Source organism: Grus americana, chromosome 1 (genome assembly GCF_028858705.1).
Source record: "Grus americana isolate bGruAme1 chromosome 1, bGruAme1.mat, whole genome shotgun sequence".
NCBI lineage: Eukaryota > Metazoa > Chordata > Aves > Gruiformes > Gruidae > Grus > Grus americana.
The window spans coordinates 39,804,264-40,089,924 of record NC_072852.1 but is presented as its reverse complement, the minus strand read 5'-3'; the positions used below and the strand labels follow the sequence as shown (position 1 = coordinate 40,089,924).

At 40.7% G+C, this 285,661-nt stretch overlaps 6 protein-coding genes across 19 annotated transcripts; 2 read left to right on the top strand and 4 right to left on the bottom strand.

Moving 5' to 3' along the window:
* The first annotated feature begins 26,527 nt into the window (after positions 1 to 26,527).
* CPM (carboxypeptidase M) lies at positions 26,528 to 62,961 on the top strand. 2 transcript variants are annotated; one of them, XM_054846826.1, is made up of 9 exons: positions 26,528 to 26,611; positions 26,781 to 26,931; positions 48,978 to 49,075; positions 57,203 to 57,375; positions 58,830 to 59,014; positions 59,265 to 59,435; positions 60,245 to 60,397; positions 61,415 to 61,563; positions 62,282 to 62,961. In XM_054846826.1, the coding sequence occupies exons 1-9, from the start codon at positions 26,594 to 26,596 to the stop codon at positions 62,516 to 62,518; spliced, it is 1,335 nt and encodes a 444-aa protein (XP_054702801.1). In that variant the 5' UTR covers positions 26,528 to 26,593; the 3' UTR covers positions 62,519 to 62,961. The 2 variants fall into 2 exon arrangements, with proteins under 2 accessions (XP_054702801.1, XP_054702809.1); XM_054846834.1 differs by lacking the exons at positions 26,528 to 26,611; positions 48,978 to 49,075.
* A 1,141-nt stretch (positions 62,962 to 64,102) lies between these two features.
* Positions 64,103 to 82,960, bottom strand: MDM2 (MDM2 proto-oncogene). Of its 6 annotated transcripts, XM_054846792.1 has the most exons (12): positions 82,813 to 82,960; positions 82,140 to 82,212; positions 79,878 to 79,952; positions 79,364 to 79,497; positions 79,156 to 79,205; positions 77,770 to 77,837; positions 77,520 to 77,613; positions 74,890 to 75,050; positions 73,768 to 73,923; positions 72,077 to 72,154; positions 69,937 to 70,552; positions 64,103 to 68,611 (listed from the first exon to the last, which is right to left on the bottom strand). In XM_054846792.1, the coding sequence occupies exons 2-11, from the start codon at positions 82,206 to 82,208 to the stop codon at positions 69,983 to 69,985; spliced, it is 1,455 nt and encodes a 484-aa protein (XP_054702767.1). In that variant the 5' UTR covers positions 82,209 to 82,212; positions 82,813 to 82,960; the 3' UTR covers positions 64,103 to 68,611; positions 69,937 to 69,982. The 6 variants fall into 6 exon arrangements, with proteins under 6 accessions (XP_054702767.1, XP_054702738.1, XP_054702777.1 ...); XM_054846763.1 differs by having other exon boundaries at positions 64,103 to 70,552; XM_054846802.1 differs by having other exon boundaries at positions 64,103 to 70,552; positions 74,890 to 75,047.
* Positions 82,961 to 100,805: 17,845 nt separating this feature from the next.
* On the bottom strand, positions 100,806 to 107,338 carry SLC35E3 (solute carrier family 35 member E3). 2 transcript variants are annotated; one of them, XR_008579788.1, is made up of 6 exons: positions 106,833 to 107,332; positions 106,558 to 106,668; positions 104,828 to 104,986; positions 104,540 to 104,609; positions 103,805 to 103,887; positions 103,308 to 103,337 (listed from the first exon to the last, which is right to left on the bottom strand). XR_008579788.1 is itself a non-coding variant. In XM_054846847.1 (5 exons), exons 1-5 carry the CDS (start codon positions 107,220 to 107,222, stop codon positions 103,151 to 103,153), a joined length of 930 nt encoding a protein of 309 aa, XP_054702822.1. In that variant the 5' UTR covers positions 107,223 to 107,338; the 3' UTR covers positions 100,806 to 103,150. The 2 variants fall into 2 exon arrangements, 1 of the variants encoding a protein (XP_054702822.1); XM_054846847.1 differs by lacking the exon at positions 104,540 to 104,609 and having other exon boundaries at positions 100,806 to 103,337; positions 106,833 to 107,338.
* An 863-nt stretch (positions 107,339 to 108,201) lies between these two features.
* NUP107 (nucleoporin 107) lies at positions 108,202 to 139,389 on the bottom strand. Of its 3 annotated transcripts, XM_054801356.1 has the most exons (29): positions 139,275 to 139,347; positions 138,595 to 138,695; positions 138,397 to 138,482; positions 136,603 to 136,692; positions 132,945 to 133,060; positions 130,853 to 130,988; positions 130,241 to 130,344; positions 127,775 to 127,902; positions 127,403 to 127,451; positions 126,169 to 126,240; positions 125,160 to 125,248; positions 124,149 to 124,227; positions 123,049 to 123,162; positions 120,734 to 120,824; positions 119,493 to 119,569; positions 118,890 to 118,949; positions 117,326 to 117,471; positions 117,170 to 117,218; positions 115,972 to 116,041; positions 115,408 to 115,526; positions 113,717 to 113,755; positions 113,234 to 113,384; positions 112,089 to 112,195; positions 111,340 to 111,442; positions 111,007 to 111,167; positions 110,698 to 110,823; positions 109,884 to 109,997; positions 109,452 to 109,619; positions 108,202 to 108,539 (listed from the first exon to the last, which is right to left on the bottom strand). In XM_054801356.1, the coding sequence occupies exons 3-29, from the start codon at positions 138,464 to 138,466 to the stop codon at positions 108,432 to 108,434; spliced, it is 2,736 nt and encodes a 911-aa protein (XP_054657331.1). In that variant the 5' UTR covers positions 138,467 to 138,482; positions 138,595 to 138,695; positions 139,275 to 139,347; the 3' UTR covers positions 108,202 to 108,431. The 3 variants fall into 3 exon arrangements, with proteins under 3 accessions (XP_054657331.1, XP_054657320.1, XP_054657341.1); XM_054801345.1 differs by lacking the exon at positions 138,595 to 138,695 and having other exon boundaries at positions 139,275 to 139,389; XM_054801366.1 differs by lacking the exons at positions 136,603 to 136,692; positions 138,397 to 138,482; positions 138,595 to 138,695; positions 139,275 to 139,347 and adding an exon at positions 133,200 to 133,295.
* A 6,441-nt stretch (positions 139,390 to 145,830) lies between these two features.
* RAP1B (RAP1B, member of RAS oncogene family) lies at positions 145,831 to 176,742 on the bottom strand. Its single transcript, XM_054816627.1, has 8 exons — positions 176,585 to 176,742; positions 158,502 to 158,586; positions 157,022 to 157,090; positions 154,124 to 154,180; positions 152,537 to 152,677; positions 150,445 to 150,588; positions 148,510 to 148,625; positions 145,831 to 147,075 (listed from the first exon to the last, which is right to left on the bottom strand). The coding sequence occupies exons 2-7, from the start codon at positions 158,556 to 158,558 to the stop codon at positions 148,539 to 148,541; spliced, it is 555 nt and encodes a 184-aa protein (XP_054672602.1). The 5' UTR covers positions 158,559 to 158,586; positions 176,585 to 176,742; the 3' UTR covers positions 145,831 to 147,075; positions 148,510 to 148,538.
* Positions 176,743 to 178,086: 1,344 nt separating this feature from the next.
* MDM1 (Mdm1 nuclear protein) lies at positions 178,087 to 282,767 on the top strand. Of its 5 annotated transcripts, XM_054844513.1 has the most exons (20): positions 178,087 to 178,292; positions 208,912 to 208,972; positions 220,223 to 220,397; positions 235,619 to 235,757; positions 251,884 to 251,977; positions 255,887 to 256,057; positions 257,125 to 257,230; positions 259,478 to 259,839; positions 260,282 to 260,416; positions 263,071 to 263,226; positions 265,300 to 265,433; positions 267,559 to 267,658; positions 272,503 to 272,541; positions 272,910 to 273,085; positions 274,497 to 274,772; positions 276,489 to 276,637; positions 276,760 to 276,890; positions 277,846 to 278,104; positions 279,175 to 279,243; positions 281,480 to 282,767. In XM_054844513.1, the coding sequence occupies exons 5-20, from the start codon at positions 251,960 to 251,962 to the stop codon at positions 281,584 to 281,586; spliced, it is 2,388 nt and encodes a 795-aa protein (XP_054700488.1). In that variant the 5' UTR covers positions 178,087 to 178,292; positions 208,912 to 208,972; positions 220,223 to 220,397; positions 235,619 to 235,757; positions 251,884 to 251,959; the 3' UTR covers positions 281,587 to 282,767. The 5 variants fall into 5 exon arrangements, with proteins under 5 accessions (XP_054700488.1, XP_054700478.1, XP_054700494.1 ...); XM_054844503.1 differs by lacking the exons at positions 208,912 to 208,972; positions 235,619 to 235,757; XM_054844519.1 differs by lacking the exons at positions 178,087 to 178,292; positions 208,912 to 208,972; positions 220,223 to 220,397; ... (1 more) ...; positions 251,884 to 251,977; positions 255,887 to 256,057 and adding an exon at positions 256,477 to 256,595.
* The last annotated feature ends 2,894 nt before the right edge of the window (positions 282,768 to 285,661 follow it).

Sequence of the window (285,661 nt, the reverse complement as noted above, 5' to 3'; positions counted from 1 at the left end):
TTCACTGGCATTTTTGCTGCCCTTGGACATTGCCTGCACCGTTGGGAGCTGAGCACTGGAGTGGTGAGCATGCTGTGTGAACAGCGAGCAGATTCACACTCAGCAGGCGTGCTCCTTAACTGAGGATGTGCCTGCCCATTATGCTGGCTCTGTGATTTATCATTTGCCAACCTGAATACCCTCATCAACAGCCTTGTGTTCTCAGTGAGATATTATATGCTGGAGGAGTGGGAGGGTTCAGCAGAGTCCTCCTTCCCCATTCTTCATAAGTAGGCAGTCTCTTTCCTTCCCCCATGTGAAGCGAACATTCAACTATCAGGGGAGAAATCTAACTGCTGGGACAAATTGTAAACTTCTGCAGCAAAAAGCACAGACAATAAGTCCAGTGACTGGTTCTTTATTGTAGGCTTTTCACTCCAGGTTCATGCATGGGAGGTCTGGATTCATGCGGTGCATGGAGCTGAGCAAAGGGGCATAGAGAATGAGGGATTAAATCAAAGGGAGGGTGGGGTGATGGAAACCATGGGAGGGAAGAACGAGTGGGCAGAAAGAAGGGAGGAAGGGAGGGGAGATAGGAAGGGTAAAGGCAGTTGAAGAATGGGTATGGGTTTGTGGGTGATCATACAGATGATGTGAGTCATCCTGTGCTGATCTCTTCTTCCACTCTGTTGACTGCTGGAAATATCACTCGACATTTTTTCATGATGTCTTATTGAGAATAGAAGTAACTCTCATGTTTCCAATGAGCAGAAGGTGAGCTGTTAAAGACTAGAAACCAGTAGCTTTTGGAAGACATGCAGCTCCTCACTGATCTGGATATAGAGCTGAACTGGAAAATTCATTAAAAAGTTTAAGTCCTTGCCACCTGGCAGATTTCCTACTTTTTAAAGGGGTGATTACAGTCCAATAATGTGTTTTGCTAAATTGTGGGAAATTATTAATTTTTAATGTGGCATCCCCAAAAGAATTCTTTTCACTGAGTTGTATTTTTCCCCTCTCATAGTCGGTTTGAGATGGATAAATATCAATACATGATATTTGCAACTGGACTCAGTTGCAGAGCTTTTCCTGAATTAAACTCACCATCTACCAGACATCTGAGCATTTTTGCAAGGAACAGGAAGACAAGATTTAAGGGTTTGTCTTTCTTTGTGGGCTGCAGGATTTGGCTAGTCCATTTGTACAGAGGATGTATCTGTCTTGAAGATTTTTCTGGATCTGGGCAGGGATCTCTTGTACTTCATCTTCTACCACAAATATCCCCCTTGAGGTTCATTCGTCTGTCCCAGTAGTGTTGCCAAGAAGAACTAATTGAAGTAGCATCTAACAGTATTGTTGGACACTGTGATTTTAATTTCCAAAGTGACTACATTAATTTATTTCAGCTGGGCCTCGGTGCTCTTGTTGGCAGCCATCTTGTTTGAGAGGATGAGTCTCCATTCTTCCTGTCTTTCAGCAGAGTCTTCTGTCACCAGATACTTTCTTGATGGTATTTTTAAAAGTTTTGAGGCACCCGCTGGTTTATTCTGGAGGGTTTGGATGGAAGCTCTGGAGGTAAGTGGGTATCCAGAGACATCTGGCCCTGGCAGAGTACATCCCTCTGGGCCACATGGCCCACCTGGAGTCCCTCCAGCTGCTGTGGATGACAAACTGGACAGAAGGTGGCTTTATTTTGCTTCTGCTGCCAACTGTCGCGGCAGACTAAGGGCAGCTTTTACCATCTGAGTGTATAATTTCCTATATATTATCAATGAGAGGAGGTTCTCTTGGCCACAGTTTTGCTGATGAACCACCGGTGTCACAGCAGGCATTACAGAGGAAAAACCCCGTCAACTATATCACCATGACTATACCCAAAACACTGCCGTACATTAGAAGGAGCTATCTATGTACATTACTGGGAGGTCATCTAGGAGCCAAGATCTGAAAAAGGAATAAAAAATGTGTAAATAAAGACAAGGAATATTGGTTACCTGGTTTTGAGCACACCCAGAATGTGCATGGCAAAGCTCCTGTAGAAATAAAAACAAGATAAGCCCACCCAGGTGCTGCTGGTAAGACACAGCAGAAACAGCCTTCACAGTCTTTGAGTGTTAGATTTACCTCCGTGACTTTGGAATGAAGAGCTCTGGAAACCAAAAAGGTGTGCGATCATAGAAGCACAGTTTGTGGTAGGTTTGCAAATAAAAGCAGAAGAATCATCACATTAGAGGGTTTAAATTATTTATGTCTTATTCATCGAGTTTGTTTGTCTGAGGTTGCATTTTATCTGTATCTCATTAAGAAGAGTAAATAACCTGTAGTCATGACTGGATAAAGTTGCATGGGCAGGTCTTCCCATAACTCCAACATCAACATACGGAACTGCTGTAATCCAGACCTGGAACTGTTCACTAAACAAAAACAGGCCCTCACTTTGATTTTGGTTTTTAAATCTGATTGCAAATCCCATATAATTTTTTTTTTCTGAAATGCTGCTCAGCATTCCAGTAAGACTGGAAATCTTAACTAATTTATCAATTAAAATTTATTTCCAATGTGACACAGAGAAGTTTCATCTATGCCTGCTGTCAGAACTATTCAAACTGGAGATGTATCAACAAAAATATCATATGTTCCTCATTGTTGTGAATGGTGTGCTTTGTGACAACAAGATAGAAGAGGAAGATTTGTCAGGAGAAGATTGCCAGGTGCTGTCTGGAGAGTAGAGGACATCTTTAGCTCTGAACTAGGCTGAGTGCTTGTTCCTTACCAAGCCAATAAAGTCCTGGCACTGTAACAAATGCTGCATGTGTATTTGAAGGTTTGAGAGGGAGACAATGAATAATAAAATAGCCTAACTGAATGGGAATAGAGTTAACTTTGAAAGCCAAAACACAGGTTTTTTGCAGATGTCCAAATTAAAGCACAACTCATTTTTTTATATATATATATATATGAATAATTTTGAGTATTCCAATTATCTATTAAAACTGTAAGTCTTTTCTAATTTATGGACACTGTGAGTTTTAGAAAGCTGTTTCCCATTTGTCCTTCTTGCCGCTGCTGATGGAATAAACTACAAACTCTGACTTCCAAGATAACAGCTAAGCAGCAATCGGCTAGTGACTAGTAAAAGTAGTTCATATGAAAAATCAGGTTTGTTCCTGTGCTGACCAGGTTGCTGTCTTCCACTAAACACACAGACCTTCCAAGTGAAAAAAATAAATATTCTACTCCCTAATCCTTGAGTAAAAGGCACAAGAGAGAAACTATCAACAGGAATAGGAAAAGCTGTACCAGCCTGGAGAAAGATGACCAAGCAAAAAAGAAAACCTTCAGAGAAAGGAATGATTTAGCCATGGCTTCCCAAACTTTTTGAAAGAAAGAGAGAGCTATGCACAAAAAAATTCCCAGTTATTAGCAAATTTAAGGCAACTAAAATGAGGGATTCAAGATAAGCAAATCTAAGAGGTATCAAGATAAAACATAGTTCAAGCTTAATGACAGTAGCATTAAGAAAATCAATAACGTGTTTTCAATAAATATGTGAGTATGTGCACGAATTAGATCTTGGAGGAGTGTGTACATCGGCTGCACAATAAGCAGTGGAAAGAAAAAAAAAGTTTAAAATGAGAATCTGAACAAGCGCTGTTGGTACTGAAGTGGTTAAGAGCTGAGAGAATTGTGAGTTTATCATGTGTATTTGAAGATTTGAGATGGAGAGGATTAATTATATTCTTATTGAACAGGGATACAGTTGACTTTGAAAGCTAGAAGTCAGCCAATTTTTCTGATTATGTAAAGAGGGACTGTTGATTTAAGTTAAGCCATGAAGTTCATCTTTTGTTATAGAGATGGAAGCAATGGATAATATACACAAAGTAAAGACTGATAAACAAATCACCAGAAACTCACCAGTGGAGAGAGAGGTTGCTTAGCTTTGTTTTAACTCTTTTTTTTCTGGTTTTATTGTCATATGTGTGCAAGTGAAAGGGAAAAGATATAATATTATTATCAGATAGATTGCTAGAGCTGAACTTAAAACCAACAGAAAAATATTAACAAATTGAGGTAACATGGAGAAATAGATCCCACTTTAACCATGCCTCCATCTCCAAACACATTAAACTGCTTCTCTCAGTGAGGATAACTGTACCTCCATGATCAGTAGGAGTCATGACTAACAGATCACTAATACATAAATGAACAATGTCTGTGTATATAACAAAGTGCATACAGGTAGATGTAACTTCATGTCTGTAAAATGTCGAGCACTATAAAAAAGAAAAGGTTAATCAGTTAAGTATAGAAATGTTTATTATGGTAAAAAAGTACTTTGAAAGATTGTGTAGCATCACCTGTAGTTTTGCAGCATCGAGGTTAGAAAAAAAAGTCACTTTGTGCAGGGCTATATTGGGGTATTTTAAAATGCCTATGGGAGGAAACCGATGGAAAGGAAATATATGGTCAAAACAAAAGATTTGTCATTTGTGGAGACTGATAATCAAAACTTTCTGTATGTACACAATTTGCAAGCTTTCCTATTTAATGAAAAAGATTTTATTTTACTGAAAGAGCCGCCCAGGTAATGTTAGAAATGTACAACTATGTTAAAAGAAAAACCTGTTGCCACTGGGGTCATATAATCGCAAATCCACCTGCTCACTCAGCGTCTGGTAACCCAAAATATGTTCTGTTTTAACCTTGCTATTTATCAGTCAAGATAGATTAGAGCAAGAGAAAACTTTCTGGATGGTTTTACTGTCCAGATATTGCTAGCTTAAATTGCAAATCAGCCTGTGCAAAACATCTGTGAAGACCTGCACCTACAGCCATCAGATGATTGCTTAATCATATGTGGCCTTATAGATTGTTTAGAAACAGCTCGGTTGTGTATGTAAATCATTTCAGTGCAGAAAGTGACAAAATTTGTGTATTTGTAGTGTAATCTCCATGAAGGAATGTGATTACATGATATGCATAGAAATGACCATCAAAATCCATCACGTAAAGGCAGTTTGATAACTTTAAACTAGTGCCTTTAGGTACCTGCTAAACTACTGAAGTACACGCTAAAACACTCAACCTGTACTGGATTCGTCAGCTAGGTAGCTCTCCAGAAATTACAGTCTGTTAGAATAACAAGGAGATTATTCATATTGCAGCCATTGTGGGAATCCCGCCAGCTACAGGTGTTTTCAAATGGGGCTTTCCCTTTTACAGTTGTAATTTTAATTGTTATAAAGATTTTGTTATCTGCACAAACTGTTTTGCCTATAAAAATGAAATGCTTAAATGAAATTAGTAACACCAAAGCTGTGAATTACAGGCCATCCACGGGCCTGTTACCATCATTCCAAGGCAGGGCCAGGTAGGAAATAGCAGATGACTCCTTGAAGAGCCTTTGCTCAGTCCTGATCGGGAGCTTTTAGCTAAAAGGGAGTTTGCAGTGTCCTTTGTTCTTGTAAGAAAGTTTGCAGACTATCAGAAGGGGAAGTTTTGGTTGCCCATAATAACACTGTGTATGTAATATTAGAACTAATACCTGCTGTAGGATGGGTGACAGTGAACCAGATTTCATGGGCTGGTCCTGCAGTAGTTTCCCCTGAAATCTCAGAGCACTTCTCTGAGCTGTCTCGCTTTTCAGAGTAATAAGTTTGTGATGCAACAGGACAGATTTTGCAGAAATTTGCCTTCAGCTGAAGAAAGAGATTCTGGGTCCCAAATTCCTGTGTACCAGAATGGAAAGGGCATGCTGGTGGGAAATGGCATTACAAAGCATATAGTCAGAGAAATGGAAACAAAACTGCAGTGTCCCAGACCTCAGAACAGTCCAGATATCATCAGTGAAAGGACAAGATTGGCTTAGAGTGATGTGCATCCCAGAAAAGCAGGACAACAGCTCTACTGTAGCTTATTTCTGTGAATACAGACTAACACAGTAACAGCCTGTACCAGAAGGCAATAGTGCTGTGTTAGGGGCTTACAGACAATATTAAAACTTTCAGAACATAGGAAAATACCCCTGCAAAGCAGGGTGACTTTGAAAAGACTGCTAGTGAAAGGTGAGGAAGCCTGATGTGCGAGTCTTCTCAGGAAACGTGTTCAAAAAACTATCTAGAGACTCCTCGTCATTACAAAGATATGCAATACCTAACATCAGTTTGGCAGCCCCTCAAGGCATCACAGGGATGATCACTTATTGATGCAGGATGACTGTTGTATGACTCTTCATTCAATGAATTTATTACACAGAATTGTTCACACCATAGTTTGCTAGAGCCTGGTTTTCCCAAATCAGCCTCAGCAGTCCTAGCATCATGTAACAGGGGATCTAACAATCTATTTCCCAGTAAAATTGAAGGGTCACCTTAACCTCCCGTGTCCGGGCCTGATCCTCTACTACAGTGCAAATAGTCTTCTCAATTGTAACAACCATTTCTGGGAATTGTAACAACATTTTAAATGGATAAATCCTCCTGAATAAAATGTTCATACATTTTAAATCTCCTGTCTGCATTTTTCTTTCTTTATCTTAACTTACCATTTGAGGAGCCACAGTATTATCAGTGGAGCTACAGCATTTCTTCTAGGATAAAGTGCAGAGTGCCTGTAAGATAAGGCCAAATTGAATATAGGGCAGTTTACGCAAAATAGCAGCATTTTCAGGACTCCATACAGGGCTATAGTAAACTTACTCTCTTTTCCTGTGTTTGTTTTCAGGGTGTAACCACAGATTTATTATATACTTCTTGTGTTTTTTAATGTGGTGTCTAATTTCCCCAAAGCATCGGGCAGATCATTTTGAAATGTCCATAAAATGTACATTTTAAGCAATCAGAGCACCAAGTTGGATTTCAGTCTTTGCTTACATGTACCAGTTGAAAGAGCCAAAGATGCAGCAGGGCTGCTGCAAACTCTGTTCTGTGTCCTGGAGCAATCTTACCTTAGCAGGATAAGCGGTTTATCTGATGATTCTATTTAAAGCCTGTTCTGATTGTAATGAAATGACAGTATCCTGTCAGAGTGAAAGAATCATAGAATCATTTAGGTTGGAAAAGACCTTTAAGATCATCTAGTCCAACCGTTAACCTAACACTACCAAGTCCACCACTAAACCATGTCCCTAAGCACCACATCTACATGTCTTTTAAACACCTCCAGGGATGGTGACCCCACCACTTCCCTGGGCAGCCTGTTCCAGTGCTTGACAGCCCTTTCAGTGGAGAAATTTTTCCTAATATCCAATCTAAACCTCTCCTGGCACAACTTGAAGCCATTTCCTCTTGTCCTATTGCTTGTTACTTGGGAGAAGAGACCAACCCCCACCTGGCTACCACCTCCTTTCAGGTAGTTGTAGAGAGCAATAAGGTCTTCCCTCAGCCTCCTCTTCTCCAGGCTAAACCGCCCCAGTTTCCTCAGCCACTCCTCATTAAGACTTGCGCTCAAGACCCTTGACCAGCTTTGTTGCTCTTCTTTGGACATGTTCCAGTACCTCAATGTCTTTCTTGTAGTGAGGGGCCCAAAACTGAACACAGCACTCGAGGTGCGGCCTCACCAGTACAGGGAGACGATCCCTAGTCCTGCTGGCCATGCTGTTTCTGATACAAGCCAGGATGCTGTTGGCCTTCTTGGCCGCCTGGGCACACTGCTGGCTCATATTCAGCCAGCTGTCGAGCATCACCCTCAGGTCCTTCTCTGCCGGGCAGCTTTCCAGCCACTCTTCCCCAAGGCTGTAGGGCTGCATAGGGTTGTTGTGACCCAAGTGCAGGACCCGGCACTGAGCCTTGTTGAACCTCATCCAGTTGCCCTTGGCCCATTGATCCAGCCTGTCCAGAACCCTCTGTGGAGCTTTCCTGCCCTCAAGCAGATCAACACTCCCGCCCAACTTGGTGGTGTCTGCAAACTGACTCAGAGTGCACTCGGTCCCCTCATCCAGATCGTTAATAAAGATATTAAAGCGAACTAGTCCCAATACTGAGCCCTGGGGAACACCACTTGTGAATGGCCACCAACTGGACTTAACTCCATTCACCACAACTCTTTGGGCCCGGCCATCCAACAAGTTTTTTACCCAGCGAAGAGTACGCCCGTCCAAGCCATGAGCAGCCAATTCCTCCAGCAGAATGCTGTGGGGAACAGTGTCAAAGGCTTTACTAAAGTCTGGGTAGACAACATCCACAACCTTTCCCTTATCCACTAAGCGGGTCACCTTGTCACAGAAGGAGATCTGGTTAGCCAAGCAGGACCTGCCCTTCTTAAACTCAAGCTGACTGGGCCTGATCGCCTGGTTGTCCTGTACATGCTGCATGATGGCACACAAGAGGATCCACTTCATAACCTTCCCTGGCACCAAGGTCAGACTGACAGGTCTGTAGTTCCCCAGATCCTCCTTCTGGCCCTTCTTGTAGATGGGCATCACATTTGCTAATTACCAGTCAACTGGGACCTCCCTGGTTAGCCAGGACTGCTGATAAATGATGGAAAGTGGCCTGGTGAGCACAGTTCTGCTGACCCCCCTCCTTACTTCTCTGAGAATTGAAAACACTATCATTTTGTGATCGCTATGTCCAAGACAGCCTCCAACCATCACATCACTCACAAGTCTTTCTCTGTTCACAAACAACAGGTCCAGTGGAACGCCTTCCCGAGTTGGCTCACTCACCAGCTGTGTCAGGAAGGTCTCTTCCACACACTCTAGGAACCTCCTGACTGTTTCCTCTCTGCTGTATTGTATTTCCAGCAGACATCTGGTAAGTTGAAGTCCCCCAGGAGAACAAGGGCTAATGACTGTGAGACTTCTCCCAGCTGCTTATAGAGTATTTCATCTGCCTCTTCATTCTGGTTGGGTGGTCTATAACAGACTCCCACCATGATATCTGCCTTGTTGGCTTTCCCCCTGATTCTTACTCATAAACACTGAACTCTATCATCATCATTATTAAGGTCTGGACAATCAAAACACTCCCAAACACACAGGGCTACCCCACTGCCTTTCCTTCCTTGCCTATCCCTCCTGGAGAGTTTATAGCCATCCATTACAGCACTCCAGTTGCGTGAGTCATCCCACCATTTTTCTGTGATGGCAACTGTATCATAGTTTTCCTGCTGCACAATGGCTTTCTGTTTGTTGCCTATGTTGCATACATTGGTGCATTACATGCACTTCAGTTGGGCTTATTGGATCCCACCACCTTGAGGGGAGAAGCCCTAATTCCTACATGACCATTCTCAGGCGCTTCCATGGTTTCTAATACCTCAACGATCCTTGCATCTTTGCTGCTGCATGGATCTCCATCCCCTACCTCCACTGAGATGGCAGACTGAAGGACTTCACTAGCACACCATCCCTCAAACATTGGTGTGCCACCCCCAAGCTTATCTCTAGCAAGCCTGGTTTTATCCCTTTCACCCTTCAAATCTAGTTTAAAGCTCTTTCAATGAGCCCTGCTAACTCCTGTGCAATGACCCTTTCCCCTCTTTGTGACAGGTGTGCCCCATCTGTTCCTAGCAGCCCTGGTGTCATGTAGACTGACCCGTGATCAAAAAACCCAAAATTTTGCCGGTGACACCAAGCTCGGAACCAGGTATTGATCTGCTGGGTCTTTCTGTTTCTTCCCTCATCATTCCCTGCAACTGGAAGGACAGAGAACACTGCTTGTGCTTCTGATCCCTTAACCAGTTGTCCCAAGGCCCTGAAGTCACTCCTGATTGCCCTTGGACTTCTTGTTGCAACTTCATCACTGCCTACCTTAAAAATCAATAATGCATAGCAATCTAAGGGTGGTAACCAGGGCAGGAAGCTTTCTCTTCACATCTTTAACCTGGGCCCCAGGGAGGCAGCAGACTTCCCGAAGAAGTGGATCCGGTCTGCATATTGGGCCTTCCATTCTCTTCAGAAGGGAGTCTCCTGACGATGATCCATCTTTTTTTATTTTTTTATGGAAGCAGTTTTGATGCAGGGCGTAGGCTGTCTTAACCTCATCAACACCTCCAAGCTAGTTGAACCATCGTTATTGTTTGGTTCCACTTGCAAAGCCTCATACCTACTATGCAAAGGCACCTGGGAAGGTGGGGTAGTCACAGGGGGGACGTGACTTCTGTGCTGGGCAGGAACTTGTCACCACTGCCCCCTATCCCTTAAGTCACCAAGTTCAACCAGGCAGAGAGAGGGTAGGGAATCCTCGGTATCATGGTCCCTGCCTGCCCGTTGGGCCTGTCCCGGGGAAGGTAAGGCGCGATTCCAGTAATATAGGAAATTTTAGTGAAAGGCTCTTTCATTCTGTCTTCACGATTTTTAAATCACTTTGTATGAAATGCATTTATGAGCCTTCTGTCAATTTACTTCGTGAACAGCCTGAATGTTTTATCTAGAGGTGAAACTAAGGTTCTGATTTTTGAGTCTGTTCAAAGTATGAAGTGTTGAGTTTGTCCTTTTTACAGAGAAAAGGATGAGTCAAGATATCCAGTTTCAGGACCGGAGTTAGTCTTAAGGGTCTGGATTCTATGACTTTCCAAAGAATTTAGTGGTTTTGCTTTGGGTTTTTAATACTCTAATTGAGTTTCATTAATATTTGAGTATTTTTATTTTAATGTCCTGATAATGTAATTTCTATGTGTATGTCCTGTTATTGTTTATATTCTAATATTTAATACGAAGACTTTATTTCTACTCCCAATATCTTCTTTTTTATTAAACTTACATTTAATCTTTAACTATATATATATTTAGACAAAACTCAGCCTTTACATAATTTGATATATCTCCCAGGAACTTGAAGGCACCTGTATCTATTTATGCAAACCTGAATTTGATCCACTGCTTTCATTGTGAACAAGGAACAAGAAGGAACTTAGGTCGTTAGTCATGAACCATGTCATTAGTTATACAAAATTAATTGGACACATTGCTGATATTACATAAATACGTCAAAGCCTTCACATCCATGAATTACTTAGCAACTCATGCTTTTTGTGTTTTCTTGATAAGAGTCTTGAGTGTTCAGATTTTTTGTTGGATGAATGGTATTGAATCAGAACCTGAGATCCTTAGATTACCAGCCTGATTGCTGGTGTGTCACATCAGTCAGGACTCTGTATTAAAACTCCAGGTATGGATGGGAACATAAAAAAGGTGAAAATAGCTGGATTTGGAAGGGTGGGGAGAAATATGTTCACACTATGCACAGAAAATGCTCTGTATATTATCAGCGGGCACTTCCAAGTCATTTTTTCTGCTTCCCTCATTTTGCTGATAATTTATTCTTTTAAATGAATGTAACTGCTCTTCCCTGGTTCATTTAGATATTTTTGTACTTTCGAAGCTTGTTAGCACACTCCTTTTTAATAGTTTCTCCTATCTTTTTCTCCCCACTTTTCTCTCTTTCACAGAAGTAATCAGAATTGACTGAAGCTCCCAGTACACACTGGCCATTCCCACCAAAGTAAGGGAACAGATTAATTAAAATATCAGTGGCTTTTAATGTTACCCTTCTTTAAAATCCAAACGATCCAATTTAAGCATTTGACTGATACGTCTTATATTAGTTGAAGTAACACAAAAGAACTTTTGAAAATTACTGAAAGAAAGATTTCTACCCAATTTTAAAGATGCAGGGAGGAGGGTGCCTAGTGAACTCTGAAAAAAAGATCCTTGAGTATTTTTGGCTAGAAAAGACCCCCACTAATTTTAAATCTCAAAAGCACCACAACTAATAAACTTTGGAAAAATAGATGTTCTGTGTAATGCTCAGCCTCAGATAACAAAGGGCGTTTTTCTGTTTAAACATCCTACTCAGGGTTGTGACTGGACATTAATATATGATGCTGTGATTAGTACTGAATAAACAGTTTAAACAGGTTTTATAAGCATTTTTGCAACTCTTAAGAATATTTATTCTTATATGTAATGCTCACTTATCCAGTTATTTGATTATCTGTATAGTTGTGTGATTGTTTTATATTTTATGAACAAACTTTTTTTTATATGTTAGCAAGAAAAAGGTTCAACAAAAGGGGAGAATTATGTGAGCAAAGACAAGAAGACATCAGATTTATGACAGCTCATACATCACAGTATATAAAACCATGCAACTCCTTTCAAACCAGATGTTAAAGCTGAAGTTAGTAGCTGGCATGACATGGAAAATCAGTGCCATCTATTAGGTCAGCAAGCCAGGGTTCGGAAAAGTCCCAGTATCATTTTTGTTTCACCCTGAAAACCTGATATACAGTGGAAATTTTATTCTTACATTTTCCTAATTTCCCAAATATTTTCCAAAGTAATAAAAACCACAAAGCATTTATTATGCCTTATTGCACTGTCATAGTCCTATCAGTGGGGCAAATAGCAGGTAAGACAGAGCCGAAAGTCACTAAAGGCGTGAGAGATTCTGGCCACAGATGGGATGAAGGCACGCTGATATCTAAGAGAAGGGAAGTGGCTGATCAATGAACGGTTAGAATGGCTTGGCTTGCTATGACCTAGACTGCTTCCTAAATATTTCTGAGAAGGCCATCAGTTTTTCCCCAGTTTTAATTGAGAGAAAGAAAAAAATGTTTGTAGCCTCTAAGACCAATCTGAAGAGTGCCCTTATGACCTGCTGGGTACCTCGTGATGCTTGGTAATCAGATTGAAGGGGAAAAAAAATCTATCGAAGATTCTACAGCAAATGGTTTAGTTCACTTTATTTTTCAGTCTTCACAGTGCTGTCTTTGCAGATTATTAGGCTTTTAGCAAATATGATAACATGATGGTCCATGCTACAAAGAGAATAGCAGTTACCAAATATTTGTGTGATATTTCACTTGAGCTAATATAAATAAGGTAGACAGAAGTGGTAGGAAACAAGCAAATAAACTGACTAATGTTATGGATCCTGACTGGGGAAAAAGGCAGCATGTAAACATTTAAGTGTTTTCAAGATTTACCTGACATGACAGGCAAGAATTTCAGGGGTACAGGAGTTCAGTTTATTTTAATTCCTGGAGTGTTCAGCATACAATGCTGTGAATAGAAATGTAAGCACAGAACTTTGTTAGGCCTGATGATCTTGAAAATGAGAGGATGTTTTTTGATGCTGGTGTCTGTACAGAAAAGAAGTTACAGGGATAGCTTTGAGGCAGATGAGCACTTTTAGCGTTCAAGTTTCTCAACATAAGTTTCAGTTTGAGGTATGAGGATTCTGCTCTATATCCAGAAAATGGCTAAAAATCAGTCAGTAAATACAGTGGGTGAAACAATACAGAAGTAATACAACAGCCTACTGGACCTAGGAATGTTTTTGGTACATCTTGTGGTCTTGTTAAGTAAAGAAAATGGAACTGGAAAAAGCAGCCAAGCACCAGGATGAATCAGACCGGAAAAGAAGGATGTCGGTGCGCAGAGGGTATGAGAAGCCAAGGTGGGTAAGAGAAGCTTCTGTGCTTTCCTCCAGGCCAAGATCCCTGAGGTTCCCAAACCTTGGCTGGTACCAAATACCTCCGAAAGGTGCTGGCACTGTCCCAGATGTACCTATTGACACAAAAGATAATAAACCATTGCTGGTCTCATTAAGCAGAAAGCAAATATAACCTTGTTCATGAACCGTATAGAGGATGACATTTCACAGGACAGAATACCTGTTCTTTCTACTTGTTTTTGATTTTTTACATGGGACATTAGATAAGTCTCTTCACTAAAAGAATATCATTGCAAACTAGACCATCCATGCATCCTTCTCTTGGCCCCATCATCTGTAGGTACTGTAACAGACTTACTAAATGACACTTGAATTTAGACTGTAAATAAGGGTCATAGCTGACTCTAATCTCATTTGCTGCTGAAGCTGGAAGGGATTATCTGAGACCACAGAGTGCAGGAAAAAAACATAGTTATGTGTTTAAGGTTGCAGATACTGTCCAGTTGAACGGGATTATGTCTCTGCCTCTACAATGGATGCAATTTTACAAAACTACTTACCAGACAGGCAAAGAATGGATTGAGAGCTGCCCTGAGGAGAAGGACTTGGGGGTGTTTGTTGATGAGAAGCTCAACATGAGCTGGCAGTGCGCGCTTGCAGCCCAGAAAGCCAACCGTGTCCTGGGCTGCATCAAAAGAGGTGTGACCAGCAGGTCGAGGGAGCTGATTCTGCCCCTCTACTCTGCTCTTGTGAGACCCCACCTGGAGTACTGCATCCAGCTCGGGGGGGCCCCAGTACAAGAAAGACATTGAGATGTTGGAGTGAGTCCAGAGGAGGGCCACGAAGCTGATCAGAGGGCTGGAGCACCTCTCCTGTGAGGACAGGCTGAGAGAGTTGGGGTTGTTCAGCCTGGAGAAGAGAAGGCTCTGGGGAGACCTTAGAGCAGCCTTCCAGTACCTGAAGGGGCCTACAGGAAAGCTGGAGAGGGACTGTTTACAAGCGCATGGAGTGAAAGGACAAGAGGTAATGGGTTCAAGCTGAAGGAGGGTCAATTTAGATTAGATATTAGGAAGAAATTCTTGACTGTGAGGGTGGTGTGGCACTGGAACAGATTGCCCAGAGAGGTTGTGGATGCCCCCTCCCTGGAAGTGTTCAAGGCCAGGCTGGATGGGGCTTTGGGCAACCTGGTCTAGTGGAGGGTGTCCCTGCCCGTGGCAGGGGGGTTGGAACTAGGTGATCTTTAAGGTCCCTTCCAACCCAAACCATTCTATGATCCTACGATTCTATGATTCTAAGATTCTATGTGCTGTATTCCTTATTTTTGGGGACCTACACTGATATGGAGGGGTCAAATTTGTAAAACCGTCTAGTATTTATAGCTGTAGCTGAAATCAGCGATAATGGTCTTTTAAGCATGAAGAAAGTAATATAATGCTAAAGATCAGTTTGCTGGTGTTTCAGATTGGCTCCTAAGACTGATGAAAAATTTTGATTGTATTTTTTCTGTTCTCCAGGGCCTCATCTGTAAATGAGAATAACATCAATCTTCAGAGAGGCTTATGAATATATATTAATGGTTGTGAATTATTCACATTCCATTTTGATGAACATGCAAAAAAACCCTGAGGAAGTTAACAATTTGGTCCTCCTAACAGGGTTTGGAATGCATTTGTGGGTAAAATGATGGTTTATTGAAATGTACCGGTATCATGTAAATGAAAGTGTTTTTAAAGTTCACTCTGAATACAAAATAGGAAAATTACACTTCTTTTGAAAGTAAGTCAGTTGCAAATACAGGTTATATATAAAAAGTTGGTCAGAAGCTGAGCTCCCTGTCTAGATGAACATTAGTTGGAGGGACTAGGTGTTGTTTGATGGAGATGCCAGCAGAAGCAGGACAGAAACTAACAGCAGCGGAATTAATGCTAGTGTTGCTTGAAAATGTAAGAAAAGAAAATTCTTCTTGTTTGACTCCTCCTGAGTTCAGCAAAATATCTTCATGACTGTCCATTCTTTCTAAATGAAAGGGATTGAATTAACAAAATGCTTGATCCCATCACTAGTCTCCCCTTTTAAAGGGAATACCCACAAGATCTTGAATGTTGACTGATCTCTGAAATGAAAACAGGCCACCCTCTGAAAAATGAATATAAAACAAAATATTAAATAACTGTTCATCAAGTAGCACCATTTATTGTGTACTCTGACCAAAATAGGGGTCCTGGGTACAGAAAAAAATAGAATTCATATAATAAATATCATAATACAAAGTGTCAGAGTAACTGTTGCACCAGAAATCTTTATTCTATGCTAGATTTAGTCTTTAAATCCTTATTCTATGCTAGATTTCACAACTCTGCTAATATTTTTTCAATTCTGTGTATACATCAGGTAGAGGATCACTGCATAAGCTGACATCAACACACTATCAATTCTCCTCAGAGAGATAATCTCATATATAATAAGAGATTTTACATAAACCTTTATGAACTCAAAAATAGAAGATACTTCAAAGGGAGAAACTAAAAGATTGTATTAAAAACTATTCCTTTGTACTTCTAAACATATGGAAATTAGAATCATGGCTGAGATTTGCAGAACAGGGTGGAGAATATAAACTGAAAGCTTCCATTAATATTAGTTAAATTCAGAGTTTGTCAAAGCATTTTAGTCACATATTCTGTTTCATTAAAGAAAAAATATTTAGTGGAAATATATCTTTTATAACACTTTCCTGTGGATATTTTTTGAGGTCATTCCTAACCAGAGAGAGAATGGAAGTGAGTGAGAGATGCTGACAGACCAACCCTAATTGAAAACCTGAGGGTTCTTTTAATCCCCAGGCAGCTCCATCATCTCCAAGGCCTGCCCTTCCCCCTGGTCAGGGACTCCAGTCCCTTTGGTCTCAAGTTCATTCAGATACTGGAACCATCCCTCAGCATTGTGACAAGCAGTAAAACCAGTAGTAAAACTGCTTGTCACAGAGTATATAGACAATAATATGGTGGTGTTTGCCTTTCCAGCATCCAGAAGCAAAGACCATTTGTCTTAGCCTCCATATTCAGTGAAAGGTCATGTAGTTGCTAATTCAACAGCAGTTACTCCATAACACATGAACCAGTGTTCTTACCATGTTTATGATACATGCATTGTTGCCTTGTTTTTAGAGCATTTTTGACTTTCAATAAACCTTTTGAATGAGCTATTGCTACCTACAAGGTCAGCTAAAGTCAGCAGAAGAACCATGTCTTTTTGATTAACTTTATTTAGAATTCAGCAATTAAATAAATACAAAGCTTCTGCAAGCAGCTCTATTTTCATTTCACTTGCCCATGGTCTTTGCAGAATGTCAAATGACAGTAGACCTATTCTCCACAGCCCAATCAATACATCAGTGCCAAATGTATGGAAAATGCTGATATATCGCTTTTGCATACTCTTCAGTTACTCTATGTACATAAATGACAACACAGGGCAATGCAAAACTGAGTCTAGAGACTCTAGAATCTTGAATGGAGCGGAAAGAGAAATCATTCCCACTTCTTTAAGTCTTTGAAGAGCCTGGATTAAGATTTTTTCCACATTAATCAGTTCTGAATACAACATAAGCACAGAAAGGAAAAGATCTTTGAACAAGAGTAAACAACAATATCATATTTTACCAGCTAAAATGCCCATATTGGACAGGGAAAGTTCATGAAGTCACTATTGGCCTAGCAACTCGATAAAATTTTGTTTCAAAATTGGATGGAAGGAATTAATGATGACCAAAATTTCTGAGCCCAAATCATTAAAAGAAGACACAATAGAAATTACAAATGCGTGTGTCCATGGCTCAACTTTGGTTTTATATAAAGCAATGTAAACTCTAGAGTGGCTAATGAAGACAGACATTTCCAGAACAGTAGAAACCCCAACTATGAAAGCTTCCAAGTCTATTCCCTCTCCTACAAGATAGCACACGTCATCTTAATAATATGCTTAACCGTGATTGAAGTCAAGAGAACTTTGGCATAAGTTTAAAGTTGTTGAACATATGGTTGTGTGATTTACTGGCTCAGATTCTCTATTTGCAGCTGGGTAAGGCTGGACAACAGATAGAGATAAAGATCTTTTTTGTAATTCTAGATCTAGACAAAAGTACCAAAAATACCAAAAGTAATTAGGACAACACTGGCTGGAGAGGAAGAAATAAATTTTGGTCCTTTTATAAGGAATAATGTCCTGGATATAAATTTATGCAAGGAATAATATCTTTTGTGGTTTTTTTCTCACATGCAGTGAAGAGAAATAATCCTTTGTTTAAAGACAAAGAAAGACGTCTGATAAAATGACTTAGTAGAGTGACCACCCATTTTGGTTACATTTAGACTAAAAGGCCAAATTGAGAGGTCCAATTTCATGAAATGTGAATCTAAGGGAACCGAGATAAGTAAAAAATCTGAGTTTACATTAATATAGCTTACATCATAGGATCAGGAGAAGATGCAAGTTCTGCCAACTCAAGTTCTCCTTTAGGTTTAGTCTATTATTTAAAATGACTATAGATAAAATAAACCCAAGAACTTTCTTCAGTTCATATAAGAACTGGCTAACATTCCAGTCCTGTAAAACATGTATCTGACACCATGAAGCTAAGATCTGTACCATGAGTCTGTAAGCCAGCAATCACATTAGGCTTATATTATAATACATTTATATTTGTGATAGCCACTTTGAAATAATACCAAATGCCGGAGCACAATAGATCTATGGATATTAGGCCAAGATGAAATAATTTATGTTCAAAGAAGGCAGATATGGGAAGTGGAAATGTTTAAATGATCAAATATCTATATCCATGGCAATCTGTGGCAGTTTTTGTAATATATAATGCAATTTAAAGTATTAGCCCACAACAAGATAGTTTAAGGGCCAAATAATTCTCTGAACAGTCCAATCTTTGATCAAAGACAGAATACTTCATGTAGCTAGGCTTGCACAGGAGCAGTCATGGTAAAGGAAAGGCTCAAAAAAGTTACTCAGTGTGCAATGAAAAGGGCAGATTGAAGCTCCATAATCATACATTAAAAACTCTGTAGGATGAACAATAATTAAAACTAGATGAAAAACAATTGACTACAGAAGTGCTTTTGGTATTGTGGTGGGTTGACCCAGGCTGGAGGCCAGGTGCCCCCCAAAGCTGCTCCATCGCTCCCCTCCTCAGGTGGACAGGGGAGAGAAAATACAACGAAAGGCTTGTGAGTCAAGATGACGACAGGGAGAGATCACTCACCAATTACCGTCACAGGCAAAACAGACTCAGCTTGGGGAAAATTAATTTATTATCAATCAAATCAGAGTTGAATAATGAGAAATAAAACCAAATCTTAAAAAGCACCTTCCCCCCACCCCTCCCTTCTTCCAGGGCTCAACTTTACCCCTGATATCTCTCCCTCCTCCCCCGCAGCGGCACAGGGGAACAGGGAATGGGGGTTGTGGTCAGTTCATCACATGCTGTGTCTGCTGCTCCTTCCTCCTCAGGGGGAGGACTCCTCACACTCTTCCCCTGCTCCAGCATGGGGTCCCTCCCATGGGAGACAGTCCTCCACAAACTCCAACGTGAGTCCTTCCCACGGGCTGCAGTTCTTCCTGAACTGCTCCAGCGTGGGTCCTTTCCACGGGGTCACAAGTCCTGCCAGCAAACCTGCCCCAGTGTGGGCTCCTCTCTCCACGGGGCCACAGGTCCTGCCAGGAGCCTGCTTCAGCGTGGGCTTCCCACGGGGTCACAGCTTCCTTTGGGCATCACCCTGCTCTGGCATGGGGTCCTCCATGGGCTGCAGGGGGACAGCCTGCCTCACCATGGTCTTCTCCAGGGGCTGCAGGGGAATCTCTGCTCTGGTGCCTGGAGCACCTCCTCCCCCTCCTTCTTCACTGATCTGGTGTCTGCAGAGTTGTTTCTCTCACATATTCTCACTCCTTTCTTTGGCTGCAAATGCTCCTGGTGGTTTTGGGTTTTTTTTCCCCTTAACTACGTTATCCCCGAGGCACTACCACCATCACTGATGGGCTTGGCCTTGGCCAGTGGCAGGTCCATCTTGGAGCCAGCTGGTATTGGCTCTGTTGGACATGGGGGAAGCTTCTAGCAGCTTCTCACAGAAGCCACCCCTGTACCCCCCCGCTACCAAAACCTTGCTATGCAAATGCAATACAGGTATGCAGTATGACAAGCTTTGCAGTACATGCAACATTCAGCCCTGATACCTGTTATGGAGATTGGAATAGATGTCTTGAAATGAAGGCATCCTTCAAGTTATCTTAATTTAGTGATCTCCTTACCACAGGCTCCCTAGAGAATTCATGTTTTTCTTCTGTATATTTTCAGGCTTCCTGTGTGGCAGACTGCCAAAAAAGGATTACTAATGCAAAAGAGATGAGGCTACTCTTTCTTAAACACTTGAAATCCTCTTTCCCAATGGAGAATTTTATGTTGTATTTACAGAGCCATATATTAACAAGATGAAAACGAAGACGTTTGACCCCTAAGATTTGTCTGCTGCTGAAGCTGGTACAGGAAATTGGTCCAATCTGGGGCTTGCTCAGATGTCAGTTTGGTGCCTGATGACCATGCTTAAGGCTGCTGTAATGTTCGTTGTTTTGAAACATCCATTCCAAAGATGTGCCAAGAATACAACAGCATCCCGTATCCTACACATCTTTTCTAAACATGGATTTGACTGTGCAGGAAGAATTGCTGAGTGGTTATCTTAGGGAGGCATTGTGGTAGCAAAACAATTCTTCTTACATGATTTAGTTTAAGTACAAAGCACTCTAAAGCAAAAAATCACTTAAATGTAAATAAGTAACATTAGAAGAAGCTTAATAATATAAAAATTCAATGAGTCAATACAAAATTAAAGCTTACCCGGTCTTTCTTGCTCCCTATCAAAACTTGACTACTTTTATAGTTTTCTAATCATTCCATAAAGCATGAATTAGGAACAAAGCCAAAGTTCTCTGGTGTCAGCAACAACTGTTTTCATCCTGATTTTGATTTTCTGATGAGGTTATACCTGAAAGGAGGTTGTAGCCAGGTGGGGGTTGGTCTCTTCTCCCAAGTAACAAGCAATAGGACAAGAGGAAATTGCCTCAAGTTGTGCCAGGGGAGGTTTAGATTGGATATTAGGAAAAATTTCTTCACGGAAAGGGTTGTCAAGAATTGGAACAGGCTGCCCAGGGAAATGGTTGAGTCACCATCCCTGGAGGTATTTAAAAGACATGTAGATGTGGTGCTTCGGGACATGGTTTAGTGGTGGACTTGGCAGTGTTAGGTTAAGGGATGGACTAGATGATCTTAAGGGTCTTTTCTAACCAAAACGATTCTGTTCTATGATTCTATGGCCTCCAATAAACTCCCTTCAAAGCCTGAGGGTTGGATGATTCTCTTTTTCCAGGTTGAGTCTTGTTAAGGGCTGCTCTTTAGCCAGCCTCCATAACCACCATGGGAGCAGCTTTTCTCCATGGACTTACAAACATTTGTGAATAAAAGTTATTATTTCCAGTGCTCTTTTGTGCAGGCTATTGTGTTTGTAAATACTGACTCTATCAAGATAACCCTGATAAGCTTTCTGTCATGACAGGTTGCCTTGGAAGGCTCATTTGGCTGGAGGAACTATTCAAATATTACCACTTTCTATACAGTATAAGCAATAGTATCATACTAAGGTTTCCATATTTGAAATAGCATTTTCTTTCTCTAATTTTTATTTAATTGGCATTACAAAACTGCTTGACAAGCACTAATTAATCTATAGTTAATTTCAGCATCAGTATTCCTATATCATTAGTGTGGTTGGAGAGTAACAGGATTTCACGTCCAGCCTGTCTCTAAGGAACGAGCCATTACCAGAGCTGAGGCACAGCACAAGTCTTTCTCTTCTGAGCGCGGCTCATTGTTCCGAAGAAACTATTCTGACCTGTGGTATCACGTACCTACCTCTAGCCAGCAGTTCACTCTCAGTTCATTCTCATCCTTCACCGGCCCTCTACCCTCCTGCGCCCTCAGCCAAGGCCAGTGCTTGTACGGGCTGGATCACGGAGCTGAGCAAGGTGAAAATGAAGAGATTTTTTGGATTGTGTGTGTGTTTGGGTTAGCTTCCAGGTACGCCAGTTCCCTGATCCAACTGATGACATAGCTGCTTGAGAGCTCACACTGGAAAAAGGGAGGCAGCAGGGCTAGGGGCAGGGATGTCTCCCTCAGGGAAAGTTCAGTTTTAGGTTGATTTAAGCTGGCCACAAAACCATACCCGTATCTTCAGAGAAATGGAGCTTTCACAGAGCCATATGGTTTAATAAATGGCTATCTAACCAGTACACAGCCAATACAGATTAATCCAAGGAAAGACTTGCCAGCTGCTTTCAGTGAGGTCAAGCAAGTGGCATATTTGTTTACTGCACCACTAAACATTCATCTCTAAACTGCTGATCAGCAAATTCATAGATATTGTATAACTAAAAAGCTCACTTTTCATTTCTCTCCCAAAAGAAAAAGATTAGTTCAAAACATCACAATGTGTACTTGTCACTGATAGCACATTTCAGCGCATACTGTTTACTTGGTTGTCTGTGTAGAGACCCATTATGCATAAATCTGTCCAGAGAAATAGAGAATTGTTTTATTACACAACAAAGTTTTCCAAAAATGTCTTAATTTCTTGTTCAGGAAATGGCACCATTGTTTACTTGAAACAGATATGTTAAGTGGCCTGGAGGATTTTTTTGTTTAAGGAGACAGAGTAGCTATCATTGTGAGTAAGAGTGTTGCATTGTTCTTGACAATTGCAATTAGGAAGATGTTTTGATCTGAAGGTAATTAGCAATAATGGCAAAATGTTATTCCAAAGCTTGACGAATTTTCCAAATGATGAAAGCTGTAATGAGTCCAGTTCTTGGGACAAATTTCAGATTACTCAAAAGTATTGCTTAATATCAACAAGAAATCAGCGATGAAGAATCTCTGTAATTTCCATGGTATTAACTGCAATGCATTTAATATACAAATTAGCATAGCTCACAAGATGCTATGTCAATATCTTAAATCCCTCAAATTTTGTTATCCTGGGGTCAGATTAGCAAGAAGTTAGTGAGCAGAAAGACTACTCTCAGTCCTTTTCCACATGACCTCCCCCCTGCGGAATCCTCTCAATTGCTTTTTCCCAACCACAGTATCCATAACCCTTCCACTGTCCAGCCCCTTCTCCAGCCCCTTCTTCCAGCCCCAGTCTCCAGTCCTCCCACCTCCTCAAAACCTCTGTGGACATTCCTCACCTTCCTTCTTCCCATTTACTTTCCTGAAATCCATTGTTTCCCAGCCCCACTGAACTTCCCACCAAACCTTTCTGGCTTTCCCCATTCATAGTCCTGTGTTCTTACTTACCCAGGGTTCCATTATGCCACAGATGCAAAATTAAGTTCTGCCTTTCCAGAGATAACATTTTCAAATTACACCTAATTCTGTGTGAACTGCTGAAAGGGCAAGTATAAGCCAATTTAAGAGGAGAAAGATAAAACCAAAACATTTTACAATTGTATTACAATACCCAACACACAACACTTCAACCCCCTTTGGAGCAGAACTGACCTGTTCCACTATAGCACGTGACAACATGTTGTCATACGATAGCTCAAAATCTCTGCTGTACACAGATTTTGCTGTTTGCAAGATGGGATGAGGGAGAGGCTTGTCATGCAGCTAGTTGTGGTTCCAGATCCTCCAGCTAATTCAGTGCTTGTCTGGACAGCTCTTAAACTGTATCAGCTGCTAATAGTCCCGCTTGGGATCATTTTTCTAATTGCAGATTACCAGACACAGCAGGGGATCCCTTTCTTCTCGAGGGGTAATCCTTGTGCTGGGATGGAGGCAAGGAGATTTATGAACCAAGTATGTAAGCCTCAGCTGAGAATTGCCTGCGTGGTAGAGACAGCTTGTAAGTCAGTGAATGCTTGAGCAATTTCTGGTGCTTTTGTGCTCTTTCATGCACGGAATCTGTCTTTTGCCATACTAATTTCAGCTTGTTAATTCATTGGTGTGGGTATTAAACATCGGAATGTCTCCATTGCCGTTTATTCAGGTGATTGGTATCTGGGTTTACACTAATCCAGGACTGTGCTGTCCTATCAAATTCAGGTGTCTGTGTCATCACTTGTACTGAACTCACCTGTCTGGCACGTCTCACTTGAGAAAGCCTTTACCTCGTGTTTTTCCCACACCAGAAATCTGATTGTCAGGTCCTTGGTGTTACACCAGTGCAAAGAACATGAAGCTGTAGTCTGTATGCCTAGGACATGATTTCAAATGAGACAAGTTTTACTAGCAGTGGTGATCCTTAAAAAAATGAATCCTTGTTACTGACCTCTTGGTATTTCTCACAAAAATATTTTGGAGATTCAGTTATAATGTGGGATGCTCATTTTTCTTACTAATTTTTGAAAAGCGCAGAAATCCTTCACAAAAGATGACAAAAACCAAGTAAGATTTCAAATTCCAAGATCGCCTATGTGAATGGATCTCCAAAATCACAAAAGCTTCCAGAAGATCTTTTTACTGCTGATAAGTCTCTTAACTGGGTGTGTGGGAACCCTTAGTCTTACAGTGCTACCTAACTACTGCATGAAGAATTTTTCGTACCTGTTGCTTGTGATAGAATTTTCTTTACCTGTCACTAGAGGGCAACACAGTTACTCACATCATTACACCACCCCGATATATTGCTCTCTGTTTACCTGGCTTCCTCACAGTGGTCATTGTCCACTGCAGTGCCGAGAACAGTAACTGCCATCTGTTTCAGTCTTAACGCATGTAGTCCCTGACTTTGAACTACTGATGCCAATGGGAGATTTATCGCTGACTTAATTTCATGCAGGATTTGGTCTTTGGTACTGACTTTTACCCACAACTTCGTATATCAGAATATTATTTGCCCAGGTTGGATTAAACTGACCTTCTGAAAAGTGGTTCAAGAGCAACAGGTATCTTTGACTTTTGTGCAGGCTGGGGGAAAAAAAAAAAGTTTGATTCTGTCACATGTAATGAATATATTGCCAAACAGGCTGACTTGTCTTAACTTGCAAGCACCTGGCATGGAAACAATCTATCATTTTGAACATTCCTAAATACAGTAATGCCCTCATTTAACCATGACTATGTTGGCTACATTAAAGGGTGGCGTAATTTCCTAGGGAGATAATGCTGTGTCTCACTGAGATTAAGTTTTTACAGCCCCCTGTGATTTTTACCTTGTTGCCAACACCCTACTCTGTCTTGGAGTCAGAGTTCTCTGATTTCATGTGATTATCTTGGGACAGTTTCCAAGTATGTATATGTTGAATAACCACCTGAGTATATTTTCTTCCCTTATTCAAGTGGTGTCTCCAGATCATCTTTCAAGGAGCCTATATACATATTCAAGCCTCACGAATTCAAATGTAAAGCTCACAAGTAAGAGACATACAAATTTAGGTCTTGCAGGAATTTTCTTTTGTGATAGGTGAGAGAAGGTCTTGTCAAGTTAGAAGAGTTAAAATATGGTGGAGTCAGAGTATGGGAGAAAAGCTCTGGGGCTGTCCCCTCCCTCAAATGCCATGCTGGAAGGAACACTCTTCCACAGAAGCCTAATATTATATATCTCTTTTAACCAAGTAGACTTCTGCATTGCATACATCTCTTGTCATATGTGATATGGAAGTTCCTCCCATGAACTAAAAATACTTGAGGAGTCTGAAAGTAGATATCTTACCACCATTTTTAGATGTGTTTGTTTCTGGTACATTGGGATACTACAGATAAAATATAGTAAAATAAAAAAAAAAAAGAGGTACCTTTTAATTTAATGGTAACTTCTTATTTAACAAATACTTTTTACTAAATACAGCGTCTTCTATTTGGAATGTGGGACTTGTTATTTGGGATTGGCTCATATATTTATTTCCTTCAATATCCTTTTTCTGACATTGTCCAGTACAGCAAACTTCAGAAGGCGGCAGATGAAATCCTGCTGCTGGTTATAATGGGAACTGCCATTTTCTTTCTTAGAAAAATTATCCAGAATTTACAAACAGTTGCATTCTAACACTCAGTTATATCCACATCATATTTAAAAAGAAATTTAGATGCTATCCTAATTTTTGTTGCTGGAGGCCAGCTTCGCTTTTTTCTCCAAGTCTTTTCCAATCTTAAAGACAATAAAAGGTGATGAAAAAGTCTTTGTGGTAAATCCCAAGACTAGGATATCCCCAAGGCAATGTGGTTAGTGTAAAACCAAGAAAAGCATTTAATTTGGTAGATATAATCCAGTCCTTTCAGTAAGTGAATACGAGCCTATTAAAAACGCATCTAAAAAAAAAATACTAAGCAGAGATTTTGTTAGATTTGAGCAGCTAAATTCTCTCAGGAGTCTCTCTGCACTCAGCAGGTTTTGTCTCTGGGCCCCAGGTGCTGACACCCTGATCACACCCCAGGGCCACACAGGCGCTGAGGAAGAGCAGTGGTATGAACGGTACATGTCGGCTGTCACACCTTCAATGAAAAACTAAAAATAATTTTTAAAAAAAGAGGTTTTGTTGGGTTTGGGGGGTTTTCTGGTTTCTTTTTAAGAACCCTTTTTGTGAATCAAAACAATCACCTAAAGTCAAAACATGGACTTTTGCGCTGCGGCCCCCCCCCCCCCCTTTTTTTTTCCCGCCAGACACCCCTCACCCCCTCTGGGAAGAAAAATGAGGCAAAACCAGCAGGGACTCGCCAAAACGCGGCCGCGCTGTTTCCTCAGCACACCCCGCAGCAGCAGGGCCAGCCAGCGGGACCGCGACGACACGAAGTTGGCCGTATGCTTGAGCCTTTTCCCTTCTCTCAACCTACCAGGGACATGCGAAGGAGGAGGGTTGGTTTCCCCCCCGAGGGGGTACCCAGGACACCGGGGAGGGCTGCGCTGCCCACCGCCCTGACAGGAGCCGCGTCGCGCACAGGTGAGAGCCGTTGGTGAGGCGGGAAGGAGGGAGGGGAGAAGGGGAGGGCTGTGTGTGCTGTCCCCGCTCCCCCCCTCCTCTGCCCCTTGGGCGGGCCGGGGGGACCTGAGTGGATGAAGCCCGCGTCAGTCAGGGACAGGGCGAGGCCGGCTACGGGGTATGGCGGCCCCCGCCCGGGGTTGGGGCTTCAGTTGTGGAAAAGCAGTGGCAGCATGCGGGCGGCTGCCGGGGTAGGAGCGGTGGTTGCTGGTGGAGGGGGAAGGCACCTGCTCCCTGTGAGGGGAGATGGGCTGAGGCGGGGAGGGCTCCCTCCGCGGGTTTGCCGCTGCCCCGGCTCTGCCGCCGCCGCGGCAAACCCGCCTGTCCCCGCGGCTGTTTGATTCATCTATTTCTTCCTAGGACGTGGTGGGCATCCTCTGCCTGGTTTCTGTGGCGGCCGCGCTGGATTTCAAGTACCACCACACCGAGGAGCTGGAGGCGTACCTGAAATCGGTTCATGCTGCGTACCCCTCCCTCACACACTTGCACAGTATCGGGCGTTCGGTGGAAGGTAAGGGGAGAGGGGACACGCGACGCGGACATGAAGGCTTTCCGTTTTATTTAAACTGGGACACGAGTGGGTAAAGGTGGCTGTGGTGGCGTTTCGTGCGCGCTTGCTGGCGGCGGGGCTGCTCTAATCACAAGTGCCGGGTGCCTCTGCTTAAATCTCTGTGAAGTTTCCTCTTGCTTAAGCGTGAATAACAAACTCTGATGACACGTATGACGCTTCAGCTAGGGTAGAAGTTCTCCCAACGCCTTTTTTTTTTTTTTTTTTTTTTTTTGAGAATTGGAAACCTCCTGCGTGGCAATTTCAGAAAGACGGCTGTCTTTAAAGAGTTTAAAAACGTGCGTTACCCCGTTTGCTAAGTGCCCGTTCTAGGTGGGGCTGTAATAGGAGTGTGTTTTCTGACTTGTGGCTGTGTTAAAAATATCTTCTCTTTTGGCTTTACCTATTATTCCAGTAAATCTGGACTGACTAGAAAAAGAATTTCAAATTCCATACTGATACAAGGTCTTGTGCTTTAAATGAAGAATGGGATTTCAGTCTCAAACCCTGCAGGAAAATATATGGAAATCAGTAATCACCTTTCAGGCCTTATATAGATATTTGAATTTATCTCTCTGGTACTTTCTTATCATAAATTTATAGGGGGGAAAAAAAAGCAACTCTTTCATTTGTTTAAAGAGATTAGAATGTTTAGTGTTTATTAGCATATAAATACTTTACATCTGTCTAGTTTTAAGCAAAAAAAAAAGTAAGTAGATTTCAACTCAGAAAATTAAATCACTTTGATAAGAGGTATAAAACTAGCTAGAGAAGTTCATTCTTTAGAAACATCATCTGTTCCTCTAATCCCATTTCATACCACTGGAAGGAGACAGTTGTAGCATCTATTATCAAATCTATGCTTGTGTTTAAAAAAAAAAAATTGCATCCTTCTGTGTAGATAATTATGAGGAACACTAGTACTTTCTTTTCATACCTCCTTCCTTGTGTTACCATGTATGTCTTCACATTTTTTAAATATACTTGTATTTGTCTAGGACTAATGTAATAGTTGAAAAGAGGGTTCTGTTTCAGTGAGGTATCAAACAGCTGTCATGTTGCTATGGATATGTCATCTTGTCTCTGTGCACATCTGCACTCATTTTTTTTAGAAAGTGTCATTGTGGGAATACTCAAAGTAGACAAGGAATCTTAAAAGTCATTTAAACTCTGTTCTTCTTGGTTTTATCAACGGCAGAATTGTATTGAATTATGTTACTCATACATGCAAGAGAAGGCTAGTCCCTTTAAATGCAGTTCCCTCCAGTACAAACTACCAATTATCCATAGCCTCATTTTTCTACCTTGAGGGGACTTGGCTAACATTTTAATCATAGGACTAAATTCTGACTTTTCTGGCAGGAACCTTGCTGGCTCATCTTTGTGCAGATAGGACAAAACCTTTCATCCAACCCGAGAGATTGAAATTTTGGCTTTTACATATCTAGACATCTGAAAGTTGATTATGTGAAGTGTTTAACTTGTCTGAGTTCCATTAGAGTTTCCATGAAAACTGGAAATATATTATCTCTTGATTGTGATTGAGCAATGCACTGAAACTTCATTCAGATTTTCGTATATTGCTGCCTTTGCCAAACTGTGCGAGAAAAGAAAATTGTGTGGGCTCTCCCTTGTTCTGCCAGCTACACATCATGATTCACAAAAAAGTGATCACTTAGGCTTTCTGCATGTCCTGCGTGCCTGCAGTATTCCTCTGAATGGAATAGGTGGGCAGTGGAAACTTTCTCAGTGCCATGTAAAGCAGAATTGCAGAGAAAAGTGTTCAGTGCTTCTCTATTCTTTTCTTTTTTCTAAATGTTAAGAGATTTCTAGCTCTGTTAAGAAACGTGCCTTTAGAGTCCTCTGAAATATGGTAGGGGGTGATACTGAATTAGGGTCTGACTCTTTTGCTTATACTAAAGGAAAGTTTTGTGACAACAGTGGTTATATACTTTTGGTTAAAATGATGTTTCAATTTTGCTCAACAGGCTAAAGTTCTATTCCTCAGTTAAGCTGACACAAACAAGAATGTGTGTATGCATGTGTGCTTACTTGCATGGGTTTATTAGTGTTGTCCCACGACCAATTAGCTAAACCATGATAGCAAAATATGTTTACTGATGATGAGAAACAGAAATTAAATTAACTATTATAAAACTGAGATCAATGTGATGTAATAAGTTTTCTATTAAGCTGTTGACGTTCCTGATATGGAAATTCTTGATAAGGAATACAAAATCCTATGAATCAAAGTGGTGGTTATAAAGTCACTAGATATAATTTTACTGTTATCATGAATGACTATTGTTCTGATGTTATTCTTTAATCTAATCTAGGTTTTACTCTATTTTTATCTAATAATCTAGTATTATATTCTGCCATCTAGATTTAGATTATGAAGGATATGAAGTAAAGGCTTTGCTTTTGGTTGGCATGTGTAGACCCAGAGCTCTGTGAGAGTATAGAATCCCATCATAGAAACCCAAACATGGAGGGTGATAGTGACCTGTGTATTACCTCTTCAGAAAGTGATTGCACATAGTTCGTTAGCAGAAATATCTAAACACTCTTCATGTAGGAAGCCTTACATGTTCCAAGCAGATCATGAAGTAATTTAGGTCTGGAGGCTACCTCCAGATGTTTGAGCTCCAGATCTCAACAGTTTGAGTTCCTGTTCAAAGCAGGGCTAACTTGAAAGTTAGATCATGATACTCAGGGCCCTCTCCACCCAAGTTTTGGCATATTTGCAAGGGTGGAGATTCCACAGGGTCTCTGGGTACCTGATCCAGTGCTCGACTACCTTTTTGTTGTGGAAATGTGTTTTCTTGTATCCAATTAGAATTTCCCTCACTGTGAGTTGTTAACTGCTCTTTTGCTGTGCACCTCTAAGAAGGGTCTGGGTCTGTCTTCTCCATAATGTCCCATTAGGTAGTAGAAGGTTGTAGCTGTATCATCCTCCAGGCTAAACAAACCGACCTGCCTCACCTTCTCCTCAGATGTCGCCTGATCATCTCAGTGGCCCTCTGCTGGACCTCCTCCAGCGTGATGATGTCTCTTGTACTAGCGAACCCATAGCTGGACATGGCACTCCAAATGTAGCTTTACTAATGTGGAGTGGAGGGAATAACTATTTCCCTCAAGCTGCTGGCTTATGTTGTTGCTAATGCAGCCCAGCATACCGGTTGCCTTTTCTGCTGCAAGAGCACACTACTGACTCAGGTTTATCTTGTCCACCTGGACATTGCTCCCAGACCCTGCAGCCCCTAGGTTGCAGAGCTGCAACCTAGCCAGTCTGCAGCCTGTACAAACATGGGCTCATCTTCTTGGGTTGATAATCCCAATCTAGGGTTCTTCCATTCTAGGTTCACGACTTTGCATTTGCCTTTGTCAAAGTTCATGAGTTTTCTGTTGAGAAATTCCTTCAGCTTGTCAAGGCCCATCTGAATGGTAGCCTTGGCCCTGATGATATCAGCTTCAGTATTGACCCTTGAGGAATGCTGCTAATAATTTGCTGTCACTTGAACCACCAATTGCTCAGTCTAGCTAGCTTCTGACTTTACTGTAGTCTAATTCTCTAATCCATGTGCTCCCAGCTTGTTTACAAAGATACTGTGAGGGTGACAGAGCGCTGGAACAGGCTGCTGAGGGAGGTTGTGGAGTCGCCATCTTTGGAGATATTCAAAAGCCATCTGAACACAGTCCTGGACAACTGGTGGTCCTGCTTTAGCAGGCGGTTGGACCAGGTGACCTCCAGAGGTCCCTTCCAACTGATTCTGTGATTCTGTTGAAAGCCTTGCTAAGATCAAGACTAAGGAGAGTGCTTTCCTCTCTCCCACTAAGCATAAAAGATTTCTCCCACTAAGCATAAAAGATTTCTACGTAAAAGCTAAGCAGTCAAGTATGATTTATCGTGGATGAATTCGAGGCAAGATATACAGTGTGTTTATTTGATGTGTGTAGACTATCACAGCAATGTACACAACAGAACCAGTACCAAGAGCCTCACTGGAAAACAAACTGAAAGATGCCCAATCTGTGTTGTGGTTGTTTACATTGCCATATGGAAGTTCACTGCCCCTCTGTCAGATTCCTGGGAACACCTCTGCTAGATTACTGGGAAGAATGTGTTCTAGACTGGCAATGGCCTGTTCGGTCTCCAGGTCTGTACATTTGGAAGCTATGATATTATGCATCTCATCTGCTCAGCTATTATCCTTAAATGAGGCGAGAAGGGAGCTTAAAAAGATGTAGCCTGTTGGCTGACAGAACTGAGTGTTACCTGTTTGGTCTAATTTAGTAGGTAACCTCAAATACCTCAAGATTTGTAGGTGATTTGTATGTTTGACATGCCTGATATGATCTTATAAGCAGGTAGGCAGACATGTATGATGACCCAGAAAATACCTTGATTCTTTTATATTGTTTCAGATGTGTGGTTGAATAAGCTCATAAAAGATCTCTGACAGGAGCTCTGTTTTCTAATACTTACAATATCCAACCTCAATACAATATGTATCCTCTATAATAATAGAGGAGGCTGCAGAGCTGTGTCAGTCTGGAGAATGGGACCTGGTGTAATCATATTAACCTGTCTAGCCTAATGCTACCCCAGTGAAAAACAGTCCGACTCTTCAGCAAGCAAATCCTACAGTGTGCATTAGCGAAAAGAAAATATTTGATGTATGTGTATGATCTGTGGCTTTTCATTGTTCAAGATACCGTGCTGTTACTTTTATTTGAAAAGAAAATTAGGGTGGTGGGAAGCAGACTTAAGGATTCTAATAGCTAGACCTGGTGACCTTATTAGGAGAACAAAGGCAAGCAACTTTGAAAGAGCTGAGTGGCTTTTGTAGTAGATCCATGCTATTTAAAAACTCTTTTCAGATGCACTCTGGATTCAGATAAAGTGGTAGCATGCCAATTACAGCTTGGTTTATATCTAGCTTTTCTGGAGGCCAGTCTGCATTTTTAGAATTCCAGTCAAATTGGAACAGTTGTAAACATCATCCTTAAGCCAGATCCTGCTCACTGAGCAAAAAGTTGTGTATGGTTAAAGTACCTCTGTCTTTATATAGTGAAGAGCTTTAAAGTTGACTTAATAGATTAACATTGCTCTGGCAGATTCCATCACTGGAGAGACAAAAAGCAAAATAAAACAGACCAGATTTTATTGTGGTTTCATTAGAAATTTTCCAAAATAGCTTCTTGCAAAAGAGCTGTCCTGAAAGCTTTTATAGGTGAGAACTATGTGGTTTAATGATCCTATTCTGCTGCTTACTATCCAATTGGTCTCTCTGTTGCCCTTGAACTGGCACATTCCATCCATTACTCTTAAGCACTTTTTTAACTTTCACTAGTCCACCAAAAAGAAATCTCACTTATTAGCATTCTGCTATCCCTGCTCTATAAACAGAGAGGCTGAAGCATGCAGGGGGTATGTGTGTTTGGTTTGGCTTTTAAAGTTCATGCAGGACTTGCGCATGGCTGTGTGCATAGAGGATACTACATACTACAGGGAAGGTGTACTTGGCAAGGCTCCCAGCAGGCCAGGTTTCTCGATGGCTCAGACAAGGTGCCTGTTGGAGCTCATTATGTCTCTTGCCTGCATGCATGGTTTTCCCTCCTCAAAATCAGAAAGGAATGATGCATGCCCAGGCTTCCATCTGACAAGCAGCTGTGACTTCAGCAAAAGGGCACACTAGGGATTAGGACTCCGGTAGTGCAGTAGGAAGTGTGTGCCTGCCTGGTAATAGGGTTAATAGAGAACCTAGGAAATTAACCTGTCCTTGACATAATTCTGCACAAACATCGGTGGAACACGTGCGCAAGGTATGCCAGGGATCAATTTAAATCTCCTGACTTTTCTGATACAGTGTGATACTTTTAGGCATTTACGAGTGGCTATTAAACAGGGGAGTGCTAACTTTAGGTTCATTGCACTCCAGTGAAAATATTTAATAATAAAAGTCAGGTATTGTACTTGTTTATACGTTGATAGTCTGTGTATGAAGCTGAAAAATGATGTCTACCTGGGGAAAAATAGGAACTTATTTTCAGACATTTCTTATGATACAGCATCGAAGGAGCTCAGGTTACTACCATCAATAGTAAAATGCACTGTAAATTTTATTGAATTTACATTAGAAACACTTATATTCCAGATGTTTTTACTTTGTTTAAAGTACTAGAAAACAAGTTTCACTGCTGGAGAAAATGAAACTGAAATATGTATCCATAAAATGTTTGTACTGTACTGGAATTGTTCTTATCAGGTTAGCTTCAGGGATCCTGGCACTGTACAAAAATAGAATAAGGAGGTTAGTTATAGCCCAGTGTACTCTGAGGTAAGTTTCTCAATGTTACCCATTATTAAATGTTTGTACAAACTAAATGTGACTACCAACATATTTAACAAGAAGGAAGAAGAAAAAAAAGGTGATAAAGACTCTTCTTGTCTTGAAAATAAACACATTGTCTAGAAAATCCACAGGGAATGTGATGTCTTTAAAAAGAATATTGCAATTAATTTTTCGGTGGTTACATGATGTGAGGTATGTTTCTGTAGAAGAGAATTACCTTCTGTTTGTTCCATTTGAATGACTGCTGCAGATGGCTTTCCTCCTCTCTCCAATCCTTGATGAAGTCTCCCTTTCCCTCCTCCTTATCTCTCACCTCACAAATTTCCTTAGTACTGTGAATTACAGGCTCATCATGCAAGCATGGCGTGTGTAGATAATATAAGCATTGAGATTTTCAATGTTCATTTTTAGAAACAAGAATGAATGAGATGTTTCCCACTCTGAGGGCCTCATGTAAAGCACACTAAAGTCACTTGGCTCAAGTCCAGAGTTTCATTTAAAAATGGGCATTCTAAAACTTATCGTGACAGTTAAACTTTTACTCATTTTTGCCTATTTCTCTTCTGAATTTTTTTTCCCCTCTTACGTGCCACTTGCTCTTTTTGGTCTTTTTCTTCATAACCTTCTTTGTTCTGGTCTTTGTCAGTACTTGTGGCATATGAATGTATGTTAACAAGATTCTAGGTAGGTTTATATGTTCATTTTATTATTGAAAGGGTGTTTGGGTTCATGGATGGGCTTGATCTTAAAAGCCTTGTAAACTCTATTTGCAGCATATTATGTGAGTCACTGTGATGGGAAGGGGAAAAAAAAAAAACAGAGGAGGAGGAAGACTGGCTCCTTCAGGGTTTATCTAGTCAGAGCTAAACCATAACTTTAAAAACAAGAAGTATTCGCTTGTATTGTTAAAAATCTGCAGCTTCCAACCGAGCTTTGCTCTAAACCATGTGCATAGATAGAACTCGTGATTACTGCATTAGCTTTAACTTCTAAGTCCATTTGTCCTAACTGAAGCTAAAAAGTCTTTAAATGTTGAAACATAGCTTCATATTTCATGTGACTGCATCCTCTAGCAATTTAGTTACCAGAATTAGTTTAAATGTCAAACTGCTGATAGACATGGTATTCACTACTGTAGTGTGACACAGGTAGCATGTGTGCTATCAGTCTTCTGATAGTCAAGTACAAAGATTTTGTCTAATGGTAACATGACTTAGCCATACGGACAGGAAAGCAATGTTATGTTTATGCAAATAATCTATTAAAAGTACATAGCTTGGTCACTGTCAGATGTTTAAAAGATTGGTAAATTAAGATGTTACTCTTAGATGAAGTCACTGACTGAGCATGTTCCTATTCTCTTGTAGTGACAGTAAAATAATTTGCTTAAATCTTCTCTTCTTTATACTTGGTGCAAATTGGTCAATCATCTTTGTCTTGCCTTCTATGCTATCTCCTACACATAAAAATAATAATGAAAGTGTGTATATGTATTTGTGTGTTTTACATTTTTATGTATGTGCATGCGCACACACAAATGAAACTTAAATACAGTTCTTGCAGAAAATCTTGTGGGAAGGTTTGTTCTGTGAAACATGCCATATCAGAGATTTCTGTCCCAGCATAAAAAAAATAAAAATTTCAAACAACTGTTTGAAGGGAACCTATCCTAGCAACATAGACCAAACACTTCTCATATAAAAACTATTATCTAGTACTGGAATCTTTGTTGTAACTTTGAAATGGAAAGATCTGATCTATTTAGAAATAGTCCACTGTTTCTGTGAGCAGCATTTACTTAAAACCAGCATTGTGAGGAAAAAGTCTCTGCTCTCCCACATCCTCTCTACCCCTTGCTTTGTAGTTGTCTGGTTGCAGCATATATTCGTCAAGCATTTCTTTGGAGCAGTAAAGGTCCTAAGCCTGAAGCCATCCTGTTTTCCCACAGCAAGACTTTGCAACTTTATGATTGTTTAGAAGTAGACAGAATTGACAACTGGATATTAAATGTCCATTGAGTTTATTTAGCCCATGACTTTAGGCTCCATCTATTATGGTGGTCACTCAGGACAGGAGAGTCAGTCTGTTGCGTGGAGTTACTGGGCACCAAAAACAGGTCAGGTCGCTGCTGCACTTGTACTGCTTCCTGTAAGGCTTGTCCTCTATTGGTTCAGGTGGTTCCTACTATAGTAATTGCTATAATATGCAACTCAAATCATGGGTTACAACAATTTAAAAGTATTTCCATTACAGTCTCCACCCCTGGTCCCTTTGGACCAGACCATCAGGTTTAACATTGCAATGAGCTCCTCCCCTTGCCCCTGCTCCAGCTTGGACTTGTCTACAGGCTGCAGTCCCTTAGGGGTGTACCTGCTCCAAGTGGAGCCTTATCTATGAGCCACAGTCTCTCCAGGTCTATACCTGCTGCAGCACAGACTTATCTGCAGCCACAGTTGCTTTGAGGTGTACCTTCTCCAGTGTGGACTTGTCCTTGGGCCACAATCCCTTCAGAGCTATACCTGCTGCGGCAGATGTAACCATGTCCACAGACCCTTTCTGATGTACCTGCTGTGGTGTGGACTTACTCATGGCCATAGGTGCTTCGGGGTGTCCTGCTCCCACATGGACTCATCCACAGGTCACAGTCCCTTCGACTTGAGTTCATGCTGGAGTCCCAGTCTGTCCAGTAGAGCAGCGATGCCCTGGCCATCTGCCAGCCTAGGTGCATCACCGTTGCTGTTATCAAAATGTTCCCAGGCACAGGAAGGTAAAATAATAAGCAGTACAGTGAGCAGTGAAAGCAAGAAGCAGCCAGTAACGAGCACTAGACTCTACTATACAGTATGTCATGGCAAGCACAGGAACCTGCCAATTAATAGCTAAACAGCAATAACAGCTATGAATTCAATCTAGCACATTCCAATCAAATCCGTTGAATACCTTGAACCCTTTGAGCCCCATGTTGGGTGCCAAAAAGGACTGTTGTGGTTTAATCCTAGCTCGTAACTAAGCACTACATAGCCACTCTCTCACTCCTCCCCTCAAGCGGATGTGGAGGAGAATAGAAAAAAAACCTGTGGGCTGAGATAAAGACAGTTTAATAGGGTAACAAAGGTAGGTAATTATTTTTTATATATATAAAAACCCCCAAGTAATGCACAAATGCAATTGCTCATGCCCATGGAGGGGAAAAACCCCAATGCCCAGTCTGTTTCCGAACAGTGATCCTGACTCCCAGTTTGCTTCCCCAGTTATATGTGGAGCATGATGTTCTATGCTGGGGAATATCCCTCTGGCCAGTCTGGGTCAGCTGTCCTGGCTGTGCTCTCCCAGCTTCTTGTGCACCTGGCAGGGCACAGTGAGAAGCTGAAAAGTCCTTGAAAGCTGTGTAAGCACTGCTCAGCAGTAACAAAAATGTGTCTATGTTATCAACACTGTTTTCAGCACAAGTCCGAAACATAGCCCCATACTAACTACTGTGAAGAAAATTAACTCTACCCCAGCCAAAACCAGCACAATATCATAATTCATACCAGAGAAATTAGCAATGCTGGAGAGCTTGTGTAGCATAGAATCAGCAATTGCAGCTGGTGGATGCAGTTTGATTCTTGTCTATTGCCATGTCTTTTAGCTGGTTGAAAAAGTAAATATGTAGAAGATGTTTTTGAAAAAAAAAATCAACAAAAAAAACCTCACACAAAAACTCAGAGCTTGAGACACTAAGAATGGTGCACAATGGACAGAAATTCCTGGGGGTTTTTTTCCCCTCGTTTCATGTAGGATTCTGCTTTTTAGAGCATAGTACATAAATTTTTAGCCATGTAAATAAGAGGTGTGATCTTGAAATGTGGCTTATGATTCTTTATATAGCTCATAACTATACTGACAATTTAATTTGTGGTCTGCTGATTGCAAGGGGCAAATTAAATCTGTACTCTCACTTCAAGTTACTTTTTATATGTAACTCAGTGTTGATTAACACTAGTCCTAAATAAATATTCACTTCCTCAGTCTGCTGTTTTTCAAATACTGTAGAGTAGCACAGGAAGAGAAAGATATTCTCCAATAAAGAAAAAAAGAGAAAACATAAGCATTAATAAAGAGATGGCCTTTAATTAAGGGTCTTCTACCACTAGATTAGGTCTAGCACTAGATTAGCCTGTTACAGCCTATATTTGCTGGTCTTTGGGTCATGCTACAGGGCCTGTATTTCCCTAGGAATGGGGAAAATTGGGTGAATAATGTTAATGATCAGTGATGCAGGCTGAGTTGCCCTTTCAACACAATGTTGTTAATTTTTAAACAAATTCTAGTCATAGACTTACTTAAAAAGAATAAAACTGTTATCCTATGCCTGTGTTTTACCCAAATGGTCAATCTGTCTGTATCTTCCTCTTACTTGAGGAGAGCACAGTAACACATCCCTCCTACCCCACTTCAGGGGATGGGGCTTTTCAGTAGAAAAGTGTTTCTAATAGCTTTTTATTCAGTTCTCACAAAAGAAGTGCATCTTGCATCCCTTCTGGATGGCCTTTCTGCATGGGACCTCTGGCTGTAGATTCTTGGAGCTACCAATTTTGCTGATTCTCAGGGCTGCCTAATTAAAGCTTTACTGTATGTAGCTATGGTATGGCATGTTGTGTTCAGCTAGTTCAGTAAGTACAGAGAGACCTACTCATAATACATTAATTAGTTGATAGGCAAGATGTGACTTCTTACCCTGAAGTATTTTTTCCTTAGGCAATTGTTCTATGCATGATTTTGCATAGAAGAGAGATCTAGGTTATTTTTTTAAGGCTGTTTTGTTGGGGTTTTTTTGGTTTGGGTTTTCCTTTTTTTTTTTTTTTTTTTTTGAATGAAAGATGGATGTGCACATAGTTGCTAGTTCTGCTTTCTGAACTTTTTATGAATTAGGTAGCTACTGGAGATGGAAGCAAATAATGCATAGGGCCGGCTGTAGCTCTCTTCCCCTCCCAGCTGGGAGACTACCCTCCCTGCAAACTGCTCCACTTCCGGCACAGTAACTCTTACAATCTATGCAGTGGTTCAGATGTGAGGAAGTGGTTAGAAGATGCTTCTAAGCAGATGATTCTGCAGCTTGATGTCTAGGGCTTACTTGTTATGGGAAAGGTCAGTTCATGGCAGTTGGAGTTATTTAAATGACCATGGCTGCTGTGTAGTATGCGGAGCTCACAGTGGATTTAGGATAGTTGAGTTACGTTTCCTGTTTGTTCCTAGCTAATGTGTTCTACATCCATGGGTCTTGCAGTTACCTGGGGCGTTTAAGCAGAGCTTGAGCAGATCTGCAGAAGTAACCTTTATCTTCAAGCTACAATAAAAGTAAACTGTGCTCTCAATAAGAAATACAGTCCTACTATGGTAGTTCAAAAGTCCAGTCTGGCCCAGTATTCTTTTTTGCAATAATAACTAGAGAAAAATCTAGGAATAGGGTAGGTACAGAATGATACTTCCCCAGTATGAACTTCTAGCAATGTGCAACTTGGCTGTGTCTGACAAAGCGTATTTTTAAATTGTGGTGGACCTGAAGCAGGTTAAAAGCTTACTTTGATACACAATTGCATTAGGCTGATCTCAAAATTCAAGAGGAAGCACAGGCCACCAGGACATGTTTCATGAAGAGACAAAGGACTGAGTTACTCTGTAGGTAGTAACACTGCCTGAATTTTAGTTCCTTGTAGCATTTGTTGCCTTTCCTAAAAAGTTTCCTTTCTTAAAAGGCAGTCACTAATATTTCTAAGGAATCAGCTTGTTACCTGTTTTGAGAGAGAAACTGGAAGCAGCTGGTCAAACTAATGTAGCTTATTAATTAAACCAGAAACAGATGATGATAAGGATTGAATTCTTTTACAAAAGTTAATTGATCTTGCAATTTTTTCCCCTCCAGCCAGTTTAAAAATAAATTAAAAAATAAGCTGCTCACTGTCTGACTTAGTAGAACTCTGCTTGCCAGTGTTGAGATATGTATTGTTTGGAGCTTCCCATTCTTGGAGCAAACATAATGTCTGGGATCTGCCAAGGACGTTTACAGGATATGCATAGCAAGTCTCATGATGAGGCACTTAAGGAACTCAAATCCTCAAAGTGCACCAGTATCTTCTCCGCCATATAGCAGCAACAACCTGTAGTCTCCTAGTTTTCTACTCCCTCTTTTGCCTTCAAGTGGCAGGAATAGTTTTGGCCTCCACTGCCTCTGGTGGTAAAAGGGTAGGCCAAATAAAACTGTTGAATCTGGATAAGTTGCACTTAAAAACAAACCATCCCCTTCCTTTTGCCTGACTTGTGTTATAAGCAATTACTCTGCTCATGATGATCTAATGGTACTACTGTGAATGAGTGATATTTCTTTCTTTTATGTATACAATAGCTTTTCTGAAAACTACTAGATGCATACCAGTTTCATACCTTTCTCAGAAAATAAAGCACAGATTATTTTAGAACTAGCTTTAAAAACCCTGTGGTATACTGAAAGCAAGCTTGGTGAAAAAGCAGAAGTTGGTGAAAAGGAAAAATAGCCTGTTTGGTTTCTGGGAGTGAGTATGAAACCAGTTGGTGTAAATAGCGGGGAAAGCCTGTTCAGGCTAATTGTATGTGTCTGTGGTGTTCTGTTCCTCTCAGTGACCAATATTGAATAAGGTTAGTGTACATTAATTTAAAAATGTTATTTCCTTCTGTGTTGTTTTTGTTCGGATTTTTTAAGTTTATCTTTATTTCTTGATTTATGTTCAAATAAACTATAAGGTGCTGTTGTAGAAACTGTGCTCTGGATTGACAGTTTTTCATGTTTTGTGTATAAAAACTGGATTATGAGAACTGGAAATAGTACTGTGTGATGAGTCACATATACATAGGAAAGAAAGGGTTGTTCTCATAAGCTACAAGTCCTGTGAAAGTGACTAAAGCAGCTATGGATGTCCCAGCCAACCAAAGATTTGTAAACCTTTAGGAAGATAAGCAAGCATGTGAACCATAAATTGTTTTGACTCCCTTCCCAAATACTTTGGTTAACAAAACTAGATACTATGGATGGGGGTGTTTGGTTTGTGTTTTGTTTTCTTTTCAAGAGTCATTGGTCATTCCTGCAGTTCTGCTTATCAGGTACTGACACTAAATTGGATTGAACTACAGAATGTTTCCAAGGATGGGGCATCTACAAGGGATTGGCTGGTATAGTCTCTGGAAGTAGATAGGTGCTTATTAAATAGTGGAAAATTGTTACTTTTATTTATTTTTTGCCTTTAGAGAGAGAAAGAGATGGCCTTATGCCTGTAAGAAGGGATACACGGGAAGAGACCAGAAATATTAAGTTAAGCAGTGGCCCCAGCATAGTAACTGTGTCAGTGGTAGCGCATCTTGCTGAAACGTTCTGGTCCTTTGTATCTCAAGAAATACCACAACTGACTGAGGGGGCACTGTCTTGTATTGCCACTCAGAAAGCTGACAAGTGGAAATACAGAGCACAGGTTAGTTCTAGCACTTTAAAATGAAATAAAAAAAAAAAAAAGCCGCACAGGTACTTTAGCAATTGATCTCTCTTGCTGTTATCCTCAAACAAGCATTTGCTTCCTTATCAATGATTTTTACTCCTTCCAATAGCTTATTAAGAATAGTGTGGTTAGAGTAGTTCTTGCTAAGTATGATCTCTTTTACAGTCTCTCTGTTAAGCAGGATACTTGAGAAAACAAAACAAGTAGTAAAACCTTTGCCCCCCCTCCCCAAATAAGAAGTGCTATCAATTTGGGGCCGGGGAGGAGAGGGGTGGCCATGGTAGGCCCGCAGTCTAATGCTACCTTGGGCTCTTTTGGGTTTGTTCTGCTTACCTATGCACCATGCTGAGTATTGACAGATATGCCTGATTAACATATGTGATTGATCTGTATCTTTTTAATCCTTCAAAATACCTTGAAGACCTTCTTATATTTAAAACGTCCTAGCTCTTCTTGGGATACCAACTTTGTTCATTAGGAATGTTAATCCAGGTCTGTAGATAATCCTTTCTGTCTGGTGAACCATGAGTACATGAAAGTGCGGATAAATTCTCACAAAAGAATCTGAAGTACTACAGTTGTTCGTACAGATGTCTGTCTTATCCCAGCTTCAGGTACATAGGTAATTCTGAGTATAAATTAACCATCTAGAGTGTCTGATTTCTGAATAAAGATAGCTGCCTTTTTTGGCTGATAACTTACAAAATTTATATGCCCAAAGGATAGTTTTATACTACTTACCATAACCTGGAGGGTGCTTTACTCAACAGTCTGGCTAGATTAAACTTGCATTTGTTCATGTTTGTAAAACTACTTCTGCAATGCTACTACATCAGTCATTCTGATTAACCATTTCTGGTTATATAAATAATGTGTTGGCAACTCAAATTCTGTTAGAATCTGAATCAAGCCGTGTGTGCTGTTGGGCAGTCTCCTTGCGGAAGACAAGTTCTAAAATAGTTTTAGATTTTCCAGCTTGAATTGGTGATGGCAAATGAGAGCACCACAGGGCAAGGAAGCTGCTGGTGCTTGCTTAGCAAAAGGGAATTGCTCCTGAAGTCCTTCATTAGCTGTGGTAGTATTTTGCTGGAAGACAGTGTTGCCCTACCGTTATCGTGGAGAAACTAACCCTTTGTCTTTGTATTGAAGCTTGGAAGTATAATACTAAGTTACATAAGTATTTAATGGCTTTGTATTTCCATCTTCTTGCCTATATGGGTGCACATGGGTGGCAATTGTACTACTGTGTTACACACTGACAGTACTGAGCTTTGCAGGGAATACAAGTACAGATCAGAAAAATTAAAAGCCAAAGCATGATTTGTGTTAGCCTGGAAACAAATTTACCATGAATGTGATTTAAAAGTTAGAAGCGATAAAACCAGGATTGATTTCTTGATCTCTCTCTTCCTGCAAGATAAGGAAGTTTGTGTAGTATTAAGCACAGTTTGATTTAGTCTCAGGTGTCAGATGCAGCTGGGAAGATACTCTGACATAGTTCTGCAATAAAAAAAAAAAAAAACAAACCTGTAAAGATGCCATAGTATCTTTCATGGTAACAATAAACCTAGATTTACACTAGTATTACAGGTAGACATTAAGGATGGAGTATCCAGAGACACAGCAGAAGATGTTGCCAAATGCAGTTAGGGAAATGTTTCCAATATTAGTATGCTAAAGTGGATTAAAGAGCATATGAGAAATTATGTGGGAATTGTGGTATAGCTACAGAAGAATTTATCGAGGAGTGACTCTCATGCCATCCCGTCTCTCCACAATATTTTGTATAAGTAATGCAGATGCTAGTTATTTGCATCGTTTCTCTTCCTTCTGTCAAACTATAATTATGTAGTGGTTGCTCTTGCAGTGGAAGCTGTTATAAAAATCAGCTGGTATGTTTATTTCACTACTGTTACTTGGGGTTCTCATCACAGAATCTAGGCTTAAGCTCTTCTGTTTATACTGGAATTGAGCAGGATTGATACAAGCTATGCCTAAGGCATAGCCACCGCCCTCTTATGTTCTCATTGAACAAAACCTTGTCTGTCTGGTCCCCCTTCTTATTTTGCACTGCTTTGATTGTATGCTTTTGGGGGTCAGAAACATATATTTTAAAAGTTTGTGTGGAACACAATAGAATGAAGCTCTGATAGGGCGAGTTCTCAAGACTGCTGAATATCAGTAGTCAATAACAATCTGAAGAATAATGATAAAACTTTTAAGTTGTTTGAACTTTCTATTTAACTTCTCTGTCTTCTTTTCTTACTACTAAGGTGGCCTTCCCTACAGCTTAGGGCCACATCTTTCTGGGTAATATGCAAACCACCCTGATAATATGCTACTTGGCCTGTAGAGTTTGTTGCCAAACATGGGATAAGTAAGAGTAAAAATTACTAAGTTTTAAGGAAGAGGATATGAAATACAAGGAGAAGTAAATTGTTGTGGCTCGTATCAAATCTCAAAACTATATTTTTTGAGGTAATTACTTTGATTTGGTATAATGTTATGTTGTCTTTTTTCATAATCTAGCTTTATGTGTTTTATAGGCAACGTAGATGGATCCAGGTAGATTCGTATCTGAAAGATGTATTTAGACATCTAAAAACTCAATTTTCCAGCCTGTGTCAGAGCAAGTTTTGTATGAGCTATGTTCAGAGCTGTACTATTCAAATAGGTATTCAGATCTGGAGCCAGAATAACTGTTTTCGCCACTGTTTTCCATGGCCTTCTCCTGGACAGACTGGCAAGATACAGATTCGATAGGTGGCCTGCAAGATAAGTAGGAAACTGGCTAACAGGCCACAATCAGAGGGTGGTGATTGTTGTCTTTTACTCAGGCTGGCAGCCTCAGGCTGAGTGGGATCCCCCAGGGATCAATAATGGACCCTACACAGTTCAACATCTTCATAAATGTTCTAGACGATGGGATTAAAAGCACCGTCACCACGTTTGCTGATGACACCAAACTGGGTGGTGAGGTGGACAAGTCAGAAGGGTGAGCCATCTTAGATATGGACAGGCTGGAAGAGTGGGCTAGCAAGAACAGTATGAAGTTTAACAAAGACAACTGTAAAGTCCTGCACTTGGGACAGAATAATCAAACAGCCCAGAACAGGCTAGGATCTGTGTGGCTGGGGAGCAGCCTTGCGGAAAGGGACCTGGTGGTAATACAAACCTGAACATAAGTCAGCACTGTGATGCTGCAGCAATGAAGGCAAACTGGATCCTGGGCTGCATCCACAGAGGCATTACTAGCTGAGATGAAGATGTGATCATCCCACTCAGTGCACTCATGCTGCATCTGGAGTACTGTGTCCAGTTCTGGTACCCATAATTCAAGAAAGATGCAGACAGGCTGGAGAGGGTCCAAAGGAGGGGCCACAAAGATGATCAAATGGCTGGAGGACCTGCTCTGTGAGGAAAGGCTGAAGGAGTTCAGGCTCTTCTCCCTAGAGAAGAGAATGCTGGGGGGGGGGGGGAGGCGGGGGTGGGCGTGAACCTCATCACAGGATTCTAGTACTTTAAAAGGTGGCTACAAAGAGGACAGAGACTCTCTTCACAAGGAGCCATGTGGAAAAAGACAAGGGAGAATGGATACATGTTGCACTGGGAGATGTTTCAACTCAATACAAAAAGAAACATTTTACAGTGAGAACAATCATTCACTGGAACAACTTCTCCAGGGATGTGGTAGAGTCCCCATCACTGGAGGTTTTCAGGATGCAACTGGACAGGGTGCTCAATAGTCTCATCTAGGCTTGCTTTCTCATGAAAGGTTGGACCAGATGATCTTTTGAGGCCCCTTCCAACCTGGGCTGTTCTGTGATTCTGTGATTGTTTCTATGATTAAATTGTTCTTGGACCTTGCATTCTAATGAGAGTCAGTCTTTCTTCCTCTTGTCTCTGTCCTGTGCCTTTCTAGGTAGGGACTCCCTCAAAATGGATCAGCATTACTGCAGTTCCTACCCATGAAGTCAGTGTGCAACACATGGCCAGCCCAGCAGGACTGTAGTCAGCCTGTTGCTTTTTCTGGGTCAAAGTGGACGTAGGTGCAAACTTTTGAATCAGTAGCCTAGCCTGAACAGTACTGACAGTGGGTCTGGTGTGTTGCCCAGTCATTTCACTTCATTACCTAGCCATAACTCTCTTTGAAATGACAACAGTTCTTTTTGCATAAATGAAGCTGTAAAGAACAAAGTGAAGAAAAGTAGAAATAGAGTTCAGAACAAAACAAACCAGGGAGTGCAATCCAGATGGCAACATCTGCAAATGACTTGGTTTCTTTCTCACTAGATCTGGAGATCAAATTCAATTCTCCATCTTAATTCCCAGTTTTCATAGATCTGTTTAGAATACTGATACTATGCCATGAACTGTGGCAATGCTAGAAAATTTTTTAAAAGACTGATCGTTCTACTAGAAGCTGTGTGGTCTGGCTTTGTTCCAATACCAGTCTTGATACTTGTCCTGAGACACAGTTAGAAACACACCTTTGTCTTGATTACTTGAAATATAGTTCACTAATTAGTTGAAGTCAGTGCTGGTTTGGCAGTGAGAAATGGCTTTTTGATATACTTACAATTGATTCAAAGCAAGGGAGGTAGCTTAGCTTTTCACTTTAGGTACAAAACCAGAGTTATCTAGGCTTTACTGATGAAAGGAAACTTTATCTGTATGTTGAATCATTTTATATGCAATAAATTACTGCTGTATGGAAAGAAATCTTACATCATCCCTCATAGGTACACTATCCAGTACTGCAGGCTGAGCAGACCCAGGAATTTATTTTAATTGTTAATGGTAGGTTTAATACTTCTCACAAGCTGGAAATGCCAGGAAATAATTGGTCTCTCAGTTCATAGGAGTGTTTATCATTTAGATGGCCCTCACACAAACTATAAACAGTCTAAACACTAATGCTGGAAAAACCAATTTAAATGAGTACTTAATGCTAGTCTATACTTAGCTCTTCCTTGAGTTTCCCATGAGTGCAATTTCATGCTGATAGCAGCAGGAATGAGCACTGCTGATGGCAAGGCACTGGGAATCTCTCCTTTTTTTTTTTTTTTAAAAAATTGAAATCAAAATACAATATTACTTGTAGAAAGTCTTAAATGAGAGAAATAACTATAGCATTATAGCACTGGACTCTTGTTGCTTTAGTATATATAGTACTGAATCAGTGCTAGTGCTGCTACGGGGAAGTGGCTAAAGAATATGGCACTGTTCTACATTGGCTCATGATATGCTCCAAAAAGTCTGTATGCAATGAATGTGGAAGTCATCATCACTAGTAGGTGGAGTTGAAATAGCTCTTGTGATCTGCTTCCTTTCAAATAAAACCAGGGGTTCATCTTAATGTCTGGTTATTGGTGAAAGAAGATGCTTCATGTTCTAGGGACTACAATACTGTTTGGCTGCTGTGATTGTTTAGTTACTTTATATATTAGATTATATTACCTTTCTGTACATAATTATTAATGTAGTAAATATATTGGTTAGTTTAATGTCCTGATCCTGCACTAAGCTATCTCACCTTCTAGGTCACTGCTTTGTGCTTATGTAGGAAATCATCAAGGATTTGAGGAAGCTAATGCTTTTAATCTGCACTTATTTCACTTGCTCTGAAAGGGCTTTTTACACATAATTCACTGAACCTATTGGCTCTGAGATATTTTGAAACCTTGTCTGTATACTTGGTACTCGTGCTAATAATGGACGGTCCCAGGGCCAAATAAATTTATAACCTTGTAGAAGGCATATGTCTCCTCTGTAGGAAACCATGTGTTCTACAACTTAGCTGTATCCACCTGCATCTGAGAGAGAGCTGGGACACCATCAGGTCTCCAATACAGGTCCTTTGCTACCTTAATCTTCTTATTTCACCACTGTCTTTTAGATGTTGGATGTGTTCTTTGGCACTACAGCTTGGTCTGATGAATCCCTAGCTAAGGAAGCTGCACATTGCAGGTTCACAGTAGTCATTTTAAATTTGACCTGTGGCAGAAAGGCTGCAATTGCAAAGCAGGTGTGTTACTCTTGGTACAGAAGTCCATACATCAACTGACAAGTTGGGGACAAAGGAAGGATATCTGAAATTTCCTTCCTGTAGGGGGAAGAAGAGCTGGGCAGAATGGCTTAGAGAGCATAAGAATCATAGGAGCAGTCTGGAAGGACTTCCTTAATATTTCACTGCAGGTTGCCCCTGGATACAACCATGGAGAGGATGACACATTGCAGAGATGGAAATTAAGTTGAGAATATTGTCGACGCTTGATCATGAATAAAAGCAGCACGTTTTTTTTCATTACTAGGATTTTTTTCAGTTCCAAACATATACTCCTGCAGCAAGACTTGTCATCTCTTTCCAATTGCAGGCTGGTTCAGGTTGGAAGAGACCTCTGGAGGTTTTGGAGGGGAGAAGGGCTAGGGTGGTGGGGACTGGTGGTTTTTTCTTTCCTTTTTGAAGAAGGATGTGCTTAAAAGCTAGCATCTCTGGTTTCTCCACTCTGTAACTTGTCTAGACTTACAGAAGTCAAACTATTTTCTTTTTTAATGAAACAGTGGCTCTGCATACAATAAAGTCAAATAACTAGCTTCCTCACTGAAGCACTTAGCGGGAACTTATTTTTTAAAGCATGGATTGCTTGCTCACATTGTCCTTTAATGAGTCAGTAGCAGCTTCTCACAGCTTTGTGCGCAGCATATGGATATAAGGGTTGAACACCAATGTCTTCTAGAGTGACTGTGTAAAACTAGGGGATCCTGAGATCACTCTCTGTTGAATCTGTCTGCTCTCAGTGCTGTCTTGTTGCTTTCTGATCCTAAGCCTGAGACTCTGATTCGATCTGTTGAGACTTTAGTTTGGCAACCACTGTCTTCAGTTTTACCTGTCTTGCGGTTGTTTTGGTGCATCTTGTACTGTTCCTTCTGTCCCCGTCAACCTTTTTCTCCCATTCCTGAAAGGTACTGCAGTTGCCACAGCATTTTTTTTTCCTTTCTAGCTACGTGACTGGCTCACTGCAGCTATACCATGAGGGTCATGGCTTCCACCTCTGGGAAATTGTTATGCTCCAGAGTTTATTTACTGCAGATTTGATGATCCATAAAGATTTAGGAAATAATGCTTTTTATAGTACTGCATATAGCAGCACCTACATTCTTCCTTCCTGTAAGCAACAGTGACGGCTGGACTCCTCTGAGACAGCTCACAGGTCCCAACGAGCTCTGTGTGAGAGCTGGGGATGGGTAGCATTCATGTGAGGTCTGGGCATTAGCAGTCTATAGGCTGTGACTGCTATTGTTGAGGAACTGGTCCAGTTTCATTGCTGCCATCTACTGAAACTAGAGCTTTCCACCTCATTGAGCAGACTAGTGGGAAGCATGGTGTTGTAGATGAGATCTGAAATGCCATAATCGCACTAAAAATAATAATCAAAAATGCCCCCCCTTCCTGAACTGAGGACTTCCAAAATGTTTGTTTGTTACTTAAAGTTCAGCTTCCTGCGCAGCCTTAGTGCTCCTAACTAATACTCTCTCTGTAGCTATTAATTCTTTCTCTGCTGATTTTTCTGGAATATGTCTCTGATACAGCTCTGCCTGGTGTCTCCTGTTTTTTGAGCAGTAGCTCATGAATGTGTTTAGCTTTTCCGTGTCGTCTTTAATACAAAAAGATGCTCTTTCTTTGTGATAATGAAAACTTATGTATGTACTCAAGAAAACCCTTATGATTTAATATTTTTGGGGGAAGAGTGTATTTTATTTTAAATACTCTTTAGTTGCTTGGTGACTTTGCTTGACAAGGTCTTGCTTACTAAACTTGATTTGAAAAATGTTTATTAAAAAAAAATCCCAAACCATTTTCTAGCACTGGTTAAATGCTTTTGAAATTGCAGGGTTCAGTAGACACTTTTGGTCAGAAGGCAAAACATATTTATTCCTGTAACTAATAGAGCAAGTACTCATAGAATAAAAACTCCACAGTCTACTTTGATCTGCTATATATAGGACTGATCAGGCAGCAATGAAATACGAGAATTTGTACGGTGGTCTTAATGACCAACTCTCTTTATATTTTTTTTTCTTTAAGGTTTGTATGATTTTACACTTGTTTAAAAAAATGTCTTTTCCCCTTCCCCTCTTAAAGGTAGAGACCTGTGGGTTCTTGTTCTGGGAAGGTTTCCAACCCATCATAAGATTGGCATTCCAGAGTTCAAGTATGTTGCTAATATGCATGGGGATGAGGTACGTTTCAACTTTTGCAATGTCATTTATACCAAATACACTTAACAGAGGTTTAGAGTGAACTTCTCTCAGGCATGTGCTGGCTACTATTGAGCTGTGTCATACCTCAAAGAGGACCTAATATGTGTGTATTTCTTGAAGAATTTCAAGAATAAAGTTCCTTTGTTTTGGTGGAAGGGCTTTAGGAGACCTTACATCACTCTGAAGAATCCTATAATCCTACACCTAAGACCTCTCTTAAGTAGAGAGCTTTGTCTTTTCCATGTGAATAAACCCAGAGGCTTTAACTTTCCTGGCAATGAGTCAGATACAATAGTTTGCTTGTATGTTATTATTGCCTAGGCATGAAGTTTGACTGGTAGAACTCTCAAATACATCCTAAGATTGAATAATAATTGCTGTGTAGCACCAAATGAGTTATTTTAGGAAGAAAATTTCTTTTAGGAACCTTAAGCTAGGAATATCTAGATTGACCTAAGATAACACAGTGAGTATACAACACAAAACAATTTCAGCATTAACTAGCTCTGCAAAGAATGGCCATTTAGTAACAATAAAGGAGAAAGTGGTGATTATGAGCGTTCCTGGTGTAGTATATGAATCTGGAACAGAAAGACTCAAAGCTTCACTCTTCTCTATAATCTTTTCCTGCTTTCTATTCCCCTTATTCTTTAGCTTTACCTGCTCATATTAGTCATGTTCAGGATAAGTTTAAACCATACAATATATTTATATGCAGCCTTTAATGTGTAGGGTAAGTAATTCAACAGAAATAGCAAAATTTATATATATGTGTACACATATATATGTGTGTGCGTGTGCGCTAGACCGTGAATTCCCAAAACGAAGAAAAATAGATGTAGTAGGAAGTGTATCCTGTGTAAATCGTAACATATCACAAGCTACTGCTATTACCGATGCTGTGTGTGAGCACTTGCACGCCTACAGGCACTTGTGACATTATGTGCCAAGAATTTTCCCCAAGTTAGACTAGTTTCACCTTGTTTGACAGTGGCTATGGTTAAAGTGCTGCTGGGAGTCTGGCTGCTTTGGAATTTAACGCTGTGTGGGAGGAAGCTGATTCATGATTTCAAATGGGTACATGTGCCCAAGATAGGGTTTGCAAATCCTAAAACCTCGTGTGTGTCAGCAGGGTAGTCCAGGGTGCCTAGGAGCTAAAGTTCCATATGACAATTCTTGCAAACTGCTGAAGGGAATTGCAAACCTATAGATGACCCAGCTTTGGTAGGAAAGAGATGGAAGGCAGGATATGGTCTCATCCAGAATGGCCTGGCTCTCAAATCCAACATTGCTGGACTGCAGAAGGCCAGTCCTCCTATTGAAACCTCCCCAATGAAGCACTTCTGCCATTATCACTGCCCAGCTGGATGTGCACAAGGAACTTTGACCATGGAGACAGGTGCTGTTTGCATATCCACAGGGTCAGGAACTGCTGGAGATCAAGCAACCTGGATCACTGCCTAGGTTCTAAATTGTTATATTGACTTTATGAGAAAATGGGACAAGATTTTTTTTTTTAAGTGGCTGGCACTGTGCCTGAGTTTGAGCAGAATTGATCCTTGAGCTGCCTAGGTATCATATAGTACTAAGTGCCATGCTGCATTCTAGCTTGTTCATTGAACCAAGCATGCACTCAGGGAAGATTCTGGAAATAGAGCTATTCCTCTTTTTCAGGCCCTCATGATGATCTTTGCCTTATGGTTTTTTGTGTATAGATACAACGTACAGTTGATGTTTGTTTTTCATGTCTGACCATAAATGTGTTTCAGGTGGCAGGAAATTAATTCCTCATATAGAGAAGCATTGGAGAACTTTAATATTTTTTCCCATAATCTAAGATTCTGCTTGACTAGTCACTGGGGAAAGATTCAACTACCCCTATAATATATTAAGCAGATGAGTTTTGCACTAACTCTATGACAAGCTTCCACTTGTGTTCCACAGTTTTTCATAACTTAGAATTGTGGGATTGTGGCTTCATTGATCTAGTTAGGTCTTTTGTGCTTCAGTAATGCTTTCCATAAATGGTACAAGGTGAGAAAAGTTCTGTTCTCAAGTCGTGGTTGGTGATGCTGCCCTTCTAACCTGTCATGATCACACACATGACACTTCTTTTTTTTTTTTTTTGATTCAGCTGGCCGGCTGAGTCTTAAAACCTAAAAGTTGAGGAGGAGCCTGAATTGCATGTGTGCAGGCTGTTCACACATGCTGCTGGAAGAAACCTAGGTTATTTCGAGAGATTCCAAACAGGGAAGCTCTAATAAAATAATATGAGTACACCATACTAGGAAGAGAGTGGGGTTTTTTTGGGGGGGTTCCAAATCTGGAAGGATTTATTTTTTTAAGTAGGTTAATTTTTCTTAATAATGTAAGACATGACCAGCCAAGGTTTAAATTGTTGTATTTTGTGATCACTATTGCCAAATAGAGTGAACTTTTGCTCCAGATCCCCAGAGATGCAACAAAAGTCTTCTCCCATTCTTTGTGTGCCTGTATGAAGTTGGATGCCATTTTAGCAGTACTTTTTGTTTAACCCCAGCCAGATTAAAACTGATAGAGAGGTAGTTCAGTCACTTGCAGCTATCTTTAATCAAAATGGCACTAATAGATTGCACAAAATGCGTAAGCCTGTGAAATCTAATTAAAGTCTGTACTGAGGAAGATGAGGGAGACGTTGCCTGCTGTTCTGAGGCAGCAGCCTCTCTTGTCCCAGGCTTGTGCTCTTACTTGAAAGATCTTCTCTTCCTCAGTGCATACACTCACACATTCCTCTCTGAGTGAGAACTCATTCCACTTAACATCGACCACAACCAAACCCCCAAACAATCCGAAGTCATAAATGGAGCAGAACTATCACCTTTTGACCAGCTGTACCTACAGCAACTACACAACTGAACTATAGGATCTAATCAGAAGGCTGCTTCTAAACCCTGTATATCACAACAGGGAAACCCTTTCAAGGAAAAGCATGTCTGAACAAAGTGTAAACTATCTCTGTGTTTCTGCTTGTTCCCTTTAATGTATTAAATATATGGCTTCCTTAACTTTCTGCAGCTATAGTATAACTGGACCATCACAAGATAAACTCTTTCTCAGGATGCTAATGCCGATACCAACCTTTTTCTCTTAAATCATCGGCTTCTGATCACTTTATTTTCTTAGTGTAACAGTATTTTGCCTCTTTTGTTACATGAAGCTAAGCCTGTACTGATAGGCCTGAGCTAGCCTACATGGAAGGATGTGTTTATCTTGCTGGCTTACCTTGTGATTTAAGTTAAAGCAACTAGATCCTATTTTCCATGTCATCATAGACACAGTCATATCCGCAGAGGGGTTTCCTGAGATATGGTGACTTATTAGGGCTTGGATGACTGAGAAGTGGAGTAGGTTTATTTGTGATCAATATAATTGGGGCTTAAAAAAACCCAAACAACAAACTGAGTCTTGTGTACAATTTCTCACTCTCATTTAAAAAAAAAAAATGAATGGAAGCTCTATTTTACACTATCAAAATGCCACTATAAAAAAGGGCTGCTTTTTTTATCACCAGGTTGGCCAAAAAGAGTTGTGTCCGCATGCTACAAAGCTTGCTATAAGGAATTTTCAGCACATAGGAATATGTCCTTTGTACTGTGCAACATACTATGGAAGTGGTATGGCAGGGAAACAAACATGAGCTCTAGAAAAGGGGATAAAAAGACATATTTCTTGTATAGTGAACTGTTTTTCACCTGGCTTCAGTATCAGCTGATGTGATGTAAAGAAGGTCAGAAGCATCAGAGATTTCAAAATTCAAAGCAACCAAACCTATTTGCTAACAACAGACTTTTAAAAAAGCTGGATGCTGCCGAGATCTCATTCAACACAGGTAGGGCTGCTGCCTCGCCCCGGTTACCTTTTACCTTATCTTTACTCCCACTCTTCTGAGTGGGGAAAAAGAAAGTGATCCATTTCTCAACCAGGTGAAGTGTGCGCTGAGAAGCCTGAAGCCTGTGGAATTTGTCCAGGTGGTAACATCTTATGCCAGTTACTAGTTCAAAAGCAGGCTTTATGTTGCCATTTCCTTCAGTGATAAACCAATGAACTGCAATTCCCTGTCATAAATGTGATAGTTCTCATATTTTCACAGTGATTGCTACTATACAAATAAATGGATATGTGCCAAACTGTATTTGCACAGTCACTTTAACACTGGTGTATTTTAGTAAAGGACATGCACAGTGGGGTGTGTTGCAGCCGTGCATAATAATTAGTGTTGTACAAGTATTAAAGAACATCATCTTGTAAGTGTGGCGTTTAAGTGGTAAACCAGGATGCACTATCGGTTTCTCTGCTGTAACTCCACTTCCTTAGGTGGGGTTGTGCCTGGTATGCTGTGCTAGGTCTGTACAGCACTCAGGACTGGAGCAAGGAGACTGGCAAGACTGTGTTGCTTTGAAACAGGTCCTACCTGATGGTTTAGATCTTTCTTTCAACATAGTTCAACTTAAACAGGCCACGTTTAAGGAAAGAATTTTAATCATAAAAATGGGCAGAGTCTATCCACCCATAGTCCCTTGGTATTAGGTCTCTATCATGTGGTAACAAAAACGTTTTAAAAACAAGGGTGATGGAGTAAAGTGTTACAGTGCAGGTGCAATTGGAGCTAACCTTAATCTTTTAACTGGCTGCCACTAGAGCTTCTTGAGTAAGCCCTTCAGTAGCTGAGCAGGGTGCTGACCCAGCCACGCCTGAAGCGGTAGTCAGCAGGTTTAAGGGGTATGTCTACAGAAACAGCAGTCACACCCTTTTCTGCAGTGTCGATCCGTGCCCTAATGCATGCATGCGTCTTCATTCAGGACTTCCCCTGAGGATCACTGAAAGCCTTTCCTGCTGACTCTCTCCCTTTGGGGCACACAAGGAAACGGGCAGCTGAAAGTGCACAGAGAAACTTATTGTCTAACTGTATCCCTAGAGGTGGGAGAAAGGGTTTTCCTTTGCTTTTGTGTCACCCCTCATCTGAGTTACTGCAAAACAATACACCTGGGCATCACCCTTGGGATACTGCAGTTAAAACCAAATATTCATCATGTCTTCTCAAAGCCCCAGAACACATAAAGGCTGTTCCCTGCTCTCTACATCTTCGTGTTAGACTAGAGACAAGTTAAGGTGTCTGTCCTTGACTTTACTGTCAGCAACCTACCTCCACTGTATGTAGATCCTTTATTTGAAGCTTTAAAGTAAAAATAATTGTCTTGTAACTTTTCTCCACGGGCACAGCTGACCTTTCTAGTAACAGGGTAAAGCGTGGCTGGGCAGCAGATACCTTCCAAGGGCTCGATCAAAACTTGAGCTATACTTTCCCAGAAACAAAAATTTTCCCTTTTCCTTCCCCTCAAACACCTCCAGATGTGATTTCTCAAGAAATGCAGGGTACTCTGGATGAAAACAAAGCCACCCTTCTGTCACCCCACCAAAACAGAGTGGTAATAAATACACTCTTTCCCCACCAGGGAACGATCAAAGTACCGACTCTCTGTGATAGAGATTAGCTGAATTGTTTAATGTACTCAGGTACAACAATAGCTATACAAGGAATCCTATAAAATAGGGTTAGTTTTTAAAATACTGTATATGTAAGTAAGTCTGGGTTTAACTTTAGGTGCGAAGAATGTCATCTATGGAAAACTAGTAATCTTCCATTCTTTATAAACATTGTCCTTTTCCACCACCTTTGCTTGTTGCTTTTCTTTTTTTTCCCCTTCCTGTTCCTGCTTCTCTACCCTTTCTTTTCTGGATGTCTTTTTGTAAGGCACTGAAGTACAGTAGGGAGCAGAGGCACTTTCCCACTTTCTCCAGGGAGCAGTCCAGTCTTGTCTGTAGTTTAGCTATGTCTGTGGTAGGGCCGTTCTTGTTGCTTCTAAGTCTGCTAGGTTTATCTCTTGTGCTTAAGGCCATGATTTGCCTGATTCCTCTCCCCTCCCCCCCCCAGTCCCCTCCCCCGCCCGACTCCATGTGCTTCCCAAGATGTCTATCACCCAGAGCTGGAACTGAGCTGCCTGTACAGGACAGGTTCTGTTGCATCCCTTCTTAAATTTCACGGAGTAAATTTATCAAAACCTGCAGAGCAGTCTGCATTTCACTGCCAGTAGCTTTCAGTGCTGTTTTGAAAGCTACTGGCAATGGAGGAAATTAGGTACCTTTCCCCCCTTGTCAAAGCCCATTTTCTGTAGTGTCTAGAAAAAGAACCACTTAGTTACTGGCACATTATATGCATTTGTGTAACGCAGCTTCCCCTAGCAGGTTACTGGATGGTGGTTTGTAGGAGACCACCAGGAGCTGACAGGCAACAGTTAGAAAACTTGGGAATGAATCTGCTGGGGGGCAGAGTGGGAAGAGATCCTTCTTTTTCCCCTCTACAAACAGCAGGCAGAATTGCTGAAGCACCAACTCAGAGACCATGGCTGCCTTCAAATATGACACTTAAAATGGTGTAATCCACAATTTAGCAGAGTCATGTTTGGCACTACATTGTTTGTTTGTTTGTTTCTCCTGTGATAAACAGCAGTTGTTGGCTAATTGGCAAGACATGGTTTGCTCCCAAGCTGAACAGCAGTTACACCCAGCCCTCCTTGCCCGATTGTGTACCAACCCAGCTCCCGCAGGCAGAGCTCCTGCGGGATGGTGTCTGTGTTCCTCTTTACCTCAACACCCAGAGCGAGATTTGACACTTAAAATGCACCAGTGTGAAAATTTAACAACATATTAGTACAGCAAATAGCTGTGGAGAAATATTTCTTTTCCCCTGCCTGATTTCACCTACCTTTTACTTTAGCCTGTACCAGTGTGAAAGCAAGATGCTGTTCATCTGTGACACCAGGTTCATCCAGTAATGCCACTCTATGTTCCTCATTTTAGAAAAAAAAATTCTTTGCAATATTTCTACTTTAGTGGTGCAAGACTCATTCTAAAAGATACCGAGACGCTGTAGCTCTGAATTAGAGCCTGCAGTGATTTACCAGGCTTTGTTCCTGGAGATAAAGTATAGATAAATTATCTCCAGAACACATCTAGTTGCAAGTCTTGATTTGTTCCCCTCCCAGCCGGGGCTTAGGAACCCTACAGCACCCTTGAGGCATGGGTCACAGTGCTATAGAAAGTGCTCCTGGGAAGTAGGATCCAGTGAGCGCTGTACTAGTGGTTTCTGGGGTAGAAGAGGATTGTTCTTAACTCACTGGAGCTGGAACTTGCTACTATTTTGCCTGAAATCTGATAGAGTAGACTAAAGGGAGATGTCCTATATTTCATGACCTATGCAAACTTAATTGAACAAAATTATGTATTTAGCTTTTTCTCTCCCACTGCCTTTCCTTGATCTAAAGTCTGTATCCAAATGTCCTTCCATCTCTTTTTCTAAGGATTTATATATATGTTTGGTTTCCCCAATGCCTGTATGCCTACATTCATGGCATTAAAATAAAGCAATGTAACAGAGAATATAACAGAAGTGTCTATGGGGCCTCTCTTGATCCTGTGTTAAAGTTCACTTCCCATAAAAGGGGATAAACAAGAAAAAATCCTGCTCTGCAGCACCCTGGAAAACATGGAAGGTGTCTCCTTCCTTTCTTCTGAACCATCACTGCCAAGTGGTGATGCACAGCGTGACACTTACGTGCAGGGCCCAGGGTCCCCTGGGCATCAGCACAGAGCTGACTCTGCAGTGCAGCTGAGAAAATGCAGCAGAGCGTTTCCGAGCTCATGTGATCTTTAGCAGGCAGCCCATGCAGTTTTAATTTTTGATAAGGCTGTGCCTTGTCCATGCAGGATTTGAACAGTGCAGCTGACATAGTCAGTTCCCCATTACAGAAGAAGCTCTGGTTGATCTGGGTTTAAAACCCTTGTGAAAACCATCCAGTGACTCCTTTCATCTATTAAATATATTTAGGGGAGAGCATAAAACAAAATAGTGTTGACCAGAATGCTTTTGTATGCCTCATGTATCTGTGTAATCCAGTAAGAAAAACCTGTAAGTGCAAGGTGGTGGATCTTTGTGTTGGTTTTTTTCTTTTTCTTTCTTTTTCTTTTTCCATAGCAGACTTAAAATAAAATCTATGTTTCTTTATACAGACTGTTGGGAGAGAAATCCTGCTCCATTTGATAGAGTTCCTGGTGACCAGCTACAGACGTGACCCAGTTATTACCCGGTTACTCAATACTACCCGGATTCATGTCATGCCAACAATGAATCCTGATGGATTTGAAGCTACAAAAGTGCCTGATTGTTATTACACACAAGGAAGGTAAGGGCAGCTTAGGATGGTGGGAGTAAGTAAAGGAAATGGGTGGGGAGTAATAATCGCAGATAGCCAAGAGACTGAATCATCCTTGGTGGAGAGGATCGCCTGGAGGATGTGTTAGGGCTAATTTTGGTCTGTGCTGTTCTGAAGATGCACTGTTATGGCATAGTTTTTGGAAGACTGAGTCAGACAGCTGTTTATATGTGGTGTGGCTAGAGAAAATTGGTCAGAATGGTGTAATGACCTAAGCTTTTAGGCAGGAGACCCAGATTGCGAATAGAAGCACAATAACCTATTTAGACCTTTAGGGTGCTACAAAAAAAAGAAGGAAAACTCCACCCACAGGGATCTATTTCAATTGGAGAATTCTGTAACCCTTCTTAATGAGAAAAAGGTGTGTCTAAGCTTGTTGAATGGACTTCTAGAAATGTGTTTAAAGATCATGTTGAATGCAGATCTAGTAAGAGGGAGGAGTTATGCAAGCAGAGCTAGCTATAATAGGTAGTATGCTAATAGTAGTGCTTGGAAAAAAAATTATGCAGAAGTAAATGTAACCTAGCATTGCACTCTGTGCTACTTTTACATTCTATAATGTAGCTATTGCAGAGACCAAAAAGGGGAGGAAAATTTTTATAAGCTAGAAGAGGGAAGAAGAAGAGAGAGTGAGAGAATGGGAAGAAATGCCAAAGGGAAAAAGTTGGAACATGCAGAAAAAGCAAACTCATGAGCTAGAAGTTCTCTCTTCGATGACTAGCCATGGCAACGTCAGAAGCAAGTGAAAAGGTAGTTGAGGCAGTTTAGTTCTCTAGGTCACCGGTGCAGGCCCTCCTTTTTATTAGGAAAGAAATTTATTCCTCAGCAAATAGATAGGACTTTTATGGAGGGTGGTATATTTTATCCCCTCACTGTGAAATAGACAGAGTTTAACTGAGTTTAAACTACTCTCTGGACTGACCTGTCTGAGTGAAAAAGGAAGAAAGCATTTGAACAGGCTGCACCTTCAGGTCCAGGGAGAAGAGAATACATCCTGTGTTTGAGTCAGTTTTTGCTCTGTGTCCAGAGTGACAGCTGTACAAGGGGGACAGCCACCGATAGTTACCTTGGTCTTCTGTGCAAGTGTGAAAAACACAAACAGAAGGACAACATCTTCCTTATCTGGCTTAGGTTCTTCTGATTCACATACGTGTAGGTGTGTGCATGCTATATGTCTGTTAAATATTTCAGATGGAAACAGTGAATACAATAGAAGAATTGTTTTATTATGTCTTATGAAAATTCCAGTGCTGCCAGAAAGCAAACTGAAGTCCATCTTCTTAATGCTTGAGAAGATTTGCAATGGCCATCTCGCCTGTTTCCTGAAGACACTAGCATGCCACAGATCTTAAGCACTGTGAGGCTGGCAACGTGGAAGTGTCTATGGGCAAAACAGTAAAGAGAATGTCTTCTCTCTTTCTAAGGTACAATAAGAACGGAGAAGATCTGAACAGAAATTTTCCTGATGCCTTTGAAAATAACAACGCTAGCATTCAGCCAGAAACTCAAGCAGTAATGAACTGGATAAAAAATGAAACATTTGTTCTTTCAGCAAACCTGCATGGGGGTGCCCTGGTTGCCAGTTACACCTTTGATAATGGTAACTCAGGTAAGCTAGTAACAAACTCTCTTCTCCACAGCTGCTTTGGTTTAGGAACATTAGCTGTACCCAAGTAAAATTTATGAGGATTTCTGCAAGTTTTTTCCAGCTTTTGAGCTGGGATGAGCAGACTTTGATAAACCCCATCAAAATTATCTCCCAAATAGCCATATTGGGCAGTGATTTATCTGGTACTTAAGCCAGCACTGTATGTTTTACGAGTAATGAGAGTTACATGATGGCTATCTTTATTCTCCAGTTACCAGCACTTTGAAAGGCTATAGCAGGTCTCCAGATGATGATGTCTTTATTCATCTGGCAAAAACCTATTCTTTCAACCATGCCAGCATGTACAAAGGGACAGGGTGTGACAACAGACAAACCTTTCCAGAAGGCATTACCAACGGGTATTCTTGGTACCAGCTGGAAGGTAAGAATGTCAGTGATTTATTTTTTTCCCCAGCTGCTTCAGATACGATGTTCTCACTTTCTCCCACCATCTTTGATTAAAGGGCTGTGATTTTGGCCAGAGTAGAGGGTTGACGAGGGGAGTAAGCCAACTCATTCATGCAGATTCTCTGAGCAGGACCTGGGTGTTTGCAGAAGAGTCGGTGGTTACACAAGTGAATGAGGCAGTCCCTGCTGTCTGGCTGCTTCTGCGCCCTTTCTTAAGGCCTGCATAGCTGTATGGATTACATGCACACGCACACATGTGGCACCAAGGTCTTGCCCTTTCAGAAAGAAAACCACTCTTCTGTTCATATATCGTCCTTCTTTTTAATGTTTGATCACTGAAATAAATGTTTTCATTACTGTTTATGTGTAGCCAAATAGAATATGCGTGTTGCTTTCACAGTCTGAATTCAAAGCCTTAAGAGGCTCTTGGGATGGCTTTGGCACTGGCAAACTCTGCCAGCCTGTGAACTTATCTGCCCTTACTTAGATGGGAGCGCTTGAATGAATTTCAGTCAGACCCACCCTTCCTCAGCCATAATAGTCGTCATTCCTGAAACGCTGCTGTGCTTTAGAAAACAACACTATACATGTAACTGGAGTAATTAAGCTGGTTTTCCACAGGAGGCAGTAAATACAAGTGTATCACTAAGCAATAATTTCTCTGATTTACTTTTCTTACAGGTGTGACACAAATATCAACATTTTAACTCTTCTATTTTTCTTCTAGCTTGAACTTGGTGCTTCTCTGCAGCTGAACACTGTTTGTTTTATTTCACTTTTAAGGTGGAATGCAAGATTACAACTATGTCTGGGGACAATGTTTTGAAATTACATTGGAGCTGTCATGCTGTAAATATCCTCCAGCTGACCAGCTGGAAAAGTTCTGGAGAGACAACAAAGCTGCTCTAATCGAATATATAAAACAAGTACATCTGGGTGGGTATGCGAATGGGGAAGGGAGCTAAAGCTTTGCCCGGGCCGGTGGGCAAAGTGTGAACTCTTCAGCAGCCTGGGCCAGTGTCACAGCTCCCAGGCGAGGAGGTCTGGCATGAACTAGGGAGCTGTCGCTTCTGAATAGCAAATGTGACGAGGCCAGGGGTGGGTAAGGGAGGAGGGCTTACAGGTGGGGGCGATGGGCACTACTACAGTGGTGCACGGGGCTTAAACTGTGCCTGGGCAGGAGCCAGGGACAGGCCCCTGGGGCTGTCTTGCCATGCCCCCCTCAGGGAGCCCTCTTTCCTCAGCAGCCTTGGGGCAGTCATTTATGTCAGAGATCTCTAGATGTGCGTGTGCAGGTGCACATTTCACAAGTCTTTGCTGCTTGGATTTTGTGTTTTTGTAAGGCTTTTCTAGGCACAATCTTGACTTCGCAATTGGCAGAGAGCTGCTAGTTAGTGATGCAGTGGTACTTTACAATGAGTTGGAAGGGTTTGCACAAATCTGTTGCTTATCTTGTGGTTTGTTGTCCAGAATGTCTGACGGCTGTTTTATCTCTGCTTAATGCCAGTGCTGCCTCAAAAGTGGTGTGTGAGAATTTAGGGAAACTACTTCATAAGCAGGCAGTGTTGGTATCTGCTGTTGGGAAGTACTAGATAAGAGGGTGACTTATTTTAAATTTAAAAGGGAAAAAAAGGCAAAAAAATCCCAAACCAGTAGTGAAAATTGAAACCCTTCAGTAAAAGGCATGTACAATAATATATGATGCTTTCAGCAAATGAGATGTAGAAGCAGAGATTACAATGCTGCTTTCTAACTTAATGTGAGGGTAAACTATTAACAACAAGATTTTCTATTTCAGTTCCCTCCAGTAAGATAGAAGTGACTAGAGACATCATTAGATGTGCTCGAAATTAGTGAAAGAGCCTTTGAGTGTATCCAGCTAGTCTGACCTTCCTGGAGGAGGCTCATCACAGGTCCAGGTTGTGATCTTTCTCTCCTCGCCCTTTTCCACAGGCGTGAAGGGCCAAGTTACTGATAAGAATGGGACTCCTATTCCCAATGCCATTGTGGAAGCCAAAGGCAGGCCTCATGTCTGCCCCTACAGAACAAACAAACACGGGGAGTACTTTCTTCTCCTTTTGCCTGGGACCTATGTGATCAACGTAAGTGTGCGGCCTTACTGACTTATTGTCTCTAATTGCATCGAGTTCCTGAGCACCATGAGCTTGCATCCTCATAGATGAACAAGCTCAACTTGCTCGAGTCATATACAGGAGCTGTAAAGACTCTTTAGGAGATTTAAAAGAAAATAGTATCTGAAAACAGAGTGTCTGGAGATAAGCGCTTATCTGACCCAGCTGGTGGAGCGAGCTGGGATGATGGTGACCACGGTGACACCAGCCTGAGGTGTTTGAAACAAAGTGCAGAGCACCTGAAGGGTGAGGAGGTGGAGGCTGGGATCCATAGAGCCCCAGGCAGCGATGGCCTGACAATGCCATCACTGACAGTTATTTCCTTGGGTCAGAACAGCTTCTCTGTGGTGGTTGTCAGCAGCTGGTGTTAGAGGCCATCCCTGCAGCGGAGGTTCTGCCTGCTGCAGCCAAGGGCTTACGCCTAAGCGGAACTGCAGGATTCTGTCTCTTGTACAGCATGCAGTGCCCCACATTATAAATTAATAGTCTGTTTTCATGTCAGGGGGTTTGGGGGCTTACTCTTATTGCTACAATATGAAAAACTTTTCTCATTCTCTGTTCTCAAACTTAGGTTCAGAACACTTTTCCTCTATGTTGACAGTGTAAATAAGCACATTAGAGAATGATTGTTTCACAGCTGAACTCAATGTTTCAAACCAAGTAAGAACTCTTTCATCTTTGCTCCTAGGCTACTGTACCTGGATTTAAATCGATACTGGAGACAGTGGAAATACCCGACAATACCGGTAACTTCAGTGCTCTGAAACATGACTTCTCTTTCTCGCAAGTCTCCATCCAATCAACAGCTGGTTCATGTCCCAAAACTCCCCTCTACCAAGAGCTTGAACGGGCTTCATCAGCTGCAGCGAAACCAACTCTACATGTCTTTGGGTTAATGACCATTATGCTGGTCATTTTCAAATAGTCAGGAACCACAGGGCGTGGCAAGGCAACATCTTCCTGCTCATGTGTGGCTTTTCAGGCAAAGAATTGTATGTGCAAAAGAATGTGTGTTTATAAACCAAATTCTCAGATTTACAGTCATGTTTATTGTATTTTGTAAAACAGTGGCTTGACAATCAAATGTTTTACTTTAATTATAATAGACTATGGTATTTTTCTACATAAATACTCTAAAGCGATACTGTACAGCCTGTGGAGGTAACTGTAGTTTTGATGCAGAAAGCACAAATATATTCTGAAGAATTTGCTTGAATTCAAAAAAGTCTGGGATTGTACTGCAACTGTTTTTCCTACCAGCTCAAGTTCCTCATTGAACAGACAGCTAATGTGCCACACAACTGTGTAGGCAATTAGCTTGATCCTGATGTCTCATAATAAAGCCACTGCTATAAATAAGGAACGGTATTTTTACATGTGCGCTGTCTTATCTGGGCAGATGAGAGTGTCCAGGGCTGAAATAAGGTAAAGACCAGTAATGCGGATGACATGAAGATGGAAATGACGTTTAAGTATGCACCGAAGGGCTCCGTTGCTGGAAGCTCGATGGTAATCTGTGCAAAAGAGTAACTCGGGTCTCTGAAAATGGTGTTCCTCTAAGACAGAGCTATGGAAAACAATGTGGAAACAGTCATTGACAGCTTTGTGGTGTTGCTGTTGCCCTTTTTTTTTTTTTTTTTAACTGAATTTGGTATGGAACAGAACTGCATGCAACTTACAATTTTTTAACCTGGATGGTTTTAGCAATGGCTTTAAAGTGTTTAAAGTTTCACAGCCCTGTTACAGCACGGCTTGGGCCAGGCACGCTCAGCAAGGCTGGGCTGCACTACAGGCAGAGTAAGCCCATTTCTCCTGCCTGGCCAGGTGCAAGTCATTTCCAGGGCCCCCAAAGCAGTCCAATAAACACAAAAGTTATCAAGAAAAGCCAGTTAGTACCACCCCCGGTGTTTATTTTAAAGCTTTATCTGCCAGTAATTTTCTTAAGCAAGTTCAAAAGTAACCAGAAGATATTATCTTTGGAACTATCCATCTTTTCCTGTACACAGTAAATAATCAGCTTTTGATGCTGCCTTCACCATCCCACCTCTACTGAAACTGTACCCCTGCCTGTCCCACTGCATCCCAGCAGCTGGGCTGCAGAGCTTGGGCATCCACCACTGGGCTGCCAGTCATCTACAACCTGTACATACACTTCAGAGAGTGAAACAGTAACACCGATTTTGAATGAGGGCTGTGTGTGCAACATACTGCTTACTGAATGTTTTCATCCTAGCCATTTGAATTCTCTACCTTTTCTCCCCGGCTTGTTTACCCAGTCATCAGACAAGTAAATAATCATCCACCAATCCCACCACTGATACTTGATCACATTTCCATCACTTCCAGCAGAGAGAACTGGAGCTGCCTTGAGTTTAAAATCCCCCCAAAGGAAGAAATCTGTGAGAATCCAGTGGCCCAGTAGCCAACCCACAGAATTAAAGACCTGTATGAAACCCAAGTACCAGAATATGTAACAATCACATCACTGACATGAAAGAGGAGCACCACGGAGTATATAAACAAATCTTTATTTAAAGCATTTAAATGGAACATAGTATTTAATTGCCTCAGAAAAGGGAAAACTGAAAACCAAAAGACAAACACAATACACGTGAAAATTCTTCTCATAAATGGATCTATACTCTGCAATTGGAGTGGGTATTTGCATTTCAGTGGTTACTGACCGCGGTAGTATGTGTGCTGGGTAGCTAGAGGGTACGCACCACCACAAGTTCCTGAAAGCGTGTTCACCTAGGACTAGTGGCAAAATTGCATAGTTACTTAAATTTACTATAAACTAGTCTTTTTAATAGTCATTCAGCTACATGTAGTCAGACAACAACGTAAGACTCTGCTTTCTGAAAAGCTATTTGGTAGTTTAGGAATTATGGAATCGTCATGTTGACAGCCATTAATTTAGCTCAAAACCAAGACCTGTCCTTTAACAGTCAGGCTGTTAAGTTACAGCAACATCTACTCAAAGGGGATAAAACACTTTTTAAAGTATCATAATCAAATTTTACATATAGAATATATATACACACACACACCCCAACACACACTACAGAGAGGCATTCACTTGAAGCTTTCAGCACATTGGTGCTAAATTAAAAACACATTAGCTAAAAGCAACCATTTTTCAGGTTCAGTAAGTGCAATTCATTATTAAAAGAAACCTTAAGCCCAGCTTTTTTTTGGGGGGGGTGGGGTGTTTTTTGCTTTACATTGCTTGTGCAACCTTTAAACAACAAGTATCTCAAGGCGAGGCTTGGACTCGGGCATGGATGAGCGGAAAAGTTCAGTCAGTGGGGAGGTGATCCCCGGAGCAGACACACACCTGCCAGCCAGGAGAGCCAGTGCTCTGACGAAGTGCTTTTTCCCACAAGGAAGCACCACAACAGCAAATGTCCCTTTTTAGGCCGAGCGTTGCCCAACAAAATGTCGTATCTTCCTGGGATAACTGCTGCCCCACCATACGCATGGCAAGTTAACAGGCTGAATAAGTTAACTGCTTTAAAATTACCAACTCTTAGTTCTAAAGTTACACCCCAATACAACAACAGCTTTAGATTAAGATGTGGAGAAGTTCTTCACCCCTATATTAATCCCATTTATTCATTTCAGTTTACTGAGTTTCATTATCCTTCTAATAATTTTCTAATTTCTACTCTGTAAACCACAATTTTCTGAAACAGTTATTCTTGTTGACACTTTCTGCAAGGACAAGAAATTGTTTTTCCCTCATATTAGTCCTTAAGGGGCAAAACCTGCCTGAAGCCTTGCACGTAGCTTCGTACCCACACAGGCATCTCAGAGATGGCGACATTTAAACAATCACAGAATCACAGAACAGTTAGGGTTGGAAGGGACCTCAAAGATCATCTAGTTCCAACCCCCCTGCCATGGGCAGGGACACCCTCCACTAGACCAGGGTGCCCAAAGCCCCATCCAGCCTGGCCTTGAACACTCCCAGGGAGGGGGCATCCACAAGCTCTCTGGGCAAACAAGTTTACAGCAAACAGAACTCAGTGAAAAAGTTGTACCACGCTGTCAGAAGAAACGTAACGCTTTTCGTCAGTGAAGATTTTGTAGTGCTTGTACCCTTCCCAAATGAACCCGCTAACTGGCATGGCAGCCACAGCCCCCTGTGCAGCACATATTTCTTCCTGCACACTCGCTGGTAACACTAACAACCAACATTCAAGGGGTGCTGCTCATCAAAACATGTCATCTTTGCAGCATGGATATTCAACGTCATCAGCAATCCAGCTACTTGTTTCAGCTGTACAAGTTTTTTGAAGGACAAAAGTAGCAGACTTCATAACTAATAAATCTTAAGAGAAGATGCAGTATTAAAGGTTCTCAAATATTTTAATATTCAGCGCTTCTGGCCTTTTGGAGAAGTGTCAGATCCTGAAACAAAGCCATTTTACACCTGCCTCGAGTACTTCACTTTGCCTCCTTGGATCACGAGTTGAATATCAATACTAGTAAGTAGTTACATAGTGGAAAAAGTCATATTTAATAAAAAAGTGGGGTTATTGTGCTTTATAAAAAAGCATAAATGTGAGTTCTTGTAGCTTTTGTACATAACTACTGTCTAACCTGAAGTGCACAAAGGACCAGGCTATGACAATTACTGAAAATTGTGTCCTGTCACATTTTGTAGCCTCTGGCCATCCCTTCACCTTTCTGGGTCACACGTTCAAAGGTGACAGCAGTTCCCCCCCGCCATTCACTCTGACACCTCCCTTCCCCCATCTCCCAGGCCATCACCTCCCACGTTATCAGCACAACGAAGCAGTGAGCAGCTTCTCCACTGTTCTCAAAGATGCAAAAGTGTTCCAAAGGAAAACAGTATCAAAATATTTTCAACTCTGTTACTGTTGCACCAGCCTCCATCTCTATTTAATAAACGCTGTTCAGATTCAATGCAGAACTTGTTTTAAGGGAAGGAAAAAAGGAAACAAAGCCATAAATCTTCCTATGCCCCTCTGAATCGGAATATAATCTGAACATTTCTCTTTAATGCTACAATTTCTTAAATATTTTTTGTGACTGATTTACTAAGTATGTATATTTATGTATCTACACACGTACCAATAGACTAATTCAATAAATTAAAGCTCAAAACGGTAACTGTAAGCACAAGAATATTTACAAACTGCAATAAATTAAAGATTAAAATGTGTATGATATTAAATAGGGATCTCAAAGACCTTATCAAGTAAGAGCAATTGTTAACTTTTGTGCTAAAATTTTACCAACTCTCATGCCACTACCCAAGGCCAGAAATGCGTTTAAAGGCCAGCATGAACAGGGTGATGAACAGCAGGCTGGTCACCACGTGCAGAAGCAGACCCAAGGATTTCAGCCTGTTGGGCCCAGGGCTGCAGCGTCACGTACACCCCTGAGCGCCACAGGCGTGCTGCCTGCCAGCCTTGCCCCACAGGAGCTGGAATAGACACCAATGCTCATCATTCACTTATTTATAAGGCATGCTTTGGGGGGAAAAAAAAAAAAAAAAAGAGACAAAACCCCCTAAAGTTTTACTTGAAGTCATTAAGAATAATATTAAGCCAGAAGATATAATTCCAAACAAAAGATTCCCTCTGACACAGTAGTTTGGCTGCAGATGCAGAAGTCAAAATGACCCATTTCCTCAGCATTGTACAGAGTGGAGGGTATTTCCAGGGCTGTCCTCCACCACAGAAGACATGCTAGGGAAGTATAATCTTAGATCATAAAAAGGAAAATTCATTATGTTGTATGCTCTCACTTTATCTTTTGCCAAAGTATAAAGCGTTAGTAGGAGATTAAATTGTTTTTGAAGAAAAATTCCAAAGCTGAGTGGTTGTGAACAGTAAGGATCATCACTCTGACCATACCTGCCTTTGAATTATTTTTTTCTTCTAAATACGGAGCCCACTTAAGGGGAGCAGAAGAGAATGCCAAGAGCAGGACGGTACAATCTGAATCTGCAGGAACTAGGTAAGAACAGCTACTCTCCCAGGCCTGCAGTTACACAGCCATCCCAGTGACTGCACAGAAGGTATTGCACTGAAAAAGTGTAAGACACAGGAGATGATGTAAGGGACGAAGCTTTTTAAGTACAGTCCCCGTGCTGTCAATGCTTCTCCCGAACATGCACGTCTACAATTCTCTCAGCTGCAGATTCCAGACCATGATGTGACTGCTATTTGGTTCTGACCTGCAGGTGCAGTGGATGAGCCTCTGCAAGCTTCACTGCACTTAAGTTTATCAAATCAAAAATTAAGAAAACTAAATAGGAAGCAGTGTGAATTAAGGCAGGTAACCATCTATTAGAAGCATCCCTACTTAAAAAATTTAAATATCTGCCCACAGGACTTCTCTATCTCAGGCTGAAGTACTATCAAACCCCGTGAAAGGCTACTGCTGACCAAAGAACTTCAAGAACTTCCAGCTACCTGCTTTACAAATTGCAAGGGGCAAGAAATTTGCATGTAAGAATTTGAAGAAATGCATACAACTGGGCTTTACATTTTGTTTAGTTAAAATGAATTATGGTAAAACTTCAGAGATGATACCAGTATTTTTCAAAAGTTAGCTCAAATATACGAACAAATCACGACTGATCCTGGTAATTAAGTCCTTACCTATGAAGTTATTTCTTTGCAGGCAAGTAACAACCAAGGGTTTACTGAGTCTCTCCTGTACAGCTTTATGTCCTTGTCCTAGGTACTTCCTTCTGTTCCAGGCGTCGGCAGCCCTGGTTTACATACACTTTATAAGAGAATAACTATTTCAGCTCCGACCTGAAGGTAATTACAGCAGCAGAAGTCTTTGTGCTAGCACGCAGGCATCACCAGTTTTGTGCTGATGTTGTTAAGCAAGCTGTTCAGCCTTGGCCTGCAGGATGGTAACCCAGCACAATCCCAGCATTTAGGCATTTGGGCTACATCCCCATTCTTGGCATTCCCCTGACACCGAAACTCCTTATTTGCTGTTCTCTGTTGGGCAGATGATCAGCAACTACCTGTAAAATTAAAAGGTGCTAAGAACATACAATTCCTCTTGTAATCTAGTTTTCCAAAAGAATAAATACAAGCCACTGGTACAGAAACTGTTCATCTGAAAAAACAGCTCAGATGAGTAATCCAACTATATCCTGAAGATACCTGAGCTTACCAAAATACACTCGCGCAGCCTACTCCGAACACACCACGGAAGTGAGTCAGTTAGTAGACTCCTTAATAAAGGAACTGTTAAGTTTCTCAAAGTTTTTGACAAAGTACAGTGAGGAGACAAGAGCTAAAAGCAGTAATGGAGAGAGAGGTCCAATGAGACCATTTTGAGTTGGCCAAACACTTTGCAACAGCATTGCTGAATTCTTGCGATACAGATTAGAACAGCATAAGCTGGCAAGACTACTGAATTTAAAGAATGTCTATATGAACTAGAACTACACAGCTTATTTGTTTCTGCAGATGGAGGTGGACTTTTTTTTCCTTACAATTTTTGTTCAAGTGGATGTAGTGATCAAGCTGCATGCTATGCTGCTGAATTCAAAAACAAGTGCAGAAAAAGAGTATGATTGTCCCTTAATATTGCCTGACTTGATATTACATAGCGTCTCCTTCATTTAGCTTGCCTGTTAGTACAGACCTCCAAACCCACAAAGCATTTTAAAAGCCAGTTTCTCAGGATATTTAAGAGATAACTGTAAGATTGAACTGTGATCAATGACTTCTCAGGACACACACAGCCCTGAAGTTTACAATGCACACTGTAAAAATAAAGGACATACAACGCCCTTTTCCATTTCCAAAACCTTAAATGATTTCCTATCACATCTTCCCCCACTTCCTGGTAAGATCTCCCCCATAATTTGGTTACTTGGAGGAATTTAAGTTTTGGGAATGAGGGAGACAAGATTCTATTTAATTTATTTTATTGACTTATTCAGAGGGTTCTGATTGAGCCTGGTGTCTTCACCAGACAACAGATACTGGGAATCAGGAGAATCTTCTATCTTCTTAAGAGGAGGAACTCACATTAACAAACTCTTCAACACATCTCTCCTCTCTTAATCACTGAATTTGGGTTTTTAATGTGTGTATTTAATCCAGTAAAACAAATGTCACTAACTTGTATGAAACATAAAACACTTGGAGAGGCAGGTAGTTCACAGGAATTGGTTATTTCTATTGAGAAGGATTTAAAACCTTCAAGCTGGCTTACGAGTATTAGGCTGACCTCCCAACAACTTCAGTGCATTTATTTCAGCAATTACTTTCTTAGCAAGTGTAAGGAGTCCCAAAATATTAATTTTCCAATAAGCATACAAAAATAGTTTCTTACTCTCTGAACCAGTTTATGAAGTTGCTGCTTTCCAGTCAACATCCATCTAACTAAAATAAGTTAGTACGATCATTTGTATGGGCTGTCTGCACACCGGACAGGGCTTGTTCCTCTTCTTCAGTTTTCTCGCGCACGTAAAACATGACATGAGGTGTCCTGTTTTGCCATGCACTATGCAGCCATTTTTAGGTCTGCTCTGACATATGACACAGGGCTCTATGCTGGTAACAGGCAGGCTGGATTCCACGCTTTCCTCTTTGTCTTGCATTTCTCTCTTCTCAGGTTCTTTATAGTCCTCCTGACTGCTACAAAACATGCTGCTTGATGTCGATGGCTGAGAATAATCTTCACTTTCCTGGGACTCAGACATTTGTACTGCTTTATCCTCATTCTCCTCTACAGCTGGTTCTTTATCTTCAATCATTTTCACTTTCTTGCAGTCAGGAACATCAAAACCTTCTTCAGACTCTAGGGGCAAGGAACTTTCTGATTTGCTCTTTTCCAACTTATCACTCTTTTCATCTGGAAGCCAGTCCTCACGAAGGGCCCAGCACCTGTGGCAATGTCGTGGCAGTGGAGGATTCATTTCGCTGCATTCAGGACACTTCCAATAATCCTTTAGTGAATTAAAGGTTGGAACATCTTAAGCTACTTGGAACACTTACAACTGAAGTATTCACAGATTATAAACAATTTATTACAGCAAAATAATAGTTATCTTGAGCTATCGACTTGTTTGTAATTTAAAAATTCCATTTAGTGTTTTGTCCCATTTTATGGTTCTAGAAGAAAACAGTCTGAATTTTAAAAGACTTTAACTACTTCTTGCAGTACGTTTGTGAAATAAAAAGAAAGTAGAACAGTATGATTTATCATGTCTTAGGCAAAATTGAAGAAACCAGATCACAAAAGTCTTCAGGGAATCTCATGAAAAACTTCTTTCTGACAAAATGGTCATCATTCCCATTATTTTCAACAACAGACTTCTGAAGTGGAAACTATTCAAGATCGACGGGACATTTAAGCTGTGGGATGTTAAGCTGTCGGTGTGCAAAATGGCCAGGTGAGGGCACTCTGACACAGTAGTACTACAGAGTAGAAAACATTGGCCATTTAAAAAAAAAAAAAAAAAAAAGCGCTGCACTGCTGTCTCAGAGGTTACTCCATACACTACACTGAAAATACTCCACTATCTCATTAAAAAACACACTTTGTTTTAAAGACACAGAACCTTCTTATAATTAATCCATGCTGTATGGTGAATGAAAACAAAAAACAACCCAAAACTTATTCAGAAGTTTTGAAGCACGTTTTGGTTTGAGTCCTAAATAACATCAGTGACATCAAAAGCTTCAGAGACCAATTTTAATTCCTAAAAATAATGTACTGACCTATTTTTCCACACATAAGCAGTGCTATGTTTTTAGATGGTGGCTAGCCCTGTGTTTTACACACATAGTCAAATCTCTCAGGCCCGCAGACCATCAAGGGACTGGAACACTTTAAGAGTCTTGGACAACAGCTTTATTCAAGCCTCAACTATGAAAAGCAAGTATAAACAAAAAGATACATACACTGCTTTTTAATTCTAGTGTGTGCTTTTTGTACATCTGCATACTTTGCCTCAAACCCCTGAATTTCTTCCCACACTTCGAGAATGGTCTCACACAATCTAGAAAAAGCCTCAAAGTCTATTAATTTTGCAGTACTGTTCTGAAAACAGGTTTGTCTTCACATCTGTATGCTACGGATTCCTTCATTCAGGTTGGACAATAAAACTAGATATTATGATTTATAGGAATTTTTAAAAATATACATGACTTTTTTTTATTTTGTGTCAGATTTAGGCTCCAAATAATTTCCTTCCATTAAGTCAGTGAAACTAAGTTAGTGTGGGGTTTTTTTAATGGATTAGGAAGCTTACTTTTAAAATAAAATAAACAACACAACAAGGTTCCTTAATAATCACATGTTCAGTAATTAAACTATTGTCTTGGAATCTTCAAACATATAAGAAAAAGTTGATTTAATTCTTTAAAAAAAAAAAATCACTGGTAGCAATAGAATTCATCTATACTCCTTGACCTACTCTGTCAGTTCACCCAATTTACAATGCTTCGCCAGTCAAGTTTTTACTCACAGCTAGAGAAATCTCTGGATCTTCATCAAATGAATCAGCATCACTATCTTCATCCTGGTAAATAGTCAGCTGATATACCTGGTTTAAATAAAAAAAAATATTAAGAAAGTATTGATGTAATTGGTTTTTGGCATTCAATTAAAAGTTTGATAGATTTTTAATCCAATAGATTTTTCTGATAGACTTTTAATCAAATGTAGTAAGCAGCCTGTATATTTTAATTTATGTTAGCAAGTAACTCCAAAAAAATCTGATGACTGGTTTGGGGGAAAAGAATTCTGTTCACACTTGTAACAGACCACTTGAAGAAAAATGTAGACTAGACAGAAGGTACCACTTTCCAGTCTGGAGGTGATCCTTCCCCTCCGCTCAGCACTGGTGAGGCCACACCTGGAGCACTGTGTCCAGTTCTAGGCTTCCCAGTACATGAGAGATATGGAGCTACTGGAAAGAGTCCAGCAGAGGGCCACTAAAATGATTAAGAGACTGGAGGAGCTCTCACATGAGGAAAGAAAGGTTTAGAGAGCTGGGACCGTTCAGCCTGGAGAAGAGAAGGCCAAAGAGGATCTTATCAATGTTTATAAATACCTGAAAGTGTGTAGAGGACAGAGCCAAGCTCATTTCAGTGGTGTCCAGCAACAGGACAAGAGGCAACTGACACAAATTAAAACACAGGAGGCTCTGTCTGAACATCAGGAGACTTTTTTTTTTTTACTGTGAGGGTGACCAAGCACTGGCACAGGTTGCCCTGAGCAGCTGTGGAGTCTCCAGCCTTGGAGATACTCAAAAGTTGTCTGGGCATGGCCATGGGCAATGAGCTCTGCTTGAGTCAGGTGAGTTGGATAAGATGACCTCCAGAGGCCCCTTCCAACCTCAACCATTCTGCAATTCTCAAGACTGCTGTTGGGAGCAGGGGCACACCTCAATCCTTTCTTCCTCCAAGTCACCACCTTATCTCAGGGTGCAGCTCCACAGCACTATAACCCGGTGTACATCAGTACAGTCAGTCCCATTCAGCTCCTCAAGTATCACAATCATGTATGTCCCTGGTAAATTCTGCCTATTTCTGTCAACAGAAAACTAACCCATAAAAAAAAAAAAATGCCCACTTCACTCCTGACATTCCAGATCTCTTGAAAATTATGGTAGTGAGAATCTTACTGTCTTCTTGCCTCCTAATGAAAGTTTCTAACATTGTGTTCCAGCCTCTCTATGAAACATTTATATTCATAGAGGCAAATGATTCAGAAATATCGCTTTGCAAAGAGTTACTAGGAAAGTTTTCATTCAGTATCAAGAGTATGGTGAAAGCTCGACACATACTTCTATAATTAAAAATGTAGAAACAGACTCAAGTACACATGCTGCCATCGACTCCAACGGCTAGTGAGTGAAGTTAAACAGAGAGACTTTTCCAGACTGTCAAGAGTCTGTTTCAGAGCCTGCAGAAAGCCTTAGCACCATTCTGGTTACTGCCTGGTGCGTGTATAATGGTGACCCAACTGCACAGGCATGTAATTTGATTTAATGAACAACTGGGTGCAGTTTGTAACAGAACACATGCAGTCCTGAAATAAACCTGAAGAGTTGCTTCTTCTTGGTGCAATCTCAACATAAAGTATTCCTGTAAGTTTCCTTTCCCCTCTCACCTCACTCAGTGAAAAAAAAACCCAACCAAACCAAGTATGTACCTCATCATCTTCATCCGTGAGCTCCTGTCCTTCTTCATTATGGCTATAATCTTCTGAATAAATAGACTCAACTTCAAACTCTACACTGAACTGGTCTGAAACAGAACTGTGGTCAAACCAATCAGAGTTTTCACTTAATGAGCTGGCATCAAGATCCTGAAAAAAAGACAGAAGTACACATTCAACCTCACCAGTCCATATCCACAACAATTACTGTTAAGATAGCTTGTATGATAAAACCAAACTGCGCAGTTTAATTAGCTATGGAAGAAATTAGACCAGCTGCTGACAGACAGAACATCCTTTACGAGACAAACGAATTACAGGTAGGTAAAAATAAAGCAAGATGTGAAAGCCTTTTGCTGGCTCTGCAGTAAAAGGCTGCAGTCAACCTACAGCCAGCTTGAAGGCTGCAGCTACTATTTCACAAAGCCTCTCCTAAAAAGAACAGCTGCAAGAAGATGCTGTCTTTTGGCTACATGTCATTAAATTCTCCATTATCATCAAATTTGTTAACCTTAATTTGAGACAGTGGCTAAACAATTATAAAATAGCAAGAGTGAAGATAATGGCATTAGTATTGTCAATTCAGAATACAGCATGAGACTGGGAATACTGTCAGTTTAGCTCTTCAGGACTTAACCTAACCACAGATAATTTGCCTCAGTGTTTGCTGAAAACAACGATAAAAAAAAAAAACAGTAAAGGTCTGGAAAATGAATACAGCGTATCATCAGGGCACCACTATGTACAGCTCCTGAAGCTGTACTGGAACTACCAACCATTCTGAATTATGGAACATCTGTGACTGCTTGCTTCTTCTAGCATTCTAAGAAATACTTATTCTAAAACACAAAGTGTATCTGATATTTTTGAATACTGTGCCAAGCAGTAAGAATCTGTTTTTCTAAAGAATATTCAAAGTTAATATTTTAAAAAAATTTCACTTCAGCTTTGTCAGCAGATCTATGAAAGACTCCACTCCACTGACACAGCCCCTTTTCCTTCCTCAGACACCACTGAAGGCATTGCTGTTTTGAATTAAGAACATGATGTTTTAAGATGCGTATTTGCATTTGTACTATCTGCAAAATTTGTACCACAAAAAAAAAATTAACTTACAGGAATGGAAAGAGAATCTGTTGAATCACTGCTATTGCTTCTTTCACGGCACAGACCACTGACTACACACCATGAGAGACTTTCATCAAACGTCAATGAAATGCTGTCTGACTTGTGTCGTTTTCTTCTGTCACTATGCAGATCATCTGAAGAATTTTCTTCTGGGTACATTCAAGAATTTTTATTACTCCAAAAACATCTATGCAATGTGCAGTTTTAATTATTCTTAACAGAAGCTTAAAATATAATTTACTTATATAGGAATTTAAGGAAAATAAAGTCATTCAGTATTAGTTTATGGGTAAAGAGTAAAGGCACCAAAAACTTGTTTAACAAAGACATAGTAACACTGAGAAACATGAAAAGCGTGAAACATTCCTGAAACCAGTATTTCAAGGGCTGGCTTCCCCACTTAACCCATCAGTACAGCTTGTAAATGGCAGTCTCAGCATGCAGGAAATAATTGCAAATTCGGAAGCATTTTTACTCCACTTCACACATGATACCTTAAACCCCTCCCAATTTTAAGGAATACCATTAGGATCTTAATTGTCCTAGCTCCCTCTACAGTCAGTAGACAGAAAGGCACTTTCAGAGGGCTGCTTAATCCATCCCAGAATTTGCAGGGAGACAGAGCAACTAGTTCCCACATCACATGCGTACAAAGCATCTACGCAAGGTAAGTTCAGGTTCAAGTTTCAGATACCTCAACAAACTTATCAGTTAATAGTTGTACTATATGTAATTGTATTTACTCCTCAGGATTTTTGTGACAAACCGTTACGACTTTCACTACACACTAGCAAGAAAATCTTCAAGGCATACCATGTAAAAAAATCAAACTTTGAAAGCATTGCTTTAAGCTGTGCTTTTTAAATACATCATGTTTTGAAACAACCACCTACAGCAGCATAAGGAGTAGGGGGACAGCATTTTAGGGGTAGGCAAGTCAAAATTCAGCTCTGCTGACTTTTAGAGTGTTTGCTAAGAAACAATTTCATTAAAAAAGGCATTGCAAAGTCAGTATGTAAAGTGCAGCAGAGTGAAAACTCCCCAAGAGGCTTGATAACTCAGTTCAACAGACCTTGGTAAGAGCCTGCTGCCCCCCATGGGTGCCTTGTGCACCCACTCTCTATTGCCCAGCTTCTCCCTTGCCTTGCAAAACACACCCTGACAATCCACGAGTCTTCAAGTCTTGAATCTTTCATTGTAAAAGAAAAGAGAACAAAACACTTGTACATACTTTGAGACTTCTCTTACTTTCCCTTGGTGCTTCTTGGCTCAGCCCCTCTCTTTTCTTTTTTCGCCCTGAGAGCCCCACCAAATTTGGTGCCCCCAGGCCCAAGGGTTGCTCCTGTCCAACGTTGTCCTCATTTAGTTGTCATGGCTCCATGCTGTACTGATACTGTATCACCACAAGGTTTCTATACACTATATAAGCGGCTCCAAAGGAGCCGCTACCATCCCAATTTAACAAGAATAGTTGTTTAAAAGGAAGATTTCCTATAAATTAGAAAAAAAGTGTATATAAAAACACTATATTAAAAGAACTTTTAAGGTTGTAACAAACTAATAAACGGATGCAAAGACAAGAGTTAATAATCAAACCTACAATAAGTAAGCACAACACAGGACCTTATGTGCTCTGGGTCATGCCTAAATATTACAGGTTATGATGATTAACCAAGACTTTCCATCCTTTCACCAGTTTTTGTTACAACATTAAAACGTTCTTTTAATTTAGTGCAAACCGCTCAGCAACGCAGCACAGTTTTTGGACTGACTAACATAACAGTGGCCTATGATGAACACAAAAGAGATGCTACACAAAAGCTGAGGAATTGAAAAATGTTCCTGAGCAACTGAAGAAAAGGAAGTTCTATGCAGCGACAGAAGGTTATCACTGCCCAGGTAATTACAACCAACAAGTCATGAGGTAACAGAAGTAAGTGATGGAATAAAGTAATGTAAAAAATTCCACAGAATAGTATTTAAGTAGAACTGCAGAGAACACTTCCATTGTGAAACTTAAGTTATTCAGGTTTATGCTGACCAGCTTGTTACTTGCTAATTACTGGAAGAAACATTCCACATTTTTAAAATCTATTTGCCAGTAATTATTGAATAACCACAGTAAATGGTCACTTAAAAGTGCTTAATCAATGGTCAGGTACCTAAACATATCCAAAATCATCCCACATTACTATCTGACCATGGATGTGTGCCACCAGTTGAAATCCAATGAAAACTGGTTATAGAGAGCAAACAAAACATAAATTTGTGGCTGTCTACAGAGGGAATTGAAATGAACTTGACTACATCAGTCCATTACAAACAAAAGTGTTCTCATCATGAAGATAACACAACTGATTAAGTCCTGCTGATGTGAATGAACTTAACAGATCTGTGGAACAAGTTATTCCATCATCTTACTAACAGTTCTAAAGATCCAAAAGTGAAGCAATGCAAGGAATTGTGTATTTCTTCCAGACTGAATGTTTTGGTTTAGATAAGCAGAGAAACATGAACAGTATTTGTCAGCATCTTTAAAGTCAGTAAGGCAATAGAAAGTACTTTTTTTCCTAAGTGGCCATGCTACTTAAAGCTCTTTATCATAAATCTGCACATACCAGATTCACTGTGTGTTCTCCTCCTAGAGGATGTCGTTGGTCGGGAAGTCACGTTAGATGAAGCCTGCTTGTCTTCTAACTCTTGCATAGATTCCTGGTAAACAGAAATGCTGAGTAAGCCTGAGCATGAATATGAGGTAAAAGACTAGAATCAACTAATTGCATCTAAATCATTAACACTATAATGCAAAACTAAATAGAATTTACATTACATCTCAGAACATTTATTTTTAAAAAAAAAAAAAATCACCTTAAGAACACTTTCTTCTTCAAGTTGAAATCTGGCATCATCCTCAGGTGCGCCAGCAGGCGTAGAGTCTGAAACCAAACCAAAAACCATAATACAGCACCGCAGAAAAAGTCAATTTCAGGCTCAAAAACATTAGAATAAAAGTAAGGGAGAGAAGTTAACTCCTCACAGCATTTACAAAGTAAATTCTAAACAGAACTTAAAATCCAGATATTTTGCAACAATGGAAAAAACCAACCCTGTTCCTTTGCTTTTCAGGTGTGTGCAGCACTTTCCCTGTAACATTACTGAAGTAGGAAAGTGGGGAGGAGGAAGGAATCTCGACCGCAACGTAGCTTAGACTTTTATTATAAATGCCCTCAAATGAAGGCTGTGCATTAGCTGGGATTCTGCAGATATAAAAGAATACAGGCAGGAAATATTTTACACTTCTTCCTCTCCAACGTCTATTTTACTAGCTATCATCTTACAGGAACATTGAATTAAAAAGACATTAAATAGAAGAAAAATTACCTGTTCTTCCTTATATATGCTTACTACCAGACAGATGCTGAATTAATAAGTTATCTTTCAAGAAAAGAATTTGAGAGATACTGTTACGCTTGCAAACTTAAATTAAGAGATAATAAAGAGAGCATGTTTCCTATCTTCAGCAGCTGAACACTTGCCTTTAGGAAGAACCAGAAAGAAAGGGTGTCTTAATATGGATTTAGAAGCCAATTTACAAAATGGCTTCCATTGTTTAAGTTCTGGTTCACTCCTTGTATTAGTCAAAATTTACAGCTATATTGAGCTTTTTTACACTGCAGGAAAGATGACTGTATGTAACAATTCTCCATTTATGGAGTGCCTATCCACAAAGTTACCACAAAGCCACATTTTTAAGTATAGACTTTTTAAAACAGGACTCAGTGTAGCTGAGGGTGACCAGTTCTAAGTGTGCTCCACATTCAGTTTTGAAAATTAAAACAGAACACTAACAGAAAGAATAAAAAGCATTTGCCCTGACTTCATTGCTGGCACACGTTCAAGAAGCTAATTTTTGATACTAAAACTTTTTATGGTGTTGAGGGCTTTATCTGTAAGAAATACAAGCAAGCGACTAATTTTTCAATTTCGTCCTTTTTGCGTTCAGCTCTGATTGTGCTTGTTCGGGTTCTAGTCCAACAAAATTCTCCAAATGTTCAGATTTTTATTTTTTTTCCCCGAGAAGAAACAGTGTTTGCTTTGATTTGCAATTGCTCTGGACAGTAGCGCGTAAAGCCAAATCGCTAATTATGGAGATCAACGTTATCTGATCACTACACTTGAAGATGTGTTAATGTAAGTTATATATTCCCTACTGCTAATTCTCAAAACAAAAGGTCCTCCCCCACACTAGCTTACCTTGTTGATTGATTGCTATCAGATTTCTGGAAATCATTGAATATAGTCTCCTTAGATAGGGATAAAGAAAGAGATGTTGCTAGTTAGCTACATGTAATTATAAAACAGAGCTTACCATCTTTGAAGATGCAGAGAGTTAAAAAAGGCCATACGCATTATGTTCTCCATTATTTCACAACCAGACTCTCAAAAAAGAATCCCATTTTACCTGTGTTCTTTTACTGAAAAGCTTGTTACTCCAAATAAATCCCCCAGGAGATCATTTGCACAGTGTACAATATGTTGCTGTTTTTCATCATATAATTGTTTAGACATAATATATTGTCCAAGATAGAATATTACCTGTAAAATAAGTGACATAGACAGACATTAGATTCCCAGGTTCTGTTGTTTCAAGTGTAAGAGAAAATACATCAAATTCACTGAGATTTGTTCTTCTCACATTGCCTAAAATTCCCTTTGAGCTGCGATTTTCATCTATCATTCCCCAAGTACTCTGCTATTCTGCTGACCACCAGATAGTTTGTTCAGATTTTGAGAAACTCAGATTTTGAGAAACTCGCTAAACACCACCTAACAAGTCAGCAGGAGGATAAAAACAATACCTTGTCTCAACATCTGCTAGATAAGCTGTGAAGTACACTGCCCCCCATTCACCCAAAACAAAAGAACAATCTATCTGCATTCACTGTAATCTACCTTTAGTGATTAAAAGTTCTCACCTCCTTCATAGTAAAAGTGTCCTTTTCTGCACCAGCTAACTTTAACAACTTCAACAATAGCGGCTTTGGTTTAACCTGTGTGGGGAAGAAGAAAAACAGTATGCATCAATTATTTACCAAACAAAGCAGTATTTATACAGGTTGGCTTCCTCCTTCTGTATTAAACTGATATACAAACACACAACTACGTTAAAACCAAGTTTTTTTACTTTAGAAAGTTAAACTCGAAAATAACACGAACTCAATCATACTAAACTTCTCACACACTGTACATCTTAGCTCAAACCCCAACCTTGCATTGGTACATACAGATTCCTCGATTTGAGCTACAGGATTCGTTTGGTGGTTTCAAGTACAGGGCTGGGTCCTGTTGAATTCAGCTTCACTCCTTTAGTCACTATAGGAACTCCCAAAGGGGAGGGAGGAAGGCAAACGGACTTCTGGGACTGCCAGGTCCACACTGCAAGTCACAAAGCAAAGCACTAGTCCACCTCTTTCCTGGTCTCTCCCTCTGACACTTTCTGGGGCTGCGGTTTTGCATTTGCCAGCTGGGCTGCTTTACCTCTGAAGACTTTTCTTAGCTGGGGTAAGCACACCCTGTCATTTCCATCATATTTCAAACACTCCTACCTCTGCAATGGCCTCTCACCCCCACACTGTACCAGCAGTTATATCTGCAGCCAGTCTATGACAATTTCTGAGGTAGAGGAGGGAAAAGTTAAAAAAAAAAAAAACACCACCAAACCCAAAAAACAACCAACCCACAACAACACTTTCCCTCCTCCTTTTTTTTTTTTTTTTTTTTTAAATTTCTGGCCAGAGCAGCATTCTGATCCCATTCACTGCACTGTTCCACAAACAGCTGTGCCAGTACCAGTGCAGGAGATGAGAACAAGCTGCAGGAGATGCCACGAATGCAAAGAAAATGCCTGTGGAACCACTGACGTTTCCCAATGCAGTATCTTCTAGTATTGCCACTTTAACAATAGGATAACCATTCTAAGAACAGGCTAATATTTAGCTATCCTAACATATTCCCTAAAATAAGAAATAATCACTATTGAAAACAAAGATTTTATAGGAAAGTATGAATAAAATATCCTGAGACAAAGAATAAATGCTTAAGGGAAGAGGGTAAAACTTCCCTACATTCCATTTCAAGTATCTCCTAAAACAAATGTTAAGTTTTAGTGCATTAACAAGATAGTAGTTGCAAGAATCACACATAATGAAAACAATAAACAAGCTTGTGGACAACGTTAGATGTCTATTCACCCCTAAGTGCTGAATTATTTACAGCACGCAGCATATATTACAGTTTCATAAAGGAAGCAAGCGGTAACTTATTAATGACAGCTGAGCATAGGAAGGCAAAGCACAGTTTCAGATGTCTGAATCCACAACTAAACCCATGGGTTCGAATCCCTCTGCTCCTCAGCCCTCTCTCCCTGACTCCTGCAAGTATGAAGTTCTGCCATGCAGATCTGACGGCAGCATCACATTATGATGATTTTAAAAAAAAAAAAAAAAAAAGAAACAAACGAGAAAAGAAATCAACTTTGAACAGTCTGCTGTACTGTTACTTCGCTTTTTTAAGTTCTGCTATCAGACTACTCTTTTAAGCTTTACCCTTCCACAAAAAGTAATGCAGTTCAACCGTCATTGTACACACGCTGTTTTTAACTCACATCTCAGTTATAACACAACACATAGGCTTCCATCCTCAGGAAAACATATAGAGAGCCAGGACAGCAGAACTGTCACTGTATCATGAAAAGCCTGGATGTGCAAAGCCATAAACACAAAAGACTCTTATTACAACTTGCTTATGAATTCCAATAAAGGAGAAAGGGAAAATGCCAAATTCAAAAACCTTCAGCTGTAACGACAAGATTATTTCACAGCTTATGTTTTCCATAACGGAGATCTTCCACAACTCTTCAGTTATGAACTGTTAACAATTTCCACACAAAATACGTACCATGATCACATCGGACCACAAGATCCTTTTTATTAAAGGAAAGCAACCTGACCATCAAAGGTCTCCAGGAAACAGCCTAGACCTCAACCAACATCCTCGACTCTCAACCACGAATAAGAAACATTTGCTTCACAATTACAAGATCAAAGAGAGACCATCGTCACCGGATTTCCTGGCTTTTCTCTAACCATCGCTAGCTGAGCAAAGCACCCCTTCTAAATCAGCAGATAGAAACTCTGCAAAAAACACGAAAAACTTGCGCGTCCAACAGAGCTACTGACCAGCGCCTCCTGCTCCGAAGCCGTGACAGAAGAGGCATCCGTAAGGGAGGACATCTTGGTATTGCACATTTGCCTGCAGTTAAGGGGAGGACAACCTCAAAACGTGTAACACAACTACACAACCCGGGTTCCCCCCCGCACAGAGCGATCCCGGGGCGGGCGCAGAGCCGCTCTCCACAACCTCGGCGGTGCCCACTCACCCACACGCCGGACTCCGGCGGCAAGTATCCCAGCTGTGTCAGGCCGGGCCGGGGATGGCCTTATATAGCGCTGCCAAGAGGAGGCAAGTCGGGGCTTAGCTCCTCCGCCGGCCGCGGCCCGACATGCCTGAGCATGACCAGGAGCGGCGGCGCTGCCGAGTCACCGCGGGGGGGGAGGGAGGGGGGGGCGGGCGGGCGGAGGCCGACACTGACTCACCGCAGCCGCCAGAAACGGGGGGGAGCGGCGGCATGGAGAAACAACGCCGTCTCCCCCTCCCGTCCCGTCCCGCGCGCCGGCCCCGCTCCCCCCGCGGGCGGCAAACGCGGCGCTCGCCTCAGCGCCGCACCCTGAGAGAACGCCCCGCCGCGCTTCAGCCGCCCCTCCCCCAGCACCGAGGCCGCCACGCGCTAAAAGCGAGCCCCGAGCGACCCCTCAGCCCCTGCCCCCGAACGAGTCGGGTATCTCCACGCACCACAAGCCGCACCCGCTCCGCTGCCCGGCCCGCGGCGGGCGGAGGACCGGGGACCCTACCACGCCGCAGCGCGGTCCGCACCCAACGCCGCCATTTTGGCCGCCCGCGCCGCGCGGCCCGTTGGTCTCCCCAGCGCCCCCTAACGGTCTTGGGGCAACGACCGTGCTGCGCGCGGGCAGCGGGGCAACGGTCGCGGAGCGCCGCGCGCGGACCTCAGGCGATGCCTCTCGCCGAGGCGGCTGCGGGCTGTGCTGGGCTGTGCTGGGCTGTTGGTCTGTCCGCCCGCCCGCCCGCCCGTCCGTCCCCCCGTCCCCCCGTCCCCCCGTCCAGGGTGTTAGGGGATGGAGAGCCGGAGCCCGGGCATCGGGCGGAACAGAAAAGTAGTGCCCAGGCTGAGGGACAAACAAGGCGAAGGCCTGGCAGCAGGTGCGGTGAGACCCGCGCCGGAGGGCAGCGGGGAGGCAGGACGCTTGGGCTGGGCTTTGCTGACGGCTTTTTCTTTTCTCATCTGCGTCCTTCGTCGCCTTTTATCCCCTCCCGGCTGTGTTTACGGCCACTCCACGAAAACTGTCGGGTTGTGGTAAACAAAACGTTGTGGCTTGTGGGTGTGAAGCACTGAGGAGAGAGCTGGAAGAGAGGGCTTGTTGGTAACAGTGAACCTAAAAGAGTATGAATGTTCCCTACAGATCCTTGCTTCTGCTAAAAGTTTTAAAAAACTTTCGGTTGCAGGCAGACGTTGAACATGTCTCTGATTTCCCCTCTGACACATCCAGCAGTTCTGAGGCACAGCCCTGCCCATGCAGAGCGAGACCGTGGAGCACCCCCACTTTGTCATGTTCTGAAACATCAGACCTTGTTTGGGGATAAACAGCTTTAAGACGACTTATGGCAACCTTGTACTTCCGTAAATCCAGCTGCAGCATATGTGAGTGATAGAAAACATTATGTCAACTTATTTCAAGGTTAATAAAGGCAGAGACTCTTGCTTATAGTCCACATAAATACAGGGACAAAATAATAAAAGCGTTGGTTGCCTGGTAATGACACCTTTGGATACTAGTTTGATTTGCAATGCTCATTTGTGCTTTTTAAGGTTTGTTTTGGTGGTGGTTTTTTTTTTGTTCACTGATATTTAGGAGAGGAAACTAGAAGAAATCTTTACATGCAAAGAGAATTGAATGCTGCTATATTGTCCTATATTCCTGTCATCTCCCATTCTATTGTTTTGAGTATCTTAAGCGTATTTGGAAGTATGTTGATAGGTACTTATTAATTGCTACACTTCAACTAGAACTGGTTAGTTTTTAGTCTGACTCCTTTTTCTAATTCTCAGGGTTTTTTTCTTTGCTCATGGTGACATTTTAAAATTATATTTGAATAGTGAAAAGATTTGTTAGAGAACATGAGTACTGCAGATAGAGTTTAAAGATACGCTAGAGCAGAGTGAGCGTAATGCTAATTTTCCATGACAACTGACTTGTCCAAACAAGCAGTGGATAACTGCCTGGACTTGTCCGTTGGCCAAATATAGATTCTCAGGAACCATGGCACCTTGTAAAAATTCCAGCAATGGCTTAAATCTAGATATTTGTGTAATGACAGATTTTCGAGATGAGCTTGTTATCCCTCTGGAGTATAAAGCTCAAGGTCTAGCGAGGGACAGCTGAGAAGCTGCTAGAATTTTGCAAAGCATGCTCACCTCCTGTTAGCACCTGAGTTTCAAGGCAAACAGAAATCTGGTTAAGTCGGATGTCCTGCCACAGGCAAAGTCAGATATCTGCTCATTTCCACCCAGCACCCTAATTACTGAGTTTCTTACCTAGCTAGCTTCATCATTAGGAGAAAATTCCATCTACACAAAAATGCAAGAGGATGGAACCGAGTGGCTACGTTCAGTTGCTGTAACACTGAACAGCACTTTTATCGATGCTCAATCTTGTCCTGATGTGGCATGAAAACTATTTAATCCCTACACCAAATGCATTTTACTGAACTGAAGCAAAACAAAACCAGAGCATTTATGTAGTTCTCCCAAAACTATATCACATGATTGAGCCTTGTCTTAAATGCAATGTCATTTTGCTACAGCTGTGTGGAAATTAAGGTGCTTTTTAAATTAGCAATAAATTTTCTACAGTGCAAGACTTACCAAACTGGTAACTATGACTTTCTTTTGTTCACTTCTCAACCAATAAATGTCTTGTGACCAATAACTTTGAGATTAAATTTGGATTCTTTAAACAATAACTTCCCTTACCGATTCATTAACTGCTAAGGATTAAAAAAAAACCCAACCAGTTTCTGTCTAGAATTTTAATCAGTCTTCAAGGACAATCTTATCTCTTTTCTCAGACAGACTAATCTCAAGTAAGGGGAGGCTGCAAGTAGATAAAATATGCTGTCTGTGCTTGCTTAGGGAGATAGGGGGATATTTTCTGACATGTGCTGCACCACTTCTGTCCTGTCACTAATACAGCACATTCTATGTCATCAACATGCAAAACTATTTTCTTATGCTTGATAATTCTGGACAAGTATAATAAAAAAGTTTTACCTGATGGGTAATAAGCTTGTATAGTTATAAGAGCTGACTTCCCCACTATTTCAAGGGAAAGAAAAGGAGACATTGCTATGGCAAGACCCCACCTGTGTATTTTATTTATAATGCTACAGAAGATAATCTGGAGCAGATGTGGCCCAACTGATTTAACTGGTGATACTCACCTTACATTGCGGTTAACTAACATCATATGAGACCTTTTTTAATATCAATTCAAATTCTAACTATTGCCATTTCATTGTTTAATGCTTGCAAGCTAAATTCTTTTCTGAGATGGACCTGGTCTACCTATAGGCACATATGCCAGAGTAAAGATGGATCGCTGTGCTGCAGGGGTGCCCAACTCAAGGAACGGATGGACTGTTCAATTTCAGATTTTTGTTCCTCATTGTAATTCTTTTTTTTTTTTCCCCCCCAACATGTCATACTCTTTCCTGGCTGCTGCCTAGTCAGCATCCAGCACATACATGAAATGGACTGAAGTTCCCAGGTGCTGATCAGAGGCACGGGTGGCCAGGGTTTGTCAGGTCTCATCTCCAACCTGTTTGCTGCTTCTTGGCTATCAGATAAATTAACATCACATGCTGTCTATCAACTGCTCCCAGACCAAAAAAAAAAAAATTCAAAAAAAGCCTCTGGGGCGTTGCGTTGTGCTGATGCATCCTTTCCAAAGCCTTAGACTGCATCTCTGTTAGTGTGACACAAAGCTGTGTTCAGTCATGTGCTGCAGATTGTCAGGCACCGCAAGATGAAAGGATGGAGGAAAAAGGGTGCTGAAATGCAGCTGGGGCATGTGTGGCTTAACTGGGCTTTCTGCCAGGCCTGTCTGCTGCAGCCGTGACCCCACATGCCAGTCAGTGGGTCAGTATGCTTCTGTACAAGGGAAAGAATTTTGTTGTTTTCTTGACATTTTTGTTTTGTTGTGTAAGAGAAAGCCCATTGATAGAAATCCTCATGCCATTAATAGCATATTTGGTTCAGAGAACTTACACTTCATAAGCTAAGACCTATCCCAATGGAGAGATTGTCAGTACCAGCACCAGAAACTTCTTACTATAAATGACACCCAAATTCTACTAAAGCCTTTCCTGGAGGCAGTTTTGAACAGACAGTAATGACAAGCAGGAATCAAGAGCAAGGCTCGTAGCAGCAGTGAGAACCCAAAGACTACATGCAATGCCATTGCAGCTATTTAACAGGGAACATTAAGCCGTCCTTTGCTGTTAAACTTGTGTTTTTCTGGTGCAGGAGCTGTGTCTGAGCTGCCTGGGGCTGCACTGCCTCCCAACAACCCCAGCTGCTCTGCAGTCTGGGTGGCATGGCAGGTGTTCTGCAGCTTTGCCTGGTGCGCACCCTGGGCTCAACTACGTGCAGGATTTTATGGGTGCTTTGGATATGAGATCAGCAGTTTTCTACATTTCCATAACTCCAGATTCAAACTTGTTTATTTTGAAAAATGTAAAATTACTTCAGGTGGACCGGCAAAGATGGTCTCAAACAAAAATGTTTTTCTAGCAGCCGTTCACGAGCTCTTGCCTCCCTCCCGCAGGCACTCAGTTCAGGTGCGCCCTGCTCTTGCGAGCATTAAGTACAAGCTGTTTCAAAACCACCTGGAGCTGGAACAATCCCACATCAGAATACAGCAGTGCTGGTTTTGTTTAGTTGGCATCCACCATCCAAATTCCTTCATGCATCTGGGAGACATTGGTAGTCTGTCTGCCCAAATCTGATTCCTATTTGGTAGCAGTTCAGTCAGCCACAAGCAAAATTAAACAATAGTGTATGCCTTTTAAAGGGAGGCCAACTGGCAAAAATATAAACCTATTATCTTGAACTTCTGCTTAGAAGTGCTCAATATCTAAAATGGAATGAAAGGTTTAGGTGGGTTTTTTGCCCTTAGTTTTCTGTTCAGTCCCCACTTTTGGAGCTCATGGAGCGATTCTAAAGAATTGAAAGGGAAAAATCTCAGGAAAAGGCTCTTACTCTCAGTGGTTTTGATTAGGAACATTACTGAGAGAAGAAACATGTTTTTCTTTTACTCTTGTTAAGCAGAGATGAAGTATGTGGCAAGATTGTGAACATTTCCTGCTTTTCTAATCTGTAGCTGTGAAAATTAAACAATCCAGTGATCTCTCCTGTAGGAGTACTTGATAGATGTAATTAGATCAGAGAAAGCCTCAGTTTAACAATGGTCATCTGCCTTGTTTAAGCAAACTAGGGTGACCCCAGTTCAGTTTAGAACTAAGTGTTCTTTTAATTCAGTATTCATTTGTCATTCAAATGTACTATTCAGTCTAGCACAAAACTTTCTGTTCAAAGGAGTGGCCCAGAAGGGCGTGTGGGGTGTGCGCAAACTAGTAGGACTCACGTGAAAGACTTAGATGTCTTTCAGAAGCTCTTGAGGAAACACTCTGAAATGTGTTCAGAGACAAGCTAGATCCCGGAGAGGCCGAGAGCAAATGTAGCATGCAATCCAAATGCTGTCCGTTTGGGATGCCATGTATGGACAGAACAACAGCTGATGTTGAGGTCTGGCCTGAAGGTACATTGAAAATCAGGCTGCAGTTTGAGTTAGAGGAGGAGAAGACCAAAAAAAAAAAAAGATTTTAAGTGTCTGGCTGTTACTTGAACTGTTTGTTACTAACAACAAACCCCAGCAGGGCACTATATTACACAAGCAGCTTCACAAGCAGCTTTTTAACTCAGACCCATTCTCTGCGTCTGATCATGTATCTCCTAGAATTGTCCCAGCCTTGCTAACCCATTTTTGCACATTTCTCCTGCATGCTTCCATGTTTGCTTTCTAGCTGCCTGTTATACGAGGAACACATCCTTTATTTTTCCCCACAAAGTCTCTATAGTATCCTCCCTTGCAGACCTTCTTGTGGTCTGCTCCACAATTTAATGCTTGGTTGATGCAGCCTTACTGACTGGTGTATGATTTTACTTGATGCAGAATGAGCTATCCGTTCCTGAGAAAAAGCCTCAGCACTCTCCTTTTGCTAACACGATTGATTTTGCTGATGAATTAGAAAGTCACCTTTCTGCTGGTATTGAATGGCTCTCTACTTTTGAGAGCGTAGCTTTGTGAGTACAGCTCTTAACATACAGCTTGCAGCGCATGCAGTTAAACAACAATGCTAGTAGCTAGACAAGTAGTTTGGAGCATTTACTAGAGACATTACTAGTGTCTGGGGTAGCCTCGACTTGAAACCTTGAAGGTTACCAAGAGTTCCTTGCCGTCACAGCCAGGGCTACGTTATCAAGCTTGGATGTGTATTCCAAAGCCCACTTTGGAAGTGGATTTGCTGAGTAGAGGAGTTTCCTTGAGATTAAATCTCCCCCAAATCAGACATGGATCCATATACCTCCTGAAATAAACTGAGGTACCTTGCTAAGTCATCCTTCTGAAGAGTCATGTTGGTTTCCTGGCTACCCAATCTGTGTTTATCTATATGCCCTCTCTTCATTCAGGTGGATCCTGACCATATGTCACATCACCACCTAATAGTTGGCATGCAACTACTTGTTGCCAAGCAAGAAAATTTTTTTACAGTGTCCACTTGCCTGCCTGTGAATTAGTACTTGTTTAAACACAAATGTGAAACAACAGTAAGTAAGGAACACATTCACACCACCGAAACAGAAAGGTTTTCTCCGTGGACCAAGGAAATCACACATCAGCATAATGTCTGGGAGGGAACTGGTGCAGTTTTACCAGGAGGGGAGCTGTATCTGTGCTAGTTCTGTCATCTTTAAATGATTTTAGTGATACCGACTTTTCTGACCAATACACAAAACTGATGTTTTGTCCATCTGGTGAAACCCATAAACTCCACCATTCACAGAGAGCCTGGAGCATCCTGAATCACAGTCAGCAAATCAAACCAGCTCCATTTGAGACCCAAGCCAAGAAGAGGACTGAATCCATGGGCAGGATCCTAACAGTGAATTTGTGCGTACTGCATTGCTTTCTTTGTAAACAAGCAAGGCCAAATCACTGCATAACTTGATGTCCAGACAGTGGTTATTCAATCCTCTTGCACTTTCCACTTCAAAACAGTGGCTGTGTTTGGTCTGTCTGAAAGACTTTCCTATGGGAAAGACACAGAATAAAAAGGCAGGTTTTCTAGATCAAGAGCCAGTGCATATATGTACAAGAATGACAGGCTGGCAGAGTAGAAAATAAATTCAACAATGAATCCCAGGCAGCTGCAGACAAACTTGTACCAAGTTTTCCTTTTACCTAGCTGGCAAAGTAGTCTGTGAGACAGTGCTTTACATCTCAAGCATACTGAGCTTTACACAGAAAGCAGGCTATACTGCAGGGGCAGTCTTCTTGAAGCATGTGATCTTCTGATCCTTTAAATTTGCATAGCATAATGAATATGCAGTAAAGTGGGTTTTGTTTTGTGGTTTTTTTTTTTAAATTATTTGCTATGTTTCCAATGGTATGTTAGTGTTCTGATTTGAAAAAGATCCGAAGGGAAGGGAATTTACACATGACATATACAGAGGTCCTTCTTCAATTGCCCTAGCATCCAGACAGCCTAGTTGTGATATAGTTGTAGTGGGCCACACGTTATACTTTCATCTTGAGTGATCTTTTCCCAGATTTCTTCTTCAGGCAATAGTTGGAATTGGAGGGTTTAGATTTCTGAAATCTCCCAGAACTTGAATCCCTTATATTTATGTATGGCTGATTGTGTGGCTGATTTCCTCCAGTTCGCATATATAGATAGCTCTTCTGTACTTGCATCTCCACAAAGAACACAACTAGTCATCTTGCTCTCCACTGGCAATAACCTGCCAGGATTGTCCAAGTACCTTATCAATATGACATAATCATATAATGAATGTAAAGGATGTGATAAATGCTGTTTATTCACTGATGTCCTTAATGGCTCTGTTTGACCTGTTCCTTCTATTGATCCTCAAGGCTTGTCCCTTGCTCTCACAAAGGCTACACAGAACATGGAAAGCAGCTGTTCAGCCTGGGCATTTAGGCTCCATCTGTGCATCAATTGTATCAATTTCCCATTCTTCAGCTACTTACAGTACCTCTCACAGCTTTTCCTATTCCTGTATCTGGTAAAAAAGGGCTGGGAAAGTAGGGACTAAACCTCATCTCCCAGAATGAATGGACTACTACTGCAAAGGGAGACCAAAGCAGGAAATATTTCTGTGCTGTAACAGAACAGGCAACTGTCCCTCAAGATCTTGGAGATCTAAAGATCTGCCAAAATTATTTTGCAGTGGCAATCTACCATAGAGAAAACCCTCCTTCTGTGGGAGATTGTAAGACCAGGTGCAAGGGGTTAAGCGTAGGCACCCAGACTCTTCCAAAGGCCTGGACAACTTTAGGGAACTGAGGTGGCTAAGAAGATAGCCGGGTGTTCCCGGGAAAAGCTCTGTGACCCACAGAGATGCAGCGGGCAGTTCTGCTGCAACAGCCTTGATGATTAATTTCCTTGTGCCAAGCTGGGGCTGAGGCCCTGGAACATGACAGTCACAGAAATCAAGGGGAAAACTCTTATACATGTTTTCCCCCCTGAATCAAGGGAAAAGCTCTCATATGTGTTTTTCACTCTCACAGCTGCAGTAGGGGATTTTGAAGAAAGTGGGATTTTGGCATTCTGGAGTTCAGGTGCCAGATGCTGGTTGGGATGGCCAGCGCTGTCTTGAGCTTCTTTTTTACATTCACCGCTGAATTTCTTCATTTTGCCCCCTAGGGTGTTTTTCTCCCAGTACTTGCATATTCTTTGTCTCCTTCTCCCCTTCATGTCATTGCTGCTTTTCAGATTTTGTTAATATTTCCACAGAATAGTTAATATATATACTCTCTAGACATACAAAAATAGCTTCATACAATGAGCTCGCAGACTATTCTGCAAATGCTCTTCCATGTCCTCATTTTTTGGTAATTACATGTGAAAATGTTTGTAGAATTGGATCAATAAAGAAGCATATAGCAAGAGAGTTTAGTCCTTTTTTAAAGTGTTTTAATATCCATATATTTCACACCCTGCTTTTCTTCGATTGTAGAGTTTTAGTTCTTTGTAGTTTCCACCTGAAAGCCACCTGGTACTGGTTTCCAGTACGTGGCATGTTTTAGCCTGAGGAGGACTCTGATGACTCCAGCTGCACTAGAGAAACTTGAACAAGACAAGTAGTTCTTGTCCATGACTTGTTTTTCTTACCAGAATATTTTTTTACTAAATATGAAACAGGAAAAGCAAGGGGAATCCCCCACCCCACCCGCCCTACAAATTGAAACCTCTTTCTAACTACCAGTGGGCAATACAGATCAGGATAACATCAGAGTCTTTATCAGGAGGGCAAGGTTTAATCCAAATGGTATATGAATTTTTGAAGGACATGCATACCAATAAGCTTGTTTTTCTGCCACTTCCCCTGGCTCCATTAGCTGGTCTGACAGACATTACCTCTGTTTACAAGCCTTCAGCCTCAAACCAGACCTTGTCAGTGACGGTTTCGTGGTGGTTGTGCCATCTGGTGGAGAAAAGGGTTTGTGCCATCTACAGCACACAAAGAAAGGCTCTCAGAAATAAATGGAGAAAACTTGCACAAACCCGTTGATGTCACTGGAAAAGCAGGACACAAACTAAACTCCAACTGCAGATGAAGAAGCCATGCAAAATACTGTTCTGTGCTTTGTTTGGTTTCATTGATGTATTAACATCTCGGTTATCTCTTGCCTCCAGAGAAAGCAAATGCATAGACTTTTTGGCATTCCTTCATTCAGCTGGTTTCACAGGGTCCATCTTAGCACTCAGTTCACCCCTGTCATTTAAAAATAATCTTGTTAGCTGCGGTAGCTTTGATTCTGTGCATTTTTCTTGGCAGTTTCTTCTGCCTTTCTTTGTGTACCTGGAGAGATATGCAGACACCGGGCTTTGACTTCTGACCCACCTTACTTATCTCAACACCATGTTGTTCAGATATAAGCCAAGGCCAGAGGGAGGCACAGCATGGTAGAACACTCTGAGAGAATTACACCATGGTAGTGTTACTCGCAAGGGGAAAATCCCAAATCCATCGTTGTGGGTCTGTAAGATATTGCTGCATCGTGACTTGGCCGTCAGGAGACAGGCTGCAGTTTCCTCACCTAAGTAAAACAAGCCTCACCCAAACATATCCGGTGAGATATTTGAGAGCACAGGTCTTCTTGAAACTCTGTATTTTGGTGCTGAAAGCTAGATGATTCATGAGAACACTTGTTTTCCCCAATGTCTACTGAAGAAGGTCTGGTAGAATATAGACCATCCCTTCCGGCAGATAATTGCCTATCCTGATCTTTAAGTCATTCAATGCAGGAGATGCCACAGTATCTCATTTCGGCTTTCTTACCAGATGGGATGTAGGTAAAGCTACAGAGATCATTGACCTGGGCCTATCTTACCCTCTTTCTGATCCCTCATCAGACATATTATCTACTATACCTGCTCTGCTTAAAGAAACCTGTCAGTGCTGGGGCTTACTCAGCTGCACAGCCGCACTAAAACCGTTGTGTTTAATGGTGAGATAGCGAAGATTCAGCATGTGTTTCTTTGGTTGGCATGCTACTTCAGAGATCTGTTCCCATCCACCTCTTCCATCCTCTTGCTGCCCCTTCTGTTATACTGGCCCAGATAGTTGTGCATCTGTGGCATAAAGTGATCTGGCACACCTGAGAAATAATGCATTTTTTCTGCAGATCAGTTCCCCGAGGCAGTCCTGAGTAGCTACACAGAGGCTGGGCCAGGACTTGACTAGAATGGTAGTGAACCGGTAGGCTGGGGAAAAGGTGGGATCTGCTCCAGCTAGCTTAGGCAGCGGCACTACTGAAGGTGCAGCTTACAGAAAGCTTGGCTGATTTCAGAGCTCACCGCTGTGAAAGAGGTGTCCTCTTCTCCTCCTTGTCTCCTCAGTGCTGGCTGCAAGCTCTGATGGTGAGACTTTTTCTGGAAGCAGTGTTGGCTTGACTCAGCCACCTTGCATAGGCAGGTGATGCAGCTGAGCCCATCAAATATCTCACTGAAAGAATGTCCTGAGCCCATCTAATGCCCTATTGAAACAATGGCCTTGCCAGGGGCCATGCATTCCCAGCCAAGTATTTCTTTGAGCTGACTATGGCTCATTTGCCCACAGATGTAGCTGATGCAGTAGCAGGATATTTACTTTTATTTGCTGCTAGTATGTCAGCTTGCTTTATCATACAGTCACATGAACACATGAGACATCACAAGGAAAGCAGCAGGAACACACAGCTGGAAGAGAAAATTGGAGATGAAAATGGGGAAATAACTCCTTCTGAAGGCAGGGAGCCATTCAGTGGGTTTCCCCTTATCATGTAAGCACGCCTTGAATGTTCTGCCATTACCTGCGGTATCAGTCACCTGGGCTGATAAGCCCCTGCAGCATCTCCTGTGATAGAACTGGGTCCAAATTCCCAGAAGTTTCCCTCAGGTGTTACTTAGGGAGAAGTAAGGAGTAGGTGTTACCACTGATAATGACTTTAGCTAGCCCTAGCCAGCTTGTCCTGTGTTGCAAAGGAGCTGAAAGCGTTCTTGGCAAGGTGACTTGGGTTGATTGTATCATTGAAGACACTTCTGAAGGTAATTTACGGGCTGTTCTATAGCTCATTTGCCCTGTACTTCAAGCTGAACCTGTTCTCTTCTGTGAAAGCTTCTTTGGAAATATACATCTTGACATCTGTAGAGAGCATGTCTCAGTTGTGTATTTTGCATTCCACTTGTGCAGATATTAAGGGAATTTCCTTTGTGATAGCAAATAGACACATTTTACTGTGGCAACTTTTTGATAAAAGGCTGGGAAGCAAGATCCTCTTTCATCTTGTGGCTAATCTTACCGTCACTTTCAAAGCTTTTTCCCCCACATGGTTCCAAAATTATGATCCTGATATTTCTTTGCCTACTAGCAGGCATGATTTGCTGTTGTCATTATGGCTTTGATCAAGCAGCTCTAGCAAATAAAATTGCTTCAGCTCAAGACATCACTTCCCTCTGCTGTTGACTGTACTCTCTTAGCAAAAGTTACTGCCCTTGCAACACAATAAGCTGGTGGGATCACTACCCACATCTCAGTTAGTTCAGTTCACAGTCTGGCACATTAAACTGTTACTCAAATGATTGCATTCAAGGGAGAGCACGGCAGGGGCATTCCTCTTTGCTGACACAGAGGGGAAAGGACCATTGTCTCTGGAAGAGGAGAAGCCGCAAGTAGCTGGGGAGCGGTACTGTCTCACATCACTGTCAGTGTGTGCACATGGAATAAGAGTTAGGAGTCCTTTCGGTTCACGCAGCCATACAATGATTTTATGCAAGACCAAGAAGATGACTGCAGTAAAACTAAGGAAGCTTTATGGTTTTATCTAGGCTTTATATATGCATATCAGGTCTCCATTTTTACTAGGCTTCCAGTTTTCAATGCAAGCAATACCTCTTTAGAGCTGTCTCTAACTGCTTCTGCTACAACCCAATCCTGTCAAGCCACTTTTGCAGAAAGTTTGTTTCATTAATTTCTAGCCTCAAAATGTTAAATCCCACTATCCAATAAGGGTGTCACATCCTAAAATAATTTCTTTAGGTATCTTTAGATGCACTGACTTACATCCATTTTTAAAATGAAACTCTGGAGATCAGGGGACCACTTATCTTACTTTTACACTCAATGAAAACACTGAGAATACTCAACTACAGAATATTTAAATCCTGGCTTGCTTAGGGACAAGTAACAGTGATTTGAAAATTAACCAGCCTTTAAAAATAATAACCCAATGATTTCTGATTTGTCTGACACCCTGTGAATTCTTATAGGCTCTTAAATGAGTAAAGCTCTCTTCACAGAAGCAGAAACAGCTGATGTAGCACAAACTGGTTCAGCTAAATGGAGCACTGAAAAATAGAACCAACATACAAACCTTCCCAAGATCTTCCCTTTATACAAGGGACAAGAAAAGGGAGCTGCCCATCCACAGGAGACTGCAGAGGCAACCAACAAGCTGCTGAGGCCGAGAGCCAGCCAGTCTCCCAAAGACTTTAAGATCACTTACAGGCATATAAACATGTTGTGGAGTGCTTGAGAAACTGAGGGTTTCTGGCTGAGAGACTGGTAGCTATACATGAAAATATGGCTTTCTCACCATTTCATTTACGTGTGAAACCTTCTCCTTCAAAACCTGCTTTGTGAGGCTGGGCACACGGATGTTACATCTGGACTACTGAAAGAGGTGCCCCCCACTCTGCCCCGCGTCCCTCAGTCCTGTTTCTAGCTGTGTGGTGTCACTCCTCTCCCTTGTCCCAGCACTGAAAGTTGCCTGCAGGCACAGTAAGGCATCAGCTGGCTGAACCAGTTGTGGCCATTCTGCCTAGCAGAGGGTCAGATGAATCTCCCAGTTCAGGCAGATCAAGGGGCAGAAGCAAGCATCCAAGCTGTGTTCACGGGGAGGAGCAGGACACGCACATTTAAGCAGTAACGTGCCGTTCCAGTGACTCTGCCATCTTATATGATGTGTGCTAAGAGCATGTCTTTCACTAAATCTGCTAGTTTCCCAAAGTTTCAGGTTTTCAAACTACCTGTATTTTAATTTCTCTCTTTGGCATCCAAGACAAGGTTTGAATGACACCCAAGTACAGCTGGTTCTGTAATCTTGCATCTAGTTGTATAAAAACAACTTACTGTGGGTGCTGAGCAACTCCAGCTCTGTGCCATTCTCCCGTGTGTCCATCTACACTGCTGTTGGCTGGACCACATTGAGACCATGGTTTAGGGGCATAGAATTAAGGTTTACACATCCACGCCCAATAAAGGCAAAGCTATGCATGAATCAAAATAGCCTTTATGGGAAAGTTTTGCTTGGGCTTTGTTTAGGAAACAAAGCTACTACATCTCTCTCCTTTTCTTCTGCCTGTAGACCAAAGTCTTATGCAAACTGCACCTGAAGAAAAGCTAAAGAAGTGGGTCTCTGGGGAATGACACGAGCTAAAAAACATTGGTACATTGTTAATCCTGATCAGAAGAATCATCTTACCACTCAGAAAAGTGAGATCATGTGTTTTCACAAAGGTATCATAATTGCCTGAAGGGCGTATGACCACCACTGTGAGTTTCTCCTCTCAACTGGATTAACAAATAGGAAACCAGTTGTTAACTAACCACCACAAGAAATGCATTTAACAAGTAAACCACTTTGGATCCCAGAAGACCTTAACGTTGCCTTAACACTCCTTGGAGAGAAACGCTTTATTTCACAACAGTCAATGCTGTATAATACAAGCAAGCAGCTTTTTCATTCGACTCTGAGACAGAAACCTAAGTGGAATCAACATGTGCACATGTAATACATTACAAGATCTTAATCAAAGGGTTTAATATGCAACTCCAGTGTATTGTAAAACAAAACATATTAGGTCACTGCAGTTAGTTATGCAACAGAAAATAGAAGCGTGCATTATTTGTTCCCCAAAGAGTAAGGAGGATTAAAACCGTTATGGTATGTTAAACAGCATACCTAATTTAGTTGGAGACGAAAAAAATGTCAAACTTGTCAACTATGCAGCTTCATTTCTGGAAACATTGAGCACATGCCATTCTGCATTAAGTACAATCGAAAGGGAAGAAGTTCACACTGACAAATCTGGCCCTGCTATTCAGATGCCTAATCATGGAGTTAAGCATCTGAACTTAGACCTTATATTTAAAAACCTGCCTAGAGGTATATGTGCTGTATACACCTCAGAGTTGCCTCTTAATCCACTGTCTCTTTTTTTTTAAAAATACACAGCCACCTCTGTTCTGTGGTCCCAGTAGCCATGATTACTCCATGTACTTCGCCCAACCAAAACACAGCTTCTTTAAGCAAGTTTGCTTCTCAGCGTCTGCTTTGTATGAAAGCAAACAAATACAACTGTTTTCTGTGCCAAGGTCATAAAAAAATCACATTCTTATGCTGTGCTTCAACCAGAGATCTCCTCCCTGCACTTCCTGGACGTGACACAGCCATCTATGGTTCTAAAAATAATCCTGCTCTTTTCTGACACACTCTTAGCCTGCACGTGCATCCTGCATGTGCTAGTTGCCCACATGGTCGTGCTGGACTTCTTGGAGCTCCTTAAATATAACCATGTGCCTTCAAATGAAAGGCTTGTATTTATATTCCTGTGAAGCCACTACCAAATCAGAGTATAGTTTTGCAGTGCTAATCCTCACGCAGCCTTTGGATCATCCCCACTACTTGCTTCCAAATACATAATTTACTTCCATTACATTATTTTTAATCTGTCCATGTCTATTCCTGCCTTTCCATTATCAAGGCAGGATATTGTGCCTATTAGCTACTGAGCTACTGCAGCTGGGAAGGCACATGCAACTCCTGAGCTGGTGAATTCCCTCTTAATTCAGGTTAACCTGACTCATCCTGTATTTTAAGCAATTTTTTTTTCTAGATTGGAAGGCAGTCAAGGGTCCCTAGGTAAAAGAAAAGAAAAAGCAAAACTGGGTGAGGTCAATATATTTATGTGCGCAGTGAATACAATTCCTGTCTCAATTCTAGAATTCCCTAGAATATAGCGTAATTATACTTCAATACAGTATACATATTTTCTATATTTTTTTCCTTCTGAAACAGGAAAGGGAGCTTTCTTATGCACCTACTGAAAGGAAATGACAAAGACTAAAATTTGAAAGGATGAGTAACTGCCTTGCAACTAAAACAATGAAAAGGGATCCCATTTCCCCTTTCTTTAGTTCTTGGTGCACTACAGATTGTGACTATGACCCTTCGGGCTCGGTTGGATTCCCTACAGTGGGGCTGACTGGACACTGCCGTTACACAAGGCGATGGGAGTATGTTCTACTCCCCAAGGTCCATCAGACCTTTCACATACTGGAGGAAGACAGGAGCACAATTGAAGTCAGTTAGATGAAAGCAGAAACAGCAACTTCAGCGAGACAAGCTCTGTAGGGCAAGGTGATATGTTTTCATTGGACCAACTGATACAGTTGAAAAAAAAAAGCAGGCCAGTTTTCAGGAACACAAACCCTCCTTCACTAAGCCCAGCCTCACTGGGCAAAGGGGAGGCGGAACAGTAGCTCCCTTCTCTCAGAAAGGTTAACCATTGCTGTGGGACGCGTCTGGCAAAGATCTGATACTGTCTGAATCCAGCTATTTATTTTTTTGCATGTCATATTTTCAATTTTTATATTATTAAAAGCTAGTTTAAACAAAATTTGTCAACTACTGCAGCACAGCAAGAATTCATACAATTCAGCTCTTGCATTCTTTGCAATACCTGCCTGGAGATAAACCCACACCTCACCCCGCTGCTTAGCGCAGGTCTTTTTGGTGAGATGTCTCTGTGTCTTAGAATAGGATTTCTCATTACCCAAGATTGTATCAGCTCCTGCTGCTAAGTTTTTCACTTCATGTTCTTACCCTTCTGCGGCTGACATCCTAATCATCTTTGCAGCAACTGAGCTGTCAAATGGAAGGCTGAGACCGTGATCGGAGAGAGCGCACCAGCAAGAGGGTGAATTTTTATTGGGCAGAGAGCTTTTGCGCATCTACCTGATTATAAGAGTAGAGAAACAAACAGAAAGAGCTGAATCTTTACAGTAGAGCGAAATTCTTGTGCAAAACAAAATGTCTTCACTATATGTCCAGTCTACCTTTCATTTATTCAACATTCCTTTCTTCTTTTCTGATTAAATAGGGAAGTTGGGTTGTGAATGGCTTACATAGAATTTTAAGAGGAAAAAACCTGTAACACAAGCAAACACCTGTGAGTCTGCAATCCAAACTCTGCTTCTTTTAAAATCCAGGTAACACACCAACTATGTAAGTGGGAGCAAAACAGGCATCTTGGGAGAAAAATCTTATTATGAAAGGTGATGAGGGACACTTGAGGCCTGCTCTCCAGATTCCCTTAAACTGCAAGCCTCACATTTGCTGTTAAAAGCAAGAACATAAAAAGCTCTCTCACCTATCAGTGAGCCTTCTTTTTCCTTTCCTAAGCACATTGGTGAATTTCAGGCTAGATGGTTCTAAATCACTGCTAAATACATTAACAGTATGCCTGTGTTTAGTAGCACAGTATTGCTCAAGAGCAAGCCCAACTCTATATACAGCCAGTTACAAAATCCATCATTAACTTTTGATAGATTTTGCAGAACATGACAAACTAGACATGGGTTAGACATCAGCTGTATTCAAAATGTTATAAAACACTCTTCTGAAGCTCCTACTATATAAGACATTATAAAAATGTGATTTTTCCCTTAATACTTAACCAGTGTTGACTACCACTAACATTTTAAAGTTCAATAAAAACTATGGGTAGCCCAAACAAGGCTTTCATGTTGCTTTAGCCCCGGGCCATCACTGGGCATTCATTTTCAAGAAGTGAGACAGAAAGAGGAATCATTCCTGCTGAATTGCAGCTCTGTCTGAAGGTAGACTTCCGACAAGACAAACCTCCTTTTCATACATGTAACATCAGCAAACGACTCTCCTTCAACCTCAAGCCTGACAGAGTAGCTGTTCACCCATCAGCAGGAAAACTCTGGCACAGTGCCCCCACAGCCTGCAAGAACTTAGCAAGTCACACAAAACCAGATGCAAAATCTGTCAAACAAGTGCTGAGTTACCAAAGCTAAAGCTAACACAAAGCTTTGAACTGAGTATCGCTTAAGTGAAGGCATATTTCCTATTTCTTTGGGGAAAATGAGAAAACCTTGTGTATGTTGCTCTAAAGTGTTTTCAGGGACAAGGGCTAGCAAAGATAACTTGCCACCAGTCACGCATACTTTAATCAGAATCACCTGGATCTGCTCCAATTTTTAAATGACACCCTGCTATCTACGCTAGCTTTTCCACTGGAACTGGAGCTTTTTAAAGTAAAGAATGCCAATATAAGCAGCAAAGCCCTTAATGGCAGAAGAGGACCAAGGTCCATCCTGCTACCACTGTTTAGTCATATGTAGACTATGAAGTAAAATGAAAAGCAGAAAGTAAACACCAGGGTTTGTACAGTACGGCTCCAATTGCGATGGCACATACAAGGTGATGACTACATATTGTTAAAGATGCCAAGTCTCTGATTTCTCCTTCAGGAAAGCCAAAACTGAATGAAATGCACATAATTAGCAGGAAAACATATTAAAGTGATGTAGTAAAAACTAGAATAAGCAAGTTTCCCCACCAGAGATGTATCAGTAATTTTTATAAGACTGCAATTTTACCTCAGGATTTAAAAGTTCCCTCGTTTGTGTCATAAGTTTAGCTGCAAAACATGCAAACTCCTCAAAATATTTATACAGACAGAAATTCCAGTGCCACCATTTTGTCTTACACACACCTAGACCCCTAAAGTGTACGCAATCAAACGGAAGTTGGAAAAAAGACAGGAACAACTTTTATTCCCTGCAATAAGCAGGTATCAGTCAAGTGATTAAAAATTTATTCCCACCCTACACATGGTATCCAAAGAAACAATACATACAAAGATCTATTTATCCCACGATTACACAGGTCTTCTGGATTTAATATTTTGAACCATATGACAAAGTTCAAGATACTTTATTTGTTCGATACAACACGTCAATCTCCAAGGAGAGTTCTTGAACATATGAAAAAAAAATCATGTCACTGAAGTAACCTGCACTACCTAAACATTCCAGCAACAGACTATATTTATAATGTATTGTTTGAATGATACTGTTAACTTTCTCTTGCAGATCTGCTCCTCTCCTTAAGGAGTCTTCTGTATTTTCCAGACATGGTCATTTTGTTCATTCTACCACTTTAGATATATTTACATCAGTCTCATCCCAAATATTGTTGCCACACAGGCTTCTAATTAAGTTGTTTTCTAACTGTAAGAGTCTTTGCGGTCTATCTACATTTTAGAAGAACTTGTGCACAGCACAAATTAATGTAAATGGCTTTCTTGGTGTACGTACTGAAGGATATGCATCCAGAGATTGACTGTCTGAACGCATCTTTCAGTAGTCTAGGCGGTATTCTTAAACTAATTATATAGATTTATAAAAACGTATACAAAAAAGTATCCTTGGACCAGTAAAATGTCTAAGACACAGTTGGTAAAGATGTAAAATTATTCAGGTATTTCTAACTCTGAAATGATATATAGAGTATTACAGTATAAACTTAGGGTACGCAGAGAAATAACTTTTTCTTAAATCAAGAACTCTGTAACAGAATAAATAATTTACAAGCTTGAGAAGATCTGCATTGTTTCTTACACGGACTTGTCACCTATATTGTAAAAAGCTTAGAGGAACTAAATATCGTTTCTGTTGGTGGCTGCAAAACTTAAATACCTGTTTTTGTTCACATAACTGCCCTCTCTAAATCTGCTAGAGGTAGATGAAGATAAAACAAACCCCAGAATGAAAGGATTAAGATACTGCAAATAAATTCTAACCCTGCAAATCTAGCGAACATATGTTCTCACCAGATTTACTGAAAGCAGTTATTTTTTCTTCTTTTAAATAGAACAGCACTCAACTTCTTCCTTCCACGTTGTCAAAAGCAGTGCTTGATACTGTCATAAAATAATTTTCAAAGCATTCCTGAATTAGAGCAGAAGCAGGTCCCACCTCGCACTCTTCAGTCATTCTGATACATTCCTGGGGACTGTCTGTTGAGGAAACGCTGCTAACCCAGTGCTGCCCAGACAGCCCCCGTGCCTCCCCCCAAAACAAGAGACAAATCTGCAGATCCCACCGAAGGCAACTCTTGGGGAAAGCTGCAGGAGCAAGGGAGGTGGGACTGAAGATGGGGAGAGAGAACCGGGCCAACCTTCACGTCCATGACAGATGGTGACCTTGCCGAAGATTTCTCCAAAAATATTTTTAGCATGGGTCTCTACATGCAAGGGCTGCAAAATTATTTGGTTATTACCACAAAATCAGAGATTTTGTTAGGCTCATGAGTATTTACAAGATCTCATGTAAAGCCTTGGTTGTGGCATTGAGAAAATCAGAGAGCAGTAACAGAATTTTCTAAGACATGAATGACTTCATTAATGTCCTGATGGACCAAAAGAAAAATTTGAGATGAACTATTTATATCCCATTTCCTACTTTTCTATAGCTTGGCCTCTGGCTTCAAGTTTTCCAATGTCTCCTCTAGTCTCTCTCCACCCGTAATTTTATCTACTTTCTTCAGTCAAAATTTATCAATGTGTTGAAGCCAAACGTAGATAAGAAAGCATACAAGAAATAGGAATGAGCTTGATGGCCCTTTTTAACAGTACTGAACAAAGTATGTTTCCTCTTCATCGTTCACCAGACAAAAAGGAGGAAGCAACACTACACACCAGAACATCTGCATCAAAGCGCCTCCAAGTTTCTTCACAACAGCAATACTGGCACAATCACAAAGGCAGGATTCCTTTTCTTTCTCTGTGTTATTACTGTAGCCATCATGATCTCATTTGGTATGCAAAAAATATAATTACTTCAGTATAACTTCCACAGCGATTTGAAGTGTGCCTTTTTCTCTTTTAAGTTACCATTTAAATTTAATGAAAACGATAGGACAGACTGAGATGGCAAAACCCCAGCATTTTACATAATTCAGTTTGTTTGGTTTAGTTACAGAATAATGATCCTGGCAGTTAAACTAAAACCATAGATCTAAATGAACGAGGCAGTTTTGTGCATTCTAGAATCAATGCATATTTAAATACTTATTTTCCTTCACAATATTGTTAATCTCCAGAAACCCTTGCTTTACGGACGCTGAACCAATTTACTCTTGCTGCTTTCCTGCTCGCTGAGCTTGAAGTGGGTGTAAGCTAAAATGCCCAACAACGTGCACAGAATCCCAAGGCCTTGATTAACAGACAGTGGATCCTTAAATAAGAGGCACCCTCCCAGGAGGGTGATGCAGAACTTGAAGTGTCCAAACATGTTATACCTAGACATCTGTTAAGGATCATAGCAAGTATCAGTATTATTTTTTGTAAAAAGAAACACTTGGGAACTTCATTAATTACATCCAAAGCGTGCAACGGTACATCACATTGACTTCAACTCATGCAACTTTCCTGCATCTCTGCGGCTATGAGAATTAACCTCCACCTAAAGCCTTTTGCCCATCCTACACCACAAGCTAACTGACACGCCAACACTTCCTCAAGGCAACCAAAGTGTGGGTAAATATTCTTTGTAGGTATGAAGATCATGTCAGTAAGTTAACTGCCACTATCTACAAAAACCCCAAACAAAGAAACGAAATACACTAAAACATGAACATGCTTTTCCAGCTTCATTTAAGATAAAGCAGGCAGGTCACCAAACAATTTTCCCACACTAAATCAGCTCAAATGAATGCTAACATAATTATCTGGAAACAGGAGAAACAACTAATGTTACAAAGGATACGTGACAGGTGACGTATTTCCAATGATCCAGTAAATGGACAAGTTTACCATAAAGGCTATTATTCCAGACAGCAGTACCATTATCTGTGGATTAATGGACAGTCAGTAATCTGACACGCTTTTGGCCATTTGCAGATACATTTCAGGTTATTTAGTTTGTTTCCTTTACCTTCAACTGCAAAATATCAGGCAAGAAAAACATACGGAGAACAAAAATAGAAACAGCTTCAAATCAGTACAGACATTGGTGATGTGTGTAAGTAGCTCACAGTATGATGTCCATAAATACATACTGATAAAACCACAAACCTGTTCTCCTTTACTCTCAGTGAACTTTTAAGAGTGATTTGGAAAACCTGGCTACTCATAAACACAGAGGCTGTATTCTTTACCTTTGAGACAATGTTTTATTTATGGTCGTAACAAAAACTATTCTGGAAAAATATCCAAATTTATTATCGTGAATACTTGCTATGTCATTCACAAACTCCAGTGCTACGAGAAATGACCCATCATTGAGCAGCACAATCAGCCATGGTAAGAATATGCCACTGGCTCTTTTTTGGATAGAAGGATAAAGAGAGAAATTATAGCCTTCTTGGTGAAAATAAACTAGGAGTTCTAGAGAACAACCAATGCTGGCATCCTTCCACAGAAGAGGAGTTGAGAGTGTCGAAAGTGAGCATGTGTATCTCTTTTCTGAGTGGACAGTAAGAGCTGGAACTAGGGCACTTACATATTTTTAATTTAATACACTAGGGGAAGCTTCTGGATTTTGTCAGATTTTCCTGTTGTTCAGGTGCCCTCTAAACAGAAACAAGAATAAGGAGGTAAATCAGTTGACAGACAGACTCCTCTGGGAGAAAGTGGGGCAGACACAACAAGTGTTTGTTTCTCTTGCACATGCCTGTCTCATCATAGTCAATGACTGTACAAAAATCTGTTTCATAAAAAACAGATCTTGGTATCAAATTTAACTACATCAATAATGATTACTTATTTTAAGAGTCAATAAAAGCCTTACCACAGCAGAAAGCGTCCAGGGCCCAAATATTCCCCCTTCTCCAAAGACTGGCTCGAAGAAGGGTATGATGAACAACAACATAGCTGAGGACATGGGTGCCTGATAGTACAGCAACTGCATAGAGTTTACCTGCAACTCGTGCTGCTTAGCTCCTACCCACTAAAACCAAAAGAGAAAGCTGTTAAACAGGAGGAAAAAAACCCCAAACATAAATGGAAAACTTGAGTAAAAGGAAACTGGCTACTAACACAGAGGGAGTCTTATGTGGACAATACTACATAAACAGCCTGTTGAGCATCTTCCACTTTTGCCTAACCAGAGGCCTGCGCATGTCTGTCTCCTGTGAGCACACAAGCAGCAGAGCGCAGTGAAGCGAGGAAGAAAGCATATGCAGGGGCAGTGAAAACTCCCTAACATGCCTAAGCTTTCCTTCTACCATGGCCTGGGGGTAAGGTGTTATACTTGAGGAAGAACAAAAAAATAGCAGAGCTGGGATGAAAATGCCAGCTGCCTTTTATTCTCGTGATAAATTCCAGATCCTGTCTGCGATGGAGCTGAGCACCTTTGCCTAAGCAGAGATCTGCTTTTGCTCCTTCTCATTTTCCTCCACACAGAAGATAACAAAACCAGTAAAGAATTGGCTTGATTTTGCGAGTTTATTTAAAATTTACTGGATTTCATTTCAATATTGACTGTAACTGACTACAACTTGGATTTTCAATGTAGCATGCTTTAGGAGACAACGTTAGTTATCTATGAAGACAGATGCAAAAGGATGCACCTTTATATCATATTGAAGAGCGATGCTTAATATAAATACTTCGTAAGTCACATTCATCGGCAATATGGATTCCAGTGTATACAACAGAAACTTGCTAAGTGGGTTTTTTTTAAAGCTACAGGGTAATTTCACTCAGGTACTATCATTTCTCCAGGACACACGCCATCACCTAAAGTTACTAGACAGCATCTCTCGCCTCCTCCTGCCCCAAAACAGGACAAGAGACTGTTATTTATCATCTTGCACAGGTCAAAGAGCCTTGCTTCTTTTGGAGGCACAGTGCCTCTATTACAAAGAAATTCACATTTAAATGGATGCTGACTATCACATCAACATGACAGTGGACTAATTTGGGAGGCTTTTAAATCATGGCACTTGGTGCAACGTTACAGGAGAAAGCGCTAAGGCAGTCCTTGGACATACCTATTTTTTCAACCATAATCAGCCAGAAAGGTTATATTGTACCTCTAATTGGTATTAATGCACTCTCTACAAAAACACCTTAGACTGTGTACAGTCAAAATTGAAGAAGAATGCTGATGAAATGTGAATAGCTCAACGATAAACCATGGGATTAATTAAGGACTGGAAAATGTCCCTTCTAGGGAAAGGCCCAAATGCAAGGCACTTGCTTCAGCAAGGAGAGAACGCGTGCTCTCTAGAAAAACAGAGTTTTACCCATGGAAGCAATCTTTATCCCTTGAAAATACGCTCATAACCACATTAAAGGTGACACCCCAATTTTTAGCAGCGAGGACGATCAATTCCTTAAACAATTTACCAATGGTTGTGGTGGATTATCGCTATTATTATTATTATTTTTAAATAAATAACGGAGTATGGAGGGTTTCCTACAAGGCTAGGTGCAGTTTAAATCTGATCTAGCCGAGGGACAGCAGCTTGAAGACCAACCACCACAACGCTCCCGCCCTCTCCAGCCATTACCCACCACTTGGTAGAGGGAGGTCACCAGGACGCCCAAGGTGGCGAACACCATCCCGAGAACGCTGAACTTCACGTCGTAGTAGGAGTTGAGGAAGACGCCCAGAGTGATGGGGACCTGTGGAGGTGAAGAGAGGGGTTTTAAGCCGGATCGCTGCCTGAGGCGTCGCCTCAGGCCGGGCGGGCGGGGGGAACCCCGCGGCCCCCCCCTCCCCGCCCGGCCGGCCGGCCTGAGGCGACGCCCACCCCTTCCCGCTCCCCTCAGCCCCGCCGCCTCCTCACCAGCGTAAGCTTGATACGGAGAGGGAACGTCTTTCCGTAAGCCAGGCTCTGGATGACCACGATGACCGGCGTGGTCATGGCTTTAGCCAGCTGGTAGGTACCGATGGTGTTGCTCTGCAGGGAGAGGTTGGTGAAGACGACGAAACCGCAGAAGCTGAGGGCCAACGGCAGCACCTGGGAGGGCTGTAGGCTCTTAGGGGAGAAGGCGCCGAGCGCCTGGCAGAGGTAGAGGCCGAGCCAGGTGATGGCGAAGTGCACCAGGGTGAGGCTGAGGTTGGGGAAGCCCAGCCGCACGTACAGCCACTTGTTCAGGAAAACGATGCAGATGGAAGCGGCCAGATTCACCAACAACCCCGCCGCCAGCCGACCCTGCGCCGGCATCCAGCCCATGGCGTCCCCGCGGGGACGGGCAGCAGCGGGCAGAGGGCAGCCCGCCGGCCGCCAGCGAACCGGCCGGGCCGCCGCCGCTGCCTGCTCCCGCCCTCGCCGGGACACGTGGGCTCGCGCCTTCCGGTGGCCCCGCCCGCCCCAGCCCAGCCCCGCGGGCGGAGTTGCGGCTGCCGGCCCGCCGCCGAACGGCTCTGCCCGCCCGCGGGGCTACCGGACAAAGTGGGGGCGGGAAGCTGCAGCCGCCGCTACCGGGACCAGGAGCAAGAGGCACAGGGAGAACGCGCACCAGAAAACGCGCCCTACGGCCACCCACGCCAAGGTGCAGGACCTCCCCCCGCCCCCACGCAGGCATACCCCCACCTCCTGCCCCGCTGCCCGACAGGCCGCACTTTCTCTCCAAGGTGCAAAGACCTCTCAACAACTGGGCGGGGTATTTCTATACACACGCACACAAATATATATGTACATAGAGGTATAGCACAGATTACATCGTCAGGTGTCCTGGGTGAAGGGGCTGAAGCCCTTGTCCAACTGTACTACAGCCGTGTCCTCTGCACTCTCCAGTTAAGGGAAAAGCAGCTAAACGTGTGTACACACGTAAACACAGCCAGGACAAGGTTTCTAAATAAATTACAAAATCTCAAACTTAGGAAGTTCAAGGCATGATCACCAAGAACAGTGCAAGCCCTGAAGCAAGCCCTTCTCTCTGCTGAAGGGGTGGCAGTAGCCCTCGGCTTTCCCTCTCTTCCTTTGGTGTTCCTTTCCTCCAGCCCTCTGCCTCTACTTTCTTCTCCCCTACTTCCACATCCATCCTCCTGCAGTCACACTTTCCACTGTACCCTCGCACATTTTTCTCCTGTGGAGTGATGTTCCCAGTCTACAGGCAGCTCTTTGGCATGTAGCAAAGAGATTAAGGAGGGTCATACAATCACCATATTTATATAATGACATTTTAGATTAGAACGAACAAACGTTCTATTTGTGAAGCACTTTTATTAGAAAACAAAAACCATTATGAAAAAGATTGTGTAACAAATATCCTCTCTGCCGTTAGTCAGAATTTTTCAAGTTGCAATTGAAATTTGAGGGATGGGGTCGTCCCCCATCCCCCCCCCCAAGATCAGAACAGTTTGTCCGAGTCATGGTTTTGTTCTTTTTTATAAGCGGAATGTCCATGTTCAGAAGCTTTTGCAGTATCTACATGAAGTCCTATGACTGAATTTCATATCCCAAAGGATCAAGATCCTGGTCCAGAAGCATCAGAGAAGATTCCCTCAGCTTCTGTAGAAGCTTTCGGAGTTCTTCTTTTGAAAATACCTAAGAATAAAAAACCCCAACAACATAATGAAGTTATATTTATTAGCAATGAATAGCACTGACATAAAAGTAAACAGTGGTTAAGTTACTAATTTTTTTTTTCTTTCTTTTTTATTTAAGACAGTGTGAACATCAGACCTTTCAGGTGAAGGACTGGAAGCTAGTAGCAGAATCCAAAACCTGAAGGTAGTCTCATGATAGCTCTGTCTTGTAACTGCTACAGAGATTATTGGTAAACAGCCAAATTTAATTTTCCTGTTATTGCTGCAGAGATCTTGAGCCAATCCAGGTGAATGCATCACAGTATTTGTCTTAGCCTTGATGTTTCTTTTCAGATTTCTAATCCTTGGGTTTGGTTTTTTTTGGGGGGGAGGAGTGTTGTGGTTTAGGGGGTTTTTTGTTTGGATTTTTTTTAAGTGATAATGTTTTTGGGGGTTGTTTTTCAGGCTTTTGGAGGGAAAGAAGGTTAGGTAAACTAAGTGCTCCAAAACAAAACCTGCTTATACAATGTTCTGAAATGTAATGGAAATTAAAACATCAATTACAATTCTACAGTTCAACTTAGAATCATTGAATCATTTAGGTTGGAAAAGACCTTTAAGGCCATTGAGTCCAACAGTTAAACTTATTTCATTTCAATAGCCCCCATCCAAAAATTAGAAACTGCATTACTCAGAAGAACTACTTGTCAAAACACTGGCATCATCTTCAGTGTTTCAAAGTTAACTGTTTGATTCCTTAAGGCTGCATACAAGGAAACCCTTTACTACTGCAGTGAATGGGAAGAGATAAAGAAACTTACGATGTTAAGGAACATATGGCATGTTCCTCTCTATATAGAAACTTTTTCCACAGTCAACCCACAGAGCTTTTAAATGGAAGCTAAGCTGCCTGCAGCTCTCACTAACTCACCGTATAAAGCTTGTGTCGCTCAGAAGCGACCATGTCCGCCAGTCGCAGGCACTCCTGATACTGTCCGGTACTGTGTAACACCGTGTGCAGTAAAAAGCACATCATTGGCAGACACAGCTTTCGCAGCAAAATCATCTGGTGCGTTCGTTCAGGGTCATCCTCGGCATCCTTACCATAGCAAAATAACATATTAGTATTATGAACGTCTACCTTTAAAAGCAGACCCACATCATTACAAGTGTCAGAAGCAAAAAACAGGACTAACCAGCCTAGACTGGGCTGTCAGATCCAATTTACGTGGTAACTGAAGGGGAAGCGATCTGTAACTGGTCATAGCGAGGCCAGAGTGAATTACACAGAAGCACATCAAAAAGATGACACAGGTATAACCACGCTTTGTGGTCCGTGCCATGATATAAAAATTAATTTTACCTCTCTAACATCAACCATCCATCCTCCATCGACAAAGAGCAACACATTGTACATTTTCTCTTTCACATCAGCCGTAAGAGCATCCAAGAGGCCTTTCCAAATACCATAGTCCATCTGGCAAAGAAACAAAAAATAAACTGCTGCAGAACAGGATAATTTCCAAGGTTATTTTAACACAGACTCTTCAACCTAGCATGCAAGCACAGCTCCAATTCAAATTAGAATCTTCACCCAACAGCTAAAACTTAGAAGCCTGCTGCTAACAGCTGTTTCCATCCTTGCTTAATTCCCTGTCCAGAGTCAGACAGGTTGTTCAGAAGTAAAGCCACTAGAGGAAGATAATTTTAAACAACTTATTCTGCTGTGCTTGTAAAACAAATGATTGTATTAACTGAATACAGTATATTCATGCTGGCCAGACACGCAAAAAGAACTCTTAGCAAAACAAACAAAATGACAGTATATTTTAGAAATGAAAATGTGACAAATACAAGAATAAGAAAGAGTTAATAGCAAAATCAAGTACTCAGAGTTGTTAATAACACTGACAATCAGCACGCTGTAATGAGTATTTACTATTACATTACAATATTATACGTAAAGTTGAGTCATATTAAAAAAATGAGAATTTATTGTGCAGTGGCATTACTGTTCTACTGTCTCATACTCCCTCAACATTATAAAATTAGAATAATTTATAATAGAGTTCTTAAGCAATATGAATTAACAGTCTTCTACTGGTTCACTAAAACTAAGATTGCCTCCTAAGTGAGAACGTAACTGTTTATAGTAAATAACTTGAACCTTTACCTACCTCGTATTTCTTTTCTTTATGTTCATGGGCCACTTTTTCAGTGAAACTTGCTTGTGGTAACAAAGAAGGTTTCTGTGGAGCCGAGTTCATGTGTTTAAACCATTCGTTAAAGGTTTCGTGGGCTTCCTGGATTGCATCAGAAACAGTGTTTGGACATTTTCACTCCAAGAATGTCATTAAATGCACAGCTATAGTGCATCCAAGAATCAGAAGTTAAATCAAATAGACAAAGATTAAAGTTTCACCACCAAAGCAAAGCCACCATTATTTCTAAGTAATAACTTAGAATACAGCTTATTTGAAACTCACCAAATATGCCCGAATACATAAATGTTCCCGTATAGCATTGTCATCTTCAGCTGGAAGTGGAGTATCCATTCCCTGTTCTTCCCACTGGTTATATATTTCTGCTATAGAGTCTTGGGGAATCTTCACAAAGACATCTTTTGCAGCTTCGTGTTTCTTGGATGCTATGAGAATGTGAACCGAGTATCAACGGCTTTGCAATTTCCATACTTTATAAGCTGACAAACCCACGCTTTTTAATAGACTAGACTCAAAGTTATATCAAATGTAGTGCCAAGAGCCAATGAGAACAAAAGCAACATTTAAAAAGTCTACAATATTTGTGAAGTTTAGTACCCAAGAACTTCCTCATGATTGCATTGCTTTGCTTAAGTGCTTCTGCCCTCTGTGCAGGATCAAATACGAGCCAGTCAATTACATCTATTTTCAGCCGATCTGCCTGTAAAAAAACAATGTATAGGTTCACTAGCATTTCAAGCATACAGCTGATGTTAGAAACATTAAATCTGGTCAATGAAATACTTGAGTTTCTAGAGATCTCTGGATAGCATTATGACATGCTAACAAGGATTGCTTTATTCACAACTTTAGTACCAAAAGCTTAGAAAACAATTTCTGCAACCTAGAATCATTAAAAAATCCATTTCTAAGTATTCCCAAGATATTCAGACCAATGTATGAGCATCAGCTCTCAAAAATTTTTAGGGATTACCATGCATCTTCCTCAAACTTTACTATGAATACACTGTACAAACATGGTCTATGGAGTGTTTCCTATAATCTTCAGGGGTGCCATGAGCCTGCAACCACAGTTTTTCAACTCTTGAATTAGATAAACTACCTATTTGGCTTAGCGAGGTTAAACTTTGCACTGAAGAGCCAAAAAATTGCCACAAGTTTGCAAACTTATCAGTTGCTTTCTAAACAGTACTTTGAATGCAAGCTATTAACAGTATTAACATTTTCCTCAAAGGCTTTTTCAAGGCAATTTCCACCATCGTTGAAAGAGAAATATGGATCATAGATGGTAAAAGATTCCGTAGTTGATCGCAAACTGAAATATCTGCCCTACGAAGTACGCTCACCTCCGTTGTGCCCGTATCTAACATGTGGTCATGGTGACTGAATTCACCAGCATCCTTCTTGCGGATGTTTTCAACAACAGTTTTTGTTATGGTTGCAACATCCAGACCTAGGTTAAGAGAGAACTATGTAAGAGCGATTGTGAATTCAAACTTGCCAAAAAATGAATTTCTGACTCCAGTTGTTGATCTTATTCCTTACTACTAGCAATTCTTATCAGTCTGTTCACCCTCACGTTGTCAAACTAAATTATAAGCTTTTGAGATACATAATTTATTGCAGGTATTTTAGAAGAATGATGTTTGAGATAACCGAGAACATCAAGCATGGGGGGGGGGAAATAAGACAACTAACAAGTTTTTCAGTCTGTGCTGGGGACCAGCATATAGATATATTTGCTAAGATCACTGACTCCTACAATTCGGATGGCAATACTATGATTTGACAGGAACATACCAGGAAAAGCTCAGAATAGTTCTTTCACAGATGTTGTAGCAGGATGTTTTATTTTTGAAACCTTAGCCAAGTTTTTAAAAGAAAATGACGAAAAAAATGATTGAAGTTAGACACTGAAGTCTGCAGTCAATCTATTTCTTTGTGAATTTTGAGTGGCGCAGAGGCGCTGTAAAACAATGGACAGTGTGCTGCTTCACTGTAGTCCCTTTTAGTTTCATGTATAGGACTGGAAGGAAGCTTACAATTAATGTAAGCAACCCACCATGGCTAAGAAAGAGCACTGTAAATAGGACCAAAAAAAATTTAAGATACTCATAACCTTCCTAAAGCCACAAACAGGTACATATTTTTATAATTAGTCTTCTGAAATAATGCGATCACATCAAGCTTCAGAGCATATATTTGAGACAGGCAGCTGGCATTTACTTCCTGCTGTCTTTGGACATAATCCAGAAGCAAAAGTGATACTTAGTTTAATTCAGAAAAAGAATTGCAATTCCAGGTAAGGTAAAAACCACAATATACCTACTTGAAGAAGTGATCAGCAAATTAATTTTATTTAGTTGAAAAATGAAGAGACACAGGAAGGAAATAATATCATCTTCATAGCTAGGTCTTGCATTAAAAACTACAAAAAAAGACAAAATAACCCAGAATATAAAATGATCATTGGAATATCAGCATATCTCACCTGCATCTTTTGCTAATTCAAGGCAGTGGTGACGTTGATCACTTTCAGTAACATCTTCGAGAAATAAGGCATACTGAGCAACTGCTAGCTCTGGGGGCAAGTGGCTAACATAAAATGCTATTAAATCTGTGTGCTTCTCAGATATCATCCGCTGGAGAATAAGAAGCAAATATTTAGGAAAACATACTGCATTCCCCTGTTTACACTTACGTAAAAACCATAAACGTGTAACAGATTTCTGATCATTTTGTTCTGATAGAGTAAGATTCCACTTCTCAGCTTCTAAACAAGGATCAATAAACCATCTCTTATTTAAACACTGCTGACAAACTCCACACATTAGGCAAGCTGCCATGTATCTCTTGAGAAGAGAGCATTAACTGCGTCATAGCTCTTTCCATCCAGTAACCTTAAGTCTCCTTTTCTTCCTCCTTTACATCTAAATTACATCAGAGAAAGCAAACTATATTTTTGAAAGCTTACCTGAATGTAGGTCTTTAGGACTTCAACAGAAACTTCCTCCTTATTGCAAACAAATATAAATTCAATTTTAAATCAGATAATATGGCAAAAAAAAAAAAGAAAAGAAAAGAAAAGAAACTTTACAGTCTACCACTATCACACAGACTCAAGGTTATTTGCTTATCCCTGCTTCAGTAATCTATACATTCAAACAGGCTCAGCTGGAAGAACTGTTTCTCTCAGAGAATGATTGAAAAAAAATACATCTTCCGATTCAAAGATTTAGTGTTCCAAGGATTTTCTTTTTCAGCAACTTGATAATATAATTTTTGGTCTAACTGGAAAGTTACTTTTTAAATTGTTTTTCAAGTATTTCCATTTTATTTTTTTTTTTTATTAATAAGTGTCAGACGAACAGATGACTACTGCAGTGTGCTACATGCACTGGTGTATTATAGAAAATTCTAATGTTCCTAGGTACAGAGTATAAATATCACCTGGCTCATCTGTAATAGCCTATACTAAACAACCAAAGAACAGTTCGAACACCTGAGACTGCTTTAGCTAAGACTTAAGTGTTTGTTACTGTGAAGAACTATCATTTTAGTTTTATATGTGTAAATGAAATTAGAGATCTTCATCGAAGCATATACCTATGGGAACTGTATTCGAACATCAAATAAGGAACATTGTAAAAGCTTGCACAACTGCCTCTTCCCTCTGAGGTCTACTGAGGGTTGATGGAGTAATCTTCTAGTAAATTCACCTACTTCAAAATTGTAGAGGCAGTAATCAACAGTTACTCTTAATCCCACAATAGAATTTATGTAGGAAATTGCACCTTTTTTGTCCCCTCTGTTAAACGTATGCTAATGACTAGTTCTACCATACTTTAGCTTAAAGACCTACTCTATCAAATTTTGAGTCTACTAAAAAAATGTGCAGGCACACACACACAAAGTTCCTCTTAATTAGCTAAATGTTAACTGACTTCAAAAAAATTTCAACAAAGGAATGAAGCAATGATTAGAGGTATCAAAAACCCTAACAACTCAGAGCTGTATTTAAATCATCTAATGAAAACACACATTTGTCTTTTTCCAAAATAGGTTACATTCAGAAACTTATTTAATATATAAGCACTTCTAAATTTTAAAATATTAGAAAAGGAGAGCTTCTAATTACTTGTCATTGCCTCAGAAAAGCGTAATTGCAGCTGTGACCCACCTGCATATTTAGCATAAATAGGCTACGTAGCTAGTAGGCTATACTTAGTATAGATTTTGAGAAAATATGAAAGTTTCAGCTAGTACCAGTTACCTCAAGCAAAACCATTTATGAGCTTACAGCAAGAGGTACAATTCCAAGGACTGTGTATAAGATCGGGTTATATTCAAAGCATCTTGGCTGCTATGAATAAGCCTAATATTGAAGTTTGAATCAGGGTCTTCTCAATAAAGGGCTTATGAGCAGAATCCATCACCCTCAAAAAATAATTTTCAAGCTGATCTGGAGGGAGGAGGATGCTCTTTTCTAATTTTGACTGTTGCATTTAGGCTCCAAGATCAACAAACACACTATGTAAGCATGCAGTTCCTCATCAGCCTGGTAGTAATTTACCATCTTTGTATGTAGTTACATTTACACACAAGCATTTCTACTTCAAAGACTAGCTATTGCTATGACAACAAATCAAATATAAGTGAACTTACCTTAGTCTGCAGACCCAAAGTGCGGAAAAACAGAATAAGATGCGTCATGAAACGAAGGAGGTGTCCTGGGAGCACGCTTCTGTCTTTGGAAAGCCATCTGCTGAATTCTTCCATCAAACCTATGACCACCAAGGAAATGTCGGTATTAGCCATATCAGAGGGGAAAAAACACACCTAATAAATATTTTAAAATTATGCATTTATTCAACAAACATAATTTAGCCTCAAAAGCCCAACAAACCAGAGCAGCAACAGTTTTGGAAAGATTTAGTCGTTTGGCTTAAATATCCACTGTATGTTTTTTGTCATTTCTCAGAAGAAGTTATAGCAATAGTCTCACATATATTCTGACACATCTACATGGTTTCATGATTTTCTTGAAAACTCCTTGTATGTCAAACTGCAGAAAGTCCCCACAGTTCTTGATTAAAGCAGCAGCTTAGCTTTTAGATGGAGTTTGCCTACTGTGTGCTTCTAAAATCCATTCACATATAAGTTTCTGGAAAGGTCACTAGAAATAATGTAGTCAGTTGACATTTAAAAATCACTTAGAGAAAACCTCACCATCCACATCTCCCAGTATAATGAACTTCTGAATCACATGATAGTGTTCTTGATTCTCCTCTATAACCCTCTGGGGAGGTAAAAAGAAAGTTCAAACTCTGAATAAAATCTTATAGCATAAAGTATAAAGAAAGCAAACATAAATAAAACAAAGGTTCCCTGGGGGAAAAAAAGCTATCCTATTTCAAAGAGTATTCTGCATAAAGAGCAGGAGAAAATGCACTTGCTACCTCAATGTCAAATTACAAGAATATTGACAAACTGAAAGAAAGAACCAGAATATAGATCTGTGGAGTTAATACTTTCATGGAAGAGATCCGAGACTAAGGGCTTTTTGCTCTGAAGAGAATAAATAAGGATGTTACAGAGAATAGATTCTACAAAGTCACAAAAGAAGCAACAATGTGTATAAATCTTTAAAGAAAAGGCCTGTGAAACTTAACTGAGGAGGAAAAGATAATTTATTTTTTTTTGGTAGAGGACTTAATGCATGAAATACAATTAAAAATCACCAAATGGTGAGGATTGCACTAGAAGGGCAAAGACAGCTGCGTGTATTGGTGGCTGACTGCATCACTCTGCAAGCTGTCTTTCAACATGTCTTTGTCTTAGCAATATGATAAACGCTATATGTCTACTCCATCAAATAAAAGTGTAGTTTCAATTTAATCTTTACAAAATTAACATATAAGTTGTATCTTCCATCTTAAATTAAATAAGTATCCTGGGTCTTAAAAGTAACAAAGAAACACAGCCTGTTTAAGCAAATCTGCTCTTAAATTTTGAAAGGCCTGTTTTGAAATATGCACACAAACCTCCTATAAAGAAAATTGAAACCTCCGATACAGAAAATGGCATGTAATCAATCTTTGCACATTTTATCAAGGTGTTAAATAGGTGATTTACTCTGTCTGCTTTGTATGTCTGACAACACTTGACAGTCAGCTATTTCTTTAGCACACCCAGCTAGTTCGGCAGATATAGGGCAAGACAAAACCTATATCTTTTTCATCATTAAAAGGTGGCAGCATATAGAAAAATCTATTTGAATTGAGAAATTACACATTACAGAGGTAGAAAACCTACAATAAATCAGTCACTGTGCATACTTGAGCAGTTAAATAGTGTAGTAAAGCACAACCTCATGAATAGTTAAAAACTGTAAACAGTGAGGAGAAACACTGTAATTAATATGTACCTTTTTGTCTGTTGCCTGAAGTTCTTCAAAAACTTTTTCTGAAGTCCAGCTTCAAAGTAGGAGAGAAAAGGCAAAAAAATGTTTCCTTGAATATTCCAAACAGACCATACAGGATCCTTTGTTGAGTGTAGGAGCATAATTTTATTTAAAACTTACTTTGTTTCTAAATAATCTCTAGGGAGCTCTTCCATCTCCTCTGTAGTTATTACTGAGGTTCGTATTTCCTGCTCAACAAGTGTGTCCACCATGACCCTGAAATATGCCCAAACATTATCTTCCCAGGTGTCGCAAACTGGAAGAAGCTACATATTAAAAAAAAAAAAATTATCAAGAGATGGAGAACTACCAGAATCCAACCAGAGCAACTGTAATTTAGGATCAGATTTCCGGGCACCAAAGCAGACTAATAACCATCTTGAACAGCCTTTCTTTCATCAAAGCAGGATACAAAATATCCTTTCACTAAATAATACTGTAGTTCCTTGATTATTTTATATCAAAGGTAGTCAATAGAAATCGTCCTATCCTCCTTCCAAAGGCAGCACCGCTCTAACATGGTTCCTTCCTCTTGTGTACCACCACCTGAGAAAACCAATCCGGATGAAGACTACCCACTTTTCTGCCCCATCGTTTTTCAGCAGGGTCACTTTGCCTTACTGATTTATGTCACAGCTGCACAAGTCTCAGTGCAGTAGTGAGTGGTGAAGGGTAGGAAGAAGGTAGTTCCACTGCTGTGGTGATATAAAGGATTTTATATCCAGTTCTTCTCTGAATCTTGCTAGGCTCTTTCAGCAGTGAAACCCCAGGACGAGTTCCAGAGAAAACTCTGCATTTCATGAAACACTTCTCTCTTACAGTAATTTTAAAATCACTGAATTTTACTGAGATCACTGAAATTTAATTTCATTAACTGTCTCTTTGCTCTGTCACAAGAAGGTAAGTATCTTTTTCTGTTCTAGAAGTCTGTATAATTTTACAGGAAAAAAGGCATTGTAAAAGAACTAATTTTCAATTTCAATGAATAAAACCTGACAACATTCCCTATTCCCACTCTTTTTATTTTCTGAATTATCTTTATTTCTAAATCATTATACCAAGATGGGGGAGTGGGGCAGGAAATAAAGCTCCTCAGTTAGGAGCTTATTACTGATTACTATAACAGCAAGGAAACTTTTACGATAGTTCCTCATTGTTCTTAAAAATAAAATAAAAAAAAATTAAAATCACTAGTTAGGAGTGGGAGAGCACAAAAACATCCAGAGGATTAATACTATTAAAAAGACAGAACTCTTAAAGATAAGAGTGAGCATCGCACAGAGTATAAAACCTATTGATAATTAAATTTGGGTATCGAATAATCTTTGGATGCACCAACTTGTCTGTAAGAATACTGGGCATGAGCAGGAAGGTGACTATATAAGCTCTTAAATAATATTCAAATAGAAAAGAACTAAAACATTAGATCTGTTTGTACAGTTTGACAGTCCTGACTATCAGCAGGAGTAATACTAAGAAAAGTCTATCAAGTATATTTAATTAAAGACATGTCAATAATCCAAGGAACGTCTACTACAGCAGCAGTGTTTGCTATTGTCCAGTTTATTAGATCTTTAAAAGTACAATAACCAGTAACTGCAGTATTTCTGATGATATCACTGTCACATATGAGAAGGAAAAGGCACAACTACCAAACACCACTTAACTAGGAGGCGTAACATACCTGTTTGAGGTTTCCACTCAGTGCTGCATAGATTGCTCTCTCATATCTATTAAACTGCTCCTAAAATAAACAGTAAAAAATATAACTTTTAATTAGAAAGCATATATGTTTTCTAGTCACTCTACATTTTATTAGAGATTAATCCATTACAAAATGTTCCATCTAACAGTTTCCAGGAAAAGCTGGAAAAAATCACAGGACACATCAGGAGTCAAAATACGAATAGCGAGTGACTTCCCCTTCAGCGGCACCCCCTTGTAACTTACCTGAAAAAATTACATTGACTTGGAAAGAAAGCAACGTTTTTCCTTTCCCATTCAATTAAGTCAAGACGAAAGCCAAAGTTAGTGCCAGTAGTTTCACGTTCAACCAAATAATTTAAAAAAAGTCAGATATTTCCTAAGCCTTAAAAATTGGTGCTGATTATGTAGTGTTCTCACTACAAGATATAAATACATTATTTCGGAAGTCCTCTTAAAAACATTAATTGCAAATCCTATAAGCAGCAAACACAGAGGGGGTAGGTTTACTTAAAATCATGTTACAGCATTCAGAAAAGTTCAAATTTATACATTAATAACAAGCAAATCAGCATTATCTTACCTCTTCAGCCATACGCCAACAACTTATTTTCCAAATGCACCTGTATGGATTCCCTTGAACAGGCTCCAGCTCTTTTCCTACATGCAAAGGATAATTAAAAAAAAAAGAAGGAAAAATAAAGAAAAAGGTTCAATTAAAAAAAAAAAAAAAGAGAGAAATCAGTAACAAGGTAAAGCCTATTTTCTGTTACTAACCCCATTTCAATCCCTCTGTAACTCTTCCCAAAGCATTTTGGTGCTTTTGACTGGACCACAAGGTGGCTTTTCTGGGAAGTTTGGTAAAAGTACATCTTAAAGTTACAATATTTTGAAAGCTTAGCTGCTATCTAGCTTTGAAGAAAACATTGGTTTTGACCATAAAATATCTACAATGTTTACATTTGGAAAACACAAAGTTAAGGAGAAAAGGAATTTTTCTATCTTAAGCAATAACAAACTTCTAAAAAATGTCACTGTTATTCTGCATTCATCTGCATGACGGCATGCACCGTAGAATTAAAACACACATAACAGCAGGCTAGGTGCACTCAAAACAAGGCTAGGACGCTGGTGAAGCATGCAGATAAACAAAAGAAAGGGCTATCAGGATTTGAAAAGTAGGAAAGCATTATGCCTTCCAGACCTGGCTATGCACAGCACTTCGACATGTTCTTAAATTCTTTGCTAAATCCTGCAATGTCCTAGGCATACAGAGAAGCAAGGTACTGTGTTATAAATAGGACCATGTGCAAGGAACTCCAGAACCAAGGAGAAACATAATTTAACAATTTTCAAGTGTTTTAAAAGCATATTTTCTCTTGGATTTACATTTGCTGAACTATAGTCCTACTATACCTTTCTGAAGCTGGATATAGAGTCCAACTTTGAGTCTGTAAGCACCTATGTGCTATGTTGGCACATAGGTGGCCCAAGTCAGATGTTGAGAAAATACAGACTGAAATATTATACGGCAGTGGAAGATCTGTCCGGAACTCTAAGACATCTATTTCCTAGTGATTATGCTTGATTTTAAAAAAGAAAGTGATTTAGCATGTTAAGTGGATTCAGTGAACTCATACCTTCAACTAAAATAATTTCATATTAGTTTTTACATGTTCAACAGATATGGCAAAATATTTTAGATACAAAAAAGGCTCTTAAGGTGAAATGAGCGAGCTACTTCTCTTTGCCACAGACAAATATTAAGATAAAGCCTGCTGCCCTATTTTTACATCTTTCTCAAATGCACTTTGAGGTAGATACCTCCATTTATGTTAGGATCATGATACAATTTCCATCCTTCCAAAGTTGCAGCTCTCCAGGCCTGACCACATCGTTTGCATAAACGCTGTGCCTGAAAAAGAATGGATTTTCTCAGCAACAGACTTCAAGGTAGGAAAACCAACAGCTTCTCCTTTAAAAATCTGACCATTATTAAAACAGTTCATTTCTGTAGAGATTCTACTATGCAAAAAATATGCACAAAGAACCTTAAAATCAAAACAACTGAAAGATTTCACAGTAAATAAACTGTCATCAGTGTTTTTTTCACTGAACGTTTTACTTTTCCAGTCAGTATTTATAGCAATGTGAGCAATATGCTACAGTCTCATCTTTGCTAGCTTAAACAGGTGTTAGGCATCCTTCTGATAAGTTTAGTTTAAGGTGTCACCTTGTTGCTTAGATGTATAATCCATCTCTTCGTGCAGTCATCTACTTTTCCAGTTGACTTAACTTTCCAAACCCCTCATGCAGTTCTAAAAATATCAATCCCACCTTTCCCATAACAATATTCAATAGTTTATGCACTAGCACAAACAGTTTTAATTCAAAGCTATTTTGAATAGCACAGAAAGTAGAATAAAACTGTACCAAAAAAAGCTTGCCTACAATTCTTCCAATCCTACACCCCTGCAAAGAAAAATTCTAAAAGTCAGCTCAAGATTATTTCATTAGTCTGACTGGTACTGTTCCAGGCCTGACAAAACAGTATGAACAGTGAGAGAAATTGCAATATGCAGTCTTGGTTTGTTTAGCCAAATTCTGTTCTTCTCACACTGGAAGGCTGCAGACATTCAGCCATTTTGGGAATGGTGGCAAACAGTAAATTTAAAAGGACAGACAAGCGACTTGTTCTGGCTTACTGCTGTGTATTACCTATTGTACAGTAAATGAACTGCGGTTCATTCTTAATTCAGAGTAAGCTCAAAGTATTTTAACTTACTCTTTCAATAGTGAATAACTCACTTCAGGCTTATCAGACAGTAGGGACATCATAGCAGCAACTGCAGAACAACTGATGTTGCAAATTTGTATTCATACTGCCCTGCAGCAACATGCTCATCAGAAATGAATAGATGTGCCACAGTGGAACAGAGTACTAGCAAGTAACCATATTCCTAAGTCTAAGGTCTTGGGCACAAGAATCTCAAGTCTTTTTTCCCTCCTCATTACTCAAATGTCATTATATATACATAGAGCCTAGTGTAAGGGAATCAGTTTCCAGCTGAGGCCTTTAGACAACACCACAAGACAAGTATTTCCATGATTAAATCATGAAAGCCACTTCACAACTGGGAACTGTTACTCAGAACAGCTTAGGACCAAAATTGCCAGTGTGCTACTCAGCTAAGGATTAATGCAAAGTATACACATCATATATTCTCTAGGAGGGGGAACAAGCAGACCTACAGTAAAAGAGTTAACGGAGGATAACAACATGCTTTCTAGAAAACTCTGATAAGACTATCTAAGTATTCACTGCTTAAGACTCTGCCAAACAATAAAGGTAAGAAAACCAAAGGTGGAAAGAAGGAACAAAGGAAGAAAGGAAAGTATGGAAAGAACGGAAAGAAAAGTTATTTTAACTAATAAAAGTAACCACTGTAAATAACTACGTTTCTTCTGATGGCAGTACTAGCCTATGGAGCTTGCGCACTGGTCCCCAGTTCTCAGTTCAGGGACACACCTCCAAACATGCCATTGGAACTGTGTTTACAACAAGGTGACAAAAATAGTCCTGACTCTCCCTCAACTCCACTCAGATCACATATCCAAGGGAACATCAGAGGAGCAGAGCAAGTAAACTTTGCTTAACTTCATGCTATTGCTAAGAAAAGCATACATCAAACCTCTTTCTAGTTAAAATTGCAAGCGCATTCCACTCTAATATATCTAGAAGGAAGCCTGTATGATAATCCACCGATTATTAGAGCTGCAATTGGGAAGTGCTTTGAAACATTCTGTGTGTTTGTCTGGCAGTATTTAGTATCAAGCCACTACAGTAAAAAAAAAAAGTATTGTCAAACAACCGAAAAAACCCAAGGCTACAACATTTTTTCCGTAACATCTATATTTCTACACCCAAAATTACTTAACTAAATCCAAGATTTTATTAAGATACTAATTTAGCAGTCCATCACTGTCGGTATTGATAATAAATTGAAAATTAAATCATTACAAGCCAAATTTAAATGGACATTTTAGTACAGAGCTTTTCATTAGCTTTAATAGTAGGATTTAAAATAAATAAATTAAACTCGTTAGCCAGGAAGATACTGTAACTTTCTGCAGCTTACCTCATCTGTCATTCCTGCTCTGATGAGAGTGAAGAGATACTTCAATAACCTCGCATCATCTTCTCGGTCCAAATCATCAAGCGGCAGCTTCTGTCTTATAGGAGCATCTGGATCCTGCAAGAAAAAAAAAGTCACCATCCATCCACACAATGCCTATATGCCTCTTCTGATGAGTTCCTGCCCTGTTTCATAACTTGGGGTCACTTTTTCATGTTGGCACAACAATCTGTACAACACATGTAACATCTAGCACACTTCCCTGTCTTTCCTCTCTCATTTCTATTATTCTTCTTCTATCACTGTTCCTATCAGGAGCCATTGCAATTTTTTTTTATTTACTCCACCACTTTGGTTTTTGCCCCAAACTTCTCATCTTCTAGCTCTTCTCACCTTCTAACATCCTTTCCCCTTCTGCCTCTCTACCTACCAGACTGTTTCTCCTCCTTCTATCCAAGGAGGCTTTTCACAACAGCTGTACTTGCTTCTATTAAATCCAAACAGATTTTCTCAAGCCAATCAATACCTCAGATCATTCCCAAATTGAATTGATCTCCTACTCCTGCTTCACTGTCACCGAGACAGTTCATTACCTCCTTCTACTGTACAGTCCTTTCTTTTCTTGACTTTCCTCCTATTAGCTTTTACTATAGTAGCTCTCAAGGAATCCCATCAGGACTTGGTTTCATTGTACTAGTTAGCGTACAAAGACAGCACGCCCTTATTTGCAAGGACTTCCAAACAGTTTTATAAGCTTTTCTGGTTAGAAACACGAGTTTATTTCAGACATAGAAAGTACTAATAAAGCCATTTACTTCACCAAATAGACCACGGGTACTTGTGATGGTGGGTGGAGGTATGGAAGTGACCGCTGAAAGAAGAGAGAAGTCCACGTATCCCAAAAGGAACTCCAGAGGTGTCCTGCCTCACAATTTCTGTACTAATTTTCATCATTTCCAACTTAAATGCTTTGCAATTTTTAGATTGTGCAACTACTTTTGGATAGCACAACTATCTATAAATTGGTGGAAGGTTGTGAAAATAGCACATATGCTCTCTCCAACCCATTTTGAAACCAAACCTTATTTTTAAATAATACTTACCAACTCTGTTACCAGAGCTCGAGAACTTCCAATGTATGTACTTAACTGTCGCTGCTTCAGGATATGCAGTGTGTTCTCCCTGAAAGCAATGAAATGTTTTTGAGAAAAATTTTGTGGGTTTTTTTTAGTAAGCATCTTTTGATAAGACATAAATATTGAAAGATATTTTTTGTTACATGGAATATGGTTACAGAAGAGCCACACTTGGTTTGGTTAGTTTATCAATGGACTGTGTTACTGTTGTGAAAAAGCAACACTTCACAAGAAGTACAATATTAGAATCAATTCACATATCTTTGATTTATTTTAAAAGCATCCATTGTTTCAATTATTCATGTATTTAACTATGAATGTATTTCTGCATGAGAAAACGTCCCATTATCATTCACTAGAAAGTCAGTCTAGGGCAAAAACTCAACTTAGGATGAACGTGTAATTCCAAAAGCCTGTATTCGCTGGCCATTAAAAGCAGGCTTATTCTAAGCATCTAGCATCAAAGGTATTCTTTGGTATTTTCTACCATAAAACCTCTCATAATTTATATTAAAGGTGACAATAATGGCTTCTGGTGAAAGGTCAATGACACAAAGTGATGACAAGAACTTAAACAAGCAAAAATTAAAACCAGACAAAGTAGTGACCACCTGAGAAACACATAATAAAAATGGTTTTATCCAGTGTAAATAACAGGCTGACAAGCAGGTGACCATCTCTTATTGCACCTTATTATGAAAAATCAAATCTGCATCCAGGTTAAGATTAAATTAAGCTGCTTTGATGGTTTTCCTTCCATTCTTGCCTCCCAAAAGCAGTAACTGACTTTTGAGAAGATATACTTCAGTGGATGGGTAGGAAATCTCAACTCTTACATCCAAGAATTTAAAGAAAAGAAGTGAATGAACTGAACAATTTTTAAAAATCCACTTCTTTTTAAGAATGATTCTGTGGTTGTGCCCGTGAATCTTATACTTGACAGGAAGGTATATACAATCAAAGAAAGTCTGAACTTACCAATATACAGATTTTGCATAAAATTCAATATTATCGGAGAAGTCCCCAATTTCATCCTTGGCAATGCTCTCTAACCAATCTACCACCAGCTGGAATAAAATTAAATTGCATTTTTTAAAACAAACATGTAACAAATAATATTTTAACTGCCTTCCTCTCATCTCTTGATCTATCATAGAATCATTGAATGGTTTGGGTTGGAAGGGACCTCAAAGATCATCTAGTTCCACCCCCCCTGCCATGGGCAGGGACACCCTCCACTAGACCAGGTTGCCCAAAGCCTCATCCAACCTGGTCTTGAACACTTCCAGGGAGGGGGCATCCACAGCTTCTCTGGGCAACCTGTTCCAGTGCCTCACCACTCTAACAGTAAAGAATTTCTTTCTAACATCTAATCTAAATTGACCCTCCTTCAGCTTAAACCCATTGCCCCTTGTCCTATCATTACACTCCCTGATAAACAGTCCCTCTCCAGCTTTCCTGTAGGTCCCTTCAGATACTGGAAGGCTGCTGTAAGGTCTCCCTGGAGCCTTCTCTTCTGCAGGCTGAACAACCCCAACTCTCTCAGCCTGTCCTCATAGGAGAGGTGCTCCAACCCTCTGATCAACTTCGTGGCCCTCCTCTACTCATTATCTACATGATAACCAAAGGCATACACATCCTGAAGACTATTCCACTTTAAGTATCCAGCATGAAGGTTGTTTAGGCACTTGATCTCTATTTCTCACTAGATGCTGCAGTTACTACAGTGCTACTTAATAGTTTATTAATCACCACCAACAGTAACAGATTCTCTAAACGGCTTAGCTCTCAGCCTTCCATCCTCCAAGCTAGCCCGATCTGATCTTTAGAAACTGAAGAGCATTACTTTTACGTATACAAAGAATAACACACTTCAGTGAATATAAAGAAATGTTTTAGAAACAGCTTAATAAAGTGCACAGAGCATGTTGTATATATTTGTCTACTGATCTATTTCCATTCTCATCTTAAAAACTTTCCGTCATACCTGGCTTTGTCGAACAAGTGAATCTTTCTGAAACAAGTTATCTACATTCGTCTTCTCGCTAGCAGTTAACACCTATTGAAGAAAAAGCAGATTATTACTTTGTGGAAAAGAAAATTTGCCACAAAACTATGAATACCAAACTGAACACATACTAACACATAAACTTTCTACAAGTTCGGTATGCTACCTCTCTCCCACCCCTTTTTTAAGAATGGATGACAATATACATTTGTTTTATTTGGATGATCCTTTACATCCAGTTACATTAAAAACTGTAAAAATGAGATTCAGAATATAATTCACAAATGTATGACCACAGAAGGAGTCTACATAGTAGATCCATTGTTTCCACTGACTGCACTCATATATCCTGAATCTTATTTATTACTGTATACATAAAAAGATGACATTTTCCAAGACTATATGCACATTTAACAGAAGTGAAAAAAAAAAAGCCCAAACCCAAAAAAACCAACCCCAGAACCATGATCCTTCTAGCTGCTCTCCTGTATTAATTTAGCTTTCAAAAAAAAGAGAACAGAAGACTTATTTTCCTAAAAAAAAAACACAGGTAGGAGACTACTTTTTGGCACAACAGTGTTTAATTTAATAGTGACAACTTAGCAGTGGGATCCTAGAGGAAGCTATTTTATGACTGAGAAAAAAGCAACTGCAATCATAAATTTTGCAAAGGCAGAGTCACTTATTGTTTTGTCTTCCTAAGCATATTCTGGCAGCAAAGGCTGGAAGCACCATATTGACATAGACAAGAAGACTACAGCTGAAACAAGAATGCTAAAAAATTTGGGTTTCTCTTGAGATAAATTGAAATCAGGATTGCAAATGCTAGACAGCTTGAGACCACATGTTCTTTCAGACAAAGCAAAACTATCTCTAACCTATGGGAATATTAATGCTACTGATGCAACTTTTAAAAAGAAATAAAAGTTTTTTCCAGTGGATTTTCCAAGTGTATGTAGAATACTTAAGGAAATAAAAGATAAAGTATAGTTTATAATATTTTTACAGTAGCATTTTCTCTTTAGAACTATTTAAATTAACTTTTCACAATATATGAAATAATGTAATATTTGTCTTGATAAAAATTAGATCAGTCTCATTTTTGTTTACATTCTTTCACCTTTGAATTTTAAGTGGCTGCATTTAGCTTGTATTTAGCTTATTTAGCTGCTTATACCGCTTTTAAAAAAAAACCAAAAAAGTCCAAGCTTACTGTGATATCAAATGCAGTTTCATCTTCCAGTGCAGACTGTATTCTGTCTCTAGAAATAAAAATGCAAAATGTTAATGATTAAAATAAAGCTGAGAAAATTCAGCAGAAAGCGTAAGTGAAAGCACTTAACGATACCTTTACAAAAATGTTCTTTTAAAAAATTACTAGAAGTTGCAAAGGTAATAAGAATAGGCCTGTTTACAACTTTCATTACTGTAAATAGATAATAGACATGTATATCATCATCTAGTTCCATAAACAGATTATTAATAGGTACTTAATTGCTTCACTCCATATTTATAAATTCATAAAAAATATATCCAAGAGTGTCAACTCAGTGCAAAAACATAATGTGCTTTTCAAAGGAATTACCTATAAAGTGAGGACAACAGTCTCCAAGTTACCATCTCCTGCTTGAGAAGCCACAAGACACTAGCAGTTTTTGAAAACTTTTGCTGTCCAGGAGTTGCCCGATATACTATTTTCCCTAGTATATTCACCTGAGGTAAAATAAATTTAGACATAGTTAATATTTGTATTTTTTTCTAAGCCATTACAGCAATCTTTTCATTATCCTGACTGCTTTCAACAACCAAGTTTGATTACCATCTTTTCAAAATACTAGATGTTACTCCACACCATAATTTCCCTTAATTATTAATAAAAATAATATTAACACAGCCTAGAGGCCATAAACCAAGAGAGTAGCTTTGTTTTGCAATGCACTGTACGAACCCAGGCTACCCAAAACCAGCTTATGTTGATCAATTAAAAAGCACCAAAAGATTGGGAGGGAAGAGAACAACCACCACTGCAAAAACAAACAAAACAAACCCAAAAAACAAACCACCAGAACCCCCAACTTTTTTCCCATATATATCAATATCAAACACAAAGTCAGCCCTACTGGTATTTGCGACAGCATTTAGCATTTATCAGTGCCTGAAAGATATCCTTTCCCTTCTAGCTCTGTTAAATGAGGAAATCAAAACTGTTGGTTACCACATAATTTACAGTATCACCAAAAAGAAATGCCATTATCTTTTCCTTTATTTATTATGAAGAAAACTTAGACAATAAAGTCTTCTCCATCAATAGCTAGTTCCAGAGCTCCTACTACTTCTGAGAAGGGCCCCAAACTCTTACATTTTAGGAGTACCCAATTTGTCAGGCATCAATATATTCATCAGTTTTCAAGTGGGAGGTGAACAACAAAAAAGAGTTCATGGCTGCTAGGAGCCACTGGGCTGATCTCAGGGTACAGCTGAGAGGCAGCATGAGAGCTCAGGGCTGTCCACTCTGTCCTGGTTTCGGCTGGGATAGAGTTAATTTTCTCCCAAGCAGCTAGTATAGTGCTGCATTTTGGACTTAGGATGAGAATAATGTTGATAACACACTGATGTTTCAGTTGTGCTTACACTAAGTCAAGGACTTTTCAGCTTCTCATGCCCTGCCAGCGAGAAGTCTGGGGGTGCACAAGAAGCTGGGAGGGGGCACAGCCAGGACAGCTGACCCAAACGGCCAAAAAGGATATTCCATACCATGTGACGTCACGCTCAGTATATAAACGGGGTGGGGGGAGCTGGCTGGGGGGACACAGATGATCGCTACTCAGGGACAGGCTAAGCACAAGTCAGCGGGTGGTGAGGAACTGCGTTGTGCATCACTTGTTTTGTATATTTTATCATCGTTATTTTCTCTTCCTTTGCTGTCCTATTAAAATGTCTTTATCTCAACCCGTGAGTTTTACCTTTCCCTCCCCCTCCAATTCTCTTCCCTATCCCACTGAGTTGGGGGCAGAAAGCAAGCGGCTGTGTACTGCTTTGTTCCTGGCTGGCTTTAAACCACAACACACCCCCCGTCAGCAATATCCAAGCCAATCCTTGGAGCAGCATCCTTCACTCCACTTTTGTAGGTCCTTGGGAACATACAGTCAACTCCCCTCCAATTCCACACAGCTTAAAAGAACCAGTCTATATTCCATGGTATCTATATTCTCAAACACAAGGAATGGAAGAGACTTTCTTTTCCATTTCAGCTCAGAAGTCCACCATCTCACAAAATAATCAAGTTCACATTTATTTTCCTTCTCATCTGCTTCCCACTTGGGAACACAATACTGGCACACACCTCATTAAAGATCTCAGCGTTCACCAACTCAGTCCCAACAACAAATTTGCACAAAACAGGGCTAGCAACCTTCTACCGAGAACACATTTTCTTAACATAGACACAGCTATGAAGTCTCTTAAAAAAATTACCTGCCCACCTCTCTCTTTTGTGATCAACACTTATTGATAGAAGCATCACCATTTCTTCCTTTCAAACTGTCAATCCCTGCTGCTCCTGAACTATCAGTCAACAGCCAATCAAATAAAAAACTGTGTCTAAAAGCAGAGACACCTTAAATCTAACATTGAGCCCTCTACTGCGAGCTTGTTAGTAATGTAGCAGAAAACTCTTAAAGTGTCATAATACAATGATTTATACCCAACAGAAAGATGTACTTTTTAATCCAGCTTATTATCACTAACAAAAAAATCCAAACATCTGCTCATGTTTATTGTCACTCGACACTTGCAGTGGAATGGCAGCCAGATGACATTTTTAGTATTCCGTAAGCTACACAATGGGTATTCCTGTGCCAAAGTAGCGTATGAGGAAAGAGAGATGCTATTCAATGCTGGTGTTCAGTGACTCATAAGGCTGCAACCAGCTGTAAGATTTAAACTATGTATGTTAAGCACTGTGACTTCTCAGCTGAAAAGAAAAATAGCAATACTACTTAGGGAAGGGATTGTAAAATAAAGTAAATAAAGAACCAAACAAACTACTTGCCTGACTGTTACAAATACTTTCATACTCATCCACAAGATCGAAAATGGTAGTTGATGTATGCTTCAGGAAGGAATGTAGAAAATCTGAGTACATGCTCATAGTAGCTAGAACAGATTTAAGAAAAAGGCATGTTAGTCAGACACAACTACAAAAAAAATCCTTTGATGACAAGGCATCTGATCTTTTGTAAATCTGAATGAGGACAATGATGATATGAACTATTTATATCCCATGAAGTCAGAAGATCTTATCAGCTAAGATAGTAAGATACACAGATGCTATGAGGTTAAGTCAAATAATTATAAAACTTTTGCTGTAAACCTGTCATCTGCAGAAGTTTTAACAATAAACTCATTTGCATATCCCCATGAAACTAATCCAGTTTGCATCTTACATCACCAGAGTATCCCATTTGTGCCATCAGGCTCTACAGAAGACACAAACTCTCTAAACTCCAATAACTGGAAAAGATTAACTTTCTTAACTTTAAACTAAACTGGTTTTGACAAAGAAATATCAGCAAAATAATACAGAAAAAACCCGAACATATATATCTACACCCCACAAATAAAAAATGTGGTCAATTATTATGATAACTTCAGATTGTCTCACCAGCTTCCCCAGGATCATCCTCACGCAGGAGTACAGCGCTCATAGTGACATCTTCTGTCATATTGGACATGTCTAGGTTTACAAACATTCCTGTCTGCTGAGGCGAGAGTGCCATTGTCCAGTTACTTTCATCCAACTAAAAGCACAAGAACATAAGGAAAATAAATAGCAATCTCAAACTATCACAAGTCTAGCTCCAAGTTTTTTCATTCTATATGAATGGTATAAACAGAGCAATTCTAAAAATTAATAGTGAAATAACTGCCTTTAGATAAGATGGAGCTATGCCTTTAGCAAACAGCTCTAAAAAGATAGATTTTAATCTGCAAAAAGGAAATTCTCAAAATTTTTTCAGGAAATAACTGAAGTAGAAAATAATCTACCATCTACTTTAAAACACCATGTATTGTTTTTCATCTTAAAACAAATAAATCACTCTAAACTTTCATATTCCATCATGCTAAATGTTTACTATTTTGTTGTTCAAAGTAAAAAACTGACTAGGTTGTAAAGCAGCTGTGACAAGTTAAGCAAAATAGTTAAAATTTGAATCAGAACCATTTACCAGTCTTTTAACCTTAAGTAAATTGCTCAAAACCATTTGACTGAATGAAGCAATACATGTTTAAAATAACAGCAACTATCAGAATATTAAAGTGGGAAATAAAGATAAGCCTATATTTTTGGGGGGGTATTTCAGGAGAGGTATTTGATAACCTATCTGACATCAGAGCAGCAAAATGGCCAAAACAGAAGATAGACTGTACATATACTGCACTGACAGGAGAGCTTCCTATAGCTGTTCCCATGACAGCAATTGCTTTCTCAGAGGCAATTAATGCTATACAAAGACCCAGAGATGTGCTACTGGTTGTTTTTTTTCTCCCCAGACTCTTAAAATTGTCCCACGCAAACAAGTACAAACAGGAAACCAGATGACATTGCTGTAGCAGTCTCTTAAGCATATCCAAAAACTGTGGACATATACCTGTTATTTTTCCTTTTATGCCCCAGTTTCTACCCACAGTATTCCTCTTGCCTAATTTCTCTCTGCCATTATTACCCTCTAGCCAACCAGAACAGAATGCTATAGCGCTCCGACAGTAGAGTAAAAATAACAAGAAATTCAGTTCCAGTAAAATGGTATCACGTCTCTGTGGGAAATACAAAAAGGGCTGATAACCGTTCTTATCTACCAGCAAGTACATTTCCACAAGACATAATTTTAAGTCCTTTTTCCATCAGTCTCCTTTGAGGTGAAAGCCTTTGTCTAGTCCCAAGTTTACCCCTCTAATCTAAACTGGATTCAAGTCAGAGCACTAAATGGTAACCTAAAATGTACTCAACTCACAAAACACTAACTACCGAATGACAAGAGGCTCTGAATCAGTGGCAAACTGCAACTGCTAAGAGCTGTGTACATGTTGATCAACTAGGCCCCAGAACCTGATAATTTAAAGAAACAAATGGGCTGTAACAAACTATAGAAACAACCACAAGGGAGAATCAATTAAAATGTACAAACAGAAAGACATCTTAACTTGTTTTGAGTTAATTTAAAAATAAACAGAGATAAAATACTTCAGATGTCCCAACTGATAACTTTTTTTAAATCAGTGGTTTTCCCAAAACATTACAGTAGAAGTTAATCGACTTCATCTGAAAAGCCATCAGAAAAGCTTGTTCTTTAAAGTTCGAACTTTAACATCCAAGTGTAGCCTAATACTGGAGTGTGCTAAAATAAGAAAAATTGTGAAGGTTTAACTTGCTGACAAAGAAGAACTGCCTTTGAAGAATCTGTAAACAAGCAAAGTCAAGATTTTTGTAGTCACAAGCTGATGTTACAAGGACCAGCTTAACAGACATAATGTATTTAGCAAGTCCTTAAAACCCTCTATTATTCCTCACTGCATTACCTCAAAGAACACCACTGTAATACATAATACTAGAAGCAAGCAGCAATAGTAGTAATAGCAAGCTTGTACCACCCACAGTTTGTCCTTGGTGCAAACAATACTGAAACACTGTAAACTTGTAGTTTCTTCTAAGTTTCACGAGAAAAAAAGAGAAAAAGGTGCTCTAACTATCTTACCATTGACAGGTTGCCGAAAAGTCCAGGAGTTGGTGGAATTAGAGGAGATTTCCCTCCTGTTCCCAGGATGGCAGACAAATCTGATGGCTTCATGGAGCTTCGATTTAGTGCCATACCTGAAAGAGAGAGAGCCTTTTCTGAAAAGAAAAAGTATTTAAGGCCACTATGCTCTATCAAGGAGCTCCAAAGGAAATCTTATAACAGAGATTGAAGTATTTATGAAATCCTGCTCAGTCACACAAGAAACAGACAAACCAGTCTGATGGAGAAGTAACTTGCTCCTGTCCATTTTCTTTCCATCAGAAGGCTTGTATCAAACCCATAAATGTCAATTATAAAAGAAAAACAAATCTTAGGCTCAATGACACTTAGAAATAAGGAGGTTAATTATCAATAATAGAAGTTAATAATCTACACATCTAGTTACACTAGGGTTATATAAAACCTCTGTTAACCAAGTCTGGAGCGTACTCAAGCCCTAGTTTTCCAAGTAGGACATGTATAAACATAAAGACAAAGCGTATATATTGTCATCTCAGTTCTTCCTCACGTGCAGCAGCATTCCAGATAGAAGTCTGAAGCCAGGTTGAACATGAGTGTATATATGCTCTGAATATGTGACGCACCTTCAGGTACTAAAGAGCTCACTGGTACACTCACACCATGAACATAGCAATAAATCTCCGGTCACTCTTTCTCGGAAATTGATCTCCAAATCCTTAAAGCAAAAGGCAACCACAAGTCTGCTCTACCAAGCACTACATCTGCTCCAGATACTCCTGCATGTCGATGCAGTGGCTAGTGTTCCCAGCAATATCTGACCCATGTTAAAAAGAGAGACACTGTTTTGCAAGATGATAAATGCCACATCCTATGACAACAGGGAGCTCCACCACAACAAACCTTCATGCAGGCCAAAGATCATAGAATTTGCATCAAGACAGTAGCTGCTTTGGTCCCCTTATCAATCACAAACAGCCTGGGAAGCCATCTAAAAACATTAGTTGCATCAAGACAGTGACAGCCAAACCAGGAGCTGTGTCAACAGTGGTAAAGAGGGAATGACACATAGTTCCAATGTTTTGTTAGCAAATTTGGAAACAGAAGTGCCTGTACAACCCTCAACAGCAGTTCTTGATACCAATTGAACCAAGACAGCTTCAGTCAGCATCGAGATCATTACTGTTTCCTTTCAGACTTGAGGATTGCTGGAATTGGAGGCAAAGATGCCTATAACAGCAAATACAATCACAAAATAAATAAAGAGTATGTCCAGGGTCTCCATCAGACTCCATCCAGTTTGGAAGCAGAAGATCACATGCCTATGGCACTTTTTTTTTTTTAATATAATTTTTCCAGTGTCTGAGGTAAACAGAACTTTCTTGATGTTGATCAATAACTTTTGTTGATCTGCTTGAGGGTAGGAAGGCTCTACAGAGGGATCTGGACAGGCTGGATCCATGGGCCAAGGGCAACTGGATGAGGTTCAACAAGGATCAGCGCTGGGTCCTGCACTTGGGTCACAACAACCCCATGCAGCACTACAGGCTTGGGGAAGAGTGGCTGGAAAGCTGCCCAGCGGAAAAAGACATGGGGGTGTTGGTCAACAGTCAGCTGAACGTGAGCCAGCAGTGTGCCCAGGTGGCCAAGAAGGTCAATGGCATCCTGGCTTGTATCAGAAATAGCGTGGTCAGCAGGACTAGGGAAGTGATGGCCCCCCTGTACTCAGCAGTGGTGAGGCTGCACCTTGAGTACTGTGTTCAGTTTTGGGCCCCTCTTACTGAAATTCTGTACTGTTGAGCTTTCTGAAAATAGACAAAACAGAAATTTCATAGCGACAAAAGTCACACTAACTGAAATAAAGATTTTCACTGAAGACATGACAATGGTCAAGATGATATACACATGTTTTAATTTGAAGATAAAAGTGGGGAAAAGATCTACTTGATTTTGAAGTCCTCTCTGACCATCACAGTATGACACACAACACTTCTCTCTTAAAACAACTAACGCATCACCCATCTTCAAACAGTCCTGAAAGGAGGATGTGGAGCAGCAAAAGGTGCAACCATCCTCTTGGAACTCAATGGAAAACACCTTGGTCAGATGATGACAAAAAAGATGAATCCCTTACATAAATGTGTGAATGATGACAAAATAAAGACTACAGGAAGAGACTATGACAAGGAAAAGGGAGGTAAGCCCTGGTGATAACATGGAAATGTAAGGAATGGGCATGTTTCTTTATTTCACTCACAACTAGTGAGGAAGGCTCTAAGAGGATTACAGAACTTTATGTTTAATGTCAAGTCAATGCTAAGAAGAATTTGCAGTTTTACTGCGAGAGCTATCAATGCTGACACACAAGTAGCTTATGCTCGAGAAGCAGCCTGATGCCAACAGCATTTACCTTTGCTGCTGGCTGCCCAAACAGAAGCCACCAGATGTTACACTATATGAGAACAAGCAGGGGCTACACAGAACTTGCCGGGAACCCTGAGAAATCATAAAGAATCAGTCTCTCTGGAACTATCTTTGCACCAGTGCCGGTTTGGGAATAGCCCTCAACACGCTCCTAATAAGGGTCCGCTGATGCAGAGCACAGGGGTTGAGACTGGGAGAGCAACCTGACCCTAGCAACCATGCGTGGTTCCACAGCTTTTCTGTGAGGTTTGCCATCTAATTTCTTCTCCTGCTAGTGGAGAGGGAAATAATTTACTGATGCAGCCAGTAAGTACATCTGGTAGAAAGGTCGGCAACGCAATTAATCTGCCACAAAAACAAGGATGGAAAAAGTACCTGAAGAGACACTACACAAAAATCCTGAAAAATTAAAAGCTATTGCAAAACCAAAAGGAGGTTGCAAAAGAGAAGGAAACACAACAAACTAGATCGCCGAGTAGTTAAGTCAAGAATCAGTTTCAACATGGTACTTGAGAGAAACCGAAATGATACTGGACATACTCTTGTGCCAAACAAAGAAAATGAAGCTCAAACACCCTCTAAAAACTGAAAGGCAAAAATCCATTTGCATTCAGCAATAGCATAAATATATAACATATGAACTTATATGTTGACAGCTATTAGGTGGTTTTTTCCATATTTATAAATGTGTTTAACTTCAGAATCACAGAATCACCAAGTAGTTGAGGTTGGAAGGAACCTCTGGAGATCACCTGCTCCAACCCCCTTGCCCAAAGCAGTGTCAACTAGAAAAGGTTGTTCAGGACCTTGTCCAGTCAGCTTTGGTTATCTCCAAGGACAGAGACTCCACAGACCATCTGGGCAACGAGTTCTAGCTTTCAATCACCCTTACAATAAAAAAGTTTTTTCTTATGTTTAAACAGAATTCCCTGTATATTCTGTTGTGCCTATTGCCTCTGGTCTTTTCACTGGCTGTCTTTTTACTCCCTCCCATCAGGTATTTATACACATTGACAAGATCCCCCCCAAGCCTTCTCTTTCCCAGGCTAAACCATCCCAGCTCTTGTCAGCCTCTCCTCATACATCAGACACTCCAATCCCCTAATCAACTTTACAGCCCTGCACTGAACCCACTACAATGCATCCATGTATTTCTCCTTTTGAATTGTAAACAAGTATGAAGTACAAGCGTATAATTCCTTTAGATAAATACTAAAGACAGAAAGAGTCTTACCTGGCTGGCGAAGCAATGAACTAGGAGTTCGGGAAAGCAACTGGCCTTTGGGTGTCATGTTTCCAATAGTGTCATCCAGGGATGTAAGAACTGATTAATAAACAAGTTAAGAAACACTCTCCTAAACATGCTTACAGCTCTATTCAAAATTATTACTGAATACTTGGAAAGGAAAAATATTTTGCTGTAGCTCAAAGATTATAAGGATTACACATCTTGTCTTTCAGACTAAAGCAGAAAGTCCCATTCATAAGCCTGAGTTAGGTCACAAAACGTTTCACCAGAAGCTTAAAAGCTGGAGGGCTAAAAGGGACACTGCAAAGTAAAGTTCAGAAATATGAGCATGACAGGTCTGGAACTCCTTGTAACTGCTCAGATCAAAGAGAATACTTTTGCCCCATAAGGAGCTGCTTTACGCTACATAAACCATAACACGAAAATCTAAGACTGAATACATTTTAAAAAAAAGTCCTCACACTCTCGGTTCCAGGGTGCTGATAACTGTAACAAAAATGTCTCTGTTGTAATACTTTGCTTCTTCCAGTCAGCAATTAGGTTCAGTGCTCTAGGTATGGTTTACTGAGAAGCAGTTGCGTAAATGTTTCAGTATCCTATGTCATATCAGTGTACAAAAGCATCATGATTCTTAGCGACGATATAATCAGGGACAATATCTCACTAATTTTATTCTGCTTGCAAAGAACAGAAGGATAAGCAAAGGTACTGGAGTCCTTCGCTACCATAACCAGAAAAATACCATTATATTAGCTGTCGAATTACATGGTATTTTTTTCTTACTATAAGTAAGTGAGAATGGGGGAATTATGTGGAACTATAAATCTATGCCTGTGCACTCCTCTTGCTATTACTATGGATGGAAAGTTAAGATAGACTGAATAATCACAATATTGTCATAAGACAATACATGCAAAAGAGCATAAAACCATAAAATCTAGATATAACGGAATGAAGAGAACTCCATTTTTTCAAAAACTCAGAGATGAAGTCAGCTATGGCTCACATAATTCTCTAGGCTGATGTCAACCTGAGTTCATAAGCACATGAAAAACTACAAAACACCACATTACACAAATGCGACAGCACAAGTTTAGGAGATACGCAATGCAACATCCCCGCAATCGTGTTTGACTGACAACCGAAATAATCAATCTAAATGTAGTCAAGAATTGACTATACAAGCATTTTGACAATCTCTTATTTTCCCTGAAGTCTACTGTTCTGAGCTTTGACATGGTTTGAGACTACAGTGGGGGGAAAAGGAGAGGAAAGAGAAAATACTATTCTGTGAAAAGGCAAAACTGCATCTTTTGGGTTACCCCCAAGTTCTTCTGCAAAGGCCAAGTAACGTACCATGTTGCTGAAAACACAGTATTTTTCTAAATGAAACTCATTCAGATTTCCTAGTCACGCTTTTAGTTGTTAATATCTCTCCCTACTAGTCTTTAGATACTGCAGTCATAGTTTTGCTTTTGAATTTTTCTCCTTCTTAATGCATGAAAGTACCACACAGAAAACAGACCACAGAAGGGGAAAATACGAGACAGTTCAACAGAAAAATTTTCACTGCAGAATACCTCACAAATCAGATAACAATTTCACATTATATTCATACATTACTCACTTTAAACAGGTATAAACCAAAAAGTAACTTGCTGCATATTTGAAAACCATTCTCAACATGCTCAAAATCAAAGTAGTGGTAAAAATACATGCACACTGTGAACATAGCAATGACTAAACAGAGAATAAAAAATCTTTACAGGAAAAGGATACTAGAAACTCTTTTCTGAGAGCTTTGCTTCCGTCCAGGTCTGGCCATCTCTGCATCGCAGGGGGATAACATGTCTCCAAAACCATTTCTAGAGAACAGCAACATAGACAAAAAGCAAGTGAATCCAAGCAGCACATACAACAAGATTTTTTGGTTGTTTCATGTAACTCCACAACTGGGAAACTTAAAGTGTGAGTCACCTCTAATACTAGTACTGATGTCCTGTTTCCTCTACAGAGCATCCACTATTGCTCATCAGCTCAGGAAAATGAGTTTGTCTGAAAGCCCACACTTTGTTCTCCTACACGACAACAGATGTTATCTTATTTAAAAAAAAAAGCTAGTAAGAGACGCAACAGTATGAAATTCAATTTTGAATTGAAAAATTCAATTGAAAGCATGACACGATTTCACTATTTGATTTTTTTTTCAGATACACAAAATCATCAGATTGAGAAAGTTCATGTGTTCTTGCACGAGAAAAAAAATCGATAACAATTACTAAAACGCAAAAGAGAAGCTACAGGTGGTCTGTGAAGGCCACAGCTGTGACTGCCTAAGCAGGCCGGCCCGTAGAACACCCTGCAAAGGCCCGGCTCAATGATTCCTGCGTCATTAACAACTCCCGTTTAACCTATAAATATATTCCAGAAGAAATCAAACAGATCTAAAGCTCTCAGGTGACATAAAAGACTTTGATACCCCTCAGAAATTGTTGCAGCATTGCTGCGTTTTCCAGCCCGCACTACGAGCACACCGCTCCTCCGCGGCCGCCACAGGGTAACGTGTCACATCACATTACATCATACCCGCGGGGGGGACCACGCTACCCTGGGACACCCCGCCGGCACCGCTCCCCTCCCGCCCCGCGCCTCCCAACCTCTCCATGGCGGCCTCCTGCCCGGCGAAACCCGGGCTCCAGGGTTCCCGCCTCCGCCAGCGCCGGGCCGCGTCCCGGAAGGAGAGGGGAGAGCTTCCGCCCGAGCGAGGCGGGACCGCCGCACTGCGCCTGCGCCGCTCCGGGCACCGAGCCCCGCTGGCAGCCCGGGCTGGGTGGGGGCGGGCCCTAGGGAGGAGGGCCGGGGATCCCCTCTCAGGCGGCCGGGCAGGCGGGGCAGGCCTGCTGTCATGCTGGGGCAAGCCAGGCCGTGGTGGTGGTGAGGGGGTAACGGCCTGCCGTGCCCGCCTCTGTCCGGGCGGCCGCTGCAGCGCCGCGAGGGCTGCGCTCATCCCTCAGTCCCCGGGCCGAGGGATCCCGGGTTAAGCGACAAAGCCTTAAAAAATTGTTTAAGTGTTTCAGATGCTCTTCAGGTTATCTCATTCCACCGAGAAGAACTAATCCAATGCTCAAAATATTTTCTTACCCATTCAGCTGGAGAAGCATGCCTCCCGCCCTTTGCTTTATCAAGATGAGGCTGTTTCCACAGGGTCACAAACTTGGGTTTATTTATTTTTCTTCCTTCCCCGTTTCTCCCAGTGTAACTTGGACTACTGGCACCAAGAGTTAAAGTAGTAACCACCACACCAGATCACTCAGCCCTTACCTCCCTGGACAAATTAACAAAGTTAGGAAACTACCTCTCCTCTTCCTCCCCAAAATGGGTTTTGCAGACTTTTTAACTACGGGAAAATACTGTTAATACCCTGTCAGTACAAATGACTGTGCTACCAAGAGTAGCTTATTTACTTGCACTCTAGTACAAGGAAAACCGTCCATACTGCATTTGTAGTGTAGACAGGCAAGTTTCTCAAAAACACTTGAAAGTACTCACGTGTATCTGGGACTACAAGGGAGTACTTTGAGCAAATTAGGTGTTTAAATTTCTGAGAGAGGGGGATACATCTGAAAACAGCTGCAAAAGGCACCAGGACTGCCAAGACATCATCCGAAGTCCCATAGCTCAAGATGCTGATGAAATGCTGTGGCACCCAACCTTGGTGGCCGACTGTAGCTGCTGGAGACCATAACCTCAGAAGGCTTCACACGAAAAGTGAGAAGCCTGATGAAGACTGGGGACACAAGAACACAAGCAAGCAGAAGACCCTTAGAGAATAGATTCAGGAAATGTAGTTTTGGATTTAAAAAAAATAGTTTTCCTTCTATCATGAAAGCACAAGTGAAGGCAACAACCTTCATTATGGCAGAAAACTAAAAGAATGTTAAAAGAACTATTATATCCTAATTCCATACTACATGTTTAATGGAATTTACCTCTCAACACACCCTCACAAAAGTGTAGCATTACTATCTCTCTAGTGCAGTGGGAAATTCAAACAGAGCCAACAGCTCAAGCTTTCAGGGTAGCCCTTGTCAGGGCAGAAGTCTAAGCAAATGAGAGATGTGGTGACAGAGAAAATGCTTCCTTTGCATGCTGCCTCAAGTTTATTCAAAGCAATGACAAATGAGAACAAAAGAAATAAGGCTGAAAAGAAATTAAGAGGGCAGTATGCATGCTTTAAAAAAAAAAACTACCCACCACAACAAAACAATAAACCAAACCTGTAAAAGAATATGAAATATTTGAGAGAACTTATCTTAATATGTACAGCCTCTTTTAAGTGCACGCTGGAGAAGCAACTTGGAGGCTCTGAGTTGGCTTGGGCAATGGTGGGAGAACAGGGCAAAAACCTGGTGGTGTGTTTTCAGGCAGTATTTTTTGACTAGCATACCACTTTATATTTATCTAATGAGAGGGAAAGAGGGGGGAAAAAAAGAGAAAAAAAAACCTGAAAGGCTCATGTAAGCATCTTACATTTCCAAGAAGCAGAAAGGAATGCAAATTTTTCAGCCAGTGATATAAATGACTCTAGATTTGTAATTAAAAATTATAAATCCATCTCAAGTTTCACATTTTTGCATCAATACTGATTCTAACTGCAACTCTGTTGTCAGAGGGGTAGTGATGCTCTGTACTTGGAGGCAGGACAAGCAAAGACAACTCAGCAGCTAGCACGACTAACACAAACATGGCAGGTTTATTGCCAATGCCTAGGATCCCTCTGCTCCCTACTAGCTTCCTGTGTAGTTAACAGGGTTTACAGGATGTACTAGGTTGAAGTTCAGGATATATCAGAATAAAATTAAACAAGTAAACTAACTCAAACGCCAATTTTCCTTTACAAAATATGTTTTAATATAGACAGCTCACAAATCAAATTAATTGCCCTAACGCACTGCTAAGCTGCAAACGTGACATCTGCATATACAAAATTGTACTCAATTCAGAGCTATGAAAAGCAAGAGCACAGCAAAAGTTGTTGGGCAATGTGTGATAGCAGCACAACTGCATTCAGTACAAAAGAAAACCCTGGAACCTACATTACACCTTTTTTTTCCTGTTCTAGTCCATCTTCTCTTAGTTGAAACACATTCCTGGAAGTGTGTAATTTTTCACTTTTTAAATTTAAATGTAAGGAATTTTTTTTTTTTAAACTTAAGAATTCAAGAGAGGTGTTTATGTGCTTGCTTAGTATTAAAATACCTGTGTTGACTCTCAAATTAATGTTTGCTGGAGGTCTTACCCTAAACAAATTGATTCCTATGCCTACGGCTATTGAGGAAGCTCAGCTAAAACCCCTTTTTATTAAAAAGGAAAAAGAAGAGAGACAAATTTGTAACTGTCGTTTTATTTGTGTCTGAAAATCATGACAGTAGTGCCAAAGGTCTTTGTTGCATTGGGCACATTACAAGCAGTAAACCCAGTGTACGAGAGCTGGGATTTCACATGTAGATTTTTATACTTGGTACGGAGTGAAGTTACCGACTCCTCCCTGCTAGATTTAGGAGTATAAGGTAAAAAAAGCCACATAGTATGAAAAAAGTATACTGACCAAAGAAAGAACTATAACTTCTACTATAATGTCACTCAGTATCCAAGATTACAGAAATGCCCCCTCCCCCCAGGTTTATGGTAGCCAAAAGACATTACAGAAACTAATTAGAAATTACAGTATCTTTCAAATGAAAGAGTTCACCACAGCCACAACCTCAAAAGAAAAAAAAAAATCCTGGTGGCAGTGAACTTTCTTAAAAGAATGAAGTTGTAGAGCTTGTTGTTCAGCAGAACTAGTATTTCTTGAGGCTGAAGTGAGTACAGTGGAATTACGAAGACATGCCTTTCTCCATTCACAAATCTCTCCCTAAAGAACATCTCACTGAAAACAGGAAGCTACCTTCTGAAAAGAAATGGGTTTGGAGGGTATTTAAAAAAAGAAAAAAGCAAAAAAAATTCAAAATCCACATTTATCTGTTGCTTGAAGCAACAATGGGAACAAAATCAAGATTACAAAACAATTTTGTTTATAGTTCCAGACTACAAATGTAAAGTTTGTGACAAATACAATTCCAGAATTTCACTTTCTAGAACAGAGAAGTTAAATTAGGTTTTAAGAATCTTCAAGCTGTTCATAAATCTTTCAAGGAAAAGTATAAGGTGCTTGAGACTCAGAAATAAGAACTTAATTTGATTAAGGTACCATTAGAGAAGCAGAGCTCTTAAAGAACTAAATACAACTGCATTTTCATAGAACCATAGAATCATTTATGTTGGAAAAGACCTGTAAGACCTTTGAGTTCAACTGTTGTTACATATCTGAGCAACTTTTTTTTTGCTTTTATTCTCCTCCCCAAACACAGGCAAAGTAAGAGCTATAAAAAGTGAAGTATAGCCTAATGCTGTTGGGACGGCAGTTTGAACATTGGACAAAAAGCTCTTTGTCTATGCTGATGCTTGGCTGCATCTTCATATTACAATTCAAAAAGTGTTGCAGACAGCTGTATATGAACTACTATTTTCGACCATTCACATCCAGAAATAACTTTCTATTGTTGGTATGTCTAAACTGAAGTCTATTGAGTATTAGTATTGTATCAAAATTTCTCCAAGTTATTCCCAAAACTGGCAAAGATTAGAAAATCTGTGGAGGAAAAAAAAACCCCAACACTTTGTTTAGCATTTTAAAAGAAAATCCTCATCTTCAGTGTTCACCCATGAGGAAACAGCAACTCTAGTTACACCAGGAAAGGAGAAAAAAATGCAGAGTTTAATCCAAATGCCAGCAGGATCCTTCTCGCACCTCCCCTTTCTAGCATCACAATATCAGCACGTTATGAAACAAATTTAATATCTAATTCTATAATACTTTTCCACAAGTTACGTTCTCTTACACAGAAGAGCAATTCTAGCCTGCATTTAGTGCATTTGGGCATCTGAAAACATCTTGCAAAGTTTCAAAATATACTTGTAAGTTATGCAAGCAGACATTCATTTCACAGAAAAATTTGAGAATGAGAAAAGGGCATTAGTAACACGGTAAGGTATAAGAAAAATTTATACTGCAAGAAAAAAGTCCCAATAAGAAGAGTGCAATGCCATTAAGTAATACTTCTCTATTTCAGGACATAAACATTACTTTTTCCATAGAAAGCTCAGACATTTAAATACTGACATATACCAATTTCAGATTAGGATGGAAATAAAGCAGTCACAACCTTTGTGTGCACTGTAAGCATAAGCTAACTTTACAAGCAGTAATACATGTGTAGTAACACTGAATTTGGAAAATTACTGCATTAGTTCTCAAAATATGAATTATGCATGTTTTCATCCAAAGCTTTATGAGAAGTGTTCTGTTTCTGTACAAGTAGTTCAAGCGTGAACTTCTTAAGTGCTGATACACAAAGCAGTTATCCTGAAGATATGTAAAAGTTTGTTCAAAAATTTCAGCAGACAGGATTCTTTGCTAGAATTGGTAACTGCTTACATAGTTCCAATTCCTGTGGGGAACTGGATGTTCACTTCCTCAGCGGGAACAGCTTCTTATGCCGTAATTACTTAGATATGAAGAAAATTTTCATGCATTTTTTTTCATTATGCTTCATGTCCATCACTTCCTCAGCATCATTTTATCATGCATCTTCCCTTTAACAACCAGGACACTGCTCCCTTGGAGCCTGCCTAAGTTTTCAAGGAGAAAAATACTGGTTTTTAGGTTTTACCTGAGTTATGATGGGTTGATTTTACAAATCTGGCCTAATTTCTACATATAGAGGGGGAAAAAAGTATATTTCACTTTTTTAGCACAATCTTCACATGTTAAAGCCTGGAGTGTCTAAAAATTTTACTTTCCTTGGGTTTAATCAAGCTACCTCCAGTGCAGAGAAACTGTACATTTACTATTTCACAGAGCAACCAAGAATGCTTCAGTCCAGAGCTTTCAGGACAAAGCCTGATGTTCCCTGTGATCGGTACTCTTTGGCTGACTGAGAGCAGAACAGGGTCCCCTCTCTGATGTTATCAAAGAATTTTCTCTCCCTGCCACCCAATGCCATCTGTACAGCTGCCTGGAAAAGAAACACATTAAAAACAACACAGATAAAAGAACAATTTGGACATGAAAGTGTTGTAAGACCTGAATAAGCAGAGGTTGAAAGTGAAGGGAGGAAAAATACTGATTAGCTCATCAAGAAGGAAGGTACCTCATGAAAAAAGAACTAGAGCATCCAGTGCTCCACTCTCATCTACTCTGGTGACCAATCAAGATGCAGAGAGTACCAAAAAGAGATATTTATGGGGATAATCAACCACATGTTCTGGTTTCTTGTGATAAATGAAGAGGAATCTCAGTCTTAACTCTGACTCTGCACAGCAAAAGAGTGTGTTACCTCCATGAAACAATGGTGATGACTGATAAAATTACCAGCAGAAAGGATCAGCTGGGCTCCTTAATTCACTTTGGGCAACAAACTATCTCAAAGCTTACCAGTATTAGCTAACCTAATCTGATTGAATTTGCAGGAATGGATTAGAACAAGCTGTGATAATTCTGTGCCACAGAAACAGGAGGTACCAAGTATTTGGGTGTGACAGTAATTTTCAGCAGCACAGCCAAGATCAGGAAATCATCCACAGTCCACACATTCCACTTCACAGTCCAACAGTGTTAACAGATATTTAAAGTCTGCAAAACACTATGCTCAATACTGCAAGAATGCTCTTCTGCAGATTTCCTTGAAACCAAAGAAATATGGTTTAATCATGCAGAAAAATCATATTTTCTCCCAAGACAATTTTTTTTTTTTAGCTACATTAAGTTAATTTTAACAATGAATTCTTCCTGGAAAGAAGGAAAATAGCAGGCGACATACTTTCAAGTTCCCAAAACAGCCACTGATAGTCTAACCTTTGAAGACAGATTTTTCTCCCTTATGTTAGGATTTGGAATATTCCAAGTCCAAAACTAAGTGGAGTGTCATTCAGTCAGAAATTCATCCACCCTAGCACATGGGATGCTATCAGAAGAAATATCCACAGCATGTGTTTGACAAAGTCATAATGGTTCCTTTTCATCCTAAGATGTATGAATCTGCACTGTGCAAGAGATTTGAAATCAATATTTACTAGCACTACTAAAACACAAAACATTCGAGTAGTATATAACTGTAATGCAAGCCCTTGCATGGCAATCCAAATTTATTGAACTACTGATGCTAAGTCATACAAAATTGCACCACTTTAATTAAGGCTTTTAGTTTACATTTGGCCACCTCAAAGCAGTTGTAACATTAGGTTGGTCAATTTAAATACTGTGGCTCCCTGTTGGATATACACACAATCTTTACACCCAAACGTTAATGCATACAAAGCAACAAGGCATTGTTAAATAAATCAGCAAAAGTTAATTACTGCAACTTAGGCCCTGTGACCAATTACACATGATAAAATTACTTCCCACATTCACATCCACAGTACTCTTCCACCATTTAACATCTCAACCAAAACGTTACACATGTAAAACAATCACTAACAGGCAAAAGTACTAAACCTGTATATTTGGTATTGCAAATACACTTATGCATGAGCAAGCAAGGGAATTCACAGTGAGAATCTACAGCTGCAGAAGCCCGAAAATGATTTACAAAAAATTGTTAAATCATTAAAAAATCGTTTTAAAATATACACTTCTTGTTGTAGACCCCCACTGTACACACAACTATAAACATTGTTCCCTATGTAAACAAGGAAAAGGAAACATACAATAAAAGGTTGAAAAGTCTGGACATTTCCTTCCCAACAGATATTAAAGGCCATGTCTTTAGTCAGACATTATACTGAAAGGACTCTTAAAGACTAGATCACTGTCTCCACAGGTTTTTCCTAAAATTAAAAAACTATATAGCTGTTGTGTTAATCAAAGCGCTTTTGTACAATACGATGATGATGATGATCCTGTATTTCTTTAAAAAAGTTACAATAAGCTACAAATACCGATGAAGCAAAGTTATCTGGAGTAGTCTATATAGGAGCTCTTTGGACTTTCTTTTATTATGCTAAAATAGTGGTGCTTTTAGGATTTACATTATTGTACTCTCCAATAGAAAGTGGGGATTGTTGAAGTATACAGTACACAGTTTTCATACATGTACAACATTGGTGGATGAACAATGTCTCTTATCAGTAATACTGGATGTAGGCTCTGGTTTTACCAGTTGCATACACTTAGAATATTTATAAGTAAAAATCTCTCGTGACACTGGAAAGTGATTAGAATGTGCAAACTGATGTAGTAGCTTTCATCCATTTCTTAAAGGGTACCACCACAGGAAAGTCCATTTAAGATGTTGGTAGGTTTAATAAAGTTGGAATGCTGGCACTGTTGAATTGGGCAACAGTTCTTCAGACCTGTAACAACAAAACAGGAGCTTAGTAGCAACTATTTGTCATTGCTCTTTACTTAAAAGAACTAAAGCAGGAATTAGAGTTCTTAGCAAGCAGAAGATAACCTTATTTCTCCTCTACTAACATCATTTCTACTGTACACTTACAAATAACAGACTATCTCAATTAGTAAAACTGAATTGGGATACGTATGGTAATCCAGTCTGAACTGTGGAAGTAGTATTTGATGGGTGGGACTAATTTTGCTTACAGTATGACAGTTCCAGTGCCTTTAAAAACAAAAGCACATTTGGAGGATCAAAGCTCCAGAATCAAAAAGCCCTGTTAAGGAAATGCAGCAGCCATTTCTGCCATCCCCAGCTAACGCTTTTGGAACTCTCTCGGTTTTACTTTGAACTGGTTCAAGTTGTTCCAATTAAGTAAGTTTTAATATCGATATCAAAAAAAGAGTTAAATGTGGCACTATCTGAATATTAATAAAAGCCTGCAATTTATGACAGTGAAATGTCATACCAGGATCCTTCAGCATATCAAACAGGTCTAACAGATGACAAAATAATGGATCATAGCACTGAAAGACTACCATATGTCCAGTAAAATTGAAGGGAATAGAGATGAACAGGCAACTTGCATGATGTCAGGTCAATCAAGAGAAACCTCCGTCCATACTAAGGCTCAGAGGTAGAAAGGGAAAAACAACCTGTCCAAGAACAAGTTGCAGAAAAAAAAAAATTCATACCTGCTGACTAACTTCTGAAAAGGCTTGCTAAAGAGCAGGCTGGAGCTTGCTTGAGCCTTCACAGCAGCATTCTTAAAGCATGGATTTAGTCAAGTAGAACATTAGCCAACTGCCAATGAGTAAGAAATTGATCTAGTAACCAGTAGCTCCAGGTCAAATATTTGGAGTGTTACAATCATCACTTCACTGTTCTCTTCCAAATGTACTAACTACAATGCAGCCTATAAAATATCCATATAGTCCAAAGAAAGCAAGCTAAATTCCTATGACATCATGCAAACATATGCAGGAGTTCAAAGCAGGAAGTGACATTTTAGCATGCAAACTGCAATATTTTACAGTGTGCATTCCTAATAATTGAGCTCTTGCAGTATATTCTATCAGCCTTTAAAAAAGAAAACCCTGTTTCCAAAAGCCGACCTTTTGAAGTATCAGAACGAACATCCTTAATTTGAGCTCTAAAAACACCTTAAAGCTTGAAAAAAAATTCATACTAGTGTGAACAGTGTATCTTACACATATTTGTAGTTCTGATTTTGGAATGGCAAAATAAAACCCACAAAAATTTCTATGATAATGTAAATCAAGAATTTTCAATGCTGTTCTGCATCAACAGCTACCACAGCTGTTTAGGGTTTTTTTTCTTGTTTTGTTTGTTTTCAATAGCCACAATACACAGAACATTTTAAAACGTTTACCTGGCTCAGAGCTACAGTACAGCTATGTATTAAAGTAGCTGACATGATGACTTTTTGCGTGCTTTTCCAGGCACTGGAGTTTTTCTGTTAATTTGTCGCACAAGGTCATAAAAGATCTGAGAATATAAAAATCAGTTGGTTATTGCAATTAAGAGGCTTCTCGCATAACCTTAAGGCTTGAATCTTCACACATAATGAACTCACATACTCAAGAACCCCTGTACATACTTAGTTATCACAAAGCCAGAAAGTTAAATTGTATACTTAATTAATACCTGTTTATTTTTCCTTTAAGGTAATTGTCTGTCAAGGCTCTTCTACTTTCAATGAAGCAAACTTGAAAGGCTATCTATAATCTGCAGCTGTTAATTTCTGGGTCAAATTTATCTGAACATGCACGATATGTGTCACAATGATCAACTATTATATGTTATTACTCTGCAATTTAGCACTGAGGTCAAGAAACAGGCCACAGCTTTCTTCTAACTCAAATCACTGTAAAGATATTCTTTTAAAGAAAGTTCTATTAAGTTTTAACTCCACGTTTTCATGTTAACTCAAGTACACTGCATATTCTGCAAGTCTCTTGTATTCAAATGAGATCATGCTTTTCCAGATACTTTAAAAATACTAAAGTCTAGAAAATTAATTCAGCAGCCTCTCTAGGACTACAGCATAAGTGCAACATTTCCTAGAAAATTAATTCATGTATCAGACTCTCTCACACTTTGAATCTCTTAGAATTCTAATTAGAACATGATTTTGTTGAAAGGCTGATTTAAGACAAATCTACATACTACAATTAACAGCACCTGTTTTGTTCATAACTGACATTGTTCCTTATTTCTGCATCTCCTAAATCAAGGAAGTCCTCATACCAAAGCCATCCTAGCAGTTTCCTAAGCACTGGCTGCAAAGCAATAAACATTCCAACAAGGGCTTTTAGTATTTGATGGAAGTTAACTTCTAGTTTATTAAACACATGACTTTTATATAGTTAAACTGATTAATTTATGTTTAAGAAAAATGGAATAGTTTCCAGAAATTTCCAACTAATTAAACACACATTTTAAAAATATCAACTGTGCTTAAAACCACCATACTCATTTGATTACATGCAAGTCTTGCACAGAGGCCCTTTCAGCTTGACACTGCCAACAATGTTTTCCAGAAGACACAATGAACTGCAGGGTTTATCATAACATTCAAGCTGTTCCAAAAATGTAAACACTAACATAGCTTCTTTTTCTAAAAATTTTTGCATCACTTTCTTTATGCTGGCACCCCCACTTCATGCTAAGGCGGCATGAACTACGGCAAGTGCCAAAAATGCATGTGTTTGATTAGTCTTCTAGCTCCTGCTAAGTAAATAAGTACTAGATAGTACAGGTGTGTGTGTGTGGTGTCATTCCCCCCCCCCCTTTTTTTTTTTAAACAGACTTATTTAGGTCTCTTCTCTAGTCAGCTCCTAATTTGGACAAAACCCTTAAGAGTTTTTGTCCTTACTATCTCAAATAATTTAATACCAAACAACTGAAATCAATTAGTTTTAAGAACTTAACTCTCTTAAAGGTCTTTTTTAAAAAAAGTAGTCTAGCAGTGCATTCTCAGCAGATAGAGATTATATCAACTAGGGAATGTAACATGAAAAAAGAATTTATCCCAAAATCATATGAATATAATTTGAAATCTAATTACACTAAAATTTTATTAATTTTTAAAAGTCCTAAGTCAAAGCTAACTATATCCCTTAATATAAACATCTTACAAATTCTCACAGTAGTTTTGTACAGTTTTGTCCATTATAGTGAATATTAATCATAATTTTGTTACTTTTTCTTGATAAATGGTACTGTTTGGTTACTGGAACACAGTGTCCCATCCTTCTCTCCCTACCCCTCCCCACCCCCCACCAGCATAGGTAGTGTGGCTTACCTCATTAACATTTATCTTTGATTTTGCAGAAGACTCTAAGAATGCACAGTTATTCCATTGCCTTGCTAGGTTCTGACCTTGTTCCTTTCCCACAACTCTTTCATCTTCCAAGTCACACTTATTGCCAACCAGAATCATAGGCACCTAAAAACAATTTAATACCAGCAAAGAATTCATTAAAATTTTGGGAAGGCACAATGTAAATATACACCTAAAACCCCAACTGAATCCTTAGAGGATCCTGACCTCCAGAACAATCAAGCTCTGGTATAACAGAAACTTAAGTTTACAGTTGTGTGAGACTTTAATCTTCAAATCAAAGCAGCTACATTTTTTGCCTGTTCCTGGGGGGAATGGTTTGAGGATTCAGTACGCTGCCAATTGAGAAAGTGTCTTCTAGAAGACCTAATGAGATTTCATTTTTAGATGCTTAAGATATCAAGAAGTCAACTGAAGAATCTGCTACAAGAAATCCTGGAAAAATTGGCCTGTACTGGGTAGCATGATGAAGGATGCGAAAGCTCCTTTCACTATTCCTCTATTTCCAGTTTATCTGTACTCCTTTCAAGAGCAGTTTGCTCACACAGTTTTTACTACTAAACTGATGCACACAGAGGAAAGAAACATGCTAGCTTATCAAAATTACTAACTACAGAAAACAATGAATTGATCTTTGTGGCAAGAAAAGGCAGTCATACAAAGGTTGTTTGTTGTTTGTTCCCCCCCCCTTTTATTTTTACTTAAAGAACATAGCTAAGTTTCTCCCAAATTCAAATATTGAAAGAGGGTTTACAATATTTTGATCATTTCATTTCCTCCCACTGAAAAAACAAGTCATGCCTAAGCTTTGGCATAGGAAGATCTTTATGTAAATGTTGGTGAGAGATAAGGTTACAACTTGAAGCTCATTATCTTTCTTCTGATACTATGGAATGGCTTTCAAGACTGAGGGGAGTGTTCAAAAAAGAAATATGATTCCAAGGAAATACCACCAAAATACTACCTTGATGCTAAACAAGGCTATAACTTGGTAGGCTCTGGATGTGAAAGGCACATGCAACTGAAATACTACCCTTCTGAGATACATTTGTGATAACGGGTAATAAATCACTTCTAGAAGAAATCTGCTGAACATAGGCAAGACCTGCAAATGCTTACGCTTAAGAAAGTGCAAGGTGGTTTGTAATACAAGAGTGACAATGAACTTCCCTGAAATTGAAACATTTAATACATTCTGCGTCTGTAGGCAGCAGAACCGTATGCGGACATGTGCAGTAAGGAAGGGATCAAAGTTTCCATGAGCACAGTTTCAATGAGATGAGCACACCTAAAAACTGTTCATTGCTTACTTTTTTTTTCCCCCAAGGAAGACTTAAAGACTTTCTGTCCGATGGCTGTAACCTACAAGGTGTTTCTGTGAAAAACATACTTTTACTGCTATTTCACATTTGAAATACCTTTCTTCCTTTTATTAACGGACTAAACATTCTCTTTCTGCAACCACAGTAAGTTTTTTCTTCAATCAGTTATAAACAGGAATGTTTTAGTCTCTCTTTATAGCTTTAATAATGCTAGGAGGTGCATATTGAAATTGTGTGGAAATAGCATGACCAAACTTACTTGCACACACACAAAATATAAAAGCTGCATAACATGCAAGTTTAAAGTTTACAGTACTGTCTTCTGTAAGAACTTAAAATTTTGTGCTTTTAAAATACCATAAACAGTAGGCATATTGAAGAGAATAATTAATTGAACTACAGGGGTTTTTTAAACCTTCATTGATAGTAATTGAGGTAAGTATAGAGCTGCTTTAGAAATGTTTTCTGCAGTAGTAGTGAATAAGGTTATATACAGTTTCAAATAGAGTATTTTAAAGGAAGAGATTAAAAAGAAAATTTTCTTTATATACCACATGACAATTTTGCAATTTCTCCAGTTTGCCTTAAGAGTTGCATTTCTGTACTATGCATCTACTGGTTGATTTGTCTCTTAATCTGAAGCGTGGAAGCTATCCAATCACAGCGCATACATTACAACATCTGTAGCGAAAACTGTAATATAAGTATTAACCATTTTTAGAGATGCTTACATCATCAGTGTCTTTGACTCGAAGAATCTGTTCTCTTAGATCCTGTAAATCATTAAACGTGGACTGTGCTGTGATGGAATATACTAATGCAAAACCTTGTCCATTTTTCATGTATAGGTCTCTCATTGCTGTAAACTGTTCCTGTGATTTTAAAAAAAAGATACAGATTATTAATTAAAAGATACAGATGTTGCATTCCATTTGCACTTTCTTTACACAAACTGCCACATACTTCGGGTCACAAATGGATCACAAGGATGACGCATTTGTGGCCTTCCCCCCCTTTCTTAAACTGACCAATATTTTACTGTTTGACTATAAGCATTACAGTAAACTGAACTACTTTTAAATAAATCTGGTTTGGAATACTATCTTGGGTGGCTGAACAATATCTAGATATTGTCAAGGGCTATACCCTGGGGAAAAAAGCCCCAAAACACAGGAACTAAAGTAATTTCAAAAGAGAGGAGGTATGGTAGAAGGTACAGTGTAATCTGTAGATTACAGAAGCTACATTCCTCCTGAATCCTTCCTTACATACTAACTTTTTCCCCATCTCCTGGTCATTCTTTAAAACACATCGCAAAGTAAATGCATCACTTTGCCTAGTCTACAAAATGGAGGCTGAATTTTCCTATGTTAAATTCTACTTTCATTTTCGAGGAGATTGAGGATGGAGACACTCAATAGATTTGTCACATTTTCTAGACTTCAGTGACAACTACAATATTGCATATGAAGACTCATTGGTGCACTGCACAGCAGCATTAGGACTTCTCCCTTTTTGAAATCTCTCACCAGTATGACTGTGGAACAGCATTTGCCTTTCTCACATTGGTGACTCGGCTATCTTGTGCCTGATCAATCACTCTCCAAGTCCCTCACTGTATGTCAGGTGAAAAGCACAATATGTTTCAAGAGAACAGCCACTCCATCTTTCTGTAGTTTTACATGGCCTTACTCTAATATGGAATTTAAATAAGTTATTGGACCAGATTACTATTATAGTTCAGAGAACACATGCTACAGTCCAAGGGTCTTGAGCCTGCGCTCACCAGAATCAATGAAGGAAACTACTACTTTCAGTAGATTTTGGAACAAGTCAGAGAAAAACCTGACCAGTATGCAAAGGGTCAACATAAATTCTGCGCTTTGAGTTCACATAAGCTGACTAACGTGATGCTATTTTTATCCCAATGTCAGAGTACATCTCTCACAAAAGAAAAAGGAGAGGAGAAGAAAGCATGTATTCTCTACAGCAACAGAAATCTAACCCAAGTAACCATTGGGCCTAAGTTTTCCTCTGGGCAATCTTAAAACAGCAGCACAACCTCTCTGAGAATTCTCAATCTCATGTTTCCCCTGTTACAGAACATGAGCTCACAGGAAACTTGCAATTCACTGTCTGCGCCAATGCTCAGGCTTTGTTTAGATACTAGTACGTTAAAGAACATCCCTTAGTCCAATGCATTGACTACAGTTACTCTTTAGAGAATGAGGAAGGAGACATGTCATCATTTACATCCCTACAGCTTTTGATGGTTTTAACACTGTACATCAGTATTGAGGAAAGTTGGTTTTACATACCGTTCCTGCAGTATCTAAGATTTCAAGCATACACTGTTGGGCATCTACTTCAACTTGCTGTTAAGAGAGAAAGACGTGGTTAGAGTTTTCCCTCTTGCAACTCTCCCCTCCAAAGACACCAGGAATTGTGTGATTTTTATAAGCAAATTCATAATGCATAAAGCAACATAATGGTTTAAGAAGTTTATATGGATATACACTTTGAAAACAGCAGGAAGAAACCTTTCAAAGAGCCCCAGTGACATTTTCAAAAGCAGCGTCAGCGGCCAAGTACCACTTTGCAAAGTGATTAGGGATTTTTTATTATTAAAAAGGAAGCTGCTAAATTTGTAATGATGGTTATCAGCAACAAGCATAACTAATTTCTACTTGTTTCAGGGATCATTCACAGATTGAAAGAAAAGTACAGGTGAAAGCTAGAAAGTTGGACTGGCATACTAATACTCATTTAATAGTAATTTAGATCAACAAGGGATTAATAATACATAGCAAACAAACCAAGTAAACCACTAAAAGTGGCGTCCCCAAAACAAGCCTTTAGTGACACTAATTAGGAAACTGATCCAGCTTAGAAAAATTTGCAAAAAATAGAAGTTTTAAGAAGCCAGATCAGTTTCCATCTCTATTTCAGAGTAGCTCTATGTAGTTTCCACCTCGAAGAAAACTGGCCTCAATGGCAAAGGACATGGCAGTGCCCTCAAGCTCTTCCAAGCAGACTACCCACTTGTTTTTGTGGGGGTTTTTTGTTTGTTTTTGGTTTTTTTTTTCCTTTCAAGCTTTTGGTACACTTCCCTTGTTTCCATTTGCATGTAAAATTCCTAGTTGGCAGATCAGCACTCAGAAAGAACTTTGTGTCCCCTATTCTTCATATATGCATTATCACTAGTTTAACTTTAAGCTTTTCCTCTGTAACTGTATTTGAGTTTGCTGGACAGGGAAGTGGAGTATTTCCAGTCCTCTCACATCTCCCCCATATCCCCTAGGGAAGGAGATTCCTTCAATAGCCACTATTTTAGCATGTACTGCTGACAAAGTTATTCAGCTAATTAAGCAGCATCTATTCTCTTTATGAAGAAATATTTGGGGAGTAAACTAAGACGTCAAGTTTCAAGACTTCATGCTCAAATTATTTAGTTCCAGACAAACTTAAAATATTTCAAGCCACATCCTCTCAACTTCAAATATTATAAAATTAAATTTAAGATTAACAGTACAGAATTGCAACTGCCAAACCAATACATTTTAAAGTCACCCAAGTCAAGCAGCAAGTTAGAATTGTAACTAGCAATGAAGACAAGAAAATGACTGCATAAAGTGTTGTCCAGACATAAGGAAGACTTAAACAATCTGCCTGATTTGTAAAGAAGAATACAGAGATATTCCTAGTCATTTCAGGATCAAACCTGAAAGAACATAAGATCTTTGCTAAAAAAAAAAAAAAACCCAAATAATAATAATAATAAAAAAAATTACTTAGCAAAAAGCAAAATTTCTTGAGATGGTTTTACTTTTTCAGGCTCCATGGAAACAGTCTTTGGAAAAAATCACCCAGCAAACATCATGAATCTAGTATGACCTGAAGAATGTAAATATATAATAAAGCAAACATCTCACTTAAGTACAGCTTGCGAATATTTGAGTCATTTATTGGGCCTGACCCAGCGAAGACCTGCACCACACATTGGGATAGAATCCAAAATTCCTGCTCCTCTAATACAGAAAAAGTAAGCGGCTATATAGATTTTGTTGTTGTTGTTGTTGTTGCTGTTGTCTCTTTAATAAGAGTTCTAGCTTTGGCTGGAAGCCCACATGCTTAAGACTAGGATTTTTCCAGCATATAGATTTCTACGAGGTCGAAGAAAACAAGTGCAAAATTATCATTTTGCTCTAATTCCTTTTCTGTTCAGAAGAGATTCAGGTAACTACAGGCTGCAATGGCTCTTAATGCAGCCTCTTTATTCCAATAGAAACGTAGCCCAGTGCTGAAAGAGGAGGTACTATGTTTTTTGCCCATTCTCAGCTAGGGTTTGTGCATCTTGCCACCCTTGTGTAGACACTAGTATTTTTATGGCCACATGGTGAGCCACATCAGTGCATCAATGCATCTAAAAAGTAATTCAGCTAGAAAAAGAAAAAATATTGAGAAACTGACACAACCAAAAAATAATCTGCTTCACCAAATGGTTAACTCTTTTGGTAGCAGTCCAGATGTAAACTATCATAGTCTGGAATATTAATCACGGTCTCAGCTGAAACTGAAGAGTGAGCAATATGGAGATTCGAGATGATACAAGCAAAGTCAGACCTTTCAGCCTGTCATGTTGAAGATGGGAAGAGAGAAACTAATAAGCCATTGTAAGCATTTGTTCATTTATGATAGGTTTGTGTTAACTTATCAATAAAGCAACACTTCCATTAGATGGGTTGTATCAAGCTATCACTTAAATTGTTAGGAATACAGTATGATGCCTCCAGTGTTCTAAAGGTGAGCATGAAGTTGTTTTTAGCAGATTTTCCTAGCAGCAAAGAAGCTTAGAACCTCCAATATTTAAATCCAAATCTACCTGCAGATACTACCACACACAAACTAATAATAAATATTATATAAAGTGGTAGTTTACCTTTTTTTTTTAATCAAATGCTCTCAATTCTGACAATGAAATTACCATTTTTTACCTACTAGGTAGTAAAGTATTATGCCTGAATATTAAAAAGCTATTCTTGAAATATTCCTTTTAGACAGACTTTCAGAGTACCTTTACATTTCAAACTTGTTAAGTTACCTGATATTACATGGCATGACCAGGCATACGCTTTTTCAAGCAATGACTCAAATATTTGACAATACATAGTGCAGTTTTAAGTTTCTGTAACACTAGAGAGGTCTTTTGCACGTACCTTTCTGTAGGAGTCTTCTATCGTAGGATCGTATTTTTCAACAAATATTCCTTGAACAAACTGTACAGTCTGCAACACAAAAGTTCTTGTAAGATTCTTCTTTACAGTGAATTATTTGTAAACATTGTACACAAATTACTGCTCTAGGTGTATACTCAGTTATCCATTACATTTTTGAAGGCAAATTAAATGACTGACATAACTATAAAATCATAAGAAATAACAAGAAGTTAGATGTATATGCCTATTTAACTAAGTACTGTTAGATGAAGCAATGCTACCACACCTTCCTTTATCCACTCTCACTTAAAGCATAAGAATTAAAGCATGCATTGATTTAAGGTTTGTCTAACTCTTGGAATCATTATTAGTTTTTAGTTGAATAAAGTACCGTACAGCTGCATGGCTTTTACATTTGCATTTAGAACTACTGCATCTTCTGCTACTTATCTGCCAGCACACGAATTAGTCAAAAAACGACTGCCAGCATTTACTAATCTTAACTAGACTCAGTAGGATATTCCTGTGTACCTAGCACGTAGCATGTTTTTAGCACAAGTCAAGTGGAACTTTAAGACTCAGTGGCCAAGTCAGAGCAGACAGGTTCAAATCCAGAAATGCTGCAGTAAGATAAAGAATTCAGAGGTGAAGGAAAAAGTTCTTTCACAATCTAAGTCGATTCGTCATTCAAGTTTTCCTTTAGGAACTGCTTTGTAAGAGAATAGTTCTTACCTGATAGAGTGGAACTCTAGACCTTACTTTACAGTAAGGTGCACAATTAAACTGAAAGATGTAAAGTTCTCACCCCACCTAAGAACATCCTATTCTGTGAACTTTTGCAGTGCTAGTCTAGGTCAGACTAAACTTTTCTGTAACTGTTTAACTAAAACACATGAGCTCTTTGGTTTACAATCATCTGCCTGCCACAGCTATATACCTACGTGCAGAGAAAGACGCAGAAAGCATGCTAAACTTCCTAGAGACATGCAAATACATATTTGTATTTGCATTAAAAAAAATATTAGTGCTTTAGAGCCTGCTATCGAACATTAAGCAAACAGCACCCGGAAGACCTTTCTAGAGACAGGAGTTGCCAAGGCCAGACACAGGGAAACCAGTTCATCGTGTGAGTTTGACGAAGCAGCTTGCTTTCCCACAGACCTATGGCTGAGTTACCCAGTGAAGCCAGAGACCTTCATAATGCTGTGGCTATGCATCTCACTGTGTAAGACAGGCAAAGACCTGACCAAGCACCATCAACCAACCCTGTCCAAAAATATTAGCACCTGAGGGCAAGCCAATGGATGCGGATACATCCAGTAAAGGACGTACCTATTCTAGTCAGAAACCCTCAGCAGTTACTACTTTTTTATGTTTATTTGTGCCCACTTACATAAAAGAAATATAGGTTAGTGTATTAGAGGGAAAAGGCATGAGAAGCCTAAGAAAATATACTTGAACTGTCTCACGGAGTACTTACCAGAGCAGACTTTCCAACACCTCCAGAACCAAGAACCACTAGCTTGTATTCACGCATGATGCAAGAGATAAATCACCCTCAATACCTAAAATACACAATAAGTTATGCACCAGTTTTGATCACAGGACAACTATTTTAGCATTGCTACAGCCACTATAAGATTGCATATATAACAAGACATGAACAGTTAATATTGATATCAGCTGATAAATGCAGGAGAGATACCATTATAAGAAGGATGTCACTTTTATTACACAATATGTAAACTACAGACATTTATTCACAGACACTGCTGAGTGATGCTACTTTTTCCATTTAGCACAAATAAAATACCTCCAAGGTTTTCTAGTTACCAGGATTCATCTGTCAATTAACACAATTTCATAGTCAAGATAATAAAGACTTGGAAAAGTTTTTTAAAATGGAGATTTTTATACCCCATGAAACAGTAATTTAGAGAAAAGGCAAGAATAGATTAAGACTCTCTGTAATAAAGATCTCAGTATCATGATCTTGCCAAAATATCACAGGTGTTTTCAAAGAAGGTGCACAAGTATCTGGAAGAACTGCTCACACCTGTGCACATGTATCACTTCCTCAGAGGCCTGTGGATGGATTCATCTCCTTTATTTACATCAAGGAGGAATCTGGCATAAAGATTGATTTACTCCAGTTGATAGGCAAATTACTTGGATTACAGTGTACCATCCAGTGAAGCGTGTTCATCTCATACATTTTCCAGAAATCTACAAAATCTTTTCTGGTCATGCAAACAAGTCTGTAGGACCTCTCAGCTATAGTCACAGCAAGCATTAAGGTATTTCACAGGTTTGTCAACATCTTTCATTCACTCACAAGTTGCTTGCACTATGTATTTTGCAACAAGACACCAAAACCAACATTCCCAAGAGCTATACAGATGCCTAGAGAGCTTGCAGTTTTACAACCACTATATTCACAGTATTGAATAGGTTTATCAGGTAAACAGCTGGTAACATTTGTTACCTATGGTACCAAAACAGTAATTCTAAAAACATTTCAAATTTCACAACTACTACATCCTCTCCTCATCCACCCCCCAAACTTATTACAAAAAACTTGTCATGTGAAATTTCATATATACACACACATATATGATTTTGCTTATACTAGCTGATATATAGGAAATGTCTCCAGTCTCCTCTGAAGAACTGAAAGCATCAACACAATAACAAAAAAACAGAATGGGAAACTTCTTTAGGCAGCAGCATCTCTTTATTTGTATTGTCATTTACTTGAAATAACATCCAAAGTTTGTTATCTATTGACCCCACATTTGATCTATATACAGAAAGTACAACCATGACACCGCAATCCAGTTCACTAAGCAGAGTTTGATAAAAGGGCTTAGGTTTTTTGGTGGTGGTTTTGGGGGTTTTTTGTTGGTTTTTTTAATACAGTGGCCATTTTCAAACTATCAACTCTTAAAGCAGCTAAAATAAAATACTGTATCTGATGGTTTGCAGCATTTCCTCTACCTCATTACTGCTCTCCCATAAACAAATATTGAATAAACCCTACTATAGTAAAGCTACAGTTACTATTGATAAGAAACAATTATCCAAGAGGATAGAGCATGCATTTCCTAATTTTGAAACTTACATGCTAAACAAAGAATCACAGAGACTTGTGTGAGAAAATTAAACCAACCTCTTCCCAGCAAAAAGAACAGCAGGATCTCAGAAGTCAGTTTTCAAAAAAAATCCCTGCTGAAGTTGATTAGCGTTTTCCTAGGTATCTAACTGCAATCATAATAACTGCAGTTTCATGAATAACTGGAGACAACGAAAATGTTCTTTTGAGACCATTCCTCTTCTACAACCTAGACCTGTTCCCCATCCCACACTAGCTAGTGTGGCTGCCTACAGCAGTCTGCCAGACCTGCTTGCTCATCTTTGTTGAAAACTGACCAAGCAAAACCAAGACAAGGTCACAGATTTTGGATGTGTCTTTGGGTCATACTGCTCAATAAAACACAGCTCTTACAGTCCTGCCAGCAACTGAGCTAACAGGACTGTTACTGCTGCCCTGGGAAGAAGGTCTCAGTTCCCTTCCATCCACTGGCCCCAGCACTTACCAGATTGAGTCACCTGTTTTCTCCTCTCTGCCCACTCAGAAAGATGAAACCCTCCCCACCTGACCAATGTTTTGGGTGTTGGGGGAAAGGGGAAGCACAGGGAATCCAACACAGGTGCTTGTACAAGGTAAGCCGTGGAAGGTAAGAAAGACCCTTCTCATGAGCAGTAATGTCACAGCATCTCTGGGAGTCACACCATCTGTTAGGCATTTAGCACACAACACTAAGATGATTTACATAGAAATTAGAGCACCTCTATATTAGCGTCCATCTTTGCCATCACCGATTAACTCCACATTGCCAGAAGACTGAGAAAGGAAGAGGTCAGCTCCTATTTATTTTTCTTCTTGCAAACACATGATGAGCAATCTTTCAACTTAACTAAACCATTCCTTGCACCTTAAGCAAGCAAAAGGAACACAAGGAGGAGGCCCTAAGGAAAACTGACTTGATGTCCAGCAAAGCAGGTCTCTCCACAGGCTTCTGTTACTAAGAAATTTTGAGACTTTCCAGTTATTTTCACACTTAATAGAACTTCTTTTCACTCCTGACTTTAAAAACTATGTTTTCTTCCCTCCACGGACTTTTTGCAAACATGGACCACCAGAATCATTCAAACCACGAGTTTAAGTTATTTGGCACCACTGTAAATGTTCAATTAGATCCACAAACCAGTAAGTTGTCCAGCCTTTCTACGAACAATAGGAAAAAGTCTCTAACTGTACTGAAATGCACCTTTCAAAGTCATGACAAGTTAAGCCTGTAACTACATTGCCTGTCATTTCTTTAAAACAAACATGCAGTTATGCCTTTATTTTTTGGAAAGGTGTTACTAGAGTTACACAAATGTAGTGGGTGTAGGGGAAATCCTAGTACAGTAATCTGGGTGAACTGCAGCAATTTCACTGTCTTGAAAAGAACAGTTTAAGCTGAATTTTTCAGTCTTCAGTTAACAACTAAATATGGACATGTCAATAATGAAGGCTGACGGTAATTTAGAAGTAATAGAACTTAAGCAGCATCTCTGCACTGGTCTATCATCAGGTAGTCTGGTCACGACATCTTGGAATAAACAAACCAATGTATTCTCCAAAACACCTTAAGAAAGCTAACTTGGACACCTCTAATACAACATGCAGCAGAAGCACCATCTATTGTCTGCTCCCACTTAGATCAACCACCACACTTTGCTTTCAGCAGCAGTCCTGATGTCATTTCACCTTCCTCTTACTGTTTTCTAACAGAAAAAGAAAAAACAAAACATCTCAGTTCCCAGCTAAAAGAACTTCCGTGGTTACAGTTCTTTGCCTCCTTCTCAACTAAGAAACCACCAGCCCATTAAGCTAGAATCTGCTTTAGGACACTATAAGCTGCCATGCTATTTGGTGTAATAAAAGCCTAGCAAGCACTTTTCCACTGACCAGTATGACTGCTGGCTGCAAGTGGGTCCCAGACTGAGCTAAGGCTTTGATCCTGCTTGAACTTGACTTTCCAGTGATTCCCAACTAGCCTGACCTGACTCTGCTCTAGCTCAAACCCATTTTTCCATATCACATGTTGTACAGACTACCTGCATCCTAAACTTCGATCTTCCTCTTACTTCACTTTTCAGATTGAAACTAATATTGTATTCAGCTCCATCCACTCCTGACAATGTCCTTGACTCATTTATGACAAATGAGTGGGGACAGAGGAGGAAGACTACAAAGTATAAGAGAAGGTTTAAGCCATAAAGCACCCTATCTTTCAGTTACCTGACACAATTTGAAACAACCGAAGCCATTAAGCTTCAAGCAAGGCATTAAAGTAAAAAGTTCAACTGTTGAAAGAGATGCAAACTATAAAACCTGAGATGGAAGGCAAACTTCTGGTGGCTTTCCTTTTCTGCCTGAAAAAATCCCACACTTCTCTAGTCATTCTAAAATAGATACTGGACTTTGGAAGAGTATGTAATTATTAAACCACTTGTACAGTCAAGACAGAGCTCAATATAACACCTTAAGGATAATTTCCAGCAGTCTGCACTAACCAGTCATTTCAATGGTACTCCTCAGTTCTAAATCTATCAGAAAGCAATTGTATTAACTGGAATGGAGGAAAAAGGATCAGTGGATCACACAATCTCAGTCATTCAAATAAGGAGACAGTTAGGTTTATGTGCTTCCTCATCTAAAACTTAGCATTCTAAAGCTACAGCTGTATCACAGCATGGCCAGCATTTCCAGAATAGGATAGGGTTAAGTCCAGATCATCCAGTCTCAGGGCTGTAAAATGGATATACTCGAAGGAGTACAACAGAAATTAAGAGACTATGATAACCGAATAACAGATAAGCAACCTCCTCCCCCCCGCTATTTATCAGACAGTTGATGAGAAGTATCCACTGAATCATCCAAAAATTACATTTTATAAATAAGTTTAAACTTATTCCTACCAAATAAACCAAATAACCTGTTTGAATCCCTCTTCATTTAATGGAGTCTATTTTAAGAGAGAAATTTTGCTTTGAAGGCTGGCTACCTTTAAGGTAACAGACCTGCAAGGAGTGAGAGCAATGCCAACTTCCATTGCTTTTTTCCCATTTTTCTGCTCCTCCATCTTTAGGCAGGAAAATACTGGCAAGTATGGTCTCTATGCAGGCACTAGAGAATAAGAAGATCAGAAGCACGCAAAAAGGTCTTTTTTTTTTTCCCCTCTTAATGGGAACAGGTACTGGCTTGAACAGCTGAGTCAAGTATTTATATGCACAGATATGACATAACTGTGAACTCTGGAGGTATCTAATGCAAAATTTAGCTAGAAAGAAAGAAAAAAACCTAGAAAAGCTACTCTCTTTCAAGAAACAGCATTCTCACATGAAACGGATTCCAGTGCTGTCTCAAGTATACAATCTCTCGAAAGTACAGAGCTCACTTTCAGATTGCCTCCATTAACTGCAAGTGGCACTTCAGTAACTGCCTTGCATACTTCCTGAAACATAACAGTCCATAAAACCACGTCTGTGAAGCCTCTCACATTAGTTTGTTCATAACTTTTTCTAGTTAATGCATGTATTAATGTATTAGTATAATATATTAATGTAACTGCTTGATTCCACTTCTGAATGGCACACTTCTTAAAATTAAAGTACTTATATGCACATGGACACTTTTTCCAATAAAGATTCTCCTTGAAGGATAAGCAGATCTTTGAATAAACACCATTTGAATAGAAGGAAGAAAGGTTAACCAAGACAACACACTAGAAATGTATTTTAAAAGCTTCACATCTGTCAAGGACCATGAACGTGGAACTTGCTTTCAGCTTCTGCCCTTATCAGATAAACCAGGAAAACGTGCCTCCTGAACACTTTTTTGAACAATTTCTTTACATCTCCAGAAGGCGGCAAACCAAAGTGATGATGCTAAAAAAGTTGAGGAACAACAACGCCTACTTTAGCAGGGAATGAAGAAACCACATACTTATTACTTGTAAAGCTTTCCTAAAAAACAACCACACAATGAAGAACATCAAGGTTCCAATACCGTTGGTAATTGGGCTTGATATGATAGTTATCAAAGTGGGTTGTTTGTTTTGTTTCGTGGTGCTTTTTTCATAGACTGTAGTTTGCTAGTTTTCTTTCAACTCCTTCAGCTTCAAATTTTGGTTTCCGATTCAACTTTGTTACCAGCCTGAGGAATGGGAAAGCTAATAATCCAGTATTTCCAAGTGATATTAAACCAATTGAAGCTGTAACTGGAGCTCAACCCCAGGCCAAAGACACGAACTAAATACAGTCATTACTTGAAGATATCCCTGTGACTCCTTTATGTGAACTAGTTGTTCGGGTCTGGAGTTAAACAAATAGTCCTTCCCAGAAGCATTATCATTTTCAGAAGGGATCGTGATTATTCAGCACTTTACAGACACCATGTTTCTTGTTCAGACCCTGACATTCTGGTTGTATTTGTTAAGTTGCAGCGTATTCACTAAAATTTTCATAATGCTTCTGCCCCAGCACATCTACCTCTCTGGAAGAGACACTTTGTTAGAATCACCTTGGGAATAGCACTCCTAATTTAATGTCAACTGTTGCATGAGGAAAAAAAAGTTTCAAACATTAGAATGACAGATGAAGCAAATTGACTGGTTTACCTGCTTACAATTAGCAGTGGAGGGAAAAAAAGCCGAGGGAAAAAACCCTGCTTCTCAGAGAGGGGATATTAGCCCTGAGATGGAACAGGAGGACAATGGCCAGACATTTGGAAAAATAGCTCTAGTCACAGGACCAACCAAGGTCAGAAGATAAAGTCTTGCCAGACAAGGTGTTTCCCACTTCTGGTACTGGAACAGTCTCAGACAGCCAAATCCAAATCTTTCTAATTGTCTGTACATCCAGATTCCACTAAGTTTTTAGTCTCTTGGTTTAGAACCCCTTCTTCAGGCAGGCAACTAATTAGAGAGGATGTGTGCTGTTCTTAATATTCCCCAAATACTTAGCACATAAGGGGAGGTCCTAAATTCTTATACCTCAACTCCAAGGAAGTTTTTTTGTGGGGGTTTTTTTGTTCGTTTCTTTTCAGAATAATTTCAGTGCCTAAGCAGCACCTTGACAACATAACCCAAAGTGGAAGCCTGTTCATTTTCACCAACTTGTAGATGCTTTGGGAATTGAAGCAACTCAGATAATCCTTACTCAACAGGGTACATGGTATCTCTTTCACAGAGAAATTAAAATACTCCAGAGCTGACTTTCACACTTATTTATAGAAAACATTATTCAGAAATCAGTTCTGAAGACAAGATACACTGCAAAGTTGATGGGTCTAAAGACTTTTATACTAAGACTCCTGGAAGTAAAGCTATTTCATTACTAATGCAGACTCTTTGGAAGCAAGTCAACTGTCCAGTAAACAAAGCTAGAAGCAATTTTTATTTCTAGTTTTTACCTGAGTATTTTGTCAGTTGGACAAAATTTGGTATTTTGTCAGTTCTGGGCACTAATAGAGTAATTTTTCTTGGACAAAAACTTTTCTTCAACTATGCTGAAATATTTTAACTGATGCCAGAGAATCTTCAGAGGATTTTCAAAAAGCTGTCTGGGTGATTAAGCTTATCCAGTGACATGAAATCATACTAACCACCTGAGAAGAAGGCAGAGACCTGAGAACAAGTTACTGCAGCACAAACAGGGCACCGAGGTTTAAGTTGCTCCTTGAACTGCCAACAGGGACACTTACCCACAGAGATAGTTTAACCAAGTTTTCCTCCTTTTGTTGAAGGGAGCTACGTTAATACTGCACGCAGAGACAATTTCTGCATGAGCTTAACTTGTGAGACTAGTTCCACTGTCTATAATTAGGTATAGATGGATAAAATCTGGGGGTTTTTCCAAAGTTAACTCCCAGCTAAATCTTAAATCTGAACACAAACTTAATGCATGTTCTAAAGATGAAAACTGGTCGGCTTGAAGCCACTGGTATCTCAAGATGAAAGCTTCCAAATGTGAGAGACTACCAAGCATGTGCAACTTGCAGTAGTTTGATACAAAATGGAAAGTCATTTCAAAGCAAGTGATGTAATGAACATTCTTAAGCTACTAAAAATATGCTATGCTTCAAAAATTACTGAGTTCAAGTTTCAACTTTGTGCAAAAATTCAAATATGTCAATTCAAATTTGGAGTCCCTTATAAAATCTAAGCTACGTCTATTTAAGACTCAACTGGAGTTTGTAACGTTTATCAGATTTATTCTTATTTTTTGTGACTGTTTGCCATGGTTTTGCATTTTTTCCTCTGTTTCTGTAGTGACCATCCCCCATGAAAGTTGTTTGTGCATGTTCTATCAGTCAGACTTCCAGCTAAAATGATGATTTCAGAATTCCTTAAGAAACTGAATTGCAAATGTTTTTTATGGTGGCAAAGAAAATCCAAGCAGACAATAAATAAAGAACACCACTCAGATTTTAAAAATACTACAAGTATATTAAATTCAGAAAATGCGCAATTACATTATGATATCTTGCTAGACATAAGCTAGGTATTCAACCATACAGCAAGTTTTGAGAACAGACACAGCAATTTACCACTGTGAATTTGGCTCTACTGTCATTACAGAGAAGTATCAGCATTTAGCTCTAAAACTTTTATCAATTAATAGATTGCCACTTCATGGTATACCCAACATGCTTTACCTGATATGCACCCTTCTGAGTAAAAGCAGATATAAGCATTTGTTTCTTTCCATAATTTTTATAGTAAATTTTATCCTTCAAGCTACAAAGACAGTTAAACACAACAGGACTACAAGTAAGGCATGGAAATTTTCAGTCAAGCTATTTCTCTTGTAAAAATGCACTCATGTGCAGTTTGAGTTACTTCAAGAATACACTCACCAGTTGGCTTAAGATATTCCTCTTTGGAAAAAAGGCAGCTTAACTTCTGTTGCAGAAAAAAGACCTAGCCTCAAATTCCATGTGGTATCTGCTTAACATCTGGCAATCCTAGCTCTACCCTGATTGTGACACTGGCTGCTGAACCAGTAAAGCCTCGTATTGAGTTTCCTTCTACCAACATAAGGCAATGCCCAGTTCAACTGCAATTCCAAAACCAGCTGAATTTTTGTCCCCCCTGTCTATTTTTCTCTATAACCCACACATCATACACAGCCCTGGCAATGCCAGAGCTTGCATACCAAGGTATCATTACTTGCACTGTCTTCATTATTAAAAGTTTGTTTTCAGTTCAGGTTTGTTTAGATTACTAACACATCAAAGCACAGATGTATAGATTTCCTTCATCGTTATATGATCTTTTGTTACTGGCCACTTAAGACTGGCTGGTGTAGGCCCTTTACATACAAGTATCCTTCCATAGAAGGATTTACAGTAATTCTATTACAAATCAGGTTGGTAGCCTGAGAGCAGTCTTACAAATTCCCATACGTCATTTTAATTAAGATTAGAAGTTTTATCTGTTGAAAGAACACTGATTCTATGCAAATTGAGAATACTAGCTACTAGCATTCATTAACAGGAATAAAATTAGTTCCTTCCACGATAAATGAACCGTACCAGCAAAGTCCCAAGTAATTGTAACTCAAGTCTCTTTTGACCTCTCAATCAATACTTTCCTAATAGAAACATGGTATTTGAATGTGAGCAGTAAACATCACTCCAAGTCACCCAAATTATACATAATTTCACAAATGGTTCTTTTGTTAAAGCTAAAGACATCTGTCCTGAGGTTAAACTGAAAAAAGCATACACTGACACTCAGCAATAACTACCATCTTCCACCACGTGGTTTTGCTACCTCTGCAATAACGGAGGTGCAACCTTAACTGTTTAACAGTTAACTTTAGCAGCTGAATCCACTGGTGAAGGTGGGTTTGTAAAAGGTCTGAAATGCTTAACTGAAGTGGTCAAAACTTGGGCAGAACATTTTGTTCTGTTTCTGGCAGCGAGGCAGTAGCATCTTGAACCTAGGAATGATAGCTCCTCAGGGAGCTTCCAACTCACAAACATACCTTGACTAGAAGATGACAACCGTAGAAGTTGACCTCCACACCTCTGCCCATGTGTAGATGCACAGACAACTTGGTTGTTTCTGAGGCAACTGCTCAGTTGTCACAAGCTTCAGATGAGGGTATTATAAAAAAAAAAACCCAAAAAACCCAAACCAAAACAACCCTTCCCGAAAAACACACTAAAAGAAATGCTGGCCATCTTAACATGCCAAGCTGTGAACTGTTGTAGTTCTGCATCTGGTTTGTGAGCAGTTGATGCATCTCAGCCTCAAAAAAAGTCTCATTTAATGGGTCAGGAATTTCCAAGAGACAGAAGAATCTGACAGTTATGAGCAGGAACCCAAAGATAAGTAATTCATACTTGAAAGCCTGAGCTCATAGACACAGTGACACCTACACAAAAAGCTGAACAATTTTAACCAAATGAATTTGAATCACACTCATCCCCACAACGCTTTCTATTACATGGACTAGATCTTTAGTAGAAAGTTACCAAATTAATGAGGGTTAAACTTGTTTAATCACGTCTGCACAAGAATCTATTTGAATCTTCTGAAGATCACTCTAGTTCTTGTTTAGACCATACTTCTCGGTTCCTCTGCACCTTCAAAGCTTGCCATTTTCTGGAGAAACCTGTCGTTCCTTAAGACTCACTTTGTTGTTAAGTCAAATCAAACATGTACTTTGATAAGGTAGCAGAAGATCTCCAAAGCATACTGAAATTTAAAATTGGCTCTAGAGGTTTGGATGGGAAGACCTCTCTAAATATAAATCAGCGTGCGTGGTCTTCTAAGAGCCATCCATTATTTAGACTATGACAATCACCACAGCATTTGAACAAGCATTACTACTACATCCTAAATCTTTTACTGAAGAAGAGTTTTACTGCCAGTAAGTAAAATATATGCATCTCAAAACAAACTATGTTTTGGGCAAAGCCTGAGTGGAAGAATGGCTTTTCAGTCCACCCTGTTCTAGTGAAGCATGTTTATCCTTCATGAAACCAGAGTCTTTTATTTCCACACTGATTAGGGTGCTTCCAGTTTACCCATTGCATCCTCTGTATAGGTTCTTGGGATCTATGACTTCAACCTTCTGTAGGTAAGGCTGTGAATGGTTCCTTATTTTCACTTCTATCGCAGCAGATTCAGGTTGGAAAAGAGGCTTCAGCTTTCCTCTGTGAAACTTACAGCACTGAATTTCATTTTAAAAGCAATGTACAATAAGATTAAGTAATGGAAGAATTACATTACCTGAAAATACAAATATTTTCAGGTTGATGTATTTGTCTTGAAAAAAGTATTGCAAACTGTGTCTTAAAATCTTGTCTCTGGCTAGAAGCAGGATGTACTTTCAGTTAGCAAGTCTGCACATTGTTCAAAATATTGGTTACTGTAGTTAAGTCCCAACTAACGTGCGCTTCATGTTGCTTCTTCATTAGTTCCCTGGCTAGAGAGGACCCAGGTTTCTAGCAGAAAAGGAAGAGGTGGAATCAGGACTTCTTTGTTCGTCAAGAATAAAACTGTACAACCTACTTGATCTTTTCATTCTAGGCTTCACATGAAATATTCCTATTTTCTCACTCTGATTCCTACTCATATAGATACAGCACTTTTCTTCTGAGATTGCTCTTAAAGAGTTTGATGAAAAGCAACACAGATCAAAAAGATGCCAAGCACCAGCATATACAGTGGCCTAAAGCACTTAATTGTAAAGCCTTATTTTCAGCTACTCAGTTTTTGCAGAACTTCAGCTATCACACTTAAGTTTTCTATGTGAGATCTCTGGCTGAACCTCAGTTTAGCTCAGAGCGTTTTGTGAAATAAAAGATTTAGGAAGATCAGGAAAAAAACCCCCAGGATCATTAAAAAAAGCAATGGATTTGCTCAAATATAAAGAAAGGTGAAAAGGTAACAATAAACTGTAAGGACATACAATGAGCATAAACAGTTATAATTGAGAAATACTTGTTTCTCTCTAGTATTCAGATATAAAAAGCAAGTAGAAAATTGTACACCAGAAGTAAGAACATTTGAAGACCAAGCATCCAGTTAAAAAATGAGAGTTATAATGTCTGTTTATTACAATATCACAGATTTCTATTGGCCTCCAAACTTACTCAATGCCCAGGATGATCTGTATCAAGTAACAGGGTCTCTCTCCTTTGGTGAGATCCCACCTAATCTGCTACTTAAGTCAAAAAAGATATATCAGAAAAAACGGAAGAGTGATTCTCCAGCATGACAGCCAACTACTCTTGCCTCTTCCAGTGCTCCTTCTTAGTGTCAGAGGACTACTACATAGTCTCTTATGTTCCACTAAGTGCTAAGGTGACAATTTGACATCAATGTCTAGAAGCACGACATATTCTCAAATAACTAATGTCAGCAGAACTTGGAGTTTGAACACAGCATTTCACAGCACACTAAGAACACGAGTCCAAGACACCTCAAACTATATTACAATCAGTGAATACTGCTGATACAAAACTATCTTGGAAATTCATCTATGGACTGGTGTAATATGTGCAAGAACTCTGAAGGTGAAGTCACACTTGCCAAGAACTCATTTCTGATGATGCTATCATAAAATCCATGAAAACACATTGCATTTTCTGTACACTTGCACCAATATAAACAATAGGCATTAAATAACAAAAGGACCATACTCTGAATGGGAATAAAACCACCACACTCACAGAATGCCTACTGCCCATCAATTCTCCACTTTAAACAAGTCAGAAGGGTCACAGAGAGACAGTACGATATATCCCTATATATAACTAACTATAAAAATATAACTTCAGAAGCATAAGAGTCAAGATTTTGCATGCAGTATTAATTTATACATTTTCCCCACCACAAGAAAATCCTTTAACAGTATCATAGGCAAAAAAGCAATCACATGAAGCCAAGTAGGCTATGCCTATGGGTAATCTTGTACATCAAGCTTTCAAAATGTTATCTTTAAGTAGCTTCACAATGAAAGATCAGAGGAGGGTGACTGCATCTTACAATGTCTAACAATTCATTAACCACTTCACATTTGCAAGATTAATAAAAGAGATTCCTGCACTGTATGTCACTGGCCTGGCCTTACACTTAACTAACCATATAAGCCTGGACACACAGCCATGCACAGCTCAGTCTGAACTGTAAATGCCACATTATAAACAAATAATCTAGTCCTAAATACTGTATTGCAGAGAATAAGATTCCTAGATAACTTCCACTTAATAGATTACTTCCATTTCACATTCCAGTTTAGCCTTTCCCACATTCAAAAAAACACAACACGTTGCAACTTACCACTAGTCTTCTAATTAATCACTTTTGGGAGAAGTATCAGACCAGATGTTACAGAAGTTTGATTAACTGCAAGCAAGGATTGTACAACTGCACAACTTTACTATCAGCTTTGTCTCGGTTCTGAAGCAGTACAAGCACTGTTCAGCATACTAGCTTCATCCGAAATAAAAAATACTGACCATACATGAAACCTTTAGAAAAGAACACAAGTAGCTGGTCTGGCCCTGCAACTACTGAAAACACTTTGATTTCAGTAGTGCTGAAGTGCCACACCTAGCAACATACAGGTCCTCCTTCTGTTTCCTGTACCTCCCCTCTTGAACTCCACACAGGTAACGCACATATATCTGCAGTTCACCTTTAACACAGATGTGGTAGTACTCTTTTTGCTTCTTCCTGATTTGTGAAGAATGCTTTTAAGAAATTTCCCTTCATTGAGACACGAAAAATAAAAATAAATAATGAAGGCACAATGGGTTAGCTTGCAGAAACAGACTATGAGTGGAAAAAAATAGCACAAGACTTCTAAAGCCAAGACAACTAATACAGGGAAACAAAAGGAAACAGTTGCAGGGACTACCTGTGTTCACAAGTTATTTTGGATTAACTCAAGAAGGGGCTAGCCAACATACATTATATGGGCAATAGATAGCGAATTCATTTAGGAAAAAACTTTCACTATCTAATTTCACATAAAGTTATGAAGCCACACTAAAGGAAGTATTGTTAAACAACATTTTTCCTTTAATCCAGATTACCTACTGAAATCAAGACTTAATAACAACTATTATAATTAAAACAAGTAAAAGTATCATTCACCTCAATGTCAACAAATTGTGACGCAAAAAGCACATTGTCCTCTGAGTTTCTATGAAAAAAGATAAGAATTATGACTACAGATCCTTGCTTTAAGTTTGTCTTCAGTTATGAAAACAAATTGTTCTCCTGTTCCGGCTCTTCAATGCTGTCCAAAATTTAATGATATAAAGTTTCTCACAGCTCTACAGTTAGGGTTATATTGAAAGTTACTTCATGAATTAGTAACAGCGGCACGCAATATCCTTCTTGCAGAAGGTCTGGTCAAGTCATTCAGATTTAGGACACCTTCCCGTGTTGCAACAGCTGCAGGAATTATATGAAACGATCTAAGAAACTAGGATTCCCTGAAGAGAATCTCAGGCTGGAGAGAAACACGAGATGCTGCTTCTCTGCCACAGGATGCAAACACCAGTCCATTAGAAGGGCTAGGCTGTCCCGCTCCTGCACCATGGTCTGGCCTTCCTCCCTCGGCCAGGAATGAGCTAACCATGTGTACTGTAATTGGCAGTCTTTTCATAGTTGCATAGCAGGGATTTACTTCCAACAACATCAAGTCCTTAGATTAATAACTGGAAAGCTGAGTGAGACAGTGTATAAGATACTGTCGAATGCCTCCTCTTCTTCCTGGTTCAATTCTAAAAAGTTCCTTTAACTCTGTTACACACATTCCTGTAGGGTCTTACAGTAACTTTCACTCTACTGCTTCAGTAATAAAAGTTACTATTACAACACTGCTCTTGAAAAAAAGAGCATCCTGAATAGCTAGAGGGCCCCCAAATCATTTTGTATTTCAAAAGTTGCCTAATAAGCAGATTTCCAACCTGGCATTTACAGCCAGCCTTCCTCCCTTTCCTTGCTGCTAGAGGAAAGGAACATGTAGTATGTCAGGAGCTCACAACAGCATCCATAAACAGGCACATGTGATAATAAAAAAAACCCCCACAACTTTTCACTTTTAGTTGTCCAGTGTTTCTCTAGGCATTCTAAAGAGATAAGAAGCTTCCAGTCAGAACCTACTGCTGCTTTTGATGGTAGCCTCATTCAACTATTCCATGAAGAAACAGTTTGTGCCAGCAAAGTTTTTGACTTTCTCCAAACAGTGCCTGCCTTCTACAAGCAAACTGCCATAGCTTCATCAGAATATCGCTTCTGCGCCTGTCCCACTCTGTTTTCTCATGGCTGGCAGGCCCTAAGGAGAAAGCGATACATTAGATGCTTTAAGTGAGATACTACAGCTCTACTGCAGTCAACTGCTGAACAACTTTGAAAACTCGATCAGCGTGAAAACAGGCCACCTTATTAATGACATTCAAGTAACAAAAACCCTTCCTTTTTCCCTGCTTTATGCAAGAACAGCAACAGTCTATCTTAACCATATCTGAGCAGAAAAACAAAGTTTGTCTTCAAATATGACAGTATAGTTACTGTAGATACTCCTTCAATCTCTCCAAATAAGAAGGCTGTCTAAAATATCCTTCTACCTGACCTAGATGCAACAGAACACAGCAGAAGCCTGCCCCAACTCAGCGGGGATTCAACGCACTGACATTACACAGTGCACTTCAGTCCGCTTTTGCATTTATTCTGAGGCAAAAGAGTGGCAGTGCTTGCAACCACAAGCTAAACGCAAATTTCTGTTGTACAGGGTATGCTTAGTGATCTGTTTACTAAAAGAGGAATTTTGATTAAAACTCACAACTTGAGCTTACCCTGAAGAACAAACATCAGTTAGGCATCTGAAAGCCATCTAAGCATTACTTAGATGGGCCAATTCATAAAGGATCACCAACCCTCCTACCATAAACCCAAGGACACCAGAGTGCCTGTTTTTATCTATAAGATATTCTTACCCTCAAGAGCACCTCTCCGTACCTAGCTCCAAGCAGCTAGCAGAGCTCTGTTGATGACAGGATTGGCACTACAGCAGTAAGCATCAAGCACTCAAGTACTTCTCTGACTCTCGCACTACCCACACCCCAGATGATAGGTGGACAACTGTTTATTTTAATTCCCAGTTACATTTACTAACAAGCTACAGTGTAGTCTTCAGCACACTTCCTTCCTCAGCCACACAAGTTATTTCTTTCTCCTTTAGTAGGCCCTCACCTAGATTCCCATCTGTTTGCCTCTGCTCCAGAAAGGCTCTCAATTAAAAAGTCAGTTTTACTCTGCAAAACTGGCACAGCACATAGAGAACTGTCATGGCTCACTTCAGATTTATTTTTGATTAACTGTCCCACAGCAGAGCTTCAGAACAAAACAGCACAGTATTAATTCCACTCAGAAAACTTAATCTGGTGCATGTTATGTAGTAAGAGAAGCAAGACACACAGCTACAGACAGTAAAAAACTATTGGTTTTTTTCCTCCCCATATACAAGTTCTGGTTTTATACTTATAGTCTTTCAACTCTGTTTTGCAGATTATTTCACCCCCAGGCAGACAGGTGCTCCAAGTATGATCACATTTGCTGCAAAAAAGATACATGACATTTATATTGTACAGTGCAACTCAAAACTCAGTTATTTAGCTACAGCTTTACGCTACAGCTGCAAGTTGAACTTAAAGTAGTTCATACCACTACAAGAAGCAACCCTGAAAATATGCAGGTACCAAGGAATAAAACACTGCATCTAATTAGTCAGAAAGTTTATTTGCAAAGCCTTTGATGTGAACAGCCAAGGTAACCTCCACTATTCACTCAGCATATTTTTAGCTAGAATGAAGTCTACAGGATAGACTTTGAGTAAAGATGCAATGAATAAAGAAAGCAAAAACACTTGACTGTAGCGAGATTTTTTTTTTCCAAAAAAACCTTGGAATTTTAACACAGAGGCAAGTCATCCAAAAGACAATCATTTGAATCATTTTTGAAGTTTTCCATGGAAGAGAAGAATCTCTTTCCAAAGGGAAATACATTGGTTTTGAATGGTTACCATATAAGACAATGTGATTGCTTCTTTGCCTTTTAATTTATGAAAAAGAAGAGTGCTTCATGTCTTTTTTTGTAACAGTAATTTCAGTGTATATTTTACTGTGAAAGAGTACTGGAAAGTCTTTGTCATACACTGTCTACACGTTTCACGTTGAGGTAAGATGTAGCTGTTATATGTTGGAAATAACAAATTACACTAATCAAAACATATAAATGCAAGTGCACACACACACGACCTGTGCAATTTTCAAGCTGGGCATTTCTAAAATACCCTCTCCTTTGGAACCGTACTACCTTATTATCATACCCCCAGAACAGATAGAAGAGGACCACCTTTTTTTTGTTTTACCCTGAACAGCACAACCCATCCCTTTAAGATGGAAATGGGAGTAAAAGGACACTGATCTTTTTTTGCAGGAAATCTTGGTTTATTGTCCCCTTTTGGTAATCTGAGGCCAGCGTGAAAACACTCAGATTTCGTTTTATTCGACCCTTTGCAAACTTTGCTTTCCTTCCACAGCTTCTTCACCAATACCCGCAGAAGGGTACGAGGTATCTCAGGGTTATTAGACAGGTTTGGCACAGGAAGCATCAGTCAAATTCTTCCATTTGCTTTGACACGGGTGTTGGGGTGTTTAGACGAGATGAACATCCCTGTCATTCCCTTTTCTTTTTCATTTTGTGATAAGCAGGAGAGGAAGTCGCTGGCCACGACGTTGCCTGCTTGTCCCACAAGCACCGGCGCTCGGCCTGTCGTTCGTCCGTTCCTTCCCCCCCCCCCCCCCCCGCCCCGCCTCGCCCCCACACACCGGCCGGAAAGAGCGAGCAGCTTCTCTCCGACGACCGGACTAGGTGGGGCTCCGGCTCGGACTTCCCGCTGACAACCACGGCGGCGGCGGCAGCCGGGGACCGTCCCCTTCCCCGCCCGCGGCGGGGCCGAGCCGGGCGTCACCCGCCCCTCCCCGCACCCGGCCGGGCCCCACGTCGCGGCCCCGAGCCGCGGGGTTACAACTTTCCGCTTCCGCTCTAACTTCTGCTCCGGGGACCGGCGGGAAGGGGGTGGCGGCGAAGGGCTGGGCCGGGCCCTCGGTCCGGCTGGCACCGGCCGCCCCTCAGCGCCCCGCTCTCTCCCCCCACCCCCCCGTAGTGTCCCCCCCGCGCCTGAGGCCGGACAAGGCGGCGGCTCCCAGCTCCTCCTCCGCCATGTTTCAAGCTCGTGCCCCTTCCCTCACAGCGCGCCGCTCCCCGCCGTCGCTCACCTCCCTCCCCCCCAACCGCCGCCGCCGCCGCCGCCGCCCCCACCGGCCCGTCCCCGCCCCGCCGCGCCACCTGTACCAGACACGCCGCTCCCCACCCCACTGACACAGCGGCCCAGCCCGCGCTCCCCGCCGCGACCTACCGGACAGCGCCTCCACTCCCCGCCGACCGCCGCCTCGCCGGCCGAGCCCGCTGCGCTCCTCCCGCTGCCCGCTCCGCTGCCTCTCGCTGCCTGTGCCGGGGCGCGGCTTGGGGCCGTCGCCGTGACGCCGCCCGCCCAGCCTCGCTCTGGCGCGGCGGGGGCGGGGGCGGCGCGGAGGGGAGGGGTGACCTCGCCGCTCCGTTCCCCCTGCGCAGGCGCGCGGCACGGCCCCGCGGCGCCGCGAGGCCGCCCCTCCCCCCCCCCCCCCCCCCCCCCCCTCCCCCCCCCCCCCCCTCCCCACCCCCTACCCCCTCGCTCCCCGCCCGCCGGGCCTCATGTTGGTGCGGCCGCTTTGGCGGTGAGAGGCGGTATCGCCTCCGCGGGGCGCTGACGCCCCCGCCCCGGGTACACACCCCCGGTGCGGAGCGGCTGGTGGCGGGGGCGGAGGAGAGGGCGGGTAGGAAGGGATGGCTGTGGCTCCGGCGGCACTGCCCTGACTGGAAACCTCGCTGGGCCGGGCCGGGCCGGGCCGCCCGCTGTGCGGCTCTGCGGCTTCCCCCGGCCTGCCGCCACCGCCTATGGTGGCAGAGAGGGAGGGAGGCCGGGAGGGAGGCCTCCCTTCCGCGGGCCCGGGGCCCGTGGGGGCCGGGGTCAGGCGGGCACGACGCGTGGACCTCGTCCACACGTTCGGGCTTTGGACTCGGGAGATTTTTACTCGGGGATGGAGCATGAGCAAAATGTGCTATTCTAGGGGCTGGAAAAGTGTGTTAAAGCTGGAGTCCTGAGCCCAGAGTTGCCTTGCAGTACCAGGCCTGCCATCTGTGCCCCGTCTCCAGTCCTGTCAGACGTTCCCGAAGACGCCTTGCGCTCCATAGGAGCGCATCCATTGGGATAACACAGTCCTTCTCACCCCAAGTTCTCACTGGGATAATGCGGTCTTGCTCTACCCAAGTTCTTCTAAGTCCCAAGTAGGAGCCGTACGTTAGTTACAGCTCAGAGGTGGGTCGGAAGCACATGATGGTTGCTTTAAGTTAATTTAGAACATTAAGAGCTGGAAACTTAAATGCCACGGCTGTATTTCTTACACTTCTAAAAGGGCTTTGAGATCCAGTGGTGAAGGGTGTTTTAGAAATGCAACATACTACTGGTTTTATGTAGATTATTATGCCTCTGGATGTGAACAGCCTATCATTAGCCCTGCTGATAGAAAGCATGATGCCCATTGCCTGCAAATAATTATGGTATTTCTTAGCCTTTCTCTTATTTTAGTCCTAAATAATGTAAGTCACATTTTTTTCTGAGTGTCACTAATATTTTCCGGTTACAAAGGTTTTAACTGATAAAGGTTAAAAATAAATGAGCATTTATGTTTCTAGGAAACACTTAGTAAGCAAATAGTTAACATGGTATGTTCAGATAAAACTTTTGCTCAGAGGAAGTCCACAGCAGTGTGTAAAACTGACAGGAAGTTGCAGTAAGGCTTCTGGCAAGGAGAGTGGGTGTGGAGGAAGCACAGGCTTTCTGTTTGTAGCACAGAGATAGAAAAGGGATTAAAAAAAGAGAGAGATTACATTTCCCCAAGTTGCATGATGGAGAGTTCCTTGCTATAAACGTTTGGAGACCATACAGCTTCAAATGAATGTGTGGGAGACGCTAGAGCTCAGAGCAAACGGAGTCAGAGAATGACCGGAGAAATGAACTGCCCTTGGTAAGAGAAGCTTCATCTAGATTCAAGGCATCCAGAAAGTGACGCATTTAAAAAATATTTTTCTTTAGAGTATTGCTCCCAAATCCCAAACGTCATAAAATCTCTTCCAAAGTCCAGACAAATCTCTTGGTGTTTTACGGCTTAAACCCTTGTGCAGTACTTTGATAATGAATCCCTGTAAATGACGGATAATGCAAGAGAGCTCAGGTTGTGAGAAATCAAGTACATAGAAACCAGTCCTTTCTCAGCGGGGCATCCTATGCGGGGCAAAAATCATTAAGGAGAGATGTCAAAATGCATAAAATACAGTATCAAGTAAAAATCATAAGAGCGTCTCATGTAATTATTAGCTGTTTCTATCACCAGATAGAAAAATGTGTCTGTTTCTTTTAGTCTTTTCTGTCTGTAGATACTATTATCAGCTCCCAGAAATATTCATTGCGCAGAGGAAAAGAACAAACAGAAAGATACATCCTCTGCCCTCCCAACTTTCTTCAGTGAACTAGATTAATCACAAATAACAAGCAGTGTTCCAGGAACAGATGTGTGTCATTACCGTGATAATATTTTACAGCGTGCCTTTAATTGCCCTGTGTTTTACGAGCAGTGGGGCAAATACTGCTCTTTGCTATACAAGGAGAAAACAGGAAGGGGCCTTTGGGAGTCTGAGTGAATCTCCCGTGAGCAGATCTTGGCATTTTGAGTTTCATACAGGGGAATCTGAAACTCAGTATTTTAAAAGAAGTGTATATACACATATATACACATATGGTTTACTTAATATAGACTTGCTTGGAGATTGATCACTGTAACTAGAAGAAATAGGCAATTAGGATCCATTCTGAGCAAGAGACAGTGTTTCCTTTTCCCAACTCTCTCAGCCACATACTTTGAATGTAAATTGGGCCCTTAAGTTTGGATTTTCCTATGAATCATCTAACTAATCCTCAGCTCAATTCTTAAACCAGCTTTACTCATATCAGTGTGACCGGCAAATAGCAATTGGTGTGCTTGGTAAGCAGACTCACCCGGTACTCCACACGTCTCGTTCTGCTCAGCTTGCTGAGCATTTCACATGTGCTTGAGACACTCGCTGATGGTCACTCAAACAACTGTGCCAGTGCAGAGGTGCCCCTATGATAGAGCAACTCCCCAGGGAACCAGGAATACGGAATAAACGGGGGAGATAGGACCAAAGTGCTGTTGTGTTGAATGAGAACAACAGAGATGCATCAGCTTTCCTTAGCGGGCCTGCCTGTGCTCAGCATCGATACGGAGTTTTTAAAGAAGGAGGTTGAATACCCAGCCACCTGCTCACAACAAAAAAACCAGAGACCTGCTTATGCCCATAAACCTTAATGACAAATAGAGCTTTCCAAACCACTGTACCACTTGTCCTTTAGGCTGTAACTTCTGTGTCCCAATTTACCAGTTTCCTGCCTGTACTTCAAAAACCTCTTATTTCAATGACCAGTGCTTAGCTGGAGCTAATTCAGCCTGCTCGTCACTAACACAGTGAGCTGTGTGATAATGTCATGGCTGTTGTGGGGAACAGCTACAAGGGAACATAGAAGACCCCCTCTGATGGAAGAGGAGGAGGAAAATACTGACAGATCTTGTTAAAAAGTTATGTGGAATTATTGAGGGGAGGGAGTTGGTAGATTATTTGGGAAAAACGAATATTTTTTTAAATGATGCTTTAATAAAAGCTCGACAGGGTGGCCTTTGGTCACCTCCATATAATTTTTCTAACTTTGGCTGCATTGTTTTCACTGGGTCTGCATGGGTGTTGGAGCAAAGAATGTGGCTCTGTGTATTGCAGTTTCATTACTGCTGAAATACAGCCATCTCTGGGACAGAATGCGGAGCTGCCTTGTGCCAACAAACTCTGAAGTTTAATGGGCATGCGGTGCCAGGGAATGTCATGCTGGCTGCGTGCCAATTAGCTGTGAACTTTTTCTAGAAATTTGTCCTGAAGGGAAAAGAAATGTCATTTGGTTAATCTAGGAGGATGCTTCGCTTTCAGAGAGAAAGCGAAGTTCTCGTCTTTTCTGGTGAATGGACTGAAAAGGGTCGATTCTTAGCTCAGAGACTCGATTGTTCCAGCAAGAGAATGTTTACTAGATCAGAATGTGCTTTGGATCGTGAGAGCAATGAGAAGACATCATCTCCAACAGTAAAGAAAAATGTCTGTTATTTTTGAGAACTATTATGTGTGAGATATCTTTATCCTTCAACGTGATTTTCATTTGGTATTTCTCCACATTCAGAAGATTTAGTCACGTAGAGTGGGAATACCTGCCTGCCTGAAAAGCTCCTTGAAGACATTTCAGAGACATGTCTTCCCCTGCAAACTCGGTGCAATTTCTCCACATCTTCATATCTGTTGATACAACTTCAGCCTGAGATTTTTACACTGATAATTATCAGTTCTACCAGTTCATCATCTTCACTTTTGACATAGCTTCCATTATGCAGTTCTGCATCTTAACCTCTCTTCCTTGCATCTTCCTGATGTATTGCCATTTACTAATCAAAGTTATTGAAACAGGGGTTTAAGCACAAGCTTGACTAAAACTTAACTCCAAGATTTTTCTTCCCTAAGTCTTTTTCACTTTCCATACATTTACCTCATTGTTGAAAATTCTCAGTCACTTCTCTGCTCCTCTTCCTCCTCTAAACTATCTTGCATTAATGCTTTTTCCTATCTCTTAGGGATGTTCCATTACTCTTCCAATTTATCTGCCAATATCCTTTACTGGGCTAACCCTTTTCCTTGCCATTGGCCCAAATCCTACTATTTGTTCATATAGTATAGCCCTCCCTTTATCTTGTGATTTGTCTCCCTCCCCACCCCATGATAAGTGCTTTGAGAAGCAAAATATGCCTTTGTTTTTCTAAGCTGGAGAAGAACAGGCAACAGACACTACTGCAATCTGAATTGTAAATTTCAACATTTGCTTATAGGGGTCTAATTTTTTAATCTATTTTCTCCTGTCTTTGAGAGACTACTTTTTATATCACTGCAGTTACTTCAGATAAAGCAAGGAATAGCTGTTTCACAACATGGCTGTTGTGAAAGCACAGTACTCTGAATTGCAGAGAGATTCAAGAAAATGCCCTGAGCTCTGGAATTTAAATTTTAAAAATAAGGATTAATTTGGTAAAAGGTAAAGCCTACTTTATTTTATCCTGTGTTGAAAAGATCTCTCAAATTGCATTGGACAACCAGCTGATCAGATAAGGAACAAGATTGTCACAGCAACATAAGTGTTTTAAAAGAGTAAATTAAGAATAATGTATCCAATTGGAACTACAGAGGGAATGTAATTACCTGGAGCAGAATCTGTCCAGGATACGGGCAAAAACTTCTCTTGAAAATTAAATAACACGTTTTGGCAATTTCAAAGCTTCAGAAGTTTTACTTCCCTCCTTTTCCAGGAGAACACTTTTAGCAGCACATGATGCAGAAAGAAGGTTACTACCTTCTGAATCACCAGTTCCTGTGATAACCTGGATAGTTCTTCAAAGTCTTCCATAAAAAGACCGGCTGCAATGGCAGTTAACTGATGGTGACTGATACATTCACAGTTTAGATAACAAAACAGTATAAAGTTCTAAACTAATGCTGAGTTTCCCCCATTTATAATTCTGCACTCTTCCTGAGAATGTCCTTCTTCACCCTCTGACCAGATATTTTAGAATAATGCATTGAGCAGAATAGAATAACCTGAGCAAAGACAGCACTGGGACTGTAGTGGTAGTCCCCATCATGTCTATGGGAAGTGAGTACTTTTGACTCTCTTTACTAGAACATGAAAGTACAGAATTTTGATTTGGGAAGAGTGTTTATAATTATAACTGCATGTCAGAACCAACATTTTAACTATCATACCTTTCTTCTGTTCTTTGATTTTTTTCTTTTTCATTGTTTTTCATCCTTTTTTAGAATACTCATTTATATCCAGATTCAGACTCTACTGAAGATAGAGGAAAAGTTACTGTTGATTTTAATGAGCTTTATACCAGGACTTATATTCAGCCTTTGGGGGATGTGCATCATTTAGCAATACTTGCATTTAAAATATATATTCACTTCTGGTTTACGTCAATATTAAGGCAGGAGCAAGTATATTTAATGATGACAGGTCTAAAAATAGTCGGCGTTTTTTGTCCTGCTTCCCCCAGCAGCAGAATTATATCCCAATTAACATAGCAATTTAGACTGAAATATAGATATGGTTTTTCTTTGCTTCCTCTCATTTCTGCCCACTTCAGAATCAAACCTTAATTAACACAATGGGCCAAAAGCATTCACAGGGATCTCTTGAAATCATTAGTTATGTTAGGAGTTCATTAGTTTTGGTACTCAGTTTGGTTAGAAGAACAAAATGTTCAGCACAGAAAGGAGAATTTTTTTCATAACTTTGTTAGATCATTTTCTCCTTAGGTTTCTTTGTAGATATGGCCTTGTTCTTCCATGTCTTTCCTCTGGCCATAGAAGCTGTTGCTGAAACTACAGTCAGGAGAGAGGTCTTAATGAGGATTGTTAAAGTCTACGCCAAGGAATATACATATTCCTTGCCTTTTAAAGCTAGCCAAGAAGCAGGGTAATTTTTTTTTCCCATTTATCTTTTTTGCAAAAAGAATGCATTGTGGATTTTTTAGCTGATAAAAATTTCTTTAATTCTCTCTTAACAAGTCCATAAATAACAAACCCCTCAAACAGCCATTTAATTAAAGTGTTTACCACTAATCCAACTCTGTATTTTAGTTGGAAGGTAATATTTTAGCAAAACTTTGTATCGCCCAGATAACCGATGTAAAACCAGGAAAATGTTGACAAGCGTGCTGATTTTCGATGAGTGCGTATACTCAAACCATCTCCAAATAAGTTGCTACATCTGCCACAGGCCATGGCTCACAGTCTGATCTGGAAAAGTTTTGACATTTTTTCGTGTCGTATGGGTGCTATGATAATCAGTGGCATCGGAGCTGTGCAGAGACGTGTTGACGCCCCGTTTCGTCTCCTCTCGCTCCCTCTTGCCATACTCTTTGGGGCTTGCTGGGTTCATTTTAGCCCATCTTTAAGGTTGGTTTATCAGCTAGTATGCCTACAACCTATTTGTCCCTTTCTGCTGTCACTTTCAGAAGGACTCCGGTCAAATCCCTTCTTGTTCCTTAACTGGCCTGAGGTTCTGAAGAGATTATTTGTGTAATAGATTTATTTATGAATCCTTTCATTTTACTAAGGCTATACTATGCAGTTCTGCTGAACTTCAAATTGAAGAATTCATAATATCCTATTCCCAGGAGATGTCTGTGTTGTTATATTCAATTTTTATCAATAAAAATACGTATTTGAAATGTAAATACTGTCCTCTCCAAATCTTTCTTACAAATTCAGAATTGCTCCAAGGTCCCAAGCCTTTTAACTACTGTGCTACACAGAATCTTCTATTACCACCTCGAGCAGCATAAAATTAATTCTAATTTGTGCTTTACATAGTATTTTAACATTCGGAGGAGGCTGGGTGAAGAGGAGCCCTGTGAATCAAATCACTGCCAAAGAGAGGGACGGAATGGAAGCTGTAGCCCTGGTGTTGCGTTTCCTTGCGTGAAGGCGATACTCCTGTTGCCCTGGTGCTGTGTTTCACAGGCAAAGGTGATACTCCACTGGTGATGCTAGTCGTGCAGCCCGTTTGTGTGTGCCATGTGGCATTTTCAAATTCAGTTCAAGTGAAAGAAGACACGGGGCCATGATTTTAATGACATAATATAAAATAAAACTTCTCGTTGGGTTTTGGGTTTTTTTAATGGTATTGCCACTTGAGTTGTTAGTTTTGCTCCCTGCTTTTCCTAACCCATGTTGTTTTCTACATTATTTCTTTTCCTTCCATTCTCCCTTTTCCTTAAAAAATGAACAAATTATGGGAGTTTCATACTTCAGTGGGGACACAATGAATGGCAGTAACGGATTTCATGCTGTCTTTCTCCAACTTAAATAAATTCATCTAAGCTTTATTATATATAATTTCATCATGTTATAAGACAGCAACGTTCGCCCTCCCCCTCTCCTCTTTATCTTTTATCTTGTCTCCTTTTTTACTTTAACACAGCAGTTTAAAGATTGCAAGTTAGTTCTGGGGTGGAGTTGTGTGATATAATCAATTTCAAGATAGTCTTTACATTTCCTTTCATCCACTATAATACTGAAATTTATGCTCAGAGATCAGCATTTACTCTTACTTTATTTCTTTATGCTCCTTCAAGGATACAAAAAGAGAGGACTGTAGCTTTTTTTCCCCGGAAAACACTCTTAGATTAGCAGCATGTTATTTAACAATTTTGGTACCTAACACTGGATTAAGAGAAAGAGCAGTGCCTTGGAGATAACAGTCATTTTACAGCCAGTTCTTCTGAATAGCTTTTTATCGTTTAAGTGAATTTTTTTGTCTGTCTTTGGGCATTCAGTAATGGAGGAAAAGCCCTCAGGAGGGAATCCTTCCTTTTATAGAAGAAGTTCTGAGGCGCTTCAGGCTTTCCCAGGTTGGCCCATGTCCTGCTCTCCCTGTATTTTCCCTATTCCAGGCATAACATCGTATTTTAGTTCCCAGGAACATTCTGTGCATGATTTAGGCTGTTCATGAAGGCTGCATATGTGCAGATTGCAGTATACAGGCACGTGGACTCCAGAAAGTGAACAGAGCTGCCCACATTATTTAATGTACAGGGAACACCGAGTGTCATCAATTCACAGGGCCAGGAATTCTCAGCATTTTCCACACCCAGGATTTCTGCTCATCTAGCCAGGGTGTGATTAGATGGCCCTCTCAGATAGTGAGGGAGGACAGTGTCAGGACTCCTCACCACATACATACATTCATGACACCTATGTTGAAAAGCTATGTGTCTACCAGTCCAATTTACACTCTGGAGATGTATTTTTTAAATGCTCTGTAATAAGCTACCTATTCACCACAGAGTCGTGAACCATTCTGTCACATAGATGCCTGTCGGCTCCTTACAGCTCATTTCAGGTTTATTAGTGTTATTTCCAAAGTGGCTTAGCCCATAATTAGGAATCCTAAACACCACTAATAAATCAACCCCATTTTCTTTCAGAGTATATCAGTGGTGAAAAGCTCACCAGCTGAACCTGCATGGAAACTGTCATTTCCCTAAAGGACAGTTAAAAACATATCATATACCCAGTGTCCTGTGGTTTGGTATCAGTATCACGTAAAATAAATTCCATGTAGTTACATGGAATTTGTAAGATGGACAAATCAACTTTAATTCTGCCCTTCTATACATGTAATCACATCATATATAAACAAATCACAAAATTCATCAAAGAACATTGTTAAATGCATGTCCAAAGTGAAATTAAACTAATTGGTTATTTGCTTACCCATACACTCCATAAACACATACATGGAGGCAAATAAATAATTTTTGAGACATCAGTTTCCTAATAATTTGTCCACATTTCTAATAGGTTTTGAATGACAGCAGTGATAATATTTGGGAAAACACACCGTACCTATATATATGTAAACATACAGTTAGGATTGCTTTGGGAATCGTATTTTTGAATTTCCACACTTCTTTGCAATGAAATGTTTGACCTTCATGATGTATTAACGTACAGATTTTTTTTTTTAATTTAATATACCGATGAAATTGGGGCAGAGAACACAGATGACTGCCTCTGAGCCCTCAGGCTCCTGATTATCTCAGGATAACTGTGCCTTCCTGGAGTTGCTCAACTGCTGCATTAACAGTCTTTACTGTGAAGAAAGAAGCGTTAGATAAACATCATTCAGAAGGGTATCTCTAATTGTTTGAGCCTACACAAATAATTTGCCCCAAGCATCAGCAGTAGATAGGTGCAGTTTTCAGATCATCAAGAAATATCTTTGGCTCCAATCAACTCAGTGCTGTGTCATCCTCTTGTTTTAATTGACACTGAGTGTATCACTTACTCATTCTAACGTATTTACGAATCTTGATTAAGTCACAATAGTTAAATGTCAATATATTCATAGCTGTTTTATAGGCTAGGCTGTTACCTGCCTTTTTGTGTGTTTGAATACTGCAGGCAGAGACAGTAAAGGACATTTATTTATGCCTGGGTGTTGGCTAGTGCCAGCAACAGCTGCCAGCAGCTGAGGGTGGCACTGGGAAGCCGCAGCGCTCAACAGAGGCATCTCAGTAGGCATCTTCACTCCCTGATTAAGCAGGTTTTTGAAACAAGCCACCATCCTGGTACTTGCAGTCATGACAGAGAGCAGATCTAGGGAGTGAGGAGCTTCTAAGCCTCACAAGGCCACCACACAGATAACTCCACTGGAGTAGGAGACCTTGCAGTTGTCCTCTCCGTTGTGTTTTGAAGATGACCCTCTTTGCCTCTCAGCTTCATATCTTCAGTGCGTGTTTGCTCTCTTTTGCACATCCACCCTTTTGTCCTCCTGCATATGTCACCCAAATCTTCATATAAATGTCCTGCAATTTCCCCCCTGCTCAAGTGCAGAGGTGATGCACCCAGTGTCACTACACCTGGAGTTCATAGCTCACACAGGACACAAAATGTGTGTGTGTGTGTATATATATATACACACACACTACAGGAAGCTTGGCAAAATAGAAGTGTTGGGGTGCTTGGAAACTCCAACTGGAAGGTCTGTTCCACATACGTGAGGCCACTATTACAGTAAATGGCATCTATTTCTGCTGCGTAAAACTAGGGAAAGATTAGTTTCCTTTCCTGGGACCTTACCGTATTTCCGGATTAATTGCATTCAAATGAAATAGAAGGTGCTGATATTATACTGGCAATATCGGATATTCCTGTTTCATTTACTGAAAGGCAAGTTCTGTTGTATGTCCCCATGAATAACAAGTGGCCTGATGGAGGTTCCTGGATGTTGAGATCTATTTGAATGCAGTGAAAATCAAAGTCATTCTATGAGGGAAAGGAAAGAAAAGAAAATATAATTTGATTGCTGTTTTTTTTTCTTTTTGGGTAATTTTATGATAATCTGTCCTCAGAAATAGTTTATCACTAACAATTTGGATATTGATAGAATATCTACAGCACTGACTTTCCATCAGAATCTATGTCTAGGCTATGTTTTATAGACTGTTTTTATTTACATCTTCTCTCTCATTTCCAGATAATTTAATTTGAACTAACATAGCTCCTTTTTTTATTTCTCAAGTTTTTATTCATATGTGACTCAAAATATCATACCCTGTGTCAAAGTATCCATCTTTCCCTTGTGCATATATGTATAAAAGCTCATACATATACACTAAAACATGCAATTTATTTATACAACATGCATTATTTTGACTACATAATACATATACTTACACATACCTATAGCATATATAATTATTATATAGGGGTATGTAATAATAATTACAATTGTATGTATATGTATGTGATGAGAAAGATCATGAGAGGATTGTAACAAACAATATGCCAGCTATTACTATATTATTTGCAGAGAGAAAGTTAACCAAAATAACTGTAATGGATTACATGTGCCTGAAAAAGTATGGAATTGTTGTTATAATTAAAATGCATACTTTACTTTAATCCGGAGAAATGTTACGAGGTACAGAAACCCCATTATTATTACTCATTGATTCCCCACAAGTTGAGAGGTGCATGTTGTGAACATTTGTTCACAGGCAGAAGTTACTGTGCTTTTACGAAGACAGGGCATTGCCGCAGAAAGGCGTTAACGCTTTTGCTCTAGCATTGTGGTTTGTGAACACTGACGGCTTGTGAAGCCTCTCCTCTTTCCAGAGCGAACGCTCACAAACCTGCTGTGGGAAGAGATAAATAGCTAGACTTCAATCCCAGCCTGCTTCCACTCCTCTGAACGGCTCATTCAGAAGCACTCAGCTTTACAGACATTTTATCCTGAGGCTTTTATCACTGAAGGGAAGTGGGGACATGACTTCCCTGTTCCCACTGCCGGCTCCCCAGGTTGCACATAGATCCGCTGCCACAATAGGCTGTAGTTGTGTTTCAGCAGCAAACATGAAACAGGCCATAGCTACAACAGAGAAAGAGGAGGAATAATAATAATAACAACAATAACCACCACCACCACCTCAGCTGTTCTCAAGCTGAGATAGATCCATGGAGTGCCACTGGTATTTTGGTTGCAAGATGATGATATGTGAACTTGTTTAAATGATACATAGCAATGCATTATAATTATACTGATTAAAATGAGAAGAATGGCAGACCAAGCACTTTCGGTTTGGCTGTTCAGATATTGGCTGTGAGGTTTTAAGGTCTGAAAATAAATTTGTTCAGTCATTAAAAAAATGTTTCTATCAGTGCAAAGTTTAGCAGTTTAACGATACTTGCATTCTATGGAACACATATTCTTCAATTTAAACAAATCGAGGGTCTGATCTCATATTTACGACCAAGCGAAAACTTGCAGAGCTCTGAGTGCACAAGGAATGCACAATCAGATTTTAAGAGACTCAACTCTTCAGCTCACAGCTGCCTTGAGTATCCCTTAACAACATCTATTCCTAAGGCTTACTCCCAGCTCCGAGGGAGAGGAAAAGATATTAATTAAGGGTGCTACGCCAGTTCATACCAGCCAGAGATCCAACCTAATAGTTATAGTCCACAATAGAAAGAAGAGTCTTGATGGAGATCTCCAGGATACATATGTTAATTATCCTGAAGATAATTACTGGGTACAATGGTAGGAGATGATGAGTACTCTTTACTCATACTGGAACCTGTGGGCCAAGTGTAAAATGGTGCTGGCTCCTTTCCTACTGGCTGATAAAGTATTAACACAAGAATCAAAGATACTCAGCAATGGTAAGGAAAAAGCCCTATATGAAAACTGCATATATATTAACCAGCAGCTCTTTTGAGCAGAGCAGGAATTTTCAGATTTATTTTGATAGCCAAAAGGGGTGCAAGAAAGTGGCTGCTGGATTTCAAGTAATGAAAACTTTATCCCTTTCTCCTGTCCTGTCACAATAATCTAATATTTCTTCTGGGTTTCTCCAGTCCATGTGTTCTGTATTGTGCCCACGAGGTTTTTCTTAGGATCAGTCCGAGATGTCCATCTGCTGAAAGGATTCCTCTGGACCAGAAAATAACTTGGCAATATGGCTGTTGTGGCCATTCTGCAAATCTTTTGCCCAAGTGCGACAGAAGCTTTCCTGAGTGCCCTCAGTACATTTATAGCACAGAACACTACAACAGAGAGAGTGGGGTTGTGAGCTGAAATTGAAGTTTACTCTGTCATCTAATATAACATTTCTGAAAAGATTTAAGAGCACAAGCATGTAAGAAATGCCCTATGAGGTCAGACCTACGAGGTCAGACCAACGATCTGTCTGGTCCTGTATTCTGCTTTTTACACAGATGGGAGACATTGTCCAGATAGGAGAGCAAGTGAGCCCTGACGTTTTCTGTGGTCCATTCCTCACATATACCCCCAGCACCCAGAACTGTTGAACTGGGGGTGTTGGAGGGTACCTGGTCCTTTTGATATTCATTTATGGACCTGTTCTCTGTGCATGCGTTAGCAGTTGTTCAACTGTTTTTCAGCTGAAGCCTGACTACATGTCTGAAAATGCTCGAAAGCTCAGAGTAAGGTTTGCCACTAATGCTGTGCGCTAAATAGTCACAGTTTTATCAGCATGAAGACAAGTCATAGAAAAAGACAAAGAAATAAATTTCTACCCAGAGGAGGGCCACAAAGATGGAGCACCTCCTGTGAAGACAGGCTGAGGGAGTTGAGGTTGTTCAGCCTGGAGAAGAGAAGGCTCCAAGGAGACCTTAGAGCAGCCTTCCAATACCTGAAGTGCCCTACAGGAAAGCTGGAGAGGGACTGTTTGCAAGGGCAGGTAGTGATAGGACAAGGGGTAATGGCCTTAAGCTGAAGGAGGGTAGATTTAGATTAGATATTAGGAAAAAAATCTTCACCGTGAGGGTGGTGAGGCACTGGAACAGGTTGCCCAGAGAAGTTGTGGATGCCCCCTGCCTGGAAGTGTTCAAGGCCAGGTTGGATGAGGTTTTGGGCAGCCTGGTCTAGTGGAGGGTGTCCCTGCCCATGGCAGGGGGGTTGGAACTAGATGGTCTTTGAGGTCCCTTCCAACCCAAACCATTCTGTGATTCTATGATTCTATGATTCTATAATTTCCTTCTTTCCAATTCCTAAATGTTTTTTTATATTAGATTTTCACTATTTCTTTTCTGTGTGTTTCTAGTTCTTGTGCTCCTGTTTCCTTTCACACTGCACATCCATCCTGTAAAGTAAACAGCTTAGTGTCATCTACCTCGTTGCATTATATTGCATTTATTTCACAAAGATTTTTCAAAGAAGTTCTCAGAAAAAAATTCCGTGACCTTTCATCTTTAAACTGGATATCATACATGGCTTCTCATGTGGCTTTCTCAACTGAAAGGTGTGTGAAAGTGTTCACGAACAAATAGTGGTGGCTTCTAATACTTGGGATAGTTGAGATAGATGCGCACCAGCCTGCATTTCTGTTACAGTTGTCAGTAGAAACATCATGTAATATGCAGAGTTATGCAGAAGAGCAAGACCAAAATTCAGAGGCAATCTGTTGATCCCCATCTGGCACTGTAGTCTCTTTCAGACTTTAAGTGTTGGTAAGTCTCAGTGGCCAAGTGAGGAAGCACCAGATCAGGTCCAAGACTGGTGCCTGAAGTGGCTCCAGGATTTAGTGCCACACATTCACCCCTCAGTTGTTAGACCAGTTGTTCTCACCGCATGATCAGGCTGGTGAGACCCTTGCCCCTGCTGTCCTGGACCTCTCTAGGGAGGACCAGGGCAATGTGTGGGGTGTGTGTCCAGAGACATTGCTGTGAGGGCCACGAGGCCACGGAGGTCCATCTGGTTGCCTTCCTCGGTGCCCAGGAAAGTGCAAGGCATGGCAGAGGATTTCCCAGGCTGGGTGCCCAAAGCCAGGCACAAGGGCACAAGCCAGCTGGGGCAGCCCACCCGGATCAGAGCCAGCAGCTACACAGTGTGCTGTGCTACAGCATTTCCTTCTGCCTGGCCTTATGGCTCCTGCTCTGCTGCTGAGATATAATCCGTAGTTTTAAAGCTTCTTGAAAGCTGTCTGTTAGTGATCACAAGGGGTGGGAGGGACAGACCTCTAACTTCCCATCAGGTTTTTCCACTGATTAGAGTCTGGCCATATCTACAAGTTAACAGTCCTTCGTAAGTAATGTCCCCGTAAATCAGAACCTTAATTTATTAAGTGAGCTGCAGAAAACATACCTCCTCTTCTACCGTGCACACTTAAAGAGTTCCGCCAATAAATTAAAAATTGCCTCCAAAATAATTTTAATTCCCCAGGGATCATACAACACCTCCCAAGTCTGTCTTAGTGTCATTCTTCCAGTCTATTTTGCACTGCAGTTGAACAGAGCTCATACCTAGCAGCAGTTCCTCCAGAACACTACATGTGAACTATAGGTCCTCCTGGGCCTGGTGCCTATGGCACTGTTTGTCTTGAACTTAGTCCTCTAGGGATCTAAGCAGATTTGTCATTTAGAAGCAGATGGACTATAAGGTGGTATCAGGACAACTGCAGGAAAATTAAAAAATAAATATACCTGCATTGTAAGAGAAATGAAGCTCTTAATTATTCAGCATTTATCACCTGCTTGGGACAATATAGCTTTGGGATTCACTAAAGGCTTCATTTTATTTTGAATTTTTTTTTCAACTTCATACAGTTATACCAACCTCCCTTATACGCCTTTCAACATTACAGGCTGTAAGCAGCTCTGCCCTGCAGACACAGTTTTAGGAAAGGCCAGAATCCTTTTATAATCTAGATATTATTGAAAGGTAAGGTTACACTTTGGGCACTAGTCTTCCCTAGATGGGGGAAATATGCAGATTGTCTTAATTTTTCAGTATCTCCTCCAGTACAGAGGGAAGTTAGACCTGAGTCCTTGTTTCCTTCCCAGTGAGGGTGCAGACCCGCTGCTTCATACAGTAAAAAGAAATACGTTTGTCTCTACACCCTGTATAAGATCTTCCTTTAATTTCTTACCAGGGTATCACGGGAAGGTCAGATGAAATCTGGCCCTAGAGCATTTAATCTGACTCATTTTTTTGTACAGCTTCTTTCATGTAAACAGTACAGTAAAGCACTTTGCAGAACAAAGGAGTATTTGAGAAGCCTGCTAAAGATGTTGGGTTCATTAGATTCACATAAGGCCAAATTCTGTCCTTCAGGACACACCTTTCATTAGGAGTTAGATCATGCATCCGGGGAATGGAAATTATCCTTTAATGCAGTTGTATCAAAGAGATTCCACTTGACAGTTTTCTCATTTCTTTCCACAATTAGAAATGCTAGCAAAAGCCCTAGAACAATAGTTAGTTTTTCCTTTGATTTATTCCATGTCTCAGGCTCGTTGCTTATTTTTTTTTAAAATTCTGTATGACCATGGGAGAGCCCTGTTTCTGTTGGCAAGTTGCAAATGGCTAACTTTCCTCTCCTGCTTTTGCTCTCCCAGAAACCAGCTCTTCAATTTCCGCCTATTTCTTGGCCTCTGCAGAATGAGAAGGAAGACGTTGTTCCAAGAAGGGACCCGCTTGTTGTCGTTCATGGCCCAAGGTCTGTCTCTCTGAGTCGGCTGGGCCTTCCTTGCGAAGATGGGGATGGAGAGTGGAAAGGCTCTGTTGTGTTACACAAGCGATAGGGGAGGTTGGGGAGGCAGATGGTATCAGCAGGACAAAAAGAGATGAGGCAAATTTGCAGATAAAAAGTCAGTAAATGTGCTAACAGCACTAGGCAGCAGTGGACCATCCAACATCCCTGAAACAGCAATTCTACTTGTTGGGACACTGAGAAGAGTGGACCACAGAAAGCGTCTAGACTCACATGCTCTCCATGAACAACGTGTTCCACTGCCAGTGTTGAAGACAGAATATTGGATGAGATGGATCATTAGTTTGACTTAGTGGGATGTTTTTGCTGCTCTTAATTAGGGCCTGATATTTGAAATTATTATTGTTTTCCAGTGAAAATTTCATAGCACTTGGATTGTAATAGCGATCATGAATCAAGTTAAATAAGCAGAAGTCATGTTTGTCCTACTTTTTTTTGCCATAGGATGCTTTTTTACGTCATAGGTGGTGTTCTTTACTGTCCACTTGCAGCATATCATATAACTAGTGGTGTCTCAGTTTGTATTTCTGAGGGGGGTGCATCTGAAAGGCACTGCCTGAAGGGAGAGAGGAAGGGAGAGAGCTGGAAACAGATAATGTACCAGATGTGGGGTCATTCTTTTAAAATCCAAAATTTCTGTTCCAATTTTTAACAAAAATCTAGGTTTTATTCCAGGTAGAAGGGTGATCAAGTCTGACATAGTGATTTTTTTTTTTTCAGAATCACATTCAGTTATCAATCTGATTTACCTCGCTTAATCCCTTTGGAAATTGTATCTGACCTAATTTTTTTAGCAGTGACTCTTACAGCAAGAACAAATAATAGGGGTGACCCAGTGCATCTGCCATATCTCTTTCTCTGTAATGTGGATTCTTCTAGTTTCAGTCCACATTCATCTGTGAAGAGACAAAGTCAAAGATCAGTTCAAAACAGCCAATACATTCCTGCAAATTCACATTTGGCAGTACTGTAAGTGGGTAAATATTGCCAACATGTATTGATTGCTTTTTCTTCTTCAGCCAACAGACCCAAAGTTATCTGCCAAATATTCGTTTTTTGTAAATGACACCTCATATTGCCTGATGTTGCGTGAGCTGTATCAATTCACAGTGAACCTCACCTGCTCTGAGAGTGTTATTGGCTCTATAGGGAATTCCACTCTTTTCAACAACAGATTTTGATTCCCCCTTTAATCCAAATTTAGCAGAGAAACAGACTGCTAACAGTAAGACTTACAGTTATGGCCATTTGTGATGTTTTAGGGAGTTGTCTGTCTCTTAAATTGCTGTGGCGTTGCAAGGTGGAAACCTTATAAATTGCTTTTATCTCTCTTGGGCCATTATTATGTCTCTGTGTGTGCATGCGTGTGCACTTGTGTGTGTTTGTGTAACCTGATAAGATGCCTTACGGTCTATTCTGTTAATATGTCTTCTGCATGGCTCCCGCTGCAGCCAGCAGCTGAGCTGCCCTCACCGCTCGTGGTGGGTGATGGAGAATGCTCAGAATTCAACAAGTGTCCGCTGGCTCAGCTGCTTTTTTATCCCCTACAAAGGCAGGCCTGCAGTGCGGAGGAAAGCACGCTCTGCTCCAAGCAGCAATATTCTGGGTTGCTGGTGGTCTTGAGGGAGAGGCTGTTCTGGATTCAATGACAGATGGGGGGAAAAAAAAGTTTCCCCAAAGAAGTTCTTTCCCTTTGCCAGAAACAGACCTGTTTTATGAAAAGAGCTATGGAGCTGGATGTTGTTGCATCTTCTAGGTATAGAAGCTGAGAAAAGGAAATATTTTATTGACTTATATTGTTCTTATAAGGATTATAAAGTAATTACTGCTTCTACCATGATGAGGTCTTAATAGCTCCAATATCAATGTCCTAGGCACTACAGAAAAGTGGCAAAGAGATATACCCTGCTTTAAGAAATACATAGGCTATTTCAAGAAGATGTTGGAAATCCATTATTGCTGCTTTTGACATGACATTGGTGGTTATAGTGAAGATCTGTATGAATAAACAAAATCAATAATGCAAGATGAATGCCTCCCTTTAACAGCAACCGCTGCATGAAGTAGTTTGTTTAAGAAACCTTTCCTGCATTGGAAGTTATACAGTGACTTATAAATGCTTTCACTATTGGGTCTTTTTCTGCCATGGTCATTAATCAACTCAAACTTTCATTTAGCTTACCGTTATGAAGAAAATTGTGTCTCTTGTATTGCATAGCTGCAGTGTGATGGGGAAAGTTCAGGCCCTTCCATCTCTCACCTAACTCTTCCTCAGTTCATCTGTGCAGTGGCAGGAAAGGAAATGAGCTTAATAGCCTAGCGAGTGTTAGCTCCGTTAGCTGTTGGTACTGAGACTAGCCCATCTGGGAGAGCAGCTGGAGAAGGCTTGAACACCATCCCTATACCTCACCTCAGTTTTTCTGTTCCCCATTCCCAAAAAATGGGCTTGAACTAGGAGTGATTTAACTCCATAATAAGATTCATATTATTTGATCAGTCCCTCAAATAGAAGAAACACCATCTTTCATTTCAAAGTATTTGTGGTGCTAAAAGCCTCTTTTTAATTTTTTTAAAAATTCTTTTTAAATGAAAGGAAACTGAGGCAGAAAGGAACAGTAGCATGAGGAACAGAACTTCAAGGCTTCAGTGGAGCGGTCTTCCTCCCTTTTTGTGCAGAGGGATATGGAGGTCCTCATGTGGGGTCCTTGTGATAGGATGGATGGTGCAAGCTGCTGATTTACTGTTTTGAAAGAGCTTACAGCTCTGCAGTTGGAGGGCTAATGGGTAAGGAATTATTACCTGCTCTTGGATCTCAATTATGCAATCTTTGTCTCTGATCTTCTGTGAAGCCAGAAAATTGAAGCAGAAATGAAATTTATTAGCAGGACAAGCTGCATTATGAATGTGGTAAATGCTGATGTCTTATTGCAAATGAGGTATTTGCTAAATAGAAATGCTTTTAAAACAGTATAATCCTTCACTGTCCCTCCAGGACAAACAACTGGAGAGCAGTGATTGCAGAAATCATTTAGGTCATGCAAATCAAGCTCCAGCAGCAGCATTTCATGCAGTGAGAAGGGAAGGCTAGACTGTCCTATTAAGAAGCCTTGTAATGATAAAACATGATTAAAATGACTTAGAAGAAATTACCAAGTGGGGGTCAAGAAGGGCTAAGAAGGGCAGGCTGATCATGGCAATGCGTTTTTAAATGGACTGATTCCAAGGGAGTATGTTTGTCATAGTCACACATAAATGGCTGAACAATAATCACACCAAAATTATGTGAAAATTATAGCCCTTACAGGGTCTGAGGGTAGTTTAGTAGCTTTTTATATACAGAGATGATTTTACATCAAGTGACATAGGGGTCTAAAATTCTCACATAATGTTTTCACAAAAGATGACAATCAGCTTTCTCCTGGACTTAAATTTAAATGTCACTTGGACAAATATCAAGTTACCCCATATTGTACAGTGTAAGCAGAATGTAACAAAAGGTACTGCAGCTAATGCTGCTGCGGTAAGCTTTATTATACAGGGGAGCCAGCTCTGTCATTTGCAGATCCTGGAGATGAATTTCCTTTACAGTGGCGCTGGCCTGCCAGTCCAGCTGAATGAGGACGGTGTAATTGCTTTCTTTAATAGAACTAAACAATCTGGGATATTTTTTATGTGTGGCAATACCTAGAGGAAACATATCAAATGCACTGTTTGGTTACAGCAGGCTGTGCATGGGCCCTTCACAACTTGGAGAGCACTGACTCTTCGGTGTTATTGCACAGCAGAGCTGAGAAGTACCTCTTTATAAGCTAATGGTTATAAACCAGATTGAACAGCAAGCTGTCTCTTGGCAAACACCGAGGAGCATGTCTGTTCCTCCTCCCCCCCTCCTTCCCAGCCACCCCTTGCTTCAATTCTCAGAATGATTTCTATTTCCATCTTTTGGAGGTTTCGGTGCCGAGGGCCCAAGGGCGGTCCTGGCGCATGCAAGTCCCCAAAGTCATTGACACCAGCCTGAAATGATGTGCTCCTCCGACTGCTGACGCTCGGCTTCGGACTTGCCAGCTCCAAATTAGGCTTTGAGGAATGCAGATTTTTGATGAGCTACCAAAGCGGGGAGCTGGCTGGCTCTGGGGGTACATTAGCTCGAAGGGGAAGGGGCAACAAAGGCTGTCTTTGGCCTGGCCATGGACTTGTAGCAGGGGCACAGAGAGGCCAATTAGATCTCTACCCGACAGTACGATGAAGAGCACAGGAGCTAATTACGTACGAGGTGTTACTGTGACAACCCATGAGGCAGCGGCGCACTGAAAACAAAGTACGGAAACGTAAAGCTGAAACCAGAGGAGAGAAAAAAAAAAGAAAAAGAAGATTAAAGACATGAAAGAAAGGGGAAAAGAAATACAACAGAAGTGAGAGCAAATGAAAAGGTCAAAATACAATTTGAAAGGATGGGGAGGAAAAAAAGAGTAGGTAGTGAGGGGGCACCTGGATAGATGCATGATTAGAGATGAAGGGTCTGATAACCTGAAAAATGGTTAGCAAACAAAATATCAGGATGTGGTGCTTTCACACCAAAGACCCAGAGATGTTTCGGGTGGGGTTTTTTAATCTGACTGTCACCATCTCAAAGTTCAGCCTGAGGAGGTCTCCTGGGCTCTGTCTGTAGTTAGCAAAGACAAGTACCAGGGGAGGCTCGGTTCTCCTGCAGTCAGTGTGGACGCAGTGGCTCCACAGATGTTTCCTTTGCTGTCAGCGATGGCTTTAATTAAATTGCAGCTCTTTTTGTCTTCTTGCCTCCTCGCTCCTCTGCACTGTCTCGTACGACTGGCGCTGGTGAAGCTGCTGTTGCGGGGGGCGCAGTGAGTTGTGTTGGGAAATCCAGGAGAACTCTCGTTAGTCCACGTTGATCATTTGATCTGGTGGTCATAGAGAGGCCACACAGAATTTTGCTGACCTGCTGAGGCAGTCTTGTGGGGGCAGAAATGAGTGGCTAAAGGAAATGGTGAGATGTGGTTAAGCTGTCACTGCCAGTGGAAAAGCTGCCCGTTTGCTATGCTGGAGCATGGCGAGTGGCTCGTCCATTGGAGGTGTCTCGGTAGAGAGAGCTCTGATGGCTAGCCCAGCCTGGCAGCCTCACTTCTTCTTGGCCTTACTCTTTGCACCTAGCATTTCATGGCAACTACTCCTTGCAACTTATGGTGTATCTGGGCTGCTAAATGCACGGCAGCAGAGTCAACTTTGTGACAGAGGGGTCCAGGAGAGTGCGAGGGAGCTGCTCCTGAGGAGTCTTGGTTGGTTGTGGTGGGCCACAGCTTTACACGCCTGGGGAGGGTGTTGCACACTGCATGATCGTTGCGTGGCTCTGAGGCCTTTCACTATGTCAAATGACATTTCATGTGGCAGGAGTTCACTTCTGTAAGGTCCCCCATATTATCCCTGCTACGCTCATTTTCCCGCTGGGCTAATCACTTTGGCAGTGCAGACAGCACCAGTGTCAGCTACCTTTCATATTTAAAAAAATGTTCCTATGCACTAATTTGCAATAACTAATTGCAGAAAAGAAATTCTGATGCAGCAGCTGTCAGAGGGCAGTGAAAATTAATAGAAAGCAGCTCAATGAAAACAGTCTTCATTTGCAACAGCTAAAATGCATGGTTGATTTAAGTATCTGGCCAGCTTGGATTAAGTAATCTATGCTGGGCACAGACCTCCAGCAGTCACTGCACTGCTAATGAGTGAAACAATTCTCTTATTATAAAATCATTATCAGTCAATAAAATGAGCTCAAACCACAAAATAGGAGCAAAGTTCAGGGATCTGAGAATTTATAGTTTAGCCCCATCACTGAAAATGTCAGGAAATTAAAAGAAGCTCTATGTAAGTCACCATGCAGTGGAACCCAATGCACAAAAACAATCCCCAAGTGCCATGGCAACACTCATGGGCTCTTCTGAAACAAAGTGCTGTTTCTAAGGTGAAAGAATGGAGCCTTAATCTTTGCTCCCAGCTCTCCATGTCCACCTTCATCCCATAAGTATGGTTCACACAGCTGCTAATTATCTAGCAAAATGCAGTCAGGGAAGACAGAGATGAACACTTGGCTTGAAGAAAAAAAAATGAACAATACAAAACGTATCTAAATTAGGCCATAAAGACATACAATAAGAAAAAAACCAGTGAGCTAGCATTATGCCTACCAGGCAAGCACAGTTGCCAGTGAAGGGCCCATACTGTTTCTAGACCCAACCTGGGCTTGTGCAGAGCTGTTTTAGGAGTTACCAAGAGCAGGATGGACAATCAGTGATGGCTAATTGACAGCTGACTGTTGCTGAAGTTGACAGTGAAACTAACTAGTGATTTTTCTCACCAAAGGTTATATCAGAGGCAGAGTTTATTACATTACACCTCTCATTTGGCTAAGCTCTGTTCCTCGGGTCTTGGCTCGGCTGATGTTTATTCAGCACCTTCTTCCCCTTCCATTTGTTCAAAGGAAAGACGTTGCTTTTAGGCAGCTTCAGCAGCTCCATGCTGGGATTCAGCTGGTCCCAGCTTCCCGGCTGGTCCTTGGGCTGCCCGGTTCTGCCTCCTGCATGCAGGCTTTCTGCCTGAAGAGCTGCAGACGGGATCTCTAACACCCTGCTTCCTTTCGTGATGGTTGAAGGAGAAGTCGCTTAATCCAATTAATTTGCTCCTGGAGGGTTGAAAAAGGCAGATTCAGAGAGGTCATGGTAGGGCAGAAAAAGAGAAAACAAAGTGTTGGAGAGAGGAGGTTGGAGAAGGTGAAATATTTTATGTAAAAAGCAGTGCCTGTTTTTTCTTAGACAAATTTCATACCCTACCCACAGAATCACAGTGTATTAATGGTCACCTGGAATATGAACAGGCAGTTTATTGTGCTAAATTCAGACTGTTTGCAGCCTCAGGAAGAGGTTGATGGTTGATGATGCTGTCGCAGTTTCAAGGTTACCTTTGCGACCACACAGGAGAGGAGCAGATACCATGGCAATTCAGGTTTGAGACCAGAGTCCTGAGGAAAGTGAATCCTTGCAAATTCTAGAGCATGAAATAAAAAAAATTGAAAATAATTTAAAAAACACAAAAACTATATAAACTACTACTAAAATGAGAGCAAATCAATGATTCACAGAATATAGATATATCAATTTAAGACACAGCAATGGAGTTACTTAGGATAATAGTACTTAGCTCTGTTATATGACTCTTTTATTTTTAGATCTTAAAATTCTTTATGGAAATGAAAGAAATATAGTTTTGTTTTGCACATTACAGATACCAAGTGGATTGAATCACAAAGAAGCCTAATGACTAACCCATGGAGAAACACTGGGTCATTGTCCATCTGGGTCTAGCCTGGACCTTTTTGTATGCCAAAAATGATTTTAATCTGTACGTTTTATTGGAAACTGATGCCTATCAGTCTCCTGTAAGAAACCTTTGGGTCTCTGGTACATTGCCAAGGCTATAGTTTCAGGCCTAATATGTTTAGGATACCTCACCAATGGACTAACCTTGTAATATAACCTTACAAACTCTGTAACTAGGCAACTAAAAAAAGAAAAAAAACCCTCCATGGTGGTTATCAAATTTGTTTTAGGAAACCCTTGTCCAGCTGTGCAACTTAAACCAAGAGATGGTGTTGCAACAGAATTACATTTTATCTTAAATTGTATTGTCTCCTAATTCATGCAACTGTATTATCCTAGTTTTACTCTGAACCACCAGTCTGCATATCTTCCACATCAAAGAGGAAAAATGCTAATTTTTATAGGATTTTACCTCTTGTTATTAAATAATACTGTTATCTAAATAGTAAAGCATTCTTGTCTAAGTACACATATTTTATTTCACTGCGTCTGGCTTCTCTATTGCTAATGAATAAAAACTAAAGGAGGAAGCATAGCTCTGGGCTTTTTCTGTTCCTTTTTATCTATTCCAGTTTGTAAATCTCAACAGCCACTTGGGACTTCTGGTTTTGAATATCCATGGAAATACACAGATCACTTGTAGTGACCGTGGTGCTTGTCAGAAAGGTTCTGCAGATGAACCTTCGCTTGCCTCCACCAGCCAAGCTAACCTCTGGTTACTACTTATTGTGCTGTGTCCCAGTGAACTTCAAGGAGCTTACGTGAAGCAGATGTTGTGATGCAATGCAGTGGATGAGCTTTCTTGGAAGAGTCAAGAAATCCAATGCCAGATTTCTTACAGATCTTTGTAAATATGCCACTGCAAGACACAAAGTAGTAAGGTATCCTAATTAACACTATGTATCCCAATGTTAAGAAACTTATTCAAGCAGGTGGCTGTATGTTGCTGTTGGAACAATGACTGTGAAGATTGTACAGAAAAGCGAGTTATATCTGAAGTAAAATTAAATATACTGAGCTGAGCTGAAGGTGATAAAGGCCATAAATACGATGATTATCTGACATAGTAGATTATCAATTTTGATGATACCTATAAAGCCTCTCTCTCTCTCAAAAAAAAAGCCAAATATAGGGTAAAAACACCCTTCCCAAATATTGTCAGGAAATGTTGCAGCTTTTACATAGACTCATCTGTTTCTGCAGAGGATTCAAATGCCTCCTTGGGGAACAGCGATTTGGAGGCAGAAGTGCCAGTGTGAAACACTCTGTGCAACTGGAGCCAGGAAGAAAAATCAGGCCTTTCATTCTGGATGTATCTGAAGTCATCTGTGAACAGTTCAGGAATCTGTATGTCCTTCCACAAGGAGATTAATGATTGACCATTTTCCAATCATCTGTTCGTAGCAGCCAGGCTGTGTGGAAAAATTTTTGTGCACCGCATCCTGAAAAGTTTGCTATTTGCAAAACATGTTACCATTTTCCACTTTAGAAGTGTCTAAATTTAGTAATGGTACATAGCTCTGCCTCCCTGGGGACCTCCAGTTCAAAAGTCCAGCTCTGTTTTGAATGTAAGTTTACAACAAACAGCGCAGCACGACACAGTAGTGGTTGAAGAACAACCTACGTCTGTTCCTCAGGGCAAAATCTTTATCCATTCAGTCTGAGGGTGCAGGAGCCCAGGTGGAGTGCTTGGGGGTGCAGCGATTGAAGGCATTTTCTCTCCTCCTTTCAGCGTGGGCTTCACAGCAACAGAGACCCAGGAGGTTCTGGTTCTCTCCCTGGACGTCTGTGGCCCTGTGGCTGCTTGCAGCTCCCACCATGCATTGCCTTGGTGAGCAGCAGTCGCTCAGTGGAATGGCAGCCCTGTGGTCTTGTTGCCCATCCTTCCTTTGCAAAATCCTCCTTGCTGGACCATAGCCTGCTTACACCACTGCTGTTCACCGTCCCACTGGTTCTGGGCCCTTGGTGTCCTCAGAGGGAAACAGAAAGCAGATCTCGCCCTCCCTGAACTGCAGAAGCAGATGTCAGGTCAAACTGGGCACGCCAGCAGGGTGCAGAGGGTATTGCTGGCCAGGCTGTCCGAAGTCATCTCACTGCTTTAGTGTTTCCCCTCTTTCTGTCTGTTTTAATGTAATACAGAATCCTAAATGCTTTAGTAACACTCTTCTTCTTCTCAGTAGCACTAGTAACAACAATAAAGCAATTTCCCTAGGAATGAATTCTTAAGTTATGAACTCTAGATTTGAACAACGAGCATTTATATTGTGTGGAAAAGAGAAGGTCTTTGTTTGAACACAACAACCAGGCGTGAAGAAAATACAGAAGCATGCTTGGCCAAATTTTTCGGCTTCATTTTCTGTCAATAAGCTGGTGGTAACAGAACAGAATTTTTCTTGCTGAGTTTAATGCTTGTGCTGTATTATTTTAGATATGCTCCATTACCTTATGGCACAAAGGATCTGTTTTTTTCTCAGTATACAATAGACTTCACGATTCTGTTGTGAATTCCTTTGAATGCTGTAAGGAATTGCACAGGGAACTGTCTCCTTTGGCAAGAAGGAATGGTGGAAAACAGAAGATGCTGCTTGTGAAACTCCATGGGAGTGAGTCTGTCTAGCCACACCGCAGCATAAATTCGGTTCAATATTTATCAAAAAACAACACATTTGCACAGTTCCACCATGCAGCCAAGTTTAGATTACTTCCTGATAACTTTTCTAATGGATTCAACTGTGCATGACAAAAGGCTTGCAGCTGAAACTGGACTCAAGTACTTTCACTGTGTAAAAACATATGCTACTGTTGTGCTCAGTTGTGGGGTTTTTTTGTTTGTTTAAAGGTAGAGGTACGTTTGTCTGATCTTCTGATGGAGAATCACATCTCCTCTCTTCATCTCAAGGTTAAGAATCAACCCTAGTTTGTCAATTCTTGAAATATTTCCTGAAATATCTCCTTCAAATATCAAACCCAAGAACCTTAATCAACAACATGGAGGAGGACAGAATGCTGAAGATCATAGAAATCACAGAATCATAGAATAGTTTGGGTTGGAAGGGACCTTTAAAGGTCATGTAGTCCAACCCCCCTGCAATGAGCAGGGACATCTTCAATTAAATCAGGTTGCTCAGAGCCCTGTCCAACCTGACCTTGAGTGTTTCCAGGGATGGGGCATCTACCACCTCTCTGGGCAAACTGTTCCAGTGTCTCACCACCATCATCGTAAAAAATTTCTTCCTTATATCTAGTCTGAATCTACCCGCTTTTAATTTAAAACCATTACCCCTTGTCCTATTGCAACAGGCCCTACTAAACAGTCTGTCCCCATCTTTCTTATAAGCCCTCTTTAAGTATTGAAAGGCCAAAATAAGGTCTCCTTGGAGCTTCTCTTCTCCCCTCACCACAAAATGCTGTAGATGAGTAAAATTAGCATGGGTTCCAGAGTGACTAGACGACTTAATGAAAGATGAATCCATTGGGGGCTATTAAATGCAAAATCGTCATGTCTGGTTCAGGAATCCTCTGAACCACAAATTGCTGTGTGCTTGATAGATATTCTGGGAACAACATCATGCACTTGCTCTGTTCCTAAATTCTTTCCTAGGCGTTTTAGCTGCCCACTGTTAGAGATGGGATACCGGGCTGTGCTGATGTTCCCTGACTTGGTGTCCCTATTTCTAGGTTTTTAAAGCTTTCTGTGCGTTATTTCACACTTCTTCATAGGAAAAGTTGGAGGAAGAGAGGAATCAATTGATAACTCATAGAGGAACGTGAATAGAGGTCACCAAGATGAAAATGAAAAGAGAGGAAAGCTCCAAATATTGTCATTTCTCTGTGCATTTTCCCATTCTTCTTCCATAACATATTTATGATGTGAGGAAAGGCTAAGCCACTTTTGGATGCATTGTGTGTAACCTGATGAATCTTAGAAGAGTGAGGAGCTTGTTGCAAGTTCTGATCTGCTTCCAGTCCAAACAGTCTGCCTCGGAGTCAAAAGAAAACAATGTGGTCGGTCTCTCTTTCTCTCTTTACATCCCTAATGCTGCTAAATGTGTAATTTTAAAAAAACACATGTAATTCTAGTCAGTCATGCCTTAGCTAATCTGGGTATAGAGTACCTGTCTCCTGCTTTCCAACTTCCAAATAGTTTTGTTTTCTTGATTGTTTTTGTGGTATCCCTGTGCAGTCATGAAAGCTGAATCTTTCAGTCCCCGTTAACTCAGTCCTGTTATTTCCACTCTCTGCTGAATGATCAGTTTTGCAGTTCCCATTTCACAAGTTAGGAGTTCCTCACCCAGCCAGTCCCTGCGGTTGGGGAAGGTAAGGACAGGGACTCCAGCCTTGTTTTCACAAAGTAGCCTGGACTAAGACCTAAAGTTTGGGAAATGGTTGAGATAGTTAGCAGCTGTGGGCTTCTTACTGACATGCAAAGAGACTTGGAGTAAATTTCTTATTTTGTGTGTCTCAGAAGATCTGTCTTTAAAGCAGTCCACTCTCAGTGATGTGTAGTTTCAGGCTAAATTATATTATGATTACAGAAGCAGTTTGGATGTGGCCAGGCTTGGTAGTTTCAACAGTGTTGCATAGACAGCCATACCGTATCTAGAGTTTGTCTCTGAGGAAGCTCAGCCAATTTTCTGCATTGAAGACTGAACTGTTTAGTCCCGCCAGACTGAAGCTTGCTCTGCACAGAGGCAACTTGGGTGTCCAAGTACCCCGTGGTTCAAGGTGGCTTTGCACGAAGCCAGCCTCAGTTTAGCGAGTCTGGCACTGACATGGAGGTATTAAGTCCAGCTGGACCTGAGCTAAATCCTGCAGAGCCCTGAATATAACTGCACTGTGCTCCTCAGCCAGCTCCGAGCATTCCTGCAACGTGGAGCGGGGACAAAAGGCCACACTTGTGTGGTCCTGGAGGAATCGACATGCTCCAGAAGGGCATATTAGCACTAATGTGGCACCAGCCATCCTGGCTGACTTTACAGCAGACCATTCAAATGCCTTGGCACCAAGTTGCTCAGTACCATATTGCCTGCAATTTTCCATTAGCTAGGTTATTTCAGGCCTTTATTCTTCTCCTCCTCTCCCATAGCTCTGGATAATGGCAAGTTGGCCACAGCATGAAAGCAATGATTTTGCCATGACTGTATGTATTATCAGACCCTGTAACTTTTATGGTTATTTAATGCAGTCTTTCAGTTTTCGTCCACCCTTTTTTGGCTAGGCAGCCTGCATTTCAGGATCCTAGCCGCGGAGCACAATGAAATTACTGGTTAACTCGTCCCTGTAATAAGCTGCACTTAAGAGTCCTGTCTGTGGGATATGCGGAAGGGATGGGCCAGAGAGCTGGAAATAGGACTTTATTGCATACAAAGAACCACAACAACAAGTACAATGTCACTGCTTAGACAGTTAAACTCGGTAGCATGCATACAAAAGAGAAAAACAGAAGTTACCAGTCTTCATAAAGCTGGTTCCTACCAAAACATGCAGTGAATTATCTGTGTTTAATTCCATAAAGGAATACCAAGGCTAAACATGAAAGTGTTTTCAGATAAAAGATGTAATTGTAAAGTGTTACATTAAAAATAAAATCAGTGAAATGAGTAAAGAGGACTTTGAAAATTTGTCTTCCTTTGTCTATTCTCAATCAGATTTGAAAAGTTTCCAGCACTGTGTTCTTCCTTTTAGATGGTGCAGTACCTTGGCAGCATTTCCTGAAGGCTTTTCATGACCTCCTACCGTAATTGCTTTGAAACCTACAGCAACCTCTGTAGAGTCTTAAAAGAATATTACAAAAGTTAGTAATGCAACTATTTTTCCATAGACTTAAAAATGGAAGGATCATGTTTTCTGATGTTTTTGAGTGTCAAGGATCTGCTTTTTTAGATTTATCATCATTTTCCTCTTCTCTGATTTTTTTTTTAATTCTTGCTTAAAAATACAATAGGTGCACCAAATTGCACAACTATATCAATATTTCAAAAGCTACCAAATCTTACACATGCAAAAAAGGAAGCTTAACAATCTTTGCTAATCTCTAATGCAAGATATATCCATTATTTATGAAGGCAGCAGACAAAGGGGAACTGCTCTTGAATGGAATCCTAAATACTACATGAGAGAAGCCCTGGGCAGCTACACAGCACAAGGTTTCTTGTTATTAAAGCTACTGACCAGTCTCTTGGGAGATTAACTCTGAAAGTTAGTCTCCAGCAAACTTTATACTAATTGAGTGTGAACCAGATTGAGTTTTGTAAAAGAAGGAAAGAATGAAGATACGATCCTGCTATCCAAGCATCATTTTGTACCAACGCTGATCGAGTTACAGCAGTTCAGCACTTTGTCCCTCTCATTGCAGATTTTCTGCATCTCTTTTTTTTGTGTGTGAGGATGGCAAATGACCTTTAGTAGTGGGATGCTGTGGTGGAGGCCCTTCCATGGCGGTTAGGGGAACTCTGCATCTGTATCCAACAGCACCTATAAATTTCCTTCCCTCTGGATGCATGTTCACTTATACTTGTGTATGTGGTACTAGCCTTAATGCCTATTAATGCTTGCAAATGACACAACGAGGCCACTTTGGAATTTCCTGAAAGCTGAGCTTAATAAACCCTTAAATATTATTTGTTTCTACTATGTCTGCTGAAGCTTTTCCATATTGATATTCCATACTGAGTTGCAGAGGGACAGTCTGACAAGGGTGGGATCTTTTTCTCATCCATACAGAATCCATTTTTGGATATCCCACTTAACTAGAGGAGGGGGGACTAATGGCAGAGTTTCATGAGAAAAGCAACAAGAATGACCAGAGCTCAAGAAATAATCATGAGTGCACAGACATTGAGGAAAGGCAGGAGGAACTGAGGTTATTTTCTGTGGAGAAATGGAGAGGAGTGACATGATGTCAGCCTTCAAACGTGTTTTTTTTCAGACACAGTGAGGCCTGCCAGGGAGAGGACAGGAAATTGTCTGACCTCTATGTTCATGTCGGATAAGACCAGAAAAATGTGCCAAGGGGGATAATGCAAGTGCAACATACAGTTTGGGTATTAGTGAAGATTTTTAATCGTAAGGATATTGAAGGACTGGAGTATATGCCCTAGGAAGCAGATGTCTAACTTCTAGAGATCTTTAAGAGGAAGCTGGAGAAGCATCTGTGAGAAGTGGCATAGGTATGGTCCATCCTACTGCAGGTAACGGGATAGACTAGAGGACCTCCCAAGGTCCCTTCCTGCCTGCTATTTGTGAGTCCGTTGCTATATATAAAGATTTTCAGGGTATTTCAGATGGAAATATATTAAAAACATGGGACATATAACTGGAACTACTCTTCTTAGCTCTTTTTTGTACTGAATTTTCTTCTGTGATCAACACACCAGGCACAAAACACCTACAAAGCCCTAAAACAGCTGAATGAGAGTCCAGTGTGAGGACAGCAAGAGGTACCATGCCACACCACTGAAAATGGTGGGAAACCTTTCAAAACATTGTGAGAAGGAAGAGACTGGCATCAGCCAAAGCAAGAACTGGTTTATGGATCTGAATGATCTGTTCTTTCTTTTCTTTCTCACCATGCTACATTCTGTAAAAATAATTAAAAAAAACCCCCAACAAACCCAGAAGAAAAGCACAAATATAATGGAAAATGCTTTCATGTCCCTAAGGTTTCGATATGTTCAAACTTTTTAAGAACTGGGGAATGGTTTTCCTTAGGGAAACTTTTCACCATTTCCCCCTTGTCTCATTTACTAAAAAACCCAGTGCTTTGAACTTAAAAGGAATCACACAGAAATGATGGTTTTATGAACATGACAAGGAGAATGGTGTCCAACATTTTTTTTCCCTTTAAAAGTATGTTCAGGTTTTCTTGTTGTGAATTTAGGCATGCTAAATTCTCCATTCTTTGTTTTCACCACATACAGAAAACGCTGCCGTTATAATTTACATCAACATAAAATATAAGCCTGTTCCTGGTGATCCGAGCAGAATGACTCTGTATGTCAGAGCCTTACGAGGAGTTTAACCTCAGGAGAGCAAGGTCTTAAAGATGAACTACAGAGCACAGAGAAATTACACTTTTGTGCCCTGTAGGGAGCTAAAGGGGGAACGGAGGGATGTAGACTGTGTTCTGGGGGGCACCTAAGAAGCCACAGGATAATTCTGTAAGCTTTTCTTTCTTCCTTCCTCCATCCTCTACTGTTCTCTCCTCCTTCTCCCCTATGCTTTCTCCCCATTCTGTAGCCCCCATGAAGGGTGGAACACTGGCTGTGTGCAAGTGCTGCACGGTTGGGCTGGGGTTTTTACCCCGATAGAGCAGTTCACCTTCAAACAATTCTTGAAAGTGAGTTTCAAATGGCCTTGGGCATTTTGACTTGAAATTTAGAATAGCTTTTGAAAAAAAGTGAGTATATTAGTTTCATTGCTAAACTCAATTATGTTTTCAAGTACACTGGACTTTCCTTCAGGGTTAATTTCGTTGTTGTTTGTAATTTGCATATCTTTGTCCTCACCTTTAGATTAGAAGACCAAAAATGCCATGAAGGCTTAGAATCATAAAGCAACTGCAGATATTGTTTGGTATGTTCCTTTTTTTTTTTCTTTTTTTCACCTTAGGTTGATAGCGCTACATCGACTTAGTGTCTTATTATTGTGTGAAAAATTCAAATTAAAGAAATCAGACAGTTGTAAATTGCTGGTATATGTAGCAGTAAATTAAAGAGCAGGCATCAACAGAAATAAAAGCCTGAAATGAATTGGAGTTCTGAAGATGCACTGGGAAACTGAAGAAAGACATCAAAGCCAGCAGAAAAAAACATTAACAACTTAGCAAAGAAAACTGGCTTTCAAGAAAAAGACATTGGATTTAGCAAAGTGGTGCATGGCCCATAGAGGATAAAAATAATGAAGAAGAACAGCAGGGACCGCAATAAAAATGGTTGGAAATGAATACACCATGGAAAGTAGTTAGGACAGTATTCGCTAACAAAACTTATAGCAATTGAGCAATAATAAATGCTCAAGAATTGTCTGAAGATGAGATGATTTGCTGTTTAATGTTGTTATAATGTTGCTTACAAGTCAGAGAACAACTGGCCTTTTAAACTAGTCAGATCACAAGATTCATGAACCAGCTTTTAGAGCTAAATCACAAGGAATCCCCTGGTAGGTTTTAATACTTAGTTATATGACAGCCTAGAGGGTCGGGAAAAAATGAGTGTGAGGCATTAGTAAAATTATGTCAGGGATTATCTTGTAACCCTTACTTATGCTTTTAGTCCCATTACCATTTTGGGATGCAAGTATCAAGTGTGTGTTTGAGAGACTCTCATAGATCATATGCTAAGCAAAACCTGTTTCCCAGGCTGTAGATCATTTTGCCATGTACTCTTCCGTGTGGATGTGGACTCCTGTTCAATCCCGAGAACTGTTATTGTCAGAGTGATGGTGATGAATTAGGTGAGGGTTAGCTCCAAAATACATGTATCACCAGCAGCACCTATAACACCCTTGCAGAAGTTTGTGAGCCCGATTCTGATCCCACTTAGCCTAGTTTTATTCCAATGAACTTCAGCAGAGTGACTCCTGGTCTGCTGCCATAGAAGGGAGATCAAACCCAATATGACTCAGCCTGTCACTTGCCAGTCTATTCTAAGTAAGACTATAATAAGAACTTCCACAAAGGAAGCTTATTTTGCTAATATGCAAAAAAAGAAAAAAGAGTAGGAAAAGTGCATCTTTATAGACATTTGTTCCAATTTATTTGGCTTTTGAACTGGATATGTCTACACAGACTATAAATATTTGCTCAAGGCAGATTTGACATATCTATGAGCTACCTGTGTTAATTTTAATATACTTCATGCTGGTAACAGCAGCAGTAAAGATACGACAGCACAGGCTAGCAACAAAAGTACAAGCAGCGCGGGCACACATAGTAGTCACTTGTCCATGCCACTACTTTTTGTTACACTTGCTAACCTGCTTAACAGTAGTCTGGATATGCTTAGTCATTGTAAAATAATTTTGCCTGAAGAGGAACATAGGAAAAAAGAAACACACCTGAAGAGTATGTTCTAGTATGAGGGATGCAGTTGTATGGTTCTAGGAGTCCCTGAAAACCAGTCATTTCTGAATGGGCACCTAATCAGGAGAAAGAACGACTTTGTGCTTGAGGAAAGCACTCCCAGCACATGACTATCCTCACATTATGCCTCAGAGAAGCATTATTTGTTACCCCAAATTTGATAGCAAAGACACAGTGTTTGTAGTATTTTATTCTTGGAAAAGCTTATTACTTCTGTTGGAAAGACAGGCTATAAAACAACTTCCACAGAGGCTGCAGCTGTGGGGCTATACCCAGCAAGTGCCTTAGGCATACAACTTTACCCATGTGGGACATTGCTCACGCGACTGTTGATATTGCATGCATTTCACAGCAGTATGCCCTGTAACTGGATTGTGCTCTACAAGGTCATGCTACTTGCCTTGCACATTGCTTTTGGCACAAAACCGCTTTGAATGTTAGAGGATGCTCAGCTATTCACGTAAGAAGTCATTCTAAAAGCAATACATTATGGTGCGGAATATTAATCGAGTTATATGTATGTATATTTTCTCTTCAGAGAAGATTATTGCAGCTATTGCCTTAAGGAGTCACCAAGGCCACTGTTCCCTTTGCTCAAATTCCTCATTGAAACATATGTCTTTCAGGAGGCCAGTAAGAAACCAGTCTATGCATAATAGGCAAGTAAAAGAGATTTGAGGAATACATTGAAGACCAGCCATCTACATAAATCATAAGCTTATACTTCTTTGCTCTTTCCTCTGTTGCTTCCCTTTTTTGAGCTAAGGGACTATGAGTAAAACCTCGGATTCACTGAACAAAGAATTAAAAAACAATTTAAAAAAAATGTGGGCAGTTTCAGCTGGATCTTTTTGGTCAGCCGTAGGAAAAATGGCAAATGCACCATGATGATTACTTAAAACTTGGACAAGAACGCCATGCACTTTTAGCCCCAGGCTGCCTAAACTCTGAGCCACGGGTCAAACGAAGGGTACAGTTTTATAGTGTTGCCTTTAGAGGCCTTATTTCTGCTGTGCTTCTGTGGCTTTTTAATATACTTTGTGGACAAGGAAAAATTTCAGCATTATTTTCTCCTCATTTGGCATTTGCAGTCTCTGGTCTCGTTTTGCGTAAGTTCTTCTTTTGGGTCCTGGAGTCAGATTCCTGGGGCGAAAGTGTAAAAGCCTACTCCATTCTTAATTCCTTCTCCAGGACTTCCAGGTTCTTCCCTAGACAAAATGTAGGACTGAGAACCTGCCTGAGTTCCCCCACCTGGTGCCATAGGGTTTTCCGTGTGTGGCTCCACCGTCTGGTATCTGCTCTTCAGACTGGCAGTGGCAGTAACTATCCTGTTGTTGTGATGACTCCGGCAGGGAGGTGATGGATGGGAGGAAGTGTGGAAAGCAGCAAAAGTCTGAGGAGTTTGTAAGGAAGGGGAGTGACCCTGAAGGTTGGTGATGAGTCTTGAGTCACCTCCCCGGAGATGAGTCACCTTGAGTCACCTCGACTTGAGTCACCTCCCTGGACTGACAGTGAAGTTACTGGGGACCTGAATGCAATACATGGCATGATTAGCCAAGTTCATTGTATAACCATGTCTGGAAAATGGTAATCGATAGTTCACCAACAGACCGTACAGAGGTGTGCAGTAGGTTTGGACAGAGGTCTCTCTGGGTCTGGTACTATTCAATGCATTTCTTAACATCTTGGATGACGAAACAGCTTAGTAAATTTGCAGAAAACACAATTTGAGGACAGACTGTTAGTACACTGGGGGAGAGGATGAGAATTTAAAAATAGCCTGAGATATTGGAGATATGGGAGAAAAAGAATATATTCTTTTAAGAAGGTAAGTGTAAAGTATGCCAGTTAGACAAGAAGAAATGGGCTTCAACTGCAGCAAGAAGGATGTTTTTCTCAGTCAGATATTTGAAAACACTTCTAATGATGACACCCTTTCACATGCGGCATAAAGGGGCCCTGCTGGCTGAAGGCCTGAAGAAACAGAAAAGGCTTGAGGAGCACCATTCAAGTAGTTGGCTTAGCCCTCTAATTTCTCAGGCTCTTCCTCCTTCCTCCGTACTCCTTTTGGGGATGCAGCCAGGCAGTGTCACAGCCGATGTTAGTCACCCATGCCCCAGGGAGCCCTGCCCTGAGCCACCTCAGCTTTGCTGCATCTTAGAGAAAAGCTCAAAGAGGGAGAGAGACACTTCTCTGTAATTCCTGCTGTGAATTTGCCAAACACAGAGGTTTTGACATGTAAGCAGAATTTAAGGACTATGCTTTAGGATTTTGTCCCTTCTTCTGCATGTCCCTGAGTGTAGTGGGTTTGGGAGTTGGGACTGAGCTATAGCTGATGATGTTCAGCATAGACATTCTTGTAAGGAAGGTCTTTGGAGACCTCCTCGGCCTGTCTCCAAAGCCAGGTACCCAATAGGCCCAGTCCTGTGATGGCTATGAGACTGCTGGAAGCTGGGCAGACTTACAGGCCATGGGAAGTGGTTCGGGTGATAGTTTCTTTTCCCTCGAGCTTTTCCATTAAAAGAGTGATTGCCATGTATTATACTAACCATGTGTGCTGAGTAGCCTAAGCAAGTCACCCTACATCTTGGTTTGGGGGCTTATCTGAAAAGAGGGAGTGGGGTTGTGTCTTCTGTGATGAGACTCAATAGTTTTAAAGTCTAATGCTCTTGGCACAGTGGCTTAAAAAAAAGTAATTATTTAGAGGTCCAGGCCTGCGTGAAGAGAGAAAAATAGGAACAATAATGTTTTTGGACTCTTCATGGCTATAGCATGATTCATTTGATGTCATGGTCCCCTGGTAAAAGTCTTGCTCCCAGATTCCTCTTCCTGGACATTACCACACATGTATACACACACACGCGCGTGCACGCAGAGAGTGCACAGTGCAAGAAAGGTCTCTCTCATCCTGCCTGGCTTTTGCAGTGTCCTTGGGTGCCCTGACCCTGTTGTTCCTGGTTTAGCCCTGAGCACACACAGGAGGGAAGATACGTGGGGTGCAGACCTTGGGGAGGGGAGGCATCACCTTCCAGGTGGGGGCATGGACAGCCCTCCACAGGGGAGGTAAGGAGGGAGTGGAAAAGCAGGAGGGGTGTGCCCTGACAGGCTTCAGCCATTGAGCTGAAGGGCTGCCGGGAGAGGTGAGGTTCCTGAGGCTGTAAATAGACCTGGAGGTGTGAGAGCCTATGGAGTGGAAGTGGGGCCGGAGCTGATTGCAGCAGCCTACCAGAGCACTGTCCCATGTCCTGTGCATTTGTCTCCAGCTATTCCTGAGCTAAATAAAAATAGTGTGTGTGTCATCTAACATCCTGGTATTTATATTTCAGGAGGCAGAGCTTAATTTCTTCATTAACCTGAGTAAATAATTAAAATTGTCCCCAACACTTCAAGGGAAAAAGCATGACAAAATTAACAGTGTTTGGGAACAAGATTAAGTCAAAACATATGAAACTACTTATGTGCATCACCGTTTGTTGCTGTTGCTGTCTTGTCTGTCCCTTGTTAACTGAAAGGAACATTTTCTCTTCTTTTAAGTCTATATTGTTTTATGTTTATTACATCTTGTCACCTTGTGGCACATCCAGCTAGATCTGCTAGAATTGGATGTTGATATTAATAATTACTTGTCTGAGCTAAATGAAAGTGCTAATGAAGTCAAGGCCCCTCTGGGGGTAGGGTCTGGGCGTCTATTCCTACACAGGCGTAGCTGAATTTTTGGGAAGAAAGCTAACACTCTCTCCACAAAACCACTTCTCTCGAGTGATAATACACCATATCATTTCCCTTAGCAAATAGTAACAAGTGTTACAGAGCAGCAAGCAATTTGTGAAATGTTGAGGAAGAAAAATAAAATTGCTGCAAACTACCCAAAGGCTATGGAGCTCAACTCAGCATGTGGCTGAACTGAAGGCAGAGCTATTTTAAATAATTGATAGTGTTGTAAATGTACATGATGCGGTACAGGAAGAGGTCAGCGCCTAACATGTAATAAGCCCTTGCCATGAAGGGTTTATGGTCTGATAGTGCAAACGGAGGAAAGCCCTGGTACCTCATCAGAGGAAGGGGCCGCAGACGGTCGCTTGGTTTTTGGAGCATAGATGTCTCAAGGAGCATGGGCGTGCAAATTCAGACATGAGGCCAGTACCTAGAAATGAGCGAGCGGGATTGGCAGAAGGTCAGATGCAGTTTGGAGGAGGCACCCAGACAATTCAGAGCTGTGCCATTTTAAGCAGGCTGACTAAGACACGTCGGTGATTCAGCGGCGATGCTGGCGTGCCAGCAGAGCTTTGGGAGCTCATGTGAAACAAGATCAGGTACTCTGAACCCGAGGTCTGGCGTGATCGGTGCAGACGGAGAATCCTGCGGCTGAGACTTCCTCAGCTCAGATGTAGGGACGTTAAGGCAGTGGGTGGAAGGCTCTGAAGATGACACTAGTTATCTGAAGTATTAGGATGTAGGGAGCATTACACCACAGGAGCAAGCAGCTTTGTTGATATTTCCTACCCCTCGACGCGCTTCAGTGCGACCCATGCGACCTAGTCCAGAGGGAAACGGCGACGCTCCGAAAGCTTCTGTAAAATAGTCTCATCCTTCTGGACCTGTGTAGATGTGGTCCCCGTTATTACCATTGCCCTACACATGGATTGCCCTTGGGCAGCACCACAGGTCTGGAGACCCACCTTCTGTACCCTGAGGGCAAGAATTTGGCCCAAAGCGTGCCGAATCTGAGCCAGAGAGACGTTTTTCCTCCTGATACTCTCTCCTGCCTCTGATCTCTCTTCTGCTGGCTCTCACAGCGTGGGACGCTTACTGACTGTATCGAAGCCTCAGGGGGCAGGGAGATTGGTGCCAGTGAGACAGCTGGTTGCCATTACATTATTTACTCCTTACCCTGGAACATAAAAATAATAATGAAATGAATGTTACTTGAAAGATTGATAAAACAGCAAGCAAAGAAGATTTTTTTTTAGACTTGACAGGTTCAGCTCTAACGTATTTGCATCTTAAACATCCGTCTATGTGTAAAGAATTTTCATGCCTTTGGATGCACAGAACCAAATCCTCTGTACAATATTCAACAACTGCCATAAGCATTTTCTGATACAACTAACTCATAGTATGTTAAGTAATTTATCAATATTTTAAGAAGAGGTACTTTTGGTAAAAAAAGTCTTCTCCTTTTCCTCATTTAGCAGAGATTTTTTGAGGATAGCTCTTAACACCAATTTTCAAACAGAATTCCCCACTGCTCTCCATAGCATCCCAGTTCTGAAAAGTGGCGTGATACCACCATATGTTAGATTCTTAAAAATGTTGTATTTAACCAAGCAACAAGAAGTCAATTTTGTGATAGAGACCAAATGTAAAGACATATGGTGAGTAGACCTGCCTGGGGAACACCAAACTTTCTGGTTTACAGAACAAAAATGTCTCTGTATTTTCACTGCCTACTCCAGACTCTGCTTCCAAGTGAGCCTGTAAAATCAAGAAGACATATGGGGCAGAATCCATCTCACCTAACTTGAGTCATCTACAATTCGAACATCTACATCTGAGCTAGGCACCTTGAGCTATCTTTACCATCAACAGAGAGAAAGGCACTTTAAATGGGCTTGATTTATTAGGTCTATTTTAGATGTCTAGTTTGGGATAAGATTGACCACTTTTTTTTAGAAGGGTCTGTTTCTCCCACTGGGATTGCTATGCAGAAAGCTTAGAGGACTAATTCAGATGAAAACATCCACAATGTAGACATGCATGTTTGTTCAGAAGAACTCCAGACATGGGTAAGGTGTCTGGACCTAGAAGATGCTGAGAATGTCCAAAAGTGCAGGTGTGTGAAATGAATTCCACAGACAGTTTGGAGGCTTCGTTCTTGTGGAAAAAAATTCCTTGATAATCCAAAATATTTTCTGAAAAACTAATTTTAATCAAAGTATTTAATTGATTCTTTTTGTTTATCAGTTTTCTCTCTCTTTTTAAAAAATAAACAAGAAAGGGGTGAAGTTGGTGCAAAGTTTGATAGAACTTGGTCCTCTGATGGAATATAGTCCCCTGCAGGTTTCTCTGTTTTGCAACGTCAGGCCTCACTGTTTCAGAAACATTCATATAACTTCTTGAACTTTTCAAGAAACCCCAATGACAAGATGAAATACGTGTAGCACGAGCTGACTTTGGGAAAGCTTGGAAAATGCATTTACAAAGTATGTTAAATCTTTGCCTGCGTAACATTTTATGACATAAACGCAGTTGCTAAATTAGAAATCCTCTTTATTCTGTTAAAATGTCACAACAATTTCTATCCTTGAGCTCCATTCTTTGGAGCACACCCAGACATACACATTGTTTTGCTGCTGCTGCTGTTCTTCTTATGATGGTGACGGAAGTCTAGCATTCTTGGTAAAGAGGAATGATGGACTCGTCTGGAGCCAAAAATAACTAATGAGGAAGCAAGGAGGAGGTTGATAATACCTTCCCCCTGCAGGGAACCATCACGGGCACAACAGTGGCTTAAGCTGGTGTCCTTTGCTTTATAAAACTGCTAAGCTCCACCAGCTCCCCTTCGCCTCTCTTCTTTAAGGTCCACCAACATAGATGTTACTTTTTCACAGCTGAGGGAACATTAGGTACTCTGAGCCTTCCTCCCCCCAAGCGGCGATGTGCTCTGTGTTTCTGAAATTTTATTTCAGCAGATCAGGGAGGAAGAAGCCACAATATTGATTGGGAAAACTGCATTACATTAATGGCAGCTCCTCTCTTTTTTGGTTTAATTATAAAAAGTAGTCATGAATGCAGATCTGTTCTTGTGCCTATTGAAAACTGAAACTTCACTGAAAGCACAATTAAAGCCCTGATTGCTTAGGTGGTCAATTTAATATTCACTTAAACCTACATTTCTTGTACCAAAAGTAAGGAATTTTATAAAATAAATGCAAATACAAAATGCTACACTTTCAAATAGGGTACATATCACCAAATAGTAGTAGTTCAATCCAAAAATTTCAGGGAGGCAAAAGCACCTGCAACAGGGAAAACAGAGTTGATGTCCTGAAGGCACAAAGATAAGGCCCACACCTGCTGCGTTTGCACAGGGGTTTCCCATTGCCTCAGCAGGATTTGGGCATGAGGACTGTGGGTGAGGTGTCTGGATTGTGCGTGTGTGTTCCCTGAACTGAACTTTCTTGTAGCTAACTTTATATAAATTGATGATGCAGTGTACTTCCCTGCTTTCGTGGGATCACTGTGAGCATCGAGAAACTCACAACATTGAGTGGCTCGTTGAATGATTTTTGCAGTCACTTGGAGTCAGAAGCATGAAAGCCCGTACTATTCAATATCAGTGGTATCTCTTTCCCATTTAAAGTAACTTTAATATTCCCTTTTAAATTGTAGGTGAAACTTCAGAGTTTTGAAGTCAGGAAAACAATCCATAATCTATCTACACAGTACATATAATAATACATAAACTAAACAAACATAAGGAAATGACAAAGCAGCAGCCCTTCAACATACGGGCAGAACAATTATCTAGGAGGTTATTTTTAAGTACAAAAAACCTTTTTCTGTCCTGAAAGTTCCCGGTTGTTTAGAGGAACGTTTTTCTGATGCTGCTGGCTTTCTTCTGATGGTGACTGTGCTTTCTTCTGGATGATCCATGTGACGTTCAGAAATGTATACTCATGACTAATTAAGTTGCCTGCTGACTACTTCCGACACACATGATTCTTCAACATAACAAATTCAGCAATAAAAATATAGCAAAGCAAGTAAAAATCACCCAACAAACTCTTTAGCCCCAAATATGAATCATTCAGATTTAGTTGGGAAAATAACCCATTTAATTGTTTCCCATAGAATCAACCACAAATAAAACACAAATGTAAATATTTGTTTGAAAAACGGTGGCTCTGCTAGCAGCTAAGTCAAGGCACTCCCAAATGCAGGGCAAATTTTGATCTCAGTCTGCAGTGAATTTTGCTGAAGTCAGTGGGAATACCGTGGGGGAAAAAAAGGTCCTTTCACACTATTAAACAAATGCTGTGTGTAAGGCTGCACCTTCCTGAAGCTGGAGAACTTAAAAAATAGGATCTTCTACAAATGAAAAAAAAAAAAAAATAGTCAGGAGATCATCACCTATAAGAAAGGCACATGTAAAGCTGGTGTGGGCCTACTGGGTAACACTTTTGAAGAGAAATATGATTGATAGATGGAAGTAATGATAACCCTCTCCCAACTCGGCAGCAAAGGGACAGGGATGGGGAGAAAAAAACCCGGATCATCGCTTAGTATTTCAGTGAAGATAGCCACATGGGCCTGTAATAATGCTCTGAGCTTCTGTCTTCCAAGTATCTAAATTACTTTCTTAGAAATTATGTAAGCTTCTCAGCAGATAAACATTATTATTTGAAAGATGGACATGACAATGTGCATATATGTTAAGAGAATTATATAATTGAAAAGCCATTTTAAAGACAGAGCCAGGACATAACCCATCTGTCCTGACTCCCAGTCCCCTGTTGGTACCAGCTGGGCCATTTTCTTTCTCATCCTTCGTAACAAATAATTCAGCTGTTCGTCAATATTGTATAGCAGTTTTCCAAAATGTGCAGGCAAAATTCTGTGCTGCATCTCCAGGAGATACAGTATAAATGCCATAGGCCTGGGGGCACTCTCCTGATGGTACACCATCCGTGGCGTAGTACTGGACTTTTCAAAGGTATTGCAGCTTAAACCCAATGACCACAACACAACCAAGAGACACCCTTGCCCCTGGTCCCCTTCCTAGCGTTGCCCCATGGCAGTATTGGCACAATTGTTCAGGTTTTAGGTCTAGGTTTGTTTAGGTTTCAGGTCTTCAGCAGTGCTTTAACCAGAAGAGTATTTGCTGCTGCCAGTTTTGTGGACATCTTTTGTTGTGCTGCCAGTACTGTATGTGGCACGAAGGGACTGAAACATTGTGAAGGACCTCGCTGTCACCTACTTTTGAATCCTGAGTTTTATCCTTTCGTGTTATTTGTAGGTTATACATAAAGCATCATCAATAGGTCAAAAAACCATAAAGTGACTAAGCCATTTTTAAATACTACCCTTTGAAATGTTCTCTCTCCTGTAGTTAAAGCAATACTAGCTAAATATAAGTACCTGTACACAGAGTGGTGAGAGTGGGCTCCTTTATGAGCCATCGGATGTACACTTCCCAGTCAGTTCATAAAACCCAGTTATGGTGAACTAATGGGATAGAGCTTGTAGCAGCCAGCCTCCTGACCTACCTCACTGTCCCTGCCTTCTGATGGTCACATCACCATAATTATAGAACAGGAAATTAAAAAAAAGGAAACTATAGTACTTTAATCTACATAATATGATTTTAATAGAGGACAAATACACTGTTGATGTAGGTGACTTACTATGAATACTCACATTGCCTGTGGTTGACCCAAATGACACAATTTCAGATTCTGACTGAAATGTACTAAACTGCATGTTTCTGGCCTATCACTATGGTTTGCAATTGCTAAAAATATCTGTGCGCTGCACAGATGGTAGAGATCAGTTAGTCCAAAAGAGTCATGAAGGAATGAGTTTTAATGACAATTTGGGATTTTTTTTTGCTTACATGTTCCAATAGTCTTTTAAGGTGACTATAATAAACGGAAGAATGAAGAGAAAAAGGGTCGGCAGTCTTTGTGTGGGAGGTGACAATGCTGTACTCAGGACAGTTGTTGATTTTTTTTTATTTTTAGATCCATCTGTGCCTGAACTTCAACACAACTTTTTTCAGGATAGCATCCTGCCTGAGCCTCATTCCTATGGAGCATCTCCTCAGAGAGAGCACAGACCTTGGCAAGATCAGATTTCTTCTGTTTCTGAGAGAGGAGTGGAAATACCTGCTGAATGTGGTGTCCCTAGCGTAACAAGGTAAGGTTGTCTCTTCCTTGCAACTCTAGTTCCCTCCTACTAGGGCTTCTATTGGTCTTTACTTTAACCTGGACATCTGGCAAAGACACCAATACCCAGGCTAGCAGGGTCAAATCCAGGCATCATCTGTCAGATCTGACTTTAGGGTTCTTTCTGGAGCTGGAAGAATGCAGAATAGTGATGACTCTAGCACAAGTTTTCCTTTATAAAGGACAATAGAGATAATAATCAGAACAATTATGCAAAACTCACTAAAACTTTCAGGAATTCACAAGTAGGTACTGGTAAATATTCAAGGAGCAATTGGTGGGATTGCAAGTGCAAGTCCTTCTTTTTTAATCCAAACAAAGCAGAGAACAAACTCTAAGAGACCATGAGAAAAGTGGTTACACTGATATAAAAAAGTACAGCTGAAGCAAGAAGTGGTTGCTGAATGTTAGCAAATGCAAACAGTGTGGTAAGATCTATAAAAATAAGTACAAACAAGCCAAAGGATAAGTGGGGGAATAAGACTTTACTCTCAAATTGCAGATAACACTTTACTAACATCAGAAGGTACCTCCAGCATCTTCTTATTGAATTGTAACCAGAGAAAAAGCTGTTTGACAGACACTGCAAAACACTGTGTGCATGTTTATACTGCTTTTATGAAGTCCTTTTCCTCAGCAGCTATCCGTCCATCCGTTTCCATTTCAGCTTTGTAGTTATATTTGACTCATGGCAGGTCACAAAGAAGGGAGGGCTTTCTGCTTATTGACAGACAGTGTCCATAATGCTCTAAGGGAGTGCCTCCATGGTACCTTCCCTCCGTGCCTGACTGGGGATGGGGGGAGCAGCATGGCTTATCCTCATACTACCTACCATCTCCTTCAGGGCTGAGAAGCCGACTCCTGCCTTTGACCAGCCCACTGTATCAACGCCCACTACCTCCTGCTAGCTTTTCGAAGATGTGCCTCCATGCTCTGACTCATGCTGTCCCCAGCACTCATGGGAAGCTTTCCGTAAACATCTGCAGAGCTGCCTCATTATCTTTTTTCAATCCTCCCTTAAAACTCTCCTTTTGCCACATTGCCTCCATGAATTTGCATGGGACCTACTAGATTGACAAATATTTGTTTCATCACTTCCTTAGGCTTGTTTTCCTCTCTGCTTTTCTGCCTATATCTGGTGCATCTTTTCCTGACTTTAAACTGTAAGTTTTTGGGGTCCAGGGCTGTCTTCTCATGTGCTATTTAAACAAGACCTCATACAACGACTGCCATTCCTGGCATGGACACCTCCTGGCTGTCCAGCACAATACAAATCAGCTGTGGCAGTTGTTAAGATACTAAAATCAGGTTTTTCTGGATTTAGATCTACCCCTAGAAACATCCTTATGATCAGGACCAAAGTCTTAACAAGGCCTTCTGTGTTCCAGAGAGAAGAGATGAACCGTGGTTTGATGTACAGCCTGGATGATGCAGGAGGCACATCTGTTGCACTGTCCTGGTTTCAGCTGAGATAGAGTTAATTTTCTTCATAGTAGCTAGTATGGGGCTCTGGTTTTGATTTGTGTTGGAAACAGGGTTGATAATATAGAGATGTTTTTGTTATATAGAGCTGGTTTTTGTTATTGCTGAGCAGTGCTTACACAGAGCCAAGGCCTTTTCTGCTTCTCATGCCTTGCCAGCAGGATGGCTGGGAGCGCACAAGGAGTTGGGAGGGAACACAGACAGGACAGCTGACCCCAACTGACCAAAGGGATATTCCTTACCATATAATGTCAGCTGGGGGAAGAAGGAGGAAGGTGGTGGTGGTGGGGGGTGGCGGCGTTCAGAGTGATGGCATTTGTCTTCCCAAGTCACTGTTACATGTGATGGAGCCCAGCTTTCCTGGAGATGACTGAACACCTGCCTGCGATGGGAAGCGCTGAATGAATTCCTTGTCTTGCTTTGCTTGTGCACGTGGCTTTTGCTTTACCTATTAAACTGTTTTTATCTCGGCTCACGAGTTTTCTCACTTTCACTTTTCCAATTCTCTCCCCCATCCCACCGAGGGGGAAGTGAGCGAGCAGCTGTGTGGTGCTTAGTTGCTGGCTGGGGCTAAACCACAACACTTGCACAGAATCCAACTTCAGGATTAATGAATTTAGTGGCAAACCCATGCCCTGCATCCCTGTGGACAGGCCATCATCTGAGAAACAGCAGCTAAGGACTAGACTCTAAATGGCATTTAGGCTCCAACTCCTATTTAAGTGACCAATATACCCCACTTCCAATAGGAAAGGAGGCTTCCAAATATGAGTTATTTTTTTTAAAAACTGGTACTCCTTGGTCACTCAGGCATAGTACAGTCAGACAGTAATTTGAGGATTTGTATCTCTTTCATTAATGGATGACATATACAGCTTTCCTAAAAGACCAAGAAACTTCATAATTATATTAAAGCCCTTATGCTAAAAGGGTATACCGCTCCTTCTTCGTGGGTAAGAAGATGTCTCTGGAAGAATCCAAAACATTGGCTATGGTTGCCTCACCAGTTCTTCTGCAACCCGGCTTTGCATTCGGAAAAGCATTTGAGTCACAAAAGTCAACAGTTACAGAAGCTGTGGTGCCTTGTGGGAAGGAGACAACAGAAAAACAGAACTGTGGGTGAGGATGGGTGGGAAGCAGAAGCAGGATATGATCACCAGGGAACGGATCCTCTGAGTCCTCACTAAGCTCTGTGCAGGTTTGGGTGGACGGACCGTGTTTCTGTCAACACCACAGCCTCTAATCTTACTGTCCACCCTGCTTATCAGATCCTGCATGCTAACACAATATAACGGTCCTTAGATCAAACACACACAGATGAGTGGTTTTGCTAAAAAGAAAAAAGTCCAGCTGAGGCAGTTTCCTTCTGAGTTATGGCAGTGGTGGCAAACAGCTTCAGACATTTTTAATAAGAAAAGTTGTGAATCTCTACCCTAGCAATCCATCTACGAACAAGGACATAACTGGTCCGTGAAACTACTCAATTAAAATATATCAGCCATATTTATTGACCTGCTTGATCAGGTCACTGGGAATCGCTTGAGAGGCGCTACGCACGCTGCTGTGGCTGTCGGCAGCACCTGCAGCCCAGCCCTACCAGGTACCAAGTGGGGGGGGTCAGATTCCCCAGGTAAAAACAAAGACATTCCAGATTACCAGACCCCTTGCAGAGCTAATTTCCTTTCTTTTTATGTGCACAAACTCACCACTGAAACCCGACCCTTGAAATGTTACTGTTTATTACTACCTGAGGGGCTTGGTGTTAAGCAAATAGAACTAAGACTCTACCTGAGATTGCCTGGTCCCTGCTAATATTTTTCTGGATTGGGTTAGACTTTGTGAGCGTATCAGCTGCTTTCCCTTCAGGATAAACACGAAAAAGCCACCAGCTCATCTGGAACGGAAGGGACCCTTGCCCCTACCAAAGTCACAGTGGAGCTGGAGTGGGAATGCCCAAGGGGACACCGATGCAAGATGACAGCACAGGAGATAACCTGAGTTGTCCCTCCGTGTGCCTACAGGCAACGCAGCAAGAAAGATCACAGAAATCCTGAAAGACAGGAAAGGCATGAAGACCACAGAAAAAGCCCCGGATCCTTAAAAACAGCCGAGTAAGCAAGGTGTCTGGACTGAGCGTCTCAGGGTCGTGTGTGCACTAATAGCCTCGCTGGCCCTGCCCAGCATCAGCAGGGACCAGACCCATGGACCCCATTTCGGTCCAGGCCTTTAGACCTCCATCTGAGCTGTGATGCTGGGCTGCCAGTCTCCAGTGCCACCACAGCTGTGCCCAGCCATGGACCCCCTTGATCCTGGCCTATGGACTGACTTTCTGGCTTGACCTTGGACCCACCTCACCACCCCAGAGGTGCCCGATGATCTGGACTCTTGGTTGAACCCAGCTGTCCCCAGCTTCCCTGTTCCCTGCCTGGGGTGAAGTCCTGCCCTGCCCGTCTCGCTGATGAGCCTCTGCAGCCCTCGGTCCCCAGGGAGGTGCTGAACCCTGAATTTTGTGTAATTCAGAGTTGAGAAAGCAATGTGGAGCATGTGGCTCTGGTTTCACCGAGGTGCTGTATGTGCATGCCAACAAGAACGTGAGCGGTGCCTGTTTCGATGGGAGCCCTTATTCTTTGTGTCACAATGCCCTTGCTTTGTACGGTCTCTCTCCCCAAAGGGATTTTCTCTTTTGCAATCTGATCCTTAGCTAGTAGCTTGGCATCGAAACCTCTCCATCACACAACACAGGACTACTAGGCACCAGCACAATGAAGCTTTGTTTGTCTGTCCTCACTGAAGAAATGGACACCCCCCGGTTCTTCAGCCTAACATGGCTAATAGCTGGCTAACAGCTCCTGACATAATGAAGTGGCTCCTTTTGCTCATATGGCTTTACAGAGTATGAAACGCAGGCAGTGGCTGATCTTGAGGCTGGTCCCTCATTGCCCTCTTTCACAATTTGGTTAAATTAGCAAAAAGTCCTACCTGCTTTTCTTCACATTTTCCTACGGAAGTTCATGACATTTTGCCAAAATTTGGTAATTTTTGTATGCCTTTGTAGAAAAAGATAGAGTTTTTTTGACAAATCAGCTCCTCTTTTTCTTTTTCCCAGTTGGAAGTGAGCTTTAGATATTCGTGTTCCTTACAAAGTCTCACAGTACTGAGGGTCTTCTCAGGAGGGATTTGCTGGTGCTGATAATTATAAGGTGCCAATTGCATTGGTTACTTGATGCCTTCCCCTACTACTTTATGTTTAGCAAATGAACTTTTTAAAAATCACATTATGGGTGTTTTTAAAAGCTCCTTGGAGCTGGGAAAAAAAGAGTGGGTCAGCAGTAAGGAGAAGAGGTGGAAATGACAATGTTTGTCTGCTGGATTGCCAGGTAGTTCTGAGAAACAAACCAGAAGATGTGAACAGCTGTCCCCAGGATACTGGTAGCCAAAGAAGTTGAGAGGAGGAGGGACAGGGAGGTAGGGGGTGAAAGAGATGATCAGAGCTGTTCAGTCGATCCATAATAGAAGAGCAAAAGGGGGATGTTACCACGTCACTGCTGGCATCTAGAGCATTTCAAACCCCCTGGCAGGGTGGGGGCAAGCGCGAGGGAGCCTGCTGGACTCTGAGCTGCTGCTGCTGCTGCTGCTGCTGCTGCTGGGCAATTCTTGGTAGCTATTTAGTGCGCAATGTGTTAGCTGGATTAAGGCATTTGGACAAAGATTTGTGTGGTGCATTGTGTCAGAAGGCTTTTTAAAAAATTGGTTGAAGTATGTTGATGCTAACTCTAGAGGAACTGGTTTCTGCAAATTTTGTCAGGGCAAATGGTCATAACTCTGGGAATTTTGCTTATTGCCTTAGGCCAGGTTTTGAAAGGTATTTAGGTGCTGAAAGATAGAGTTAGACTTCTACTAAGACTTTCAGAAATATTGTCTGCTTCATAAAATTTTACTTGGCATATGTCTGATTTGTTTGGCATTTAAACATCTTGGCAGTCTGGCAGTGTGCGGGTAATAAATACAGGAAAATAATGGGAGTTCAGATTAAAAACCACCAATGTTGGTTTTTTTACAGCATCAGGGTTGGCATGCTGTTAAACTGTTATTACAACAAAGTCAGAATCTCTCTCAAGGTGCATGGAACTAAAAAATAGAAACAAAAACCAGCCACCTGAAAAAAGAAAGAGAATGAAGAAAATGCAGAAAGTCTACTTTATAAAGCCCCATCATGCCAATTCAGATGATTTACTTTTAGCTTCTCTTTTTTTTTCTTTTTTTTGTGTTACCTTTTCTCTAGAGACTTATATAGATGAATGTAGAACCGTAAATTGAGTATACAGATCTTTCTACGTATTTGCAGAATGAGAGATCTGAAATAACATAACTGACGTTCTTAAAACTGGTAAGGCCAGTCACTTGTTCAGGAAGGTTAAATATATCCTGCAACGTTGAACAAATCAAACTGCAAAAAGAAAGGTGTCAGGAGATTGTAACGTGTCCTAATCATGAGTATGAGCCTCCAGTTTTTTCTTTTTTCTTTTTTCCAAGGGTGAGAAATAGAATGGTTCTTGAATATGTAGATCAGTATAATTTAATTAGCTTTTATGACCAGGACTCCTCAGAGATAACCATAAAAGTCAATTAGACTGTATTAAAATGCAGCCATTTCCCTGAAGCTTCTGTGAAACAGCCCTTACTTCTTCAGGAAAATGGTAAAAATCTAGATATCTAATCTAATAAAAGGAATACCCACACAGAAAGAATGCTGTTGTCTTTTTTAATATAACAGATTTCCTTCTGCACTCTTCCAGTGCCTGAAATGCATTGTAATGTACAGGTCATACCTTGAGCTTATGCATTTATATGCTGTACCGGCCAGCCAGTGTTACAGTATGATCTGGCAGTCCATTTAAAATGGGATTTGAAAAAGATGGTTAACAAAGTGTAGTGCCTCAGGGCAAAAGCTGATTATCTGCAGGAATCAGGAAAGGACTGTGTCCCAGCTGTACTGCCCCTCCTAATTCCAGATGTTGCACACATACAGCTGGCTGAGCACACAGGAAGATGTGCAAATAACTAACCGTGCAGCCAGATGATCACGTCTTAATTGATGCCGCCTTTCCTCACCCTTGCCTCTCTGTATTGTAATCAGATCTTCATCCACGCTCTGTTTAAGAGCAGCTCTGAGGCGACACTCGGTGACCACCCAGCATTTACCTGCTTGGTCTGCCTCCACCTGCCCTACACCATGGCCACGGTCAGTCCACACACGACGGCTCTCTGCCTCAAGAGGAGGTTGTCCAGGGGCTTGGTCTCCAGCACACCCTGAACTTCAGGCTGCTGCTGAAGTGGCAGCTTTTGAGGGCAGGAATCACAATTACGCTTTTGGTGTCTCTAGTGAACATTACAGATATATATGACTATATTACAGAATATTCAACATTTAATTTTGAGGTTTGCTCTTTTTCCTTTGAACAACATGTTCTGGCCATTACAAAGAGCAGGACTCTACTTTCAATTGGCGTGATCAAGTAGCCACTCTCTTAAATATATGTCATGCCTATTAATGCCAGGAATGGTTTATATTATTCCTGCAGGTGTGGATTACCCAGAGGTGGGGAGGGGTAAGAAGCCTAAAGCTATAGTATCTTGCCCACCAGCATTTTGAGAGAAGGAGTGGCAGAGCAGCTGGGCAGCTTCCCCATCACCACCACACACATCCGGCCCTGAATTCCAGCAGAGCCTTATTTATTTCAATTAGCTCATTAGACCTTTCAAGCCTCCATGCTTATCTCAAAAATAAATATTTGCTGTACAGCACGTCACACTGCCCAGTATTATACTCTCTGTGTAAAGAAAGTCCTTGCAAAACATACCACAAAGAGCTTGTTGTAAATTTATTGTGAGAATCTTCATTTTGGCTTTACCTGATTTTTTACAGGATTAAAGTCTCAGAGTTGATGCTGCATTAGTGTTACATTTCTGTGGAAATTATTGCATTTCATAATAATGTACTCAAATTCTAAAGGAGAGAAACAAGCATGAAGCACACAGAAAAATCAAATTTGTGGCAGATAAGAACAAGCATTGTCTTGAAATCTCAAATTCTTTTCTTCCTTTTTTATGGCATAAGGAGAAATATTTGAGGGTTAGGAACCATGGTGCTGAGGTGATGTCCCTTGCATCGACGTAGTTAATCTGTCAGCAATTCCATCAGCAAACCTGTTTTTCAGACCTGTTAACTGAGGTCTGAAAATCAATTCCAGACTTAATCATGGACAAAGGGGTGTATTCCAGCGTTCTGCATGCCGGTGATACACATATATCATTGGGAGAATAGATTCCAAGGTCTCAGACCATGAGAAATTTTATGCTTACAATATTTATGACAGGATATCACCGTTGTGTTACAGAGTGCAGAAAACTAGACAGAATAGGTGATTCAGATGCAAAATAGTTTGATCTTCCAATGAAAATTCCTTGGCCTTTGGCCTTATCATACAATCCAAGGCATATAAAAATTGTGCTGGAATTTGCCTCTTGTCATATCTCATTGCTTAATTATTAAACGTGCTTGGTATGGTACAGTTGCTCTATAATAAAGCCTATCATTACTTGAGCAAACAAAATTCCTTGTGCTATTGTCCTCCTCGATAGTCAATACCTGATAAGGGCCAGGGCTGCAGCTCCTGCGAGAAGCATGGCCACACACCTCCAGCGTGACACGGTATCATCTTGGGGCCGTGCCGGCACTCTGAGAGCAGCCAGGCGCTGCATTTTCAACTTTTTATTTTTTTCTTCATGAAGGAGCAAATGCTGCACCCTTCTCTCCAGCTGGAGGGACATGGGGAGAGGACAGGACTCTGACCCTTTGGCCCTGGCAAATGCCAAAGCTTTTTGGGCAAGGGAGGTAGAGATAAAACTGCCAGCGGTATCAGGTCAGGGCACCAAAATTAGAGGTTGCTGCATTTTTCAGTGCACAGATGAGAGGCAGATGGAAGAGCACAGTTTGGAGAACGTACTGCAGCAGCAGAAAAAGGACACCCTTCCTCCTCTGCCCCTGCTAGCCCAAACCCAGTTTCTCAGGATGGGCCTGAGAAAGAAGATCTGTCCAAGGCATACATGCGAAGCACTTCTGCACCTGTTGATTTTTAGGCTTTCCACTTAAATATAACCACAGACCCGAAAACCAGCATTAGTGAGACAGATACAAAAATTTTCATCTCTGTAACCTTCAATGCAAAGCCCTGGGCTTAGCACCAGCGCAGCCCTCAGCAGACACAGCCTCCTTCCATTCTACCATCACCGCTGACCTTGGGTGTCCCTGCTTTTTGGTTCCCAGTTTGAATTGTTTGCCTGTTTTTCCAGGCAGGGTTCGTGAGGCGCTCGTTGGAATGGCACCAGCTCCCGGCCGTGACTAACCAGGCACAGTTCAGCATCTCTGCTTAGGCACCCAAAAACTGAGACATGACACATCCACCTTAATGGTTTTTCACTCCATTGGTTTTATTATCATTTTCTGCGCAAGTGCGAAACAGTCCCTTGTGTTAGAAAGGGAGCGAAAGAGATGTGAGGCTCAAATACTGATGAGCCACACGTTCTCTGTCCACCCCCTTGGTCCCACTCCCAAGGTCTGACCCTCCCCACACGAACGTGCAGCGCAGCTCAGGGCCAGGCAGCGATGCCGGCAGCGGCTCTGAAGCAGCACAAGGAAATGCCACGAGTACGTAGTGACCTCAGGTCCTTGCAGCACCTTTGCCATGGTGCCTTCTGCTGCAGGGCTAATGATCCTGAGTGGAGCTTTGCTACGAAGGTCTTGACCCAGAGAGGTGCCAAGCTCCCGGCAGCATGACTGGGCTAGCTATTAAATGCAGGGTCTGCCTGAACAGAAAATTGTAGCTGGGGGCTGCCTTGGGAATATCTGTAGGGTGCTTAGTTTTAGTCTTGCTCCTCCAGATCTGCACATGCCTGGGCTCAGCTCAAGCCAGGATGAGCCTGAGGAGCCAGGCGGGACGGCAGCCTGGGAAGGGCAGCAAAGCATGCTGGTGCTGCGGGTGCTCCTGTGGATGTCATGCTGCTAATTTATCTTCATCCGCGGTTTGCGCTACATGCCGGCCTGCAAACTGGGGCAGCTGAGATGCAGGCAGACCCTCCGCAGCGACGTGAGCACTTAGCTCCGGCGCAGAGCTGATGCTGGCGGCTGGGAGCAGTGGCTGCTCCAGTGCCGCATGGCGGGGGCTCCCGCTCCCCGCCATCGCCTCAGGCCCCTCGGGGCTGCCGTCGGCTGCCATCAGTGGGGAGCGAGCTCTCTCCCTGCTGCTTCAGCTCCCAGCACCGCGGTGTGGGCACAGGTCTCTGCCTGACGACCTTGCTTGCAGAGGTGGCAAATTTTGGCAGAGGGCAAGGCAGAGAGCTGGAGCCTTTTTGATCTGGGCCTTTTTTAAGGGAGGGTATAGGTTTTCTGAGGCAGTTAAAAACCTTAAATGGGTCTTCTACAGCTTATACCTCATCTCTAGTGCCTGTTGTGCACAGCGATGCTGTAGCTTTATAGCCATATAGTCTGGCTATATTTTCTAAAAAAACAGTCTGAGGCTATTTAAAAAAAAACCCTAGAAGGTCATTTCTTTTGAAGCCAACTAACTCAGCACTTGCATACCTAACTTTATAGAAAGAGCTCTATGATGAACCGTGGGCCATCCCACCCCACAAAGCTTTTCAATGAATTGGAAATAATTTCTCTTTAATGTCTTGACCTCAGGGCTCAAAGGGGGATCTGGCAGCAGCCCTGTACAAAAGCCCGGGTGGGAAACATTTAATTTCCCGAGATGTTACTCCCACGGTATACATGAAGAAGAATTGCTTCAGATGGTGCAAGGTAGGTTTTATGGATCACGAAATTCTGCCAAAGTAGAGGTGAAATATAAACAAATAAGCAAATAAATGTGCCCTCTCTCTCCTTTATAATACAGGAGCTGGAAGGTAGTATGGACAAAAATAGAGGTCCTGTAGGAAAAGCCTAGTTGAGGAGGTCCTTTAATTTTATCGCAGAATCTCTTGTCCAAATAGTAGAGGTCTGCGTGAGGCCCGGCGGTGTTTGCCGTGCGCAGGAGCCCTCTGTTTGCAGGGGGGGGAGAGGCTCTAATCGGTATCGCCTGGAGTGGGAGCACACACGCTGCTGCAGTCCGCAGCCCGATGCACTCTCCCGCCTCCCTGCGCAAATACATTATCTCTTGGATCCATGTGCGACCTCTCAAGATATTCTGTCTTTACCGCGTAGGCTTTCCCCATCCCTATCTCAGGAGGGAACCAGGAGTTTTCCCCATTGTGAATTAAATTAATGAGAAAAGAATCTAGGGAAAATTGGCTATTCTTTGGCTGATTACCTTTAGTTATCCTACTAGCCGTGTTGGGGTTCAGCGTTACTGAAAGAATGAACAATAATCTAATTAATATGCTTACCATACTAGAATAGAATCTAAAGACGTATTCAGCTTGTTGCAGCATGCGCTTTTAAATTTTTTACTCGGCAGTAACATTAAAACAGCCAGACTTTCAGCCCTGCAAACTGTGGATAATGAATTTCTTTCATCCCAAACAATTTACTCCCCTGTGTATTAAAACACTTAACCAGATCAGTTGTATTTGTACCAATGCGTGCTCTGACGTGCAGAGCAATGGAAAAAATGAGCAATCAGTGTGTAGTAATGATTATTTTCTTGGTAAACGTTTTTTCCTAAAAATGATAGAAATAAAGTCACATATTTCTCAGTCAGAAGTGAGCGCTGTTTACACAACCAACATGAATAATGAAAACAAGTATATTCCCTCCTGCCCTTGCTCTCTTTGGATGCTATCCAGCATCGACTGAAGTCAGGGAGAGCTCTGCTGTTGACTTCTCTGGAGCAAGATGGGATCTGCTGCCTGCAGTCGGCATTCCCCTCAAACGAGCACAGCCCTGGAAACGCCGTGCGGATGGAAAAATCCCACGGAGAAGGCAAAGCTCATCGTACTCAGGGTTAGAAAGATCACTCTCCAGGCCTCAAAACAAGGTCAAAGTTGGGACGGAGGAGAAAAAAGAAGTTTAAAATAAAGGTTTGCATGCTTGGGGTTTTTTTCTGCCATTCTAGTTTCTGAGGCATTTAGCTATATCTGGTTGTATTTTTAGGCTCCGTTCCAGGAGCAGATTGAAGAACTAAAAACTTTGTGAAATGAAAGTTAGGATTTATGCATGATCACTTCACTTCAAAAACTAATGTTCTGAAGGAAGTACCCCACCCTGCAACACTTGTTAAAATACAAGTGTTTTGTACAAATGCAATTTTAAGCTAGCCACATGAATCACGTCTCAAGAATATAATTCTCTACTTTTTAAATTTCATACAACAGCACAGAAACGATGCCGTAAGGAGCTCATCCTTTCATCACGCGTGTTTTGGGGTTGATTTCTGTGTTCTTTTACAAACTTGTGCGGGATTAGACTTCTCAGTTGCAAGGCACATGAACATTTTTCAGAGCATCTCCTGGCAATGCAGTTAATTGTTCCAGTAAAATGGAATTTAGGGAAAAGCTTTCTGCGCTTCAGAGAACCGCAAAGTAGCGAGGTTTGGCCTGCGGGGGGGTGGGATTCACCCTGAGCAAGGGGTGACGTGGGCTTGAAACAGGCCCAGGTCATCAGCATTTGGCTTTAGCGGCAGCTTTGCCCGAGCAAGTAAGAGCTCACACAAACTTTTCATTTGTGCATCCGTAAGGGAAGACATTTGGCTTTGGCTGCCAGCCTCTTCAGTCTTTCTGGCTCTCTGGGGTGGTTCCTCCAGATTTTAAAGTGTATCAGCTGGGGCTATTCATGCAGTTGTAAAAACAATGCGGATTAATGAGTCGCTCCCCACTAGGTGACCCCTGGAAAACCCGCTCCGCAGTCACTCAACGGCAAGAATTTTTATTCTGTTTTGGCTGGAGAGAGATTAAATCGTTAAGACTTTTTCCCATCATCAGCATCCTTGTTGTGGAAACACGGCGGTCAATTTTTATTGCGGTTCGGCAAGGCCGTCCTCAGTGCTGCACATTTCCTGCTTGGCATCCACCTTCCTCGCTTTTAAAATTCATTATGGGTAATCTGCTGCAAGAGAGAATATTGAGCCTGTATGTCTTGACCACCCAGATCCATACACTCCTATTGTCAGATCTATATACTTTTGCCGTAATAAAAGCACCGGAGAGCAGAGCACATGAGAAAGTGCTCCTAAGGAGATCACTGAATCTTAATCTTTGCCTTACACCCTGTTTAGCACCACTTCTTCCGAAGCTGTGCACATATCTGTGCAGCTGTATATTTTCAGCATATGTCACTGTGAAATAAATTATTCAGGATTGTTAGATTACTTATAAATGACACCAATCAATTAACACCACAGCCAGCAGTCTTTGGGGCTTTTGTCAGAGGCCAGGATGGTAAAGCTCTCAACTCCGCATGTCCCAGTATGAAGGATTATGGTAATGACAGCTTATTTTTATTGAATTTTTAATTGATGACTAATATCTCTGGACTCGCTGTGCTAACATTAGGTCTAGGGAGAACTAATCTCTTGAAGGAGAACATGATGCAAGCAGAGCTGCCCTTCACCAAACAAAAACCCTGCTTGAACGTGGCACCAAGCAATCACGCGAGTTCGCTGCTGTCAGTTGTCAGAGCGTTTCACAAGCCTTTGCACTGAAGATTTGTGCCTTTTCCTTACACAGGGCTGCACGGGCCTTTGAGGAGGCCACGCATTAACATGCGCTTCACTGCTGTCCTGTAATAAGGTGAAAACAGGGTGGCTCCAGGTCGTGCGAAACAAAGCAAGCAGCAGCCTGTATTGATCCCTGGGCCGAAGACGCCACGTTTCTGTTTGCAGGCTGGAAAAGCCTCAGGTCTCCCTCCTCTGCACCGCTGACATTTCCAGCAAGGCCACCGGATAGCAGGTTCTGCAACCCTCTCACAAAGGAACAAATCCTACCGCTGGCTGCAAAGCCACAGAGCCGCGAAATTAAATATTCCTTTCCCTTTCTTGATTGAAGGACAAAAACTGGGATCCCCTCCTCCTTCCAAATTACCCAGCCCCCAGGCAGACTGTGCTGGTGTGTGCTCACGGTGTGCATGGGATGAGCCAAGCAGAGAGCTGCGCTTCAATACCGGCAAAGAATAACACAGCTGATCCGGTGTTTTCCATGTTGCTTTAAGGAGCAGTAAAGCTTCATGATGATGGATAAACTCTATTATCATGCACTAAACATGTGTGGTTTAAGGACAAAGAGTAGTCTAATACTAAGTTTTTCAATACAGATTGAACATGTTATTCAACTGCTTGACTGTTTCATATTTAAATCTTCCTTGTAGCCCCACGAACTAAAATCAGGCTGTTCAGAGTCCAGCTGAATTCACTTCATGAAGTCACCAAGAATAGTTTAAAAACATATGCATTATATGCTGACACAGATTGATTCATTAAGGGTGATGGTAGAGTCTGAATTGGAAGGTGCAGTGAAGACGATGATGAATTTTAATGTGGCCAGTGGCTACTGTTCAGCAGATATGAAATTGGAAATCAATGCTAGCTATTAAATACAAATGGATGCTACCTTTACATCTGAAGCGGTCTTCCATTCCCAATCTTTCAGCGTGCCAGGGGAATGCTGGCATGAAGGAAGAAAGCCCAGCCTTGCAATGGTCTGCCAGTGCCGCTGTCTGTATTTTCTGTTCATACCTGGGGTGCATCTCACCCTCTGTGAAACAGGTCCACAGCAAATGCTCCCAGCTCCCCCCATGCTAGATGTGGTGCTACCAGATGTACTTTAAGCTTCCGTGTCCGGGAGTCGTGTGATTGCATCTGAACATAAGCTCATACATATTTCTAGACCTCATGGTCAGGAGGAAAATCTTTGAAGGGTGATGAGCATGTAATGGATGCAGTGATGCCTGAGCCTGCTGGCACCTAGAAGACTAGCCCAAGGCAAATTAGAGTGCAAACCCTAAAAGCCAAGAGCAACTGCTCCCAGCTGGAAGGTGTTGCTGGAGGAGTGTGACATCTCAGGCCACCCCACCCAGGTGAAGGAAAATGCTGTCGGATGTCCCCCTGGTTTCTAGCGTGGTGCCAGGAATGGCAAACTCCCCTGTCAATGCTGCTCCACATAGTGGTGGAGACACGGCGTGTCCTTGGAGGAGCAGAGAAAGCCTGAGGGAGCTCTGTGTTGTATTTTGCCTAGGGCATCAGTTTGCCATAACCCACCTGTGTTCCTGTATAATGCAGAGACAAGGTGTTTTAACCTCCTAAGTAGTGTCTGTTGCCTTGCTTTCTACCTGCGCCCCCCTTTCAACACACAGATATGGATGATGGAAAAAACTTTACTTTGTTGCTTCATAATAAAATATTAAATGGAGAGACAGAGAGCAAGGTGCCCCCTCCCACAAAAGCAAAGCAATGAAGAAATGAGTGTCCCAATCTCATTTAAATATTTGCTGGCTCTGTTGACACTGGAACGTAGAGCTAAGTCCCTAATTAAATGAGAAAACAATAAACATAGCTAGTAAACTATTGGTTTTCATTAATCCCCATCTAGAATGTTTTCAGTGTCTAATAAAATGAGCACCATATTTTAAATGCTCACCCTCTAGATCACTCGAGCGTAATCAGTGATGTTTATCATGTGCTCTAGGAAAATGCTGTTTCTCTCTCCCCTTCTCCACGGCAGGAGCAGAAGGAGGAAGGGAAGCTGTTCCTAGGATATGGGCAAGATGCAATAAGGATTTGTAGCACATGTGCACTGGAAACAAACACAAATTCTCCTGTGTGAGCATGATAGTGGTATTGGTGTAATGAGCTCTTCTCGGGTAAGTAAACACGATACACAGATCTAATTCCCAGTGAAGGGTCTGGGTGACGTGCCCACCCAACACGGGAAAGTCAGGGGGGTGGAAAAAGGACTGTGGGAACCTCCAGCCCAGAGCTTGGCTTTAGCATCAGTCAACATGTCCTTTTGCATTGAGTCCACAGACAAGCCCCAGTCAACATGACTGGTACACAGAGCTCACATGGGGCAATTCACAAGACACCAGCTCTACTTAGGAGGGACAGAAATGCATTACCTCTGCTATCTTATGTTTTTCTCTGTGTCAAAACTTGCCTGACTCCTGAGAAGCATCTCCCATTATGTATTTTTAATATGACCTTGCAGTGGCTCCCATATGATAGCACTATTTTTCTCATTTTCATGCTGTCCCTGACCTGCAACTGGGTACCTACCTCTGCTTGGCTAATGTGTATGAATTTAGCTGGTAAGGTTGAAGTATTAATGATTTCCAGCCATCTTGGCCAACATTTTGACACTATCAGAGGAAGATTCTTGTTTGAAGTTTATTGGAGCTGCTGATCAAAGAGGGGGGGAGGGGTGAAGTTTTGCTAAAACATCTCCAGGAAGCATCCATTTTGTGAATGTCTGAGATTTTTTTTTTTTTTAAATTGATATTTGACATTTCAACCAAGTCTGAAACCTCCAGGATTTAATTGCAGTAAAATCAATGGTACACCAGAAGTAATGAGGTGTGCCTGAATTATCCTGAAATAGATATAATTGCTGTATAACTCCTCCAGCAGGTCCCAGTTTCCCCAGCCACAGTCAGTATCTCATTGTTTGCCAAGAGTAAAGACGTCAGGAGCCAGTGGGACAAAGCATAATTAGCCAGGGTGCTCTTGTTGCCTGTTTTGGTTTTTAATGACATGTAGTGAACAGCATCTGAGAAGAGGAAAGGGTGCTGGAAGATGATGTTGGCTTATTGGTATCCTGAGGGTGCTTCACACTTGAGCAGTGGCGAAGACAAGTGTAATGCCGGGGTGGAGCAAGCACTGGTGCAGAGGGCTTTGTTCACCTCGGGGGTCTGGGTAGAAATTAATGGTGCTCTCATTAGAACTGAGTTTTGACTTTTGCTGCAGTATGGAAAAATCCCTGCTACAGGCCAAGATGAAATGCTCTGTAAATTATCAGCTGCCACCTGTTAGACCCACAGCTCTGAGCCATGGCACTGCACTGAGCTAGGGGACAATAAGTTACCTGGCCAGGGGAGCTGTAAAAGACACGGTGGCTGGGGAGTCTGTCCTCCTAAGGGACTCTGCGGTGCAAGCATCTCTGCTCAGGATTTCTTGCTGCATGATCTCTGCTGCCTGCCTTTCTCCTGGAGAGAAACACGCCTAAGATGTGGTGAATGCAGGCTGGAGGTCTTCCACTGCCTGAGGATGCCGGACTCCATACCTCCTCTGCTGGAGACCAGCAAGACACCAGTTTCAACTTATTTTACTGCACCGCCTCCTCTATTGCAGAGGTTCCCTTATACACAGAGTAAATATTCCTTAATGAAGGGCACTCAGCTGGGGAGGCAGGATAAGCAGGCTGAAGGTGGGATTTGATGTGGGTCTTCCTACTGCTGCAACCACTGAGCTACAGAGGCAGCCTCTGTGGCCCCTCGGTGTTGTGGATGAAACTTGTTCCTGAAAGAAAGATAACTTGATAAATTTGTATTAAGCTTGCTTGGTTTTGGTTTTGTGGGTTTTTTTGTTGGTTTTTTTTGTTTTTTTTTTTTTTCTTTTTAACAAATAGATCATTTACAAGCCCAGGGAGAAGTAATGGGGATACACAGTCATCTGGACTTCTACTAAAAATAATACAAGATAAATTTAGATAATGAGTTCAGCGTGTATATGTTTTAATAGCTTTCCCCTGCTACAGTCTCATACTGGCTCCTATCGTACATCAATGCTTCTTTCAACACATGTAAATAATACACAGGGCACAATTCAAATTCCCACAGAAAGCAACTTGCTTTTAGTTACAAACAGAAATAAATGCAGCAGCAATTGCATAGATCCATTCAGGCAGTATATCAAAAACTGGGCCGAATTCTGCACCTTTTGCTCATGAAAATAATCCTTACTGACTTCCCAACCTCACTGTGATAAACAGGGATAGATTTTCTAAAAGAACTTTATGCTGCAATATATTTCATATTAGCTCCTAATGCCAAAGGCACTTTTAAAACCTTCCATATGTCTAGCTAAAGCATGGTGGATGAGCTCCCTACATTAACAGAGAACATAACCAATCAATTAGTATAAAGACTCTCTCTCTCTCTCCATAATCACCTGACTTTTAGTCATACATCATCTAACTCCAGTACTACTAACGCAAGACTTTTTTAATAGCCTATATTTGTCAACGAGGCCAAGATTTCAATGCAAGTCCCCTGTATCTATCAGCGTAACTTACAAAAGCAGCTTGTCTAAAGTTCTCAACAGTGGATAAAAATTTGAGACATAAGTTTAAATATGCTATATGCCTCTGAGTGGTGAGCTGGGCCCACTCTTTGGACTTATTAGAGAGTCTGGCCATGCCTACGTTGCCCAAAGAAGCAGAGCACAGTGCGTTTCACGTGGCCATGTGCAATGTTTGCTCCCTGCAGGGACCATCTTAATTCACAAGAGTCACTGAGCACCATCATGTAACAACAGTCTCCACTCCACAACAGTTATTGCTAATTTAAACTTAAACTTATGGTGTGGTCATTTTTTGTTGCACTTGCAAGTTGCACTTGAACAATGTGTGAAGAAAATAATTTTCAGGCAGGCCTTCTTGAGTATTAGTGGCCAAGGCGACAAGGGTACCAATAATAGCATAACCCTTTGCTTCTGCCTTTGGATCTAAGTGATTGGGCTGTGAGACATCTCCCTTCTTCTCACAGGACCATTATTTTGTTCCATTGTGTTCTCTATTTCTATTGATGATGCCCCACTTCCTAATCTGGGAATCAGTTAAGAATGAGCTGGTTGGGGTGATGATAGAATCATAGAATCATAGAATGGTTAGGGTTGGAAGGGACCTCAAAGATCATCTAGTTCCAACCCCCCTGCCATGGGCAGGGACACCCTCCACTAGACCCCATTGCCCAAAGCCCCATCCAACCTGGTCTTGAACACTTCCAGGGAGGGGGCATCCACAACCTCCCTGGGCAACCTGTTCCAGTGCCTCACCACCCTCACAGTAAAGAATTTCTTCCCAATATCTAATCTAAATCTACCCTCTTTTAGTTTAAAGCCATTGCCCCTTGTCCTGTCACTACATGCCCTTGTAAACAGTCCCTCTCCAGCTTTCCTGTAGGCCCTTCAGGTACTGGAAGGCTGCTATAAGGTCTCCCTGGAGCCTTCTCTTCTCCAGGCTGAACAACCCCAACTTTCTCAGCCTGTCCTCATGGGAGAGGTGCTCCAGCCCTCTGATCATCTTCATGGCCCTCTTCTGGACTCACTCCAACAGCTACATGTCCTTCTTATGTTGGGGCCCCCAGAGCTGGACACAGTACTCCAGGTGGGGTCTCATGACAGTGGAGTAGAGGGCAAGAATCGGCTCCCTTGACCTGCTGGTCACGCCTCTTTTGATGCAGCCCAGGATATGGTTGACTTTCTGGGCTGCAGGCGCACATTGTTGGGTCATGTTGAGCTTCTTGTCTACCAACACCCCCAAGTCCTTCTCCTCAGGGCTGCTCTCAATCCATTCCCCACCCAGACTGGAGTTGTGCTTGGGATTGCCCCGACCCATGTGCAGGACCTTGCACGTGGCCTTGTTGAACTTCATGCAGTTTGCACGGGCCCACCTCTCAAGCTGTCCGATCCTTTGCAACAGCATGGCTTCTTCCAAAGTACTTTATCTGGACAAAGCACACTAAAGAGTTTACTAGCAGAAGGGGGCTTTCAGTGGGAAACTGTGACGCAGAAGTAGTGTATGCCTCTCTCCTTCACCTTGGTCTAAACCTACATCTTCAGGGGTTGATCTTGTCCACATGAGGATGGCTGCTGTTGACTTCAGTGTGACTAGGTATTAGAAACATGCAGAGGGGATGATACAAGAAAGTGCTTCACAGCCAGTCTGCATGGAAAGAATTTGAAATACCAGCTGCAAGCTCAGGGAGAAGAAAGATGCAGATGTTGCATTTTCTCCATTTAGAAATAGGTGTCCAAAAATCAATATTCTTTATACATAGCTCTGAAATATGCTGCCTAAGGTGTCTTGGACTCTACAGTGATGTGTGTCCTAGAAATCTGATCAATACAACATCTGCTCCAAAGGTCTACCTTAGTCAAAACAGGTATAACTCCTGACTCCTCAGAACATGGGCAGCTCCTGCAGAAAGTAAGCACAGACAGAGTCTCCCATCAAGTGTGCTTATTGGGAATAACATTTCAGGTACAGTTTGCCTGCTAACCCACTTATCGTAGTAAGTTCTGCAAAGATCAGACCTGTCTGGGAGATTTTTTATATGAAGCAGAAAATATATGCTCAATGCAGCAAACTTTGATGATAAATGTACGCTATATTGCTTCATTTGAATGTATGTTTGTTCTTTTTCTCCTCAAAACCTAAATTCATTGTGTAGGTATATGTAATAAATACAGCAATTTGATACAGTAACTTTCCTAGTACCTCTTGTTTTCTAATACTACCTTATACATTTTTCAAATTGAAATCTGGTGGGAAGCAGTGAGGCAGAGTTTACAGATTAACTGCTATGAAGGCAATGGAATATTTCTCAGGCATTCCCAAAAATATTTCCATGTTCAGAGGAATTCCTTTTATCTTGAAGCTGATATTGTACCAGAACATTGGCCATTTTATGCCATTTTTATTCATGTTCATCCGATCACCAGCTTTCCTAGGAAACCCACGCTTAACACTTGGGGCTAGATTTGCTAGACCTGCAGAAATCATGGAGACTGAACCTGTGGGAGGGCACTCATGTAAAGCTTTTCTGACCCCTTAGGTTTTGGGTGAGGTGGACTAATATAGATAGTCATCTTCCTACGCCAAAGAAAAAAAACCATGCTAAATATTCACATACCTGACACAGTTGTCAGAGAGAAGCAGAAGAGGAATTTCAAAATTCACCACCGATCCCAACTGGAAGTACACAAACCCCAATTATTTCTACAGTACTGCTTCCTTTATAAAAAAACATTGACATCTGAACTCAATTAAAACCAAATCTGATCGGAGCAATCAGTTCAAAGGAAGGATTCCTTTACCATCAGTTGTATTTATGGACACTGATTAGAAATGTTCTGTGTATGCTTGGGATCTCCTTTCAGTTAAATATCTCCTTCCTTTAATTCAGACCTTTAATTCAAGATCTTGGCACTACCAGCATACTGGGCAGTGACAGTCCCACAATGGCAAACCCCAAGCCTTGGTACTGGAGGGAATGTCTGGTAGAAAGGAGACCATTTCTGTTAAAAAATACGGTTTTAGATGTACTTTTTTTGAGGGGGTGGAGAAACAGCCTGTCCAAAAGCACCATTCAAATGCAGCATGGCACCACTTAATACTTTTATATAATACATAAGCAAGATGGTATAGTTTGAAAAGAGTATCTGTGACTTTAAAGAGCCATTCTGTTCTCAGGAACTAAGGCAAATGCATTTGTTTTTTTAAAAAGGTTACCCTTAATGACCCTGTGGGGAAGCTATTTCTGAGAGGGGCATAGTTGAATGCAGTGCTATTATTCCTGACAAATTAGTCATATTGCATCATCAACACGAAACAATGAAACCAAAGAGTCAGGGCCCTAATTTGCTGTCACGCATGCTGGTGTAACTCCACTGGGCCTGATTTTCTGGCACGCCCAACCTGGGAAGAGAAGTCTTGGAAATGCCGGTTATAGCCCGAAGACCACTCCGCTTTCCTGAGGAGCGGGTGTCCCACTGGACTGGATAGCAGCTGGGATGGGAGCACAGCGGGCTCGGCCACCTCCCTCCCCGCCTTTCCTCTTCCCGTGCGCCAAGGGATGCGTGGCAGCTCGATGCCGGCCAGGAGCTCCCCAGGGAGAGGGCAGCCAGCTCAGGAGACTGGCTGTTTCCCACCTCCCTTTGTAGTACCGGGCTGATGCAAAGCAGGGAAGCAAATATTGAATCAGACGGAATCACTCCCCTTTCCTGGAATAAAAGAGTTGTAGAAGCCCATAGTTTCTTACGCCTGTTGAAAAGTAAGAAAGAAATCAGTACATTTTGGTAGAGTTTGAAGAAAGATGCCTTTCTACTCTGTTCAAATAATACAATGGTCTGTGTCCTGATTGACCTTTGCAGTATTAACATTTTAAAAACATATTTTTAATTAAAATAGGCTGGAACAAATTTCCGTTCTCGGTCCTGGATTGCGCCAGAGTTCACATGTGGGTTTCTTTTGCAAACCAAATCAAAACATTGAAGACCAAATACACGCACTTTGATTCAAGCTGTGCTGTCAGTGAGGTTTCCAACAAACGCTACATTTGACAAAGTGTGGAGCTACTTCAGATTTCCATGCAGAGAATTAAGATCAAAATCTGCCCTTGACATTTGAGCCTGCCTCCAGTTTAGATCAGGAGTTTTGACTCTGATCTATACTTAAGACTACAATTTCATTCTGTTTCTGCTATCAAAAAAAACTTCTCCTGTGCTCTTTTTAGCATCTTTGGAACTTTATGCTTGTGTATAAACTGTAGAGTAAAAAAGTAAAATTAGTAACTAAAATAGCAGGAACATGATCTACTAAGCATCATCATCTGAGCAGCTCTTTCCCCTTCCCCCACATGCCAGCTTGTTCCCAAGTATTAAATCACATCGTGAAGGCTGCCCTACAAAAAAGCACCCGAGGAAAGCAGCTGGAGTGCGCTGGGGCCAGTTTCATCTTTAGGTGTGTATTCGTAACCGTGGCAGATGAGGGTGAGAAAGCTACATGGGCAGGGAAGCAATTGGAAGTAATCACAAAACAGACTTGCATAAGTGAAACGATGCATACAAGTAGTCTTTGGAGATTAAAGATATTTGGGTTGGGAGAGGAGTTTTAATTGGAATTGACCTTGTAAAACTTGCTCCCTTATGGTCAGGCTTATAATCATGGGTGGGCTGGCTGATCTATTTAAATATGCCTGGTTCACATTAACCACCCAGTTTTTAGATGCTTGGTGGTATCACAGGGAACAAATGACAGCGTTTGAATATTGATCCAGCGTGCTAGCAGTTAATGGAAACAAGTACAGATGTTTTGTGTAGCACCTCAGACAGCACTATCGTGCAATGTTTCGACATAAGAAAACACTTTCCTTCAGGAAAATAAAATACTCATAATTTGACTGCTGCTACTAGGACAACAGATTTCCAGTTGTTGATCTCTCTCTCTATATTTTTATAAGCAACAGACATTAGAAAAAAAAGATCTGATAAGCAGAGAGATTCTCCCAGCAAGAGTTGGTCAAAATTAGTTCCTTTGATTGTAACACAGATCCAAATGCGATAGGCCCAACAATAACAGATAAGCTGTTTTGCTCAGGAAAGCTGTGCAGAAAAGAAATACTGTATTTTTTTGCACTCTGGGTGGGGGCATGTGAAAGGCTGGGCTGGAAAGGGGCAAAGCAGATTTTTGTGAAGAAGTCCAGGGCTGCACTTTTCAGGCTGTAGCTGCAAGGATGAGTGCCTCTCCCTAACTCTTTTGGTGCTCTGAAATAGCACACACAGATAGTCTGTGAAATAGCCTAAATTCCAGCCTCATTAGAAAGAAGAGCGTGAATACTGGATGCCTTGAATTTGCAGAGTTTTGATTGTATGTCCCTGATGTGAGCTGGTAGGCTCATTCTTTTTTTATTTATTTTTTTTTTTAATTTATTTGACAAATACCAAGTCCCAGTCCCTCACTCTCTGCCTTTGCAGGTACTGTTTCAAGGTTTGCTCCCTGGGCTGTTCCCCTGCATTGGCTGTGCTCCTGTAGCTGCCATGGGACAGGGCGAGACCAAGCTCTGACCACAAAACAGGGGAAAAGGCTGGTGAAGCATCTCTACATGAGCAGAAAGCTTGCTCCAAGCAAAGGCCCTCGAGCAAGCTTCTGCCCCTGTGCAAGCTTCAGGGCTTCTGTGGCTATTAATCATGTGCTTCTAAGTGCTGTCCGCAATAAAGTTGTAGTTAAATTGCATGTAATTGACAAGTGCAAGTAAACTGCAGTCCTTCTCAGGCAAGGGACTTACACAGTGAGAATTCACATAAGTGCTTTAGAAACGTTTGAGAATTGTTGACTCAAACTTGTGCTGATGAAAAATTAGGTTTTGGCAAAATGAGGATTTTCTCAGAAAATCTGCTTTCCTCTATGTTATATCTAAAAGAACATTTCCCTTTTTTTAACTTGTTGGCCAAAACTGAGAACTTTCTTCATTTTCTGCCAAAAATCAAGTTTCCTGTAAGGAAACTCTTTCTTACCCCTGCACGCAGTTTCTGACTAGCTTCACGTGTATAACCTCCGTCACTGTAGCATCACACTTCCAGGAAATCAAACCAACTTCACATCTGACATGAATGACTCAGGAACTTTTATATAAGAGTAATGTATTAAAACATGCTGTCTGTATAATAAAAGGGAATTTGTAGAAGTATTTTTAAATAAATAGTCTCTGATCTTTGCTTTCTGCAATCTCAGACTCCCTTAAAATCCGTTGACATGCCTTGGATTTTTTTTCAGCCACTCTTCTATTGCTAACCTCTGCGCAGGCTTTCAAAGTGGATGCTGTCCAGAAATCCTATTACAATAAATTTACTGTATTAAAAAAATCTGAAGAGGAAATAAGATATGGTCATATTATTAAGTCTGGCTGTTAACCATTGCCAGACTTTCATCCAGCCCTTTGTTTATTGTCAATTTATCCTGCACTTAATCCCATTTAAAGCATAGGTGCTTTAGTACAAGGACCTTACATTTTCTTTATTTTGAGTGCTTTCTGCATATATGATACCACATTTAAAGCACATATTCTCTCTATTTAAAGTGCTTTCCACATCTCTGATTCTGTAGAAATAAAAAATTGTTACAAAAGCTTAACCAAGAGTTATGAGCCTAACTAGAACATATTTCTGTAGCTCTCAGTCTCCTTTGTTGTACACAGTGAGGGCAGCTTTCCTATATTTTAAGAGATTTATTATCTTATTTATCTAAAAATGCTGCTTAAAGTACTGGATTAGATATTAGCAAATTTAAATAAAAAATTGTCAGTATATTAGAGTGTATATCCCTGAAGAAATCTTGAGGATCACTTGCTTTAACCAGCAGTATCTCAGGATTCCTAATACTTACTTGGAGAGAACCAAGGCTTCCAGATTGACATCCGGCTGAGAGGACGCCATGAGAGTAGCTCTCCTCAGACCTGCAGTGCAGTGTCAGCGCTGCCCTGGAGGTGAAGCAGTGCTGAGACACTTCAATTTCCAACCTTGAGGTCTACAAGCAAGGTTGCACTGAGTGAGCTGTGTGGCCATGGCCAGAGGGAATGGGACAACAACGGCAGCCAGCTAGCCTCATTGTTATGATGCAGTCCTAGCTGTCCACATCACTGTAGCTCCAAGTGGGGAAAAAAAAAAAGTGTGTGCTTTAAATACCTGGCTGCAGAAATGCAGAAAAAAGTTATTAGTAGCAATGGATTTTCATTTTGGCTGGGGGCAGGAGGCAACACAGCAGTTCTGTTCGAAACACATCCTCCTTGCCCTGTTATCGAGAAGACCGTTGTGCAAACCAGAATGAAGTGGGCTTTACAGACGGATCCTGTGCTGATGGCTAGCGTGGCGGTGGTAGTCTTTTCACTTACTGGATGGCAGCTGTTCAGCAAAGCATTCAATGTTTCAGCATTTTTTTCAGACATGTTTTCTGCCGCATCAGGTTCGTGCCACCTAGTGGTGACAGTCCCACGGTGCCGCATCCCAGTGGTGACGCAGATGGTGATTTTCACATCTCTTCATGAAAAACAATACTAATCAGAGTATACTTTCAAATGATAAAGCACAATGTCCTAGGTTATTAATCAGTACCCTGGAGATGCTCACTTAAGTTTTGTCTTTCACCTCCAAACTGCACATCAGCCCTTGGAAGACTGCAGATGATATCCTGGACTTCGGTGAAAGAAAATGCCAAAGGCAAGCGTTAACATCTGTAAATTTGCCTGCCCACTCCGGCTGGCCTCTGCCTGGGTCTTGAAGCCAGAGGCAATGTGGTAATAAAACAGAAGAATAGAGACGTGCTTCACTCGGGCAGTTCTCACACATTGCCACTTCATCTGCCCAAGTCATCACACAGTTGTCAACAGGCCATGCATTGCCTGGAAGCCCTAAAAGGTCTATCTTAAAAAAAAAAAAAAGTTTCTCAATACCTTAATTTAACTCATCTTGTATTTCACTTTGATTTATGATTATTGTCTAAACTTAACCCAGAAAAGATCGGCTTAACAACCAGTTGTCAGCTAACCTGCAGTAAATTTTAAATTAAAATTCCTCCATTTGTCTTTGTTCAATGACATTTTCAGCCTCACTTAAGCAAAGTACTTTTGAAGATTTCTCATCTTTTTGGGCGTACAATTTAATTCAGGGAGGGAGGAAAAAAAGACAACATCTATCCACATTGCAGCACTGGAATTGTACCAGGAATGAATCTGGACCAGCAGATTTATTGACCAAAACACAACAGAAGAAATTATTGACTTCAATCTTTCTTCATTGAGTAAGCCACAGAACAGACTGCAGTTTTAATGAAAGTGGAAAATTTCTGGTATTGTGCATTCATGTGCAATTTAATGGATTCAGGCCAATACTGAAAAGAAAGTCAGCATTCAAGTCTTCAGAGAAACCGTCGTGCCATAAAATCTGCATTGTCCCCATTCAGAGATCAAAGACTCAACTTGCCCTGGTGAGGAGGTAGGAAGCAATCTGAAACCCTGAGTGGCTTCACAAGTCACTCCCCAGGAGCACAGAAAATAACGGTGCTTCTGCACTCTTTTCTGGAAACTGTTAGGAGATTAGCTTTAAATTAATACTGGGATCCTCTATGAGTTCTTCTGACAGAAGCTGTTGATAAAAGTTCTTGTTAATACGTAATCCATAACCTTTACTCCAGCACCTCAGTAGCTGGTCCCACTCTCTGTGATGTGGGGTTGCCGCTCTCTTTTTCTGCAGTGCACCCTTCTTCCAGCAAGCCTTTCTGCCATTGGGGTTAGTCAAAGTGCCCAGAAAGCAAATACAACTTCTGAGTCTAATAGAAGTGGTACTGCGCCAATAAAGGCTTTTAGGCATTTTATCAGTGCTTTCGGTCTTCAGTGAGTGTCGGGGGGGAGCAAGTGCAGATGTAAAAAGATGAGGAGGAAAATCACTTGGAAGACCTGCTGCATTAGAGTTACATTTTAAAGTAAGGACAGATGCAGCACATTATGACAGAAACCAGTGTTACTTTGTCTTTAACAGCAAACTGTTTATCTGAGGATGACTATGTCTGGGAGGGAGATAATGCTGTAAGCAGAAAAAAAATAATCAAACAGTAATCTCAAATAATTTTTCTAAGCTTGAAAAGGCATCAACTTCACAGAGACTGCCAGCATGAGCCATGCTTAAAGGAGAGACCCAAAATGGAGAGGAAACCAAAAATACCCATTTTTTCAAGCAAGACCAATATACCAGCTGTGCTAATGCAATCAAGCTGGATTGCCTTCTTGGATCCTGTTGCTACTGTTCAATTAACATGTCAAATGATTTTCAAACTTCTTTCTGATATTATTTCTACAAAGTCTAATTTCTGATAAGACCAGAGCAGACTGAGACTGTCCTGTTTCTTTTATTCCTCTCCCCCCTGCCAAAAAAAAAAAAAAAAAGGTAAATGTTTGGGAAAATTTGAAGCTTTTCAATTGGAAAATTTAGACTTTTTTTCATGAGGTGATTGCACATGAAATATTTAACTTCCATATATTTCCACATAATATTGTATCCATCAGAGAAAATACTCCATGGGAGGTTAATGCCACATTGGAGCCTATATGTGGATACATAGCTAAGTATTTACTACTACTACAGCAATGCTTTGTCCCGGACGGTTTTCGCCAAGTAAAAGGTGGGATATAGTTTACTGCTTGCCTTGGTGGCCCCAACAGTTTTGCAAATGTGTGATAATTAGTCACCAGTAGCCTGTCTTTACCATGCTGCTACGGTGGAGACTGGGCAGTCAGGGAGGTATTCACACATGAAAAAAAATAAACGAGGACCAATGGGATATTCTGAAAATGTTAACCCTACTTTGTCATATGTGCTAATCCAAACTCAAATTGAAACTTCCAGCATAAGTCAGACAAAAGAATGAGTTTTTTCCTACACATTCTATTGTAAAATTGATATTTAAAAATCTACGTACTACTCACATGGCTTCTTTCCTGCAACTTTTACATCTTGGTGGGGAAGAAGTGCTTTGTTCTGTTGAGAGCATTTCAACTTGGTTATGCTACCAGAAGTGGTGGAACACCTGCCTGAACTAACCTTTAAAAACAGTTAAGTGCCACCACTGTTGGTTTTAACTCACTGTGATATTGCTCTTTACGTTAATGCTTTCACCATCCCTGTCTTTAGAACAGGACTGCTCTTCCTCCTCTTGAGGTCATCAGGAATGTTGCTTCTTATGTCAGTGCGACTTTCTGGACATGATAGTTACAACTTTATCTCTTCACTGGACATTGCAATTGTGGGCTGGATTTTGACAGCTCGCTCCAACTGATGATGGTGAGACCCAGAACATCTGCACGTGGGGAGGTATACATTTCATTCACAAAACCTGGTGCTGCCATTCCAGATTTCAGATTAAAAAACTACAAAATATATTCAGATTCTACCTGGGTCAGTCTGTTTGCTTCAGAAAAAGCTTTGCCAGAATTCACAACTACAGACTGCTCCCGTGAACGATACAAGCCACTGCTCACATGGGCCAAGTTCAAGCCACTGACTAGAACATAAAAGGTTATATACTACATAATCCTTTTTAGATCTCTTAGCAGAGATGATCAGCCAATGACCCTGTGTCTAGATCTGGCCTGCAAGGCAGTTAATCTGGTCTGTGGAAAGAAAAGAGATACCTTCAGCAGACCGTACCTCTGAGGCTGCTCCATTGATTTCAGTGGGAGCTACTTACAAGAAGGAAATTGCAGGAATTGGTTCCAGCTACTGTCATGGAAAGAAAAACCCTAATGAAATTATCTTTGGAAGTGTACCACTGCAAGTCAGGTATTTTGACATGAATCCAACGTATCATATTTAATTGCATATATTTTCTAAAAGCTGTTAAGTACTGAAGGCTCTGGTTTATCTGAAATTCAAAAGGCATCCAAGACGAAATTAAGTGAAACTTGGCTTTTGGGCACTGAGACTGAGCAGCTGCGATAAGGACCAGATTGCTGGTTGGGTGGCATTTTCCTTTCCAACAATATTGGGAACTTTAGATTTTGCTACAGATTGAAAGAAAATATTAGAAAGCATGGTGTTTGTGCAAACCAGCTGTAAACACAGCAAGGCCCACTGTGCCTATTTTGTAAAGTCCCTGAGAGCATCCCCTCACCGGGAGGTCTGGCTGCTAGGGCTCGGGGGTCCCTGCCTGAGCAACAGCTCCTGCTGTGCCCGCGCCCGGCCTCAGCCCATCCCCAGTGGTGGCTTTCCTTTAGCTGGGAAAGCCCGGAGTCAGGATCAACCGCACAAGTCTTGCGTTCAGCAAATCCCACTTAGCAAGTCCACAAAGAGCAACAGGGACCACCGGGCCTCTTCCCAGGATCACCAGGGGTAGGGCCAGGCTCGACCTGTAGCTCCACACCTGCACCCCATGCAGCAGACCCAAAGACTGATGCTGTCTTCAGCCAGGGATGGATGAGGCCCTCCAGGAACACCCTCAGGTTGCTCAGTTTCTCTGGTGGGCGTTATCTGGAGGAAATAATTTTCTGAAGAAACTCAAGACACATGTGTCACAGAGATGTCATATCTGCCTTAGAAGGGACTTCAGGATTCTTGCAAACCGCTTTTTACACAAAACTCTATTAGAATGGTGTCCCGTGGGGCTGCAGACAGGGAAGGATGTAGGAAACAGCTGCCCTGGTAAATATTAGATTTCTTTGTGCTCATATGTATGCCAGACAGAAGAGAGGCTGAGGCAATTAAGAACCTCAGTTTCAGTAAGGACATGCTGGCAAGACCATTTAGATTTGATTTGTGTGGTATTGGATCACCTACCAGTCCAAACGGATGGGGCAGGAGCACATGATGGCACTTCTGGTGAATTATACAGAGTACACAATTTGGTATTTATTCTGGCTTTATATTGTCTGGGGGGAACTGGCAATATCTAGTCTGGCATAAAACTGGCAGGGCATTGACAGAATATACTCAAACCAATATAAATCGGAATGCTTTTTCAGCACCTTCAAATCATGTGCCTGTGGTACTTTGCACCGTAAGGCTGCAGTGTTTTGGTATTCAGTGCCCTAAAACATTCTCGTGTATTGCCTAACATAATCCCAACTGAAAAGCTGAGCTGCAGTAACCAAAGGCTTATGCAGTGTTCAGAAGCTCTTGTCCTTGTGAACAGCCCGTCAGAACCAGGTATGCAGTAAAACAGATTCCTTGCAATACCTAAATACAGCTGAGAGACATATTTACAACCAGCTGCTGTGTGTGCCTACTGCAGACAAACGGCAGGAGAACAAGGAGCTATTCAGGCTGGCGGTAGTCCAGGACTACGAGATCCTGCCTACTTGCAGATTTGTGTTGGACTATCTACTGAGGGCAGTTAGAGCAGGGCTTATTCAGATGTGCTGCTTACTATATTTACTGGCAGTCTTTGAGGGGAGACAAGTTTCTAAATCTGGCTTTCACAGACTTTTAAAAGCCAGGTACCATCACTGGCAGGGACACCGGTGGCAGCAGAGGTGGTGGCCACTGCTAGTGACAGCAGGTCCTATACCTGGCTGCAAAGTATACATACTTGAGGAGAATGCATGAACACAATTTGGGATCCTCTCTGCTATGCTACTATAATCAGTGCCTTCAAATCACCTTATTAAAAGGCACTGGAGCTAGTCAAGTAATTGTGTGCATCAAATCTAGTCTTCCTAGACACAATGCAGCTGGCACAGTAATATCTAACAATTTTTCAAGTTTGTGGATAAATGTAGGTTTATATATGTAACTGCTTTGGAGCATTATTCTTAATCCTGTGGGCTGGCAGCAGTCAGGACGGAAGAGGCACCCACTGAGAAAGGCTGACGAATCAAAGTCTGGTCTGTGTTTAGTATAGGTATATTATCAAGCTGTACCAGTGAAGGCTTGCCATCTGCTGATATTGTGTTTAACAAAAAGTGAAAACAAGAAGAACAAGGACATTTGCATTGCAGTTACTGGAGGGTTAATGGATAAAACATCAGGTAAAATAGTTGATATGACTCAGAATTTTGAGAACCACTACACTTCATAAAAATAATTCTGTGTATCTCTGCAACAGAAAGCCATCACCATAAACTGCTGTGGTGACCCAAGAAATTGGCAAAAGCCAGATGCATACTGGAATATGCAACTTCCTGTCCAGATCCCGCCAGTAAGGGAGAAAGGGGGTAACAAGCTGTTCAGATCTGTCTGGAGCCAGCTACCCCTGGTACCTACAGCAAATGAGTTCATGATAATGAGGGGGAATATATCATCTATGCAAATGCCACTGATGGCTTTTCCTGCAGCTGAGTGCCAAAGTCGCTTCCCTTTTGATCATATTGTCACCTTCCCAATCTGTCTTCAACACTGTTACAGCTACTGGTACAGTGTATTTCAAGCTATTAATAATGTCTCTTTCAATATTTGTACTATAAACCACAGCATTTTTACATACTTTTTTTTTTCCAAATATGACTCTATTGCATTATGATCTTTGTAATAGAGAACAGCTAAGATACAGATATTAGCACAGATGACAGACACCATGGCAAAGTGCACTGACAGATCACTACATCCAGAGCAAGAACAATTTTTTGAGGTTCCTTTACCACAATGTTGCCAGATGAAAAAAAAATGTGCCTCTCTGTTGACCTAGACATACAAAATCAGAACTTCTTGCAACATTTTCACTCTGTCCTACAGGGCTGTTGAAATAGCCTTCTGTCTGAACACCTCCTGAAGGACATTGCCGAGTGCCAGGGAAGAGGGAGAGCTGCTCATGTTTGGATTCCAAAAGGTAAAGGACAATCTTCTTTGGATAGTGTGGTCAATTCCCACTCCCTTAATGAGCCTTCCCTTCTAAATGGCTATGTGTCTGTTAGAGTCAGCATCACAGAAATGTGATTTGTTATTGATGTATGTATATAGCTCCAATAGTGTGATAGCAGATTATTGTTACAGATGGCATGCAGAGTAAAGAAAGAAATGAAAAGAAAAATGACAAAAGTTTCATTTAACAGAAAGTTCATCATGTCTCTTACAAAACCTTTTCTTAATACATCATAGAGAGTTTTGGCCGTCTAGCAGATGGCCCTCCATGGTGACTATTAGCCTTTTCTCCTTCCCTTTTTAAGTTGAACTGCATTACCTTGCCAACACAGCTGAGCCCACCAACCTGAGCAGTGAGATACCCGAGGCCAAGCTCATGTTTCCATTGTTATGGTGCAGTTACCAATGCATCAGACCCAGGATTACACACATCCTGCCAACAGGAGTTACTCCCTAAGGGGTTGTCATAACAGATTATTTATGCCAACATTGCACAATTTTGCTACTGCAGTGTGTAAATCTTACACCTTTAAAAACAGAAAGGAGATTATTTCCACATTATGAACAGTCATGTAGACTGGTAACGAATGAGTGTGTAGAGCTGCACAAATATCACTAAGTAATGCCCTGTGCTTCCTAGAGAAACAGAGATCACTATTGTTTATAGCTACAAGTTCGGTGTATGCTTCTTTGCTGAAGGATGAACAGCTGTGGTTTCACTGTGCTCTCCAGGCAAACATTAGATCAAAATTAGATCAAAATGACACATGGTCTCCTACTTTCCTTTTTCTTCTAGTGTAAGAAATGAAGTTAGCCACTGTCGCCCTTGCATCAGCTACACACATTTGAGATACTTTGTTCTGTTTCTGAACTTGAATTCTATACTTTTAAAAAAATATCTTGTAGTTTTATACTCAAAATAAGCTCATGAGTAGCAGATACCAGACTATAGTTAGGAATCTCTTCTTATCCTCACTTTAGAGATGGAGGAATGACAGAAAGGCCAGGGATGCTGATTTCAAAAGTGATCTGATTTAAGACACTTTGGAGTTTCAGGATCACCCTGGGTTACCATGGAAGCTGACAGTCCTTGGCTATGGAAAGCTCTGCAGTATGTGTCTGGCCTTGGGTGGGTAAAAGATGAAGTTCTCAAAGGCAGCAGTCACTTTTGACAGTGTTTTGCCCTAAGAGATAGTGCACAATGCACAAAAAAGTGGATGGTGGGCTGAGAATTGGACCTGTCTATCCACATTTCATGTTCATTTTATGACCTCTTTTACGGTTGGAAAGATGAACTACATAGGCTTCTCTGCAATTCAGAATGAAATCATATCAGACGGATGGACTAGTTTAAGATGATAACAGCTAATGCTTTTGCCAAGCTCAAGAACCATTACTGAGGTATAAAGCCAGGATATCGTTGAATTCAGATTCCTGTAAGCAACAAAACGCTGTCCTTTAGTGACTGCTGGATCAGCTCTGTAACTTGAAAAAGGGACTGAAATGAGTAATAAAATTAAAGTAGTTTTAACACTGCAGTTTCTAAATGCGTTGTAAAATAAGCTGGAACAAGTTTGCACGTGAAACATTTGCTATTAAAGAGTAAAACCATTGGACTTGAGCCAGGCCAGCTGTGCTACTGCTCCTCCTTTGCTCCTGTACCAGTAGGTGCCAGAGGCTACAGACTCTGGAGGTAGAAAACATGTTTCATTGCTCTCATTTGATTCCCTCAGGCTGACACATGGAGTGGAGTTGACAGGCTTCATGGCAAGCTGTGTCTAGCCTTCTTTGGCTGCAGGGAGGATTGCTGATACATTGTGCTTTGAGTTTTGGCAGGAGACACCATCAATGTTAAAGCAAAAGAAAAGGAAGAGACTTTAGGTTACCGACTCTTTAAGGCAGGGTTGCCTGTGGTATACAAGTTTACAAGCAGAGTGAGAAATGGGTCACAAAAAGGTCTCCATTTAGTTAGATGTAATAGACAGTTAGCTGTTCACAGGCTACAGTTAGCTGCTCACAGTTCAAGTGAAAGACACCCAGGGAAAATCTAACTTAATCAAGCACTTGAAGTCAAGACTCAAGAAGGCTGGTGTCAAGAGACAGAAGAGGTCAAAGATAAAAGTCAGGATATGCAGCAAGATGTAGTGAAGCTAAAAGGCAAACAAATGATGTTAAAAATAAAATATATGGGTCACAAATTATCCATTTGAAACTATACATATAAAAAATAAAAAGAATTTTCATCCATGGTTTAGCAAGAGAAGCCACATCTGTTGATTCATTTGAAGAACAGCAACAAGAAGATCTAAATCTGGAGTAAGTATCAGGCAAAATAAAATACTTATATTTACCTTACAGGAAATAAAGGAGGAGGATGGTCGACTTCTCAAGTGTTACAGAAATGTGAAGCAACTTGAACTCAAACTATTTAAATGTGTTCTGTAGCAACACAAGCTTTAAGTGCTTATTTTTTCAAACAATGGGATCCAATAAATAATACAGACCAGTTACTGAGGGATGCACATTTACATTAGTCCCAGCTAGTTTATTTTCCAGAAAGCTGGAAACAATCTTTTCCTTCTTTTCAGGACCATGAATTTGTGAATGCACTGTAACCTTTCCTACACATGGATCCCTTTTTATGATTTCATTATTTATTCAGCACTCATATGAAAATATTCTTACCAGCCTAAGCATTTTACCATTCTTACATCATAATACCTTGAATAACTGTGTATTCAGTAATGTATATACATTGAAGTGGAAGTAGCTAGTATACATACATCAGCAGTGATAAAGAGCATGATCCAGTGTTTGACGTATTTACTAAAGTGCTTCCTCCACGTCAGCTATTCCTATCTCTTAGCTATAAGGAGAAGATTGAAAATGCAATTTAAATCAATCAATGTATATAGAGGAATGTGAATTCCATTGTTTCAGGATAATTTATTTTGTTTTATCTCAAAAAAAAAAAAGGAAAGACATTGTTAAGAAATATAATATCCTGCATTTCAGGATGGTGTGGTGTCATGTTATGTTTCTGCATTAAAGAATTAAATCCATCTCTGAATCCAGACAGCCTCAAACAATCTATAAATGCATTATTATAGTTTGGTTAATTGGAAAACACCCTAAAAACATACTGAAATTATGTTTGGCCTGGTTTCCATACATATCAAAGAAGAGAGATTCGTGGCAAACCTGGAATCTGTATTTTGAACAAGGAGTTTGCCAGCTGGCTTTTCACATTCTGTAACAAGTTTGCGCATTACTGTAGAAAATGTACTGAACTAGACCTGACTGAACATTATGCAATAAACCATTGTAATAACAAAACAAACTATTTCGTGGACCTAGCAGTTTCAAGTGTAATCAGCAAGCAAATTATAACAAAATTATTGTCTTGATCTTGAAATTCATTACCAAAGATGTGTGAAACTTGGAAACACTATCAATGCAGTACATTTCCTCCTTTTTTTCCCCACTGTTTACGTCGCAGAAGAAAATTTACTCGCAAGTCTTTCATTACAGATTGGTGCTCTCTCCTCCCTCTCATCAACAGTAAAAAATTGTTGCTCACCTTTTATACAGGGTCCAACTGGACCTAAACTCCGCTTAAGTCAGCGGGACTGGCACTGAAACATTCCTCCTGTGTCCGGCAGGGTGCTTTGCAGTCACAGAGGTGACAAAGCCCTTGTTCAAGAAGCTTACGCTGCACTAGAGGCATCATCGACCAGCAATGGGCCCTACTAAGACAGACAGACAGGGTCAGCAGCCACGGGCAAAGGGAGTGCAGATTGCCTAAGCCATTTTATTTACTATAGCCATCTTACCCCTTTTTTTTACCACCCTCTCAGTTCTTTTTAATTCGATACAGTCAAAGAAAGTCAGGATGGAGACTAGCAGTGGGAAGGCAGTCAAAAAAGTGAGCCCTGAGGGAAGATCTGAACAAGGAGGTGGATTAGGATCTCCTGACCACGCAGCGAGGTCAAGTGAGGTGGCAAAGGAGGATCGGCAGCTGGTATGCCATCGCACAGGCTTCAGAAAGGTAAGGGAGCTTATTTTTCCTTTCTTTCAACTCTATTTTCGTACCAACATAATGCTGCATGGGCACGTGGGTTTTTTTAACCAGGCATCCAACATTCTCCTGTCCTGCATTAGCGCCAAGTGCCCCACGCTACTGACTGACACGCTGGCGGGCTCACACGCCTCCCGGTCGTCCTTCTCTAGGTACGCAGTACTGGCGATCTAGCGCCGTTATCCTGTCACAGGTAGGGGAAAAGGCTTTTAATATGGATAACACGCGGCCGCACCCGGCCAACACGGACCCCGAGGGCAGGGCCATGAAGTAGAGCGGCTGCCGCACCCGGCCAACATGGCCCCTCAGCGCAGCGCCGTGAGGGGAAGCGGCGCTGGCCGGGCGCGGGCCGCGGCGTTCCCCTCCCCCCGCTGGGCAGACGCTGCGCAGGCGCCCGGAGAGGCGAGGCGAGGCGGGCCGGGGCGGGTCGGCGGCTTTGCCAGGGGAACGGCGGTGTTGACGGCCGCGGCCCGGCAGCCTGCGCTCCGCCATGCCCGTGCGCTTTAGGGTGAGGCGGCGCGGGGCTGCCTGGGCAGCGGCCCTGGCGGAGGGGGGCGTGCGGCGTGTGCGCCCCGATGGGCCGTGCGCTGTGAGGGCGGGCGGAGCCCCGGGCCTGGGGGGCAGCGGGCCCGGAAGGCCCCGGCAGCCGGCAAAAGGAGGGGGTACAGCTGTTTCTGGGGTGTCACCGGCGAAGCGGGAAAGGGGGGACCCTTGCGCTGAGGAGCGCTGGCTAATAAAGACGGAGTTCAGTCGTGTGGGTGACAGAGGGTTCAGGCTGTATTTGTTCCTGAAAGTTTTTGCCTACTTTTTGGTGCATGAAATTATTCGACGCTGTTTTCATGCTATTCAGAGCGCGATCAAGTAGATTTTGCTCTTTGATGGGGGTGGGTTAGGAAGATGCAGAGCACCCTGCCAGCTTAGCTGTTTCCTGCAGCGGCCTTGTTGGTGTTTTTCCCCTTGGAGATCTGCTACCAACAGCAGCAGTGAAGCAGGATGTGCACAGCTCACTTGACAGACACTTCTCTTGTTTGCTGCAGGGACTGAGTGAATATAAAAGAAACTTCAAGTGGAAAACCCCAGAGTTTTCTAGCCCGTCCCAACAGCAGAAATCCTTGTGGGCAGGACTTCGGTCAGATCAGTTTGGTAAGCGCCCCTGAAAGCTGCCCCCCCTTGATTGCGACTCCTAGCGCTGTCCATGCTGGCTCTGGTGAGGATGAGCCTGGGCTGCAGCAGGACTAGAGAGGTTTGCTGTGAGTGAGTGCACGACCACAGTGAACTGGTAGTGTTTGCGGTTTGTACACTTGATACAGTTAAAACTATATTCTTGGTCATCATTTAGAATATGTTTTTGAATGCCATTTCCTTTCTGGCTACACTGAAACTTTCTATTAATGTTAGTGCTATTTATATAAAATATGAAAAATACGTGGTTTCTGACATGCAGTGTAAGCTGAGTCCCAAACATGAAGCACAGTGTTAACCCATGGTGTGTAGAAGGAGGCATTGGGTTACTTGTGGTGCATGGAATTAGTAAAATTCAGTATTTAAGAGGAGACTAATTTAGGGCAAAGTTTGATACAAAGTAAAATTTTTATGAAGACCTACAGGCATCTAACTAGGGAAAAAAAAAAGAGAAAAGATGGGCATTAAGTGGAAAAAGCTTATGATGCTGTAGTGTAGGAGTTAGGGGTTGTAGACATTATCATGGCAGGAAAATGTGGGATTGGAATGTAGAAGACAAAGGAAACAGGATTGAAAGGCCCATAGAGAGTTGAGGAAAAGGAGTAAGCTGCAGAGTGATGACAAGTGCAGTACTTTGAAAAAGAGCAGTAAAAAAATAGGAATTGTTGTAGTGGCACAAGACAGATGAGCAAAATTGTGCAACCCAGTGCAACCACACTATGCAGTGTGTGTAATTAGAGTCCAATATGTTCATTCCTACAATATGGTAAGTGTTCTAAATTATCGCCTGGTAATTAAGAACCAGCTACTGGGAGTATGGTTTGTTTTCAGTTGAGATACTAGACATTTTAATAAATAATTTATTCTTGCTAAATATTATGCTTTATGTATATAACTGCTTTTTTCCATGACTGCAAAAATACATATTTCTTTAACTTTGCTTTCCCTAGCACATGGCTCTGTGCATGGGCACCTGTATGAAAATGAATAAATTCCACGAATTCTGAAACACCTGAACATCCAAACACATTAACTTATTGTAGCAGTGGTTTTGTGTGTGCTTGGTGTAGTTTTCCTCCACTTTGCATTCCTTTTCACTCCCACCTCTTTTCTGGCCATTTAACCATGTGCAGCTTCAAATGTCGCTCTTGATACCTCATAGGGCTTGCAGATTGTTTTTGATAAACTTATAGTTCTTCCTGTTGAAACACATAGTTGGCAGCTTTAAGGATGACTTGGAACATCACCACAAAAAGTTAACAGCTGCAGGCGGTCTGAGTTCCTTCCTGCTGCTTTTCCAGTGTTTTTCCACTGGAATTATTTCCTACCACCTGTATGTGCATTTGGACATCCAGACATTCTGTATACCTCTCACTGGAGGTTCTTTCTACATTATTTTGTCATGAGATAGGAGTTTCTCTCTCTCCTAGAAAGTGTTTCTTTCAGCCAGTCAGGGACCTTCACTTACTTGTCCATTGCAGTTGAGCACTTTGCAGTTGGATTGTGATTTCCTGCTTTAAATGTGTTCAGTCATTCAATCCTCTTCTTAAAATGATAGGGTAATTTTATTTTCATCTGCACATGTAATGGCCAGCAGTTCTTTAAAATAACTTGATACCTGGTTTTGTTACGTAGCGTTTTTTAGAATTTTGGAAATGTTTTTGTGTTCATACTGTAAAAAGTCACCAGCTATCTGAGATGGTTTTAAATCACAGTCGTATTAGATGGATAGGATCTGTCACTGTCCTGCCACAGGAGGTGAGAATCTGTTCAGCAAGGTGTATTGTGCGTGTGTAATGAGAAATATTTGTGGCATTTTTTTATCACTGCCAGTTGGTTATTCTGTATCTGTGTTAACCACATTCTTTTCACTGGCTGTGTTAACTTTGTTGTTGTTGTTCAACTCCCAGAATCAACTTGCAAAAGATTGTCCTGTGGTCATATTTGCTATATAGGGTTTTATACAACATGGTCCTGGAGCACCACATTCCCATCTCCCTTTAGTGGAAAGGAAGGGCATTCGCAGATAGGAAAGAAGACAGAATTTCACAGCCGTGCCCATAATTCATAGGCTGTCATTGCTCAAAGATACTAAAATAGTTTTTTCTAATAATGAGTTGTATGATAAACTTCCAGTTTGTTCTTGTAGTAGAGTGGTATTATGTCTGCAATAGATTGTTTTTGTTAAACCTAATATGTCTTTTTCAGGAATCACAAGAGAACCAAACTTCATTTCCAAGCGAAGGGTACCTTACCGTTATCCACAGATTTCAAAGTCCTTTGAATGGACAGCAGATTGTGATTTGAATGATCCACTTGAAACCGAGGCTCTTAAGACTGCAGAGTTGCACACAGACCACAACAACAATGAGGTGAATCAGGAAAAAATTGAAACACCAGAAGGACCCAGACTACCCCCAAACGTTTGGTCACATTCGGTAGATTCTAGAGGTGAAACAGCTCTTGCCCTTGCAGAAAACAACATGAAGAGATCACCCTCTGCTGCTCTGCCAAATCAAAATGAAGCACTTGCATCTCCAAAAAAGGAATTAGAAAAAATGGGTAATGGGGTAAGGGAAGATAGATTTTTTTTTTTTTTTAAATTGACCAGTATAAAAATTGACCAGTCTGATATTTACAGTAATACACATACATCAGCCTCTGTTTTCTAACTCTCTTCTTAGTTCTGTATTTTCATCTTCTACTATGTTGTAGCTTCTCTGTTGGGAGAACAGTATTTTTGAGACCAGATTTTGGTTCCACTCAGGTCAATAGGAATTGTGCCCTTCTTACGCTGTCCCTCTTGATTTCAGTTAAACAGGGATTTAGCCAATAATATATAGACATTTGGGGGTTGTTTGCTATAATGAGAAAATGTACTTTGCATTCATTTAATTCATGCAACCAAAAACCAAACCATTGGTTTGAAAGTGTGCATTGAAAGATACTTGACGTGCAAAACATTGTAGGAAAAGGAACAATCGGTGTTGATTTTTTTTTCAATGTTGTCAGCTTCACAGAGTCCTTCAGAGGAAAGCAGGCATGAATGTTTCACGTTTAAATACTTTCCCCAGAAACTCTGAATATCAAAGCCAATTTGTTTGGAAGAGTCCTCATGAAAAGTCACCAATACTTGCAGCTGAACAGGTAATTTTAAAGAATCCAGAAAGTGAATGTTTACTTTCTTTTAGGTATCAGCAAAGTTGCTTGCTTTCCAAGATTTCCATTCTTCCTCCTTGGTGGTGTTGGGGGGAAAGTTTCCAAACTTGAATGCTGTTGCATGGTTGGTTTTTTTTTTTTTTTTAGTTCCAATATACAAAAGTGCAGTAGAGTTAGACTTGTTTCCCTGTGATTCTTTATTGTAGTCAGGTCTAATTACTTGTTCTCATTCTCCCTGGTTGTATTCCATCCTTTCTAACAGGACCATTTTCTTCTGTTTGCATTAATTTACCTTAGGAGCTCTAAGATCCTACTCAGTGTTACCCTTCATTTTTATAATTTTTATGTTATCCAATATATACCTAATCAACAGATGAATGTTCAGGTGTTCTGTATTGTAATAACGTGTCTTGCCACTGAAATCATTCCGGTTTCACTATATATTCTCATGGTCTTTCATGGGTTACCACAGTTTCTTAGTCTCCATCTCTGTGCACATACACTCCTGGCCCTGAAGTGCATCTTTGTAGTGTTTTTTCTTTCTTAAGAACTGCTTATATTTAAAAGTGGAATCTTCTGATTTTAAGACACTCTTGTGGCATTTTGACGTATATCATGAGTTGTTGAACTTCGTAGGATTGGAAATCAGACCACAAAGAGTAACTCTGTGAGACTGCTTTATGTTTTCAATTCGTTGTTACTGGGATCAGGACTTGGGAGACTCAGTCCATCTTTTGATCATTTTACAGTATAAAATAGGCACTTTAATGGCATTATTACAGATGGTGCTCTCTCTGTTTTTACCCACAGGTAGCAGATTTGTTCAGTAACAGCTTTCAGAGGCAATAAATGTTGGTAGCTAGGACCAGTCAGTATGAAAACTGTTGCTGTCTTGTTCTTGTTGGGATGCCAAGCAGGTGGCCTTACTTTGAGATATCTGTTTCCCAGCAGTCCCTTATCCAAGGAAAACTCACTGAAATGCATGACAGTAGTATAGAAGCCGAAGGACCATTTGAGGAAGAGGCAGGTCCCAGAACATCGCCTTAGGAAAATTTCATAGAGAATGCCATTTGATTCTATTAGAAATCAGTTTGATAGTTTCAGTGACCAGCAGGTCGAGGGAGGTGATCCTGCCCCTCTACTCCGCTCTTGTGAGACCCCACCTGGAGTACTGCATCCAGCTCTGGGGGCCCCAGTACAAGAGAGACATTGAGCTGTTGGAGTGAGTCCAGAGGAGGGCCATGAAGCTGATTGGAGGGATGGAGCACCTCTCCTATGAGGACAGGCTGAGAGAGTTGGGGCTGTTCAGCCTGGAGAAAAGGCGGCTCCAGGGCGATCTAATTGCGGTTTACCAGTTTCTGAAGGGAGCCTACAGGAAAGCTGGTGAGGGACTGTTTATCAGGGAGTGTAGTGACAGGATAAGGGGTAATGGGTTCAAGCTGAAGGAGGGTTGATTTCGTTTAGATACTAGAAAGAAATTCTTTACTGTTAGAGTGGTGAGGCACTGGAACAGGTTGCCCAGAGAGGTTGTGGAGGCCCCATCCCTGGAAATGTTCAAGGCCAGGTTGGATGAGGCTTTGGGCAGTGTGGTCTAGTGGAGGGTGTCCCTGCCCATGGCAGGGGGGCTGGAACTAGATGATCTTTGAGGTCCCTTCCAACCCTAACCATTCTATGATTCTATGATTATTGATGCTTGTGAACATTGTGCTATTTCAGAAGAAAGACTGTGGAATCTAAAATAGCAAACTTTTTTTTGCACAACTTATAGAGAATAAGAAGCCGTAAGAATAATTCTGTAGGCACTATAAATCCCTAGATAGATAGAACTTAGAGAAAATCTAAATATGTATAAATGTTTGCAGGTTCTAATGCTAAGATTAGAGTTTCATGATAAAGATTAGACATGGTAACAAACTGATTTTCTTTTGGTTTGTAGTGATATGATGGAGAATATACCTGAATAATGAATAATAATAATACCTTTCCTTTGAAGAGATTCTGTGAAAATATCAAAGTTATCCAAGTTAGGTTATAAGTCAGACCTAAATTCTTACAGCAAAGCTGGGGAAAATGTATGCTTGTGACATATGGTGTGATCTTTTATTTCGGCTCCTCATGAGGAAATGACACCTGACCACGTATTAAGCAAATTCTGTACCTTGGTTTATAGTGCAGTATTGATTGGAAAATAGTGGACAGCTCAAATTACCAGGCCCTAAGCATCCAGTTCTAAACCACAGAACAGTTGTGTGTTACTTATGGGCTGGACATGTACTGAGGACTCATAGCAAAGTTTATGGCATATGTTTTAAAAACATGATCCTACATACAACTCAGAAGGTGAACTGTCTTCCCAAATAAAGAAAATTCACTCTGTTAGCAAACTTCAGTAAGAACAGCATTTGACCACAGGTTTAACTGTGTCTTACTCCGTCACTTTTAAATGTGTTTTTATCAGATTAAGTTTCTCTTCAGTTTGTCCTAGAAGTTAATTAGTCCACACATGCTGTATTTGTATACATGACCATCTCTCTGCTCATATGTGAATGTATTTGCATGAATTGGTCAACTGATTTTGAAAATTTAGCCTTAAGGTAAGCAAATCACACTCTTTTTTTTGTTGTTCTTTACTTTCCCCAAAGGTTATTTGCAACACAAGTAAATCCATACCTCCGTTTAAATCTCCTGCAATTACTTCTGAAACTGCATGTGAGAGAAATGTCAAAGGGTCTCCTCCTGTTAAGAGTCCACAAGAGAGAGGTGGTTCAGAAGAGAAGGAATTTCCGGTTTGTGAACAAGTAAATATTTCCCTAAAAGAAAGGCATTAATATACTTCTATAATTCTGACTGTTCTTTTTTCTAATGTGGGGGTGGGTTTATTTTGAAAATTTTTGCTTAACATTTTAGAGCTATTGCTAATGATACTAGACTCAGGTATTAGTGATTTTGCTCTAGAAGACTGAAAATAACACTGTACAGCTCTGTTTGCTTTTAGGATTTTCTGTAGTGAGTTCTGTAGTTTCTGTAGTACATTTGGCCAGTTTACAATGACATTTTCAGTGTGTTTTTCCTGTCACCTTAATTTATGAGTTTTCGAGTGGGTTCTGTTTTTTTTTAAATTGAAACTTTGTTTTTAGTCATTAGGATAGTTTCTGAAATCTGAATCTCTGATTTATACTCTCATTGGTACCAGTGTAATCTCTTGGTATGCAGGAGGGCTGGATGGGAGGTCTGCAACTTTTTGAATCTCAAATCAGACATAATGTGAATTAGAAAAAATTATTTTGATGTATGGAAGATGCCACAGTTGGAACTGATTTTCACCCAATAGTAGTAATTTGAAGAAATGTGGGGGAAGGTTACAGTTCATTTGCCTTTGCCTTAATAAGTTGAAAGGTAATTAATTGTATTTGTAATTGTATTTAGCACAGGGCTATAACAGGACATGGTGTAGCCTATGTAGGCTCTATTACTCATTTCAAAACATTAAAATGTCTTTTATGATAGTAATTCAGCTCTCTTGTCTTGCTGTTGGCTTGGACAAACTTAAGTGGCCTTTTAGGAAATGTGGCTATGGCCATTTTGCCAGATAAATTTAATGAAAAGGAGTTGTTTCAGACTGAGACATTCTAAAAATAGGTGAGAGCAATTTAGACTGCATGACAGCTAACCTGTTTTGCAAGGTGGACATATGAATGTCTATTTTTGTAGCAAGCTGCCAAGTGTAGTGTTGTATAAATTCCTGCAGGTTAGCTCTCTATCCTTTAGGTAGGACCACATATGAGTCTCTTCAGTACCCATCTCTGTTCCTTGATCAAATAGAAAGAGCCACTGACAGTCAACATGTTTGCTAGGACCATTACTAGGCAAAACGTACTCGATATCGAGTGCCTGTGGCTCAGTTTAAGCCGTTGGTACTTTTGACATTCTTAAAGATGATCATTGGCTTGAAGGCTTTATCATTTAAAACTCAGACCTGCCCAGTGCTTCAAATCTCATCTGGGAATGAGAAATTTTATGCCCCCTTTTGCCTCTTTTAGCAGGTGTGAAGAAAGCTTGAAAGGCATGAGGCTTTCAGGAAGTATTTCTTTGTTTTTAATATTGAAAAATTAGGTTATGGTTTCCCAGGAGAGCTAATAAAGTGAAGGAAGAGAAGGCATGAGAAGGGAATTTTGGTGAAAGTGTCTAAGCCACTTTTTGTTTATATCGATATAATTTTAATTCATATCTTGAAAAAGCTTTGAGGGATTTTGGTGGGCTTTTTTTTTTTGGCTTTCCTTTTTTTTTCTTTTCTTGAATTTGAATAACATCTGTGAAGATCTCTAGCAGAATCAGAAATCATGCATGAGATTTCTGAGAGGATAAAATAAGCAGGAAAAAAAATACCTTTGATGTGAAAACTGAACAAATCAATCTGACTCTTTATAAAACAGAATGGCAGCAACTTAAAAAATGGCCTTTTTGTTTATTATAAATTGGTTTATATTGCTTGACTATAAAGCTAAGAGTTGGGGTTTTTTTTATTTATTACAAATTCCAGAAATATACATGTTAAGTCTTACACAACTCAGGTTAGAATGCACAGGTATTGTGTTATTTTATTTCTGTGTTTCATGTTAAATTCATTTTTTAAAGCATACAAAATGGATCATCTAACTAACTGAATGTTGCATTCAGAATCTTAGCTTTGGCATTTTTCTAGTTTGTTTTTGTATTAACAAAGGAATGTAATATTCTTGTTTGTATTAAATACGCAAAACAGCTAACACTAAAATTAAATTAACTTTTTGCAAAAGCTTGATGTCAAAAGGAATATGAGGGTTTTCAGATTGTTAGCTAATGTGGTATTTTTAAAATTATCTTTGCCTTAGAGTAAGAGGGAAGAACCAGTTCAAAAGCCAGCAGAAGATGCAGCAAAACAAGGGAAATCAGAACAGAAACATCCTAAACAAAAAAATAAGCAACATGTCAGTCCAAAGCCCCTCTCTTTACATACAAGTCGTGGGTATGTATAAAATAGGAAAACCTAGCCTAGTGAATAGGTGTACAGCAGCCTAATATTTAGAATGGTGGATGATGGACCTTTAACCATGCCATGTTAGAGTTGCAGGGGCAAATGCCCCTTTGCAGCGCTGGGATTGAGCTTCCTGTGGGTACATCTAAACCTGGTGTTAATTTCCATCCCCTTCTCTGGGCAGTGGAAGCTTTGTAAACACACCCATTCAGTTCAGCCTTCTGATGCAATAATAATAATAAATTTAACATGAATGAAATTAAATTGGTGCAGTGCTGCTACTAAACTTCAGGCGAGTGCTTTGGAAGTTGTAGTCGCCTCTCGAACTGTTCTCTTGTGCTTGCTCCATGCCTCAGAACTGTGATAATTGTACTTGATGTCTGCTTTTTCTAGTCCATACCACCTTTGTCCCAGAGTAGCAAAAGCAAACATGTGAGGTAAAGGGAAATAAAGCTCTCCCATTTAAGGTAATCTGACAAGCATGGAGATAAAATGAAATTGTATATTACTGAGAGCTATCCAAATATCTTTTTCTTCTGCCACATACCTACATTGCAGGAAATGAACTCATGTTTCTGTTTTCTACACATCTGAGATACACCAAGAGAAATAAGAGCCCAGAATTGATGTAGGTTTCAAAATGCATAAATTAATCCATCTCTGCTGTCTTTGTGCTTAATGTATGTCCCAGTGACTGCTTTCATTCATATGACTTTCTGGCAGTGTTAAGGCGTTAGATTAAAGATGGGAGAGGACACTTACCTGTTGGACATTGAGAGATAATTACAGAATGATCACTCAAAATACTATGAAATAAAATTGCTTTATGAAAAAGTGAGTGGATGTAGTATAGTTAAAACCTTTAACTCTTTGGTTTTCATAGCTCTTTGATGTAGTAGATTGTAGTCAATTTTGCAGTGAGTAGTGTGTAAAATTCTTGCTCATTTGCTATGACTTTTTACATTTAAGGATAAATTTCTGCTTCTTATGCCTTCAGTGTGGTAGCACAAGATAAGTTTTCAAAAACAGTCACTCGGCAAATAACTGTCAAAATGTACAAGTTCTCAATATGCAGACAGGGCTGTCACTTTGTGTGCAACCTGCATTGCATGGTCTGCTTTTGCAGCAGAATGAGTGGGATCAAGGCACAGCAGTGATGTGTTTTTTGAGCTAGTCTATTTCTTTTGCGACCAAACCTGAAGGAATTCTATCAGTTTCAAAGAAAAGGATATATGGAAAGAAATTTTGAATATAAAGGGTCTTTTTGCCTTGGTATTTTTCTTTTTACAAGGTGCATTTTATTCTCCAGCTTCAGGCTTTTATGATCTATTTCTGAAGAAGAACTGAAAAAGAGGGCTTTTTTCACCCAACACTGAATATATGAAAATCAAGTTATTAATGTTCTGAAGCAAGATTAAAACCAAAAACCTCTTTAGATTTAAGCTGATAAATCCACAGTTCGGTGCTTAAGGACTTGAAGCATTGCTTATTGCCTGCTTTAGGTTAGATGAGATTAATTTTTCTGTGTACGTATGTGTGTGGCAGAAGGGAAAATGAATCCATCTTTTTGAGTACTGAGGCCTTTTGAAGATCAAAGCCAGTAAGACATAGATGAATTGTACTACCATTGTTCTGGTAGTTGGATGTTTCTAGCCCCAGTAGTTCATACCACCCACATGCAGAGCGCCTTTAGAGTGGAGTTCATAGAAGGAAATGTCTCGGCCACATTAGTGCCAAACCAGGCATTTTTACTTAAATGCACCTTCATCAGTGACTTAAACCAAGCTGCTCCACTTTGCATTGAAGTAGTTGAGGCTTATGTGTGTATTATGTTCTGCTGATTTGTCTGTGAGGGTAAAAGCTTCTGACAGAAGGGTCATGAGGAAAAACCAACAGGAGTAACTACCTGAAGACCCGCCAGCTGCGAATGAGCTTTTTCACAGCTTTCCTAGTTGTGTTGGTATGAGCTATGTTTCAAAGCATGTGTTTTTCACCTCTCAGCCTGGCATTTAAGTGCAAGTATACTTGTGGTTGTTGATACAACTTTAAAAGTGCTCTTAAAGAGTATTCTGGATATCAAGCTTTACTTTTTTTTCTCTTATTGTTGATTTATTAGGAAGATGAATACTGAATATAGGTCAAAATTTTTGTCTCCAGCCCAGTATTTCTACAAAGATGGAGTTTGGTCTCGTATCAGGAGTAAAGTTCCCAACCAGGTGAGTATTCTTAAAAAATCTGAAGCCTGAGTATGCTTTGTATTTTGATTTTTATATGCAAAAAACTTCGACCTGTGGTGTCTATAAGATACAGTTTTGAGATTGTAATGCTAATGACTCAAGCTCCTAAAGGTGAGTACACAAAGAAGATTAGGTTCTGACAAGCCATTATAGTATGTAGCAAGAAAAAAAAAAGAGACAGTGTGACTTAGAGAATATATTAATATGATGTGCAAAGCGAGGGAGGAGCTTTGTTTCCCTTACAAATCAGAATCATGCAGAACAGGGTCTCTTAGAGCAGGTAATTGTAGCATTGATGTTCAGCCCTGTTGTAACAAGGATAAGTTTTCAAAATGTAGAATTAGATGATAGGAGGTTCCAAGGGAATAAAAGGAAAAGGCCAACATACATATCAGCCTAGGTCAGCTTGATAGTCCAAATCAGTTTATTAGCTTGCCATGCTTGAATCCATTCAAAGCAGTCAGCTGAATACACCACACAAAATCAAGAATTTCTCTCGCAAGTTTCAGCCAATCTAAGTATTTTCATGTAGTTTATTCAGTAATTGCGATCAGTATTACACTGTATAGGAACTCATTTGACAGAACTCTGAAAATGCTGAACAGCTTCAGGACCATAGGATTTCTGAGCAGGATTACTGAGTATGGTTTCCTGAATTAGTCAAGTAAATCAAAACCATTAACAGTGTGCTAAGAAACTGCTAGAGCTAGTTCTGCAATGGTCACGTTTCACTGAAGTGACTTACGCTTCTCTCAGCTGATAGAGGGAGCCCTCATGAAACACTGTGTGTGCTAAATGTGTGGCAAATACTTGGAAATTTGAGTTTCTTCATCAGTTGGGACTGAGCTGATGTGGAAGATAAACTGGAGTGGATGGCTCTAGGGTACTGGGCTTTGAGATTTTGGAAATAACATTCTCTGGGTATTGCAGGAGTAGGGTGGTAGCATTCAGTTTTATGTTTTCTCACTGGATTTGATCTAGCAAGTAGTTTTATTTCTCTTTTTAGGCAAAAAGAAATATATATTGAATATATATGAAATAATGAGAACTAGGTCTCAAAGTTTAAAGTATATCATAGTTTGATATAATTCATAATCAGATTTTGTGTATGCATGCATGAGATAATCCATTCTGTTAAAACAGCCTCATGAGGATGTTAGAGGACTAAAAACAAGCAATATTTTTATTTTTTATATATATTGATATATGCATTAGACTTAGTCTTACCGTCACTAAGGCTGTAGAATAATTTAAACTATTGCATGCAGCCTGACTGTAAATGGTATACAGAATGTTTCCGTAGAATATTATGTCATTTTTCTAGCGTGTAAGGCTTTCATCTGGAGACCGGATGTTGCATCAGTAACATTCCAAACAGTCAGGAGCAGTGCTCAGCTTCAAGAGCAACTGACTGGTGGGCAAGCAAAGGGAAAGGGATGCATTGCCTTGGAGTAGATCGTGTTTGCGGCACAGCCAGCTGGGAGGAATCACTGTGGTAGAGTCAAGGGGAAGACTGAGGAGACTGCAAGTGGAGGATGGGTGTTTTGCTTTACCAGACAGGATCCTTTTTGGGTTGTATTGGAAAGATGGAGGAAGTAAATATACGTGGCATTTAATTAGAGTGCATGAGAAACCAAGAAAATCCTACACTGTAGATATGTGTTTTGGATGTGTCTGACTTTCCCATGAAGATTTTCTTGCTGACAAGAGAATTGCAGAGGAAACTAGGAAGAAGTCACCTGCGAGTAGGCATGAAGAATTCAAAAAAGAATTATTAGGATTTTTAGGGTCTTCTAAATGAAGGGGTTGTGCTGGGTGGCTGGAAGAGCCACATTAATTTTAAGACTATGATAACAAGTGTTTTATTGATGACAAATGTGCTTAGATTACATACACATTTTTATGTATGCGTACCTACATTAGATCCCAGTAGCAGTTCATGTAGAAGAGGCTTTTATAATTGGAATTACCTGAATTTCTCCTCTCTCTCTGACTTTGAATCACATGCCTGTGAGCATATGTCACAGTTTAACTCCTGTAGGCAGCTAAATCTCACCCAGCTGCTCGCTCACTCCTCCCCATTGGGATGGGGGAGGGAATCAGAAGGGTAAAAGCAAGAAAACTTGTGGGCTGGGATAAGGACAGTTTATCAGGTAAAGCAAAAGCCATGCACACAAGCAAAGAAAAACAAGGAATTCATTCACTCCTTCCCATCACAGGTGTGTGTTCTGCCATCTACAGGAAAGCAGGGCTCCATCACACATAATGGTGACTTGGGAAGACAAACACCGTAACTCCAAATGCCCTCCCCTTCCTCCTTCTTCCTCCAGCTTTTGTATGTTATGGAATATCCCTTTGGTCATCTGGGGTCAACTGTCCCAGCTGTGTCCCCTCCCGACTTCTTGTGCCCCCCCAGCCTCCTCGCTTGGCAGGGCAGTCTGAGAAGCAGAAAAGGCCTTGATGCTGTGTAAGCACCCTTCAGCAGTAATTGAAATACCAGGGTGTTATCAACATTGTTTTCAGTGCAAATCCAAAACATAGCCCCATACAAACTACTGTGAAGAAATTTAACTCTATCCCAGACAAAACCAGTACAGCATATCAAACTAGTTTTGCTAGTAGACAAATAATAGTATTACATTTACACAAGTTAAATATTATGTGGGATTTTTTTCTGTATAGAGGGGGTTTTTTTAATTTGCTATTGTCTTGTTAATATTTCCATATATATCTTTGAGGGTTATAACTCTTCAAAAAGAAGTTTTTTGTGGGTATAGTGAAAACAAAGAGCAATATTAAAGCTTGGAATTTTCTGGTCTTCAGGACAGTTTGGAAGAAAACCAGGGTTAATTCTTAAAACTTCTGTTAATACAAGAATAAAAATCTTGATAGACCTGATGCTTGGCCAGGCTTCTTTTTTGTTCTTTTTTTTTTTTTTTTAGCATCCATCAATACTTTTGTTCTAAGAACAAGAGGATGGGATCCAGCATGGCTAAAATAGCAGGACTGAATAAAATATTTCATTCACGGTTGAGACATAAGAAAGAATCTAGCCATTTGACAAATATGTTAAGAGCAGATTAGTGAAAGTATGCATAACTTTGAAAAAGTGTCAAGTACATCAGTTATATTGTAAAGCAACAAAGGTACTTTGGCCATTCACAGTATCAACTCCCCAAAAGTCTTTTTGGTTTCTACATGATTCCATCCCTGTTCCTATACTAATGCACTGACATGAAGAGAAATGTTCTTCAAAGCTGTATCTAACCTCAGCCTCTGATGGGTTGTTGGGACTAACCCCTGCTGAAGGTACCTACAGAACATCTTTTGCGTGATTAGATGATAAGCTCTGACTGATTCAGTCTAGTTTCTCCCTTTGTTGGGACCGCACATGGTAACTTTGGTCCAAAGCAGACTGTCTGAAGTTCTGAGCCCAAACAGGCAAATATGGTAATAGAATCCTGGTATGACCTTAGCCGTAGCGATTACTCCTAGACTGCTATTCTACAATGTATTATTAAGGGTTGCTTTTCAGCAGTTGAATGAAAAAATCTCTTTGAATTATGCTTTTCAAAAATTAATGCGGGCAATTCATAATCACAGTAGGACTCTCTGGGGCCTGTGTCCTGCTGAGATAATGCTGCCCGCTGAGTCACTGCAGGAGATGGTTGTCCTTTGTCCTTCTTCACAATTCACTGGAGACATAGTATTCTTCCTTCCCCCTGCAGCGTCCTGTTGCTCTGGATTTATATTCCTTCTGTTGGGGCTATCATAATTAATTTTTCATTCTTCTGCCTAAAGTGAATAATCCAGTAGATCACTTGCACCTCAAACTTCAAACTCTGCTCTTAAAATGACAAGTATATATTTTTAATGGGCTATTCTTTGGAAGTTTAGTGGGTCAAATTGTGGGATGCTAGCTGGTGTGGGCTAAGTGGATTTCCATCTGCTGCATGCAGTTGCTTTTAATGGGTTTCGTGGAATTTGGCCCATTTAACTGTTCCTTGCGGGAAGAACGATGCGAAGTCTATCATGAAAGAAGAATAAATAAGAAAAGCTATGAAAATGTGCTAGAGGAAGTGTCAGTATTACTTTCCTGCGCTTTGACAAAATACTTACTTCCTGTGAACCATTTTTAGTGAGCCGGAATTCACACAACAATATAATGAAGTTATTTTTGATCATTTAAACATAGAAGTTTTGTTGGTTTTTCTTCCTGCACTTCGCGTTTGGGTGAAGGACAGAGGACAGTAGGAGTGTTGAAATAGTTTTAACCGTTAAAATGATAGTGTAAAATCAACAGTATAATGTGTGAAGAGAGGGCTTATCACTTTTCTTTAAGACTAAACCTGCCATCTCGTTCTTACAGCTACTGATAACCTAGAAGGAATGCTTTTGATATTATGTCTTACAATAGCACCAAGAGTTCTCATGTAATCATCAGCTCCTCATTGAGATAAGATTAATGTAGCTAGAGACAGTTGCAGCGTTCACAATGTACAAACTCAGTATTACACATGCACATGTCTATTGACTCAAAATAATCATGAATTAGTGTGTGGGGAATGTATTTTTGAGTGCTAAGGCTTAGAAATCTAAATTAATTTCCTCAAGCTTGGTAAAAGTGGTGAAATACCAGTGCTGATGTATTTGTTTTACAGCTTTTTACTGAATCTCAGGGAGGCAGCATAGAGCTACGTTGACAGGTTTTTAGTATTTAATTTCTTGCTTAGACTGAAATAAAGTTACAAGGGTGATAATAACAATACAGTGTTGAGCAAAAAATAAGAAATTTTAAAATAATTCTGTATTGCTCTCTTTAGGCATCTCAAAACACCCTAAATTCCATGTGGTATATGGAGGTTGGTTACATCTAAGTTCCTGTTTGAATGTTCAGAGCACTGTGGCTGAGCGCTGATGGAAAAACTAGAATCCAGCACTAAACTTATTCCTAGTTGCTGCATAACTTTTTGTGCTCATCAAATGAGTAACTGACATTTTTGCTTTGGCTTCATGGCTCAAATGTGCTTACTAAATACACACTTTTGTTATTTTTGCTTTCCTATTGTTGCATTTACTGTCGCATGCAATGTTTGTGCTGTGGGTGGCCCTGTGTTATGAGTAACTTGCCTTTCTCCTTTAGCTGCCATTAGCTAATGCCAATACATTATAATATAGCCTATTAGTGAACTTTAAAGAGACATGCAACTTACAAAACCTTGATACGCAGGTGAGAGAACTTCGAGAAAGAGCAAAGGCTTACAGGCAACGAGTAGAGGGAACACACTTCTCCCGATACCATCTCAATCAGATCCTGTCTGATAACAACAGTCTTTGGGATGTGTCCTCAAATTCCAGTTCAGAAGAAGGCATCAGCAACAACATCAGAGCACTAGATCTTGCCGGGTAAGGTTGTCATTCCTGCTTATTATTCTGTAGCTTTGGAACAGAGCAAAATGCTGAATATAGGCTTAGCATAACTGTGAGATCTTGGATGTTTGGCTGTATTCAAGATACAATTTGACAGGGTGCTAGATAATCTCATCTAGGCTCTCTTTCCCCAAGAAAAGTTGGACCAGAGGGTCTTTCGAAGACCCTTCCAGCCTGAGCTGTTCTATGATTCTGTGATACGTAAGTTGTCTAGAACAGATGAGGGCATTTACCTTGTCACACAGACATCAGTTGATCTGTGCTCAAATTGAAAATGAGGCACAGTCCAGTCTTCTGAAAGAAGAGAAAGTTAGTCCTTTATAGTTCTCCACAAATGCATATTTAGTGTGGCAACCTTAGTCTTATCAGGTCTGGAGGAATTTCACACTGAGTCATACCGAAGTAATATTCTTCTTTCCACTGGAATGAGATGAAATATGTTTTGCATACTCAAGATGTTATCAATATTCTTATCAGGATTAATTAATCTTGTGGTTCAGGCTTAGACACTGTTCTGAGATGAAAACTTAGGAACTGGAATGGTGTACATCCATTTTCTCCTTCCTTTGAAGGCCATGAGAATTGGCAGATAGTAAATCCATTGCTAGGAAAATTCAGAATTAGTATTTTAGTCAAATGTACAGCAGCTGTTGCTGAAGCAAGGAGGAAGAAAAAAGCGATTTGCGTCTTCTCTGAGATCTGATATTTAAAAACAGTGCCTTGGGTGCTTCTGGCTGCAGTTCACTTAAACTGCTGTATGTGCACTACTTGTCTTGTGTGTGGGACACAGATCTACCCATTTGCACGGCTGTAGCTCTAATAAGGGTTAGGAGATGACACATAAAAGTATTTATTACACTATATTGGTTTACTATTTACACTATTTTTTTGTTTACTAGCTTGGTTTTTGCCTGTGAAATACAGATCCTCTTACTAATCTAATTTCCGTGCAATGGGCTAATTTGTACTCTCAACTGTGAGCAGTTGAGAGTTTAAGACTTTCAAAAGTTGTGTTTAAAAAGGCATCTTCTAAACTGCTTGGCTTTCAGAATTGTGCCATCAGACAGTCCCTATGCATGGAACATTATTTTTTGAGCACTTCTGATAATTTAACTTGTTTAAATTGGAAATAGAGCCCTAATTTTACATTCCATTTTTGGAAATGGTAATCCAGAAAGTTTTCATAGAATCTGGTTTGCAAATGGGTTGTGCTTAAACATCAGTTAAAACTTCAGTGGAAATTTAACCATTCATCGTGTCAACTGTACCACTTTTTAATATCTGAGCTGTACTTCTGGCAAAGGACTTAAGTGGATGAATGTGTTTTACAAACACGTGTATATCATGCACATCAATGGTAGGAAACACTGCTTTCTTTGTTACCTAGAGTTTCTGAAAGAGAGACTGCACCAAGCCCCAAAATGCTGCAGCAACCTGACTCCAGGGAACAGCCACACCAGGACAGCACTGAGAAGACAGACAAGTCAGATGCTTTAACTGTTCCAGTCAAAAGGCGTTTAGTTTGGGGTGAACAAGAAGGTACTGAAGAAAGGAAGAGTCGGCAATCAACAGAAGAGGAAGAAAAACAAGATGAACAGGCTGCAGTCCTGGCTCAGCAGTTAGAAGAAAACGAGGATGACAATGAAGATAAGAAAATTGAAGGGTAAAACTGAACATTTTTGTGGTGTATATATATATAATTTTTTCCTCTAACATCTCAGAATTTTGTAGATTAACAAATTTTTGGTTTTAAATCAGATTTACTTGAGAGTATAAGTTGGTGTGACAGTGCTTTTGTTTTTAACAGTATGATAAGGAATGAGAAGGTTCCCAGACTGGTTGATGGAAATGGATCTATCATTAAGAATACTGGATTTCTAACTTGCAAGACAGAAGTTTATAGAAACATGAACAATTCTAATCTTTTTTTCCAAAACTTTAAAATTTGCAGTATGGACCTCTCAGAGCAGACTGTTCATTACACAGTGGCCAAGCGTAGTCAAAATTAAAGCTCACAATTTGCTTCAGATTTACAGTGTAGGATTGATAGAGCTGAAAGGTTAGAATACATGCTAATCTTATGCTTAAGTGTCTGTTTTTCTTAAAAAAAAATCATGGGCAAAGATAAAGGACTTGGGAGAAAAAAAACTAGCATCCAATAATCACTGGTGATTATGTTAATGAGCACAGGTGGGAAAAAGGTGGAGAGGTGTTTAGAAATAATGAGAGATCAATTCAGTATGTGCATAGTACTGTATTTGACAGTCGAAAGATCCAAATTATATCTAGTTACAGAAGTCTCTGGCTTTTTACTGTGCAAGTTTGGCACACTTTTTTGGTAGAACAATATTTTAGTTTGATAGGTATTTAAATCTGAATAACTTTGGCCTTTGTTACCATACCATCTAAGCATTTTGTATTCCTCTTGGGTTTTATCTTTGGTGTTGCAGCATGATTCTAAGGTAAGGAATTGTAATTGTCCCCTTTGGGGATAATATCCTGTATGCAAAATCCAGGTAAAGAAAGGTTGAGATACTACACTCAAATAGAAATTAAATGCAGGCTTTCAAAACTGTCATCCTGAAAACCTTCTTAAGTTTCTATCTAATTCTAGAGATTATCTAGTTCATAAACATGTCTCTGATTGACATTGAAGGTTTTCTGTTATCCTGCAGTGTGGCTGTGTGTGTGCTGAGGCTATGCTCTGGACTTGGCTGTGCAGAGAAGCTTGACACTTGTGTGTTATCTAGGCCTGCTTGAGAGCTAGAGAGAAGGCATTCTTTGCCTAGGTGTCCTCAGAGCATGTCTAGCGTGCACTGGTAGGGTCAGGTTCCTTGCATGGTGTGGGTATACCACCACCTCCTTTTGAAATGCATCTGGAGGAAGAGGGCAGACGTGGTAGTGCTTATTTATTTAATAACCTAGGGGCTAGACTAGTTGCATAAATGTGGGATACTTGATTTCAGTTCCACCACATTGACTGAAGAGAGTCAAACCCACATTCCTACCTCTAAGGTGGCAACGAGGTTCAAAGTTTTTCTGGGTGACTACTGTTTCCAGCCCTCCTATTGAGTCTGTGCTATTGTGCAGCAATACGTTCAAGGTTTATCGGGACAGAAGGAGCCTGAATTTGCATCTTGAGGCTGTTTATGTATTTTATCCAGTTACACAAAAAAAAAAATACAGAAAGTGAGGCTCAGGGCCTGGAATCCAGGACTCCCCATTGCATGCAGATGTTTTAGCTACAGGCTGTTGGTGTTTTATGGCCCTAACTGTCTTGCCTTAGGCTTCATTGCAGGAATGTATTAGAAACAAAAAGCTCGAGTGCAAGACTCTTGAGTCCTTAGCTAATCCTTTAATCATTTCTCATTTTTTGCAGTAAGAATGCCTTAGTATTGAGTTCTTCTGCAGCTGTGTCAGATTCCTCATCTGTATCCTCGAGGACAGGTGGCAGGCTTCCTACTCCGAAGCTGAGAGCACATGGTGGAGCTCAGAGGACTCATCATGATCTCACTACCCCAGCTGTTGGTAAAAACTTTCAAATACAAAGCAGTATTTCAAGAACTAAAGAAAAAAAAAAGACATGTATGAGTTCATTTAGTAGGTTATTTAAGGTAATAAAGAATTTTTCATCTTCTCCACTACAATAGGAGGTGCGGTTCTAGTGTCTCCTCCTAAATTCAAGTCTTCATCTTCACAGCAGAGAACACAAGGTTTAGGAACAGACCCTTCTACAGCTAAGCAAAGTGCAAGAGAAGCTTCAAAAAGAAGGTCCTTCCAGGTGAGCCAGAAAAGAGACTTACCATTATGTATTTTAGGATTGTGCTTTTCAAGTAATTGTGAATAATTCATTTAACAATTCTTTTTCTTGAGTTGTCATTTACTATTCTAAATTTTTCAGCATCAGTGACTAAAAAAGGCTGATGTCTGAATAAATCATTTTTCTGGGGTGTCAAGCAAAGGAGTCGAGACTATTGGAGTGAGATTGGATGAGTTCCATTTTGGCTTTTTTTGCTAAATGCACAGGATCAGGTTTTTTGTTTTTGTTTTGTTTTTTAAAGTTGCCACCTGGAGCCATTGATTTCCCCATTAACGTTACTGTAGCTTGCCACTGACAAAGGGCACAGCTCCAGATTCCTTGACTTGAAAGAAGTTTAAGGAGGAGAGGTTGGGTGCCTGTGTGCAAGATACGTAAATGTGCCATAATAGTTTCATTCGCCCTTTATTTTGTGCTTCTTTTACTTTGCAGCTTGCACTGTTTCTAAAAGAAAAATACAAACATTTAGAAGTTGTTTAACTGCCTTCCTCTCAAAATTGTGGGGTTTTTTGTCAAGTTGTGCTTAGTCTGTGTTCTACAAAACCAGCTAGCAGTTTCACTGCATACATCCGCTGTAGTAAGTTCTGTAATAGAAGCAGACACAATTGTACGAGAACTTGGTTGGGTTGGTTTAAAATCTAAGATCACTGTATTTTGCTGTAAAGAAAATAAGCTTTTGGGTTGCCTTGACTAGATTACTTTCAGACCATGTTAAACACTTGTTATTAGGAATAGATTTTCTTTGAGCTGTCTCACAAGCTTGAAATACTTATTCTTCCAGTACCCTCATGAGAGGTGTAACAGTGTAAAGCCAACATCGGCTGCATATGTGAGGATCCTTACTGGAAGGCTGTAGATGAGATGTTGGGTGTTTTGTGTTTTTGTTTTTCTTCTTTTTTTTCTTTCTGTTGTGTTTTAGCCTGATGTGGAAGTGGAAGCTGTTTCACTCCTTACGTCTCCACCTGCTGGGCTGGGAACTTTGGATCCTCTGCCGCTTAGGCAGGATCAGTGGCCTCCTAACAGTGTTTCTGATGAGCAGGTTCCTCTTGCTTCAGCCCATCAAGAGCTTTCCTCTACACCTCCTGTGCTGAAGTCAGCCAAAAGCTACTCTGTGCCTTGCTGGAGTCCCTCTCGTCGTATTCAAGGGACTCTCAAGGATCCAGAATTCCAGCATAATGGTGGGTTTTGTGTACTAACTGGCAGTGTTATAGTGCTGCAGGATGGAAATGGCTGCTGTGCAGTGTTCAGGCCAAGAAAGTGCTGATCTTGCTGCCTTACAGACTCTACAAAGAATGTGGTGTTTGTAAACAAAAGCTTTTCTACTCTATGTTTAGTCTCCTGAGGAAATGTGCACAACTCTCCACCTTAGTTTCAGATTCCACTAATATCATTGTATTCTAGTGGTCTGTTGTCTAATTTTGCCTTAATTTCAATAATTACTTACTCATTATGAGAATAATTTGGTTTAGCATGACCAGTTGTAATTTTTAATCTTTAGGCTACAACTGGGTGCTGTGACACTTTTCCAGCTGCAATTACCAACAGCGGTGTGTAACTGGGGACCTTTGTAGTCTGGTATTATTTTGCAGGAGTTCTGGATTTCTGAGAGATAAGCTCCTTAAATGTTTTTACAGGATATGGAAACAAAAAAAGCCATCTATAAAAGATTTATTGGATATTGAGAAAAGCCATTTCTTGGCTAAGGAGGAATTTGTGCTGGAGCTTTTCTTTTCAAAGATTTTAAACAATGTTTAGGGGTACTGGGGACATAAATTTGATAAAGAATCCTTCACCCCTTAGTCAAAATAAAGTTCATGTGCTTAAGTCTCCATTCCAGAAGGACTTTCTATAGCTGCTTAAGGTCCCACAATTCTTGGTCCCTTTATTATAAAGATTAGCTAAACTAAAGTAGTATTTCCATTCTAAGGGGAATGGTGAAATCTGGAGAATTTCCTTGGCAAGAGGTTAGAATCGGTGCTGTGTTCTAGCTGTGCACCTCGAGTGCAGTTCACTAAATAGCTTGTAGCATCTACCAAAGATAGGTGCCTTGAGAAGAATACAGTGGAGTAAGTTTATTTTACCTCAGCTTAGAGTAAAGGAGTCTTGTGGAGTTTTTGGTGTGTTTGCTATTTATAGGACTCATGTTTTGGAAATAATGTTGTAACATTTTTAAATGTTCTAAAATGAAATATTATCCTTTGTCTATTTTGAAATGATTCAAAACTGTGCCTTTGACTTTTTGCCTTAGGGAATGTTGGCAGTACAAAAATGAGATCTTTCCAGTTACCCCTTCAGGAAAGAAACTGTAACAATGAAGGTATTTCTTGTCCCAAAGTATTATTGTATATTACCTTGATTAATTTTAACTTTTGCACTGATGTGAGAAGTTTCTGAATGCAGTAAGTAATACTGGTTTATGTGTTTGCATGAATAACTACTGCATTGTTTCATCAAAATAATGTGAAAATGTTCATCCTAGTAATCTGAAGTGTGAATATGAAGATATAGTCTAGTATGAATAAACCATTAAATGCGGCTGAAAATTAAATAGACCATCGTGGCTCAATGTGGTTACTATAGCTGCTTGTTCACCTCCATACCCAAAATCATTTCCTCCCCACACATTTTTTTAGCCTTTGTGTTGATAGCAACAGAAGCAAACTGCAAAATGATCACAGCCCAGGTTGCAGCTGCAGTAACTTTGGATGCAACTTAAAAGGTACCAAAAATAATAAGATTTTGCTTGTGAGACTTCAGCGCCAGATATGCAGCATAAAGTGATTCCTCTGACTTTAATTTTCACACCTGTTCCTCTGCTCAGTGTATTAGGGGTACTTAGGGCATCCTGTTATTCTGATTGCTGTACTGGCATTTTTTTTCTCTTTACTGTAAAGCTTATCTGGGGTAGCAGCCAGTGCACAGCCCACCAGTGCATCTTCTTGGCCCTTCTGTGGGCAGACACAAATAAACTCTTTCAGTAGTGTGAGTCAACCAAAGGCACTGTAGCCTCATTAGCTTGAGCTGCTATACATTGTCTCTTGGCATGGTGTATGAGGTTGAGCTCGGTATGGTGCTGTGCTAGTCACAGTCACCTGTGTTTAGTTCAGATTAGAGTATGGGCAGAGCAAGCTTATATCTGATATCTTATTTATAGATATACCCCAGAGCAACCAAAAGCTTTTTTCTGTACCCCTTATGCTTGTTTGCTCCTTGGTTTTAACCAAGGTTCAGGCTGATTCTCTATTTTACTCATTGCAGTTGGCTGGAAAATGTGTGGGTTGTGCAGATGGCTCAGCCAAGCATCTGTGTATCTGCATAAAACATGCAAAATCCTATAGTACTCTGCAGCTTCCCACAAGCTTGCTGCACACAGATTAAATGCTGTAATTGCCGTTTCTTTTTCTTTTTTTTTCCTATGAGCTGAGTGATGATGTATGAGCTTTCAGAAACATATCTGCCAGCTCACAGATACTTCCTGTGTCCATATTTGTTCATGTGCATACAAACCTGGAAATTATTCCAATGTTTGCATTTCTGCTTGCAGAAGCGTAGTTAGCAGTTTTCTCATACATGGGAATATAGTTGTTACGCATAGTATGTGAGCCTGTTATGAGTTGTTTGGATCACTGTATTTCAAGAATTTAGAAATGCTGCTGAAAAGTTAATGGAAACGTTGACAAAGTACAGGTCCTGTTAGGATGGAGTTGTGGAATTTTTTGTTGTTTTATTGTTGGTAGGGGGCTGGAAAGTAGTGATACAGTTCTTTTTAATCCATTGCAGGAAAATGGGTGTAATTAAGGTCATTTTTCATAGAGAGCATCTTGACAGAGCTGTAGCAACATTTTAATAAAGAAGTATAATGTGCTTTATCGGAGAAGCAGCATCCAGGCTGCTTAATTTTAGGAGTTCGGCTGGGTGTGAAGTGACCCTGTATTCAGAAGGAAGACCTTTCAAAAGTACATTTTCAAAGCATGCTTCTTGTTGTCATTGTGTTAAACTTCCTGTTTTCTTCAGAAGACACATTTCTTCTTAGAGCTTGTAGCACACTAGCTGATTTTGGCACAGAAGGGCTCTTTCACCAGCATAGGTTCTGATATTTTAGTCATGTTATTCTAAGGTGGTCTGCTTTGCTTGAAGCGATGGGTTGCTTTGGTGAATATGTTATTACGAGAGTCTAGGCTATGCAGAGTTCAGTGACAGAGGAATGATTTCTGAGGTCTTCTGACGCAGGAGAGTAAATGTAAAGGTGACGTGAAGATTTGGGCAATTCCCAGCTGACAGTAGGGATCTCATTCTGGAGTTTGTGAAGAGTTGGGCATGTAGCTCTCTCAAACTTCCCGAGCATCCTAGTAGCTTTCTAGTGAGACTCTTCTCCAGCATGTCAGTTACCAAATAATAGAATTAGAGTGTAATGTGGTACTGTTTTAGCATCCACTGTGAAAGAGAGCATAAAAATAGTTGCACTTTCAAAGTCTACCATGAATGTCAACTATGTTTTAAAAATGTATATTTAATCTTTCTATTTATTTTTTCCCTTGTTGCTTTCCCCACAGATGACAGGCTGTCGCAGATTTCTGCTCGCTCAGCAGCATCGAGCTCGCTTGCATCTCAGATACTGGAACGAGCTCAGAAGAGGAAGGATTTCTGGGGCAAGACATAATCTCTCCCACTTGTATAGAAACTGTTCTGTAAAATGATTTATTTTTTTAAAGTTTGTAGTGTACATTGTAAAAAATTGTGATTGTAGATATCGTGCAGCATCCTTTCACTTAGAACTAATATGATCCAACTGTTAGGACTTGTCATCCCAATTTAAAATTTCAGTATTTAAACCAGTGCTGAAAATGTAGGTCCTTTATATCTGAGTTATGTCTTAATTCACAATGTCACAACAGCCATGTGGGGTTGATTTTTCTTTTTTTTTTTTCACAGTGACACCTCTTGAAACTGAGGCAATTATTTTTTATGCAACCTGTGTGTTACTTTTCAAGGTATTCTGCTTCAGTCACGCAGTATGACCTGGGACAGTATTCAGGGGCAGCACCATCAGTCACTAACCACCTCAGTTGCTTGATTTTAACCAGCTGTCTTAAAGGCAACTGTGGTAAATTTGTTTATGTTACTGTATGAATTGTCAGTACAACACTGCTGTAACAAAAAGCTACTTTTACTGCTTACTGCTTTCAACCCGTTACAAAAGAATTCCTATTATTTCTTAATGAAGTTAACATGGGATATACTAGAGGTTGAGAAAAGGACATTAAGCTTTAGGGTTTGTTCATTGTCCACGGGTTTTTGGCCAGGATGACGTATCAGAGTACAGTACTGCAGTTTATCAGATGTACTGATGTGAACATTTGTCTTTTTGTGGGCAAGACTCATGTTTAGTGTTAATTTCAACTTCTCTAGGAAAAGCAACCTCAGCCACCTTAAACAGTGGCCTTCCCCAGCCCCACTTCAAACTCAGGCCTTTAGGAGTAGTTGATCTCTTAAAGTAAACTCAGAAGAATGTTTTTTCTTGACTTTGACATTTTAATTATCTCTCCTCCTGGTTGCCTGTTCCTGGAAAACTGGAATACTGTTGTGATTGGCACAGTGAAAAATGTTTGTGATTTCTGCTGACATGTTATTTTATCTTTCCAAGCGATGCAAATAAGTTAACATGACGTAGAGGAAGTAGGTGGCTAGCAGGCAGTTTGGTGGTTCTTGTGTGGCTTCAAGTGTTAATACTACTACATTTGAAAATTTTATACAAGAACAATTTGAACTTTGTACACATTTGCTTACATTTCAATTTTGTACACAATTATGTATGCATATTACTGAAAATAAAAGAGGTGGTTTGATTTGTTTCTATTCGAGTTACGCCAGATAAATTGGTAGACCCTATTATGTTGGCACTTCTCTGTTTAGTTCTGGAATATCTGTGGACTTTTGAAAGACAAGATGTTACCTTGGAGGTGATCTTCAGAAAGAATAAATTACTAAAACTAGATACGTCGATACTTGAAACCGTGACCCAGAGCAGATGGGTGCTGCACAGGCTGGAAGGCTGCAATGCTTAAAGGGCCATTCCCCAACAAATGAGGTGTTGATTTAAAGAGTGAGTGCTATCCAGCACTGATCATGTTAGAAAACAGTGTCCACTTCTTGCAGAAATTGTGAATTGCACTAGCTTCCTACCAGTGGAGTTGTTTGAAACAAATCAAGGTATTTTATTTTATCTCAAGGTCTTCTGGGATTATTGTGTGGCATGCACTTAATATGTAAGTCATAATTGTTCAGGAAATTTCTACTGAAAGAGAAAGTGTATTTGTGTGCAACAGCCTTTGTGAAAATTGCCAGTTTTCCTCTAAAATGATAGTTTTTTAGTGGAAAACTTAATGGCTAAAAAATGGAAATATTTTTGTTTAGGAGGGAACGTTGCCGCAATGTATTGCGGGTGGGTTAATTTTGGGTGTCTTCCATCTACATTCTTCATATTCAACACGTTCTCATTGTTCTCATGGCCAAGAGCTCTCATCATCCATTGCTTCTCTTCTGTAGTACCTCTAATTTGACTTTCATGAACTGTCTCCTCTTTTAAAATCTTTTGGTTTTCTGTGTTTGCCTGGGATTCCTGGCTATCCAACAGCTCTGTCAGAGTTTTTGTGCAGACCTGATTTTGAGGCCTGTAAGTCATAGATATTATAACAGCATATGTGCCAGTTTTGCTTACAGTATTGCACCATGAGTCTGGTGCATCTGGGTAGCTCTGACTTTGTTAGATGCGTGCTACATAGTATGTGTAGATTGCCAGGGAGACAATAGATGTGGTAAAGGAGGGAGACATTTTTGTTGCATGGGGGTACAAACCCAATTCAGAGATGAGAATGGAAGCCCCTGGTGTCCCACACATCATAATGACATTATTTCAATTCTGAACAAATTTTAGCTTTTGCCTGAAATGTTCTAATTGAATTTACTTTTGGACAGAAGTATTTAAGGGAAATGTAGACAAAATACCTTTTTCAGTAACGCTAGTGCAAAGCTTCTGAAGGATGCTCTTCTGTAGTCTTCAAGGCAGGTACAAAATTCTTTGTGCCTGCTTTCTGCTATTGTTACTTATCTAGTTCAAGAGAGGTTTTTGTTTTGTTTTTGAATGGTTCAGACCAACCTTCAAACGTGTTTCCTCTTGTGTTTTCCAGCAACTGAACATGGAAAAAAGGTTCAAAAGTGCACCCTTTATTAATAATTACAAGTGCGTGCCGTACAGTGAATGTGTATTGTTTTCTGTCAAGGAAATCTTAGAAGCCTTGAAGTGGAGAGACCATGTAGATAAACAAGGAGGAAGGCAGTTGCCAATAGGACGTATATCTAAGGAATAAACAGCTTTGGGAGCTTGTCAACTTAAGGTCAAGATTTACAGAATGAGCACATTAATAATGGACCTGGTCAATAAGTGTTGAATTGAATGTCTTCAGCTCCTGTTCCCAAGTCGGGTGTACCTGCTGGGTGAATCTCACTGCTGGGGGTTCACACCTCTCCAGCACCTGTAGAAGTAAATAAGCTGGTGCTTCCTCACTGACCGCTGCCAGCTGGGAAAAGCCCTTCCTTTACCCAGTATCCCTGCCAATAAAGCATTCCCCCAGCAAGCCCACACAGAGGACACTTGATTCCAGTGTCTTGCTTCTCAAAAGCCTTCATGTCTTGCCAGATAATAAGCCTGTCATCTGTCCGTGGCAAGAGCGAGCTCTCAGTTTCTTCTACTGAATGTTTTTTGTATTAAAACGGTTGCTGGCCTAGAGGTTGGAACAAAGATCACCCTATTCCCAAAGCTGTGCTTGCTCTAGCATCCTCTTCCTCCTCTTTCTTGCCAAATCATTTGAAGTGGAGTGACTTCAGCAGGAGGGATGAAGAACCTTTCTCAGCACTTAGGCACTTCCTCCAGGGAGGTTTGGATGCCTCTGAGCATGAGGAGATTTCTGAGGATTTAGCTAAATGCTTACAGTAGCAGCAAGGTAGTATTTAGGAATGCATCCTTTTATCCTTGCATCCTTTTATGGCTCTGGGCTTTAATTTCTTTTTGGAGTCTTAGTTTCATAGAATCATAGAATGGTTTGGGTTGGAAGGGACCTCAAAGATCATCTAGTTCCAACCCCCCTGCCGTGGGTGGGGACACCCTCCACTAGACCAGGCTGCCCAAAGCCCCATCCAACCTGGCCTTGAACACTTCCAGGGAAGGGGCATCCACAGCTTCTCTGGGCAACCTGTTCCAGTGCCTCACCACCCTCACAGTGAAGAATTTCTTCCCAATATCTAATATAAATCTACCCTCTTTCAGTTTTTTTTCCAGTGCCTTTCATGATGCATCAGCCTTCTCTACTTAAAATGCTGAAATTGCCCCTGAAATCCTGGATTGAACAGTTTGAGTAGAAACAGTTGGGGTTTTCCAGCTATGCAGGGAAGTTTGGGAGAAAATCTGGGATTGTGAATAATCCCATCCAATTAAAAAAAATCCTGCTAAAATGTGTTCGTTTCGCAATAATATTTTGTTGTTACTTTCAAATTGTAATACCTTGCTGAGGTGAGTTCTAAAACATGGTGTGAAGCATATAAATGTCATTAACCTTACAAATGTAAGCAGTAAAGTTTCTTTAGCTGTCAGAGCTAGATTACTTTTAATGAAGGTGTAGGCAACAAGGCATATTTTTGGGACATACAGTCTGGATTAAGTCCCAAGGCTCTTCTAGTGA

Excerpts from the sequence above, each read along its gene's own strand:
- NUP107 (XM_054801345.1), bottom strand. Across the intron at positions 127,903-130,240 it reads AAAGTATTTGTAACAGTCAG|GTGAATATACTAGGGAAAAT; the intron begins GCAAGTAGTTTG and ends ATTTTACCTCAG. Across the intron at positions 127,452-127,774 it reads CTGTTGTCCTCACTTTATAG|AGACAGAATACAGTCTGCAC; the intron begins GTAATTCCTTTG and ends TTTTATTTCTAG.
- MDM2 (XM_054846763.1), bottom strand. The coding sequence starts at position 82,208 with ATGTGCAATACCAAGATGTCCTCCCTTACGGATGCCTCTTCTGTCACG. Across the intron at positions 79,498-79,877 it reads ACACTTTTACTATGAAGGAG|GTAATATTCTATCTTGGACA; the intron begins GTGAGAACTTTT and ends CTTATTTTACAG. Across the intron at positions 70,553-72,076 it reads ATCCAGAGATTTCTCTAGCT|GATTATTGGAAGTGTCCTGA; the intron begins GTGAGTAAAAAC and ends AATTCACTAAAG.
- RAP1B (XM_054816627.1), bottom strand. The coding sequence starts at position 158,558 with ATGCGTGAATACAAGCTAGTGGTTCTTGGTTCTGGAGGTGTTGGAAAG. Across the intron at positions 152,678-154,123 it reads TCTTAGATACTGCAGGAACG|GAACAGTTTACAGCAATGAG; the intron begins GTATGTAAAACC and ends TTAAAATCACAG. Across the intron at positions 150,589-152,536 it reads GAGTCAAAGACACTGATGAT|GTGCCTATGATTCTGGTTGG; the intron begins GTAAGCATCTCT and ends AATTGTTTTTAG.
- SLC35E3 (XM_054846847.1), bottom strand. The coding sequence starts at position 107,222 with ATGGGCTGGATGCCGGCGCAGGGTCGGCTGGCGGCGGGGTTGTTGGTG. Across the intron at positions 104,987-106,557 it reads TGACCTCCCTCTACCAAGTG|TGGGTAGGAGCTAAGCAGCA; the intron begins GTGGGTAATGGC and ends TTTTGGTTTTAG. Across the intron at positions 103,888-104,827 it reads CCTGGACGCTTTCTGCTGTG|ATAATGGTACTGCTGTCTGG; the intron begins GTAAGGCTTTTA and ends ATTAATCCACAG.
- MDM1 (XM_054844503.1), top strand. Across the intron at positions 263,227-265,299 it reads AATTTCCGGTTTGTGAACAA|AGTAAGAGGGAAGAACCAGT; the intron begins GTAAATATTTCC and ends TCTTTGCCTTAG. Across the intron at positions 278,105-279,174 it reads TCCAGAATTCCAGCATAATG|GGAATGTTGGCAGTACAAAA; the intron begins GTGGGTTTTGTG and ends TTTTTGCCTTAG.
- CPM (XM_054846826.1), top strand. Across the intron at positions 49,076-57,202 it reads CTAATATGCATGGGGATGAG|ACTGTTGGGAGAGAAATCCT; the intron begins GTACGTTTCAAC and ends TTCTTTATACAG. Across the intron at positions 57,376-58,829 it reads TGTTATTACACACAAGGAAG|GTACAATAAGAACGGAGAAG; the intron begins GTAAGGGCAGCT and ends TCTCTTTCTAAG.